Source organism: Neodiprion virginianus, chromosome 2 (genome assembly GCF_021901495.1).
Source record: "Neodiprion virginianus isolate iyNeoVirg1 chromosome 2, iyNeoVirg1.1, whole genome shotgun sequence".
Classification (NCBI taxonomy): Eukaryota; Metazoa; Arthropoda; class Insecta; order Hymenoptera; family Diprionidae; genus Neodiprion; species Neodiprion virginianus.
Genome location: NC_060878.1, coordinates 190,694 through 473,533, shown reverse-complemented (window position 1 = coordinate 473,533; position 282,840 = coordinate 190,694). Strand labels below are relative to the sequence as shown.

Here is a 282,840-nt window from a genome sequence, read left to right as displayed (position 1 = left end):
AATGTAAGATATTTATTGGCGAGACAAAACCTTGGATCAATGAATGAAAAATATATTCAGAAAGTTTGTGTAAAGATTTGAGACTGATCGATTCGGCCGTTTTCGAAGAATCTTACTCACCGATCGACACGAAAATTTCTGTGCATACACTTGGGTATATGTACATTACGAAAATGAAATTTAACAAAAAAACGATTTTTGAAAAATCTTGATTAGGTATCACTAGGAGAGAGAAAGAGAGAGAGAGAGAGAGAGAGAAAGAGAGACGAAGAAAATGAAAAATAAGTGAATTGTGAAATAAAAAGCAAGCCAGGTCTCCCCAACTCGAATTCCCCTTACGATTTCGCCTTTGCGAGGCGTTTCTCCGTCCCTCGAGAATTCCCAGTCAACCACGACACCTTTCCATTTTCTATAGAAAATATACGCATCACGTTCCTGCCCTGATTCGAATATTATTTTCCGTAGTACGACGTCACGTGTCAACAGTCGTAGAACTCGATCGGCTCTTTCGGGAGTTCAAGAAACTCTAATCCGCGATGCAGCCAAGTGGAAACGGAATGATTCGAACAAAATATCCGTGACGTTGATAACTTTTATGCGGTGTTGCAAAAATCGTATTAAAATTTTACACCGATCGGTGTTAATTTCGAATGGCTTGACATCAGATTAAACGATCTTAATCGGAACGCTGAGTACCTCAGCAATTGTTGACAATTCTACTAAACTGCTCACCGAATCAGTTGTCATTGATTCGTTATTTCGGCTAAAAACATCTTTGAAATGAAAATTGATAATAAATTACAACGGTCAGCACGAATTTTTCGTCTGGGTTTTAGATGTCAAATTTTTATTTCTTCCGCGTAACTGGTAGAAGAAAAAATATCTTCATCGGATAAAATTTGTTTATGTAGAAACCAAAACGATATTTCAGATTTTAAGAAAAATGACCTATCTTCTCAAACATTTATTGTAAATAACAATTAAACAAACTTCAGTTTTGCATTGAAATGACTTTTATTCAAAGATAATAACTAACAATAAACTACAAATGTGAAAGAATTGAGAAACAAAGTTTGAAAATTAATATTTTTCGTACTTCTACTTTCGTCTGGACTTTCTCGTACGAAACCGGAAACGAAATCTTCCATCGCGCTCTTATTACGCCGCTCCTGATAACGTTAATAACGACGAAGGTCATCACATCTTGGTGAAAGCGTTTGGTTTTTCTTCTCAATAGGCACCCATATTAGGAATCAACGAAAACCTTCAAGACTCAGTTATCAACGTGAAAAAGATAAAAACAAACTTTGCAAGCGATAAATAAAAGTTTTGGTTACCATTTGATGTATAATAGAATCAAAATTTATTTATCTCAATAGAAACTTGAAAAAAAGAAACAATTTTTTTTCTTTTATTCCGCCGTGTTATAGAAATATAAGCCGTAAATCCGCGATTTATTCGACTAGTGTCAAACTCGTTACACAGTCGTGTCACACAACTGTTTCGTCGGGGTTGATTCCTGCCCGTTAATAATTATCCGAGCTTTTCGGCGGTTAGCGCGATTATTCATCCCCACGGCTCGCGCCATAACTCTGCCATTTAATTCCCCAGCTGAGAGGTTTAATATTTAACCGCGTTACATATTAAACCGAAATCGCAGCAGCGCTGCTATCCGGAAACAAGTATACGGCTAGCTAGTTGAGTGGGGAAGAAAAACAACAAGTACAGGTATTTATACGTAGAGATCGTAAGAAAATAAGACGAAAGACCGATGCATGGAGAAGAGAATAGAAGAGAGAGGGTGAAACGCGGCGAGAGAAAAGTTTTCCAGTTGCGGGGGCGTTAGGGATTAATGGATTCCGAATCTGGTTAAAAAGTTAAACGCTCGGGGAGAATCAGGGGGTGGTTGAAGGGGCGGGGGGCGGTGAATTACACGTCCCGGTCCGGCAGCGTGTGTGGTGAAAGATAGAGAATTACACGATCGTCAAAAACATATATTGGGAAACTTTGTCCGACCCGCCCTTCGCTGCGCAACTTCTACCCTCTCGTTGTAACGGCGTGTTGTTTCCGTCGGTTGTTTTAATTGAGAACAACCCTCCTCCACCCCGAACCCGTTCCGCTACTCGACTGCACCTACTTCTTATTTAGACAATTAGTCAGGAGGCTGTGTTCCACCCCTCGTGTTATCCCATAAATTAATTAGCCAAAGCTCTGAAAGCCCGTGGAGAACTTCGTGGGTCTCACTGAAACTTGTCATAATCCAAACTGTTGGCTTATACCCAGTGCGACGATAATCTCGTTACACGGCGTAAGGTGAGTGTACCGGTTATCTACACCTTTATTTTGCAAAATTATAAATCTACGACACAAACTGCGAACTTCCGGATGACTGACAAACCAATTGCTTCGGGGTTGGACACTGCCGATTTATTTTTTGGTGATCTTGGAACCAAGGATCAAACAGACCCAACTAAAAAGGTCGGTAACCGGTACACTTACATCGTCGACGCAGACGTTCGAGATTCGTTGACGAAATTTGGAGACGCTTTCGGCTTTAAGCCGTTCTCATCGTCGGGCAGGCCGCAATTACACAGATGGCTTTACAGGGTGACTTCTGCCCGTTAACAAGGTACAGGTGGACGGTGGATTCCTACGTTGACGAGGAATACCGAGGTCCAGGGTGCAGGCGTGGATCGCGCCGGATTCCCCGGGGACGCGTGTTGGTTAATTAACGAAATCCACGCGGGACGCGGCCGGCCGTGCTTCCAATCTTCCCTCATCCCTTTGACCGTTCCCCGCACATCCTGCTCGTGCCCCGTTACAACGACGATGGCGAGCAGCTGGGTTCAATCGCGTGTTTTCGCACATAGGCTAGATGGAGCCACACACGCCTGCTCAGTCGGTATATGCAAATTGCGTTAGAGACTACCGTAATACTCGAAGAGTGTTGGTAGGTGCGTTGGGCCGCGGAAACTAATTGAAGAAACTCCTGTTTGCCAGCTTACGAAAAGCTCCGGGTTACGTACACAACCCGGGGTTAACGATAAGAAGTTCTTTCCAATTTCCGTAACAGTATTGACTGATGAAGAAATTTCGATTCTACACATCGAATAATAACTAAAGGCTTTGTTTTTTACATACAAAGCTTATTTTTGACTTTTTTACGTTGATAAGTAAGTATTGCAGGTTTTCGTTCATTGCTAATATGGATGCTTGTTCGGAAGTGAAAGGAAAACGTTTTCACCGAGATGTGATGAACTTTATCGTTATTGTTAACGTTATCGGGGGCAGCGTGATGAGAACATTATGGGAGTTTACGTTTTGAATGTTTTGTAAAATAGTAGATCTACGAAAAATATTCATTTTTAAACTTTGTTTATCAATTCTTTTACATTTGTAGTTTAGTATTAATTATCACCTTTGAATTAAAGTAAAGTTTATTTAATTGTTATTTACAACAAATGTTTGAGAAAATAGGTTATTTTTCTTAAAATCCGAAACATCGTTCTGGTTCCTACAAAAACAAACTTTATCCGATAAAACTATTTTTTCATTCACTAGTTACGTAGAAGAAATCAAAAATTGACATCGAGGACCCGGACTAAAAATTCGTATCGACCGGTGTTACTCCGGAATCACAAACGTTTGTAGAAACTTTGGAATATGGTGGTATACTCACGTTTCATCGTAAGCTAAAGGGGGATATCTCCTCTCGAGGAAGTACAAACCAGGACCACAAAGATAACATCACAGAAAAGACAGTGGCTGTTACGAAACCTTCGGAATGTTGTAATCGAGACTGGATCGTTTCCATTTACCACTCAGGGTTCGGGATTCCCGGATAGATTCGAGGGTGAAACTTCGGGATGACGAGATCCGCTTGTTCACCCTTCGTTGCAGTCCGATGGTCAATGTTTTCCCGCTTGTTCACCGACTGCTGGGAAATTTACAGGACAGAAGAAATAAACGCGGAAAAATTTCCTGGCAGAGATCTTGAGGGCAGGGCAGGGACGAAGATAAAGATGAAGATAAACAGCCTACGAAGATGGAAAGAAATATCGCAAAGAAACCGAAAAGAACGAAAAATACATTTCAAAGCATTTTTTGCTTCGGAGACTGAATATCTGAAACGACCATTTCAACAGGGCCATAAATATCAAAGTACGTATAAAGAATTGAGAATACTGAAAAGACAAAAGACATTGCCGATACCAACAGTTTTTGTTACAAGTATGTCGATTATTGATTTTTGATTTTGTTTGTTTTATTTTAATTACATTTTCGGCACCGACTTTGATCCACCGGCCGGAAGCAACAGCTAGTAGCAAACCCCGACATGTGGTCGAACGCAGTTTTATCAAATGAATAACAATATCCTCACAGCTGAACAATTAATATTGAATATCGCAGAGGTAACATCATATCGGCTGACAGGTTGCGTATGCAAGTTTCTTCCCCCATTTGCTAATCAATCAAAACAGATGTTGACCCATTTCAACAAAGCCGAGCGATACACGTGACAGTATCAAAGTTCCAGCAACCCGACCGGGTGGGGTTGAAGTTCCGAATTTGAAAAGTTCCGAAAACGCCGAATTTCGAATTATTTAATGACCAAGCTTTGAAGTAAAGAAATCAAACTTTTACGAAACGACAAAATTGCGATTGGTCGGAAACCCGACGGCTCAAAGTTTCGAAACGCAAGATTGCGAAAATTCAAGTTACTATCGAGAAAAGTTCCAGGATTTCGGGCGTAGAAATATTGAAAATCCAAAACAAAGAAAGATCAAAGTGGTGAAATTTCGCCAAGCCAGAAATTCACAGAACTGAAAATCGTTATTCATTCAGAATTTCATGTTTCAGAGTTTTAAATTTTCTCACTTTCGCACTTTCGGAACTTGGAACTTGGACTCGTCGGATTTCAGAACATCCGAAACTTCGTTGTATCGTCAAAGTTTGATTTCTTAACTTTAAGTTTCCCCAGCAAATAATTCAAAATTTCGCGTTTTCGTAACATTTCAAATTCGGCACTTCAACCTCACCCCAACCCGACGGTAAAAAGAAGGTAATCGGCTGATCGTTTCCAACTTTCCACCACAAATATTACGAGTAAACATGTCCGAACGTCAGTGTCTAAGATTAAATAATAATCTGGCATTAGTGTTTCGAATGGCGCAAGCTTTCACCACAATCAGCGAGAACGCGCGAAAGCAACGAAAGCCGCGGGCAGGAGGTGAGAGGAAGGGGAAAGTGCACAACCGTAGGCACTTGAGGCACTCCGGAGAGCTTAAACCGAAAACATAATCAAATCTCGCTGAGAGCGCCTCTGTGGTGCAAAGTTACTAATTGCTTAATTTCCCTCAGAGTCCCTCGCGCTCTTTCGGGGCGGCTCTGCGGATCCCCTCGGCAGTTGTGCAAAGCTTCGAGTGTAGCATAGAGTGTGTGGATATCGCCGCCCTTCCTTTCCCACACGTCGCGTCGCCTCGCGTATACGCGACGAAGTCCAAGCTTTGGAAAAGGCCCCGGAGAATCGTCCGCCTCACTGCAAGCTGCAAGCCGCAAGCTTCCCTGCCGGGCAGTCAATTCCGTGCAAACAGTGGCGTAGTTGTGCCAGTATGCAACCGATGCGGTCGCAATGGGGCCCCTGACTCAACATTTTTTTTCTTTAAGCATTTTTCGACCTAGGCCCTCGACAAAAAGCAGCTCCATAACTCCACAAAAAAAAAAGAAATAAATCGTTAATTGAGCGCACGCGACTCGAACTATAAAACTTTTTACGTTCTTTATGAATTTTACAATATTTTATATTCGAATAAACCGGATTTCATCAACCCGTTCGGTCAGTCAGTTTCCATTTTTCTATGACGATTTAACGACAAGTTACGTAGTATTCTGACAAATTTATTTTCCATTCAAAATAAGTGTAGGCTTTTTCCATACAATTCCCGCTATTCTATAATTTAATTATCTACACGAAGTAAGAGTTTTTTGAATCCAACTTTCAGATGTCTACTGCCAAATTATCCGTCCGAAGGTCAACGGTCGACGTTTGTTTTTATGTAGACAATGGTGACCGAGAGGAATGGGGGGCCCAACTTTTTTTGAATCGGGACCAGCAAAGTCTAGTTACGCCACTGGGTGCAACAACCGACAGACACACACCGGCAACAAGAGTCCGCAGTCTGCTGGCTCAGACGGGTCAAGGGCCAGACTCCCTGGATCGGCTGAAACATCCTCGTCGATCCCGATCTCGATCTCGATCTCGATCTCTATGCGGATGCGGATGCTCGTGGAGCGTCGATCGAAACTTGCAAGAACGGATCCGAAGGTTCGAGAGATCTCGGTGTCTGTCGTATAAAACGTGAGACGGCTCTCTGCCTTCCTCCTGCGATCCCTGTACCGTACGTGTGTACCTACATAGATATAAGGGAAGGAGAGCAGAGGGTTCCGCACCCGGCTATCGGAAGCTACACGCTTGGCTTCTTCACCCGCGACACTGTCTGCAACCCCGTTCAGGAAAGAACCTGATGACACGGCTATTTACTGATCTATTTACCCGAGGTTATGTACCGCAGTAACGTGGTCATCTTGAAACTCTCGAGCATAGTCTATACGCGGTGGAAATATCACAGGTCTGTAACAAAAAAACTGCGCAGGTTTTTTTTTATACTGCTTATGATAGATTTTCACTAACTGAACCGGGAAAAGTAGGTACGTAAAAAGTTACATCACGTTGGGTTTTTTCTTCAACTCGTGTTTGTAGTTTGATATACAGTTAAACTCCAGTTTCATTCGAAATCTGGTATCCTATTCTTGATTCTAATAATCCTGTGCAAAAGTGATTTCTTACTTTCATTTAATATGTATTAGAGCGAAACTCGAGAATAAATACAAACAGGAAAACAGAAAGTGGAGAGTGAAAGCGTGTTCGGAGGCGTATCAAAGAGAAGAAGGAAAGGTTTTATAGGCGAAACGAATGAACACGGAATGTTAAATATATTTCATAAAGAAATTGTTTGTTTAATTTTACAAGAAATATTGTTTAGTTCATGGTAACGAAATGGCGGTGTTTTTCATTATCGTTATGCCTTTTTTATGCAAACACATTGTATTTTGCAAGAATACTGTACGTGACGGAGGGAAGTGGAAGTAATTTTCGGATTCAGCACACTCGAAAAATGAATATTTACGAAAAACATCCCATGCAGCTGAAAGAAGAAAATATTTTTTTCCAGACCTGTGTATTTTCACCGTGAATAGCACATTGCGTGATGTGAATTACGTACGCGTCGATGGGAAACGCAAGTGCCTATTTCGTCTTTGCCAATTTGGACAGTGGATACGAACAACGTGACTAACTCAACTCGCACCCTTTCTTTTTCCACGCATAGATTGTGAAAAATGTTATCTGATATTTTTGTAAAACTTTATAGAAAAACAAAAATTTCACGAAGTTAGCTACACCTTTAACGAGATGAGTTTCATCGGTAATCGAGTAACTTCGATCGTCGTTCCATCCCCAACGAGTATAGATCCCGAAGGCATCCGAAAAGGAGAAGCAATTGTGTCTGTCCGTCTATACGATGGTCTCACACTTGCAGCCCCTTACAACCCCTATCTTTATTGCTCCATCAGCAGGGAGCGTTCGCTGAATCCAGAGGAAAGCGAGAAGGAGACGGGAGAGAACAAGGAGAGGAGCAAAAGGAGATGAGACGAGAAACAAAGGAGTAGGTAGAGCTGCAGTGGGAACTGGCTTGTAAGGCCGACCCGGGGTCGGGGGTGGGGGACGCTCGCTGTCGCGGCAAATGAAATTTATATTAATTCGAGCAGCCCCTGTCGTGCACAGGGTACACCGACATACATAACCAACACCCTCGTCCCCGCGCTGCACGTACACGTATTATATCTAACTACATGTGACTGTTCGCCGGAAAGATCTACACGCGTACCTCGACGCCGTTTCCACCCCCGTCTTGCATCCCCGTCCGAAATGAGTATGTACCGTGCAACCAGGGCTGCATCAGCGTTCGTGGAACACGTATGGGAACCGGAGTCGCAAACGAATAATAAATAAACGGAACACCGTATTTACCCAAACTCGGCGTCGCTTCGACCTCGCTTCTGCAGCCCCGGAGTCCGCGTTTCATGGAGACTACGTAAAGAGACCGAACTGAAATTGGCGAATTGACAAAACTTGTCGCAGCGAACGTACGCTTTGAGTTTATTTTTCGAATCACTGGCGCTGCTGGTGTTCCTTTAGCACCGACTTGTTATTGGTTGAAGGGATGCCCAAGATCGATCGATCGATCACGATCTTGCAATGTGATTGGTAGAAGGTACCGATTTAACGAAAATATTCGCATATTTATTGACATTCGAATGTCACTGTCACTTCATATTTTGCTTATTGAAATTTTGGAATACAATATTAAATAAGACAAGAAAACATTAGTTGATAATGAACTTTTATCATAAAAGTTTGTCTTCACGTTCGAATCACAATCTAACCTCAAACTTAATTTGTTTCCGTTACCAATTTGTCGTTGAATGATCAAACAAACAATCAGCTTTGTTCGGATGAGCCCGGAAATTTCCGTAATAAGATGCAAACGGCGCTTATCTGCGCTTGTGACTCGCACGGAGTGCCTGTCGGCCAATCAATCGTCGACTTTTAGCCATAGAGAAATGGCGCCAGATTTAAAAACGTGCATTCGCGAATACTTAAAAATTCGCATTCGTTACATCACTGGCAGAAAGTTTTGCAATCCAAACTGCCGCCTTGTCCTTCTTCCACTGTCTTTCGTGCATACGGAACACCAGTGTCATCTTATTTTAGGCAGATATTCGTTTACCTGTAGTTCAGTCTCCTCGCTTAGTCTCCGTACGCTGCACTTCCCGACGCTGAAGCATCGCAAAGGGTGGAAGAACGAAGGTGCGCGAAGAAAACGCTGAGAGGGTTGTTTTACAGGTGGTGTCGAACAAAGTGGACGAAAACCGTGAGAAACGCGGCGACGGCGATAAGCGACAAGTCCAGATATTTTCCTCGACTTGGCGAATATCGGCACGGTATCTCATACATACACGCCCGAGTATTTCCCTCTTAACGACGCAAATTGTCTTCCAGCGTCGCCCCTTCTTTGCATTTGTTTTACTTTCAAGTAGATTATGGAGCCTGGCCGAGCACCCCGGGATCCCCCAGAGTCATAAATCGCGCCACTTTACCGGCAGCTCGTTTCTGAGAGCACGCTACAAGGTACAAGAAATTCAATTTGTACCGTAATACGTATCCGCCTGTATACGTTATATATATATACATATATATGTATATTTGCCCGTCGTCACGACGCTACGTAACCTGAATATTTTTTCCTTCTTACGTATACTTCTTTCCTGGTTTTCAGCACTTTCCTTTCTTTTTCTCCTTCGCGCTGCAGCGACTGATTTCTTCTACGCGACAATCATTTATACTTTACCAGGGTGGCCAGACACATGGAAAATCTGAAATACCTGAAAGTGTCAGGATATTTAAAACGGGTCATGGAATAAACCTGACGTTACAAGAGAATTTTTAATTTGGCCATGGAACGAATTAAAAATAGCAGTTTTCTCTTATGGCAACTAGAAGTGATTTTTTGAGGTACCTAACAAGTTTATTTTTTCTCGTCGAGAAAACAAATTGGCTCAAACTGATTTCTTTTTGGACATAATATAATTGAATTAGAACCGAATATAGAGTTGTGTATAAATAAGATGAACGATTTAGGGTTCTAGTAACTCACTAGAACTGGGAAAATGTCGGGGAAAACTAGGTCTCAGGTCCTCAAAAATCTGGAAATGTCTTGGGATTTTCTTTCTTCGGAACTTTTTACGGCCACCCTGCTTACGAATAAGGAGTTGAGAATAATTTTCCGCCAAATTATGCTCGGTACGCTACATATATAGGGTTGATTTTGAATATCATGTGGCGCATACGCGTCTCCCGTCTGTTATACCTTACAGCCGGTATGTGCAAGCGTTTCTGCGTATGTAAAAGGGCGTATTGGCATGCAGAGAACGTAGATTTCTCCGAGGGATAAAGTTTGCCAAGAGACGGTAACAGTGATGGGTATTGGCCCGGGATCCGTCACGTGTTTCGCGTCATGCCTACCGAATAAATTATAGCTACGTGAATCTATAACATGAGTTTCTAGTGTTTCTACGTACCTGAAGAGGACCGATCCCGGTCTCGCTTACACAGCCAGGCGAGAATTGCGAGAAAAGGGAACAATTCAATACCAGCCAGTGTAGACGGATAACGTCACATTTCGAGGGTGTGCAATTCGTATAGATTGCCTGGTACGATGATGTGAATTTGTTTTTCGGACCATTATTACTTTCAAAATAAAATATATGTATACTGAGAAAAAAAGTTTTTCTCATGTTAATTCCCACAAGAAATTTCGATCACAACACGGACTATCTTGGAGTTGAGGTAAAAGTTTGAAAAAAATAAGGAATTGTTGTTAAATTAATTGAAGTTGATTTTAGGGTTGGGGCGGGAAAAATTCGTCAACACCCTAAATAAGGACCACTCTAGGGAACATCCTGCACGTGAGTTTGATTACCTCGATTAACTTTGTTGAGAAAGAGAAAAGAAATTAAAAAAAGCGTGGCAAGTAGGCGAAGAACAAAGCGTGCCTCTCGTAGGTCTGTCACGCGGTTTTCATATTCAGAAAAGGTGCGGCGAATGGCTGAAGGGACGTACGTCGTTTCTCATTACGATCACGCCTGCTCGGGGTCGTCGCGCCTCGGTGAAGACGGACGTGGCGGACATTTTTTTTTTTTTCTTTATTATTTTCTCTTCAAAGAAAAGCCTCCGAGAAGTGCTGCCGGCTCTGAAACTCGGAATTGGACCATCCGAAGCTTCTTCTTTCTCTTCTTAAGCTTTTTAATTTTTAATCCCAACGTTCCTCGGCACTTGGAATTTATGGGGAAAAGGACGTATCTACAAACGCCACTGTTTGTACGAAGTCTCAGAGCACCTGCCGCCTGTTCTAGGTACTCGCAATCAGCGAAAGAAATTCAAAAGGCCCAAGTTTTGGAGCGTTTGTGTCGCGCAGGGAGAAAAACTCATTTGAAAAACCTTCTCAAGTCGTGATGCAGGTTCCAACAATTAGAACTAATACTTTTTACCCTTGCGCCCATTTTCCACTTGCCTGGTTCAACAAATTCTGTTCAATATAGTTTAATTCAGTTTTTTTAGTAAGGAGACGCAATTATACGTTTTCGATGTATTTTTCAACGTTGAATGCGAATCTAATGACAAAAATTTAAGAAAACAAAAAACCGCCCCTAAACTACGGTGAAAACGGGGTGAATTATCAGTATTGTTTTAGACAGTGTTCTTGAATAAGATTTAGATAAACATTTATTTTGAGGCAGTACGATTTTAGGTCGAGAATAGATGCAACCCTCAATACTGTCCATACGTACCCCCAAGGTAGGTGAAAACTACTCCTACGCATTGAATTTTGTACAATAAATCTGGTGGCCTTTCTGCGATCTCTGTTAGTCAACCAATGAATTCCAAGCGATTTTACTATACGTTTATCATCAAATTGCTTCGCTAACGAATACTTTTTTTTTGTATATGCTTACTTATAACAACTATGAACAATTATGGATTCACAAAAAATCCTAATCGTTCAAAAGTTAGAGTATTTTTTTTTTTCACCTGAAAATACAGCAAAATTCAGGATATTGCATGGAATATAAAAGAAATTACAAAAAAAAAAAAAAAAACAGAAACAAAAATAAGGGTGCCACTATAGTAGCTTCTGTGACTCAAAGGGTTAAGATAGTTGCCGAAATTTTACTTCACGCGCTTGGATAAGAATTCGAAACTGTTTTAACGTTCAACTCCGTATAGAGATTTTCGACATGATCGCAGAGGTTGCCGCAGGTGTAAAGAATTTTATATTCCGGCTTCGTCGGGCATACGGGAATAACTAATTAAAATGCACTGTTTATATTCTTACCACGGCACAGCGGGGGTTGGTTCGCAGGTAATTCCTTTCGTCTTTCTACCCTCAAGCCATTCTCCCAACTTTAAAGTAACTTATCAAGAAATAAAGTTGGCAGATAGAAAGCTGATGACATGGATAAGGAGAGAAGAGTCGTGAGTTTAAACGACGGTTTGGTTGGTAGTTTAGTTCGCGGGATTAGGGCTAAGCCCTGCTTTCTCATCTACTCGTCTTATGCACCGAAAGTCTCAAGTTTTTGCAATATTCTCAATGCCAGAGCTTAACCCTTTGCGGCACAGCGTCTAGTATATGAGACACCTTTCTGGAATCGGTTATTCAACATTTACCTTTGATTTTTGATACACCCTTGTCGTTTTTTTTTTATTTATGCATAATTATAATCCTAAGATGTCAATGTTGATGTTTTAAGAGGGATTATGACGATTCGGCGAATATAGGGAGCGCTATGAATAAACAAAGTTTTGAAAATGCCTGTTTTTACAGAATAAATGTAATTGCGTGAAAGTTATGGGGAATAGAAAAGCGAAACTCGCTAGTCTAGGGTGTTTGTTTCAAAATTCAAAATAGAAAATCCAATATGGCACAGTGAAAATGTAAAAATTGAACCGATTCGCTTGAAATTTTTTACTCGGGGATTTTCGAAGTTGCTAAAAGCGAATCCAATGTCAGAATTGTAAAATTGAAGATGGCGGATCCAATCGTATTTGGTGACCAAAAAAACCCCTGAGTGTGCATTAGCGAGTAATTCCGATCACTTTCGCATTTCTAGTCTGCCATATTAGACGCCATTTTTTAAATCATCGACGTCGAGAACCCTTATACAAGAATTTCATCGGAGTCTAGAGTAGCAAATAATTGACAGAGAAGCTATCCGTTTCCGCGGAAAACATAAGGGAGGCGTCATGACTGACAATGAATGTGAAAAAGAAGACCTTCTATACGTTATGTGTATGTATGCGTGTGTGTGCAGTGCGCTAAGTAGCGTAATAAAATGTAAAATATGCTCGTTAACGTTCCGGGCTAACGGTGAGGATGGGAGGGAGGTAGAGAGGGAGGTGCTTTTATTATCTTGCACCCTGTGAGTTCCGGGGCGATGAGAGTTGCATGCAGTCTCGCTACGGTAATTTCCAGAACTCAATTTATACCACCGAGAACCGGATACGAACGAGCCAATCTTGCACACCGCGTGCAGAAACATTATTTCATTTTACAATGAAAACTACCCCTCCGGCACATAATAGATCTGCCCGCGAACGAGCAAAGACGGACTAAATTGTAGTCATTTTGCCACTTTACGCGAGGAAGAGCATTTCTTATCTTTGCGGTGTGAAGGAAATGGAGGAGAAAAGAAAGGGGTAGAAATTAGTGATGTAACGAATGTTAGTTTTCAAGCATTCGCGAATGCGATTATACAATTTTTAAATTTGGCGCCATTTCTCTATGGCTAAAAGTCGACGATTGACTGACCAAAAGGCACACCGTGCAAGTCGCAAGCACGGATTAGCGCCGTTCGCATCTTATTACGGAAATTGCCGAGCTGATCCGAACCAAGCCGATTGTTTGTTCGATCATTTAACGACAAATTGGTTTCGTTACATTTGTATGGTGTCTAGTAAAAAATTTGTAACAGATCAAAGGACAGTTCCAGGACATTTTCAAGCTACTCAAGGACATTAAAAATAGATTATTTCCAGGTCACCAGAAAAATTCAAGAACAGTTTCCAGGACTTTTGAAGGACAAGCAAAATTCAAGGACATTTCCAGGACCTCTGGAAACCGTGCGTTAACTTTAGTAACTTCAACCTCATAAAAAATCACCGTTTCAATTCCCAGCGGATTTTCACGTCAACTGCAACCCATTCGAATAAATTGAAGACTGACCTCGAGCAGAGAAACGAGGGATGAGGCAGGAGAGGTAGAAAATAAGACTCTCGTCTTCCATCCAGATGCATGACATCGTCTTGATTTTTCAATTCGCCGTTGGGGACGAGAAATATACAGAAACGAAGAACGAAGAATCCGCTCGTGCGGAATACAAAACGTACGTGTATTTTCTTAGGTTAACCCCGTCAGGGGGACGCGGAAAATAGAAAAGGGGTTGCCCGCAGGAAAAACTCACGTACGCTATGCTCCGATCTTTGCTTTGATGCATCGGGTCGATCGAATCTAGTCACGCATGCATTTCCTCGGAGACGAGCGAATTCCAAAGATGTTCTATACAACATTTACTACGATAATTTTCCTACTCTTCTCTTCGTTCTTCCCTTGTTTTCATCTGATTTCGTATGATTCGATTTCACCATTTTTCTCCTCCCTCCTTAGTCCTCTGTAGGGTTTTCGAGGGGTCTCAAAGCCGGGGATAAACGGGGCAGAAAAAAATCTCTTCTCCTACGTTTGCCAATTTAAAGACAAAAGAGCGGCCCGCACATATTTGAATGTATTATTTTTCCGCACGCGAGTAAATCCGACATTTCTGCTCCGCCTAACTTTTATCACTGTCAAATAGAACGAAATGAAATGCAAACTTCGCTGCGCAGAAAATTACGGATTTTGTATTTATTCCCAAGACCACAAGTATAAATTAACGACTTTACCTGCGACCAAAGCGTTGATCGAGGGGCGAGAACAGGAAAATTTGGCAAATGAACGAGCTGGCTGTTTTACCGAATTCCAGTAATCGCGGAGGTAATTGAGGCTTCGACCTCGGGCAAAGCAGCTCTGATCTTTCACATTAAATTCCACCCCCTCGAGCGTTTCACCCTTTACGCTTCAAATCCTGTACTATCCCCAATATTAAAGGAGGGTACAGCTTGGACGGTCTAAAATCATACCGATTCTTCGGACCTTTTATTATTTTTATTCTTTATGTTCAATGCAAACACTTGGACCAATTTGATTTTCAGATCTTTACTATTTACTTTTTCAAGAACATGTCGGAATTTTTTATTGACATTAATAACAAAGTGGCGGCAAGGCGCGTATAAGTAGCGAACGACTCCGAATTCGAGGGTTTTTGTCGCTTACGCATCTCCTGACGTAATAACTGTCCAACTTGTGACAGATGGACAAATTTGTTTTCAGTTAAAAACACCTTCTGTGGGTTCGGGCTTGCAGCCCAAGTGTTGAAAAAAAAATTGTGTTCAAACATATATGATTATGAACAACAAATTTCATTTTTCGACCAAAAAATCGTTAGAAAAATTTTTATAAAAAGGTTTTCCGATTGAAATTGAAAAATATAGGCATGCGGTCGAATCGCTGAACAAGATTTAAAGATTGTGTCAAAATTTCAAGTCGATCGGATAAAAATTGACCGAGGAATCTACGCCACTGGATTGAAAACGTGGTCGTTTGGTACTATATGCGCCATGCCACCGTTTTGTTATTAATTTCAATGAAAAAATTCCAAAATGCTCTTGAAACCATGAGTAACAAAGCCCTTAAACTGAAATTGCTCGAACTGTTTGCATTAAAAAAAAAAAAAAGAAGAAGCTGTTAAAAATAGGTTTGATTTGCAGCGGATTTTTGTACGTGGAAAAGAGAGGGTAGCAAAGAGAGAAAGAAAAAAAAAAGTAAAAATCTTCGTTTGCGAGTGTGAGGACTGAAAGATCAGAATATAACGATATGCTCTATATACACGCCGTGCAAATTCTGTCATTCATGGAGACACAATGCCTGCCGTTTCTCTTCAATTAGTTCCGTCGGAGGTTTAATTATTCTATTTTTCGACCATCGCTTTCGCGCCCATCCCCATTTTTCCCCGTGCTTTTTACCGTCGATGTACATATAATATACATATTATTTTTTTTTTTTTTTTCATACGATTACCTAAATATTCAACGCTCCTCCCTGTCACGGCGAGTTCCACGGGGAATTCATATATATAGTATTAAATATCACGTACGCGAATATACCTACACGTGTAACTGTGAGTTGATTAGCTAATGCGCCAGATTATTTTTGAAAAAGCGATCTAAAAATTCACTCTCTGTAAAAGGGTTCACGACATTTTTTTCTTCTCTGCCTTCACTGTGACTCACGATTAGCAGAGTTTAAAAATCTTTGCCATAATCATCCGTTGCAGCAGAAGTTAGTTGAGATCGCCGTTTTGACTGTTCGACAATTCATTATATTGCTGTATATCAACAGCACATTGTTCAACTTGTTACATTACATCTTTATTATTATTCTGCAATTCCGCGCTGAGAGACCAAATTATTTTATCCATACTTTGTACATTTCCGTTCTCAACTTTATTTCAAATTTCACGTGTTCAAGTTATTCCGTTGTACATTTTGTATTCATTGTATTTCTGCGTTACGGCCTTAACCCCACGACCAACTAAATAAACATTACATTGCTTCGCATTGTCGATTCACCGACTTCGCCATACATTTTCCACAAGACATTCTCATTTTTCATTCAATTAATTACAGCCTTCGACTCGAGAGACTAAAATTCGATGATATAGATTGAGCGTGAATGCGGCACGTTTCTGCGTCCCGGAAGACCGCTCGAGTCGCATACGAACGAAGCCGAAGTTGGAGGAAGAAGGAGCGGGCGCAACGAGGGTTACAAACAGACACGAAGGGCAGCCAGGCACACGTGTGGAAACGCTATTCCGCCCATTCGTCTGCCGCTGTCAAACGCAGCGAGAAGCGCTTCTGTATCGCTTCTGTTGCTGCCGCTGCCGCTGCCGCTGCCGCTGCCGCTGCCGCTGCTGCGGGCGAGGCCGCGCCTCTGGTGTACAGTTTATCCGCACATGCAGTCAATAACGGCAACCTGTCGGCATGAATATCAACGCGCGGTTACGCCGCTCGACCGTCGCGGGTTCCAGGAACCCTCCGAGAGGGTTGGAGATTTCGCCATAAATTTCGCCACCGCCCTCGACCTTCCCAACCACGCGTGCGGACCGGCTCCAGACGAAACGAAACGAGTCGAAACGAGACGAGACGAGAAGCGACTCGACTCTGTTTCTACTGGCTGATGAGATGCCGCGGAGCTCGAGATCTCCGTAACTCACCGACTCTGCCATCAAGTTTGCCAAATTATTTCGCGAAACTTGCACCGAGTTGATGATCGTTTCGATCAGGTGGCGAGGGGATGAAGAATCAAGGGGACATTTATGGCCGAAAAATTTATCGTCGGTTTTCAGCATTTTTCTAGAGTTTTATCCATCCTCTGAATGGGCACGTATCGATTTTGGCCCTGAAAACTTTTTTCCAAGTTGAAAAGATTTAATTTGTATCAGTCAGCGTACCGCAACTCTTTGAAAATTTATACTTTAAATGCATTTCTCTTCACTATCGATTTTTCAAACTCGCGGGCAAGGTTTCTCCAACAGTTTTTGTCCGATTCACTTGAAATTTTTACTCCTTGTTTTTATACGTATATTTAACACATTGTCATAGGTTGCACTCCGTGCATCACCCTGATACACTTAAATGAGAATCTAATGAGGCAAATTTACTCTAAAAGATGTAAGAAATGCACACCTCAAACTTCTGAAATTTTTGAAACTTTTCCTGCATAGGAAGAAAATTAACCGAAATGCCCAGGAATTTCCTGAAATTCTCGAAAATGGTCACAAAAATGTGCGCCCGGCTGATCCTGAGAGCATCTTTTATTTACGAGATTCTTGTAGTTCCTAGTTCTCGTCTGCCGACCTCAATGTTGGATGAAAACAGTTTCACGATGGCTCATCTTACTCCTCATTCTTTCCGAAATTGCGAAATCCTTTTATGAAATGCGGGAAATGTGGGAATAGTAACACCTGTCACAAAAGCCACACATTTTTTCGACGATTTTTGAGATACGAGTAACTTTCCTGAATTCCACTACAAAGAATAGCGATGCACCGTCGAAATTTCAGCCCTTTCCATTCGTTTGTTTATTTAATATAGAAAGAAAAAGGGTGAGTTTGCTCGGTCGGTAAAGGTGGGAATACTACCTAACCTTAAGGCTGAGCGATGTTACGAAAAGTTATCGTGAAATACCGAAGCACAAAAAAGTAAATAAACCATGTATAAAGGTATGTTTTTCGTCTGGTATTTTCTCGCTTGTTTTTTTTTTTTTGTTTCTTTTTTGGCCCACCCTCACTGTCTATTTCCTTTCACGTTTGCGGAACTGTTTCACTACCCTACTCACCCACACTTCTTTCTTATTCCATCTTTATACTACGTGGGGAATTTTATCGATCGGTTCTTTCCGGTGCGTTAATCGCCTGATTGATGCCGATGCTGCAGCACGTGTTTTTCCGAAGTCAACCGGGCGTAGCGAACCCTAAGATCCAAGTTTCTACAGGCTGATCCAGAATAAGTTGGAGCTCGAGTTTCTTCTCCTAATTGCGCTGTATCGTTCGTAGAAATATAGGTATAGAACACCGTTCAATACGAGTTTTGAGTTTTGGTTCTGGATGTCAAATTTTGAGTTATTCTACGTAACTAATAAATGAAAAAACAGCTTTATCGGGTGAAAGTTTGTTTTTGTAGAAACCAGAACGATGTTTCGGATTTTAAGAAAACTTACCTATTTTCTCAAACATTTATTTTCAACAATAATTAAAAAAACTTCAGTTCTGCATTCAAGTCACTTTTATTCAAAAATAATAATTAATAATAAACTGCAAATGTAAAAGAATTGATAAACAAAGTTTGAAAGTGAATATTTTTCGTACTTCTTCTATTTTCGTATGGACTTTCTCGTATCAAACCCAAAACGTAGTCTCCCATCGTGCTCTCGTTACGCTGTCCCTGATAACGTTAATAACGATAGAGTCCATCACATCTTGGTGAAAACGTTTTCCTTTCGCTTCTAAATATGCACCCATATTAGCAATCAATGAAAAACTTCAAGACTTATTTATCAACGTAAATAATACAAAAACAAACTGTGTAAGTAACAAATAAAGATTTTGATTGTTATTCGATGCATAGAATCGGAATTTATTTATCTCAATAGAATCCCAAAACTAAAAAACAAATATATATATATTTTGTTTTGTTGACCTGTTATATATAATATACGAATACGGGGGATAAGAAAGAGGAGAAGGGCCGAAGTAAAAATTGCGAAAAATTAAAAGAAGAAAAATATATTAGCGAAATCAGATCGGAAAACCTCAAAAGAACCCGTAAAATTCGTTCTTACGCGAATGTAATCTGAGAAAAAACATTTCCCGAGGATACTGTTTCAATATTGTCAAATTATTCGGTCGTAGAATTTTTTCAATTCACCGAATCTCCGGCCTTGGAGGTAAAAGTATTTGATATCCGGAGATATATATCTATACCGAGATTTACTCGAATCAGCTTGTATAACGAGAGAAAAAAGTTGTCGAAATTGTAACGGGCGAAGAGCGATCGAGCTCCTCTTTTTATTCCACATATTTCTACCCTCATCCCGATTCCTCCGCCTCCGCCTCCGTCTTCAAGTCCGTCGTTCGATTCCGAAATTCTAAGACGCTCTTTGAACCCAACTTGTGAAACCACCGTCGCGTATCCTTCGCTCCTGTCTTTGCTCGCCTTCGCCTTTGTCATGCGTTATTTGAACGGAATAACAGTTGTTTGCACGCGAGTGAAATTGAGTGGAATTCGACTCGAACGGCGAAACGAGCCTGGGAACACCGATCGGGACAGGGTATTATTTACTCTTCGCCGTTTCACTTCCGGGACCTCCGTGATAGACGACAAACATACGTCACGGGTTATGAGTATTCAAGTATAGATGTCTCAGCGTCGAGGAAATTGTTTCTGGTGGCTTTGCTGTTGTTTTCGACACAAGTGCGTTACGGAACCCCGTCTCCGTGCAGCCTGGTGCGTGTCTGAGAAAAATTGCGACAATTGATCGAGGGATCGATCGCTAATTCGTTTGATTGTGAAAGCTCGAGTTCGTTGTCAGTTATCTTGTGCTTCGGTCATTTGCAGTGTATTTCATGTACCTCGGAGCGTTTCGGAAAAAAATAACCTGCCATTTTCCACCATCGCACCACCCCCTAATGAGTTGGTCAGGTTAAAAGAAAGAGTCTGTGAAAAGATGAGTTCTGAGTTTCGTGGAAGATCGCGCTTACCTGATTTTTCACTTTCTCGTCACATTTGTCAAGAAACAGGTTGTAGCATTTCGATTCTTATTTTTTTCATAACATTTTTATTCAAGCCAAAGTCACGACCCATAACACAACGATATATCAACCAGGAATCTTATTCTCCTAAATTAAAAGTTCGTATTAAATTATAGCGGTTTCATAAGATTGAATTAATAATGAAAAGATCGTCAGATACACTTCTCAAACATCAACTGGAGACTTAATATTACAAGTGTGGATTTTCTTACCGACGAAAATTGATATTACGATTGATATAAGCGATTAAAGAAAAAAACCTTTGATTCGCAATTCTTCATAAATTTGAAAACAAAAATGTATCAAAGTAAAAAATCAACTGAACGCGATCTTCCACGTAACGTATAACTTTCATCTTTTCCCAGAATCTTTCTTTAAACCTGAACAAACTTTCCAGCGGGTGCCATGATGGAAAATCGTAAATTATTTTTTTTAAACGAAACACCCTAATTTAGGTACCTACATAATCATTCGATTATAGACTATCGGTCAGATTCCGAGGGTCGATTTGAGAGATTATAAAGAAAAAAAAAAAAAAACAACATCAAGAGCATCAAGAGAGTCCATGGATCGTGTTACTGTGAGAGCCAAGAACTAAGCCCCGGTTGGCCGTGGAGAACTGTTACAATAATTAAATCAATATATCATCCGCGTGCGAAGTTCGTTCCTTCAATTAAATTTTGGCCCCGGCACCTGCCCCCTCCTTCCCTCCTTCGCTCTTCCGCTCTCTCTCTCTCTCTCTCTCTCCCTTCACCCCTTCTCGCGCCGACTTCCCACCAGTTACCAGTTCCGAGTTTCCTTCCTCGAGCTTTCGGTCGGCACTCGCGACCGTTCTAATTTCAACTGCGAACGCAGTTGCCTGCCCAGACTTCGAGGAAGGGTTATTACCCAACCATCGGCTTCGCCATGCTCCCTGCACCACACCCGGCATCTTCCTCCTCGTCCTCCACCCGTTCAACGCAAATTGAAGCCGCAGGCTTTTGCGAGAGATCCGACCCGATGTGTTGTTCTAGGACGCCGCGACCCCCCCAATCACCCCTCGTACCACCGACCCGCCACCGTGAGCAATTTGTGTAAACGGTAACTCTGCGTCCTCGAGATGGGGATTCGGTCGCGTGCGTAACTGTGCCGTAGCCTGGCCACCGGGGTGCTCCTTGTTTAGAGTGTTGACGAACCTTTGCCGCCCCATTATTCAAAAACAATTGCCTAATTTTTTCACATTTTTACATCGATTCTAAGATAGTCCGCATCGTGATCGAAGATTCTTAGGGAAATAACATGGGCAAAACTTTTTTTTTTCAGTATATATTTTATTGTAAGAGTAATAATGTTTCAAAAAATCTGTAACCGCGAGGTTTTCATGGGCATTAGTGCTACTAGCCTGAACAAAAATTCACATCATCGTACCAGCCAATCTAGACGAGTTGCACACCCTCGAAATCTCACCTTTTTTTGTTTAAAGGAAGTGCAATTCGTCTAGATTTCCTGGTACGATCATGTGTATTTTTTCAGATAGTATCACTAATGCCGACTAAAACCTCGCAGTTAAAGATTTTTCGGAACATTATTACTCTTGCAACAAAATATTATATATAAAACATAAAGTAAGGAAAACTGTCGTCAACACCCTAAATAAGGCCACCTTCTATTCCATCCAACCCTTTTACGCCTGCCAGGAAAATTACGGAGGTGCATCGCAATGTCGAACCGTGCGTTCTGTGAGCACCAATTCTTACCCAAAAACCTTAGTTTTCATCGAAATGTCATAGTTATAAACGCTGAATAGAACAGGATGATCTGTAAGCAAGCGCCGTGTCATCGCGTATATTGTTGAGTCCATGGTTCAAGGGACGCGTGAAAAATAATACCATTATTAAAGCGTGGAAGTATTTTGAATATAACATGTTTACATGGAAGGTTCCTGCTGTAGATACGACTTAATATATGCATGGATAATATGAACAGCCGTTGGGCCAACAGTCTGGCATCGTATTAATTACACAGAGAGGGCACCGAATTCCAAGAGCGAATAAAATTGTTCAGCTCCGTCGTGTGGAAATGAGAAACAATAATAAGCCCGTCGTCTCTCCGACGAACGTGGAACGGAAATTACGTTGAAATTTTCAAATTTTCAAATCTCCAACTCTATCGCCGATTGTCGGTTGATTACACCATCGGCGTTTCATTGAAAATTTTGCCCAGCTAATTAAGTCGAGTACCTTCCGATTCTCGTATCTGATCAACGGATCTCAGCGAATTTCATAAGAAAATATTTTCGCAGCGTAATTACAGCAACCTTCGAGTAACAGGTGAAAGCCGTATCCCTCGATCCGAGTGCAAACCGAATCTTTGTTTATCCCCGTAGCGTCTGTATGTCGTCGAAATTAGAAAAGTCAACATCGTCGCCCTCCGGCTACGGCAATACAGCCGGAGATTGATTCCGTTACGATATTCACCGACAGGTTAATCGATCCGAATCCTCCCCCTCCCCGCTCTTCGACATTCCTCCGACTTTTCCTCAACCCCTCGAACTCGTAACTGACGCGCAATTTCTTTGCCGCCATTGCTGCTGCTGTCCGATTAAAATATAAATCAACATTATTATACTACAGTGATAAAAAAAAAAAGATGAAAATATGCAAAAATAAAGAAAAAATTTGGGACATGCTCCTGAAAATAATGCTGAGAAACTAGAAGTTTTAAAAGACCTTAGAGATTTGAAAATTCCTATATTTTACAATCGCTGTGTGAATTTAAAATCAAACTGCGATAGATTAACCTTCGATACAAGAAATAAAATCCCGATCCCTCCTAGTATTAAAAAATAAATCTATCACAGAAGTAGTTTTATTACAGCGATGCTCTGCTTCGACAAATTGGATAATAACCTGAGATCATTGAACTCCGAAGGAAAAAAAAAATTAAAAAATTCCATAAAAATGAAGCTGAGAAATTGGCTAATCTGCATAAATTAATATTATGGCACCTTTAATATTATTTGCTACCTCATGACTTGTTTTTATTTTCCAATTTGACTACCTAATTTTGCAAATTTCTTTTCCACGCTGGGCCTATAAACCTAGGTGCTAACAGGCACCTGGACATTTCTTACGTTCAACATCGTACCTACTATCCTACTGAAATAAATAAATGTATTCACCTTTGTCCGTTTTGTTACACACCGACAATTCCCCCCTCCCCCCATTATATCTTGTTCACCCCGCCCCGTGTCGACGACGTCGAGGATGGATGGCGGACGGGAAGCAGAATTATGGAGCATTAAACGAGTGTTGTAACGACCAGTGGGACACGTTGATTAAAAACGGTCACCGCACGCCCGACGTTCCAATACCACCGACGTCCCGTCGAGGGAGGAAAGGTGGATGGATCACGGCTTGACGCAAACGAACTTGCATGGCAGACCGCAGCTTTCGGCTTTCAGCTTTCCGTTGTTCTCATTCTCATCGCGCGTTATATCCCGTACACAATTTAATCACATTAACGCGCACGATATTGTAATCTCTCTGCGGCCTCCCCCTCCCCCCCCCCCCCATCAACCATCCCCCACCCCCTTGCCCTCCCCGCCATCCCAGCTTTCCACCCTTTCTCCTGCGAGCCTAAAATTTCACGTGTATGTGGCGGACGTGGCACCGCACTTTTCGCCGAGAGTAACGTTTAGCAAAGCTTCACTGAGAGGATTTAAACTCGCCGCGGTGGGGGAACCGACGAATATTGTATGCCTACCCTGGGAAAAGCTCCGAGCAACAAACCGTCCGTCACGCCAAAGCAAAAGGACGCAAACGAGGAACCGAACCTGCAACGCGGGTCTAAAAAGCTCCGGTGGATAATCGCTTATAAATTTCCAACTTTTCAACCGTATTTTTATCACTCCCTGGTTTTTTTTTTTTTTTTTTTGCTGTTAGTTATCAAACGTTTGATCACATTATCTCAATACCCGCAAAAGCTACGCGAGCTTTTGTAGGGAACGATGATGAGAAAAGCTCAGGTATTATATCCCACGCCTACTAACAAGTCACCGAGTTTTCGGAAACATCAGATTCAACGGATCGGCATCCGCGGATCGGGAAGGATTATCGTGATCCTTTTTTATACCGGTGGAATATTTTCTTCCCCGAGGATATCCTACACGTCTGAAAGCAGGCGGGACTGACTTTAACTCCGAGCTCTTCTCTTATCGATCACCGCTACGTTTATACATAGGTATACCACCGCGTTCGGGATCCCTATCACTGGTCAATTGAAATTGCCCGACCGCTGTCTGGCCACAAGCGTAACACGATCATCCCCTATTCAACGATATTTTTTATTCAGCTATGAGCTGTAGACTTCCGGGAGAGAAATAAAACGAACTCGTTCAGCGACAAGAAGTAACGATAACAAGTGAAAAAATGAAGATTAAGAGACAAAATAATTTCCCTTCCCACTTCCGTGACAAAATACGGAATGTTTTCTCGCTCCCGCTATCTATCATCCCCTACATTCTACATCCCTGTGGAATTACTCTGAGCTGTGTAAACACGCCTAATTCGCCTCCGACTAGCACCCACCTGAGCAATCAAGATAAGCAAGATAAGAATATATGTATTTTGCTTTTTTCTTCAACGTGTCCAAGTTCGTGGGGTGTGCACGTGGCGGAAAAGGGATGAAGCGTTATGGGTAAAATGAGTGGGAAGGGAAACAGAAGTTGCACAGGTATTGGCAATGTAGCGAATGTAGAATTTTTTAATATTCGCGAATGCGAATGCACATTTTTAAATCTAGCGCCATTTTTCTACGGCTCAAAGTCGACGATTGATTGGCCGACAGGCACACCGTGCGAGTCACAAGCACACATTAGCGCCGTTTGCATCTTATTACGGAAATTGCCGAGCCGATCCAAACCAAGCCGATTGTTTGTTTGATCATTTATCTACAAATTGATAACAGCACCTAAACAAATTAATTTTTAGGTTAGAGCGTGATTCGAACGTGAAAACAAACTTTTGTAACAGAAGTTCGTTACGAAACAAATATTTTCTTGTCTTAATTCATATTATTTTCACAATTTTCACAAGCAAGATATAAAGTATTTGTGACAATCACATTCGCCAAAACATTCGCACGATTTTTGCTAACGCAGATGCGGATGCGAATATTCGTTACATCACTAATACGTATGTATACATATATTGGAGACAGTCGAAAGGTCAAGGTCTGAGTCGTGTTTATACTCGCTTCTTTCGTTACCCAAGGAACTCCCAGAGGAGACTCCTCGTGGAGTTCCCTGGATCCACGCATATATCCCTCGGGTATCGCGTAACGCTTCGAGAAACTTTTCCCCCTGTCCGCGATCAAAGGAAAAAATAAAGCACGGTAAATAAATAAATAAATAAATAAATAAATAAATAAAAGGCAGAGGGAGAGAACGAGAATTAACGCAACATGGCACTGAAGGAAAAAAGAAAAAATATCCATCAGGATACGAGGAGAAGACGAAGCGTTCGAGACGTACTTCTTATTTTGTCCCCTTTTTTACTCGAGGTTTTCGCCACTCCTTTCGATTATCCCTTTTCCCGTTGCGAGTAGGCTTCAAACTTTAAACTCGGTGCCAGCGACCCGCGCCAAATTCCCGAGACTAAGTGGTCAGCCGAGAGCGACGAACAAATGATTTAACGAGGACGGGGTTGGCGGAACAGAACGGCGGGGGTAACGGGACGGAGGAAATTCAACGGGGGGTAAAATGAAAATGGCGGGGAATATGGCCGGGCGATATAGAGGCGAAAGGGTCGCGGGGTGGGTTCAGCCAACGGGAGATCTACGGGTGGAACGGGAGCCGCCGCGGCCACCCCGCAACTAAAATTACTAAAATTCAACTCCCTAGGCCGGCTCTGCCCTTCTTCCCTTCATACCTTCGTACATTCATCCCTTACTCCCTGCTTCCCTTCGTCGCTCCTTTCCTCCTCATTCGCCACTCGACTTTATTCAATTAAAGTTCACAGGCTTTTCCACCTTCAGCCGCGCATCGTTATTTTTTCAAAGGCTAGGAAATACTAACCTTGTTAGGGTTGTCCTCGAGAAGGTTATTTTTGAATTTCGACCGGCTCACCCCCCAAATCGGTTCCGAATAATTGATAAGTAATTTCCTAATTTTTTCAGATATTTATCTCAACTTTAAACCGTGCTCGCAAGAGGGTGGATTTCCCCATTTAACCCCTTCAGCGGCACATTAAATCCACCGAACGGATTTCCATAAGATTTGGTATAGGGGGCTTTCTTGTGTCGCTCATTACGAATCTGGACTCGACATTTTAAAATTCAAAATGGCGGATCCAACACGCCGGACCAAAATTCAAAAAGTCATTCGATTCCGTTAAAACTCGGCGCCCGGGGATTTTCGAGGTCGCTGATTACGAATTTGAACTTCAAATTACAAAATTCAAACTGGTGGTTCCAATGTGGCAACATCCAGCGACGTATGGGAATTTGGTCTTCCATATTGAATCCGCCATTTTCTATTTCGTAATTTCGAATTAATAATTTATTTCACCAAAATCAAGTGAGTTTTTGGATTCTGGTCCACCATATTGGATACACCATTTTAAATTTTCAAATTTAAGAGTTCAAGTCAGTAATCAGCGACCCAAGAAATCCTCGTGTGCCAAATTTTATCAAAATCCGTTCAGCAGATTTAATGTGCACCTGAAGGGGTTAAATGAGGAAATCCACCCTCTTGCGGACACGGGGTAAAGTTGAGATGAAAATCAGAAATTTATTTTTAAAATATTTTGAGCCGATTCGGGGGATGAGCCGGTCGAAATTCGAAAAAGACCTTTTTAAGGACCACCTTAATCCTTACATTAGCAATACTTGAATAACTCGTCGAGATACGCGAATCTTATCAAACGAAAAGTTCCCTCTTCGTGAAATGAATACGCGAGTCTTCCGCGAGGCGTTACAAATCGATCATTGGTTTATAATCGTGACGATATATATCTCTCGTAATCCACGAGTAGATTAAGGCGCACGGCATCTCGGGATTTTAAGAATCGATAAATTCAGGGAAAAATAATAAAGAAAAAGAAAAAAAAGAAAAGAAAAGAAAAAAGATAAGTTGGGAAAAAGATCCCGGGGGTTGAAGAAGACAAATGTTAGATCGGAACTGTAGTCCGGAGAGAACGAGCGAGAGAAAAGAAGCGATGAAATAAACGAGGAACCTTGTATAAAAGAACTCGAACGAGCGACTTTTTGTTTGCGGATTAAAATATGCAAATTTAGAGACTAGCTGCCCCTGAGTGCCGAGGAAGCTGTGTCTTCGCCTCTCGAATGCCTCTATAACGCGACTCGAGTTCTAATTTTATCGAAAATGGAGCCAGCCCTCCTTAGACGGGAATTAAAAAAGAGAAAAATGCGACCTCATACTTACAGACGCTTTATCAATTTCTGCGGGGAATGAAGAGAATTCAAGATTTGTAAAAACTTCTTGGTTTTTGCTTCAGCGACTTTTCCACGGCTCCGATTCGCGAATCGAAGAAGACTAGTGGCTCCATTTTGCGACAGGGAATCGGCCAGCCATCTTTCAAGGAGTTATGCTCAGTCGGGATTTACCAAAAATCGATTTTTTTATTTTTCCATTTCATTTGGCATTGCACGTATATTCAAGTATATAAACAGAAAATTTCGTGTCGATCCAACAAATATTCTCGAAGTTACGCGCACATTTTCAAAGACGCCCTAGCAGCGTATAAAGTGCTTTTGAAACTTTGAACACGATTTTTTATCAAAACCATATATTCACAGTCGGTGAGGAAAATTTCTCGGAAACGGCTGAACCGAATAGTCTCAAATTTTTACACAAACTTTATGAATATATTTTTCTGTCCTTGATCGAAGGTTTTTTTCTCGCCGGTAAATATTTTCCATTTTATAAATAAATGAAAGCGAAAATTTTTATGCAATATCCATTTTTTTTTTTTTTTCTTTCCGAAGCCGCCGTTTTGTTAACAATTAATATTTTGGTCATTTCTTCGATCAAAGGCCAGATAATACCTTATATCAACTAAATCTTTTTCAGTTTCTCATTTCAGATGATCCAGTCCCGAGATATCTTGCTTACCGGAAGACGCCTTTTTAAGAGGTGCTCCCGGAGATCGGCTATCGCAGGTTTGAAAATCATTATTTTTACAAATAAAAAATATCAAAATGAAGTTCAATGTTACGCCAAATGTATATATATATAAATTTTTACATCAATAAATTGAAATGTCTCTTCGCGATAAGTCTTTAAAAAATTGCTTTTCTCGGCCTCCTGACCGGGTGTAAACCCTCAACTATAAGCGCGAACCCTTTCAGACTTGTACACAGTAGAGCAGCACCGTAACTGTAAGACGTCTCGCGTCGGACCGCCGAACCCGTAAGCGGGGAAGTTACGGGTTTCCATGGCGTCTCCAGCTCTACTTGCCGAACAATAGCAGAGAAAAAAAAAAAAATAACAAAGCAGAAATGACGTACCAAACAAGAGTGGGACGGAAAGAAAAAACCGAAACAATGTAGGATACCTACACCGAATGTCCTCGTCTTATTCCTTTTAACTTCACTATTAGCAGAAAAATCCACGTTCCAACGGTGGGTGTGTAATTAGAAAAGAGAACTAACCGTCGGACGTGCAGCAATTGCAGTAATGCAGACAAAAAGTCGCTTTCGTCCTGGAATTTTAAACCGGGAATACGTTTCTAGTTTTCCTATTACTTGTATACCCAGACCGACCCAGCGTTCATGTTCAGTGGTTTGCCCATTTTCTTTGCAAATCTTTCCTCACACGCGTAATCTGAAAAAACAAATATGGATCCTCGTCGTGGATTTTCGTTACTAGAGAATAACGAAGGACAAAAGTATTTTACAGAGTGTTGTGCGTCTTTTAGTCAGTATTAATAATTTTTTTCCGAATCATTCGAGTCGGAATCGTGCCTTCCGATTGCGGGGCTAAAATCCCGTCGATTTCCCGTCGCTGATTTAGTTTTCGAAAGGAATAAAAGCACCAGCTGGACCGGCTGCCCGGAGTATCGAGTTGTTCAAACAATTGGATTTCCGGAAGTAAACTGACCAGGACAGCTTATGAGTTTTGTTGTTTACACAATTCTGATCACGGGAAAGTTTTCCTGCCGTGCCGGGTGCACATGTGCGGCGATTTACCGTACCGGGGAAAACTTCTCGACAAGAATTCAAGGAGTTAAGTGGTTCTGAACAATATGGCATCCTGCAGCCTCTGCAACTGACTGCTAACTTTTTTTTGTACTTTATATAGTTTTATTCCCTGCATATGAAAAGGATAAAGATAGAAAGAAAAAGAAACAACAATGTAAAACTGTTGTACCATATAATTACTCGGTAATTTGTCACAATTGTCCTGCACTCCTAACATATGAAATTTTCTCTAGATGTAATTCAAACATTGTCGGCATGGTGAAAAAGCAAACAAATACAAAAACTGACGACCGCCGTTCTTTTTCTCAAAATCATTTCTCTTTTAATATTCTCACATTTTTGCCAGCTATTTTTTGCAATATTGCAGAGAGAAAAATGTGGTAGATACACAGGATCGTACGAGATTGATGAGAATTCGTGAAAAACGCGTTTCACATCATGAATAAACGTGACTGGAATCGAAATGACATACATAACGAGAAAATTTCTTTCGGAAATCAGATTGAAAAGGATATAATTTTAACCATTCGCCCCGACTCGAAGGCGTGCGTCGATAAATCGCTAAAATAGCACAAGAATTTTTCTTCAGCTGCATGGGATGTTTTTGCTAGTTATAAAGTTTTCAACTGTGCTGAATCCAAGAATGACTTCCATTTTCCTCCATCACGTACAGTATTCTTGCAAAGTACAAGCTGTTTGGATAAAAAAAAAACATAACGGTAATGAAAAACACCACCATTTCATTACCATGAACTAAACAATATTCCTCATAAAATTAAACAAACAATAAAAGTAAGAAATCACTTGTGCATAGGATTTTTAGAATCGAGAATAATATACCAGACTTCGGATTAAACGGGAGTTTGACTCTAAATGAAACGACTAACACGAGTTGAAGAAAAAACCTGACGTGATGAAACTTTTTTAGTATTTTTCCGGATTTAAGTAAGTGAAAATCTATAAAGAACAAAACAGTATAAAAAAAGTTGTGCAGTTTTTTGGTTGCATACCTGTATAGCTTACAACTAAACGTTTGCGAAGACACACACTTACGTATGCATACGAATCGAATGGCAAGTTTCCGTCAGTTTTGACGCCTACCGACACGTCTGACGTCTGACGTTTGACGTTTGACGTTTGACGTTCGATTGCCTGACTTGACACAAGCAGCGAAGTCTGAAAGTCCTCGCGAGTCTCGTTCTATATCGTCAAGAACAAGAATCGAACGCGAGGCTCGACACAAGGCAACAACCCCCACCTCGTCCCCGATTTCTCTCCCAGCCCTCCGGCCCCCAACGAAGTTCTAGATCAAAGCCTGCCACCTCTAGGCGGAATCAGCACGTCTGCCCTTCCATCGCCCGTCTCGCGTGACTATTCACGCCCAAGAATATCCCGGACTTTGTACGCCACCCTCCCCCTCACACATGCACATGTACACACGTACACTCGGGCAGAGAAACCGATTCAAAGGGTATCGTAATTGTCAGCTTTAATACCGCTCTATACGTTCAATAAACACCCGGCACGATGGGAAACTCTCTCTCTCCCTCTCTCTCTCTCTCTCTCTGCAGCTTTGCGATGCATCAAAGCGCGCATATCTGGGTTAACCGCAAGGGTGGCCAACCTTTGGGTGATCTTGCGATGTCTGATCTCGAGGCTCGTTGCTGCATGCAGGTGAATATAGTAACTCATTGCAGGTTATACCCTAGTTGCCACATTTCGAGCAAAAATTTGCAACAGTATAAAATTAGTCGCTCATCTCAAAAAATTTCCGTGTCCTAGCCTCGTCACAGTTCATTTACAACATCAAATGACCTTTGTTACTTCGTATAACCCCAAAAACCCTCCGAGTAACAAGTTTCGACCAGAATCATCGAATTTTGTTCATTTTTTCGATATTACATCCACCATCTTGAATTCAAAAATGATCAAGTTCCGACTTCAGATCCGTGATCAGCGACCTCAAAAACCCACGAGTAACGAAATTCAGGTAAAAATATTGAGTTGAAAAATGTGCGACTGAAAGGATCAACCGAAACGTGTGAAGGGAGGAGCGTTCAAATGGCAATTCTCGAAATATCTGCACCCCGGATGTCCCGAGTGAAGGAAGCTTTGATTCCGGTCTTGGAAGGTCGGGGAGCTGAAAACGGAGGCAATCGCCTCTGCCCGATGATATGTTCGGGTGTCGGAGGTCGGATGGATGGCCGATCCCCTCGCCCAACGAGCCTGTAAATTTCAACCCGATCGATGTCGGAGTTCTTGAATTATCGCGCTCAATGTCCAACGCCGCGTCCAATATTCGCCCCAAGCATCAATTCCACGAGTAGTTGTTCATCCCTGTCTCTTTGAACCTTCTGATCGAGTTCCCCAATTGTGAGAAATTGCAGAAGCTTCATCTGGGAAGTATCCCGATGGTATATACGAGTACATACATACTAAACCTTACTATATGGATAATAGAAGACGGCTGTTCGCCGCATACACATAGGTATACATTCTATTATGTGGAGACGAAATGTTTCCTCTGGCCTCTCCCTACCCGACACATCGAATCGACTATTCAAATGGAAAGTAGGGAAACTTGTTGTTGTTGCATAGTGTACGAGAACACAATGTTCAGGCGAAAATATGGACTTGTCGGGAAATTTCGTGGGGAAAAATGATGGTGAATCAAGGCGAGGCTCCGATGATGCATTTGATAACTTCGTGGACGTGGTTTGCAGAAATGGTCAAGCTGCTGGTGCAACACGTGCGAAAAGTGATGAGGTTTAAGTTGATGAGGTTACTTTAACGATGCATGTTTGGAAAAATCGTTAGTTCGCAGCCTAAGGATTGTCTAAAATTCAGCTAGTGAATCATAACGAACAAACCATGTTCATATTTTTAAAAGCCGACTCCTTGAAAGTCGTTCTAAAATTGAACAACGACGTATTTTATGATGTTTCGTTAGGTTTTCAAACACCTTATGCTTCGTCATGATGAAAGGTGTGCGTCTGCATGGTATGCGCGGAGTTACACCCTTCGGGGGAACAATGGTCAAGTCATCATTCGGCTCTTGCCGTACAGTTATTGCAAGAATTCCTTATACGAGGGGGTCGAATCGTTTTTGGTACCACGTGGGTGCAATATCGCTGTAGCAAAATACGATCGTGACATACATCGAGGGTCCATAAACGATTTTTCCACCATATACAACCGAGGCTAATAAACTTTTTACGAACGGTGTCCTCGGCGAGGGGTCCGCACTTTGTCTATAATCTCGCGACGAGGTATTCGGCCGCCATTCTTCATCCACACATCCAAGTCCCCATCCCGGTAATTTTTTTCCCACTTTTTCACCAGCAGCCTGAACAGGGAGGAATCCCTCCCATGCACCTTATAACCGTCGGACGTGGGTGGAGAGCTTCCAGCCTGCAGACTACGTGTCAATGACGGTATCGATTGACACCCGAGGCTCTAGCAGCAGCACCTTTTTAACCCAAACGCCGGCTCTAGGAGGCATGAAGCAGAAGCACCAGCAGCAGCAGCAGCAAACGAGTTCGTGACTCGGTTGCACCCAGCGGTGGTTGGGATCGATTGACACAGCGCCATCCAATGAACGAAACGAGAGAACGGAAGGACTCGGAGCCTTAACAACTTTATATTGTTATGGCGTTCGATGATGCAATCGCTTCCCGGCTCTCGCCAATCGGGTCCCTGGTATCCTGACCCATCGCTGTTGGTCCGTCCGATGCCGAGTCGTTTTCATTTATAGCCATCCCGCGGGACCCGGTCTGGTATATAACCAATCACTTCTCTTCGAGTATCACGGTGCACGGGAATTTAGATCGATTTAAGGCCTAACCACCACGTCATTAATTGGTCGGCTATTAAATATCCAAGATTTTCAAGCTCGGCTTTACCGATAGTCGATAGAACCAAACGCTAGTCGCTGCGAAGAGGAGGTACACTGGAAGGTAAAACAACCCGCCTCGCGTGGAGGGTAGACATGGATTACCGAGGGCAATCTGATGATCTGGAAAAGGTCCAGGAATACCGTAAATTCCGCGAAGATAAAGAAAAGAGAGGACTTCTACGGGCGGAATGAAATATCTCAAGGTGAAGCCTCGCTTTTCCAGCTCGTAGACAAAACATGTCGCGGTAGGTGATCAATCATCACATCGTATATAATAAGTTAATCAGCAGAAGAAGCGAATTCGTTGAGAAAATTGAATCGTACGTAACAGCGACGTCGATTATCTTGATTTCTAATTAGCTGATTGCTTCGTCGCTCGTGCGTTCGTTCGTTCGTTCACCTCTACCAGTCCACCTACATCCCCCATATTATAGTCATACCGCAGAGTGTCGAGTTAGTCGAAACTCCTTCTAAGAACAGCCGACATTCCACACCTTGCGGAAATTTTACTTGACCGGCATTACTACCTTGACTTTGTTGAAAACGCGTGAAAAGCGCAGACCTAACGAAGGTCAAGGAACATCGGCGTCTCCCTAGTGTGGAGAATCACGTCTCGTCTGGGCGGAGCAGACAAAGGAAAAAGAGGGTGCCGAGAGAGCGGGACGGCGACGACGCGACGGGATGAACGGATAGGGATTCGCGAGGGTCCAAAGAGGCGAAGGGTGTGTTTCGACAAAGTAAAAACCAACTTACCTCGACGACGGACGACGTGAAGCAAGGTACAGACGGAGCCGGGAGCCAGAAGACAAGTCGAAGAAACGTTGAATCGGGTCGCCTGATGTGCTCCGATAATTGCGAGAGCGTCACACGCGCGGAACTTGAGCGGATAACCAACCGTGTCAGCCTCTTTCTCACCCCCGGGAGCATCGAGAAACGGGTTTGAATCGTGGTGTGCGATAAGGATGGTGCGATTAAAAATGGATGTGAAATTTTCAGCCAGATTTACACGTCGGTATGGAAATGGGTTGAGTCGAGTCGGTCCATCGACCGGTGAATAGCGGCTGATGGCCGAGGAAACGGGGTGGTTATTCCGTGCGAAACCGACTTCAACCCTGATGAAAAATTTGATTGTCAGCTTTGTGCGGAGCGAGGAATCCACGGTCCTCGCCCGTCTTGTTCCGCTTCCGTATTCACGACGACTCGACGCTCCCGACTCTCGCGGCGGACTGCAGGGTGTCACCCTCGCCCTCGGCATCGCCATCCCTGTTCGCCAAAGAACACCGACGGCGCATGTCCGCGAAATCCGTGTTTGTGTGGGTCGGTTACGTGCACGAGCGCCGCGTTTCGTCTCGTGCATTATGCCGTATGTAGGTGCGATTTTATACATGCTCGAATATACGGTAGCGACGTCGCGCGGGGGTGGAAATGCAGGAACTTGAGAGCCGATTTTTACCGGGATTCTAATTTCTCATCGACGAATTTTTAATTTCCTGGGTTTCGTTTCCCGCACTGTGGGAGATGCGTGCCGTTTAGGGATGCGTCAAGGGGGCATTTAAAGAAATTTCAGGATGTTCCTGGGTGTTTCGGTTAAATTTTTTTCTCGTGCGGGAAAAGTGTAAGAAATTTTAGAGGTTTCAGGTATACATTATTTACACTTTTCGGAGTAAATTTGCCTCATCAGATCCTCATTCGAATGTATCAGGGTGATGCGCGAAGTGCAATTTTAATAGAGCGTAAAGAGGTGAAAATTCATTGCGCGCAAGGTTTCTCATTTAATATTTGTAGCATAGCGTACGGATTTTTATGGCAAGTGCAAAATCACTGCAGGCCCGTTTCGGAGGGATGAAAATGTAGAAAAATATCCGCCTTAAAATACCCAAACATAACGAAGGAGAAAAAAGAAAAGAAGACGATAAAAGCAAAGTTCCTCGTAAATTGCGTGAACGTCTAAATTGAGCTGCGAACAATCCAAAACATTTAACGCGCTTGACCATTTCGAATGCTTCCTCGTCACTGGCCTCGCTGAGATTTCCTTTGGCGTTTGTTTGACGCGGTCGTACAGAGAGAGTTGTCGAGGGTCGGGACGAAGCCCTGGACTGAGGGGCTGGTGGTAAAGCGGTTTGATATGGGTTATTCGTTTGATGTTGCCGTCGTAATCGCATAAATTTCGCTCCTCCGGGTGTTCCGGGCAGCGCTCACAAAGGCAGGGTTAGATCCGTGTACGGTAATATATACCTATCTATACCGATCGTAACGGGGGGGGGGGGGGGGGGCGTCAGCGTTTAATGTTTCGCCCATTCCACGGTGATAAATTAATTGGCCCGATATAAATTGAGATCGGGGGTGGCTGGCGCGAGGTTCTTTGTTCAAGTTTCGTTGCGAGCGGAACGAACAACGCGTCCGAATCGAAATTTTGCGGGAAAAATTTGGCGGGTCGGAAATCTCGAGACGTTGGTTAGCGAGAGGGAGTCGAGTGTTGGCGTGACGCTGAGGGGTGCGGAGAGACGCGGATAAACGACGCTAGATTGTCTGTACCGTTTCGTATATCTTGTTCTCCCTCAATTCCGAGGGACGAGGAGGCGGGGCCGGTGGCACGCAGATAGGAAGGCTGAGGCGGCGCAAAAAAAAAAGGAAGGATTCGACGGGGGGAAGACGGGCGAGGAATGAGCGCGGGATAACTTCGGGTCCAAAGCCAGGCTTGGAATGAGACTCGGCAAAGGGCCCTGATTGAATATCCCCCTCCCACCCCCTGCAGTGGGGAGGAAGCGTCTCGGGGCGACATTGCAGATACACCTCGCGAAATTAACCTCGAGATACCGCAAGAAATCCGTATAAGCAGTAAACAAAAATTGTCTCCAAAAACGTCCGGAAACGGTCTAAAATCATGCCTATTTTTAGGACCTTTTTGTTTTGGTAAAGAAAATGAAAACACTTGGAGCAATTCGAGATTGAGGGCTTTGTTATTTATGGTTTCAACAACAATTCCAAATTTTTTTATTGAAATTAATAACAAAATGGCGGCAGAAAAGATACAAGTAGCGAACGACTCCGAACTCGAGGGCTTTTCCGGTTAGACATAAAAATTCTTTTCAATTAAAGACACCTTCTCGGGTTCAGCTCGTAGTCCAAGTATTAAAAAAAACATTTAAATGTATACGATAGGAACAAAAAAATTGTCAGAAAAATTTTTATAACAGAATTTTGGGATTGAAATTCAAAAATCTAGCCACAAGGTCGAATCGATAACCACGTTTCAAATATTCCCCCCCACCAGTCCAAGCTTACCCCGCACCCTTAAATCCAGCTAATTGACATGTTTTTGAAATTCACGAGCTCTTCGAGAATCGAAAGAGTAATCATCAACCGTGCGGGATGATGAGGGGTGAGCAGGTGAAAACAAGAGTCGTCGACCGTCCTCCAGAGTTTGATAAATCAATTCCGCGAGACTCTCCCTCGGTGATGTGTGCTCGACGATTGCGACGGTTGCGGATAAAACCGCACAACGAGTTTTACAGCCCTCCGGAGTGTCGCATGCCTCCTCTTTCTAACCTACGCCGTCCCTCCTCCTATCCCTTCTATCCCCGCTCTCTTCGAGAAACTATTTACGCGTTGGCTCATCCACACCTGCATCGCCGTCGCATCGTTTCGCACTATCCGCGATATACTTTACGATCGTATTCCATTTATCGAGGGTGTTAAGAGCTTCTTCCCGTTTTGAGCCGGCGTGATTATCCCGTCAACTTTTCATCCCCAATGTGTAAGGTACGTACCTGTGTTTCAATTCGAGACCACGTCGTCAATTTTCCGCCACGCGATAGGAGCACGTTATTTCTCATAATTTGGTAAATATTCTCACCCTCGTACAGACGACTAGTGTAAAAATTTCACCGCTCCCTTCCGCGAAGACATTTTCGGTTGGTTAATCCCGGCCGATGGGACGTCGTCCCCCATATAGCTGCGCTTCTCGCCGTGTCCTCGGTTAAAACTTTATGAAAATTGATTGAAAATTTGCGACCCGGATGATGGGGGGGGGGGAGGGGGAGGGAAGGAGGAATTCCATCCTCTTCCGGAGGTTTGCCGCAAGGAGTGGGTAAACACCCCTAGGATTACAGGGAGGACGCCGAACACGGGAGACAAATGGCTAATTCCAAACCGAATTTGCGCCCCCATTACACCGATTCACTCGATTCCGCTCCAGAATTTGATTTATCCTCTGACCGTCACTCACAAGAAAGGTATCCCAAGTCGATCTCTCCGATTTGATTTCGTTTGTAATATGTTATAGTAGACTAAAAACTGAGCGACGCGTCCCTTCTTTCATCTGCCATTAAACACTTAAAAAAAAAATACACGTCGCTTAGTTTTTAGTCTACTACAACACATCACGAAAGAAATCAAATCGGAGAGACGGACCTGGGATACCATCCTTGTCAGCGGAAACTCTTCAAATATAATAATACCCACCTACAAATCACCTTATCGCCAATTACCTATTTTCCGTAAGTTCGTTGACGTTGCAGCAGTCGAAGCTGCCTCGTCGTTGTCTCTCTTTCCAAACGATCATCTACGCGCCAGATGCCCCGGGGTCCGACTGTACAGGGACTCGTCATTGGTGTTCCGCCAACAAATATGCAAACTTGGTGTGTAACTATATTACCAAGAGTTACGAGGGTGTTTGCGCCATTCAAAAGTCTTCCGACGACGGTACGCGAAACCCGCCAAGACCGTTGCTGGTGTAACTGTGCATTAATTAGCACATGCCTACCTACCTCGTCCCAATGGCTTAAGTTCGCTTACGGCAACTGTTGCGATGCAATCAATGTTACGCGCAGTTATGCGTGATTACCATTACAACAACATTTATCGTATATGTACACTGTGCGAAAAACGTTAAATACCTCCGTACAGCTCCTGTGTATAATACTAATGTATTTCAGTCCTACTTCGATCATTTTCTCCGATATACGGTAGATACACGAAATCGACAATTTCTTCCCTGTTAGTTTGAAAGGCAACAGTTATGGCAATCATCGTTATACTAGCAATACGAAACCCATCGGTCGCTCTTTTAAGGGGAGAGGGGCAACCTGGACAGTCTGAAATCACACCTATTTTTACCAGTTTTATTTTTTTTTTAATGAAAACACTTCGCGCAATTTTAATTTGACGGCTTTATTATTTATAGTTTCAAGAATATTTTAGAATTTTTTGATTGAAATTAATAACAAAATGACTGCATGGCGCGTATATGTAGCGAACGACCACGTTTTCAATCCGGTTGCGCAGACTCCTCGGTCAATTTTTATCGAATCGTCTTGAAATTTTGACACAATATCAAAAACTTTTTTGTTCGAAAACTGACATTTATTATTCATAATAGTACATATTCAAAAAGATGTTTTTTCAACATTTGGGTTACAAACTCGAACCCGAAAAGATGTTTTTAACTAAAAAAAAAATGTCCATCTGTTAGACATTTTGTGATTAATTTCGATAAAAAAAAATCCAAAACGTTCTTGAAGCAATAAATAATAAAGCCCTCAAACTCAAATTACTCAAAGTGTTTTCATTTTCTTAAAAAAAAAAAACATTCCTAACAGACCGTCCAAGCTGTACCCCCCTTTCTCCTCCCCTTAAGCGACGATTGAGCTCCGGAGCCGCGGAAGTCAAAATCGTTCCTTCGGTAACTGAGAAAAAGTTCGCCTTTACGCGTTCCGATCAATCCCGACATTCTCCGTGTTTTTTCCCTCCCTTTTTCTAGTCCCGCATCCTCTAGCCACCCACGCACTCGGCGTGTTATATCATGTTACATATAATACTTGGGTATAATATAGGTCCACGTGGACATGCATGTGTCTCAAATGGTCGTGTACATCGCCATTATTCCCGCATGAAGTTGGGAACCGGCGGCTTATCGCCGACGGACAATAAGATGAATCTGAGGCTAGCAGGTCGCTCAAAGGACCTTTCAGGCTTGAACCACAAAGACTTCTGTCTATACCGGATGTCCGACACTCACGTTTTGATTTCGTTCAAAATTTTTTCTGCAACCATCCCAACTCTGAAATATTGTCCTGAATTTTTTCTGAAATTATATTCAACTGGTTAATTATTAATAAATATTGCGAGTGATTTTGAAATGGACCTCTTTTCAAACTCTCAAACAATTCTCTAAAACTGTATTTTCTTTTCCAAAAACATTTCAAGACCAGGCCCACGATGGGCCAAATGTTCTCTGTTTTTATTTCAGAACTTTCAAGTCTTTTGATCTACTGAAACATTGTTTCAACGGTCTGAAAATTCCCAAAATATTCTCAAAAATTCTGTGCTTCACTTGGTAGATTTCTAAACCAATTTCATCGTAAAACTGATAAAAATAAAAATGGATGTGCAAAAAAAAAAGACGGAAATCGCTCAACGAAATGTTTGGAAAAGAAAATACAGTTTTTAAAAATTGAATAAAAGTCCTTTTCAAAATTACTCTCAATATTTATAAATAATTAGTCACATGAATAAAAAATCTTGAAAAAAATGACACAAAATCAAAAATGGTGAGGGTCAAACGTTTGTTGGTTTCGCGAAAAAAAACCCGTATATTATACAGATAAGTTTTCCAGAATTTTTTGATTTGCTATAAAAATTCCCTATTCTTTGATTGTTGCAAGAGTTGTTGAATAATTAAAAGACCTGCAGTTTCTTAAGACACTCCTAACTGAATTGGACATTTTATCGCCAAATTCCCAGGAATGACTTTCGTCAGTGCTGTAAGTCGAAAGAAGTAAAGCAAAAACGAAATAAGAACGATCGAATTATTTGGGATAGGTTTTGCCTGGTCTGTTTTTTTTTTTTTTTTTTTTTTTTTTTTTTTTTAAAGCAACCCTGCACACGCGAACTTTCAAAAACCTCTCCTAGCTCTTCATATCTTTATCCTTGATATCAACGGTATGATAAATGATTCGTTGAAGAGACTTACACAAGGCCTACACAGGTATTTATTTGTCGCAAAGAGGTTAAAGTTGGCGCTCCGTTATGTTAACTCAGGGCGGACAGATATCTCCTGAATTTTAGAATATAAATAACACGCATATTTTCAAGCTTATATTCCTGCAGAAAGGTGCGCAGCTACGCACTGAATCATCCACGATAATAATTCAAGAGTTTCCTAAACTCCAACAAGCCTCGGATCTTCCTTCTATACATATATATTTATTCAAGTAGCCGTTTCTTCGCGCGGGCACCACGTGCGTTAATTAATGCAGCTTTTCATAATGCTTTTCAAAGAATCTTGATGGTAATAAATTTTGATGCTTGATTTGACCGTGAACGTGCGAGGTACCCATAATTTGTGTACGATTGATAACACCGGTACAACGCGAATTTGGATTCTGGTTTTTAGATCTCAAATTTTCATTTCTTCCACATAACTAATGATAGAAAAAATAGTTTTACTAGATAAATTTTGCGTTTGTAGGAAACAGAACGATGCTCCGGATTTAAAGAAAAATCACCAATTTTTCTCAAATATTTATTGTAAATAGAAATTAAACAAGCTTTGGTTTCATATTTAAATTTTTGAATAAAAGTGATTCAAATGCGAAACTGAAGTTTAATGAATTGTTATTTACAATAAATGTTTGATAAATGAAATATCGTTTTGGTTTCTGCAAAAGCAAACTTTATATATTATAAAACTATTCGTTCTTTTATTTGTTACGTAAAAGAAATCAAAATATGATATCTATAACGCAAACTCAAAATTCGTGTGGACCGGTGATTATTTATCAACGCAAAAACGACAAACACATATCAACAAACAAAAGCTTACAAGTGATGAATGAATATTTTCTCCTGAAATTGAAAAATATTTTGAGCGAAACCATAAATTATCAAAAAACTTATACGCCATTAAGACCTCGTACCGAAATTTAGAAAATTTTGGTTTCATATGCACCGTTTCGAAAAAAAAAACGCAACAATCGATCAATCGATTAATTTCCACCGATTGAATCGAATCGCGTTCGATTATTTTTTCGGCCACGATTAATCGATGCATCGATTATTTTTAGCTCAGAGAGCACCGCCTTAACCCTACACTCCGCACCCTGCGTCGCTGTAATACCGCGAACCTACCGTAGGTGTCCATTATACTTGCAGCGTGTAATAGAGCCAGGCGCGATGCTCGTCGGACCAACGAACCGGGGGCGGGGGGGGGGGGGGGGGGGCGGCGACCGCAAGCGGGTGATATCATATCGTATCAAAGTGGCGCGATGCGGTTGGCACCCCTGCCAAACGATAACTACCCTCGTCTGCGGGTCGGGGACTCGCGGCCCGCGCCCTCCGCCCCTCGGACCAAACCACCCTCTCACCCGCACTCCCCCGACAAGGAAGAAACGCGCGGATATCACAAGCGGCTGCAGGCTGCGTAACGAACCGCGGCGCGTAGCCAGCAGGCCCGTTTCGGCAACGAGCCTCGTAAGGCCTGGGTACTTACGATTAGCTAGGCGCGAAGACACTCGCGAGAATTTCGGGATAACCCAGAGAGCCGGCGGGAACCGCGTGGAACGGGGCCAAAAATATTATTCCGAAACTACGGACTTCGCGTATAACCGTCGCGTCGCCTCGTCGAGCCACCCTCTCTAACGGCCTCGTCGTCTACCTCCCGGAACGAACGCCGGCTGCCCGACCGACGCAGATGTCTACCTGCCATGGAACTTGGACCTACCAAGCAGCGATGCAACGAATCTAAGTTTTTAAATATTCGCGAATGCGCGTTTTTAAATCTCGCGCCATTTCTCTGTGGCTAAAACGTTGACGACTGGATGGCCGACAGGCACACCGTGCGAGTCGCAAGCGCAGATTAGCGCCGTTTGCATCTTATTACGGAAATTGCGGAGCTGATCCGAACAAAGTCGATTGTTTGTTTGATCATTTAACGACAAATTGATGACGGGAACAAATTAATTTTCAGGTTAGATTGTGATTCGAACGTGAAGAGCAACTTTGGTAATAAAAGTTTGTTATCGAAGTAATGTTTTCTTAGCTTACGTAATATTATTATCACAATTTTAACTAGCAAAATATAAAGTGTTTGCGACAATCACATTCGCAAAATATGCGCACGATTTTTGCAAATGCGGATGCGATTGCGAATTTCGGGAAATATGCGAATATTCGTTACGTCACTGGTACCTACGTACCCGGTGCAATTTCCCACTCGTAAACGGATATGTAAAGTTTCCTCCCCGGGTGTAATATCCTTTCCCTTATTCTCGCTACAACCGAATCCTGCCGGGGCACCGCGTCCGCACCCTCCGCGACCCTTTTCCGTCTTTCCGCACGAAGTTGCACACGGTGCCAAATCAGGATACGAGTGAGAGGGGGTGGGGAAAGAAATTAGCCGGTTCGGGAGCTGAGGGTTACTAGCTTTTGGAAAATCCGCTCTGAAATACAAAACACCAGGCGCAAAAAGCTTATCCTAATTGCCGGTAATAAAGGGCGATTGTTGTTTTTGTTTTTCTTCGTTTTTCTGTTTCCAAACATTTTTTTTTTTTATCAGCCAGAGTTATGACTTCGCTTGGAACACCCGCTATCTCGTCTTCCCCGGGGCTAAAAACAATATCTACACCTACACTCGTTCTGCCGTCCCGTCACTCGCGCCCCTCACCCTCAACCCCGACCCCATATTCAGGCTGACCTCCCACGTCCTACCAAAACACCATGCCGAGCGAGAGCGAGTCGACAACGCCAAGTTTCAAGGGGCGAATGCTGAACACTGTGCACTCGTGGATGTCGTTGAGGGAGAGGCGTTTTTTAGAAAAATTAGAAAAAACGCACACCAACAAGGTACGTATCTAAGCATCTCGGTGGGAATGGAAAATTCAAATGGTCGATTAATAAAAGTAACGAAGTATCGAATTTTCAAAGCCGCGAAAATCTAATCCATAGAATTATCGAAACGTATAGAAAATTCTAGTATAGAAAATTGAAGGTATGGAAACTCGAACACAGAAAACGGCAAAATCTAGAATCTATATTCTGCATTTCGGCCTGCCATGTTCTGAACTCTCTATTTTTTTGATTCTGCCTACTTTGACTTTCTACATTTTCAAAATCTATAAATTAAATTTTCCCTTTTACCAAAATTCGATGTTGCGACCCTTCTATATTTTCATTAGCAACCAAGCATCTTACCTTTTTCTCCTTCGATGAGGCGATTCGACGGAATGAAGTTGAAATAACGAACGCGGGCAGCTTCACCTACCTCGAGAGCTGCATCCAGCCGGGTTTGCACACTTATTTATCGTCCTTGTTTAGTTTTTAATAAACCGAAACCGTTGTCCAGCGACCTCTTGGTCCCCTGCCGCGGGACTTTACGTATCTCGTTAGGAAGGCGGTTTCACGGTGACCAACTTTTATTAGATCTCGACACTCCAGTGGCCATTAGGAAGCTTTATACGCTTCTATTAACTGCCTGGACGATCCTTCTCTCTCGCGGCTCTGTCATTTCAATTCACTTCGCTCGAGAAAACCTTTCGGAAGGAATTGTTAAACAAAATTTAAAACTCGTTCTCGTCAAAGTCTGACAGAAGAAACGTGTAAAATTTATACGCGCGAGGTGACGATAAGAGCACTACAATTTTTCACAACGCAACATGACCAGGCACGAAAAGTATTAAGGGGTTATACCTCGGCAGGATTTTTTGAAAAGCGATTTTTTCTCACACCTCATTTTCGTAATGTACATATATTCAGGTATATGCACAGAAAGTTGCATGTCAATCCGACAAATATTATAGAAGTTACGCGCACATTTGCAAAGCAGCCCCGAAGCGTGTGACCGTGCTTGTGAAACTTTGAGCAAGATTACTCGGAAACGGCTGAACCGATCAGTCTCAAATTTCTACACAGGCTTTATGAATATATTTTTCAGTCATTGATCGAAGGTTTTGTCTCGCCGATAAAAGATTTTCATTTCATAAACAAACTAAGGCGACAAATTTTCATGCAACATCGAAGACCGGATAATACCTTGTATTAACTAAATCTTTTTTGTTTGTTCATTTCGTACCATAACCCCTTAACCAGTCAGTAATCACTTCTGTTTAATTTGCCAACGGACAGTGTCGTCATTCCAAATTGTTTACACAGGTAGTTTTGATTGTTTAATGACCACTGTCACTCGCTGCACTTCTGAATCATTCAATCAATCGAAACCAAATCACTTACGCAACTCACGGAGACACGCGACGCGTCGAGTTTAAGAGACGCCCGCCTACTAATCTCTGAATCTGTATTACACCCTTCTGTCTCGCCTTGTTTACAAACAGACTCTGCACGTCTCTCTCTTTCTCTGATTCACCATTCATTGTTTCTGTACAGTGGAATATATACGTTGACACGGGATGCCCGAGGGGTGGTGTATTCTCACCGTTATATATTACTCGTTCCCGCAGGAAAATTCTCTAAAGACAGCGATTTTACAGGTGTTTCAGGAGAAGCCCGTGAAGGTGAAAACGAGCCGTGTTCTCGGGTAGGCAGTGAGTGACGGTAGAAGAACGGAGAAGATACGGACCAAAGTTTCGAATGGTCCGAAATCCGACGCTCAAATTTCCGAAAGGGCAAAATTCCGAAAGGACAAAATACCGAAAGGTGCTAGAATGATAAAATTAAAAAATCTGGAACATTGAAATTCTGAATGATCGAAGATATATAGTTCTGTGAATTTCTGGCTTGGTAAAATTTCATCATTTTAATCTTTCTTTGTTTTGGATTTTCGATATTTTCACGTCCGGAATCCTGGTCATACTGATTTTTGCCACACCCGATTTCTTACACCCTCTCCTCGAGTAAACTACGCTGGATGAGCATCTTTTAATTCTCGGAATTTTACTTCATCGAAACTTTATTTTTCGGAATTTCGCTCTACCGAATCTTCACTTTTCGGAACTGTGCTCTATCGTACCTTGACTTTTCGAAATCTTGCATTTCGGAACTTTGAGCCGTCGGGCTTCCGACGATTCGAAACTTTGTTGTTTCGTAAAAGTTTGATTTCTTTACTCCAAGTTTCGCCCCCAAAAAATTCGATATTAGGCGCTTTCGGAACTTTTTAAATTCGAAACCTTAACCCCGCCCCGAAAATATGTACCTAGGATAGGCGAAGCAAAGTAGAAAAAAACATCTCACACATTCATATACGCGCGAAGCGAGTTAAACGCGTCACACCTGCACTTGTGTAAAGATGTAAAAGGTATACGTATAAATACAGGCACCGCCCGGTGCATTACGGGTGAAAAACATGCCTCCGCAGAGAGTAATTCATCCGTATCTGAAGCGGCAGGCGGGGGGCGAAGGTGGAAAATTATTGGCACACGGTCTGGAGTTGACTCGATATTAATTACTCCCCGTTTTCCTGGACCCACTCGTCCTCCCCCCTCCACACGCCACGCCTCGGTAATTATGACGTTATGACAGGCGACCTGGTAATGAGGTCGTTTAAACGCATGACTTACAAGACACCCTCGACGAAGTCGGAACGTTCACCCTTTACGCCTGAACCGGCCGATCTTTGGCATCATCTACCGTCATCTACCTCCGCCCTGCGGAGAAATTCTCTTCCTTCATCGGGTTCAAAGAATGATAGACCGAGGGTGAGGCGTGCACTGTGCAGTTATCGTCGAAGGAGTTGAGCTAGGTCGTAGCGTGCGAGAGGTATGCCAAAGCTGTCAGGCTGGTCGCGGATAGCAGGGCACGAACAAGCGGAAGTTGGGTCGAACTCACGGGGAAGGTATCCCGTGTCGATAGCTCCGATTTGATTTCTTTTGTGATACGTCACAGTAGACTAAAAACTAAGCTACGTCTATCTATTTTTTTTTTTTTTATCCGCCATTAAACACTTTAAGGAGATGAAACCATCCTCCAAAGTACGGCATGTGAAGGGGTGAATTGAAATTTTTCTTTTTTCTTTTTTCTTTTGAATCGATAAAATTACATTTTTCATTTCTCGTTGTGAGAAAACTTTTCCAGTTGGATTGGTTGAAAAATATTCCGTTCTTGTGGGTGAAATTGCAAAAATGCCTCACTTTGGAGGTTAGTTTCACCCCGTCAAAATGTTTAATTGCGGATAAAAAAAAACAAAAAAATACATGTCACTTAGTTTCTAGTCTACTATGACATGGTACAACAAAAGACATCAAAATGTGAAATTTCCATGAGAACGTTGGACAGCGTAAGCTGTGTCTGTGATTTTTCTGAATCCGTCCGCGGATGAATGCAGCCACCCTCCGTGTTCCGAATGTGCGTAGAGAACCCAACCCGCACCTTTCAGGGTTTCTTTGCATGAACAATACCGCATACAGATGTAGAATCACCGCGTCCCTGGTAAGTTTAAACCCGCCAACTCGGAGGTGGTACGTACCTACCAACCTACCTACGGTGCACGTCAGGGTAAATACGAGAACGTAGCAGGACGAGACGAGGGGGCGGAAGGGGTGGCGGAGACTAGAACAAGCAGGTATGTCTCTGGCGGTAGGTTTACGAGGGCATAACTTAGTGGCAAGTATGCGATGCGGGCATAGAATTCCAGAGTCACTCCTCCCCTCCCCTCATCTCCTCTCCTCTCCTCTCCTACGCCGTTCCGCCTTCTCGTCACCCCGGTTTCCGGGTTTCCGGGTGTCTCCCCGCCCCCCCCCTCCCTCCACGCTCTTCCTCTCACCCCTCCCCCTCTTGCGCTAATGCACTTCTGCGGGGCGTAAGCGTATAACGACTGACACCTTTTGTGTGCCCTCTGCATCCCACAATCCACCCCCCTCCTCCACCCCCCGGCGTGTCGGGGTAGTCAAAGACGGACTCACTCCGCCACCCTCCTCGAACTCTGCCGCCGTCAAAGTGTGCGCGCACTAAAAGTTAACGGCTTTTGTTTTATCTTCATCCCTATCTACCGCCGACACCTACTCATGTAGCCTACCTACGCCTTCCTCGAGGCCTACTTTCGCGTCTTTTTCCCCGTTGCGGTTATTCCCCTTCCCATTTCTCATCCGTAAATCGCGGTGCCGTCCGTCCGCCGTTTCCTTCCTTCGTTGGTTCGTTCGTTGGTTGGTTTGTTCGTTCGTTACTTTCGCGGACCAGGATCCCGCGAGCCCGTGTTACGAGGTGATTAATTTTACGCCCCCTTCAGCCATCCAGCCAGCCAGCCAGCCGGCCTTCCGTCAGCCCTAGAACCATTCCGATTTTCACGTTTTACATTTAAATCGATACAACCATCCACCCTCCCGTCCGCCGGCAAGCCTAGGCTTTTTGTTCCTTTCACCTCGCGGATGAAACCGAAATTAAGAGCAGTTATATGTATGCCGTATTCTGCGGTAGCGGGTCACTGTGCTTCTTTTATGTTTATAGGCATGCCCTGAACGATCCCTCGAAATGGGGAGAGTTTCGTTGTATCGCCCACATTACGCGGGCGAGACAATTTTTCGCTGTAATTCATTACTCGGCACCGTCTTTGGCCTTTCGAAATTACCCTAAAACGTCCGAAATTCCCACTGGACAAAATCACCCCTGACAAAAAAGAATGTAAATTGAATTGAATTAAACTAAATGGAAACGTACGATAAACGATGGTTGGATGTGTGAATTTGATGAATCGATGCTTGCTCTGAATGAAAACACAAAATTCTGCAGGCGGGATTTTGTTGGGGGAGATTTTTGGAAGGGATATTGTGGATGGCAACCGAAAAATCACTGCGCACGAGACAAATACTCAGCGGCGCGAAGTGCCCGTGGAGTATATACGAGACCCGTTCCCCGGTTCCATCAGTGTTTACTCTCCAATATCCCGAAGTGGGTCTTCGACACGTGTAGATGGGTAAACACAGCTACCGACACCTCGGGATATCGTATAACGGCAACATCTATACGCTCCCCGATGAAGGCCTCTAAGCCCGTACAGCAACACATATTCGCAGGTGTAATAAAAGTTTCACTGGCTTTTAATGGAACCTCAGCGCGTATAACAAAAGTTACCGGCGAGAGTGTGGTTCAAGGGTGTGGGTCTGGGTACCGGGCGACGACGGAGGTTGGGGAGGGTGGCAAAAACGAAGGTGCGTGAATCGCGGTGACAAACCTCAAGAAAAGGAACCAGAGCAAATACCTGCAACGGAAACTTATAAAGCCAGTTAGGTTGCTCGTTAAAAAGGTCGTTTTTGAATTTTGACCGAATTGCCCCCCCATATCGAATCTAGATAAACCAAAAATAATTCTCTAAATTTTCCAGATTTTTATCTCAACTCTAACCCGTGTCCCAAAGAGGCTGGATTTCCCCGTTCAACCCTTTCAGGGGCAAAGCAAGTCTACCGAACGGATTTAGATGGAATTTGTTGTGAGGGAGTTTTCGAGGTCGCTGATTACAAATCTGAACTCGAAATGACAATATTGAAAATGTTGGATCCAACATTATATGGCAATATGAAGTGACTTTTGAGGTTTTGGTTCACCGTGTCGGATCTGACACATTGGATTTTCAAATTTTGAGTTCAGATTCGTAATCAGCGACCGGAAAAACCCGCCTAATCCAATATTTGATCTGCCTCCGAAAGGGTTGAACGGAGAAATCCACCCTCTCGGGGGTTACAGTTGAGATAAAAATGTGAAAATATAAAGGAAATTACCTTGAATTACGCGGTTCCGGTGGATATTAAAAAATAACATTTTTACGGACCGCCCTAATAGCCAGACAGTTGAATTCCTGTTCGAGAATCGTGATGGTGCAGCGGGTGGTAGGATTTAGTTGGTTAACGATAAAACGTCTCCTTGGTTCGAAACTAACAAGTTGGTGCCGCAGACCGCCTAGTTTGAATATCGCCCTAATCCTTGGCAGAGCATCGGCAAAGCCGGCACAAAGTCTTTGCCCGCATAATACAAAGTGTGCAGGAGGTCTGACGCTGCAAGAAGTAAGTATTCCGGGATTGGGAGGGCGAAGAGCGCGGACGAGATGTCCAAGACAAATAGCCTCGCGGTTCCCCGAGTGTATACGCGCCCGTGGATTAAGCCCACGGAAAAACTAATTAGGGCTGAATTACTAAACGGCGTGTTATAGGTCGGTAGGTAGGTATGCGCGGTCGGGGATAGTTACGAGCAAAAACTCTATCGCGGATCGCCAAAACGTTACTCGCCCTCTCAGCGGTATCTTAATAGTTCTCCGCGTTCCATAAATTAACCCTTAAATCGGGGCTGCAGTCGGGACTGCATATTCTTAGCTGCACAATCCACGTACACAATCCACGTTCATCCAGCGAACCCTCAAACGAAATTACTGCAGCCCGGGTTAAGACGGACTTACTTACTTACTTACTTACTTACTTACTTACTTACTTACTTACTTCCTAGCAGATTAAGCTAAGTCTTTGCAACAAACTGCATGTCCTCCAGCCAACCTTATCTCAGCAATTGAGACGACCATTCGTTGCACCCTCGGTCGTACCGCCGCCCGGGCGGGAACTCTGCAGACTTCTGGAGTACCGAGGGAATCAGTTTTATTTTTTTCGTCGGAAACATTGCTAGGGAACAAAGGAAGGAAACACAGTTTTGTGTTCTCTACCCGTACGCTGCTCAGCGCCCGATGCCACGATTTCGATTCCCGTAATAACGTCAGGGAAGATGCAAATTGGGTAGAATAAATAAAAACGAAATTATACCAACCGTATCGTTACATGTGGTTTTCTATCGTGTGACCAAGATGAATAAATTAGTAGCAGTTTTTTTTCGTTCTCACTTTCGTCATTTTATTCTATTCTAATTTCACGCACCACGCAATACGATCGTTCTTTTTTCTTATAACCGATCGGCAAACCTATTACCACGTTGATTGTCTCGCTGAAAAGAAATTTCAAATTTATAACATGTTTCGGTTAGGAAATATTTCTCCCGTCATAACTGACGTATCTTTCACCACCTGTGCGCCTTATTCTTCATCTCCTCTTCCTCGCTGTCTTCTTTTATCTTTATTTCATTCTCGTCCAGGGTACAACGTGCAATTCGCACGGTGGGGAAGAGAGCGAGAGAGAGAGATAGAGAAAGAGTGAGAGAGAGGGGAGGAGGGGGACTTAAAGCGGACGTCAAGTGAATGATAGGAAACCGTTCGTCGAGTGAAAGCTAATTATCTTAAAATACGCCGTCGGGGGTTTTGAGAGGCGGCTCAACGAGGGTAAGTTATTACCGACGTCAGGTGAAAATTTTCCCTTCCCCCTGTCCCTACACCCTTCCCCATTCCGCCTTTTACCGTGGTAATAACCTAACGTAACGTTAGGTTGCGTCCGATATTGCGCAGGGGGGGAAAAAGTGGTGTTGGGGGCTTACCTCAGGAGGCGGGCAGGTACGATGCCGCAGCGACATACCTGTACGACCCGAAATTAGTCATTATGCCAGCATTTCCTGTACACCGTTTATTACTGCTATCCTCTCCTTTCCACTCTTTTCCTCTCTTTTCGTCATTTACTCGCCTGAAACCTAAATGCAAGTTAACGTCGTAGTAGGGAACAAGGGGCTTAACGTGATTAAGGGTGGGCCTCTGAGCGTGTAATAATGACGAAACACTCTGCAAAAGAGATAATTGAAAAAGTAACAGGGTACCTGAAACCACTCGCATCTCGATCCTTGAATAAAGTATAATAGGCATGCCCACACCACATGGATAATTTTTCGCGTGATTATTCTAGTAGCAATCGGCTGATGTCAGCTGAGCTGACGTCAACTCTGGAGACGATGATTTGTACAAGTCGTGTAGAATATTATTACTTTCCATTCTGTTACCGAGGTCAAAGATTATTATTCGTCATTTCTCGCCTCACTTGAACAGAAATATTCAAAGATGACAATATAAGCACAGCGACATACGTTATAGAAAACCGTTTTTCACGTCTTATTTATGTTTGTTTACGCCGAGTAACCATAGTTTGTATTATATTAAATTTTTATTATACACGTATTACAGCAAGTATTCTGACATTCTACTGCTCAGAATATTAAAGCACCTTACCTTGGCCTAGTACGGCCTTCTCTATACACTATGTTACAATAAAATTACAGCTTGACGTTACGGAGAAATTCTGGACTATTAGACAATATCGCCATAAAAGGACCCCGCAGAATCCTCATGGACATTGGCTCCCGGTCAAATTGGCTGGGTTTTCAGTATGTTGTGGTACATATCCTTCCGATCAAAAGTGTTCCTGGACACAAGTCCCAAAAATCGGTACTTTCCGAGATACAGACTTCGGAAGAAGGTGTTCAGATTTTTTTATATCTAGGAATTTCGTGATTTTCATTAATTACTAAGCTTCAACGGGACTTGAAATCAACCATGTGACTAAAAAAATTGCACGATTGATTCTCAAAGATAGGCAGGAAGCTGTGATTGATTCCATCGACGCATTGATTGCATCCACGAACTCTCGCCGGGTTACCGGAAGGACGTGCAATGTCGGATTCTGCGTGAAGAACGAGACCCTCCGACTCTTGCGATAATCGACTTGTCCTGTTTTTCACGCATCTGCGGAGTCTCCGCGAAACGGCTGTGCAGTTTTTGATCAATACATTTGATTTCTAGTCCCCTTGAAGCTTTGTAATTCGTAAAGATCGCGTAATCCATAGGTATCAGAAAATCCATACACCCCTCTTCCGAAGTCTGTATCTCGGAAACTACTGTTTTTTGGGACTTGTGTCCTGAGAACTTTTGATCGAAAGGATATGTACTATACTGCATGCTGAAAATCCAGCCAATTTGACCAGGCGTCAATTTCCATGAGGATTGCGCGGGATCCTTAACCTGCAGTAGTGTGTAGTTACAAGAAAGCTCGTCAAAATTTTCACGGATGGAAGTCGACGAAATTATCAATGAAAATCTGAGCTCCTGGTATCAGATTAACCTGTCATTGGGATGCGGGGCTGAATCTCTGATAGGAAACTCGCTGTCCTGGTGATTCGGGGCAGTTTTTGTCGTTGGGCTTGAAGCGCCATGTTTGTTTTTCCTCTGGGGTGGGGTCGGGAGATCGGTAGGTTCGGGGCTGCTCTGATCCAAGACAATCTTATGCAGTCGGCTCGGCTTCTCCGGCGGTTCAACGTCGAAAGGGTTTACGGGGTGAGCGATCTTCGAAGCCTGAGACGTCTCTTCCTGATCCTCATCGGACTCTTCGAAAGGGTTCTTACTCGTAGTGACGGCCATTTTCCGTCGCGGAGAAGATTTGCCAGCCGGTGATACTGACTCCACGTTACCGAGCACCCTTTCACCCGTCACCTGACTCCCTCCATCGGTCAAAATCTGGCCCAAGCTGATCTTCGCGTTGTTCTTCCGTTGTCGAGGAACGAATAGATCACCCTCCTCACCCGATCCCAGGCCGACCTCGTCCTCTATCGGTGCTGGACAATTTTTTGACGCGACAGGCTTTTCGTCGGTCGATTTAGCGACTACCTCGACATGACGCAGATTCGAGTCCGCGGAATCTTCGACGTGATCGTCGTGGCTGAAGCCAGGGCGAGGTTCGTCCAGGTCCGCCTTCTCGAGCATGTCAGATAGCGCAGCCTCGAGTTCAGTGAGACTCGGCGTCATGGAACTGAGATTGCTGCCACCCTCGTCTTCCCGGGAGATCTTAAGGCTGGTGGGCCTGACTCCTGGTAAACCTTGATTGTCAAAGATCTCCGCTCTTATTTTTGGCTCCGGACTAGGCGGTGGCGTTTTCGAGTCCTTCGAGTTCGACCCTGGCTCACCAGTTCCCGACTTGTCGCCAGCGATATTTTCGCCGTGCGAATCGTTGATTCCGGACATTTCCCCCGGCAGAGACTCGTCCGATATTGTCCTCGAGAGTTTGCTGATCGATGAAGGCTGCGACTGGATGTCGAGCGTCAGTTCCTTCTCCTCGTATCCCTCGAAAGGCTCGCTCTCGTTCGACAGAGACCGAGTCAAGACCTTCGGGGGACCCGGAACGTCACTGGAATCTGTAACACCGCGTAAATGTACATACATTCAAGTACCTGTATGCACAGAAAATTTCACGTCGATTCGAAAAATATTTTTGAAGTTACGCGCACATTTGCAAAGACGCCCCGGAGAATTTGAAAGTGCTTTTGAAACTTGAAGAGTATTTTTCTGAAAACTATGTTTTCAAAGTCGGTGAGCAAGAATTCTCGGAAACGGCTGAAACGACTGGTCTCAAATTTTTACGCAAGCTTTATGAATATATTTTTCAGTCCTTGATGAAGGGTTTTTTTCTCGGCGGTAAATACTTTCCATTTTATAAACAAATTAAGGCGAAATTTTTTTTTCAGTAGCCGCCGTTTTGTTAAAAATTAATATTTTGCTTGTTTCTTCTATCAGAGACCAGATAATACCTTCCATTAACTAAATCTTTCTTTGTTCTATCATCTTGTAGGATCCTGTCAAGAGATATATTGCTCACCGCGAGACGCCTTTTTTTCAGAGGTGTTCCCGGAGATTGGTTGTATACAGCAGATTCAAAAATCATTATTTTTACAACTAAAAAATATCACAACAAAGTTCAACGTTACCCCAAACAGGCACATAAGATTTTATATTAATAAATTGAAACGTCTCTTCACGAAAGTCATTCAAAAATTGCTTTTTCTCGGCCTCCTGACTGGGTGTAACCCCTTAAAAATCGATTTATCGATCAGCGTCACCGATGCGGCAACGATTTCAACTCACTCGTCGTCCCACCAAAATCCCCGGACGTTGCGAAGAACGTGTCGATGTCGAGGGGGCCCGGAAAGACCCCGTTGAACGGGTACCTCTTCGTGTCGTACTCGGCCTCCGGATTTCGATCACCGGAAGGCTTCACCGGCCTGTGTCCCGGGGTATTAGCGTATTCTTCTTCGAGTTTCGGAGCGTCGAAGAATCTAACGGACCTGAAACGAGGATATGAGAATGAAAATTCAAAGCCAGAATCAGGTCTACCCGGTCGGAATTGAATCTCACCTTTCCTGGGCAGAGAACCATTCTTCAAGGGGGCTGCTCGGTTCTTCGGACGAGAGTTTCGTCGGCATTGAAATCTTCCTGCTTGCCTCGGCCTTGAGTGCGGATTTCAACGAATTCGGTGATTTCGGTATCTCGAACGAGGCGTTTCGGTGAATGGCCGATGGTTTCTCGTCCACCTTCAAAGTTCTGGTACTCTCGTTCTTCGCCGCTTCATCTTCCGCCGGCAACTTGGACTCCTTGTCAACATCGACTGCTGTCGTTGCCCGGGTTTCCATCTTTTTTTTCGCGACAATCTCGCTGCCACCTACTGTAAACTTCGGTATGCTAGCCTACGGAAACAATTCGATTGAGGGGTAACACGATTTCTCTTTTTTTTTTGTATGGTAAGAAACGTTATAAGATAATAATATTTGAGGAAGTTATTAAACATATGTTCAAGTATTGTAAAAGAAATTATTGTCAACAAATATAAAAAAATGGCGACACTGGACAGAATCTGATGAAAATTTGCACCTGGAAGAAAAACAATCACTCAATCTACATGTTAATAGCTACAAAAATACGGAAGGCATTTTCGACAAGGTAGTTTAAACATTATTTGTTAACAAAAATGTGCCCTGTCTTTGGTCGAAAATTTAACATTTTCATTCGAGTACTCGCCAATTGCACAAAAATCAATATTTTAAAAATCCCCTACGTATTTCTGTAGCAATCAATATTTAGACTAAACGACATTTTCTTCTTTTACAACTTCAAATTTGTACCAGCTACACTGCGTGCCGTAGAATTCAACATATCTGCGAAAACAGATCCGGTGTCGCCATTTTTTAATATTTATTGATGGTAATTTTTTCTATCATACTTAAATATATGCCTGATAAGGCCGTAAATGGTCCCTTAAAGGATATGAATCAAGCATGAAAACGGGCAGTTCTTCTTTCGTACCTTCCTCTTATCCAACCGAGACCTCGGCTCCCAAGGCGGTCTTTCGTCGCTGGGATCGTGGTACTCCACGGTTCCCAGATCCCAGTCATCGAGTCCATCCCAGTCGTCCTCCTCGGAGCTCTCATTCTGTTCACCGTGAGCCGTCAGCTTTTCGAGTATCTCCTGAGGCTGGAGACTCCCGAAGCTGCGGCACCTCGTCATGTACTGCTCGAGGCGTTCCGTAACCTCCTGAAAGCAAATCAGTCATGTAACGAATATAAATTTTCAAATATTTGCGAATACGAATATAGGTTTTTAAATCTGGTGCCATTTCTTTATGGCTTAAAGCAGACGATTCATTCACCGACAGACACACCGTGCGAGTCGCAAGCACACATTAGCGCCGTTTGGATCTTATTTCTTAAAACTTTCACTGAAACAAATACATGAACTTTAATGTTTTGAACAAAGACGCGGTTCAAGCGGAAACCTCACCTGAGGCAGAGACGAGACTGTTTCCGCAATCGGAAGGGACGTCGTACTCACGTTCCTCGTTCGGTCGGGCTTCTTCGGGGTGACCAGCTCGGGGATCGCGTCCTTGTCGTTATTTTTTTCGACCTCCTTCTTCACCACCTCGAGTTCATCGTAGTTCGGTAGGCTAACAGTGCTGTAGTTTTTTTGCCTGTGATAATCAACGTTAAGAATGTCGTCCTCGTCGACTATTGGCTGTGTTACAAACTCTCGGAAATTTCTCCCGTTACTTGATTCTCTCTCATTTTCTTTGTGCGATCCTATTGGAGTTGACGAGCTTTTCATCTCTCTGCTCTTTGAAAATTTTTCGTACTCCTCGTCCGAGTTTTCCCGCTTCCCGTTAACATCCCCTACGTCCTCGATGCCACCGTCGTTTTTACGCTGATTGTTGCTCTTTCGCTCCCCCTCATTATCAAGGTCTTCCGCTGTTTTCCTCTCCTCGGGCTCTGCTCCCGTACCTTCTGAAATCCTCTTGGTATCGACCTCCTGAAACCAAGTCAAGTATCATTTACTGGAAATTCCCGGAGGTTGTTGACGCGAAATAAAACGACAGACAAGTGCACCGATGTCTGGAATTACGGAGGTACGATGCAAGATTTCAAAATATCTCTTACGAGTTGAAAATTGACGAGGTATCAAACCTACCTTGGACTCGCGATCCGCATTACGATCGTTTGTCCTACTACCCTTCTCTTCGTCGCCGTGACTCTTCGGCTCATTTTCGCCGCTGTTCTTACTTGCATTCTTCGACTCTGATACTCCGAGAATGTTCTCTTTGCTCTTCAAAGCCTCTCTCTCCTTCGACGACTTAACCGATGAATAAAGCGGCTCGACTTTCTTCACCTTTCCATTTTTGTGCGTCTCGACGATTACATCGTCCGGTTTCGGGGGTAGCGGACGACCCCGATTCTTTCGTCTACGCCTGGGTGGCGGGATCGGCGTGATATTGTGCTTCAAATTCGAGGCTGAGGAGTGTGAGAGGTAAAATTCAGACTCGACTGCGTGAAGTAGAGAAGGTTGGAAAAAAATGAACAGTTTATACCTGTCGACGACAGCGTCGTCGTGGGGTAAACGCTCGTGTTTGCGGTTAGGTTCGTAATTACGGAACTCGGAGTACTCGGCACTTCCAAGTTAACGTCGACCCACTCGCTAGGATGGAACGGCCTATCGATGGAATCCACGCTCTGACCCCGAGTCAAGGCCTCCCTTGGCGGCGAACCTGCGTACCCGATCTCAGAGCTAAAATTTGTAAAACTCGTTAACAGAGGGAGAGAATCGCAAGATTTTCATAAAATTTTATACCCCTTTTTCAATGCGATGAAACCTAATCAAAAGTTTAGAAGATATTTAATTGAAAAGTTAACACGAATCGTTAATTTTATTATGATTGTGATTGATGATTAATAACGAGGTTGCGTCGTGGGGTTAATCACTCGTGAAATCTGGTGTACACTTTTCCGAAAATCTTGTAAAATCTCCTGAAGTCTTTTGAAATCTTTGAAATTTTCCTTTGAAAAAATCCTTTGAATTCCCATGGGAATCTCTTATAATCTTTTGAAATCTTATGAAATCCCTGAAATCTTTCGGAATCGTTTGAAATCGTTGAAAATTAATGAGGTCCTCTGAAATCATCCGAAATCTTTTAAAATCATTGTAATCTTTGAAATTTTTTGACATCCTTTGAAATCCCATGAAGTCTCTCGTAATATTTTGAAATCCTCTGAGATCATCTGAAGTCTTTTGAAATCCTTTGAAATCTTTTGAAATCCTTGTAATCTTGAAATCAGGCGTACATCAAATCGATGAGTGATTGTCAAAAGCAGGGATCGGATGCAGTTTATTACGCATTCTTAAAAACGACAATGCCCCGTGTAATCCACAAGGCGGAAGAATTTCGTAGGCAACGACCACTGCCGAGCCATTAAAATTTCACAGCCCACGCTCCTGCGGGCCAAACTTGGTCCATACCTGCAGTTCACCGGGTCCCGATCCCATACTCTATGCCTACTCGGTTTGACTCACGTCTTTACTCGCGTCGAAGAGAACCACCTATGACTGGAGGTGCCGGCAACGCGAACGATACCATTTAAGGCCGTTCCAACATCGCGCTGGTGGCGAAAGAGATATGGAAACAGATGGAGAGAGAGACAGAGAGAAAGAGAGAGAAAGAGAGAGAGAGAGAGCCAGGAAAGGAAAAAGATCGAAGCATTCGGAGAGCGCGAGAGCAATACACCCGATCACCTAAAGAGAGAGCATCGACTGACACGACCAAATCAGAACATGAATTCAATACTCAAATTCCATTTGACCACTCGCGATGTGTCTGATTACACAAGTCTGTAAACACAAAACTGCACAGGTTTTTTATACTGTTTGTTATAGTTTTCACTCGTTGAAACCGAAAAAAATACTTCGTTGAGAGTTAAACTCACGTTTGATTCGAAATCTGGTATCGCATTATTGATTTTAAAAATCCTATGCAAAAGTGATTTCTTACTTCCATTTAATATGTATTAGAGTCAGACTCAAGAATAAATACAAATAGGAAAACCAAAAAAATTAAAGCGGAAGCGTCTTCGAAGAAGTATCAAAGAGAAGGCGAAAAGAATGAACACGGAATGTTAAATACGTTTCGTGAAGAAATTGTTTGTTTAATTTTATAAGAAATATCGTTTAGTTCGTTGTAATGAAATGGCGGTGTTTTTCATTATTCTTACGCTTTCTTTATGCAAACACCTGTATTTTGCAAGAATACTGCACGTGATGCGAGCTGTCAATGAATGGTAGAGGAGTATAGTCGCAACGTATTTCTTCACGGTACTTTTAATTTGGTAAATTTCTAAATCATTTGTCTTACACTTCCATTGATTGGTACAATGTACAATATTGCCAATATGTCGATGCACTTGAGAATTTCATTTACAAAGTTTTTAAGGAAATAATATCTCACCTAGTGACTCGTTGCGTCGCACCACCCAATACCGAGCCATCTTGTTTCAAAGACGGATAAATCTGTAAAAAAAATCGATTTGTTCTTTAGTTCATTGAAAGTGTTATGGGACGTATATTCCCAACCAAAAGTGAGTCTCGGTGAGAATACTGAACACTTCGCGATAAGATAAGAATTGGAATGAAATCAATCATAACCAAGTTGATAAGATAATTCCTTTTGAATAATAATAATGCCAAACAGTTGTTAATAAATTGTTTGAGCAAAAATTATTGTAACAAATCTTTAATGAAATTTTTTGCTTCATATAAAATTAATTCACTGACTTTTCTGTGTACCTATCAATTTTTTAAAAGTTTTCTGCGATTTCCAACATTTTCTAACGCTTTATTTACGAAACTATTCGTTCCATGCCTCTAAAAATTTTTCAGTGTAACGTATAAGCCTTTACGAAAATCTATCCAAAAATTCAGGACTGAATTGCTTTTATATGAAGTAAAATATGTCACTAGAGATTTGTTCACAAATTTTTGTTTAAACAATTTCTCGACAACTGTTTGACACTGTTATGATTTATTTTTTTCCAGATTTTAATCTCATAGCAAAGTGTTCCGTATCCTCACCGAGACTCACTTTTAGTTGGGAATATACGTCCCAATAGGCAGGCTATGTAACTTAAGGTATGAAAGCTAATTGATTCCTTCGCCGTGCTCTCATCGGATAAAGTCTTAGAACATCCATCCATCTGAGTTCAAATGTAGAATATTTGGGGGAAAGAAGAAATCATTCACGACGCGTCGGTTCAAATTTTTTTCAAGCAACGTCACGTGCTACCGGTGGCAGTCTCTATGTGTCCGTAGAAGAGATTAGCGCCAGAGCTGGCTAATTATAGGCATGTGTGTATAGAAACTGAGATACCTAGTGAAGTCGCTTCGGCAATACGCGCCGTACGCAATCAGCAGTTTTCCCTCGAGTAAGGCTTAAACGAATAGAATGCAAATTGAACCTGTACCTGGATCCCGGAGCGAAGAATGACTGCAGAATGAAGTGCGAAGCTTGTTGCATCGCGGAAACCCGCTTTGCGTCTCGGGACATGAAGTAATGACGCAGAGCCAAAGCGCGCAGCTTGCGACTGCAGAAATATAACCGTATAACCGTACCTACGTGAGGAATACGAACAATTTGCGAAGCTCGCAACTGTGGCGAGAATTTGCAGACAACAGCCTTGAAGCCTGCGTTTCTTTTCACGAATGTGATGAAACGTGAATCAAAGGCCAGAGGAATCGAGCTGGCTTTGAAACGCTACCGATGGAACGGTCAATATTCGTCACCGTAACGCATCAGTCAGCTTTTCCGAATCTAACGAGTCCCAAAGCCTCGAAGCTTACGTACATATAGGATTAATCGCTAAGGGCGCAGTCGATGATATGCAATTGTTACGACTGTCTGCCTGAATTCTCCGAACGACTATCGGCTCCCTCCCACACACGGGATATAATCACACGCGTAACGTCTGTTCATAATCAGATTGAAGTTAGTCACGTTAATGTAACGAAATATTGAAGGTGATCGTAAAATCATTGTTTTGAAAATTTATCAATACGACTTTAAAGGAGTATAGTTTCCAAAAGTCTGTACACGATTTGCTGTTTAAAAATAAATTCATCAAATTGAAACGATTCTGCAGTTGCGCAATAATGAAATTTTCCTAAAAATCAATCGTTGCGTTAACTCTACGAACTTCACCATCTTTTTTCATATCAAGATAACGGTAACAAGGAGTGTCGCGGACTGATCGTGCCTGATGTTGTACTCTCCGGAAATACCTGACAGGTGATCTGTAATTGCGTCATCGAGTACCATTCGTCTACATTGCAGGTTTCGGGGAGAAAGAACAGAACTGATTTTTGCTCTGGCAAAAGTACACAAGCTTGAACGCTTTCGCCGAAAGTTCGTCCACGAAACTGTTTGAGATGATTGAGCTACAGGACGATAACGATTTTGGTGAATCCGTGATGGCTACGTATTTATTCGTATCTTATTTTTTTTCTCATCTAAAGTTGAAGCTGACATTATCACCTGCACGCGTCACATCTGCGAGCAGTTGACGATAAACACTCTAAAACATCTTATCTCGTTACGTCAGGATATACATACACATATATTCAAGTCAAGTCTCGTGACTCGTTTCGTAACAAGGCTTAAACACTATACCTAAACGAGTATATAAAAGACTAGGCTGGAGATTCGAAATACTTCAAATCATGAAATCACTTAACGGGGTGGGGGGTTAAAATTGAAAGATCGAATAAAAATTGACCAAGGAATCCACGCCATACCGCTATTTTGTCATTAATTTCGATGAAATTTTTTTTAAATATTCTTGAAAGTATGAATAATGAATCCCTCGAACTCAAATTGCGGTAAGTGTTTTCATTTTCTTGAAAAAAAAAGAGAGAAAACTCCTAAAAATAGGTATGGCTTAGATCAGAAGTAACATCAAATGTGCCACGAACTGTAGGTTGAAATAGTTTAGACGTGAGAAAGACTGGCCTCAAGTATTTGACTAAATTTCGGATTTCGACAAAAGGATAAAGATTTACGTTGACCTGGCATCCAGGGCCATTGGGAAAGTTCTTGTTCCGTCCGTTTACTCTCCATATCCCGATATTAAATTTCCCCAACCTTTTCACGCTCGTAAACGGTAGGGCAATGGTTTTTTATGGTACGGAAGAGGACTCGACCTTCGACATCATTTATTCGTAGTTCGAGTCCCATGCAGCAGTGACAGTTGTATAAACGACTAATTACGTAATAACATGTTACATCACGAGTCGCACACTGTGGATGCGAATTACGAGCACCGGCTCATAATGTCCGGAGCCAGCAATTGCTTGCTAGTTTCACTGCGGCTAAGCACTCGATTTTCCCAGTGAATTCCGCAGTTCACAGTAAAGTCCGTAGTAACGCAGCAATATGTATAGTATTCGGACCTACCGAGCCGTGATATTTTTCCACAGCACAGATCGAAGGTCAATTCCTTCGTGGCTGAATAAACGCGGCGCACAATATTCCTACAACTACGCGTCGATGTTTATTATAAGTTCATGTCAAGATAAAACGAGACTTCGCACTAGGGTTGCCCGTATTTATTGCTCCCCAACCCCCAAAGCAACGTCAAATAATTCGAAAACAATTGCCCGATTTTTTCAGACTCTCACCTCAACTCTGAGATAATCCGCATTGTGATGGATGTTTTTTATAGAAATAACATGGGAAATACTTTTTTTTTCTCACTATATATTTTATTGTTAGAGTAATAATGTTTCGAAAAATCTGTAACTACGAGGTTTTTATCGGGAATTAGTGATACGATCTGAGAAAAAACTCACATCATCGTACCAGTGAATCAAGACAAACTGCACTCCTTCGAAATCTGACTTTTTAATTTATTCAGAGAAAGTGCAAATCGTCTACATTTCCTGTTACGATGACGAGTATTTCCTTTCGTAAAATTTTACAGATGTTTACAAGGAGGGGGAGGTGAGCAATCGATCTACCGATTATCCGATTTACCGTAAATCGACATTTATTTCTGCCGCCATGAACTCTTGAAGGCTGTTGAGATACTTTGCATTCGAGACGCGTATGTTTGCTCTGAGGACCTCGACGACTGTGCGTAGAAAAACGGGGAAGCTGTGGAGGACAAGTTAAAGCGAATAAATAACCGTCAGATTTTACAAGATTTTCACACAAGTATTTGCTTCCGTTTCAACGGAGACAATTCGAACATCTCTGTAATTAAATTGACGACGGACACGTTGAAAAAGTCAAGATATACCGACTATCCGTTGGATTGTACCAACGTTCAAAGCGATAGACCATCACTACTAATCCAATAAGGAGGTCAGCCGTTGAATTGCAACTCGGTGAACACGCGAGCTCGCTAACTTTGCGCCGTATATCAAGGTGCATGCATATCTACACCTACACGGGTCACATTTAAGCCGCTTCGGAGCTTGTAGAAAGCGACACGTTTCCGGTGTCGATTTTCACGTTGAATTAATATGATTATAAAATGAGGGAACGACTTGTTTTTTAAAATTATAAAAAACATGCTTCATAAGCTGAAGAAAAACGACAACGAAGTCCAAGCGACAATAATATAGAATGTTATTAAGATATAATGTAGCATAAATCATTCCCTCGTACAATCCTCATCATATTGACATATTAGGAGTATTGCCAGGTTTTAAGAACTTGAGGTTGAGTTCGCAAATGTCATTCGATGCGATCGTAAATCGAATATTCGTAACCACGGTGAGGGAATGACTTCATTTAACGGGACATGTATATTTAAAATTAATTGTCCGTTTTACGTATTTGTCGTAGTGCCATAAAAGCCTTGACATACAGTTAACAATTATTTTCGAATATTTTAGCAATATTTAATCAATAATATTGTTGTTACATTCAAGATGAACGGCTTTTTTATCATTGTTCTCGGACTGAGAGACAAGATGAGGGAATGACTTTTGGAGCAGTAAATGGATCAAATTTTTTTTACTAAGACGATACCTCGGTTATCGTTTGTGATCTTCAATCTTAGCGTCAATAACTGGCATATAAATAAAAACGTTACATCGATAATAAATGCATACGACTCTAAAATTCGGACTAAACATCGGAATTTGATGAGAAATACCCTAAAAATCTGCCAAGGGGAAAAAATCCATGTCACAAAAAAAGTGCAACCGTGTGCGGAATAAACGGCATTAACAAGTGCTCGGTAATCCTTGCATTTTACCGATACGTAAACATTTGAACGCTTGTCGCAATAATCGGAGGTGAGGTTTGCAGACTTTATACGGAAAGAATTCGTCACGCAAACGAGGCTTGGATAATGGGAGTAGTGAAATGAAGAGAAAATTATTTCACTGCACGGAACGTTCGAAATCGTTTGAATGTTAATCATCGAGATTGGAAGCGTCCGACAAACAGGGAAATTACTCGACGATTAGGAAAAGTCATTAGTGACGTCGAGTAATGGATCCCGAGATAATCCGCGGGCCGAAAATAACGGCGTTCCATGGTGTATGTAGGTAGATACGACAACCGCCGTTTTCTCTCTTCGACTCGCTTTCAAGGTCACCGTACGCCAAGCAGCCACTTGCTCAAGGCCCGAACGTGTCGGCGTCTATTGGGAACGGTACAATTACAATACCTTATTGTGGTTATTCATACGTAGCAACGCGAACAGGCACGGAACAATGCGACTGCGAATCTAAATTGTTAATGCTTGGTGTACATAGCGGGAAAGTGAGGAAGAAACAGGAATTCTTCGCTTTGTTTCGGCTATGCCGACTATGCCTTATCTCCGTTATTCTCAAGACGTATCACACTAAGCAATATATACTTAGCCAACGGACTTGATCTGATAAGAGCTGTTCGATGCAAACTGTACAAATATGTGGGGCATTCCACGTCAAATTACAAGTCCATTTACCTCAACCTCTTCGATTATAATCATTTTTTTAATACGACATTCGCGAGGATCCAAGAAGGTTGCGGACATTTTTTCAGATTTTATTTATTCATTTTTTTCTGTCATCGGTGGAATGTGAAAAAAAAAAAAAATCCAAAAACAAATTATGAAAGCAACGCCTTTTTTTTAAATCTGAAAAAATTCACACCGATTCTATGATTCAAAATTTGATTTTTGAGCAATACACGATAACAGGATGTAAATGTTTGCTATTTTTTTCGCAACTTCTCAGTTTTCCATGTCGGAATTGTTTTTCGTTTTTATTTTTTAAATGCCTCGATCTAAATCTAGGATCACGTTATTTTCATGATTCCGTGTCCGTGTAATTCGAAGAATGTGAAGAAAAATCAAAAATTTACGAAAAAAATAGCAAACATTTACATCCCATTATCTTGCGGTGCTTGAAAATCATATTTCAAATCGTAGAATCTGAAAAATGACGTTTTCGAAATTGGTTTTGCGATATTTTCCAAATTTCACCAGTGGCTAAAAAACTTTGAAAATCATTCCAAGACCTTTTTAAATCGGCACGAACGTCATACTAAAAAATGCTCTAATTAGACGTGGAATGCCCCATGTACAATATGTAGGAGCGGGCGTTTTCATACTTGTGCGATTTGTCTCTACCGAGTATCAATTTACGTTTTGGATCAAAATATAGCCACAACGTGAGTTTTATTCATTTTGAGAACTACTATCTTACGGTTATGCGAAAAACGAGTGCAGATATTTTTTATCCATTCCAGGGTATTACGAGTTTGTTTACAACGGCTACCTGCCGCGATTATTCCCCCTACCAAGTAACTATAATCACAAGTAACTTGTATATAGCTTGTGCAACATGGCCGAGTTCGCCAGGCCTTGGAACCCGTTGGTCCAAAACCCAGCTCACTGATTTCTCATTTACTTCCCCATTTAGCGAACGCTTCTTATCGCGCCTTTGCTAAATGGTAGGTAGGCTACATGACCGTGCTGAGAAACGACCATCCATGGCATCTATACACGTATATTGATACACGCGTGTAAGCACATCTAATTCTCAGACGTACGCTATATCGTTACTACTTGAGTATAACATGTTATTTTCTTATTCGCAAAAAACATCTAACCAGAAGCCTCTCACGGATGACGATTACCGACTGCTGTCAGCAATTTGCATTCCAATTTTAGTCACACAACTGAAGCTGCTCCCGTGATTTCTTTAAATCGTTCTCGAATCTCTCTCTCCCCCTCTCTCTCTCTCTCTCTCTCTTCTGAGACTTCCATGTATATTATAGATTCCGTTTTTGTCGACCGTGTGCAATGGCATTATAGGTGCGGCCCGTGGGCGACCGATCCCAGAAACCATTCTGTAGATATTACGATTTTTAAACATAATTTTGTGTGCGTGCCTTGTGTCTGTAATTGTATGGCCTTATTTAACACTGCTGCGGTTCAATTGAATAGCGAAATGAATAGCAAGAAGAAGCCTTACTTCTTTTTACAGCACAATTAGTCATTTTTAGTGTTCACCGGAATGACTGGGTCACGCATGGTCGTCGTTGAATAACAACGACTAACAGGTTAAGGAAAAACCAACCAATCCTCTTCCTATTCATATCGATGCAATATATTGTGGGTGAAAAGTTAAATATAACTTCCGAGCTGACCTTCTGTCGAGATGCAATCGTGTACGTTTTACGTGCCAAGCTATACTGCCGGTACAAACACGAGATTTCTCCCTGAGTAAAATTCTACGCCAAATGAAAGTTACCTACACTCTCGTAATTATATTCCGTGACTTTTATTCGTCGACCTATCTGCGTATGTAACTATTCGGTGAAATTGTCGACGAGGTAATTATTAAGCCAAATTGGTTGGCCTCTTTACAGAGACTGGTGTTTACGTCTCGGCATGTGGATGGTATTTTTTTCCCTAACCTATTAACAGCCAAGCTTCTTTCCCGTTGAAAAAAATCATTTTTCAACTCAAAAAATAGAGTTTTTCAATTTTCATGCCTAAATGTAAAAGTTCTTACAAATGAAATTATCGGGTGAAAACTTTCTTTATAGTGCGTTACTGTTTGTCAAACTGTTTAAAAACTTTCGAATTGAAATTGAAGAAGATACGTTTAAACATAGCTTTTTCGCCTGTGTAGATAATGTGTTGCAATGGCAGGTAAAGGGCTGATTAACGTCTGACAAACATAATCGAGCTTTCAAGCTTTGTGAAGTTTGAGGAGAGCAAATCAATGTGTCTTAGCACTTTAATCCAAGGGGCTGAACGAGTACCAGAAGTTCGAAGCCCGCACTGTACCTAACTTGGGACATGGACGAAGAATGTGCGAAAGGCGTTGGAATGAAAAAATAATTGTCGTACCTGATGAGCGCATCTAACGAAAACTCTATCCAACGGTGACTTAGAGTCCTGGGCCTTGGTGGTCCTCTCCTTGCACCACGCCTGGCCCATTTTCGGATGTCGTTCCTTTGCAGCCTTTGCTTCGCCTGTAACTTCTTGTGTGTATGTGCGTCTCACTCAATACCGTATCGGTCCTTGTAAAACAGTTTCTCTTTGACATGTGGTTTCCTCAGCAAACGAAAACCACCTCGACGAGACTGAACACGTAAGCCTGCATTTTTAGCCGCGTTGTGAATTCCGCAGTTCCGACCTGCCTCAACGGCAGCTTCACGCTAACCTCCGAATTATTTTACCGAAGAAGTAACCGGCTCGAGATGTGTCTCGTTGTCTAATTTCCCACCTCACTGGAGCCGTGCACGTGTTACACGGTGATTATCGGTGCTCCAATAATGTCCTGAGAATATAGGTACGTTTATTAATACTTGGGGATAAAAAAACAATTACTCATTATTCAAGTGCTTTTAGGATCATTTTATCAAACTTCAGCACAAAGCACTCTCGGCTTCTTATTGACGATGAATAAAGACACGCTTGCCGATAATGAAACCCTAAATGGTGAGAAAAAACCAACCAAATTGATTAAACAGTTAATCTATAGAAAAATGACACGGTGATTCGAGACTCGATTTAACTCGATTTAATCGTCTCTCTCCCTCTCTCTCTCTCTCTCTCTCTCTCTCTCTCTCTCTCTCTCTCTCTCTGTACAGAGAAATTTAAAAACGGTATCCGGAAACCCGTCAATTAAGCAATTTTCTCAACGGCATTTCCCCTAAGAGCTGAACGACCATAGAATCTCACTTTGATTTATCTCCCTTGGAACGAAACGAGCCTGCACGCAGCGCCCGGAATGCTAGAGAAATTCCCTCGCCCTGATCCGCGTCTCCCTCTCCAACTCTATCACTCCGTCGCTCTCTATCCCCGCTCTCTTTCCCTCCCCCTCAGCCCCGGCACACATATACATATATTTTCTTCTCGATATTCCTCCTCACTTTGCATTTGGCACAGAAACTCGCGACTCGCCAAAGATCAGCCACATGGCGTCTAAGATGTCAGCTGCAGGTAGGCAGGTCCGACTAAGAACCGAGAACCTCCATCCACACGGCGTTCTTACGAAAATTCAGCGAGTAACTCTACAGCAGATGCAGCACGCACACGCGTTAAGGACCTGCTTTCTGCAAGGCAGGCAGGCGACTGGGTCAGATGCTTGGGAACCACAACGAGACCGAGATCTCAAGTGTCACACAGTCGGTCGGTACCTCGTTCGATCCTGGTCCCTGTTACTTTTTACTCTTTACCCGCGCGTACACCGCACGGCGTAGCTACTATTCCGTATTCTGGATGACGAAAGAGGAGGTAGAAGAGGTAGAGGAGGTGGATGAGGAGGAGGAGGAGGAGCAGCACAAGTACCAGAAGCGCGGGCGCAGGCGTACCGAAGGCTCGGCGAGAGTCGCGTGGACCGGTCCCGACAGATCGCTGAGCAATACTATCGTCGACGCCGCTGGTTTCCAAGCCGAGACCTCTTGGTCCATCATCCACTCCATTCCATTCCCGGCCGTCACGGCTGATCGGCCGCGAAGATGAGGAGTGTGCCGATCTCTCCTGCGCTTGGTAATATCCTTAGCGTGTCACCCCCCTTTACTCCCCTTTGCATCTTATTCGTCGACGATGAGCAATGGTACGCGAAGCTGATCGCTTTTTAATGGTTGCAAGTTGCCGCAGTACGCTGATCGCCTCGCCGACGATGACGACGACGACTCGTTCATACGTACCTACCTGAACGTTTCCATCCGAGCTTTGACGGTAGATAACAAATCAGGGCGAAGCTGGCAATAAATTAGTCACTCCGGAGCGTTGCTCGTCATTGGACCAGTGCATGGAAGCCTGAGAAACTGGTGTGGAAATACCTTGAACGGTATTTTTTCGTGTCCCAGTATGAAATTTAGGAGCTGCAAAGTACTTGCGACATACGTTCTCGGTCCTTCGGGTCAACGGACCAGAGTTATTACGCACGTGATAGTTCCCGAGTGACCGGAGCCACTCGGAAGACACACCTGACCCTGATTTATCGATGCCGTGCATCGAACGGAACGGAACATACCTACGGACAGGTAGAGTTACTCTCGCATGTGTGCGGATACTTTGCGCTGTATATGATACTATAATCGTATTCGCCGGAAACCAGGCCTCCTCACCTGATACGACTTTGGTTTCTTATCGCTAACGTGTCACTCTTGTGACATTCGTATCGCGCCACGGCTGCACCCGAAACCGTCAGATTCCTCGTCTTAGTTGTCACTGTTGCTTTGTTTTTGTCCTGAGAAGATAGTGTGGAGATAGCGGAGAGAAACAACTGCTGAGAATATTTGGAAGATAGTCAAACTTATCGTTAGTCAATTTCACGAATGTCGTCCGGGAATGTGGACAAATTAAGTATTCTTTGGAAGGGACAATTTTTCAGTTTTTCCCATTTTTCATTTCCCGTACGAATGCATGTGCCGAGACACTCGATTTTCCCACGTCACAATTAAAGCTTCTCAATCGTGCAAACATTTGTAAACCCTTTGCCAAGATCCACTCTGCCGTGTTTAGATAAAAGGCAGTAAACTGCATTTACTGTCTTTTAGTCATTTTGATGCTGATAGATTTTTCCGATGATTTGATACATATGAATTATAAAATCAATCATTAGAAATGTTATTTCAACGCGATAATGATTTTGTAAACTTATCAAATGTTTCAAATTGGTTACATTTCCTAAACATGAAAGCAGTAAATTCAATTTCCAAAGTAAAAAAGCAGCAGTTTTCAAACTGTACTGCTTTTTTACTCTTTATTATCCGTTACGATTATATTTTTATCTGTATTGACTGGGGACAAAAGCCGTAGTGGTAATTTAAATTCTTTCTTATTTTGAATCGTTGATATTTCATATTAAAACGGTGTTGTGACCCTGGTGAATTTTGTCCACGTTTGTGCAGTAAATTATATCAGAGATAAGTGTATGCTTGCCCGAGTAATTGAAATTAATTACTTCGAACATGGAAAAAGCAGTAATTCTGCAGAAAGCCAATAAATCAAATGCTGTTGCTTTTCGATTTACAAAAATAAAACAGTAGGTACGTCACTTGCTTCGGGCATTTCGATTAATTGTAATCTAAAATCACACCTGAATGAGGTTTCGAGAAGTCAAGTGACATATTATTAGTCGTTCGATAATTATTATGAAAAATTAATATTAGTAATTCAGTTCAGAAATATCAATCACTTGCATTCCAGTTTTATCCGTTTCCACGTTTTACACTTTACTGCCATTTACCCAAGCACGGCAATAACTTTTGCCGTACCATCGTTGCTCAAATAAGGTTTCTGCAATGCGTTTGCAATGTCGTTGGGACGGGTAATAAAGGCTCGAATTTAGTCGTCAGGTATTTTGTTGCGCATCATATATTACACCCACCGAGCCCTGGCGTCGAGAAGAAGGTAATCGGATTTCCACATGAATATTCAAATGCACGCTCGCAAACTGATTTTTTTCCAGAATCAACGTCGTTGCCGTCGAACCTGGACGGTTCTAAATTGTTATTCAAACATTCGCTGCATTTGGTATGCTGCATTTGGCACGAGCAATACTAATTAGGGCCTAATTGCCACTAATTGGCGGCGCTATTACCGTTGACGGGCGACAGCCGTATCCACCCTTAGATTTACCGTTCGCCCCCGTGTGACGAGGAAGAGCCCACCATTACAGGGTGAAAGTCCGAACCCGGCATGGCTAACGAGAAGGTATATAAGACCCTGTTTCAGCGCGTCCTGAAACTAGTTTGACACGAGACGTCGAGGAATCACTGTTCCCGTAGAGTCGGCCAATTCAGAAAAGATCGGAAAATCAACGCCAGAAATGGCCAAATTTGTGCTACTAAATCTGGTCCTGCTCGCCGTCGTCACTGGCGGCCTAAGCCTAACCTTACGTGATATCTTTGGATTGAATTATCCTCGTTACACTGAACCGGAAGTACCCCGAATCGTCGAAGTGATCCGATGGCGACAGCCCGTATGCCTGACGTCAGCACCAGAAGTTCTTCCCTGTCTTATGGGACTGAAGAAATATCAAGCAAACAGCGATCAGATCGAGAAAACCTTCTACTCCGGTGAAGATGGCGAGTTGACAAAACGTGGCGACTCTGACAACGATTCGAGCAGCGTAGATTCCATCAACGAGGACGATCTTCTCGCGAAAAGATCCACCCGATCGTTAAATGCACCAAGGCTCTACTCCCCCAACGTCGTCAGATTTGTTCAGCTGGAGAACATGGGACCCTCGAGCTTGCGAGAGCCCAAAGCTGTAATTAGACGTCACGGCAAGTACCTCAGACTCGGTCCGCAGATGACTAGAAGCTCGATGAACAGCGAGATCGTCTACGATATCAAAGTGGTCGATTCACCCGTGGTGGCCACCCTCGTCGCTCAAAAATGCCTCCCGGACATCGGGGTTCCCCTATGCGACGAAAATCTCAAATGGATAGCGAAATCTCAGCTCGACGAAGCGCCGCGTGGCGAGTCGAGTTCGGTTGTCGTCGAAAAGCCGGCTGACGTGGCGACAGTCGTGGAGAGCAAACCGGTTGACTTTTGGAAGGGCCCGAGCAACCCTCACTACAATAATGGGGAAACTCACGCACAGAAGCCCCAGAAGCCAGCCATAATACAGACCGTCGTGGATTACATAAACCGACCCAACTACGTGCAGACCGACGAGAAGCCGGAAATTAAGCCAGTCATCGTCGTCGAGCCAACGTCCGCGCCCGGACTGTTCGCCGCGATCGACACCTTCTTCAGGCCGAACGGGAGCAGCTGGTTCAACGTCTTCTACAAACCACCTGCGGACAAACCGCAAGCTGGTGAAAAGCCCGGATTGATAGCGGGCTTGTTTCAAGTACCAGCGATACCATCGCTCCAGGAATTCTTTTACAAACCGGAGAACGACATATCCAACAACCAGGGACTTCTGGGTTTGTTGGCCCTTGCCGGCGGTCAGAACAACGCCCCTGGTGTCGGCCCGCCGACAGAGAAGCCGGGAATCTTCGGCGGCTTGTTCCCGTCTCCGTCAAAGCCAGCGGGTTTGGAAAAACCTACGAAACCCTCGCTGCTCGGTGGTATTGGTAACATTTTCAATCGACCAACCAGCAAACCGCTGGTAATCGAAAGACCGGACGAAAAGCCACTCGTCGTTGAGAAACCAGTCTACGTCGTAGAACAGCCGGTCACTCAGGGGCTTATGAACATCTTTCAGAAACCCAGTAAACCGATCTCGTTGGACAAGCCCGAAGAGCTCGAGGTAAGTTTTCCCCTTTCAAGCTTAAACAAGTGTCTGAGAACGTGAATGTAAAACGGTTGACTATTTTTTGCGCAGATAATCAAGGAGCCAACTTACATACTTCAAAAGCCTACAGAGCGCCCAACGCTTTTCGGAAGTGGATTGCTGGGCAATTGGAACATTTTCAGTAAGCCCGCAACCGAGGAAGTGATAAACGTTGTGGAGGAAAAGCCCGTCCACACTTCCGAAACTGTAATCGTAGAGAAGCCCGTTCATATTGCCGAAACTATAATCGAAGAGAAGCCGGTTTCCACAGTCATAGTTGAAGAAAAGCCCGCAATTTTCTCCGGCCTCGTAGTCGAAAACAAGCCTGTCCCGTTCTACGGAGTCACGGTTAACAAGGTCCCAGTTGCCCCAAATAAACCGATCGTCGAAGTCACATCCACAGCGGTTGCAGGAGCTACATCCTCACATTCCACCGCTGTGGCGGAGTCCTCGGCCACCGTTACAAGCTCTCAAGGGTCTTCGACGTCGGTCGTCGAGGTGACAGCTTCGGCCAATGCTGTGGCTACGACCTCAAACGGAGCTTCCGTTACCACTGTGGAGTCCTCCACCGTTTCTGAAATCGTCGTGACGTCGAATCGCCCGACGTACGGTGGTTATTGGAAGACCGGAGAGGGGCATGAAGGAGAAATTACTGACTTGGTTCAAACGGAAGATGGCCGGGATGAGCTCGACGCGATAGAGGAGTCTCTGCGTACCAAATCTGACATCGAAAGTGACACTGGAGTCGAGGAGGAGGAGGTTAAAAATGAAGCACCGGAAAAGTAATCCAGCGGTGAAGTCCGTTCATCGTATAGCTTTTATAATAAGACATAATATTTATTTACATACATATCTATTTATTCCATTTATGAACGAAATTCTTTCACCGTGTACATAAAGCATGTGATAAATGAACTACAATTAAAATCCTACAATCGCAAAAAGTTCTAACATGAATCCGTAACTTTCATTTCTTAACGCGGTATACCTGAATTCGTTATATCTAACTAATTATCTAGATACCTAAGGATCGCACAGCCACGAAACATCCAAATCACTTTTAGACTTGAAAGCTGTATGACCGCTTCATAGGTTTAACTATTCATTATCTTATTAACTGGAATCTCTATCTTCGAATATCCATCTGGACATATTAATACACTAGAAATATGATAAGGATATATATACCTTAATCGTTTAAAACTCTCAAGTTAGATTTCACAGATCAATTGTATTATCTACTTCTAGCCATCTAACCGACTTGAAAGAGTACTTCAAGGGCGTATGAGGAATCCGTCAAGGAACGTATGCGAAATATTTTTGAAACCGTTTTATTTATTCAGGAAAAAATAATAATAATAATATTAATTCACAACCCGTTACTACAATAAGTCCTACCTATGGTGGTAGTCTTCTGAGTTGTGAGGCAAGGGTCAACGAATTGTACAATCCTCAGTTTCAACCCAATTTAATACCTATAGTGTCCGAAGATCACTTTCTCCGTGTACCGCGATCTATTTATTCCCTTGAAAACCCAACGACTATCTGTTAAAATTACCCGCGTAAATGCATGAATATTACTATAAAAGATAAAAAGACATTCGCTCGTCGTTGCTGCTGTGATGCTCGCTTCTAAAATTCCGTATTCATTTCGTTAACCTAAATATAAACCATTCCGATTTTCGATGATGGAAACTTTTCAAAATTTAGACACGACCGTATTGTAGAGAAATTCAAGGGTAACAAAGATATAGTGAACAATAACAAATCGGGTGTAATTTGCAACTTACCAAATTGGCCACATGCATTCCTGGAACAAGCCTCAACGTTTCCCTAAAAATCGTAAGAATACAATCAGTTCTAATGATTATTTTTTTTTTTTCTTTGTCTCCAATGCTGGCCAGGCATCAACTGTACACGTAATCAATGAATCGCAAGTGTGTCCGTACATGCATACGTACATAGATCCGAACGGTGCAATCATCGGATATTGTTCAACCCCGAAATGAATTTTATTCGCCTCGTTTGTCCTCCCGCTGCATCTGCAGCGTTGCTAAAAAAAATGACGCTTAACGAATTTCGAGCCAACGAAGACGGCAAAGTGTTCAAAACTCCGGATCTAATTCCCGTGCACGTTGCTTAAGCGTTTAGGTCTCGATCTCCAGGCTGCAGGAAAATAGCTCCGAGGGGCGAGCCGGTAATTCGGTTATGCAGAGCTACCCCTGAGCCAAGCCACTCCGTTTCTCAGTTTGCCGTTTTCCGGGCTTCGCCCGCAGGAATTCCATCCCCGTCGAAAGCTCGTCTATCTCGACCTAATCTTTACACCTACATATACCCTAGAAAATGGACCTTGCCCAGCTGTTCGAAAAACGTCCCGCCAAACGGTATTTTTCGTTCGTTGGCTCGCCTCGAGACTATAATATAAATCGCCCCGTTCACTCACTGCACCCTATTTTTATACCTAGCGAGGGTATCGACGACCTCCGTCGCTCCGTCGATCGTTTCTCTGCTCCCGGCATCGATCCCCGCGGGAAGTTCAACCCGGTTGTTTTCCCCGATCCCCTCCTGCAGGGGGTCGAACTTCGTAACTGTTCGCGGCTCCTCTTCGACCACACCAACCGATCTCTCCTCGTTTTTTACAGTCGTCCAAGGATACCCCGTGTCTGCCGGGACCTGTCCGGACGCTGGTAGCTTCTTCGAATACTTCGTGCTAGCCATCCCCGTCCTCGGCCTCATACTCTTCTTCACAATCGTACTGTGGAAGTCCTGAAAACCCGCTCCCGAGCCCTTCGCCGAATCATCCAGGTCCGTGTAACTCGTCTCGATTTTACGATGCCCGCCATCTTTTTCTCTCTTATACTCGTCCTTACTTGCCTATGCATATATTGTCAAATACGACGTTAACGTTTGTCGCCTGCTTTTATTACAGAAATTAATCACGCCTCTTCTCCCTCTGCGTACGTCTTTTATGCAGGAAGAAATTTACGAAAGGGAAGCACCGATTACAGGGCGGGGGGGAGGGGGGGCAGCTTCAAGGGTCTAATATTAGACCTATTTTTACGAGTTTCTTTTTTTTTTAAGAAAATAAAAACACTCGTAGCAATTTTAGTTTGAGGGATTTATTATTCATAGTTTCAAGTACATTTTCGAATTTTTTAATTAAAATTAATAACAAAATGGCGGCATGCCGCATAGAAGTAGCGAACGATCACGTTTTCAATACGATGGCGCAGATTCCTCGGTCAATTCTTATCCGATCGACTTGAAATATTGACACAATCTTTAAAATTTGTCCATCCATTGAAGCTCGTGGCTTATTTTCAACAATTTGTTGTTCATAATCGTATATAATCGAAAAAAATCTTTTTTTACATTCGGGCTACGAGCTGGAACCTAAAAAGGTGTTTTCAATCCGAACATTTTTTTTTCATTTTGTTATTAACTTCAATAAAATAATTCCTTGAAACAATAAATAATAAAATCCTCAACCTCAAATAGCTCCAAGTATTTTCATTTTCTTTTAAAAAAAAACTCCCAGCAATCCTCGATGAGACCTCTTACCTCATGGCTCACGGTCCGAGCAGGTATATTCTGCATGTTTCGACGATGAGCGATTTCGATCTGTTCGACGTCGATCTCGGGGAATATCATCGCGTCGTAGATGTCGGGCAGTTGGAAGGGGACCAGCTTGTTCAACTGTATCTTCCGCGACTCCTCGACAGGACAGGTCGGAAGATCAAAGGGTAGTCTGTTGAATGATTTTGGAAAAACACAGAATGAAAAAATGTTGAAAGCTTTACGGAAAAGGTGAGATAAGCCTTGAATAGAAGAATGAGGAATAAATAAAAAAACTGTATTACCTCGAGGGTAAGCAACCCTCTAAATAATAAACTATGGTGACGGCAAGATCGTTTGCGTAAAGCTCAAATTCCTCGATACTTTTCCGCCTCGGTAACGTCGCGCCGCCCTCTTCCAACACGACAGGGTTACCCTTCAGATTATCGTCGCCATTTCCGCCGGGTAAAAATTCCGTGGCCGACCCCGAGGGATAACCGGATCCTGGAGCACCGCGAAAGATCTCACCGCTCGTTGAACGCCTGTCGTGGATTATTTTCTGTTGGTAATTCTTATATACCCTCCGAAGTCCGAACAGACAAAATTCAAGCGTAGAGATTCTCGGTGTCAAAGGTCAGTGGGTCAAAAGAACATTTTTTTACGTTTCGGACCTCCTCAGAAAAAAACTAGGATATTTATTCAACACCTTTACATAATATATATATATATATATACATACATGTATAAATTGTGGTTGAATGTTTTTTCAAATACTTATATTTTCTTCTTGAAAGAGAAGTAATAGGACCGCAGCAACGACAAATTTAACATCAAGTTTCCGTAATCCCAGTATTATCCGTTAAACAACATCAGATCCAAATTAGGTAGTCACTTAATCCATCGCTATTAAAATTATAACTGCTCGCCAATATCGATGGAAGCCATAAAGTTATTTGTCTGGTTCTTTCGCCGGCATTATTTGACTGAAGTTCAATGTAAGTTTTTGACTTTCTATTTTGTAAAAACATTTTAACCACAACTTATATGTGTATATATATATATATATATATATATTGTGTCAATGTGTTGCATAAACATTCTAGTTTTTCTGAGGAAGTCCGAAAAAATGTATTTTTTACTCACTGACCTTTGACACAAAGAATCTGTAGACATAAATTCATGATAAGCTCGAGAAATCAATCAACACAAAATTCAATGCCTTGTGCTTCCAAGTTTACCCGACGTTCACTTCGCTTAGGGCTGACATACGCTTAGAAGCAAAGGGCCTTTCGTTCTGGGTGTAAAATCGTGATTTGAAAATGACAATTCGACCTACCAAGTGGCCTGCACGTCAAAGTTGCAGGGCGGTAAGTCTGGAGCAATACGGAGGCAGGGGCCGGTCGCCTTTTGACGTCTTGCGATCGACTCTTCGGAACTGGGATTCCCATCGACAGCCTCGCTTGCCACTTTTCTCGGCACGGGAATGATCGGGGTCGCCAAGGACATCGTCATGCTCATCGCAGCCACTGCGAGGAACAGCCTGCTCGATTCCATCTTCATTGTACGGCCAACGAGATTTGTCTGCAACCGAAAGACTAGAATGTTTTTACGATTTATTGTATCTTCATAACTATCGTTTCCTGGGCATTTCACAGCCGTAGAACTTGGTAGACTCTATGCTCATGATATCATAAAACAATTGGAATCAGCCCAACGATCGCCTTAGAACCGGGGCAACAAACTCAAGAAAGGACTCCGCAGAATCCTTATGGAAATTGGCTGGATTTTCAGTATGTTATGGTACGTATCCTCCGGATCAACAGTTCTCATGGACACGAGTCGCGAAAATCAGTAGATTCCGAGATACAGGCTTCGGAAGGGGGTGTATGGATTTTTTGACATCTATGGATTACGCGATTTTTACGAATTACAAAGCTTCAAGGACGACTTGAAATCAAATTTATCGATCAAAAACTGCACAACCGATTCGCTGAGACTCCGCAGACGCGTGAAAAACAGGACAAGTCGATTATTGCAAGAATCGGAGAGTCTCGTTCCTCAGGCGAAACCTGACGTTGCACCTCCTTCCCGTAAACCAGCGAGTTCATGGATGGAATCAATCACAGCTTCCTGCCCATCTTCGAGAATCGACCGTACAATTTTTTGATTGACATATTTGATTTCAAGTCCCCTTGAAGCTTTGTAATCCATGAAAATCACGAATTTCATAGCTGTCAAAAAATCTGGACACCTTCTTCCGAAGCCTGTATCTCGGAAAGTACTGCTTTTTGGAAATTGTGTCGATGAGAAGTTTTGACCAGGTAGATATGTACCATAACATACTGAAAATCCCACCAATTCGACCGGGAGCCAATTTCCATAATGGTTCCGCGAAATCCCTTGATAAAAAGTTCAACTCCCAAGAGAGAAACAACCACGAGACTGAGTCCGCATCATCCCCTGTATTTCTGAAAGTTCGATACAGACGAAAGTATTAAGTAGCGGCAACTCGTCGTCGGGCACCTTAACTCAAATTACCGTTTTCCTATGAAACAGATGTCGGTAAAAGGTATGAAACGACAAAGAAATGGTAACGCCAGCGCGAAAGAGACCGCGGGGTGATCGAGAGTCGACTAATGCCTCCGGGTATGCGATCGGCGTCGTAGACCCTTAAAAGCTCGGCTGACCTCTTATTCTATCATGACCTATGATCGCAGGCCCCTGAAGATACCGTCGGCTGATCCCCCGCCTCGACCGCGGGTTTTCGAAACCGTTTGACACGGTTTAAAAATAACCAACTCTGTTGTTGTTTGTCAAACGACACTTCGGGCTGTTGATTCCGTCCGGGAGTCCATCCAGCACTCGAAGAAACAAACGATTCGGTAGACGTTATACTCACTAAGATATTGTGTAAGTGTCGTGAAGTAGGTCGGCTGATCTGTTTACAGGCAAGAATTTTTACTTTCTCCCCACCTTTTCTCGTCATTTTCTTTTACCCCGGGCTTCGCGCGCTCGAATGGAAAATACGCGTTATTTAACGAAGTTTCGCCGCATTTCACCAGCCGCGAATCATCAAACGCATTACGCGTTAAACTGCGTTCATTTTCGATCTCACGATTGCAATCACCTAAGACGACAATACCGTGCAGATGCATTCGCAGTGCGCTGCACGCGGCTCCGATTCCCATCGCGTAATGCATTTGACTCTATCAGCAGCGTGGCCGTTACGTAATGATTTTGTTTACAAGTCGTAGATCATCTTTTATACTTACACGCACAGCGAGTATAGCGACAAGTGCGGTTTATGGTTGATTAGAGCCGCGTCGAGGGCCAAGATAGAATTAGGGAATAAAAATAAAATTACGTGCAACCCTAATTCAACGACGACGAGGTGAATTTAGCCCGCGACTACGTCTGGCCGAATCATCAGTTGACACTCTGTTTTTTTTTTTTTTTGTTTCTTGTTTTTTTTTAACGATCAATGATACATGCTCTCGTGTCTTCTCATCTTCTACTTCAACAATTTGAGTTGAACGTTAGTTTCGAGATTCTCTCACTTCGATTGTTGATCGTTGATTTTCATCCGCGCATGAAACTGACCAACTTTGAGGATTTACCAAAATAAAAAAAATAAATGAAAGAAAAAAGATCCATCAAGTCGTGCGGAAAAGAGGTTGACGCCATTGGTAACCTGCAAGGATACCACGGCAACGATCAAGTTAGTTGTAAACACATCTGTTTAGTCATACATTTTATTTATAATCTACGGAGCACAGTCTACAACCTTGTCAGTATACCTATACATAGATCTCCGTAATAAACAATGCATATTTATACAACACTGATACCGTTGTATCACATATGAGAGTACAAAACGACGACTGTGTTACGAATAATGTGTTTAAAAATGAATTCTGTGCATACAGCAACGAGAGTAACACGAGCTCGTCGACAGCGATAAGCTCTTTATTATTTTTATTATTTTAATGTACTTTATCAATTTACTTTCCACACGAACACAACTATTTTACCATGTAATAATCGGTGTTCTGTATTGAAAGGGCAATGACGCGAGATCGTCTTCCAAAACACGATGCACGACGATAAACTATTATTCAAATTTAATTTCCCTGTCGTCTTCGTTGCGATTGATTTTTTTTCCCCGATTTTTAGCTTATCGCAAAGTATTCAATATCGCCGACGAGACTCACTTTTGACTGAGAATGTATAGCCAATGCATCCCTAATTAACGAGGAAAATTCACCGCAGACTGCAAAAGTATCTCGTGGCAACAATATGGCGAGCTGGGATATTCCTGGAATAACATCGTGTTTACTCAATACAAGCCATCAGTGGGGCGATACCCTGCACGATATTCGTACGAACGTTATGCCAGTACAAACGATCAGTAGATCAGTAAAATAAATGGCTTATTACGTAGTTTATCAAACGATTCGTGCAGTCCCTCTGACAATGAGCTATACGGATTTTTCGAGGAGCGAACGGCAAACGATCTTGAAAAAATATAAAACGGATCTTGTTTTTCGGGGACTCGTTACGATTATTCGTAATTGTTCAACTTCGTCCAATTATTAGATACGAGGCTGCAGCTATTTATAGAACGTAATTTTCTGACAAATATCCTCTACTGATAGCGGATAACTAGCCAGCTTCAACCGGATAATTAATCACTTGATTACGAGGCTCGAGTGAATCGCTTTAATTACACTCGTCTACAGCAATGCTACGCAACTTGGTTTTCTCCAAAGAGTTTCTAATCATACGACACCTCGGCGTGCAGTAACCGACGGCTTGCCTACGACACCTGACCGTCGTCGTCGCGTTATGTCAACCAATTTCGGATAACCGACGACCAGTCGAAAAAACGATAAACGGCTCCGACGAACCCAAACTTTTAGCGTATCCAGAAGTGATTTCGTGACTTCTTGACGACGTCAGGTGATTTCGTTTATGATTCGTCTGACTTTAGCTTATTTTCTGTCTGATCACATATGTGATTTGTCCTCGTTTATAGTGATTTGCTACGATTTCAGATAATTTTCAGTGATATTAAAGAGTTATACTTAGTCAGGATTTTTCAACATTCGATTTTATTCGTCATGTTTCATTTTTGTAATGTACATACATTCAAGTGTATGCATAGAAAATTTCACGTCGATCAGAGATATATTTTCAAGGTTACGCGCACATTTGCAAAGACTCTCCGGAGCGTTTGAAAGTGCTTGTGAAACTTTGAACGTATTTTTCTCAAAACTGTGATTTCAAAGTCGGAGCGCAAGATTTCTCGGCAACGGCTGAACCGAACAGCCTCAAATTTTTACACGAGCTTTATGAATATATTTTTCAGTTCTTTGTCGAAGGCTTTTTCTCGCCGACAACTATTTTCCATTTTATCAACAAGTTGAGGGATAAATTTTTATGGAAAAACGAAAGTTTTTTTTTAACATGCTGCCGTTTTGTTAAAAATTAATATTTTGCTTATTCCTTCGTTCAAAGTCCAGACGATATCTTATGTCAACTAAATCTTTTTTAGTTTTTCATTTCAGATGATCCAGTCCAGAGATATCTTGCTCACCGGAAGACGCCTTTTTTTATAGGTGCTTCCGGAGATCGGCTACAGCATATTTAAAAATCTTTATTTTTACGACTAAAAAATATCAGATTGAAGTTCAACGTTACCCCGATGTGTATACAAATTTGTATATTAATAAATTGAAATTGCGCTTCGTGAAAAATCCTTGATAAATAACGTTGTTTTTTTCGGTCTCCTAACTGGGTATAACCCAATAAAGTGATTTGATACAATTTGAAAGCGATTTATCTATACGATTTCGTCCTCATTCCAACCGATTCAACTAACGTCGAAGGTATACTGGGACCTACACGTGTGGCCAGTACCATCCGGCGCTCAATTCAACCCAGGCAACGAGACGTATTTGGGTACGCGGGTACGCAGGCACGTAATAACTAGGCTCTATATAATTCAATAATGGCAAAGACGCGTTGCACGCGTGACCGTTTATCTCACCGTCGTGTCATATCTTCGACAATTGTGTTTACGTATACGTACCCGCGGTTTATTGCATGCTGTGAGTACTCTAAACGCGTATCCCGGCAACGGAAACGAGTCGGTCGATTCCACGCCCCTCTGCAGGGTTTCCGATTTCAAAGTATTCATTTTCCTTTCCGTGATTGTCAATTCGTTTCTATTATCGAAGAAGCGGAAATTCTAATTTTTCAACAAATCGCATTTGTTATTATGGCATCAACTTGACTCGTCAGTATTCCTGAGCATCAGGCTTATACTTTTCCTACGAACGTATAACACATGCAAGCAGCATATCAATGGTTCAATATCATATTGTTCAAATTTATATCCATATATACCATAATTGCTATTCTGCAATTGCGAGCTGAAAGACCAAAATTTATTTATTTTATACCTTTATAGTTTATACAATGCTACTATATTCTGTTGAAAATTTACGTTTCAAATTTATGTTCTCAACTTATTCTATTCTATACTTTGCATACATTGTTTTTTTTTTTATTTTTTGCCTTATAATAGTTAGTGGACTTTGCCCGACGATCAACTAAATAAACATTACATAATTGTTCGAGTAATATCGTTGCCCTGCAGAGTCCCCCTCGATCGGAGATAAAAATTTATTTCGCTTCACGTGTAGAAAATACATGTGTGTATATTATACCTATATTTTGTCAACTCTGGCCCCTACGAAATCACAACGTATTTGACTGACGTCGAATCTGAGAAGAATGATAAAATATCAGCGAATATTAATTTCGTAAATTCTCCTCACTTTCGGAAGCCAAGAGCTTTGATGACCGATACCACACTTTGGTATACGATAACGTGCGAATTACCTGTTTTCGAAGCAGCGTCCTTGCGTGTTGCGCCTCTTCTCCCAATAGAGTAAAAACCTCCCGCAGAAGATGCACCAAAACACCGCGTCCGTATACCTACTAATGTCAAGTCGGTTTAGCGAGACTTGTTTGAGTTTGAACTTATTTCCCAGGGGTTCGCGTGGCTTTCCTAGCTTTTCAGCTTGCAAGCTTGCAGCAGCGCGCCGCGATTTCGCGAATAATTCGCAAGGCTCTATTTCGCTGCGAGCGAAGACGACGAACTGACAAGAAGCGATCGACATTAGTGCACTTGTACCTATAGACACGTACGCGTCTCTTTGCGTCCATGTGGATGGTTCTATATACTCACTAGTGACGTAACGAATATTCGCATATTTCTTGACATTCGCATCCGCATTCACAAAAATCCTGCGAATATCTTGCGAATGCGATTGTCACAAATACTTCATATTTTGCTTATAAAAATTGTGGAAAATAATATTAAATAAGACGAGAAAACATTGGTTTTATAACGAACTTTTATTGTATAAGTTTGTCTTCACATTGGAATCACACACTATCCTAAAAGTTAATTTACTTCTGTTATCAACTTGTCGTTAAATAATCAAACAGACAAACGACTTAGTTCGGATTAGCTCAGCAATTTCCGTAATAAGATGCAAACGACGCTAATGTGTGCTTGCGACTTGCACGGTGTGCCTGTCGGTCGACGCTTTAGCCATAGAGAAATGGCGCCAAATTTAAAAATGTGCATTCGCGAATACTCACAAAATTTACATGCGTTACATCACTAGTAATTACAGAGGAAAAATCTGCGTTATTCGCGTGAGGCACAATGGAACGTAAAACGTGCTTAGGAAAGGACCTCCTCGCGTTCCGTGCCTCTTTCAAATGTTCGCTTAATATCTATAATATCCCAGATACACGTGGCTAGGTATGTATGTATGTATTTATATGTGTAGGTGTACACATAGGTTGTAAGTACAGATGAACTCGACAAGTTCTTCTCTGCACGAGCCGACTCCTCATGACCCCTCGCACGAGATATCGCATCGTGGCTATTTTCGTATACGAGAATCGTACGGGCTCAAGTCCTTGCCACTCCACCTCCGACGCTTCTCCAACTTTCACGCTTTACAGTCCATGACTAATATTTTATTGGTACGTATGTATGTGCGTAGATGCTGCATCGCGAAGTGAGTAATGCCTTTCAAAATCTCCTACGTCGTCAACTGAACTTGGATTCGACGAAATATTTCTCTTCCGGAATTGAACTAAGGTAAGTGTACCAGGTATCGACACGCTTAGACCCAATTATTGATCCTCTTAATTTCCATAATTATAAATTTACGGCACAAATTGTGAATTTCTCGATGAATAAAACCAATTGCTTGAAGGTTAGACACTACAAATTTATATTTGGTAATTTTAGAACTAAGGATCGAACGGATACAACCAAAGAAGGTCAATAATTGGTACAGGAACAGTAACTGGTACACTTACCTTAATACTGGCATTTTTCTTTTCCGCGAGTATACTAAGACATGTTCTTAATGGATGTACGAGATCCGTGCTGTTCTATTGATTGAACTTATTAGCCATTCTGACGATTTTTCTCCACCTCTACAGGATATAATAACTAACCAGCCGTTTTTCTTATACTTATGTTGTATTATAAACGTTGATGCCAACATTTTTTTATAATTTCATACAGTCAAAATTGTGAAATGATGAGGCAATCGTGCCTTCTTTCTTCTTTATCCTGCTAGTTATTATTTTTTTTTTTTATTTCATACTCCCCGTTAGTACATGGTAATAGAATGTTACGATCTCAAGAGAATAAAAATAAGAATGCGATTGAGGAGCAGAGAGGCGAACTTCGCAAACTTCGTGAGTTAAAGGTGATTGCGAATCAAAAATGATAAAGACTTAAGGAATCGATTGCCCGTCTCCTTGGGCGGAAACAGATCTTTTATTCGTTACCGTACGTTTCCGTTCCTTTGGAAACATCTTGATAAACAATAGGGTATTTAGATCCCGGTATAACAGAGCGATTTGACGCTAATCATATGGAGAATCGAACGTGTCCCGCCTGCCTTCAACAATAGAAATAGTTATCCAGTTCGACGCTGGAGTGGCGCCACCTCTCGAACGAGAATCGCGAAGAACATTCTCATTCCATTCTAATTGGGCGACTACGATTCTGGTTGCATATAAAAAGGCGCCGTACTTTTCCTTGGCTAATTTTGGTTTCCAAATTCTCATTTCTCTAGCGATACTCGAAGAAGAGAAAAACTATCATAATCAGCTCGGAAATAGAAAGTTAGGATTTCACTAGATGTCGACGCTTCAGGCTCGGAGATCTTTTCGAAATGACCTCTGATCACTTTCCGGTAGACGTTGGGTGTGTCGAAGATCTCTTTCTCAATTAACGCGGTTCTTCCTAGCTCGATGCTTAATCGAGTCATTCACTAATTTATACGTACGATACGAAAGAATGACGTCGCATCAAGCGGAGCTCATGCGAAACAGCGGAAACGGAATGAATTACAGCCAATGAGAGAACAACTTTTCGTTGGATCGTCGACAGACGGAACGCTGTGTCGCTGTGCAGAGATTCTACCTTACCCACGGACGCGCGAAACTGCGAACGGAACTCACTGGTTTTATTGAAATCTACAGAACGGGAATGAACCAACGAATCGCGGGCCGAGGTTACGTAAAAGAACATTTAAACGAGTAAGTCCCCAGTTTCCCAGCATAAAAGCAGACACGTCTCTGCTAAGTTTGCAGTTCCCCGAAAACCATCAAGCGATTCACTGTAGTTCGCCTCGACACGCGACTTTCTTGTTTGTATTTGTTTGTCTTCCCCGATTTTATACTTGTGAAAAAATTGTATATTATAAATAAATTCTGTTAATCGTGATTTCAAGAAGATGAGCATATTGTCGAAGGTGAGTTATACCTAATAAAAATATTCTGAGACAGTTTCAACTGTGTATTATCGCCAACATAAGGGGTTTCAGATACTTTCCTTTTTGGTTGGTTGGAAATTTGTACTAGATGCAATAAACCTGTCTTGAAGATGACCCACATCCTAGGGTCGAAACGTTGACTGATAATTTTGATGTTTTTAATAAGGAGACCTACATATCCAAGAAATTTCTCTGCGTATATACTTTACGCTCTAGGTCGGAAAATATCCATTTCGACGTTCGGGCACCGTGACTTAATTTTAATCTTGTTTCCGGTCCAAATTTGAATTACTGAGGCAAAAAAAAAAAAATTAATTTCATGATTTACCAATATCATATTAATCGTTGTTCCTTTATTCATAATTACACAGGTATTAAGACTATGGGGTGTACTTCCGTTTAGAACATACCTCCGATCGATCTGAAAGGTATACTTATGGGCTATTCCGCGTCAACCGGATCAGTCATCTCTCAGATATTTTTTTAATTTGGCATGTGGATTGTGTGGGAGGAGTTAGATTTTTGTGCCAAAGCGCGAATCTCATAATGCAAAATTCGATTTTTTATTAACTATAACAAATTAGACTCCCATTTTTTTCAAAAATTCATAACTTTGGCAAAAAATTAGATACAATATATTTTTTTTTTTCAAATTACGCGGAAAGCTCTGTTACGGGGTAGATTGCGTAGGCTCCGATGAGCGGTAATCGGAGCTTACTCCACGCCCAGCCAAGATGTTATTTGGCTATTGTAGGGTCCGTTCACGTCGACTATGCACTCGCGTGCTACTACTCCCAATGCAGGAAGGGAATGGAATAGAAAGGGATCGGTATTAAGGGAAGGTAAACGATTTAAAGTATATGATTGTTTATTAGTGGTCAATGCAACGGAGTCGGTCAAGGGAAAAAGGGTACGGTCTTGATTTAGAAGGATAGGTGTCTTGCTTGAGTGCTGGGATGGATCTGCCTGCTTCTGCCGGATGTAGCAGGCAAGCTAGCCGCGAGTTACAGGAGAACCTGCTGACTCGCGAACGATAAGGGTAGATTACAGAGCGTAAGGTAACTAAGAGCGTGGGAAAGGAATATGAAGTCTGGAGGACGTAACAGCTCCATAGAATTTAAAAAAAAATACGAAATGGTAAAAACAAGTTGTTATTAATTGTTTATTTAACAATTAATTTTTCAAAGATTTTTAAAACAGTGACTGACACAATCAAAAATTTTTTTTAAAATTCTGACACGTTCCTTGAACCGTACTACAACCTGTGAATTAATTCCAGAGGGGTGTTTTTCTTCGTTTTTGAGTAAAAAATCATTAAAGGTGTCGATGCGCATGAAATTGCGGTGCGCCGAGTCTCTACGTAATGGCGGGCGGCCGGTTGCCGTCCACCGCTACCCCGCGGTGGCGTCGCAGCGTTATTTTAGTCATTTTCACGATGTAGGACATGATTGAAGAATCTGAAAAAAATACTGTACCTTCACAAGGCCTGCTCAAAGCGATAAGTGAAGTTTCAGGAATGTGTTTTTCACCGTTTTTTTATTACAGAGATTCAAAATAACGGTTACATACCATGAGAGGGAGCATAAATGATAATAATTACATAACTTGCTACTTATTTTAAAATAAAAACACATTCTTGAAACTTCACTTATCGCTTTGAGCAGGCCTTGTGAAGGTACAGTATTTTTTTCAGATTCTTCAATCATGTCCTACATCGTGAAAATAACGCTGCGACGCCACCGCGGGGTAGCGGTGGACGGCAAGCGGCCGCCCGCCATTACGTAGAGACTCGGCGCGCCGCAATTTCATGCGCATCGACACCTTTAATGATTTTTAACTCGAAAACGAAGAAAAACACCCCTTTGGCATTAATTCACAGATTGTAGTACGGTTCAAGGAACGTGTCAGAATTTTAAAAAAAATTTTTGATCGTGTCAGTCACTGTTTTAAAAATCTTTGAAAAATTAATTGTTAAATAAACAATTGATAACAACTTTTTTTTACCATTTCGTATTTTTTTTAAATTCTATGGAGCTTTCCGCGTAATTTGAAAAAAAAAATATATTGTATCTAATTTTTTGCCAAAGTTATGAATTTTTGAAAAAAATGGGAGTCTAATTTGTTATTGTTAATAAAAAATCGAATTTTGCATTATGAGATTCGCGCTTTGGCACAAAAATCTAACTCCTCCCACACAATCCACATGCCAAATTAAAAAAATATCTGAGAGATGACTGATCCGGTTGACGCGGAATAGCCCTTATGTATTTTGATGCGCTGATCAAGAATATCATACTCAAAACACCCGCAAATTCGATTTTCAAGGTCAAATCGACAAAAAATCGATTTTTTAAATGTTTTTCACATTTATTGCAATAAATATAAGGAAAAACCCAAACCCAAACCTAAAGAAACGCACGCACGCACACACACACGCACACACACACACACACACACACACACACACACACACACACACACACACACACACACACACACACACACACACAAAATTGATTTGACCTTGAAAATCGAATTTGCGGGTATTTTGAGTTTGGTATTCTTGATCAGCGCATCAAAATACATAAGTATACCAAATTTCGCATTGATCGAAGGTATGTTCTAAACGGAAGTTTATCCAGACTATGTATCAATATAACTACCCTTTTAAAGAATGTATAAAAGGAGTTGTGTTTGATCCCAATTCCTAGTACAACATGTTGACCACGGTCTTAGACGATATATTTTGTAATTTAAACTGCCTTGTGATATCTTCTTCGTTTCTAATTAACAATATTATCGTCCAAAAATTTAATAACATTCCAAATTATAAGTTTTGTAAAAGTTGATAACGCACAGTATGGATTATATAATCCGATAATTATGCGATAACCCGATGACTTATATACTTCCAAGATTTCCAAATATTTCAAGATAGTGTAACAGTAGATAATCGCGCAGTAATGTAAACGATTTGAATAATTATTTTACTCATTTCTCAGTTCGAAAATGATGGCTACGTCGTGTTGGAAGATTTTCTTTCGCCTGACGAGGTGGAAGAGCTTAGAGCCGCTGGTGAAGCATTCACGACAAACTTGCCGCCGGAAAATGAAAGAAGAGTATTCGATAGCATAAACTTTCCTCAAGTGAGATTCCTCTCTTAGTAATTCTATGATGCCTCGTTACAATAACATTATAATGATCAACTTTGCAACAAAAAAAAAATGATAATAATAATTCGCAGAACAAAGATCTGTACTTCCTGGACAGTGCCCACAAGATGAGCTACTTCTTCGAACCCGGAGCTCTGGACCTTGACGGGAAACTCAAAGTTGACCCCAAGATATCACTGAACAAGGTAAATATACCATGCATAATTATCGCATGCTTGGTAATCGCGAACACGTGTAGGGTCTATGTAAAAGGGAAAATGAATACGCTGGTGCAACTGTTCACAGGTGGGACATGCCCTTCACTGGCTACATCCTACGTTTAAGAAAATCTCCTTCGACGACAGAGTGAAGGACATTGCGCGGAAACTTAACTTCCAAGAACCGGCAATTTGCCAGTCTATGTACATTTACAAAAACCCCGGTATTGGTTCTCAAGGTAAGATGGCTTATTATACGACTAACAAGGTAGGTATCCCAGGTCGATCTCTCCAATTTCATTTCTTTTGCAATATGATATAGTAGACTAAAAACTCGGCGACGGTAATTTTTTTTTTTTTTTTTATCTGTCGTTAAACACTTTAAGGCGGTGAAACCACCATCCAAAGTGAGGCATCTCACGGAGCGATTTGGCAGTTTCACCTACGAGAACGTAGTATTTTTTAACCAATCTAATTGGAAAAGTTTTATCATAACGGGGAATGCAAAATGTAATTTTCTCAATAAAAAAACAAAAAAAATAAAATTGCTAAATCACCGCTTAACATGCCGTACGTTGGAGGTTGGTTCCACCCCCTTAAAGTGTTTAATGGCAGATGAAAAAAATACGTGGCGCTTAGTTTTCAGTCTGCTATAACATATTACAAAAAAAAAAAAAATCGGAGAGATTGACCTGGGATACCTTCCTTCTAAATGCCGGTGTAAATATGCACGCGATGAAAATTAAACACCTTAATGAGAAAGAGATATTGGTGAAAACGTTGAAAAAACCCTTCCGGTTATCCACATGTCACGATCAATATGGGTGGGGGTCAAAACTGGGTAGGGTAGGGTCAATATTGCGAAAGGTCGATGTATCGAAATTTCAAACAAGCGCAAATAAAATAGGAAAAGCTGAATTATTCGAAATCTTGATTTTCGAAAGTGTAACTGATTAGAATGAGTTTCGTTATTTTATTTTCGCATGTTTGAAATCTCGGCCATTCGCAACATTGACCCTTTCAAGTTTCGACCTCCACCTCCCAAAGTCCAAACACTCGCAAATAGCAGCTTCCACCAGGGATGGTAAAATAATTCAGCCTTATTTCCAATCGCAGTGACCATACATCAGGACGTTACTTATCTCTATACGGAACCCACGCGACTCCTAGGCTACTGGATAGCGCTGCAGGACGCTACGCTGGAGAACGGATGCCTCTGGTTAGCGCCAGGCTCTCACAAGGACGAGGTACACTGGAGGTACATGCGTAACAAGGATCCAAAGTCCAACGAATTACTCGTATACGACACGCAGACGCCCTCCTGGCCCCAAAGCAATTTCAAGGCCGTACCGGTGAAGCAAGGAACCTGCGTGCTGCTCCACGGAAAAATCATCCACTATTCGGAACCTAACAAAAGCCACAAGTCCCGCCACGCGTATACGATTCACGCGTACGAAACGAAGAACGTAGAGTTCTCGAAAGAAAACTGGATTCAACCCCCGCAACCCGAGGGATTTCCTTTGTTGTATAAAAACTAACGTCCTTCAAGGCATTCTTTAAATTTTTACCCCCTAATTAAGTGCGATAATTATTTCAGTCAGTTTCAATATCTTGAATGTCAATGGTCGGGAAGATCGAGACGAAACCAGTATGGGGGACGCGCGTCATATCGATAAGATAACTGAAATTCACAGCTCAAGTTTCAATGTATACGACTAGAGCAGAGTTTTAACACCATTTCCATGCACTTCTTTTTGTACATTTAATAATTTGCACTTGGATTTATTAATATATGTATAATAAATATATCGTATCTGTATCTTTTTATTTATCTATTCCCGCAACTACCTGAGATGCCTAGAAATTTCTAAAAAGTTTCAATCTAAAAACGTATTCAAAAAAGCCTTTAACTTTACGCTCGGTTATACTTTTTGCGACGTAGTTAGTAGCCCAAACTCTTTATACAAACTTGGCTGTTTTAACGTGCAAAAGAATCGAAAAAAGCATACTGAAAATTCAACTACGCCTCTAACGAGACTGAGGAAGCAAGAATAAGACAAAAAAAAAAAAAACTGTGACGCATGTTTGTAATCCGATGAGAAATGCACTTGCCGATTCGCTTACCGAATTTCTGTCGCCAGCCGCGTCAGGCGTAAGTTTAAAAGTTTGAGCCAAGCAGCGCGAAAGTTTCTCGATTTATAATTAATAAACGACTGACAAGTTTCATCTACCACGAAGTAGTAAGTACAGAAGAGCGGCAAGAATTTAATAAGGACTGAAAATGTAAAGATTCGCTAATGCTAACGATCCCGCCAGATTTCATGCAACGTGGGTTGCATGCAACAAGGCGCCCTACTTTTTCCTTCGTTGATTTAATCTTTTTCACCCTCATTCCTCTTGGAGTTTTAAATAACAATGCCAAATCAAGGTAAAAAGACAATTTCAAAATTTGTCTTCTTTAAGTCGGAAGAATTTCCGTTAGGTTCGTCGTTATCGTACAGCGTTACGGTCGTCTTTGCCGCTGCTCCCGAATGTCGGCTCCACGCCTCACTGCTCATCCACGCTTCCACAATCCGCACAGTATTCCAATTCCCAAGCCCCGAGTCCGCAGTCCTCCAAGTGCCGCCAAGCGCTTCACTTCGATCTACCACGGCGCAAAGATTATTTCTTTCCATTAGTTCATACTCTCCAATTTTGAACGTACGTCATAATTTTGAAATTTGCAACTCGTGTTTTTGGAGAGCGCGGGGAATACGAATAACAATTATTGCATAATAGGAGATAAATATTAATTGGTAAAGGTCTGGTATGAAGATGGACATACTGTCGAAGGTGAGTTGCATCTCAATGTATCGTCATTCTACTTTTAACGTAGAATAGTCTACTCTGCCAACGCATCTATACCGTAGAAGATATACACACTTGTCATGTTATCGGTGTATATAGAAAACGATCGGTTCAAAGGTCATATACTTTTGGTATACAGTCTGTTTGATAAAGTCTGTTTCGTTCGATGCGTTTTGTGTTGTGCGTATTGCCATATAGTAAAATACGTTTCAGGGATATCACGTAACAAATATGTGCATGCGAAACCAAATTGTCAATGGAAAACTACATAATTTTATCACTGGATTAACGTAACCGTCATAGCGCAAGATAGTTCAACGCATTCTTCTTCAATCATTTGCTGGAGGAGCGTCATTAATTATACACGCTGACAATGAAAAATGGCACTCGCAACAATCTGCACCAATTCTCATCTTCTCAGCGAATCTTTACAATTGACTTTACAATTACTGTCAACATACTTTGTCTTTAAATACTTAATTTCTTTTTCTTTAACTACGTCGATAATCAAGATGGATTTCTTAGTTTTTGTTTTTTAGTACCCCCCCCCCCCCCCGCGGTCTTCATTTATGGCCGAGTTGATCTTCTTGTCAATAACTATTGACGATATTTTGTGCCCACGGTTGAAAACTTTTCCCGCAAATGGAAATTCAAATCCGTGAAGTGATCAGTAATCGATGCATGCGTTCCAATTTGTTTTCACATTCAACGAATTTTATTGACGGATCATCTCTAGCTGTTCTTATTTGTAGAATCTGATTGCAGAGGGCAATAAAATTCAGTGTCGATGCTCACGCCACTTATACACATTACCCTTCACCATGAACAGCAATGCACAGGGCTATTTTTAAATTTTTGGTTACGACAAACGAGGCGGCTATAGAGTATAAGCGATCATATCCGTCTAAAAGCTGAGAAACGTGTTATCTCTGTACATAGTGCTAAACTCTATCGAGTACTCGTAACGCTACTAGATTTTAATTACTGGCCGTTTTTCAGTGTATTCGAGGATGAAAACTGTTTAAAAATAATACACAAATTCATCACTGTTTACGGGTGAAACAATTAACTACAATTACGCTGATATCCCAGCGCGAATCATAACGGTTTGTTGCTCGCGATTCTAAAACCGTCTGACACGTAAGTTTGCAATCATGCAACGTGTACGTGCATTCCATTCGTACATCAATGTAACCGCGTTCGCTGAGTGTTTCGTTCTATCTTTAAAGATTCATTCAGCTAAGATCCCGATGTAACACCCCCGTCACCACAAACTATACGTCCATTTTCGTTCGTCCGTTCTGCAATCCCCTGAAAAATCAATGCCCCCCACGGATGAACGTATACGAGCATTACGTGTCGTAATGACAATAAATTTCGCTGCATATTACACATATTTCATGAAAAAAGAAAAGAAGAAATAAGTTGTATTTCATTACATGACGAATGTTTAACGATTTTATTGAAGAAATAAATACCAGAAAATAGTATTATTGAAATTATCAAACTCTTACTGAAAGAACGAGTCGGCCTTATCACAAATGCATGGACGCACTGTATTTGGACATGAATGTGCAAAGTACATTTGTAAAATTCACATGTGTACATGCGGCATTCCATGTCAACTCGACCAATGATTTTCAAACACCATTCTTGATTTGCTTCATAATTCTTCATACGGTTCTCCGGTCACAAAAAAGCACTACTTAATTTTTTCAGATTTTCTCCTAGAACCGTTAATTTTTTATCATTATTTAAATCTATCTAAATATTGGGATTTTTTAAAAATCTCAAAGCCTTCTCCAAAATCTTATTTTTCATTCCGATCATTCGGACACCTGTTCCCTAATCGGGCGATTCGGCTTCTATTTCTTTCTAGCACTTTAAACATTTCAACAAACACAACAGCGTGTTTCACGTTCCGAAGATTCTCAAAAAAATATCAAAAATTCTGCGTCCTTGCGGCAAAAGATTCAGAATTGAACACAGAAAGTTTGAACGATTGAATACGTGGTGTTTTGTCTGTTCAAAATGTGTGCAGTGGTAGAAAAAAATAGAAGAGAAAATCGCCTCATTATGGAAGGGGTGTCAGAATGAGCGGGATGAAAAATAATATTTTTTAGATATTTACAAAATGCTAAATTTTAGATATATTTGAATAATCATAAAAAATTAACGGTTGTAGCATAAAATCTGAAAAAATTAAGAAGTGCATTTTTGTGACCGGAAAACGGAATGAAAAATCCTGAAACGAATCAAAAATGGTAAGGGAAGATCATTGGTCGAGTTGACATGGAATGCCCCATATATACAGGCGCATATTTCAACTGTTAGCAATACGCGTACTTCTCAGGCATCATGATCGGTATATTTTGAAAATTTGAATGCAATACGTAAGGTGTATTAATAACCGGAGAAACGGAAAGGTATATTTACGTAGTGAAAACGTAACGAAGAAAAACAGTGACTGGTCATTTCTATTTTATCTTCCGCCCTCTCGAATAGAAACATAACGAAGCGTCATTGATGACGTGTGATAGCTTTTCGGCGTAGCTGGGGAATCCCCGATCATTAAATCTATGCGTTTATATGTGTTTCGTGATATATTTTTAACTCAGGCACTCAGACACTTTATGATATCACATGCCGTGACGATAATCATCCTTTCTCCTCGCGATTCGAAGCAAATGAATCGAAACTCTTTTCTCTATCACTTCACATCACGCGAGCAGCGGACAACATTCGGAAGTGCTCCGATTTCAAAATAGAACGACCTTTACGGTTAAACGCACACTCTGGCACCTAATCACCAGGTGGTAGAGAGACTCGGCTGAGATTATTCTTGTTGCATTGAGTAAAAATACATTCAAAGTGTATCACCCGTGGGTAGATACATGAATACTGGTACGCGCTGAATCGTTTCAGATCTTACACGAAAATTCATGATAGTATGTAGTCGTGACCTTGAGTAGAATTGAACACTTCAAAATTGTTTTTCAGTTTCAAAACGACGGCTACGTCGTGCTGGAAGATTATCTTTCGCCTAGCGAGGTGGAAGAGCTCAGAGCCGCCGGCGAAGAATTCACGACAAACTTGCCACCGGAAAACGAAAGAAAAGTATTCAATACCGTCGAATTGCCGCAAGTAAGATTCCTCGGCAAAAAATTCCATAACTCATAGATTGGATAATGATCAGATTAACAAGAGAAATAATAATTATTCGCAGAACAAAGATCAATACTTCCTTGACAGCGCCCACAAGATAAGCCTCTTCTTCGAGGCTGGAGCTCTGGAGGATGACGGAAAACTCAAAGTTCATCCCAGAGTATCGCTGAACAAGGTCAATATGTACAATAACCATATGTTTGGTAAAGAACTGTACGTGTATTGTCGTAAAACGGGTACGAATCAAATCAAACGATTGTTGCCAGGTGGGACACGCTCTTCACTGGCTGCATCCAACGTTTAAGAAAATTTCGTTCGACGACAGAGCAAAGGAAACCGCTTTTCAGCTGAATTTTCAGGAACCAGCGATATGTCAGTCGATGTTTATATACAAAAATCCCGGTATTGGTTCTGAAGGTAGGAGCTAAGTATACACGTACCGAAAATTGGTATTTACAACCATTCTTATAATCAGGAATGGTTCCAGAATTTTCCGAAACACAAACGAAGTTATCTCAACACGCTCCTCGGACGATGATATCTAGACTAACCGATCACTCTGCCTCTTCCAAATCCTCACTATCCCGTAGGCCGAGTTGCTACAAATTAGTCAAACGAGGTAATATTTATTTCTCATTACAGTAACCGCGCACCAGGACGCAACGTACCTCTATACGCAACCTCCCCGACTCCTAGGCTTTTGGATAGCACTGGAGGACGCTACGCTAGAGAACGGCTGTCTGTGGATAGCGCCTGGGTCTCACAACGGCGGAGTGCATCGACGCTACATGCGCAACAAGGATCCAAAGGCCAGCGAGCTTCTGGTATACGACAGCGCTGCGCCTTGCTACCCCCAGAGCAACTTCCGAGCCATACCAGTCAAGAAAGGCACCTGTGTGCTGCTCCACGGACAGGTCGTCCACTACTCGAATGCCAACAAGAGCCAAAAATCCCGGCACGCCTACACCTACCACGTTGTCGAAACCAAACACGTACAGTATTCCAAGGACAACTGGCTTCAACCCCCTAATCCTGAAGGGTTTCCTTTACTATACAGAAATTAGACAATTATGTTTGTTCAATGGATTTTCACTTGTCGTAAGGAATTCACTTGATTATGAACGTCTTAAGCGTCAATGATCAAGAGTATCGAAAAAAAAAACAGATACGTTTATATATTTATACCTACAATGCAAACCCTTGTCTCTCTTAAACTTGTTTTAATGTTATAGAACTATGCGTTATATCGTTTAAGACAATTAATATGTACAGTCAGAGTTTGAGTATACGGTTGGATACAAATTTTAATGCCGTTTGATTAGACTTGTTTTACATTTGTACTTACGTTTCAAATAAATATATTATACCTCTTTCTATACATCTGTATGTATGTACCTGCATTTCTCTCGAAATACAGACGCTTCTCTGCTAAGCTGTACTAACATGACATGTGAGTAACAACAGTGAAGCGATTCGGAACGATATTTACAACCAGAACTAATGGTTTATGTTTCTTTTTTATCTCTACTTTCAGCCGAGTTACCGACTTCTGTTTTTTACATCTACGATGACTAATGATACGAATAAAGATCCGTTTACACCAAATAAAACTATGTGATCAGCGTCTCATAACGAGTGCAAAATTCAAGTATAAAAACTACAGTCTACTCTGAAATACAAAAAGTTCAACTTTCAACACGCCTCTATTTCGCGGCAAATGTAGTAAATTATTAATCTTGTGAACAAAACTCTGAGTGAATATATTTTTCTCAAAAATAACCTTCTGACTAACACAGCACTTGTAGATTACGTTTGTTTTAATATCACATCGTCCTAACGTACTGTAACTTTGAAATGCCTAACTCGAAATGCCAACGGTCATTGATCGAAAGTCTGCTATCCGGCAAAACTGACAACTCAGTTCTTGCAACTGGATCAGTCCAGTTTTCAAAAACTCTTTTTTCAACCTGATACAACAAAGGAGATCGCCGATATCCAAAGAGCTCGAGTCGTTAAACTCGCCAGAATTTGGAAGGTAATTGACCAAACTTTGGTGAAGGGCAATCAGCGCTGGATGGGACACAGTCAGACAGCCCACCTCACTTAAAACCCTGAAATAAATTCCGTCCACGATTACTAACATACAGATCTTGATGTCTAACTGGTGAAAAGTTTTCAAGAATTATGTGACAATAACGAATGTAGTTCAACCTACGTTCTTAGAACGTGTATCAGCTGATTCAAGCTGGATACTAATTCTGGCTGCAATCGATTTATAGTTTCAGCTGACGGAGCGGGATTGAATCCTTCGTAAGTTATGCAGTGGGGTATTCCAACCAAATCGGCCGACATTCCACTGTAATTCCGTGAAAATCTTATAGATTATTTGCAGTTGATTCAATTTTAGAAAATGCCTTTTCTGCCTAATTCGTATTGAAAGCTCTTTGAAAATTGGCAATGCATATTACCAAAAGTTATTTGTAAACGTCCAAATTTGATCAAACAATCTGAAAGCATTGTTAGCCCGTTGCTCGTTGTTCACACTCTCGTTTTCAAGTTCGATCAAGGTCTGATTTTTTTCTACCTCGTTTTCCTTCACTTCTTCATTACATCTATCAATCAGCTTCTAAAATATAGTCCACGAATTAAACGTTAGTGAGCTTATAGACAAATAAACGTAAGTTATTCGCTATTTACCTTGATGTTAGAACATGATTGATAAGATAGTTCCTGATATTTGTCCGATTTCACCATCTGTACAAGATCATAGCACACTTCTAACACAGTTCTGATGGATTTTAAACTCTGACCATATTCTGAAATCCAAAATCAATCTCGTGTGGAAAATCGAATGCAACAAGAAATTAATTCGCGTATATTTCTATAAAAGAGAAAAAAATAGCACCTTTTCTAAGAATTTTTCCAACTTCGGATACTTTTTATATTCGGTTCTGTCTTATTTTCATATAAATACGGAATTGACATACTTGGAGAGTTGAGAAATATCTCTGTCAGTTTCGTAACCATGGATTCAGCCCGTCTTACAAAGACATCACTAATTGCGGCGATCCAGTGTTTCGAGGTACACTTGAGAACGTCCATCACTGACCAAGGAGGTTGAATTATCACGTGCCTTGCCCATTTTTCCCCAAATAATTTTTCCATTTCTTTTGAAACGATCTGGAAGACAATTGGTTGGAGTTAAGTTTACATACTTATGACTAGAAAGTTTGATGAAGATAAAAAAAAAGTTGCAACAAACTTCTAAAATACCTACAACAGATAGAAAGTTCTTAATTATAGCTTTTGCCTCGCAAAAAATTTCATCCGATGTATCAGCCTCTTTTGAATTAACCGTTTCTGTATGGTTTTCAACACCTTTCACTTGTTTCAGTTGCGTCATAGGGGATTTAGCTTCAATTTCGTTCGCATTCAGCAAAAGCATTGCCTGAATAGATTTATGCCGCCCATAAGTAGGGATATGGTGTATCATTGCCTTGTTGCAGAGATTTTTGTCATTGGACAGCAAAACCTAAGACAAATAATTCAGTAAATCGGTAAACGCTTAAATTTCTATCAACTCTGAGAGTAACTCACAACTGTACATCCAAATTCTCGAATTCTCAAACAAGTTTGCAATATTTCGTCATCTGGCGAGTCAGTATGATATTTTGTTCTGTTCGAAGCAGCATCTGCAGCTGTTTGACCTTGCAGTCGAGGGTGGTTACTTGAGAAATATTGAAACAACAAGTCAACTGCGATTTTGGCACTTCTTTGTAAGTGTGTTGATTTCCTCTGCAATTTGTTATCCTTTATATAGTCTAATTCCTGTGGCAGAAGAATATCAAATACATGTAAAAAATAATTAAATCTCAAGAAAATTGATTTATTCTTAGAAAATAAATTGTACCAAGTTTTCCAAAAGTACTAACCTGTAATACCATCCAAGGCACTACAACCACAGGTTTATATTGAAATTTCGTTTGATGACAACCCTCCAAAATTTCTGTAACTGTCTTCAAATTTGACAAAAAGACATTGGTGTCGACAACAATATACACAACCGTTTGGTTCCTGTTCTCAGAAACATGGGAAAACTCTAGGCCATTTACAGTACAATTAGGGGGTTTCTGCTCCGTCGCACCTACATCGGTAGAGAGATGCATCCTAACTTCTTGGACCTAAAAATAATGATTTTATCATTAGATTTTCTACTACATGATGATGATTTTCGTAAACTGGGAAAATGCTTTCATATGTATCTCACTTCGACGATGAGTTTTTCCTGTTCAATGGGTTCCCATTCCATTTCTTCAAAAAATGCGGTCTCATCTGCATGTTGTGCCACAGCGTGGTTCAAAAACACATCAGCCCTTTCGTCAACACTACTATCTATGCTTGTTTTTTCCAAATGACTAGTTTTCTTCTTTTTTCTGCCAACTTTTGGAATGTTTGGAAGATTAGACGGGGCAGCTTTATCTGACTGATCATTCTCTTGCTGAGTTTTAATATCTGATGAAGATGACCTGCTTGCGAGCCTTGCTCTGAGCGATCTGAATCGTGATTCAGTATTTTGATAAATGCTCGGCAATGGGTCTGAAATGTAGCAAAAATTCGTCAGAGAAGACAACATGATAAATTTAGGTGAAAACTTATGTCATCTTAAAACACAATTGTTAGGATCAATTCATTATAGAAATACCTGTCGGGCTAATAGGGCGCATTTCATATACGGTATTGTTCTCAACACTCTTATCGAATATTGTATCGAGTTTACTAGATGTAGCATCTTGTGTTGCCAATCGCCGTGCCACCTTGGCAGATATAGCAGGTTCTATTCTCTTGCGGATGGTACTAAGTTTATTCTTTAAACTGTCCAATCTTTTATTGGCCAGATTCTTTTTTTTGTCGACTTTAAGACCTCGTCGGTGTCCTTCTACTTTCAGCTTCTCTGTACGCCTTGACGTAGCTGAAGTAGTCGATTTGCTCGCAAATGACTCTGCAGCATTCAAGGTACTCCTAACATTGGAAACATTGTCGTCTGGTTTCCTGGTATCAGTATTAGACAATTTAGTGCAACATCTTTGAGTCTTTAATTTGATACTACTGTTTCGTTTATCCACAAACAGAGGTAAATCCTCATTATTATTCTCGAGCCCCGAGACGTTTGATTTTGCCTTTCGGGTCTGCACAGACTTCGATGTTTTCTTTAAAATTTTTTGCCTCAATGCTTTCATTTGGGGCGTTTCTACTACTCTCGATTCAGAATATTGCTTAGCCCGCTGTGAGCAGAGGGGCAATTCCTCACTACCAAGACGATTAAGCAGTGGCACATCTTGGGGGCTATTTTCAGGTACAGAGAGACCTTGCTTTGGCTTCTTCTTCTGGTTAGATTTAGACTTCTGCTTGGTCATTTTCTCTCTCAATGCCTTCATCTGTGGTGTTTCGGATATTTGAGACGTTTCCGAACATCGCTTGGCTCGCAGTAATCGCCGGGGCTTATCATTGTCACTGGAGTTCTGTAACTTATCCAAGGAAGTTGAATCAGGGGAGGTCACGTCGGTGTCTGTTGATAGTTTACGCTTTTGTCCAGCTTTTTCGGGCTGAAACTGTGCAATACAAAAGAACTGCTGTAATTCAACGTAAATTGACATAAGCATTGGCAGGAAAACACTAAACTTTTGCTGAGCTCGATTTTGGATGAGATAATTAGCGAATTTTCAAGGTTATGAAACATGCGATTGAATACGTAACAAAACTACGTGGTAAGATGAATGTAGTCGAATAACAGGGTGACCCACGTACCTTGTTCGTCTCGTGCGACGGTTCTGTCCAAGACGATTTTCCAGTACGAACATTGAAGTAATAAACCCTATCGGGAAAGCTTGTTGAATTGACGACGATCCAGCCACTCGGGAGGTTAACTTTACTTTTTTTCGTCGAACTCATTGTCGAATACTCTTCTTCAGCGAAATAATGGGATGATTGATGTAGAGTAATTCAGTCATATTACACTGCAAATTGTGCAAAAGGTTTGGTAACAGATTAACACAACGCACAAAATAATTTATTCAGTTACTAATATATCGTACAAAAATAAACTCTCGTATTTGGCCATTGACTAAGTAACAACTGTGTAAATCGTAAACAGAGATGTAAATATAGCGCGGACTTCTGGGCTCGTTTACACGGCAGCGGGTTTCACTCGTGAAAAGATTTTCCGTTTAAAACTGCCTTCTGATTGGTCTACATGGCGACAGTTGCGGAATCGCCGTTTGATCGACCTTATCAAAAAATCATGCCATAATCACATTTTCACGCAGAGATGTTTAGTAAATATTGTTCTAAGTCAAGGTAAATACTTGTGAGCATAAATATCCATTACTTCAATTAGCAAACCAGTTGACCAAAACAAGGTTACATCTGTTGCAGCTGTAAAAATTTGAAAGAAATCTTACTCGACAATGAATTTCGGTGGGTTCTGTGCTTAGAGCATGTACCTTATATGCTCTCAGGTTCTGTGCACTGAACTATAGTACAGTTCGGTTCAGATGACGTTCCAGTAGTATAAACAATAGACAAACGACCGAAGCGCTGCCATATTGACAATTTGCCGCCAATTTAACGGCTGAATGTTGACGTTTTTGGTATTAGTTGTGTTCAAAGTGAGAACAATGTTACAAAATATCCTGGATATTCGGGTTTAAATTATTAATTCGTTGCTTATAATGGGATTCACGTCGTGTATAATCGATCAACTGCCACTGCGAGAGCATTTGAACAGCAAATTCCATCGGTTCAATTTTCATTCGCGTTGACTTGAACTCGGGTAAAATTATGGATCATGTTAATCCAATTCTCTGTAAACTCACTTCATTCGGTTCAAATGCAGTCTTATTTGATATACTTATACTAACAAGTGCATCGTATTTCAAAGTAGATTTTCGTTTAATTTTCGAAGTGTACAATTAGCGTGCCAATTTGTGTAAGTAATCGTCCATATCGGTGATCCATGGTGTCGTTTCAGAACACAGCAAGCAGATCCACAAGGATATCGTTATTCATCAATGCGAATCACCGTGAGTAATTCCGAACAGAATATAATTTTAAGTTATTTCTTCATACACCCTGAAAAATTAACTGTCATTTATTTTGTAATATTTGTACTTATTCAGGGTGGTCACTGGTCAGAGAATTCTGGAAAACCTCGGAAACGTCATGAAATTCTGCAATTCTGGAATAGTCGGGGAAATGTCAGGGGTTTTTGCGCAAAGTCAGGGAATCGTTTACTCTATATTTTTATCATACACATACGTCCCACAATTTTTTTAAGCTTCGGATAAATTAAATCGCATACAAATTTTTTTACCACCGCCGGAAGGTTCTCTTCAAACTTTGAATATTCCTAAATATTACCTTACAACCGATTGTGCGCATCGGCTGGATGGGACAGTGTGACCCGAGTGACGGTTCGTACTTTTATAAAAAAAATAAACAATGATGTGGAAAATACGTATATTTTTATCAATTCGCTATAACCAATTTATACGAGTGGTCAGGGATATTTGTTTTAAAAATTTTGGCTGGAAAACCTGGCAAATTCAGGGAATTTCGTATCGGGGATTTAGTAACCACCCTGTTATTTACTGTTAGATTCCAACAATAACAAGAAAAAATTGAACTCGTCGCACCGTTAGAAATTCTGTGTTAAATGTAACACCGAAAATATTCCATAGAGTTCACACTATTGTAGTGTTGATTTTAAGACCACTTGGTGTCAAGAATCGAACGATTTAGTCCTCCACTGTACATATACGAAACACATAACAGTACAAAAATTCAGCAATTTTGAATTGCCAGTAATGAGTTTTGCCATTAAACTTACAGTCTCCACGGTTGGCTAATTACTACGCGAAACAAGCCGGGATGCATACGGAAGCAATCAGGCCAAGAGGATGCAGCCTAATTGTTGGCAGATATCGTTGCTGTGGCGCACGAGTGAGTAGCGTGATTTTGAAATTGCTGTCCATCATCATCTCCGTCTATCGCGTGGCGAAGAGGTAAAATAGTTAAACTTATGGCTTTCATAAATTTGTTGCGGCCATTTACTATACCCGCGTAGTATTCTATCGTTAGGGGCTGGATTGACTGTAATTATTATTTATCTAAGAAAGAATCAACTCGCCACAATAATTTGACGCTCGTTTTAAGACAAAGTTCTTGAACACGGTTTACCTGAGATGAACGAGAAGTTATTCTATTTTGGTTGATCTCGTATTAAGAGATAAGCTTTTAAAATAAAAGTCATCACTTACCTTTAGTCGATTTTGATGGTTCGGGCTGAGGGCGGCTCTGCGTGCTCGACGATGACTGTTTATGATATGAATTATCATTAGTTATTAATTAGGTTTTAACTCACAATATAAATTGAACACAATGATTAAGTTTATTCAAATTCAAACGAAGTTGAGATTATAATGTTCGGTTAATGTTATGAAAAATAATATTATTTGATATAGTATTAGAAGCGCGGAATTTCTTTAGAGTCATTCAATTCGTCAAGATCTAAAAAAATGTTGTGAATTACCCTGATCGAAGGTGGACGAAGAATTGCTCTGTTTCAGGGATGATTTTGAACTGTCCATGTCTCGTTAAAAGATTGTTTGATGGTCGACTCTAGTTAGAAGACGTATCTGGACTGCTCTGTTCAAAGATTTTTGTTGAACTGCTTAGCTTCTACTTAGTGCAACACTTTTTAACGATTTGTACTTTAGTGTGCAGATTTCTAACGCGCTTCCTGATTGGTTCGTTACATTTTCACGGTAGTTATGCCAATGAGGAAGTTTCAAGTATGTATAGATAATATTTTGGGTCCAGCGTAGTGGGTTAGTTACGTAATCCCATTCCAACCTTTCCACGCGTGCGGGTAAGAATTTCCGTACTTGCATCATATATGCAAAGATAACGTATTCTATTATTGCGCCATCCTACCCGAAACAGGTAATATTTGATGGATGGTTTTATTACACTGCGTGTGTACGCCAGATGTCTTGTCCTCGAAAATACCTTTCGGTATTTTCGGGCATCAATTTAGTCCTCAGCAAATGTTAAAAGAGTCCCTCCGACGCACGCATGCGGGTAGCTTACCTAAATAGTTATTAAGATTATTTTGTTTCACAAGAAAGAACGGAAAAAAAGAAACAATCGTGCAAGCGGTTGAAGAAAATGGTACAAAATTGCATGATATCAAGAAAACGTATGAAACAATTTAGAATGTACCTAATATCTAAGGGCAGAGGGCATCGAGGATGTGACACTCTCATTATTTCTTTTGAAGCGTATTCAACTAATAACTCACAATCAGAGTGATTGATGCAGTACACAAAATCACTTTTACTGGCTCAAGCAAATCGCTTCGAGAGACATTCACCCTCTATTTTGTGCAGGCAACAATATTTAGTACAAAAAAGGTCTCTATTATTGTGACGTAAAACTGATAAAATTGAATGATCAAAAATATTCGTATTAAATTCTCATAAAATAAAAGCTTTTGCTATTTATTTATTTTACAAAATATTGTTGCCTACAAAAAAGGTCTCTTGACATTTTTCATTTACTTCTATAATTTCATGCGAAATTACCAGTGAGTTAAGGTTAGCATTTTTTACGTGTTATTTCTATGTGAAAACGAAAACTTGAAAACGGGACCTCCAGATCTCTTCCGATCGAGCTCAAATGTGCAGCAGATTTTTTTTCATATACAACAGTTTTATCAGGAAGCAGCACAAAAAAAATGTTTTTTTTTCTTTCTTTGTGAACCACTCTAATAGTACATATCCCATAAATCCGATTGAAACGTTTATATTCCAAATATTATGAAAAACACAAGCGCACGTACGTACGCGTCTAGGATACAATTTGTTATTTTATCATTTAATATTCAGCCTTAACCACCTACGTCTGCCCCTCGAATCTAACGCAATCTTCGCGATTTTGAAATTATTGAAAAATCAATTTTCAGTCACAAAATCAGTGGTAGTTTTGCCACTGTGTTTAACTTATGTATCGACATTTTTCTTCCTTTTTTTCACTGACTATAACTTTAACGACCAATGTTACCGGAACGACACACAATTTTTAATGTTTTACGGTCTCAACATGTAAGGAGGATGATTATGCTCAAGGTCAATAATGAAACCAAATTATGTTTATTCACCGATTGTTCGGTCAAAGATAATTTCTCGTATCATGTTATAATTATATCTTGAACAGATACGCTGAACCCTCTGAATAAACCCCCTCTGAATAGTGCCGCTTCCTCAGGTACCTCTTAAGAGAGGTTAGCGCACAAATCTCACCGGCGAGTTTATTCAGTGGGTTCACTGTACCTTGATCATGCGAACTTAAGTGACCTCATCCATGCAAGGAGGACCTGTTTTCTTACGAGACTATAGCCTCATTGTCAGTGACCATTACGATTTCGGTTTTTCCACAACGAGCAATTTACAATAACTTGGAAAGGAAAGGAAAATCAGTGCTTATATGTTTCGTCGCATTACACTGCACAGCGTAGATATCGTGTTCGTTTCGCTCGTTTCGTTAATTAATATTCAACCATTCCGGCGTAACAAGTTAATTTTCAACGACGTTCGAATCGCCCTGTACGAATTTTGACTCGTTGCAAAATGAAATTGTTTCGTAGCGTGCTTAATTAGAAATCACGACGCTGCCATACCTGATCTTCGATCCAAGTCAAGTGCTCAAAGACCGACGTGTACACGCTAGGTCTGCTTCCACCACATGTCTGTCCGAACGCCGTTACGCCTGCAAGAAATAAAAATTCCCGCGACGAGATCAAGAGAACTCCTCCAGTGTTATCCCAACACGTGTCTGCTCTTCTGCCGATGCTAGGATCCCACACGCAAATCACTGTGTCGTTCGATTCGATTGGATGAATCTGAACTCGAAGATCACTGTAACTCTCCGAACAGTCTTTCCCTCCAACAAGATGCAGATGTTCAGCCTTCATTAATCGGGTGTGTGTGCTTCCGCCAACAAAGGTCGATACCCAACCCAACATTATGAAATTTGCGCTCTCGGAAACGAGGTTTGACAAGGGTTTCGTCAACAGACACACCGGCTGCACACTACTCGTAAACTTGACAGGGTTCTGGAGTTCTATGATGGCTATATCGTTGTGGTTGGAGCTTTCGTCGTACCGGGGATGTTTGATGATCCGTGCAATTGGTACAATAATGTTTTGATTCTGTTTTGAAAGATCCGTACTGCCTAACAGAACTTGAACAGGCTTAAATCCGTCGATATTGGTAGTGACGCAGTGGGCTGCAGTTAGGATGTGCATATGGGATATCAAAGCCCCGCCGCAGGCATACCTGATCATTCCACTGGCATCTTCATCCTTTGGCGAAGAGAAACTCAACGCCACCATGTAGGGCATGACCGAAGTTGCGGGTGGCCCGTCAACGTTCAACGTCCTTCGGAATTCTCGGCAAGCTGCTTCGGCTGGTCTCGATTGCTCCTTCAGTTGCTCTGACGAGAGCTCTCTGCAGCAGACTATCTCATGAAAACTGGAAAAACCACAACGGCCGCCTTCGTTAAAGTTCCCCGCACGTACCTGCTGCACTCTTACTGGACAGTTGATTAACTTGACGCACACGCCTTGCTCGGCCCCATCTCCTCCCAAACGACACCTGCTACCTTCGTAAAGTTCTAGATCTTCCGCAACGACTCGGTGGACGGCTCGGCATCGATTAAGTAATATCAAATGAAGTACACACATCCAAGTCCACGCTGTTATTTCCATTCTTAGAAATTGCCTGCGGTACTTCAAGAAGAAACCTTGATTGATGAATGCCAGAAGTATTTGTTAGAAATGCGCGTCGATTGCGGCACAGCGCGCAACTAACTGTAAGGTCAACGGTCGAATTTCCCCCACAATCGGCTAAATTAGCCAAGTTTTCGCATCCGATGCCATCTTGACCCTTACGATTAGAGTGCACACGGGAGGAAAAAAAGTTGCAGAATTACTACCGACAGCCTGTTTGACTTGTTCCAAGAACCTGTTTTACAGCAAAACATTGTTCATCACTCCGATATCAACACAGTATATGATTTGACCGATTATGAAAAAGTAACGTTATACAGGGTGAGGAAAAAGTATGAAAGTCCCTTTCATTAAAAAATAGTGAAAAGCTTGAAATTTTACTTCAAGGTCAACTTTCAAAAACTAATCAGATCGTCCTGACCAAACCTGACAACTTTTGTGTGAAACAATTTTTGTGGGATGTGGATCCTCAAAATTTCTTGGTGCAGCAAACTATCTCGTCAAATTTCACAAACCCACAACGACCATCGTCGGTGGAGTTTCTCGCATTAATCTCCATTATTTTTTGCGGGCAATCCACAGCCTTTACGCACATGCCTTTTAGACCGGTGTCCAGTAGACATGGGCTTCCCTCGGGTAGCTGAGGATTCACAGCGGCTGATTGACTTAGTCCATGTAGATTGAACCAAAAGAGTATAAGTAGACAAAACCCACGCATCGCGTTCCACGTGGTGTGGCCCTGCATTTTATCTTTTTTGTGGATGCCGCGAACGTTTTACACCTCAGTTATGTCAAACAAGTGTGACAAAGTATTAAGATAAACTTTACACGAGTAGAAAGGCTGCAAAGTTTAGAGACGAAACAAGTGTGAAGCCGCACTGCTTGTAACGCACGACTCAACTGAGGTCTCGCCTCAGTATTTTAAGTATCAAGCAGCCTGGAGTCTCAAACGGGTTTCCCCAATCCATTAATCCATCCGTTGAGTTATATTTCACTACAGAAACATATTTAAAAATAAGATACATAGACACCTGGAAAATCCAGGCAACCCTGATTATAATACTCGTAAAAAAAACCTCATCACGGTGTGCGTAATTCACTTTTTCCGTGTTATGCTGAGGTATGATTGTTACACAGGTATAAAATTGTGATTCATCAAAGTATCGCTGCACGATTCCCCGAACATTCCACTTCTCATACTGGTGCTATCGTTGCATACCATTATGCCTCTACCTCTGACACAAAGCCATACTTACGTGTATGTAGGTATGTACATATTTATGGATAATCGATTTTATAATGAATGAAAATTTATCACAGTTCGTTGAAAAATGATGAATATCTCGAATGCATAGCCGTGGGCTTGTTTTCTTCAGGTCACAGTATTTTGGATGCTTAATGTCTTTTTCTGTAGTCCTCTTTGTGCGGTAATTGACACTTGCGGTAAGATAAGGTGCGTTACTTGGGTGAAGGGGATGAGGTGCGATACGCCCAGAGAAGGATCCTGCTCCGAAGTTTCGCTGCTGATACTCCTCGTACGATCGGATGCTTTCGGATGACACCGGCTATCGCGACGTAGTTGGGTACGGGGAGGTCCGAGGATGATCAAGTCCTCGTCCTTCAAGTCGCTCGTGGTTTCACCACAGCAGTTTGGCATCACGGCGTAACTCGCATCATCCTGGCTTGGCAGGCTTGGTTCGTGATTCACCAGAACGACTTCCCCATCACGTCATCTTCTCACTATCTGCGTCGGCGGTATGTTGCGATAGTCGTTGAAGGTATTCGTTGCACCTGTCACAACGCGTTACATAAATAAGAAAAGAAGGACGATTAACTTGATTAATAAGCTTAGCTTAACGTGGGTTGTGAGTTGGTTTTTCCGGAACATCAGGGTCACCCGTGACCTAACAACAAGAGAGTTTATGCAATAATACATATCGAGATGTGCGTATGTAACCCTTGTAAGAGTTTACCCCAAAAAAAGTGTTACAACCCATATACTATTCTTAATTTGTTCTTATATTATAGCTACAAAAATATCCCGGCGCTGACTTTGTTTCTCGGTAACTCATTCTGACAATGAACAAGATGATAAATGTGCTCATATATTACTTGTTCACTCACCTGTAATATCACGTTTTACCTGGCTGATCGAGTATGATCATCAACATTTTTTGTTAACTCTTCTAACAATCATAGCAACTGAATTTTCATTTCTCATAAACAATGAATGGTGGAACATAGTCCAAATGAACGAACCGTAATCCAAGTATTTATTCCTTATCAACAAGTGGATTTATGTATAAAGATTGAGGCGGATCAAGCGGATAATGTCAGTTATTATACGTATAATAAATACGACTCGTAACGAATCATAAGCCAATTATTCATTCCTTATCAATAAGTGGATATATCAGACTGCGGAACTCGCTACCACCTCAGGTAACATGTGCCATCGCGCTTCTTGTGTTCAAGTTGCGCCTTTTTCCGTGGCTATATCAACGTGACTTGCGCAATGAATATGCCTTGTAAAAAAATTTGCGGTTTTTTGACACTTGTTACTATTCCCACATTCCCTGCATTTCAGTGGCCAAGAAATCTAGTGTGAGTTTGCTCGGTCGATGAAGGCAGAAGTACTGCATCGCCTTAAAAAAGCATATGGACCTTGAACTCGGTTGCAAAGTTCGATGACCCTGAGTAATAATTCTTCTAAGAAACCAACAGTAAAAACTTAACACTATCATATTAATCCGTCTACCCTCAAAATACTATAACTGCCGAAATGAGAGTTTTGTCGTGACTTAGAAAAACTTCAACTGTTGTATCGATTACTTTAGAAATTTTCAGCTTATATTTATTGATATTTTAGGTGTTCAAAAAAAAAAAAAGAAAGAAAAAACCGCGGCGCCTGGTTTCCAGGATTTCTACACTCTGGTTATCTGGAAAAAAAACAAACGGCATTTTAATTCGTTTACATGTAGCTATCGTTCAATGAACCAGTAAGGGATTTTTTCTTTTACGAAATGGTCGCTTGACAAACGCAAATGATTGATTAGGCACAAAAAATTAATCGAATTTCTTATTATAAATTGAATCATTTCGTTCAGAATATATTTTTCTTCTTGCTGGCTCATTGATGGACAGCTACGTTTGTTTTTTTTCTGCGGAGTTACGGAAATGGAGGGTCAGCAGGTAAAATTTTTCACAAAAATAATTGACCATTTTTTTTTTCCCCTCGAACACCCAAAATATTAATAAACTAAATTAATAAAGTAATTGATTTCCCATCACCTTTTATTTTTTTGTCAGTCCCAAGAAACTCTCATTATAGCGATCACAAATGGGAATCCCCCATCTTTAAATGAAAGATCAGTGATCACGCACTAATAGGAAATGGAAAACTCAAGAAGATGTATCTCCGCGTTCATTACCCTCCGACTACCCCCCCTCTTGCTAGAATACCGGCACTTCAAAGTAAGTTTCTGTAGACTTGCGCGTAGACTGAGGTGTGTCTGGAACACAATTTGTAGAAGCATGTGACATAGGCGCATCGCGAAGATCACTGCAAGTAACTTTGAATTATAAATTATGGACGAGGCGATACCAACAGCGGAGACGTCGAAAAAAATAGAGCCGATAAGCAAGGATGCCGTTCATCATATTTGCTCCGGGCAGGTTAGGTTACACATTGTTTACTTATGGTTCTGAACGAATGTACAAAAATCACAAGGATCGCATGACTTGAAATGAAGTACATGTAACTCGAACCGAAATTTCCAGGTTGTTCTGGATTTAGCCACTGCGATTAAAGAACTGGTTGAAAATAGTTTGGACAGTGGTGCCAAATTGATTGAGATTAAATTAACCGATCACGGACGGACTTGCGTTAGCGTCAGCGACGATGGGTGCGGAGTACTTGAGGAAGACTTCGAGGGTCTAGGTTTGTAGTCTACAATGCTCGGCACCTCGTCCAATTACCTGTGTCCTTTACGCGGAGCATTCTTATCTTTTGGCCAGGGCTAAAACACCACACTTCAAAGCTTCGAGACTTCTCTGACCTGACCGAGGTTGGAACTTTTGGATTCAGAGGGGAAGCGCTAAGTTCCTTGTGCGCGCTTTCTGAATTGAGCATTGTTACCAGGCACAAGTGCAAGGAACATGGCTACAAGCTGGTATTTGACAAAAATGGATTATTAAAGAAAAAAGAGGCATGTGCGAGGGCAGTCGGTACAACTGTATTCATTCGAAATCTTTTCAAAGCTCTTCCCGTCCGAGCTAAAGAGTTTCAAAGGAATTATAAAAAGGAATTCTCAAAGGCAATCCAGGTCCTGTATGGATACTGTTTAGTCTCTACAAATATTAGGATCACGTGCAGTAACACCATATCTGGGAAACAATCCTCTCAAGTTTTGGGAACGCTCGGCGCAACCAGTGTCCAAGATAATATACTATCTATTTTTGGTAAAAAATCACTCGACGGACTGCTTCATGTTGAACAAATTTTACCGGAGGACTCTGTACTTCAAGAATATGGACTACCTTCTGACGTCATTGAAAAGTCTAAAAACAATTTCTCCTGGGAATGTTACGTCTCGAGCTGCGATCATGCCATGGGTCGTTCTGCTCCAGACAGACAATTTTTTTATGTCAACGGTCGTCCGTGCGATCCTGTGAAAGTATCAAGGCTTGTTAATCATGTTTATCACAAGTACAATGCCAAACAATATCCATTTGTATTTTTGAATTTAAACCTGAAGAGAGATTGCGCAGATGTTAATGTTACCCCTGACAAAAGAACTATATTTTTAATACAAGAATCATTAATTTTGGCCAGTCTCAAATCGAGCCTTCTACAAACTTGGGAAAAAACGCTGGGAAGCTTGACTGCTGCTAAGCTGGTCGAACCTAACTTTACCTTTAAGAGAACCTCATCTTCCATAGCTAAGGAAGAACCACCAGCTAAGAGGCAGCAGCTTACTCCGGAAAATACTGAGATTAATATTCAAGAAGATAGTAACAGTCTTGTATCCTATTGTACAGAAATAAATGAGAAAAAAAGAAATCTACCACGACTCGGGTACTCGACAAAGTCAACTACAATAACAATGGAAATTAATCTTGACTTGATAAAACAATCTCTTGTCGCCTGTAAGGCACATCAAGGAACAAATGGTCAAAATCTAGCAAGAAAAGTGAAATTTAGAACAAAGATAGAACCAAATCTTTGTAAAGACGCAGAGCAGGAATTACGCCGAGAATTGACAAAAGACTCCTTTGATAAGGTCTATTTACTTACATTTTCATTTCACTCCGTCACTGTTTTATGGCCTCATACGCACTTTAGGTGCTGCAGTTCTTATGGCTGTCTTCATTATTTCAACGATATCAACAATTAATCACAATTTGAATTTCAACCATGCAGGGTTGTTATTTCTAGCATATCCAGTTAATTTGGTAATTTATTCCTTGCAGTCGCACACTTGCATCTTGAGTATCTGAATTATGAATGCAGATGGAGATCGTGGGACAGTTTAATCTTGGCTTTATCGTCGCACGGCTTGACGACGACTTATTTATCGTGGACCAGCATGCCACTGACGAAAAGTACCGTTTTGAAAAATTGCAAGCGGAAACAAAACTTCGTACTCAGAAGTTGATCGCCCCTCAGCGACTAAATCTTGCCGTACTCAATGAAACTATACTGATCGAGCACCAACAAACTTTCATTGACAATGGATTTACGTTTAAAATAAATGATCAGGGTAAGTTTGATGTCATAGAGATAAACATAAGTGTTATGTCAGAAAGCAATTTTGATTACTAGAAACATGAAAAAAATATATTTTTTTATTACCCCCAGGAGATCCAGGTAATCGCGTAGAGGTGACGGGAATACCTGTTAGTGGAAATTGGCAATTTGGTCAAGAAGACATAGAGGAGTTGGTGTTTCTGATAAGGGAAGGAGGAAGTGACGACAGTATCGATTGCGGAGATGGAATACCTCGTCCAAGTCGAGTGCGGCAAATGCTTGCCTCGCGAGCTTGCCGTGGAGCTGTCATGGTAGGAAAAGCATTGAACGATGTCGATATGCGTCGCCTTATGACGCAGATGGGTCAAATAAAGAATCCTTGGAGTTGTCCGCATGGGAGGCCTACGATCAGACATTTATTGTGCCTCTCACTGCTACCTCGTTGACCCTTTACTTACGTTTACTATAAAGCATGTTGTCAGCAATTTTTGTGATAGAAATAAAATTTTTTGCTTATTTTCCAAACATTTGAATGTCCGTCATTTTTGTGTTGACAACGGTTGAACAAGTGGTTGAACATGTGAAGCACCGGCAGATATTAGGAAGTTTTTACGGACAGTCTGCAACTCTGCAGGATTTTGTGGTAATTTTCAAGTAATGAAGATTATTGCGAAAAATTTAAAGATGTTCGAACAAATTATAAAATAAACCATTTATTTAGTAAAATAATAATACATCATTTCTAATACACACTAGACACTAGCGGTTTGTTGTTCTTTTTTTTCTAACTGGAAGAGCGTAAATTAATAAAATTTGCCATATATTAGCAATACCACGTGTGGAAGAAAAAATTAATATTATATAGCATGTACGTATACATACAAGAAGGTGCTTTACGCTATGCTAATTCGGTATTTTTTTTTTTTTTTACGAACTGAATGCGTATAATGCAAAACAACTTGGACCTACGACTCTTGATCCGTGTTGAGATCCGCATAATTACATAGGTATATTACTAAAAAATATTATTAAAAGAGCCACGCTATACTTTATTAGAATGGGTTGTTCAATTCTTTGATTCATTATACATTATAACATCAATAAAAGTCTCTTTTTCAACTGTAGATATAGTCGGATGTATACATAGGTACGTCTGTTAATAGATATATATATATGTATATATATATTCAATTGTAAATATATTTATATATTCAAAGTTCTGCTATATGCAAGGTGGCCCCACAGAAAAACAAAATTAACAACAAACTGATTTAATCCTCAGTACGATAGTCAATATGTGAAACGTACGGCTGATAATATATAACTTTACAAATACTCAAACGAATAAGAATCTAGCATCCGAAAATCCCTATTTCTCTTCGGTGAGCTACCTTGCCTTCGCATTTCATATATTCGTTCGATAAATAGTCACTCTCTATACTCATAAAAAAATAGACGAAACGAATGAAGCCCATAAATGTGATGTACCTACTCGAAAAGAATTACCTGCATTTTTATAAGGAGAAAATTGTCTCTTCCTCTCTCACAATATGCAACTATAATACCAAATAATATTGTATTCATGTAAACATTTCTGTTCAAAGCAGAACACAATTTAAAAATTCTGTAAGATTTCTCAAATTATCGGTACCTATAGTTCCATGTGACGATGACATGCAACATTAGTAACGTCGCTGAGAAAAGTTAATTTGCTCTTAATAAGCTTATCGGTAGAGATGGAAGATGATATTTTTAATTTCCTGAACTTTGGACGTAGGAAGCAATATTATACTCTTGTTAGTAAGTGCAAATAGGTATACGATTCGACGGTAATTGAATCGTCCCGGTTCTTTGTGTGAAATTCAAACCAAAAACTCTCGCATATCACATCGTGCAAACAAAACCTCGACTTTACTCAATCGTGAGAGCAATCGATACGATGGATGAATTACACGTATTTCAGGTTCGTGCTGAAGAATGAAACGCAGAGATTACTCGATATCGCGGATTACTCGTAGTGTTTGTTAATCCGTATATTGTGAAAACCACACTAGGTATAAAAATAACCCCGAGTGAAAACCGAGTTCCATGTAGGCATTGTATAGGATTCTCATTCGATTTGATATTAATTTACTTATTCGTTTTCCTCGCAGCGCGGCTGACTCTCATTATGCGTCTCGAAAGAATACGCGAACATACCTACTTCGCATTTATAGTTATTGATATACGAAAAAGATTCGTCTCACAGTACAAATAGTAATATAGGATTTTGCAGTATGGCATATTAATTATGTATAGTATGTATAATGTGTGTGTGTGTGTGTGTGTGTGTGTGTGTGTGTGTGTACATCTATAATGTATGTATACTATTGGATTAAAGACTTTGGATATGATACATTCAGAGTGAACTAAGCACCAGGAAACCCAGCAGGGGAAGGTTTCTGCAATTTAGGGTCTATTGCGCCCCAGTCGAAACTACATGTGGTCCTCTGATGATCGGTTGGTTTGCCCCGGTCCCGCCGGGGTTGCAGGGGTTGGGTCGTCGTGAAACAGCGGGTTCTTCACTTCCATTTCCCCCGTCTTCAAAACACGCACATTCAAAAGTGAAACACCGACTATTGTCATCGTCTGTCGCTGTGAAACTGAATAAATCTGATACATACCGGGGCGAGTCCTGGACACTCGTATACGGTGTAATCGCCTTCCTCGTTCTCCTCGTCGCTTTCCGCCTCCGACACAGAGCCGGGATCTCGAGCCGCCGCGGTTCGACTGCGAAAACAGTATGTTCGTATTAGTTTTAACGCCATTTGCGTCACGAATCGGCTGATCGGATTCCAATTAAGGAAGAAGAATTTCATTGATACTCCGTACCTCTCCATGGCAATGATCTGTTGCTTTTGGTGTTGATAGTGGTACATTTGCGCGGATTGAGCGAGCCTCCGATCACCCGAGGGCGATGTATCCTTGTTGGGACCCGTCACGCCGTATGCCGGATACTCGACATCCGCTGCAGCCTTAGCTCCGCGCTGAAGTCTGTAGGAAGCGGGATATGTTAGTCTTATTCCAAATTCACAGGTTCTTTTCTGTTCATACAGTACACTTCTTTCTTCTTAATATTTTTTAACAACCGAGTGACACAGGCCGAATAATTGTAAATACCGAAAGATTTTAAGGATCGTACATACCTGCACCAGGTGAGACTGATCAGCACTAGGACGAACATAGCAGCGGCGCTGCAACCAGCTACAACCGCTGAAACATGATGCAGAAAGTCATGAACGTATTAATGTAGGATGCAGCTATAAGACAAAAGCATACTTTATGGTTCCGCGAAGATAGGAATAGGATAAACGCTCCTCCACGTACCAACAAAATAGATGTCATTGTTGATCTTGTGGTCAACCGATGTGACCAAGGGACCGTGTGACTCGGCGCGACGCTGAAGTTCTGGAGGAGCTCTTGGAGCATCGTCCTCGTCATCGTAGCCGTCGTTGTCGTTGTCACTGTCGTCGCTATTGCCATCCGTCGGAAAATTTACTTCAGTTAATTTCACCAACTCCTGGTCGTGACTCGGTCTAACGTCCACGCTGGTCACCTGGGTTCGCTCTGTTCTTTTCTCGTCTTGGAAGTCCTCCATATCTGTTTCTGGGAAAAAGTAAAGGAAAACGGCGGTTGTAGGCACAGCGGATCATTACTTAGGTATAAGGTACGCGTGACTCACGGGAAATCTATTGTTTTGTGACCTACGAAACCTAATTTCGCAATCGACAAACGATTAAGGAATACTTACGCGTCACTTCGAGACCATCATAATAGCCTGGATCGTTTGGTGTCCAGGCGAACGAAGGCTGCTTATCGGGGATGCTCGGCTGAGCAAACATGTAAGAGAATTCATCACCTTTCACTTCGTGATCATTAGCGTGGCTTCTTGAATCACCGACTTCCGGCTCCTGGTGATTGGAGGGAAAACGATCTGCTGAAGAAGAATCAAATGACGGTCGATTCTTCATTTCGTGATTCAAGTCATCCTGGCTACGGTGACGATGTTCGGCCGTTTGGTAGTCCTGCAGATTTTGGCGGGACGTCGCTTCAGCCAGTGGCTCGTTGAACACAGGATACCTCGGGTGTATCAGAAACGGTTGCGACTCTCTGGGGTGATACCGTCCCGCGTATGGTCGGTGAACCGTGCCGCCTTCATTGAAACGGTGGTTTTTGCCGAGCCTTCGATGGACCGCCACCCTCGACTTGTCAATCAAAGCTTCAAGGAACCTGCGAGTTCCTTCGATAAATTCCTTCGAGCCTGGGTAGTGCAGTGAACCGTAAGTGGCGGCATCGTGATTTCGTGGCTTTAATAACCACGTCTGCAGGTCTGTCAGAGCCAAGTTTTCGGAAGAAGGTTCTGGCGTCAGATCTGCAAGGAGGAAACTGCATGCCTGTATATCGGAGCTATGTGCTGCAAGTGCAGTCGACGGTGATGTTGAAAGTAGTGATATAGGGCCGATTCTACTTACATATCCCGATACCGACATCTTACCGACACTTTTATCCGCTTTACAGTCTGGATACAAACCCTTTTTCCGGGATGGGGGTGGGTTTGTGTCCGGGCTGTGAAGCGGCTAAAATTGTCGGTAAAATTTCGGTATCGGGATCTGTACGCAGACCGGTCCGATATCACTACTATTGAAAATTATTAAACATATCTAATATGTCGGATCCCGATATGAGCGTCTTAAATATTCATCGGGTTGACAAAAAACTGCAGATATAAATTATACACATAGAGTTTGGACAGTGAAGGACTGTCGGTCATCGGATTAAATATTGAAATTGAAGAAACACTGCAACTTCACCTCTGCATTACTTACGCGTAATAGTATAATTGCGATGCGCTGCACCATTACTAAATTGTTTTACATTTTCACCTGCAGTTCATCGAATTTTACAACTCAGTCAACCCGATCCTAATTAGACAACAAATATATTTTTAGCTGCTTGCGATTCTGTGAATTTGTCATAACGATGAATTAATTACCTGGATGTTTCCAGATTTTATCAAAAGAGATATTTCGGCGAGGTTGTGGGAATTACTCCCGATTTTCCACGTGCAATTATAAACACAATAAGAAATATGCAAATCCGCAGGAATTCTCATAGAAACTCCATGAATATTCGTAAACTTAAGCATCGTGCCTTTTTATTATTCAGCAATACCCGTGACCCAAAAATAATTATCACACGCTAGAAATTAGCTCGATTAATATAACTATCACGTACTTTCAAGACAAACCTTATGAATAAAGTTGGAATGTAATTCATAGGAAAAGCTTGCGATCCGCCTGCGATAATTATTATCAATAAATTGCAATCATTTTCCCAAAAATACTGGGAACCTCCGCATCTTTCACCAATTATAGATTTTATATGACCGCTGCATGGTCGCGGCTAACTGCGAGAGCAAACTGTTGCCGGCAAATGAGTTTCCGGTTCGGTAAGATAATGGTGTTTGATAAGTCCTGTCCTATAGTGTGTCTAACGCCATAGACTCTCAAGTGCCAACCCATTCAATAATCCAAGCCTGATATAGCTATTTGTTACACCCTAATTCTTGGCCAGGTCATATTAGTATGTATACAGCGGGCAATTTTCATACAGTGTGTATGTTATAACGATTCAGTTGCAACGCGGACGTACTTTTCTGTCCAGTTTTGTCTAATCACGTCAGTCAAATTAAGTCAAAAGCAATAACGTAACAGGAGATGCCGGGTAGATTTAGTCCTAAATATATAATTCACGTCTTCCTCCCATTTCCTCACACCTAATCAATACCTATCACCGACAGTTCGCGACAAAGTTGATCCGTACTTTCGACGCCTATGTTGTGCAGAAATGATGTTCGTAGTTTTCGATAGTCTTTAAACGCAACTCAGTTTGACGATCCCTGCAGTTTTAATAACTTTGAATCTCAACAAGATACGGAATGATCTTCTTATACACCCGGATGTTTTTTACAAACTATCAGACGTACGTCGAGATTATGAACAACTATTAGATTATACGAGGGTAATAATTCGCGTCAATAATTATAGATTTACGTGAAAATTGAAACACGTACTGCGCCTTCTAGTAAGCCCAGGTAAATTCTCCCTTTTGATTCAACTATCTTATAGAATAAGTGTACATAAATCTCTACTATTGCATGTAACAGCTATGTAACAGAAAAGTGAAAGGGCGTGTCTTGTTTATAATTTTCACGAAATATATCAAGTTACCCGCGGACCTACAAAAAGTACAAAAAAGTAGGTGATCCTAAAAAATTAACGTAAGTATAACGCCGGTAAACATCATTGTGATAATTACGGTAAGCATTGTCGTTGGTTTCTACTGCAAAATCAGGAGTACGTTTTTATTGTTAGTATAAGATTAAAATATTAGATTAAAAAATATATTTATAAATATATATCTCTCTACGGATGATGTCACTTGTACTTCCTTTAGTTGAAGACATATACCGTGTCTATGGAATAAGAAAAATATATAAATGCTCTGAACGAAGAGCGTTCATCGGTGATTCGCGCTGACCAATGTCTTAATATTTGGAACACATGAATTGATGAATCCACAGGTGTCGCGGAGCTGGTAACGAGTCACTTGTCACACAAGCTGACAATAAGTGTAACTACAAGTTGGCATTCTGCTCGAATAATTCGTTCATTCGATTACCACACGAATGGCCAATATGGTTCAGTGCGTAAATTGTCGGCAGAAAAATAACGCGCCAGAATTTGATTAAAACGCCTTCGGAGGGCGTTACACAATAAGAAAAATTTTCGGGGTGGATAATCCTTGCGGAATACTCACACATCGTGTAAGTTCAATTTCCATACGATAGAGACCTTTTTTATCTGGTACATAACGTATAGTGCAGAGATACAGTCACGTGGGTGAAACACACGTTAGAAGGAAAGAATAGATGGATAAAGCGAAATTGGTAAGCAACGTGAATAAGGTGCGTTGTGTATCATCGGTAAGTATTCGCGAATTCACGCCTAAAGTACGTATTATACGTACATACATACTGTCCGAATGAAAGATATCGAAGTCTGGTTCGAGGACGAGGGTCAAGGATGTGGAAAAAGAAAATTGGTACCTAATTCGAATAGCAACCAGCACTGCAACTGTGATTATTGACGATGTGTCAGATTGGAAGAAGAAAATAATTATTGTGCATACAGAAGAGCCGTTGTTGAACGTACCTCGCAGATAGCGATGAAAATCCTGGGCAGCAAACGCCGAGATAACAACACCGAGCAAGACGAGGAACGCGTACGGGAAAGGCCTGGGGGGCATCCTCGTCGCTTCCTTAACCCGCGGCACAGCTGATAATAGCGATTTAAAACTCAACGGATCGCTCCTTCCATATGCAAGGTGTCATTCATGAAGTCCTCGAAGTATTCCCCCGGAGTTTGCGCCGTCGCCTCGAGCTTCAATCAATATTCTCGCGCTTCTGCTCCTCGGGAAATTCACCCCCCCCCCCCTCTTCTCCGCAACCTCCCTACTAGGCACGCATACACCCGTACACCATGCCCGCCGGCTTACCGCAGGTGCGGTTGGCATCTAAGTTCAACTCTCGGAAAATTATTCGAAAATCGGACGAACAAATTAAGCAACTTTAATAATTTCATATAATTATACGACTGGATGTCCGAGGCCCGCAATCGCACGATTTCTACCGCGTCCGGTATGAATTGTATTCTGTATTCCACTGGCACAGTAATTTACATGACTTTACCTCGTACATGTAGGCCGTATATATCGTCCGACTCGCAGAGCTTATCAAGCCTCGGACGGACTTATCGCGGTTAAAGCCGTTGTTGCGCCACCTGTATCCTTTACTGCTACTTAAGTACGTATAAGTGTGTATGTGTGTATTTTTTTTTTCATTCTCCTACAGCTTCACCGACGTTTTTTTTTTAGTCAATTTCCAAATAATTTCCAACCATTTCACCAATTTACTAATTCAGGTGTTATACCAATTTCGAAATGAGCGGCAAGCCTTCTTAAATTCAATATACACTCAATTGTCTGGTTCCGACTTGATAAATATTCTTGATGCACTCCGATATGAATAAATTAACAACTGATCGGTGAAACGAATATTATTAACATAATATTATAATATTGGTTTACACGGCGTTGAACAGCTGGGTACATAAAACTGACACTCTCGTGCATACGGCGTTGTAAGTGATGAAATATTTTGTAATGAGACGTTGTACAACGGATACTATAAAAGGATCTAGGAGTAATGTACTTTCAAATTTGTTGAAATAATCCTCAACAAAATAATCTAATCTGTAAATTAGTTCCTGAAATCTTTCAACGTCGTTTCTACGTCGGGCATTAAAGTGCAGCTCGACTTCGATTTCGGTCTGTCGTTTTTTTCTTCATTCCGACGATTTCGCACCCCGTCCGTAGCATCCATCATTCGCAATATTTGCGTGCGATCGCAACGGTCGATCGGTGCGATCGATATATCTCTGACTGCTCGAAACTTACCGCAATTATTCAAATGTTCGTTCTCCAAGCGGAAAAAGTTCCAAACGAATCTCCTGTTTTCAATCCAATCGTTTATATAGATTAGCTGAATATTATACAAACAATATATATTTCGAACAAAATTACGTATTATTGTGTATATCACGATGGTAATATTATTAACAACGTAACAAAAGGCAAAACGTGCAGTTAGCTGATATTGTACGATATTTATATACATGTATAAGCCAGGCTTGTGTTTCCATTACAGAATACAGATAAATGTATGAGGCGCGCTCCACCAAATCAGCCACTTTTTTTTTATCCTCTCGAATCTGTTCCATAATTGGTTACATAGTATTATTACCCAAAGATACTCTCTGTGAAATGTTTCAAATTTTTCGAATAACTCATTTCGGAAATGGCTTATTTTTTTTTAAAAACCCGTATATCACGGAAGATCGATCAAGCTTTCCTGGTATACGGGTTTCAAGGAAGAAAAAAAACCAACTCCGAAACGATTTTATTTTTAACGATTAAATTAAAAAATCATAAAAAATTCACGGAGAGTACCTTGTAGTACTGTACTACTATATAACCAATTATGGCACAGATCCGAGAGAATAACAAAGAAAAGTTACTGAATTGGTGGAGGACGCCTCATGCATTTAATTAAACCTACTCAGAAAATTTGTAATATTTTAGAATTGAGATCGTCTTCCCGTTTCAGGTTCTTCCACTTCGTTATCACCGCACACCGTCGCAGCTGTCTTCGTCGCCGTCGTCATCAGCCGCGTCCATAAGACGCATGGCACCCTCGGGTCCCCGATCAGTAAATTCGTCATAACGCATTGGTCCAATCGAAATGTCTCTTACCGCTCGAAACTTTCCAACGTTGTTGAGGTGCTCGTTTTCCAGTCGCAAATAATTCCACATGTACCTTCTATACGATGTTATTTACCAGGGATAAGAGATACTTTGAGTTACATTGATACCAAGCAGCTAGGCGATACCGATGACATCAACATCGATTATTGATACATTGACTAAAACGTCAATAAATGTTCATACGTGAGAAAAATATGTTACTTGCCAAGTACCATATATGGATTTGGGTTATAGGACAGCACATGTATGATGGAAATGAAAAGCCTTAAGACATGCGGACGCGTTATTAGTTACATATTACGTATACGTGTACATATCAAACGTTCGATACTGCAGGGTTTAGAAATATTGAAGCTATTTTTTTAGCTAAAATTCCATCAAAGATCACACATAGTTGTTATAGCCAGTTTAAATGCAATTATGAAAGCTTGGCCAATATTCTTAAACCCTCGTATATTATCTTCCATGCACTCGTCGATGCGCACCTGAATACTTCTAAGGGTGCAACGATGGAGACCATCAGATCGGCATGCACGTAGCCCATTTCGGTGAGAGATAATGAAAATGCCCAACCAAATCGGAGGATAAAATCTTCAACGATCGCAAAGTAGTAGTAATACTGCGGCGTGACGTAACCAAATCATTTTACAATCGATACACACTCACACGCATATAACGTTGCAAACTGAAGTTCGCTACAAACTGCAAGCGCTCATGTGCCGCATATCGAACACGGTTCGCGATTCCGAAAAAGTTATCATTGCGTAAAACAATTCTATAAACGCATAGATCGTAATATTTCGAATTACGCAAAAACTGTTCAACGGCTTTAATTCTAAGAGAAAATAAACTTACCGGCGAGGTGTAAACAATCTCTTCGCGAAGAAACTTGTTCTCGCCTTTTCGCACTTCGAGTAGGCCCCAGTCTAATTTAACGTCCCAAGTATAGGCGAAGCAGGAACTAACAACGCTCGCGACAACCCAGAGGTAGAAATACGGGTTCTGCGTTGTTGTTTGGTAACGATCTGCAGGCACGGAAATCATTATAACTTATTGGGATAGTCACCTTGCGATGCGTCGTCTGGTGGAAAAAAATCAAACCAATGCAACCAGGCTGACAGCTGACCGTTGACCGTATTTTTTCGCGCGTGGATAATAGAACATGTATATTATTGATTACGATTCACTCATTTATGTGACATGAGCAATTTGAAAGACCAAGAATTTTACGATTTGCCACCATTAAAATGAAAAACTTAGGTTATGCGGTGGTACAATGGCGCCCACTATTAGGCTCTGACGTCATGAGGACATTTTCCAATAATTGCGACGGAGTTTAACGTAAAAGAATTATACACCAGGCGATCGCTTACTGGCGTACGCGAGGTGAAGGTATGAGAAGATGACGACGAAAAAGCTCGTAGCGTATTTCGATGCGTTTGCCAGGTGAGGGAAAATTTCTTTCGTATCCCTGTACCGTCTTAGGCACTGAGCGAATCGGAACCACGCCGGCAGGCAGGCTACGAAAGGCCTCATCGAGTGCTCATGTAATATACAGACTTCCGCATCTATATCATGTGAAATGTGATTGACTATTGAAATTCATACTGACACACTGTAATTGCATTATTTCATGTATCGTATTTATTCCTCACCCGTAACTCTGGTCCATGACGAGTTTTTCGTATAGAAACAGACAAAGTACTGCAAATCAAGGAAGACGGTTTGAAGGGAGTTGAGCTGATCGGCAAGCCAAAAGTCGGCGAATCCCACGTAAAAGAATGGTGCACAAAATATTCGCCCCATGACTCGCAACGCCCAAAATCTAGCCTCGTGTCGCAGAGTTTTCGTCGGGTTGAAAAGGAATGCCATTAATCCTGCATACAGCAGAACCTGCGCGGATTAAAGGTTACTCTCATTGTATGACTGAATATTCAATCGAGACCAACTAACGGCATTGTCAATTGGCGAATAAGTATTGAACATCGTCAAGCTAGTATAGGAAGTGACTAGGGCAGAGTGGATTTGCTTCTTTCCATTCTTAGATGACAAATAAGTTGATACCCCTACAACTCGAAAGGGAGAGCCATTACTGGCGAAGGATTAACAGACCCCCGAGAATCGTAATATTGTCTAGAAAATCCACTTTGGCCCAATCTCCGCTTTGTCAAATTACCGGCTGTACAAATGGGGAGACTCCTAAATTGTCGCTGTACAAAAAACCGAGCACCGACAAGGTCCAAACGATTCCAAAAATACTCGCCATTTCAATGATGTGCTGAAAATGAGAATTAGTACGAATTGATGATCGATCGATGGCTGAATTGGTCTTATTTTTATATTTACCGTTGTTTATGGATATGGTACGTGTAATGGAAGCATTATCTAACCTGCTCCGACAAATGGTTTCGTGGGTCTAATTCGAAGATTAACACGTGGTTAACCCCTGAGGATCTCCATCCGTAAACATTTATTCCCATGAGAAAAAAGAATTGTATCATCAAGAACGGACCACGGTAGAGCCTACACAATACCCTCCAGTCACTTCTGTCGTTGTTATAGGCCCCTGTGATAAAATTGAGTTGATGCAATTGATCCTTGGATCCCTTCACCTTAGTATTAAGAGGGTGTCGAAACCAATCGAGCAAAGGATAGAAATACCTTTTTTCCAATAAAATTTTTATTGGTCAAGTTGTAACGACGCAGATTACTTCCGTGTGGACAAATTGTTTTTGCAAAAAAAAAGGTATTTCTCGCTTTGCCCTGGCTCATCATTACCGGAAAGCACGACGGCCACGAGTAGGACTACAAAGGCCCCGGAAAAGAGGCCGACTTTGAACGTTATCCAGGGCGAGAGTTGCTCTCCCAAGGGCGGGACACGTAGACGTTTCATTGCTCGTTGACGATCACCGTGTTCTAAATCGCGGGTGAATACTGCCTCCGTTTCACCAATCAGTCTGTCGATGTCTTTGTGAATATGAAATAACGCGCCCTCGACGTGCTCTGCTCTCCATTTCGACCCTACTTCAACGTTTAACAACTGAAATCATCCATTTCCCGATTGTAGTATATATGAAATCTTACGCGTTATCTGCATCTGCAGAATATGATATGATATTATGCACACACTGTTAATGTATCAAGTGATATCGAATATTTATGAATCGATATGCAACGCACTTTGTCATGTTTCTTCAAGATTTTTCTGAACCCGGTGAAGTTCAGATTTTGATAATTTTGAAGCAGTATCAGCGAAAGATAAAACTCGGAAAAGGCAAGTTTCAATTCCCGAATCTTACGCGCCGGTACTGGCTTCTTGTGAATAATGCGTCCATTATACGGGCCTTTATGGCCGCCGGATTTCACTTCGTCGACGACGGTTTGAACTCCACTCAGCTCACTTGTAAGGGTTGCGTATCTACGCATCGCCTCCGCCAACTTCTCTGCAGAAACCAGTTTCGATTTAAAGATCGGATATTTTTTTTTCAATTCACGCCAAGTATGTAAGCAATAATACTGTGAGTCATGCACAATTTATTAATCACCTGAATAAAACGTGTTGATTTTTGCCAGCTCCTTGTCACAATAGTGAAAGAAAGTTTCGTCAAATTTACTGAAATACCTTTCCAAAACATGCGGTTCGATAGCTTCTACCGCTGGAGCTTGTTCGATCGCAGCGTACAACAAGGCCTTCATTTCCTTAATCAAAACAGCGTTTTTATCATTTTTTATTTAACACTAATTATCAACGATTCTCCTTCGAAATTTTCACTTGTGTTCGTCAATCAATCGTCAATTTTGAAAAAACGCATAAAAGTCGATGCAATATTTGAATTGAAACCTCAGTGGCCTACCGCCTTTTTATTATTTTAAGCTTTCATCACCAGATCGCGTGTATACAAGATTATGGCCAGGGATGTTGGCCTGGAAAGTGCCTGGAGGAAAATTGTCAAGATTCTTGTCTGAGTCGAACCTCTTATTGGATATTTGTTCATTGTCTTACAGTGTTCACCACGCACAGACTCGATGAGTCTGTATTGGAGAGCGTGTTTCGAAGATACTCTGATCTGTTTATGTTTTAGGTTATAACTAGTTATTACTTGAAACAACCGGTGTAGTACACGAGAAATCGTTTTGAAAAATTATTGTCAATCAATAAACAGGACGGTACGACAGAGTCAGAGTAGTGTAATCTAGAACGAATTCTGTAAGTAAATGTAATATTGGATATTAGATGTATTTGGACGTGGATTACATGAATGGAAACTCAATTCTCCATGTCATTTCAAACGGTCAAGACACTCTGCTATAGGTATACATGCGTGATATAAAACTATGATTTCATCAACTATCTGGTTACCTCGTAATTAATGTACTGTTTTCTCCATTCCGGAGTTATATGAGCGCCCAAGTGTTCCGCGAATTTCATTGTATCGCACTTGTCGCGTTCGTTTCTATATTTCAATCAAAACTGGTCCTCTTGAGCTACACTGGTAAATTGAATTCCCATCCTCGAATCTGTCTTTCAAGACTCATCGACTTATTTATAAACCGTAAACGGTTGGCAAACAGATCTGACATACACACACAAGTATTTGTGATAGCTCATGAGTATGCATTTGAATAGATGCGGTATTTTGGGTTATGTCCGTGCATAGACTATAAAAATTCTAGAGCACAACTACTTGAGAAAATGTAAGAAGCGGAGCGCACAATTTAAAGGAATTAAAATAGATAACGTTAGTGGTTTCCATTTTCATTTACATTACGGGTCTTTCAAACGAAAAATTTCGTATCAGACGTAATTGTTTTGAACAAGCAGGCAAGCGAAGCTCGATGATTTTTATAATGAATAAAATTTCTTTCAGTAACAATGTTGCGAAGATTTACGGCACTGGAAATCATACAGAAGCGATGGGTGAGGTTTGAATAACAAGTCGAGTATCTTAATTACAATTAAATCCTAATAGATAATGTAAAATTTGTCTTCACATCTCAGGCATCGGTGAGGGCGATGGTGAAAATTGACGAGAGTGTGAATAAACAAATAGAAACAGATGAGCTCAATCCAAAACGACATCCCGGAATAATAAAGTCACGAGCCATGCAATTACCAGAATGGATCGAAAAAGCGATGATTGAAGCTACCGCAGGTATTCGAATCCTTGTTTCTCTTGTTTGTTTAGATTTAACTTTCACTGTCTGCACTGCGATTGAGTTGTGACACAACGCGTTAATGAATCCCTAATTAATTATAAATTCACGTCGCAGATCATCCAGTGAAACCTCTGCGCAAAGTGGCTGGCATCCTAGCTAATTATTTAAAACAGCGCCACCCACCCTTGGAAAAACATGAATTTGTTGATAAACTAACGGAAGTGCAAGAGTTAGTGTCGAGAAAAGTCGATCTAAGTAAATTATCTAACGATGAAATAGACGAGTTTTGGAAGAGAAATCAGTATAACGTTAAAATTAAATTGAAGCAGCGGGTTTACGCTTGGGCTGCTGTGGAATACGATGCTTACAAAAGCCTATGTTACATGCTGGCTCGTGGAGCTCAGGAATATTCAGTATTATATCAGATATTTAACGAGATACACCTGGCTGATAAAGAATTTCAGCCGAAAGCGTTGTTTGACTTTGGATCTGGAATCGGCACAGTAACATGGTAGGTTAATTCCTTCTTATCGAAAATATTGGAGGAAAGGGGTCTTATGCCGAGTTAAAAAAAATTTTCCCTTTTGTCCTAGGGCGGCATCTCAGTTCTGGATAACATCGTTGAATGAATATTACTGCGTAGATTCTTCGGGAGACATGCATCGCTTGGCGGAATCCATAATAGCGAATCACCCGTCCAAGCTCAAGGAAGTTTACTTTCGGCAATTTTTACCATCGTCAGCAAGGGTGAGATTAATCAGCTAAACTCAATACCGTAAACTCATCAGCTGGTTAACTTCGTTTTCAAACCTATTCTTCCATGTTTCAGATAAAATCAGACATCGTCGTTTCGGCATTTTCGTTAATGGAGTTGCCGAACGCGCAAGCAAGGCTTGAAGTAGTTTTAAATCTTTGGATGCGGACTAACAACTATTTAATCATCGTTGAACAGGGAACAAATGCGGGATTCAGGGTACTCACCTTGCACTATTTTCCATTGCGCAAATCCATAAACTGAGCATACATAAATATGAAAAATCATAGACTGATAGTAAATTTCCATTTGCCATCATTTTATATACATGTATTTAAGATCACTTGAACGCTATCAGTTCAAGCCTGTTTCTATTTTGTGTCGTTAATGTGTACAGATTGTAAACGAGGCCCGTGACTTTGTTTTGGATATGTCCAGTAAATCCTTGGAGACTGACAATCCGAATCCGTTTCACGTCTTCGCACCAGTAAGTAGCCGAAAGCAGCTGTCCACAGTGTACGGCTGCAGTCAAATCTTATCGCTAATCAATGTCAATAGTCTATGAAGTTTTCACGGATAAACGGATTGATTTCAGTGTCCCCACGACATGATCTGCCCGAGATATATCGTTGACAAAACACCATGTAACTTCCAATCATCTTATTTCACCGTGTCGGTAGGAAAACAATCAGAATTGAAAAAGGAACGATATTCGTACGTCGTCCTTAAGAAAGGTTATTCTTTCAGTGATTTTTTCTTTTCCCTTCCTTTTCTCGATCCTGCATTTTATCAGGATAAAAATTAAACTACGATATTTTTGGCGATAGGTGAGCGTCCTGCAGATGATCCACAGTGGCCCAGACTTGTCAGACCAAGTTTGGTTCGTTCAAAGCATACGATGTGTCGGATCTGTACAGCGACAGGGAAACTCGAGGAGATTGTCTTCACAGCCAGTAAGCACGGAAAGTGAGTAAGAGTTGTTGTGCCAAACGAAGTTCTGTTTCGCGTGATTTTGAAAGTACTGCGTGAGTCAAGTTTCACAAAAACGTCCTTGTCCCACACCCGCCAATCCAATACGTATGAATTACCCACTTGTGCCTATTTCTCGATAGCGTTACGCCTACGTTACTGAAAAATAGACGTCAACTTACCGTTTAAACTAAGCTTCGTGTTACACGGTAGCATATTAATCTTCAATGATTACAGACCGCTATACAAATGTGCCAGACACAGCGATTGGGGGGATAAACTGCCTCTTCAAATCATAGATCCAGAAGAACCAGCCTCCAGTGATTAAATGTTAAGATTAAATATTTTTGTAACACGATTGACAATGTAAATAATAAACGTGTAAATATAGGTATATCATTAATGAATACACGTCGTAATCTCATCCATTTGATCTTGCCTAATTGTTTCAAATGTAAACTGCGCCCTTTTTAATACCGGCTGAACAGTACACGGGTGTATCTTTGGATGCCAATCTTTAGGCATAACTGTTGCGTGGCTATTTTATATACGGTAAAAATTTTCCCAATTTCCCACCATGTAAAATCATTGAGGTTGGAGAAGGGGATGTGTCCATAAACTTAAAGTGGAAATAACCGGTCACATGCCTAAGTTGTATTCATATATCAGAAGTAATAATTTTTTTCGTATTTTTTCTCCCACAAAGGAATACTGGATAACGGATGAACAGTTTAAGGTTCTGTGGTCTCTAGCGCCCAAACTATTTACGGCGGAGGGTCGTGCCCATGGAGACTTTTTTTCAGATTGCAAAGATCTACAACAGATCAGAAATCCAGACGATTTCACCGAAACCCAATCTCAGCTTAATTCTAGCCTAAGCACAATTATACAATACACAATTTCACCATGTAACCAGAACGGTAGCATGGAAAATATACGTTATACAATAATTATAGAAATCGCGAAATGTTCGTGTCTGGACTTTTGTTTATCACAAGAAATTGTCTTTTATATAATGAAGACAAATTTGAGAGATATGATCTCTGACGCCCTCCCTTGCTTCGACATTATAATCTCGTCTCTATATACGTTACGAGAATCAGAAAAAGTTCAATTAGAAGGCTGGAAAAGCGAAACTACTTCCAGAGTAGGGGGTCAAGCCTCGCGATAATTCGCATCCGTAGACTTGACTACGAGTATTAGTAGTTAGATTTTCTCCGCACATCGAACAACGATTACGGTACTCTGCATTGCAGGTGAGCATAAATATCATACAATTTGAATGCTGTAAGCAAATTGAGCGTTTACACTTTCCACCCCGTCGCGGTCGTGGAAACAGCCCACGTTGTAAAAGAATATTTTAGACGAAAATATTGCAGATCTTGACATGTGCTGATGTGTTTACAGAAAATTTTCTACCAGCTAATGCACGTTTAAAAGTAACAGAAGTTTCGTAAATTCTTTTATCCAAACTGTTAGTAATGTCGATAAAATTAGATTCGTTTTACTGTAGCGACGCAATACAGAAAACATCTTTCCGGACTTCTCTCTATACATTAATTTTTAATTGCGAAAAATATTGTGTTCAATAGTTTCAGAATAATTTATGACGTTCATTATTGTTAGAATGGTACACTGCAGTGAACAAAAATATGGACCATTATATAGTTGCATAACTACACTGCAGAATTATGGCAGCGAATGGTGACCATAATTTCAGTGTTGCCTCGTATGCACAACTTTCTCCGTCCGCGAGAGAATATACCAGTTTCACTCTTATACATAGACACTTATCTGCGACATATTCTTCCGGAAAAACGTCATGCGTCATACTTGAATTACATATACGCAGAAGAAGAGAATTCGTTGAAAAGACTTTTTATCCCTATCCGTTTTCTTAACTTATGCAGCAATTAGCCCATATACAAGTTAGATGAAAAATATGCTCTTTTATAGGACCGTTTGAATTTGACTGATTTCTTATATGGAACATTATTCGAGTATACGTTGTAAAGATACAGGGCAAACTAAAGCGCAGATTATCATTGCGTAACATTGCAGTGTACGTAAGACTAGAGGTAGATAGTCTACATTTAGAGATTTTCCTAGAGCATTTACACTTTCTTTTCTATTTGCAGGATGTTCTTGCAGACCATTTCAATAACGATCTTAGCGTTCCTCTACTTTTACATAGGGTCGCGAAAACCGAAGGGCTTCCCTCCAGGTAACGTACCACGCGTTCGGTTGATGGTTTATACAAGCATGTAAAAACAATATGTCCTAGGACCAATATGGTGGCCCATCATCGGCTCGGCTCTGGAAGTATCTCGTATACGAAAGGCGACGGGGTGTTTGTACAAGGCGTGCATGGTTCTTTCGAAGAGATACGGTCCGATATTTGGCATAAAGATCGGGGGAGACCGCATAGTCGTACTGAATGACTACGAGACTATTCAGTCAATGCTGAACAACGAGGACTGCGATGGTCGGCCAGATGGATTCTTCTATCAGGCTAGAACAAGGGGGCAACGCCAAGGTCTTTGAACACGCATTAGGCGGGACTACTTGAAAATCTGCCATAGCGAACAAGAATTTTATTTGAAAGATATACAGAGAATCGAGAATGCAATTTGCTATCGCTTGAACTTTTTAGGAATCCTTGTTACCGATGGTTCTTTCTGGGTAGAACAGCGTCGATTTTTACTCCGTCACCTGCGAGAATTTGGTTTCGGTCGCGATACGATGGCTTCGTTGATCGAAGCAGAAGCCGTTCACCTTGTTGAACATTTGAAAAAAATTTCCCGAACAAAGAATCGAGACTCAACTCCGAGCACGGAGCCCAGGGATGATTGCTGTCGCAGTCGCATCAACAGTGGTCAAATATACCAGCTTGGGAGTAACGGCGCGATTGACGAAAAGGAAAAAAGTCACCCCGACTCGAAGGATTCGAATCATGGGTCAAACGATGTTCGGACCAGTCCAAAGACCACCTTGAAAATTGAAGACATGTACGTTAAACCTGAGGACTACGCCGAAGTCAGGAAATTGTCAGAGTCGGGAGAAATGATCATTTCGATGAACGAAGTTTTCGGCGTTCCTGTTTTGAACACCCTGTGGGAAATGATAGCCGGAAAGAGGTGAGAGATATTGCGAATAGACATGATTCTTCTGTTCTCTCGTCAGTGACGTAGATTACAGTTTTGTAAAGAAAATGATAAGGTAAATTTCATCGGTCTCGAAACATTAATTAATATGCCTAAAGTAAATTCGAGGCTCAATTTGACCAACTTTTTACAGATATAGTAACGAAGACAAGAAGTTATTACACCTACAGAGATTACTCAACAACTTATTGAAAGATGTCGATATGACCGGGTGTCTCTTCGGTTACTTCCCAATTTTGAGAATTCTCGCGCCAGAAATGTCTGGCTACAAACAATTTTTAGACGTGCATCAGCACATATGGGATTTTCTCAATGTAAGTGAATCATGATGAGGCTGCGAGCGTAATTCTACGACAAGTAGCCAGCTGGTGGAGCATTTTCGTTTTACAATATTATCCTTAAAAATATTTCAGGAAGAGTTGGAAAATCATAAAACAACTTTCAATCCGTCCCAGGTCAGGGATTTGATGGACGCTTACATAAATATGCGACTGCGAACAAGTAACAGTGAAAGTTATACAGGTGCGTTTAAAAATCACCGGTCATACACGTCTGATTCACATTTCCGTCCGATTTATTCTGAAATATGAAAACACGTATATGAAATAAGTCCCAGTAAAACAATAATCTTACACAGAATCTCAGCTGCTGGCAACCTGCTTGGATTTGTTCATAGCAGGCTCTGAGACCACCTCCAAAGCATTGGAAACGTGTTTTTTATACCTCGTGCTTTGCCCGGAAGTTCAAGAAAAAGCGCAGCGGGAAATCGACGCGGTTGTTGGCAGGGACCGATTACCCACGCTAGCCGATCGACCTAGGTATGATATAATATGAAAAAAACAGATGCTACATAAATTGTCGGATCAATTAATGTAATCAAGTGTTGTGAAATACAGAATGCCGTATGTCGACGCGATTGTTTTGGAGTCGTTGAGAATGTTCATGGGCAGAACGATGAACATTCCTCACAGAGCGTTAAAAGACACGATTATTGCTGGCTATCGAATACCAAAGGTAAAAACACATCAACATCATCACATCATGGTTTCCTTAGAGATTGTAGTGTCATTTTTGAATCATGTTGAAGCTGGTGACATTATCGTACCGTTAGATGTTGAGCAAATTCGTGATTTCGCAGGTTTAGAATCGTCTGATATTCAGTAAGTCGTAATAAGGCAGGATATCCCCATATTTCTAAAACTCGGTCATTCTAAAATTGGAAAATAGTGCATTTTTTTCCAATGTTTCGTTACGGTAACGTTACTAACTTCAACCTCGTATTTTTGAAAGGCTACAATCTTGCGAATAAAATTAGTGTATGATACACGGAAATTGTCTGATCGAAAAAAATTATTTGAAACCCTTCGGTTTGTTGGAAAAAGTGACACGACCATAGTTTAATTAATTGTTCTGAATTTCAATTTCAATAGAATAGTAGAAATACTATCATCACGTATTTGAATGAAATTTTGCACATTACGAATTTTTGATCAATACATTACATTATAATCCCGCCTCTGTTCAAATTCTTGGACGGAGAGTATAGTGTACGAGTGTATTGCGAGTCATATCATGTCAAATTTCTAGGACACAATGATTGTTGTGAATTTCAATGGAATATTGATGGACGAATTTTGGGAAGATCCCGAGATTTTTCGACCAGAAAGGTTCATCAACGACGCCGGAACGATTACTATACCCAGTCGATTTCTGCCCTTTAGTTACGGTAAATCCCGGTAAATTATACGGGAAAAGTAAGTAAAATTTAGTCTGCACAGAGAAATTATATCTGTCTACATTTATTATTTCAGGCAAGCACCGCTGCATAGGCGAAGTATTGGCGAAAAGTAACGTATTTCTATTGACAGCTACACTTTTGCAAACGTTTACATTTTCGGTTGTGCCCGGAGAAACAAAACCGACGATTGAATTTATCGACGGCGTAACGATCAGCCCGAAGCCATATCGAGCTCTCGTCAACCTCAGATTTAAAAAATAAACGCTTTTCCTACAGTGGTGGCTATGTTTCGTTACTTGGATTCAATACCGAGGTTGCAACTTTTAAAGAAATATCTGCAAAAGGGAGTGAAAAAGCACGCATGTATGTATGTTCATTGGTAAATGCAGGGATAGGTACATGCCTAAATTTTCGTCAGTTATAAAAGTCGGAGGATCGGGAGATGTACGAAAAAAATAATTATAGAGGTCAAGTTTAGAAGCATAAAATTTATCCACAGTAGAGAAGTGGTTTATTCAATATAAGCTTTGTTCCAAACATCATCTTATCTTCATAAAATTTCAATTAATCTTATTAAAATACATCCATATAATTTTTTGTTCAGATCTCGTGAAAGACAATTGTTAACGCACATAAAAACTGTTTTTGCAAAAACTGCAATAAATATTGTTTGCGATTATTAAACTATCAAGAACTGTTAACGAAATTACATAATATGTACAGTTGTATAATCACCAAATACCTACATCGGGTACTCGGAATGGCGAAAGAAAATGCAATTTCTCATACAGATCATAAAATATCCAGACAAAATTAACCACAATAATGTAAAACAAAATAAAATAAGTAAGAAATAAATAAATCTCAAAAATTATATGCAACAAACGACTGTACCTTATGTCGCCTAAGTACGTGTCGAACATGTGTTGGAAATTAAACGCATCATAGAATCTTTTATCTACATCAACATTAAGAATTATATCTGTAATATATATATATATATATATGACATACACATGTAAATCTGTTATATGTATACATATTTCCAATCACTTTTTGCCTCTTCAGAATAAAAATACTATACATTGGTGCGAAATACATACGAAATATTATTATAGGTATACATATATCTGGCATGTAAATAAATTATTTGTATATGTGTTTATGTGTAATAAATGAGTTCAGTAACGAAAAAATCGGCGAGATTCTCCTTCTGCGTGTCAGCTCGGCTGCTCCTCCACAATGTGTATCTGCGTGTAATTACGAAAAAATTCATTTAGATCTCGAATATGGTAAATAAGCGTAAAACACTGCAAACTGACAAATGCCATCTCCTTAAATGACTATTACTAAAAAACCACTCATTACGAATCAGTTTATGGTAAATATGCAAGTATTTCCTCGTGGTTTGAGTAATTCAAATCATGAGGCCGAAAACAAACAGTAAAGTCAAACTGCACGTATGCAAGGATATGATTTTTACGCACCTCAGAAAGAATAGCCCAGTTGTCACTCTCGCTATGAACAGTCAGACGTAATACCGCTATTTTTCCTAAACTGCTGTCCACCGTACCTTCGGCTACTCCGAGCGTATCAAATTTACCTAGAGAAAAATATCGAATGTGATTAATAATATTTCTGTTCAGGCAATGTAATAGGTACGGTATAAGCACCTATGATGATGTAACCATCCTCCGTAACGTTGTTTGCATTTCTATTGATCGATACAAAATCTGCAGGCAAAACTTCAACAGTAGTGTTATAAAATCGATCCAATGGATGCTCCGCATTCCCACTACGGAACAAATATCTGTGAAAAATATCGTTCATAATAAAGTTGGACATTAAGTTCAATTCGTGTTTGAATGATGTAATCGAATACAGTATCATATAAAGTTATAATAGTAAAATGCACACTTCTTTATAAAAATTGGATCAATGAACTTGAAACGCAAATGGTCTCCCGGCTGCGGCAAAAGCCCCCAGAAGAATGATTCGCCTTTGTATGCTTTTTGCAAGGTGTATTGTTTATAGGGCTTTATTTGCGTTTCCACTGTCGCGTCAGGATTTATGTGCCCATAAAACAGCGTTATTTTTCCAAACTGATTGTCCTGTTGATGAAGAATAACCAAAAATTAATGAAATCTCATGTATAATTATCACGCGATTTAGACAAACTTTCTTTCGACCAATATTATCGAATTGCCTGCAAACCTTTAGTTTTTGTACTTTTCCTTTCAACGAAGAATGAGTGCCGATGTGTTGAAAGAGCGACGGTTTGTAGTGCAACCATAATTCAGCTTTAGCCATCTTACAATGTTTCTGCAATGTAAAAATCCAAGCATTATATTAGATTGCCATTAACGATGTTATGAATTCAATTGAACACTTACACTGTCTTTGTCCAAATTGCAAACCTTTGTAGACACTAGATGATCTAGCAACCAATCCACAGGCTTGTCATTGTGAAACATCAAGATAAATTGTACAAGCCAAGGTAAATCCACGCATTTGAACATTTTTCCTATAACAGAAACGGTTAGCGGTAAGTGGGACCGAAAAATGGCAATTACATGACTTTAATTTTAAGTAGAGCATTTGAATGTACCTATGAAACCCAGCTGGCAAAAATCAAGTACAAACCATTCCTCCCTTGAACTAATTTTGCGCAAAGCATAAGATTTCATGGTTGTTATAAAACTCTTTTTTGCCAGTATATCATCTTCTAGTTGAACGTAAAATGTCCCTTTATTACGAGCATACGACATAAGAAATGCAAAGTCTAGATTTTGTTTGGTCCTCCAAACGACACGCTGGTGATTGTCACCTAACGTGTCACGAAGTTTACTCAAATCAGGGTAGTAGTGCGTAGATGGAGATATCACCTCTATTAGTCCAACTTCACACTCTTCGGGGAACCTAATGAAACAAGTATTCACATGACGAATAATGTAAATATGATTTGCTGATTCAACTTACTGAACCTCAATTTGCTTGGCAACATAGGCAACGTATTCCAAGTCGGTCTGTAAAAAAAAAAAAAAAAAACCATCAGTAAAAAATATTTGTAATTATTTGTAATCCAATTGTCGCATAATCATACAGGAATTGTTCCATTAACAAATTTTGCTTTTACAAATTATAAATAGTATCCTCTCACCTCAGCTACGAATACAACGATAATCGTTTCAGCTGCTTCTGAACTGCTCATGAAATCGATCAAGTTCTTAAGCGTGGCGAGCAGGTAGCTTTGAACTTCTCTCTTGACGGTTGGAACACCGAGCACAACACTGGCTCCAGTGCGACCTTTACCTTGAAAGAAGGCTGGACGAAGGCTATTAGCATCGTATAGTAAATGAGGCAAAAAATTGTAAATCGACGGTAACTTGATGCTGGTGTTGTTGGAGCTACCGTTGTTGATCAAAAACTGGATATCAGGAAGAGTATGGCTGCTGTCCAAGAGTTGAGACAGCTGATGCGATAACAAATTAATCTCCTCCTGACTGTTCATGTACTTGGCGTTGAGGTGCTGGAGCTTTGCGTGCAACTCCGCTATGTTGTTCTGCAGGGAAGTTTCCTCATGCATTTCAGGTGAAGATATGAGATTCAGTATACAGCAGGGCACCAATATAACAATGAGAAGGAAGAGACAGCGGCGCCGTATCGGAGTCAGGGTGACGACGTTCGACACCATCCTTTCTATACTTTGCCTGGCGCAACGATCATACCTGTAGCTTTGAAACAATCGTGTTTCTAGGCCACTTTCCGAACAGCGAGCGAGTTTCAAAACTCGATACCCTTGCACAGTTGCTTAGGTCTGAACATCAACCCTCAACTCATATTTTCTAGAGTCGCCGTTATTTTGGGAAATAAGTTTCTCTCTTGCATCCCGTGACATTACTATAGATTTAAGTACTTGGCTGCGGGTTCTAACTATAAAGTAAGAAACTAAAACTCCATTCACATAACCTCAGAGAACCATGAACGTCGCTCTGAACATGAAAAAAATTATTGTAATACGGAACGATAATACATGAGTATATCGATTCGATGAAACAGGAAAATATCGCTTGGTTATTGTAATTAGCTACTGCAAGCTAACCCGGTGGTGAAACATCGTTGCAATCCAGTATTACGGTGCTATTTACACGTTACAGCGCTGCAATCTTGCTCGATCATCGTAACCGTCGTTCTTGCACTCATCCTTGATTTTAGGTTATATTGCACGATTTTGTAACCGCTGTTTCACTTGTTTCAAACCGTCATTTCACACCTTCAAACCACTATACGGCCATAGAACACAAGGTGTGGCAGAGTGCACAGTTCCCTGACCTTGTTTACCACTCATGCCTTTTTCACTGCTTTTGAACTGTCAAGTTACGATGGTCACACGTATGTGCGCAATCGGCAGTTCACGTTACCCTTGCCAGCCTTTTTACCTTAAATTAACGCGGTCAAGTTGAAACGGTTTGCGTATGAAACCACCAACGACGAAACGCTTCAAATTTACGCAACACAAACACACGTGTTGTCGGGATCGTTGACACGATGCATCGTACTAATGAACGCAAATTTTTAAATCTAAATACGCTAAGTGTCGCATCTACTGTGTAATATTCATGTTTAAGCGCTCAATTTTATGACTATCACTAATTCTTCCGTAAACGTTCCTTCAGTCCACACCTTTTTGACGCGACACCAGGTTCAAATATGGCGAGCGCCAGAGACAAAAGCGCGTATTTGTTTAATTTGAAAACTGCATCATTTCCTGTTATGTTACTCTTGACTGTATCATAGTGAAAAATTATTACGATATTATAGTAAAGGTAGAGGATATTATATTTACGTGGATTGCATACAATTTTAAGAATGTGGGCACTTCGTGTTTGAATATCGAACAGTACGCATATGGGATATATATGTTTTATAGCCTAGTATTGTACTTTTATTCGTATAGATCTTGATATGAATAATCAGGTACTTAGCTCCACGTAGATCGCATTAAAGCAACCCAAGGTAAAAGTTTTTTTTATCGCTACTTGCATCTTCGATGTCCAAACCAGATTCCAGTTTCATCACGTTCCGCAGTTGCCATTTGTTTTAAATTGTTCATGAAGCCATTTACGGTTCCACCTTGTGATGCAAGCAATCGAAAATTTCGCACAATTTTGTAGATCAATCAGCAAATGGTGATTAAAATATTCGCGTAATACGGTATTTGTTTTCTTCTTTCTTTGGCATTCCTTTTGTTTTTATTCGTCTATTGAAATTTACGCACAGAACTTTCACAAATTCACCCCCCAGTTTTGTATACATTTGATTACAATTCTGCACACGACAGTTGTTTAATTTCACGTGTGCAAGCTTAACAACTACAAATTTATTTTTGTTGATACATGTAACTTGTTTTTCTCGGTGTCAACTTACTACGATCCACTTACTTGATTATGAAATTTTATTTCACATCTTTGTTCTAGGTCACCCCAAATCCTGTAAGTATCACATGTATTACAGGGTATAACACTAGAACGTGACATTTGTATAAGATCCTATGGTAATCGAGATAAATAATTCTATGTACAAAAATAACATGATACGAAATTACAAACTAGGGTATATGCAAGTATTCACACTACAGCATCGATGTACCAACTACGAGTTTACCTATACATATATTGTACAATATGCAAAGCGGCAATTCGCATAATTATAGCCTTTGGTCGTTTTCAGTTGCTCTTTTTGATGCCGTTGGAATTCGATCTGAAAATAAAAAAATAAGATGCAATTGTACCGTAGTTAGAGCGACAATGTTCTAAATTTTTACGCCAGTCATCAATATCGAGTAGCAATAGTGAAATTTATATCTGATATACCCTTATATCAGCTAGTACCAAGAAGGTGGAACTTTTGCCGACCCGGTTATCGTATTATGCAAGATGTATTATTTATATTTATATTTCTTGTAAAGACACTCACGCTTCCGCGGGATATTTGGTTGGTCGTTTCGTGAGTATGAACTTCTCAATCTTTCGTATCGGCCCTTCGACAACCACGGACAGCAGCAGAGATATACCAAAGGTGTAGACCATGTCTGGCACGAATTCCCAAAGCTGAAATGTGGAAAATTGTAAAACTTGCTCGTTCGTTTTGCAATACACGATGTCGTTAAGAAAAAGTCAACTCTATGCTACCACGCAATTACGTATGAATGGCAACATAGCGTGCATTACATATAATGTATCGAGTGAAACATAACTTACGCAGCTGTTAATGGCAAATATGCGAGGGCTTCTAGTAGCACCGACGTCGTAGGATTGCTTAATATTGTGGACAAGATAAGCACCGTAAGTGAGTCTCGCAAGGGGTGGGACCCAGCGTGGTGTCATAAAGTTGTAATGAAAGTCTGAAAATGTAACGAATGAAACATTTGACCATCCTGTATATCCAAGCAAAACATAATTCCCATCGCGTTTCGGAATCTGCAAGATCCTCCAACCTACCCAAACCATCCCCAATTGTGATCAGAACAACGATCGAACATACTCCAAGAGCAAACGCTGCTCTGTGGAACCCAGCGTAGGCGGCTGTCTCAAGTGGATGCAGCTCACTATTGGGGTCGAAATACTTGGTAGCCAAATACTGGCTAATGACAGTGAATCCGACTGCCAGTAAAATAAAAAGAAATCGTGACCAACCCTGAAATGCAGAATGATATATTTTTTTACATGAATGGCAGTAGTATTGGCACGACACCTTGTGGAAGAGAAATGATCAAGGATTCAATTTCTCGTCGTCAAGTTTTCTTTTTTCTTTTCCTCTTAGTATCATTACCTTGGGGAGTCTCCACGTGGCATCTTTATGGTCGTAGACAATTGCCCCAGCCAATACGCCAACCATGTAGGGACCAATTCTCATGTGTGATTTAATATAGTGACCGACGAAATACGGATCATTTCTAGCTTCCCGCATGCTGGAAGACGAGAAAGAATTGTATGATGTGGCTACGATTATGATTAAATTGTTCCGTCACTAGGCGTGAATTTTACTCACAAAGGCAATCCTAGGAATAATGGTTGCTGGTCCTGAACATAGGTAATGACGAAGGGAATGGCAATGCCCAATGCGATCAAACCACAGAGGAACGGGTAGCCCAGTCTTCTCGGAAGTTGCCAATAAGCCCATAAGACAAAGAGTCCCATGATGTGAAGGTGATAATCCACCGATAAATACCAGGATTGAAACATACACTGTGAAAAAGCGTAGAGCAGGTGTTACACGTCAATTTCTTACGACCTATGGTCCGATCAACAGAATGCACGCATTGACTGCGACAAAATGGTGAAGATCAGAGAGCATCTGGAACGTCGCAATACTAACCATCTTGTTGGGATGTACGTAGTTGTTAATATACAAGAGATTAGTCCACCAATTTTTCGCGCAATTATCCCTTTCAAAACCCACTCTGGCTTCCCAGTACGGACCGGATCCCATCATCGGCATCACGGTAGCATTGAACAAGACGACTAGCATGTAAAGAGGTGTCAACCTGCCGTGATACGAAGCGAATCTTTATCTCTAGATCTTTCTTTATCATCGTGTAGTTAATGAATATGAGAGCCTGCATATGCGTACGTTGAACTCACCGTAAAAATCTGATCAGTATGAGCGCAGTGAAATTCAACCGTTTACTCCGATCAAGTTCACGAAGCACACCGTAGGCCAGAAGAAGACCTCCGACACCGAAGAACCCGTCGACGATGATCGGTCCGTTGAATATTATCGAAGAAAAGGGTACGGCGTAGGCCTGATGGAGCGAAACGAAAATACCGGATAATCGCACAGTTAACGTCCCAGGTAGCACACTGTTGGCTGTTAGTTGACTTAGTATCGACAGAAATTATCAGTCAACTATTTCAAGTCAACTGGGAATAGGTATATTACGAGCCTATCGTTTCACTGTACACTGGCTAAGAGTGCGCGAATGTCCTCTGAAATGTTGTGGTAAAGGCAACACTCGGCACCAACTATTATTAGGTTTTCAGTTGACTGTGAGCAGTCAAGACAAAAAGGCGATAATTTGCAAGTTGGCTAATTACGTGGACTAATAGTCATCTGGCGTCAAGTATGAGGTAGCGATTAGTCAGTCTGACTGCCACCAGACGTTGACGTTCATTCGGCACAATGAATGCGCTCACATAAACAATTATTTGTCTGTAAAACATCACAAACCTTCACTTGACTTTCCAGTGGTAAGTGGAATAAGGTGACAACGGGTTGTCTAGTCGAATCACCTTATACTCGACATTTCAGAGGAAATTCGTAAACATGAAGTATACCGCATGTCAACTTTAAGTCCAGTTTTTTGATGATTCATAGCCATTGAATAATAGCCGACGTTTTGACTCATTTATGCCAACAATGCGTCGAAATTTTTGTAATTCGATAAATAGTCGACTTTTTGTAGTCGAATGACAGCCAGCCTCTGGATAAGTGTGCTAGCTGGGAAGGGCTTACACACGAGTCGGTTACTTGATTTGTTAACGAGTATAAGGTACGTAATGTACGATGCGCTCTTATTACTCCTACGAGACACATGCATTGACCTTTTCGAGGTACGTTGACTCCACGAGCGGGTAGCCGCAGTACTGCATCAATCTGTGACCGAATATTACGCATGCCATGAAGAAGAAACGGATCAAATTTATGCAATCGAGACCACGATGAGAACTCTCGGTGAAAAAAATAGAGCGCAAGTTGCGTCGTGCGGAAAAGCAGAGGAAGAAGTCTCCGAGTTCGTTGTCCTTGGCTGGTTCCTTCAGAGAATAGATGCTGATGTCGTACCACGAGCCTGCTACCACGAGGACGCACAGCGCCACAACTATGATACTGGATGGGAAATTGTTCGTTATGTTCTTGTTCGTCGGCTCGATCCACTCACCGGATATCAAGAGCATAAAGTAATTTTGACTTCTCTTACAGAAAAACCTTTAACCCCATGGTGAAATCCTTGGGGACATCGCTACGTGCTTGGCAAAGCGATGGCTTCACTGTAACATTCAGGTCTATTTCTCGGGCGTCCGCCAACTCCTTTAAAGGATCCGTCAACGCCGCCGCAACATCTTGAGAGCTGCAGCTAGCCGGAACGCAAAGCGACAGGTACACAGAGTGTCGTTTGACACGGCGAAAGTCTCCCCTGTACTGTAGAAACAAAATAAAATTTTAAGTAGGGTCATAAATGTATGTACGTACGAGGATGGACGGGACTCTTATGCGTGTACTTTGAATTGATAATTCACTTGGATAAAGCTGCAGGGCTTGGGAGTGAATCCTCTTGGTAATGAGAGTCGCTTACGTCAATCGCGTTCCAGACGGATAGATTTGGGTCAAAGTCGAGGGTGAAAATTTCCGGGCGTTTCGGTACCACACCTTTCCGCTGGTAACGCAAGCGAACCAAACAGTAGCGACCCTCGACCTCGTCAGGCTCTTCAGTGTCAGAGAATTCATCCGGCGGAAGTTTTGCTCGTAAGTTGTAGCATTGGTCGAAGTTTCCCAAATGTTTGGTATGACCGTGTAGCACGCCGTCTGGATGCTTCGTTGAGGCGTCGAACACTGAAATAGTATTTTTTCACTTGACCATGCAATGCAAGCAATTAAATTTTTTTTTTCTTTCTTTCGCCGGAAAACTCAGCAACCTTTATAACTATCCCTTGACATTCTTCACCGCAGTCGTAGTTAATACTGGATGTATGTACGTAGCAAAAAAAATTCTACCGTCCAAGTGCGATGGTTCAAATTTGTGATATCATCTTGCTTAGTTGATCACCTCCATACTTCGCTAAACATATAGCTGATTATAATATTACTTGATAAGATAATGAACGATAATGAGACACATGAACTTATTACTGTGTTGGATAATATTGATTCACAGAGAACCTTCTATTCTTTAATTCCATTAACAGACAATTTGCATACATTTACGTGTGCTTGGCCGTAGATATAATTATTGTGGGCACTCGAGGCCTGCATCCAGTTTCATTGACGTCAGATAGTGTAAATCAATTGAATATTAATAAAAGTGTGATGTTGTTCGACTTATAAAATGTGTACAGATAATATATGCAAAAACTCAATTAAAGAGGAAACTTCAAGGAACAATCTCACTTGGTATCTGCATATAACGTTATATGTATAAGGTATACCTGTACTCTTGTACGAGATTATGTTATGCGTGGATGCAGAGCGAGATTGTGATACTTTAGTTACACACGTATTGTTCGCAATTCATATCATGTTACATTTTTAGGCTGAAAGTTATGAGATGCTCAAGGATCAAATTGAATCAAAAGTATAAATGCATCTGCAACCAGTTCATGGTCGCGTCGTAATTACTTCAACGTCTGACTGTTAGTTTTTCTGCAGTTTCATAAATGCGGTGCGCGTAATGCGTATGGTATATGAAAATATGCAAACGTTGCTTGATGACGATGCGAAATTATAAATCAAATTAAGTATCATGTAACCATTAAAATTTCCATCGATAACGATCCAACTTACGCAAGGATCACAAAAGGTATCGAAGAATATTTACATCTCCTAGTTTTTACCAATCGGTATAACTACATTAAAAATTTTTATTACCAATAATATCTTCAACGATCGCTAATTGGTACAAAAATAATCCTCAGTATGAGTGAAGGTCGATTTACGACTCCAAAGAATTGATTGATTAATTCGGACTAAGTGCTTGTTAACCCCTGATACATCGCAGAGTTGGGAGAATTTAAGTAACCTTTATTAACTCATTATACAACATACATCAGTGCAACAACTTGTACTGATAGTCGGTGCGGGAAATATCAGGCGTTTGCTATAGCGGTTTCGTAGGCATGAAGCAATGGGTTAATCGCTGGTGAAATCTGGTGTACACTTTTTCAGAAATCTTCTGAAATCTTCTATAATCTTTGAAATCTCTTGAAATTCCCCTTTGAAAAAATCCTTTGAAATCCTCTGGAATCATCCGAAATCTTTTGAAATCTTTTAAACTCTTTTGAAATCTATTGAAATCACTGAAATCTTTGTAATCTTGAAATTAGGTGTACCTACATGAAATCGATGAATGATCAACCCCTCGTTATGCACGTAAAAACAATAGTGAAAAGATGGACGGCTAAGCTGCTGTTATTATCACCAGTTTTCGGTTCTAAGCAAGTTTGAATGCGTTACACCAGGCAGCGCCCCTAATTCATCACATTTCTAATTTTTTCAAACTGGGAAAATCAATCGTACTCGTTGCCCGCATCGTCGGTAAAGATTGGAAATTATCGAAACAAGCTTACTCTGGACGGCCCACAGCGTGGAATTGGCGAGTTCCTTGAGGTACCGTTGCACCTGTTTCCTGCAAGGACCCTCCGGAATAGTGTTTGAATTAGCGAATACCAAGGGCAGAACGGGGAAGTCGGTCCACCACGAAGAACTTCGAGAGAGCGGTACCGCCCTTTGGGAATCGTCGGAGTTCTCTACCTGCGATGTCTGATGCGATCCGAGGCTGGTTGACAGGCATAATTGCCTCTCCGAGTAGCTGGCGTTAGACAATTTATTTTTATCGGCGAAAACTGGACCGTTCATTAGGCCGAACGACATGCACAGTAGAAAAACTATCCCAGTCATTGCGGTGATGGTGAAATGTAATTTTTCGATCCAAATGAACCGTTAACACGCTATTTCGAATTTCAGTCCAATCAATTTGAAATCCAGCAGTAAGTTTACTCGCGCGTTCTCGGCAGGAGCATAAGGCACACACAGCTGGGTTCATTGTTGCTTTGACGTTTATATGACAAAAGGTTCTAAGGATGAGAGGTGGTGGAACCCCCCGAGTTTATCTCCAGCCTCTGCCTGAACGCGTCACATGATCCAGTGTAAGAGAACCCGGTTTACGTATGAAAAGTATGCAACTTATGTACGAGGTCGACCTTAAACTTCGAGTCGCATCGCATTGCCCACGCTATTCGCTGCTCGATCAGCACTTCACCGATAAGATAATTGAATCAATTCCTGTCCCTAATTAATATTTTACACCTAAGCCAATTCATTACCGTCAGAATAGTATAAATTATATCAACACAACGTTCTAGTGCAAACAGTCAGAGTTACATCATTTCTGTTCATTTTTTACTGCATGATCCTTTCTGCGAATAGTTATTTAGGTGTGATAGAATGTGCATATATAAATCGGTTCAATCAATCGTGTCCCTAGTTGTTTTTCAGACCGTCGGTGTCCCCTTGAGTCTTTGTTGACGACGCGTCCTGGTTTGTGTTGCGGAATTTCAAAAAATTGGAAAAAAACAGGGCCACTCATCTGGGTGTATAGTACATCATCCGAAAGTTAGCGATGTCAAGGGTGTGAAGAATTCTGTGATAAAAAATTTGATTTCCGTCATTTATTTCGGAGAAATTCAAGATTTAAATTTCGGTTGTGCCTTGAAAGGCACACGAGGACCACGAAGGGTTTAACAATGTACGTAAATGTACACGCAGTCATTTCTTGTTTACCTGTATCAATTACAACAAGAGGCGGTTGCAAGTCCCGGCCCAAGCGACAGCTAATCGATACAATGGATCGAGAACGTGTATGCATTTATAATCCGGCCTGTAATATTCGGCAAATTAATTTTGATGTCCACATTCGCGTCAGCATCGGGTACATTCTCTGTTCTTTTCATTTCAACTTACGTATAAGCTATAGGTATATATACCCGGCCCGAAATACCTAATTCTATCGTTGAATCAGTATAAAATAGTTCGGACGATACGTGTTGTTTGCCTGAATAATAACACATTATGCAATGAGGGAATGAAGTTGAAGATTATACCCGTGGTTGGGTTAATCACCTAAGGGAATAATCGACTTTTATTCCTTTGATGAGAAAAAAGCGGAACCTAACTCAACTGACGATCCACGTGCGATTGTTGACCCTATCACGTAGACGATAATTTTGAATAAATTTCGAGCATGTACGCATGAATAATTTAAAAGCCTACCGTTGTGGAAGTTTCATCTTAGGCTAGAGAAACAGCCCTCTTCAAACCGTAAGCTTATACGTTGAACTGGTTTAGTAGTCACAAAATGGTATTATGTTTTTTTTTTTTCCAATGTTCCTGTACAACAGTTTATATTATATACTGCTACATTAAGTTACATACGCGATTGCGGTTTAGGATGTCAATTGGCTAACGTTGAGAACTTTTGATGACAAAGCAAACTATTTATTTCACGAACAACAAACAATTATGCTGCAATTTTTATGTACATTAATAATACATGTCGGTTGATGTAAAGTTGAAAATGGAAAAAAAACTTGAACAGGATTGACTTGTATATTGCGTGTATTTGCATTTGCCCCCCCCCCCCCCCCCCCCGCTCCTCGTCCCCGCTGACGGTAATTGCGGACAATCAATTAATGACGCTTTGCCATTTTTCTCTCCATCTTGCGCTGTTTTTTCTCGTCAATCTCCGGCTGCTCCTGAGGTGCGGCAAAAAACCACGGCGACAGTATTTTTGTCCATAACATCCAGCCCCCCCGCAGCGGCGCCTGTTTAAGAGTATAATATGCAATAGGTAGAATGAAGTTAACAAAAGGCGGCAGTGTAAAAAAAAAACTAAAAAGGAAATGGAGAATGAATAACAAGTTCCAGAAGATCTCCAAAGTGATACTGACGTGAACTGGCGATTATTTTTACGATACTATTAGACCATAATTGTGACCTCCAAAGTAATTAAATCGATTAGCGATATGAAGAAAAAAATTAAAAAAAAAAAACTGGAAAATAACACAGTACATCGGTTAGCGGGAATTGTAAAATTCTGAACTGGTAGTACCGGAACTAGTCAGCTCGCTGGTTATGAATTACAAATGAGAAACCAATAGATTTATTACGCGTATAAATGACGCCTACGTGCAGTGAGAAATCATATTGAAGTTAGTAACGGTACAGTGACGATTCATGCTGAAGACAAACCATTATGTCGCGATTTTAGAATCATCTGAGATTCGGTAAACCGTAATAAAACAAAACTGACTCGTATTTCGAAATCTTAGTTTCTTAAGGATCGCAGTAAAATTTTAAAAATAATGATGTTTCCCCCAATGTTTCGTTACGATAACGTTACTAACTTCAATCTCGTAGAGGAATTCCTGGCCGCTCATTTTGATAAAAAAAATAACGTCGCTGGTCGAGAGAAATGAAATATGCGAGGCTCGTACTTGTCGTATATTGCAAAATGTATTCTAAATTTTCCTATCACACTCACCAATAGCCACAAAAACCAGAAGTAGTTTGAAATCAGAGACAGCACTTGTACACCGGACGTTAGGATGATCAGATCCTTAACGTGCCTGCGAATGACAATTTTTCATCAAGTCGATATCGCAAATTCCTTCCATAATAATCTATTTGTTACCAGTATTGACCTACAGTAATTTACCAATATACATTCAAAGTGTTGCGGAATTCGAATGATTTGCTAAATGATGAAAATACTGCACATTCTTGGTATAAACAATACTATGAGTTAATAATAATTACATTCATACAACTCCCCCGAAATGCAATGGATTCTCAATTATGAGAAAAGGAAAGCTATAAAACCAAGAACGAATATTTTCAATTATACGTTTGTATCACAGAAAAGACTTGAATAATCAAATAATATAAAAACTGGGGAATATCTAGCATAATAGATGTGCATAGAAAATGTGGTACACTCACTCAGCGATTCCGCCTTCCATATTCAAGTCAACTCCTGAATCAATGAGCTGGCCAGATTCAGCATACTTTGCACGGGCCATATATGCCATGAATTGATAACAAGCTACGTGTATCAATCCCGTTAATATTGTCAAAGTCTGAAATGATCAAAGTAGGAAGAGAAGAAGAAAAGAATTATATACCTTTGATTTACCTTCTCTTAAGAAGCTCTACCTTTTTAAAATTAGTCATTTGAAATTTTCATCAGTTGGGTGTTCAACTTAATAATACTTAAATATAATTCGATCGTGAAATAGGAAGTTGGATTGTATGTTTATTGAAAGTTTTTCAAATATAGTAGATCCCTGATTTAACGAAGCCCGCTTTATCCGAGTTTGCGATTATTCGAGTTTGTCTTGGAGTTGTGTAAACGCATTTTATCCGAATTCTAGTACCTATCATACAGCCAAGCGTGTCACGTGAAAATATAATGAATATTCGTTATGACTTAAAAATGTGCTTTGAATTTCCAAGATTCTCTGCGCTAGACCACTACAAACAATGTAACACAAAGTACCGAATTGCACTGCAAATAATGTGAAAATTAAATAAGCCTTTATATATCACAGAATCCAAATTTCCATGAAGTACACCAGCTACGTGTTGTAGGTACGCCAAGCACACGATATTATCAAATTAATAGGTAGATTAGTTGACTCGTTAGAATGTTTCATACAATAGTAAAAGTGGTGAATGCAAAGAAGACCATCATTGCTGTGAGGTAAATACCAGCTGCTCCAAATACCATGTTTCTGTAAAAACTGAGGGTCGATGCATTTTCTTCCAGTATTTGTTTGGCTCCTCTCGTCGCTACCTTAGTGCTTTTTGTGGGTGGCTAAAAGGAAAAACAGCGTTCCTTACCTTAGCAGCGTTAGAGTTATATTTTGAATTTTTATTAACAAGTTGATTAAAAGTTTGGACTGCCATAATTTAAAACAGGGATGTAAGATTGTGCCACTAGACTCTTATCCATTAATTCTTATAAAGGTATATGGAGAAATTCGTATGCAATCACATAAATTTGTTGGTAATCTTGTGAGCGATGAATTTTTATTCGTTTAAAGATTATTCAAATTTACAGAAAAATAAGATCACAATGTAATTTCAAATAACAACTTAACTCACCGCCATAGTTTTATATAGATACGAGTATGGTACTTATTTCACGGTTACGAAAAATGATGTCAAGGAAACAGTCGAGTAATCATGCATCCATATTGCACTTTAATGTCGCGAACGTCTCGTATGCGGAGAAATTTTAAGGTTAAGATCGAGATTAGATTCTCATATCAAGACGAGTCACACAAAAGCCAGTCTTCTTTTCACGTATGCACTATTATCTTCTCAAAAGTACAAGTGCCAATGTAGTCTATTTAATGAACTTAAAAGAAGTGGATTATAGTTACGTCAATTTGAATTATTTATAAATGATGATGAGAATTCAAAACAGGTTAATGGAAATCATGGCAATATACAGAAGACCGTGATATACAGTCAAGTCAGTCATCGAGTCGAAAATAATGTAGAACCTGTACTCTCGATTTAGAATTAAAATGCGACTGCTGCGACAGCAGGACTCGCAAAGATTATTTTTTCGTTCGTCTTTTCTGCGGAATAGTTTACGTACGCAATTTATGAATGCAAAGATGGTACGATTAACTTCCTTTCAGTCGTATGCGGATTAATAATATTATAATTTCGCGGTTTGTCGTAAAGTTCACACAATGTCCGACAATAAGAGGTTATCCCCTCCCCTGCCGTCACCTGGCGGTGTAAACGATGGAGTTGTCTGTCATAAATTGCATCATTCATGACATAACAAATTTGGCAGACGCCTGTACGCACCTGCCTGCCCCTTCGGGTCAAGCTACATATCCAGAGTTTGATGACTTTGACCAGAGTCCGTCGTGGGCTTGATGACTCGGTAATACGACGGTAATACCAGTAGTAAATCGACTTGACTCGAACGAAATGTCGATAATCAGAATATTGTTCAAATGTTTGCTCAGTCCACGCTTGTACAAGATATACGACACCGGACCAATTGACGTGCGTAACGTGATTAATTTTTGCAATCGGCGCTAAGAGCCGGAAGATAATTAGGTTAGGTTATGAATAACTAACTATCAAAACATTTTTCCCACTTATTTACAGAAACTCTACGAGCCACGGAATCTCGAACGATGGGGCGATCAGATACTCACCTCCGTAAGTTCTCAGCATTGTATTATACAGAACTAGCCAGGCATTGCTGCACCACTGAATAACTCTACTTTGATCCTCCTTTTCTGGCAGTTTACTTTGATGTGGTCGTTCAGCCTCTATGCCATCCCGTTTGTAGCTACTTTTATGTATCGTCGCAGCTACCCCTTGGCTGACCAGATATGCTCATTGACAAAGGTCGCAGCTGGAGCAGGAGTAATTTTATTCGCCTCCCTGGTTGCTCGAGGTTACTCAAGAGCCACAAATCCAGTATACATTAAGTTTGTTCAAACTCTAAACAAAGCCAAGGCACGCTATGATTCCGAGTCTAAAAGACAACTGCTTCAGTACGATTTTGAATTTTGGGCATGGCCGGTTGACTTTGATTTTCCCAAGGAGATCAGGTGAGCAGTTACAGTTTATCGACGAACCAAAGCTACAACTCAGAAATTGTTCAGATTATTTTCACCGATTGAGATTACAATGTAACTATCCAAGCATCATTTCTTGTCTTTTGATATACCTGTAATTTTCACAGAGACCGAGATCTAAAAAAAGCGCTACATAGAATGGATAGAAACGAAAGTGCTCGTAGGCAAGGAGAACTATTGATGGCCCTTCCATGTAGGCTCGTTTCCTATGTTGTAGCACATACCCTTGCGGTGAAGCTTATGTACCCGGGATGCATCTCAATTCTAAATTATGCCATGGGTAACTATGTACTTGTCAAGTAAATCGTCATACATTTATTTATAACAGAATGAATTTCCCTCCTCTTGACCTGATCAAATTTTTTCTTTGATCAAGCATCTACACTCTTGCAAGGAAGACTTGATCTGATCAAAAGGGGTGGGACAAGATCGAAATTGGCTACCGTAGATGGAAATTACATTGACACGATGTTTGTTGATCAACGTAACAAGTGATTATTTTTCATTCCCTAAATTGATGTGCAATTCTGTTTTCTGTGTACAATTCATGTAAATCTCACTACCAAACTTACAGGTCAACTCATGGCAATACTCTAGTTGTAGCATGCGAAGGAAATTGTGGATTTTATGAGATCGGAATCCTAGGTACGCCACTCAGCAAAGGCTACTCGGTACTAGGATGGAATCACCCTGGTTTTGGGGGTAGCACGGTATCTATCACAATATATGACACTTATAAACTACCCAACACCATGCGTAAAGATAATATCGTGTTGCTATATTTCTCATTGTTTGGATCATAGCATTCCATAAGATACCGATTAGTTGATCAGGTAGAATTTGAAATGAACCTCAAGTACTTTAATTTACCAATTACGCAGATTACAACTAAAATTTTGAACACTTTTTCTAACAAAAGAAAAGTACTATCTACCTTATTCCTGATAATAAATAACGAAAGTTATGGTACAGGGCTTGCCATATCCGTCGCAAGAACAGAATGGAATCGATTGTGTGATGGGCTTTGCCATCCATTGTCTGGGATTCTTGGAAAGTCAGATAATACTGTATGGTTGGAGCATCGGAGGATACACGGCGACTTGGGCAGCAATGCACTATCCTTCTGTTTCCAGTGTGGTATTACACAAAAATTGAAAATCTCAATCTCTCATTAACTGAATTTTTTAGTTTCCAACTTTCAAACTGTTTGTAATTTTAATCGATGTGAAATGTTTTCAAGGTCCTTGACGCAACTTTTGACGATGTTTTGCCACTCGCAATTTCAAGAATGCCAAGACCACTTGAAAGACTTGTCCGTACTACAGTCAGGGAACATCTGAATTTAAACATTGCTGAACAACTAGTCAGGTTAATGTTTTACCAATGTGCTCAAGGTTGAATCTATTTTCAATTATGCTCAGTTGAAGACCCCCACCTTGAATCCTCATTTTTCCCTGAAACTCGAGATAATATGCAAACCCTGATGCAAAATACCTTCAGAAATTGAATTATTTTTATGCGTCACTGTTATCGTAGACGTATTTTTCAGATATCATGGTCCAGTGCTGTTGATAAGACGAACGGAGGATGAAATGGTGTGCGCAGTTACAGAAAGCTCAGAGAACAATTCTGGTACAGACAATGTAGATGAAAATAACGTCACGTGGAATCGTGGTAATCATTTATTGGCTAAGCTACTGGCACGTCGTTACCCGCACGTACTTCAAAGCACCCCAGAAATATCACTACTTAGAAAATTTCTGTCTGTAGCAAGCCCACACGCGCGACGTAAGTGACATAAATATTGAAGCTTGAGACCTGTTCATCGCTTATCCTTGATTCATGAAATCTGACCTTGTTGTTTGTTCAATGCTTTTTACAGGATCTATCCTTGAGCAGGCAGGAGTTAACGATGAAGAATGTATTGCAATGATAAAGAATTATCTGACTGCACGGGGTAATGTCGTTACATATCCATCAGATCTTGGGGAAAGTTGTGAGCTTTCTGATAGGCTTAAGCTGACATTATTTCTAGTAAGTAAACATATAAACCATGAAATTATTGCACATGTATGGGAAAACTGATCACATCTCTGGCAAATAGAATCTATACGAGAAAACGATTCTTTCTAATTTCAGGCAACTAAATATATGAAAGATCAGCACTCGCAGCATTGTACGCCATTGGTCAAGGAGCTTTTTCACCCTGGATGGGACCCAGCAACACTCACCAAGTGAACTTAGCACGTCACAGACTAGAAGAATTTCCTCTATTGTGTATGGTTTTTGCATAAACAAATCTTTTAATTAATTTCCGATATTGCTAGCTGTTTACAAATCTATTTTCTTTATTTACAAAAATTGGTCGGTTATTTTCATATGCATATATTGCTTTCATCTAATAAATAGTGCGAACAGTATTCAAGATCGACAGTATAATTTTGGTAGAGAGAAGTAAGTGTTTGTATAGGAAGTTTTCAACTGTTTACTATGCTGCGCGCCAAGATCTCATGGAAGTTTTGTAGTATCTAGTGGTTCTATTTTGTTTGTGAAAGAGAAGGGTAACTGTTGTCGGATTCTTATGGTTATTTATGTATTTTTTAATTGGAATAAAGCGTTTTCATTATTTTTTCTATACGAAACAGTCGAATTTGATTGTCGTTGCAATTGTAATAAATAAAAAAAAACGATATTAAGTTTCCTGAATCAGGCATTTATTCTTGATAAATAAATATGATAAAACGTACAGCAGTTTCATCGTATCTTTAAAATTATGATGAAAATGCGAATAATTTACAGTATGCGTTCTAATGACGTGGATTAGTGATAAAAAAATAAAAAATAAAAAAAACTGCGCTTTGATGCGTTACGACGTGTTAAGATTTATTACATAGATTGCAAAACTATCCGAAGTAAGAGGCACTTGATACAAACTATATGTATGATTCAACATTTTTCTTTTAAATACCCGTAATGTATGTTTACATTAATCAATATCTACTTCTGTTCACTGCATTACCGAGTAGAGACGATAATTCAGGGCTGATAATTGTTGACATACAAACTTCGTGCGCAAGTGAGGGCGAATGTACATTCGATTGGTTCGCGTAATAGTGATGTGAACCATTTGGGGCAGTATTGTATTTTCTTTGCACGGCAGTATCATAATCAGGTGCCGGTCTATAAGATGGAAGTAAGGCACGAAGTGTATCCAAATTGATAGATGATGCAGCGACAGGGAATGGCGACGAGGATATATCATTGCAGCTATTGAAATGTGCCTGACTTGTAGCTTTGGCTTCATTATCGATATTTACGTCTCTTATTTCATCTCTTACATCAATATTATCAGGATCCTAGAAAAAAATTTGCGTCTAAATAAAGCAAATGATCTAGATTTGAATATCAAATTGATTAAAATATATTCATGATACTCACTAGATGACTATTACTCATTTTATTGACGAGATTAGACTCTTGGTGTTGCATGTAGAATGTATGCTGAGATATACATAATCGCCAAACATACTTCGCTGTTCGCGCATCACTAAAATGAAACTGCTTGGGTTCTTCATTTTCAGCTTGACATTCGATTTTGAATGTTTTTTTATGATTGATTACATTGCTAATATCTTTCCATCTGTAACATATTATATAGGTAGAATTGCGTTATGAGTTATGATTTTTTACAGAGAGTCCTAGTGATTGAGCATTGAAATAATGAAAAATTACTTGAATACCACAAACTGTACCTGTAAAATGATGTCAGCTGCACGTTAGAGTACCCAATGATGATTCCGTTCATTGAAATTCCAAGAAAGATTTCGTTATTTGCATCATCCTGCAAATGTTATATGGCTCCATTAGAATCCGTATATTATTATCCAGCTAGACGTCGTGTGACAGAAATGAGCCATCGACACAACACTCTAAGAACTCCGATAACTATTATAATAAATTTAGCTATAAAGTCACTTTTGACGGTTTGAATGGTATGTCGCAACTGTAGATTCTAGTTGTTCACCTTAGCAGCAAATGTTTCTCGGCCATAGCCCTCCAGATGTACAGCAATAGACACATAAAGTTCTTCTGCGGCAGCTTGTGTAAGACCAGAAAGGTTCTTGTATCGAACAATGGCTGCTGAAAGTAATGAGTCTTGCCCGCTAGAATCAGCTTGTATAACGTTCTGATGATAAAAGAGGAAGGAAAAAAAGAAACAGCATGGATTCAGTAAATGCGACGGATCTAAACAAGGGAAATTTTTCATAGTTGCGTAACATGTATTTACAGATTGAGCATACTTTTGAAAATAGTATGCACTGCTGAAGATACTCTGCGGTGTGTCGTTGAGGGTCGTAATTGCCAAATTCTGCCTGCATCGAATAGCTTGCCAAGGTGCTTGCCTCTCTAGAGTTACAGTGAATTCTACCATCGATAACATCCATTTTCAGTTGTAGATAATAGTGATACCTGGAATGTGATTAAATTTCTCAAGCATGCCCCAACACCCACTCCGATCATTTCACATCCAAGTTTAAACTAATAAATATTTGCCAATGAAACTGACTGTGCCAATTTCAGAGAGATGTAGAATCATTACTATTGGTTTCAGACTTGCCTCGTTATTTCATCCTGTATGAGCTGGACATCGGTAATAAAATACATAACTCTAAGTCGCAAATTAAAGCTTCTAGCTTCCTTTTCAAGTTGCCGTTTAAGAGGTTTGTCCATCTGGACCCAGCGCGTTGCTGGCGATCCATGATGAGAGATATAGCTCAGTCCGAAGAATTCTGGCTGTCCAAGACCTAGCCTCTGCGCTACATTGGTCAGACATTCGTGGCCCAGGCTTTGTACATCCAAGGTACATTCTATTGATCCTGTGTCCAAAAGCTCGACACAAATTACATACTGATTCTTAGATATAACATTGTACTGTCGACTTTTTTTTAGATGAAATTTGAACGGCATTTTTCTTTGCGTGATGAGTAGCTAGGGCCAAAGAAAAATTACAAAATAGTTTCAACCATGAATATTGAGCCCCTCGAGTACGTATTTTGGGAACTCTCAGATTTCACTTGATTTTTGGAATCTATTGTAATCTGAATGGGTTATAGTTAAGTTAGGTTAGGTTAAGTCAGGTTGATAATGATGTTCAAGGGTAAAATCTTGCTCGCGTAAAACTGCGAATATTTAGAGGCAGAAGCTTACCCTTGGGCGCGACCAAGTTTTTTTGCTAGCTGGTCCGAGAACTTTGATAACGTTGACCGTGGAACCGTGGATACGTGACGAGTGTATCCCTCTCTTCTGTCATATGTCAGAGGTGTAAGTAATTGAGGTGAGGGTGTTTGGTGTCTGTTGTCATTTGTCACTGAATATTTAGCTCACTACATGTTTGTACACGAAACAAAAACCTTATTCAATCCTTATCTGATAAAATACACGTTCATCATCAACGTCAAAAACACTGCCCAAGGACAGTAACAGCTGCCATATTGAAGATGCTGAGTAGTATAGCGCAACAATCTTGCCACATTATTTTGTTCCAGCCTTATTTATACATATATTTTATTTTTCACCAGTAAAATTTTTGTTTCGTAGACAATTTACTCAACCACCTTTTCGGTTAATTAGGTGCTCAGAAAGTCCCAAAACAGAACTCGAATATTCGTAGCATCAGCCAAATCAGCCCCTACGAAAATATAAAAAATATTTCACAGTTTTTTTTAGCTGTTTATCTTTTCAACACGAGGCCTGAAGCACTCGTAACTGGTCAGAATTGCTTTCTCTTGGAAACGACACTGATCAAATTATTAGTTGTAGCGTTTTTCAAGAAATGAAGCACAGAAAAACCGACGAATATCCACAGGACCCGCAGCGAGAACAAATCATCACTGGCCCAGTCAAAGTTGCCTACAATTAGGCGGTTGAATTAGGATCATCGAATGCGCGATTGCAGGCTGTTTATGTGACAATTCGCGTGTAAATTCTTTTGACTCGAGACAAGAATCAGCTTTAGTTGCGAATTCACGCTCTTGCGGTAAAATCACATGATCGATGCAGTGCAATACTGTCGATCGCGTCAAAAATCACGCGCGCACTAAAATGCCAAGCAGGCCAAATATTTAACCGCGATACTTTTTCGTTTCTTTTTCGTCTAATTGTAAGACCATCAATCACAGCGACTTGTTTAATAATTTGCATTCGTTTTTTCACAGAAAATTACGTTCGTCTACGGCGTACGGATGCATGGATATTAGGGACTTTTCAAATTGGTAACTGCATTTGAGGGTAACTATATTTAAAATATAAAAATTATTGCGATTTTGACCTGCTGATTGCGGGGATTTTTGACCAGCAATTTCATTTCTTGTAATAATCATCTTATGCCGATATATCGTCCGCATATATTGATTCTTCCATTTAGAAAAAAGTGACACAGTGATTTTTGTAGACTACAGAGACTACACAAATTTTCTTGTGATAACAAAGGACCCCCTGCTTTAAATAAGCTAAAATCTGACTATACATATGACTACATAAAAATTACAAGACTACTGCTATTATAAGAAAAAAATGGAATCACATGTTATCATCGGTAATCATAAGGATAGATTTTCACGTGCAAAATTAAGATGCCTTTTCACACGTTTATTACCGCATAGTCCATACTGAAGATATTGCGGTGTGTCCAGGGCCTTTCTTCTGAACAGTAAATAATAATACAAAAGATATCTATACTTGATTCATTTCAATGCCATACACGTATTACGATTCTAGAATAATGAGAATGAATTAGATTATTTTCTTTTATCTCGAACAGCTGTTTATAGAACTTATAACCAAGCTCTATGGAATATGTTGCGAGCAACGGATCAAGAGTTACAGCCGAAAAACGTAAGATTTCCTTCCAGAAGAATTACCTCTGCTCTTCATCTTACGCTCGTTGTGATGCCTCTTTCCCATTCCTCAGGGTCCGATTAGTGGTAAAACAGTCCTGCAAAATGATTTTGAGACGAAAAATTTCCGAACTCATAAAATTTAAAAAAAAGCAAGGTTTTTTTGATTTTGGATTTGTTTGATTAAAATTTGACTGATTATGAAAAATAGGTAAATTAATTATTTGATGCACTACATCGACGTAATTTTTCGAGAGGAATCGATCGGGCGCAGTCCGAATACGCCACCACGCAGCTACTTTATCTCGCTTCTTCATGTTGCCCATTCTTTCACAATCCCAGACTGCTAAATTATTCGATTAAAAATGTAATTGAGATCCATTAGCCTAACCACGTCGGTTTCGACTAGCGGCATTTTCCTTTGCGTCGGTTCACATTTTGCTGGCGCTGCCGCGTGAATTTGACGCCCGTGAAAATCCAACCCAAGACATTCTTGCTGGCGTGATTTTCAAATTTCACATAATTAGAAGCAGTTTTAAAGACTTCATGATTATCAAAAATGATTGTTAGATTGCGGACGTTTTCGCAGTATTAAAATGATTAGAAAATAACTACAATAAAGGGTGACGCAATGACTGCTTTAGGAGCCGACTCCACGATTCTATCGTTATCGAAAGTCCGCGAAAGTTTCTGAGTATTTCTATGGGAATTCCCGGATGAAACCATTTCTCGGGATTGAGTCGATTTGCATTTACACGGTAGTTCAATAGGTGATGAGATTTATAACAAAACGTGGTTTAATTTTCATTAGAATTACACGTCCATTTACAATATGTCTAGATATAGGTATATGTTTTTGTCATCACTTTTATCGATATTCAATATGTAACTTAATGATAGTAATTGTTATAGTATAGTAATATTTCGATTATTACACACCTGTAATATATTGGTACATAAAGTTCTTTTTTCATTATACACGCATTTATGCCTGTCACAATCCACCTGACTCTATTTTCAAAGTTATAGGTAAATGTAGGGGTAAAAAAAAAAAATAGAAAAAAAATTAATAACATAATAGTCAGGGTACCGTCGACACTGGATCCAACTGTATTCTACTTTAATAATCGCAAGGTATATTTATTTATAATATTCGTGTAACCATAATTATATTTTTCTAGTACTCAGTACTCTTATTTTCCCATACATATTTCAACGATATTAGGTACTCGTTATATACAATCTATATTCAACTAATAATAATTATTAATATTGAAATGGATAAAATGGAAGATGATCATAACTTATAATACAATCATTTTTATCTAAAGATATGTATTATGTACAGAGATAATGCAGCTCCAAACTTTGACGTATACTATTTGCACACATACACGTTTATGTAAGGGTCTACAATATAGTACAGAAGTCTTATTCTGGCTACATACCCATATTAATTTATAAGTTGGTTTTTCTATATCCATACTTTTATGGTGTACTATACAATACATAGGTATAGTATGTAGTGTGTTGTTACATATATAATATATATCAGAGGGAAATAAATGGGGTAGAAGCTTAAAGCGTAATAAGACGTATAAAAGTTTGGGCACGTTTCGCGAATTATGTTAGGGTTTGTATCGATCTATACATACATAGGGTAAAATCTTAATAATTGAAAGAATGAAGATGATAATAACTGGAGAGAGCTAAAATAGTATGTGACATTATCTTTTCTCTTCAACTAAAAACTAGTAAATTACAGCTAGGAGGTGAAGAAGCATGGCTCATGATAGTGTGTGTCATAATGATTAAAATGAAAGTTTTAAATGTACAAGCAACCGACTTAAGAACAAGTGTCATTGCTCATTGTTCACACAGCAAATTAACAACAATGGTGCGAGTATTTAGAACAATTTGAGTTTGGTAATCCTTTATAAAGTTTCTCATATGTATAACATTTTATCAACTCTTGACCGCTGCTAACTACGCTACCATAAAATTTTTTTAATTTATTGTGCTCCCACTATTAACCCCAGATTGACCGTCGCATTATTTGGTCGATTAGCTGATTTCTCTAAGATTTCAATGGCTAGAGCCAAGAAGGCCTGTGATGATGAGGTGGTGGCGGTAACGCGTAAAATGAACGAAGATATTGCTGATAAGCTGCTGGATCTACGCTTAAGTTAGGCCCATGTGGCGAAACGTAGGGCGGAACTGGTGGTCCATAGGCAGTTGTTCTTTGTGAGTGTAAGAATGGATTCGGAGGTGGATAATTATGAGATGGTTGATTACTGAGCTTATTGCTGTTGACAGGAGCAGATTCTAGTGAGGAATTAGCTACTTGCTGTTGTTGCTGATGTTGTTGTTGCTGCTGCTGCTGCTGTTGTTGCTGTTGTTGCTGCTGCTGTTGCTGCTGCTGCTGTTGCTGCTGCTGTTGCTGCTGCTGCTGCTGCTGCTGCTGCTGTTGTTGTTGCTGCTGCTGTCTCAATGCCATGGTATAGTAGTTGCTAGGATTTCGTATTTCATCGAGGAAGGCAAAAGCTGCCGCTGTTGCATCCTTGTCATAAAATGGAGCGGCATTTGTTGTAGTACCCGGAGCTGCAAAATTGAATGCACTAGCGCCAGGTGTGACAACAGAAGGGTTTTTCAATGCAATTGGATCCGTTTGACTTGTAGCGAATTGATGAAAGCCTGAAATCCCTAGAGCACTCTGCTGATCGATACTTGATGGGATTAGGGCTGCATTTTGTTGTTGCTGCTGCTGTTGTTGCTGTTGCTGCTTAGTCTTTCTACTCTTTTTAGGTTTGCTTGTAGTAACAGTGGGCGCAGTATTTGGTCCATAAGAAGTTGGTGTCTTATCAGTTGCCCTGCGTGAAACTGGAACGATTCCTGTACTCTTTGTGGCATTCAAGCTTTGTAATAGGTTCAACTCAACATCCGAGGCAGCTCCAGTAGTCCTGGCATAAGTAATTGGATCAGGTTTTGACGGTGGTCTTGGAATATTCAAAAGTTGTTGTTCTTTACCAGTAGTCCGTCCTACAAGCCCTAAGCCTAGCCGAGCATAAGCTGAATTTGAAGCCATGGAATCAACTATCGAATTAAGGTTTCCGTCAAACTGGCTACCAGGTCCTGGGTCTGACTGAGACAATGTCATCATTGCATCAAAACCAAATTGATCTTGGATTCGCTGAGTTTCCTGAGAAAAGTTTCGTGGGCCATCGGGTTGTTCGCTGTAGCTTCGTTTCTTCACAGGTGCAATATTACTGCCACTGTTACTATTGTTACCAGCTTTGCCACTAGAGTCAAAATAATGTGGACTAGGATAGACGGGCCTGTGGCTTGGATTTGGGACGGGATATGTAGGAGCCTGAAATCCGGCTGATGTTTGGTAAAGTGACTCGTGAGTGGCAAGATTTTGTTGAAAGGTCAAAAGTTGTGCCTGATCTGTAGTCACCTGTGACTGATCACCAGAAGTCGACGTTTTGCATCCGAATCCTCGTTGTTGTGTGATGGGTTGGGCATATTTATGAATATTCAAACTATCACTAGGACTGGGAAAAGCGTGTCGATCGTGTTGCTGTTGATCTGATACTCTAGGTGGTAGAGTGACGTTTCTGTCGAAGCTTGGTGTTTGATAACTGTTTATGAAAGATGCTGGTGGAAATTGTTCACCGGACTGAAACCCTTGCTGATTAACGCTTTGCCCTTCATTTTCACTCGTAAAGTTTGATTGCTGTTCCACAGCGGGAGTTTTCACCTCCCGTGTTTTTTGGTAATCCGCTCTCTGGTCAGTTTCACTGATTAGACTCGGAGCAGGCGACGGCTGTAGATAAGACCCTTGTGTCTCGTTTCGCGAGTAAGACGGACTCTGAGGAAAACTTTGAGAGTATGAAGAAGCCGCTCCCTGCTGATAATTTGAGCCCTGGGATGGGGCAGTTGGCGAATAGTTACAGGCCTGTTGCGGAGAAGGTTGCGAGTAGCTTGCAGATTGCTGAGGTGACGACTGTGAGTAGTTAGCAGGTTGATGCGGCGATGGTTGAGAGTATCCAGTTCGCTGTTGTGGAGAATTCTGTGGGAAATTCGAGGCAGTAGTTGGCTGTGGTGAGGGTTGCGAGAACGTCGAGGGTTGTTGTGGCGAAGGCTGCGAGTAGCCAGGCACAGGTTGTTGAGGTGACGGTTGAGAGTAATTCGGAGGAGGTTGTTGGGGCGATGATTGTGAATAACTGGGTGGTTGCTGGGGCGAGGGCTGCGAGTAACTTGGCGGTTGCTGAGGAGATGTTTGCGAGTAGCTCGGTCTTTGCTGTGGTGATGGTTGCGAATAGCTCGATGGTTGTTGCGGTGACGGTTGAGAATAACTGGGAGGTTGTTGGGGAGAAGGTTGCGAATAGTTAGATGGTTGTTGCGGAGAAGTTTGAGAATAATTTGGAGGTGGTTGGGGCGACGGTTGGGAATAAGTCTGGGTTGGTTGTGGGGAATTCTGTGAGTAACTTGAGGGTTGCTGTGGTGAGGTTTGCGAATAATTCGCGGGCGTCTGCGGCGAAGGTTGAGAATAATTGGTCGGTAGTTGCGGGGAAGGTTGTGAAAAGCTGGCAGGCTGTTGAGGTGAAGGTTGTGAATAATTCGGAGTCGGAGGTTGCTGAGGCGAGGGTTGAGAATAATTGGTTGCCTGCTGAGGTGATGGTTGAGAATAATTTGCCGGCGGTTGTGGAGAACTTTGCGGGTATATTTGTTGGGAAGGTTGGGGTGACCGAGGGTATGGAGACGCGGCATTTTGTACCGAAGGTGGTAATGCCGGCAGAAACGATTGACCTTGGGGAGAATTTTGCGGAAATGGTATTCTCTGCGGTGACCTTTGGGAAAAAGTGGAAGGGGATGGCTGACGATAAGATTCCGTTGCACCTTGAAGAGGGGAATGTTTTGGATAAACTTGCTGGGAGGTTTGAGGAGTTGTCTGGGGATACAGAGACGACGTCTGTTCGTAGGGAGCTGCGACGGGATAGACTGGTGACGACGGATTATTTTGCGGCGAAGGAGTAGGGGGGAGCTGTGCGCTGTACCTAGGAGGAGTCGCGTAATAAGGGCTATTGTACGGACTGCTACCCGACGACAAAGCATCCTGATAGAAGCCTGCACCTCTGACAGGGGTTTCATTGGGAACATGCGGAGTTTGCGTTTGCGGTGATTGACCAGGCGGAGACTCCTGTGAAAAGCTGGATACGGACTCGCTGATACTGCTACCGCCGGTACTCATCCTCCTTTGCCTGATGGTCTTGACTTCTTGTATTTCGTTTTCCGTTTCCTTCTTGCAGTTGGAATCCGCGGTCGCGTTTTCATCGGCGTCATCTTCCTTTTTTTTGGACTTGGGTGCACCGAACGCCTTGAACCACGCACTGAGGTTTGGAGTTGCAGATTTTGGTTTTTGAACTTCTTCTACTGCTGTATTACCTTCATTGTCCAGTGATTCGATCTTTGGAGTGGTTTTAGATTCTGCCATCTCCTTACCAGAAAACAATTTGTCAGTCTGATCTACAGCTCCCTGATTTTCTAATGCCGAAGTAGGTCTTGTTGTTCGTTCCTCATCATCGTCATCGATCAAATTGGGATTGGGAGACGAAACGAGACTTTTACAAATCGAATGAATGGATTCAGCATTCCTGAGAACTGTGCCCAAACTAAGTTTTGGTTCATAGCTGCCATCAGATTTTGCTTTATTGGCGTCAGCTGTGGTTTGATTCGCCGGTACATCACTGCTGATGTTAGCAGGTAAATGAGGCGGTTTTTTCAACAAATTACCTTTGCTTTTTCCAGGTTGCAAACGATCGATTGTACGCTGGACTTTCTTTGCACGCGTGGGCCCTTGAGAACCCACAAGTTTCGCAGGATGAGGACGTTTTCTTGTCATTTCAGTTTTCATTGCTGCCTTTACAACTTCGTTCGTTGCTGGATGAAATACCGGTGAGTCACTACCCGAAGAAAATTCGGACAGGCGAGGCGCATCGTCCAACCACTTATTGATATCCTAGGAAAAGAAAAGAAAAAGATTTTTTAAAGGAACACGATTACAGTATCCCTTTAACCAGTGAGGTGAGAAAAAAATATATCTACGAGTTAACAATACGCAAATAATTAGAGGAAATGATCATATTGATTCACAGACAAGTGAATCTGAAGAGAAGCTTGTTGATTTAAAAACTATGAGGAGTAAATGTTGCAAATCGCGAAATATAACACAACAAGTTTTAACTCGATCGATGTGAAGTTTACAAAACGCGTTTTGAAACTGGTTAATGTTTTTATAGAATAGAATGACCTATTTCCAGATTGTTGAATTTAAATCTAAAACCTGTATTCTTAATCCACAAATACAGTGACAAGCCATATTTGATTTTTCGTAATTTTGGACTTTTAACCCGAGATTCGAGTTAAGAATACCTCTAGAAGTTCAAGACTACCAGTGCAAAGTGGACATTTCGTCATTGAATTTTGTATTTAAATTTGCTCACGTTTAACGTCTGCTCCGTAGCTTGATTTAAGGCTTGGATTCCGGGGCTGTCTTCCTTTTTAAATCCTCTGGATCGCTTTACCTGGGCCAGCTTTGATTTTTTTACTGGTTCATCTTTAGGACCATCCTTTGACCGTAAATGTATTGCATCTATTTTACTGACTGTGCGTAAGCAACTACCGTTTGAAGGCACTTTTCTAGAATGTAAACTGTCTTTCTTTATAGATTTCTTTTGCTTTTCCCCTTCGATTTGGGCCTTCAGTTTATCCTCGCGTTGTCTTTCGCTTATTATGTCCTTTAGGCTGTCAAGAGATTCTAAATCTTTATTACTAGTTACGAGTTTCTTGTACTTGGTGTCATCTTCCTTTTTCTCTAGCTTATGACTGTCCTTTTTTTGGGCCGAATTTTTCAATACGCTCCCTTTCAAGTCTTTTTCTCTATATTGTTTTAACTTTTTGTCTTTTCCCTTTGGTCGTTCTGTATCGGTGATTGTACTTTCTCTGCAGACTACTGGAATTACTTTTTTTTCGCTGCTGTCTCTTTTACTATGATTTTTTTTTATTTTCTCATTCGTTTCGAATGTTTCCTGTTTACCATTGGCTTTAAATGTGACAGAATTTTTCTTGACATCAGATTTCTTGGACTTTTTTGCTTTAGTCAATAAGTCGCCAAGTTCCTTTTTTAAGCTTTTTTTACTTCTATTCCTGGCTGGGGATTTCAATATTTCCTGAGAATCATGTTCACAGTCTTCGATCTCTTCATTCTGCACTTTCAATTCTTTTTTGCTTTTTCTCTTAGAATCGTCCGGCTGCTCTTCTTTGGGTGAGGCTTTCTTCACTTTTGATGACACACGTTCAAAGTTCACAGTTTTTTTTTGCTTTGTTTTCATTTTACACACTTCAACGTCGGACTGATTTTCTCTCTTCGCTAGAGAAAAAGTTATTTCATTTTCAGAGTCACTCTCAACCTCTTCTACCTTAATTCTTTTTGCACGTTTACCATTCTTTTTTTCTTTTACCCGCTTAGATCTTAAGGCAACGTTTTCTTCCGTCTCCACAGATTTCGGTTCCTCTAAACTCGTATATTTATCTTTTTTTGCTTTATCAGACTTGCTCAACTTGAGTTTCTTTACTGAGTTGCGATTCCGTTTTCGCGAATTCTGAGGCAAAATTATTTTCGTAGTCAAAGACGGGGATGCGGGGCACATCGAAACGGGTGATAATGACACTTGAATAGAAGGATCTTCGTCGCTGGATTGCTCAGATTCAAGGTATCGATCGACCGCACGATCAAAGACTTCTTGTAGGTTGATCGCCATCTCCGTGTACTCTGTGAAAATTGCATATAGATATAGATAACGTCTTAGTATTAGTGAAAATAATATAGTCGTGTACTTACTGCCAGCTTATAATTCTATCTGCATATATAATCTTAAGAATGATGAGCGTTTTTAGCTGCATGAGGCTAGTATATATACTAATGAAGAATAGCTACCATTGTCAGAGCCGTTGTATTGACGGCAGTTGTCAACAATCAACTGGAAATCACGTTTGAACTGGCCTAGACTCCTATACGATCCACCTTCGAGCTTTTCTTCCATTGTGGTGAGATCCATAGGCTTTCGAACGACACTGTAGTACCTGTAGGTCAAAAGATTGTACATTAACACGTGCAACATTTTCTTTTTTTTCTTCTTGTTCCCCCTTAATGGCTAGATTCCATTACAGCAAGTAACAATGTACTCTATGTGATTTAATTTGTTAAAATTATTACATTGAAATATATATATTGTAATTTTCTGTCAGTTCAGATACTATGATTTATTTGTTTATTTATGTTACAAACTTTGTATTCGTTTTGTGAAAGCACCACGTGGTAAGAATCCAAACTCAGGATTTCAAACCATGATTTAACACAGCGGCAGTTATTTTCACTTTCTCTAAACTTGGATTGATATTTTTATTTCTTGAAACGGAATGGCAGCCTTTGGTATTATCAATCATGATAAGCCCCCATTACTTTTAGGCTTTTTCCTGTCTAGACCGAAGAACAATTTATCTGAGGATGTGTCCGGTTCGTTGGAAAGTTCATTTCGTCAACTCATGCACCACTTTTACACCATGAGTACTTAAACTAAACTGCCCATAATGTTACTCAAGTGATAAAGAGGGTTTCAATAACCTTGGAGCGTATTCTTCGTCAACAGGGTCGACGAATGGCCAAGCATCTTGGTGATCTTTCAGACTTTCAAGGATTTTATGCATGCCAACACGGCGTTCTTCTTCTTCGACGCCATACTCATACCGAGAAGGGTGATAACTAGTTATCCCACCACCGGACCGATTGCCACCTCTCCGTCCGGTCAAACTCTCTAACTCATCTTCTGTATGGATGACAATCTGACCAACGGCAGAGGCCAAAGAGTTGTTAGTCTGCCTTCCCTTCTTTGGTACCGGTGTTGCTGTTGCTGAGGGTGTAGGTGATACTTGATTGATTTCTTCGATAACTTTCAAACTTCGGTTGTTACTCTTCTTCACCCCCTTTATTTTAGCCTTCGCTTTGGCCCTGACCATGGCTGCTTCCACTCGATTTGTCGTTTCGCGTCGACGTAGTACCCTTGTGCTGTTTTGCTGTAGAAGTCTGTGTCTCTGCTGTTTTTCCTTTAATTCAAATAATCTTGGGATTTCCGGCATGAAGTCCTCGGATAAAGTACGGTACAGTTTACGTTCTGAGTCGTCCTCCTGTAAATCATTGATATTGGATTACGTTTGTTGATCGCCCCAATGAATAATTGCAATTTCTTCAGCACGTCATTAAACAAACCAATGCATTTACCGAATTTTTAAATTTTTCGACCAGACGGCTCCAGTCCTGGTGGGTGAAACAGACAACCTGCCAGATAGTCTCTTGTTCTGTTGGCAAAACCCCGTTTTCCGACCCTTCGTACAACAAACTGTCTTGTTCCGTCTCTTCTTTCGTTTCCTCCGTCTGACTGATTCGGTTCCTGCCACGTCTCTTTCGCCTTTTATCCTTGAGTTTTCCTTTCTGTTTACGCAATATATCAGGCTTCGTTTGAACAATGTAATCTTCCCGATACAGTCGAGTGCCGTAAAAGTACCAGTAGGCAGAATTTTTACGATCATGACCTAGTGGTTCGACTCGTAGGCTGTCCGAGTCCAAATTGTCGAGAGACTGCTCCTAATTCAAAATAAGCAAGACAGATTTTATCATTTAAGTGAACTGAGTTGTGGACAAAAACTGTGAACTAGACATGAAAAAAATCTTACCACGTCTTCAGCGTCAAGCCTGAAGTCACAGAGAGCCCGAAGAATTTCTACCTTTTGGCGTAGTGGCAAAAGCTCAAAGTCTACATCCGTATTGAAAGGATTATCTCTTCCATATTCCTGTAATGAAAGATAGCTCATAAATTCTGTTTAGTTGTATAACCTGTAGACTCCAAAATATTTTGAAGAGAAAGTGTACATCAAATTTTCAATTACATTGACAGTAATTGTCTAGCACCCTGGATAAAATTGATGAAGCTTATGAAACGAGTAAATTCAAAAGTAGCACAGTCAGGCCCTCTCTTTTTTGGTACTAGTTACTTTATTTACTCGTTGAATATATTATTGTACTATCAATCGGGGTACTGTTCACAAGACTGATTTAGATGGTGTAGTTCATATCAGAAATGAGGAATTGGTCTTTCAGACATCAAATTTTAATGTACATACTCTAATCTACTTTGGAAGCTAGACACTCACTTGACACTTTTTTCTAAAGAGTCTACGGAGGAACATCTGATAATTAAAAGTAGAGATGTCATTGCGAGTGTCATTTGGTAGACAGCCTTCAAGTAATCTGACAATTAGTTCTTGCAATAGCCGGCCTTCTGTACCGCCGTCCGTGAGAAGAGCTTCTTCCAAATCCTGGAAGAAAAAGAAGTGCAAATATTTCCATTTTCTATTAATGAATCATTTCAAAGAACAGAATGAGACAGAACGAGTATGATGATAGAAATTGAGTTTAACCAAACAGGAAATCCTGCCTCAAGAAACAATTATAGTAAAATTCTATAAATTCTATTTGATTTAGCTGATTCGATACACGACTTTTGCATTGAACTAGATACCTCGATGTCAAAGTCCAGCAGATTGAAGGCAGCCCTAAACAATGAGCAGAAATGTGCGATACTTGGCACCTCCCACCACGATTGAATGTCTGGAGACAGAAATAAGCGAGTAAAAAATTTGCAGCAAGTTTTTAAATAACACAAGATTGGTTATTCAACTCTGGAGGTTTCAGGAAATTGTAAAACGTTGAGTCGACCAGGTATGATTGGAAAACTGATACATATCTAGCGGCACATCCAGTAGAAAGTAGAACACATCATTGATTCTAGTTACAGTTTGGTAAACGCTGTTCAAACTACTACGATTGACACAGGCACGATTCACTTATCATCACATCTGTCACTGGAAAATTCTTTCTCGTTTTGAAGGTAGAACAAAAAAAAAAAAAAGGAAAACAAAATAAGTGAACATTAGAAATGTGCGGATTTCATTTCGCGCTCAGTCGTTTTGAAATGCAAGTTCTGTGTTTATTCTCGACTGGATAACACTAATTGATTCCGGTAAAATGCGTCCGATTTTTGGTTATCCTGTCGGTTGGTACGCGGCGAAGCTAAACTGAAGTTGGCTTCGGATATATTGGGCTCACCTAAAATCCCGATGAAAGTCGGAAACATAACCTGTCGAGGAAGGCAGACGGGTGCCACCACCCCAGTAAACGGAATTCCACCCCACAACAGCAGCCAGCAGCAGCAGCAGCAGCAGCAGCAGAAAGAACGATCGCTCGACCGATCGGTTTTTGCGTCCAATGCACTTTTGAATTGGTATAAATTTTACACAGATAAGACATCGGGAACCGCGAACATGCTAATTGAGTAACTCGCGTTTCTACGTATATCAATTCAGCGTGACATTGTTGTATCGTACTTGTTCAACCTGTTTAAAGTTAGAAAAAAAACGAATTTATTTTCGCTTAGTACCCCGTTGTTGCAACCTGACGCGCGCGACACTTGCGGCCATCACGTTGCATTACTGCCAAATATACTAGGAGAATCAAAGACAGGAGCGAGATCAAAAATACGCGGTCAAAATTTACTATAAATGGGCGCGCAATCGAGCTGATTCATCTTTTTAGCATATCATTTTTCACACGATTACCAGCAACGCTACGAACAATCATAAAAAGTGTCGCGGCTTTTAAATTTAGCGTCACAAGTTTGAATTTGACTGACAATTGTAGAGGTATAGTATAATATGACTAGACTATAGTCAACTATAGTGCGTCGGATCAGATAAATAATTTCCATGTCTATTGAGATGCTTATTTGTTGGTGAATGCTAGACGCCTTATAGACCTTTCATTTCCGTAACATATGTATATAAAACTGCGATACTTTCAGTAAAATACCCGGTAATACCGATTTCTAATTTTTCGGTATTGATACGAATTTTATATTCAACAGGAAGACGACACAACAATCTTGGAAAGAAGAAAGACTAGTCATTCATAATTCTACTGTTGTAAACAATTGTTGTTGTCCTGCCAGCCGCCAATGTACAACCTTCAAACGTGGTTCAACGCTCAGCTTTGAACAGTTCTGTATTTATTTAGGTTAGGATAGGTTAGGTTAAGTCGGTTTGAATACAGAACCGCTGTCCCTTGATGGAAACACCGTATATTTGTGGGCTGTGAAAATGAGTGCGACCAAAAGTACGGAGGGTACGGGATTAGAGGATCTCGGAGTTCCAGGCCAAGTGTTTCTCAGAGATGCTCTGACCAGTTGCACCGATCCCCTGAAAGCCATTGAGGAGTTCCAGGTAAATACTCGGCGCTATTGTTGACTGGTTAAATCAAGTGATTACAATCTTGGCATGAGTATACTTACTAATCCGAAGATTCCAGTTAGAAAATGGTATTCTATTGCCTTCGTTACGTCCAATGTTACCGCTATTGGACCTCCACGGCGTCAGAAGGCTGGACTTTCACGCCTCGGTATTAGAAGAGCTTAGAGAAAAACTTGTGAAGCGGATAGCCGAGATTGGGGCTGAGCGAGGGGAAAAGGGGGGAAGCGACCGTAGGCTTAAGGATCTGTTGGCCAAGAGCTTTCCTGCCGTTAGAGTTGCCGCGCTCAGGCCAGTCGTTATGTGTATTTTAAGAAATACCCCTCATATCGATGACAAATACCTACGAGTACTGGTTAGGGAAAAGGAACTTTACAATGACGCTGACACGGAGGTGAAACGACAGATCTGGAAGGACAATCAAAGTCTTTTCGGAGACGAGGTATCGCCTCTCTTCAGTCGCTACATCATTGAAAAGGAACAAGTTTTGTTCGATCATCGGAACCTGAATGCCTTATTTTTTTCACCATCGCCCAAGGTTAGTTCTGATTGTGTTTAATTCGGACCAATACGTTTATTATCAGCTATTCAGTTCGAACCTGCTTCCTAACATTCCCCAAGTTGACTTGAATAAATCTTGGTCTAATTCGAAGGTGAGGAGACAAGGAGAAGTGGTACAGAAGCTGGCACACATGATAGGTCACAGCGTGAAACTTTACGACATGGTGCTCCAGTTTCTCAGGACTCTTTTTTTACGAACTAAGAATATCCATTACTGTACTCTTCGGGCTGAGTTGTTGATGGCACTGCATGATCTAGAGGTTTGAATCAAAAATATCATTGTATCAATTTCTCTTCAAATTAGTGAAACAACTGATGATTGGTCTCTAGGTTCAAGATATAATATCTGTAGATCCATGCCACAAGTTTACTTGGTGCTTGGATGCTTGCATCAGGGAGAAAAACGTGGATGTGAAAAGGTCTCGAGAACTACAAGGATTTCTTGATAGCATCAAGGTACGATAGCAAGAAACTATAATTTCCAGCAACGACCAATAAAAATGGATCATTTTTTTGCACAGAGAGGCCAGGAGCAAGTACTTGGTGATCTCAGTATGACACTGTGTGACCCATACGCCGTGAATTTTCTAGCTAGTAGCGCAATAAAAATAGCTCTTCATCTAATTAACGGGGAAGCTCTGCCACGGGATAACGCTGTCCTTGTTCTACTTCTGAGAATGCTGGCCCTGGGCTTGTCAGCCTGGCAAATGATCGACTCCCAAGATTTTAAAGAGCCGAAACTTGACAGTCAAGTTGTGACGAAGTTTCTGCCAGCACTTATGTCTCTCATGGTTGGTCTGATACTTGATATACGATTTTCCTTGACTCCATACTAATTTTGCAACTGAAACCTTAGTATTACCAAACTGCCGTAACAAATTAACTCCTTTCAAAATAGGTAGATGACCAGATAAGACAATTGAATGGAAAGCTCCCACCAGATGAAAGAGAAAGTGCTATCGCTATTATTGAGCACTCTGGACCACCTCCAGACGCGTGTCAAGCTTACGCTCAACTTTCTGGAGTTGCAGCTGTTTTATCCATGTATCACGCTTTATATGTTGGCGGAGGTGGAAGTGGGAGTAGCGGAAGAGCTCGAGGTGATGCGAGAGGCTTAATGCGGGTCTTGGCAACGCTACCAAATTGCCAGGCGCATCGCGCTTTTGAGGATCCATTTTTACACACTCTGGTGAGTTGACAAGTGTCGAGAATATGTTGCACCTGACTGTTACAACGAAATAATCAATCTGCTGCTGGTAAAGGTATCTCTGCTGATCTTAAATATGGCTGATGAGTTTTCCGGTGAATCATTTTGCACCGTCATATTCGACGAGTTCTTCCTGGCAGGATTAACAAGGGACAATGTTACGCGACACCTCTTGAAACTTTTATGGTACATTCATCCCAAACTTCCTCCGGCACGATTACATTCCCTGATGAAAGCCTTGCAACCCAATAGCCAGGTAGGTCTCGCGTTACTGGAGTTTCATCGTTAACGTCAATGTCACTTATTTATAAAACTATTATAATTTACAGCACAACGAAGCTGTGCATAGTCTCTATCAATCTCTCCGAGAAAAAATTGGCAGCCAATCAACAGAAGATCTTTTGATATCGTCAACTTCTATGGATACACTTGAATGCCCTGATTCACCACTAGATGTTGTCCCTACACCTGGGCCTCGTTAACTATTTTACATCGACAATAGGATTTTACGGGGTATGCGACGTATTTAGAGTTTTATCATTATACACAAATTAGAATGTATCGCAATTCAATATCAGAATAGAATGTATTAAGAAGCACCTTGATTCAGATGTGTTTTCAATGGATGATAGGCATTTTTATTATTTACTTCCAATGACTTCCTTCAAGGATATCACTAATGTGGAAACAACACTTGTAGCGTGTACAAATACATCGTACATATTTTTTTAATGGTACCATGTCTGACCCATGATATGGTACGTCACCTTGCGTATCCGTATGATTTAAGGCCAAAATGAAACTGTTTTGCGTATCACCCTTTGCCTTTAATCACGGAATCCCTCTTTTCCCCCACTGAAAATTGAATATGATCACAAATGTATCATCAACTATCAGAAATAACGTGGGTTATCAAAATAATTAGAAAACAATTTTATTTCACAATTTTCATTGCGTGCATCAAGTTGTGATGAGAATAGTTATCACCTACATTTAGCAATTTACACTTATATGCGATGAACATAACAGAAAATAAAACAGTTGAACGTTCACAAAAATATTCGATTCATTCAAAAATTTGTCTGCCCCATGTCTTATATTTCAACGTCATTACTATGGAATAAAGAAGAAAGGGTTTCGAGGTAATTTCAATGTATACCAATTGTCTATTCAGTTAAATTATAGTTGTCACAATGGTTCTTCGATAATCCGAAATTATTAATATCGGACTGCAAATATTGGGCTCAACCCTTGATACGCTAAAATTATAAGCAGCAAACCCAATGTTATTAGGTGCAAATTTGTTTTCGATATAACGTTACTTTTTACGACCAAACGTGCGACTAAATCGAACACAAATATTGTACATATTTTCTATTCCAATTAAAGTTACTGAGGTTTTTGCACTCCCTAACTGTATCAAGTCATGTTACATACCTATATTTTCAATTTAATTTCTTCTTTCCGCTACTAAAATTGGATTTGTCAATATTAGTTTCATTATATTATTTTTAACGTAGAAATGGAGAGTTACTCTGTATCAATCATGTCCACGGAAATCTGTAAGCGCTGTGAAGAATATCATGACATGCTTGTTTGATTACCAACATTTCCAACTTTGACTAAATCGAGGTTGCTATACAGTACATTAAAAACATTACCTAAATTGCAACCAAATTCAGAGCGTTTATCCTCTACATATCAGTTGTCATGTACATTATAATTGCAATTAGGTATGTGGATGCAAATATTTTCTACTGAGGGCAGATTAATCGTAAATAAAACATCAAAGGGAAAATGGAAATGTATGTCTCTCTAAATGCTTTAAAACTGTATATTTAGGTATACTTATATTCACTGCAACGAATTTGCCATTTGGCAAAGTTTCACATCCTACATAGGTAATAAGGAAAAATTGTAGAACTAACTTTATGTAGTTTTCACTATTAACAGCCACTGCCATGCAACCCGTAGTAAATAATAACTAAATCTCTACGATGTACGTGGATGAACACGTGCGTGCGTGTCCAAAGATAAAAAGTCATTAATAACTACTGTAAATAATTCTTATAAGTAAGAATAGTACATTATGTAACAAGGACATAAAGTCCAATTATTCCCATGGTAAAATGACTCCATAATTTTTAAAAGTTTTTTAATCCATTGAAATGTGATGTGAAACGTTTAATCGAATTACATGGCTCTGTCATCAAATAACGCAATATATTTTGTACTGAGTATTAAATAATTTGTGAGAAAATTTATCATATGCGATGAGTTGAACTAATCTATCGATAGTTGTCACAATTAAGCGATTTTAAATCGAAACGAATGTTTATTACAGTATATTAAAGAACAAATTGTACCTCAGTGATGATATTACGTTACATACACAAGTAAAATATCACTGCTACTTTAGTAACGAAAAGATCACTTGCAGGAAACATTTTGTGCCGCTCTCTCCTGCAAACATCCGCCGAATGAAATTCTTATCTAATAAGCATATCTCAAAATTGTAGCAAGCAACGAAACGCAATTTTCCACGTGTAAATATCTATCGACTGAGGATAGATTTGTCATTTCATAGGTATATCTCAGACCCAGCATAATCTCATTGCTAACCACCCCTAAATAACATAACCACTCTAGGCTTGTTATCACCCATATATTCCTAAGTAAGTATTCATATGTCTTTTAGCTTCTTCAGTCGTATTCGTGTGACGACTCTCTCTTGCTGAGCAGATTGTCCATCTCTTCTCGAGTCCCAACAACATTGCACGGCGTCGACTTTGCTAACGTCGTCCCTTTGTTGATCTTATTGAGACCCTCGGTAGCACCGCTTCTCCCAGAAATGCTAGAGAATAGACTGTACTTGTCATGTTAAAAAAAGACCGAAAACGAAAAACTTGAAAGTAAAAAGAAAACAAGGGGTGCACCTGTTTCACACCAGTATGAACAGAAATTAATCAATTGAAAGAACAAACAAAGGAATGTATCATCATGAAGAATGACTTACACCACATCCATTTCGTCATCATTATCGTCACCAGGCAAATCCTCATTGGCAATGGTGAAATATGGATTTGCTGAAGCAGGACGAAACTTGTATCCAGTGAGGACAAAAAATACATACGTCGCCATTTCTCTAAACATCTCATCAAGCCATTCGTATTGGAACGGAACAGTGATCTGTGGACACCATGAACGAAAACATCAGTCAAGTTACCGTTTTTGTAGATTAAAAAATAAAATTCAGAGAATGAGAATAAGAAAAGGTTTTTTGTAATGAAATTGCTGAGTTTGCGCCACCAATTCCGTCCAGAAGTCTAAATCGTAAAGAATATGGTTCATTCTAATTAGATAATTTGTTGCAGAACAATATCTATTTTCTACAGTTCGGACATATGAATGTAATATATTAGTGCACTGTAAATCGTGCATGTACACACCCTCAATAAGTAGACGATAATTCTGGTGAAATATATGTAGCAAACGATCATAATATAAAAATGTCGGAATAATTTGAGCTTCCGCAAATTTATGGCTGCTTTGCCATCGGTGCGGGCAGCCTCTTGAAGGTGTCTTATACTCCATACAACTGGGAACAAGATTGCTCCACAGCAGAGAAGATCAACGAGAATAAATACGTCGCGCCATTTCTGATGTTCAATGTCTCCTTCTTCGCTTTCCTCGATTATAATTTCTGCAACATTCGCCAGAACCTGGGCACAAAAAGAAAAGAAATACGGATCTTAGAACGAGATTCTTCGTACTATGTTGCAATATTGAAAATAAAATGTTCAAATTTTCAAAAATACGTTTGATGTCAATACTGCTCAGCTCATACTTAATTATACATTGACAGAGGTCGTATAGTATACCTGCAGTGGTATGACAATCATGAACAATTTTTTATCCTTGTCCGAGAGTATATGTTTTATAAAATCCCATCCAGTACCGACTAGAACGATGGTGATGAAGAGAACAGCTCCTTTCAGTAGATGCGTAATATAGTAGAGAATTGCCCAAGCTGCAACATGTTCTCCTTTTGTTTCAATGAAGTGAAAATTTATGCCGTGAAAAAGCAGAGACAGAGATTTCAGGTATACCAGCACCGCCATCAGGTAGTGAATCTTGAACACCGGGTGTCTGAAAATAAATTATCGTGAACTATTTTTGCAAGTAAATGAGATGGAAATAATCAGGAATTGACTCCAAACAGAGCACTCGAAGCGGCGATACTATAGTTAACAGGGTCCTGTGAGGAAAATTTACTTATTTCGCAAATCAAACATCACTAATCCTACATACGAGATACCTCAAGTTGAATAGTTGAAGTTTGCTGGACTGAAATACTTCAATAAAACGAATATACTTGTATTATCCACGCACTTGCTTCTCTTGAGAATGAAGACCCAGAAACATCCAGACAAAAAGAATAGAAGAGCCATCATGAAGTAGAGTGCAGGCAGTGGCATCTCACCAGCACTCAAGAAATTACCGTGGTTATCCTCTTTGATTTGCAACTTTAAAAATAAAATTATATTCGTAAGGTGATCATCTGGTTAAACCCAATTCACCAATTCAGTGGGCGAAATCAAAGTTCGCTTATAAGTAAAATATGCAGAATAATGATACTCGTATTTGAATATATTGTTTATTCTGGGTCGGAAAAATGTAGTTACCGTAAAGTCCACAGGCATATTTGTTTTATCATCATAGTTTCTGCAGTTGTGGAAGTACAAGTTATAGAGGCCTTCATTACTTTGATTCATCACATTCACGTAAAAACTTGTGCTGTAATACTTGACTTTACTTAATCCAGTGCTTGTTGCGTTCTTAAAATGGATTGGTATTTCTGACCTTGGACAGCCGCTTTTCATCGATGGTGGATTGTAGGATTGCACAGACCTCTTACCTTTTGTAATAATAATAAATATAACATTAAAATCATTTAAAAACGAATCTGAACAAATTATCTGCAGTTTTTCTACTAATAGATTTATGGGTGAAAAATAGTTTGAATCTAGAAAAATATTCTGATCTATTGGCAATATTTATTTATTGTCAGTTCCAAATGGTGTATCTTTGAAAATAACATTAAATTGTGATGTAATGTTGCTGTTGTTACATCTCAACTGAAAGGCTTGAAATATTTGACCAATTGACCAGTTTGCGCCAAAATTTATTTATAAATTCCTAAGAGAAATGGGCGACCAATTGTTGTTAATGGCCTCTATTTTTCATATCAATGGAAGCATGGTTAAAAACAATGACTAACAATAAGTCCAAAGTTTCCATCACTTGTTGTCAAGACTCTAAGCTTATTAAATTCATAGTACATTTTCAGAGATATACCAAAGCGGGCTGAGTTTTGAACGATTGGAATCTCAAGAGACGGATGGAATACTTCTGAAGCACAAAACTACGTTTGATCAGAAAGTTGGATAAAATAGGTTCAGCGGTCTTGATAAACATAACGCTATAAATTTGTGAATAGGCAGCTGTTTATGATACAGTTGTGCACTGTAAAATAAATACTTGGATGCATCAGAATAAAACACAATGTACTGGAACACTGCCAACAGACATATTGGACCAACTTGAATTTTTACTACGTTTCTTTCAATGTTGTATACGAAAACACCCTGAGTTGCTAAAAAAAAGTGTATCCACTCTATGGACAGAAATAATAAACCAATTTCAAATATACTTCATGATACTTTAAACACTAATTTTTTTCTCATTACTTTTCTTTTTTATCTTTCTTTCCTCTTGGTTCCAAACAAAGGTATGACTAAGGTTTGCTATAAAAATTTTAAATGTCCAAATCACAGTTGTACATTATTTAGAGTGCAAGGAATCTGGAATACTTATTCAATTTGTCATCTTATTTCTTAGTATTTTGAATTCCATTTTCTGTGTCCATTATGAAACTCCTTACAAATTATTCGTAATGTAAACGGTACGTATTTATAGAGCTAAATATCACGATGTTTATGCATGAAAAATGAATATTACATACACTAGGTATCATCATTTTCTCTGTGTATTTTTTTTTTTTTGAATTTATGAGACGTCTGGGAGCAAACACAAATTTAGATCACTTCTTGCTATCATTTATTTATTTTTTTAGAACTAACCCAATTAATAGTTGTATCAATTCGTAGTGTACATGGTCGAATGTATCAGTTTTGTGTCCGGTATGACTTTTTCACCTGTAGGCTCACGCAGCTACTACCATACTCGTATGTAATTTAATTTTAGCTACAAATTCTTGAGGAATAAATCATTGGTGGCACCTCTGCCAGTAGTGTTGTAGTAACACTTAGAAGTTCTTTCTTTTTTTCAATTATATTTCATCAATACTGAAAATGCTTTCGATGATACAAGATGTTAGTTGTTACTCTAATTCAATATCACAGAACTTGTGGAATAATGTAAAAACGTCCACATCTGCGACACGAACCACATTACACGAAAAATTGAAATGACACTTACCAAAATCTGACATGGCATGGTCTATTCTTGGAGAAGAGGCCGTATCCTGTAATCGTTCAGCGTTTCTCTTTAATCGAACCTGTACCACATCTTCACTCGGGTGAATGGATATCAGATTCAAATCTTTCTTGCAGGTTACGTTCATTCTGTAAATATTTGTTATGGAGCAAAAATTAAAACTATGAATTTCCCGCGTTAATACTGATTTAACGAAGCTTGGACTGCACTGTATGTTTTTCATTCCTTGTTAATTATACTTACATTGAATGCCTCAAATCCATTTTAAAATAAACAGCCTCATTCAGCTGGGCTGTTTCATCTAGTAATGGACATTTTTCTCGTTGATTTTCTGTGTACGAATTACTAACATCGCTGAGAGTTCGTTCCAAGCTGAATCCGAACTGAAATAGTTATAGTGTTATAAATGGCAGTTGCATTTAGTATTGTCCTGTAAATAATAGGCACGTAATACAAGTTATCAGATGATCGGGCACTGAGTACAATACTCGTATTCATAATGTTACAAGCAAACATGCTTATGCAATCACATTTGTCGGAATGCAAAGCGTATAATCTTGGAAAAACCTTACATCTCCCACATTAGACACCAAATTCATAAGATGTAAAAACATTATCAATGTTGGAAATAAATGATAAGTTTCCTGCGTTCACATCTACGTGATATTGCAACCTGATGGAACAGGTTCGATAAAAGTTGGGAAGAAGAAACGATTTACTAGTATATGTCAAAGTATAAAAAAATACTCATTTTCCTATGAATGTTAACGACAGCTCATCTCACCATACAGTTATACGGAAAAGGTGAAGCGTCGGTGATGGAATGAATATTGCTGGGTGAATGTACGTATGTATGTGTATACGTACACCAGGTGTACGTATGCCAAGTAAATCGAGGGTTAAACGTCAAACCTACCACTGCATCCTCGGCGCCCTGTTCCACCTTAAAATTAGTCAAGTTTACGCGCAAAGTGCCTCCTTCGTAAAATCCGAATGTGCTGAGAGCGATGTAAGCTCTGACGTCGTTCTGCAATAAAGGAAATTGATTATTTTCCTTTGGAATGTTTCACCGATGAGACGGTACTACTGTACGTACAACACACGCGCGTGTCTAGTACGCGTATAAAGATTCCTGAAAAAAAATATAATTCGTCAACGCACCCTTATCTCAAGCTTGTGAATCCTCGCCTGAGTCAGCGAAGCTAAGGTGAGCACAACTATGCACGAAACAATCACGTATTTTGAATACATTTTTCAAATATTTATATTGTAACGTTACTTCACGTATCGGGGAACATTGCCACTTGACACACGAAACACCTCGCCCCGCAAGTTCGCACGGCGAGCAGAAGCAGCAGAAGCTGGTTCGGCAGGGAATTGGAAAATGGTATAAGATGCCGAATGCGGATGGAACTTCTAGTTACACTCGCTCGACATGGGTGGCGTCAGTGTGTTTGATTTGTTTATTTATTTATTTTTTTATTTTTTTGCTTATTCTGCTCCTTGAATCTCGTGATCACGGCATTCTCTTATTAAATTAAAAAAAAAAAAACCTGATATTATCAACGGCAGCGCTTCCAGTGTAGAAATTATTTCTCCACATTTTCGACCGTTTCTTCTATACGTTAAGATCGTTCTCTTTCTATCTAGACTCCATGACTGCACCACCACCTTTAATGCTCCGTGTGCACCACACTCATTTTTAACAACTTGTATGGTTGGCTTATACCAAGACCCGAGCTGTCGGTTTGACAGGTTAGAAGGAGCGATTCAAATTTCCTCGAGATTTCTCTGTAGCATCCAAATGTAGTATCTGTTAATAATGTATCGCAAATATTCCTGAATCAATTGTCAGGCTGTTGGTGGAATATTATCAAACTATAATTGCATGTACAACCTTGTCATCGATAAAACCGACCCTAATCTCACCTAGCGTAACCTAAATATAATTGTTTTTCACGCTAATTCGCCCTTGTTGTCCCAGATATTACAGGTATAAATCATTGAAACATTGAAACACAACGATGACATCAACGTCGAGGAAACGTAACGATGGGAGCAGAACAAAAATGAAAATGAGGTAGGAAATTGATATTTTGCAAGTTTACTGGGTAGTAAGTAAAACATTTAAGTTTCGTTTTATTTCCAGCAAGGAACAACTGCAGCTGGCTCTGACTAAGAAACGGCAGTGTGATGCGAGAGCTTTAGCAATTGTAGAACGGTTGATAGATGATGCAGTCGACCAAACTTGGCTTTTGGAAAATGTAAGACGAATGGTTGCTCAAGATTCCGCAATATTAATGAAATACCACTTTCGTTGTTAATTTATATTGTATACACCGTTTAAACTATGAAATATTTTCTTCTACAGCTGGAGCATATCAATCGATGTCACATGGACGACGTAGTTGAAGAAAGAGCTATATTGAGACGGTGTGGTTATGCTCTGTGCGACAATCCATTGAAATTGAATATAAATCAAAAATATCACATATCGACTCGCAATAATAAGGTTTATGATGTAAGTCGCAGAAAAAATTTCTGCAGCAATAACTGTTATGGAGCAACAAATTACATTCTTGAACAAATGCTCACCAGCCCACTGTGGCTGAGAAATCCGAAAGAAAAGCCTTGCTTCCAGCTGCTACCTCCCACTGGATTAATTAAAAAAAGTACTCCAGGCGATGAAGTTTACCTGGGACGAGAAAACGTCTCTGTTGATTCATGCGAAATACAACAAACTGATAAAGCTATCGTGTCTGACAAATTACCATCAACAGAGAGTAATAATGCGATTGAAAATACTATAAATAATGTACCTGATAATTCCATAAATAAATCAGGCACCGAAATCGTTGAAGGGGATGTAAGTGCTAAAGAAATAGCCAATCTTCACAAACCCGCAGAACCAGTTGCACGCCAAAGTAATAAATGTGATACTTTGGCGGTTGAACAAGATGTTCGATCAAGCATAAACAATATTTCCAAAGTAAATGCAAAACAAGATAAAACGCGCAAAGTACATGGCAAACAAGATGTCAGGAAAAGTAAGGTGGATTCAAGCTGGTTTGTTGAACGTATCAAACATTATTTACAAGAGTGGCTTACTTTGGATTCCTTGGCTCTGTTGTCGGGAGATGTGTGGTTGAAGCAGCAAAAAATAGATGAAATTACGAAACATACAAAGGACAGTAAATTCCAAAAGAAATATGTTGAACTATGCCAAAAAATCGATTCATGCCAAGTAGATGAAGACACTGACGAGGAAGATAGTAAACGCGATTTAAAACCTCTACCAGATTACAGTGTGCTGAAAGAAGCAAGTGCCCAAATAGAGGTCAAGGTATAATAGGATTGGATGTACTGTCATTTGTCAGCAACAAATTGTCTTTATCCAATTCAAATCTACTAGTAGTCTATTTCTCGTAGGTACGAGCATTTTACCAAGGCCAAACTTTGATAGATGCAACAAAACCACCATCAGGTAACGCAGTTGCTAATGAGGAAGGTGATTCCAGTACATTCATGCCAATGCTTGGAGAGCGTGAGCCTAGAACACTCAGGAGACGTATAATTTTGGAGAAACTTGATAAAGTGTAATGATGGTTCTGCATTGAGATTAGATATTCCAAATTAAAGCTCGCATTAACGCTTGTATAATATTTTAGGTTGCCAGAAATGGTGCGTACCTTGGCTGGAGGCGAGTTTGCTGTTGATGGATGTATCAGCACTAACGGGTGTGGAAAAACGGTGAAAGCTCTTGTAAACACCTTTTCGTTATCGGCTAGCAATGTTATCCCTAAGCCTGCGGAATGGAACCTTCTTGGCCTTATTTTTATAAGACTGTGAGTAGCAGATGAACTATTGAGTAATCGTATTTATCATTTCATATATTAAATTTGTTAGAAGACAGTGCATTTGTCTTTAAATTTATCGCAGGTTGAGCACCTCCGAGCCCAGGTTGAGGTTTCTACTGGGTACAGACCGAGCGTCAAAGTATATAACTATGATTCTAATGTCTTATAATTTGGAGCCTAGTGACTTGGACACGCTGGTAGCGGTGGCAACAGACATCCAGTTAGTTAGCAATAAGAATTTTCCAAAAAAATAACGATAATTCGATTTCTCCTGACGCTGACAGATCTTCAGAGATATAAAATGTATGATTCTGGTTTCTGTGATACCACGCAAGCGTGCATGCGAAATAAAATAATAAAAGTGAATTTTTGTCACGTGTTTCACAATACGTAAACCGTATTTCACGGAAATTCGCAACACCTTAAGTAAAAAGAGAAGAGAATGCTGTGAAAGTGAGGACAAGGAGAAGCTAGTTTGGTGATGAAGATGACTGTGAAAGAGATAATGAAACCTCGTTCGATGCGGGACATCCCTCCCAGCTGTAACGTTTTGACTTTACCAAAGAATGGCTACAAGCTTCTATAGTACCCATGGTATAACTCTATGACCCATGGAGAGCGTAATCATAAATGTAAAGTCTCTCCAGTTGTTTAGCAACAGTTATTCCACTCAGTTTACATATACGGAGTTTTTTTTTTTTTTTAGAGAGAGAGAGCACCATCTAATGCAAAGACTTGTTCCTGGTTGGTTAATGAGAGTAGTCGCTACCAGTCGGTACAAAGAAGAGTTTGAGAGAAGCGAGAGAGCTCAGAGTCCTTTCATCCAATGTAAAAGCCTCTTCCGATGATGCCCCTGATACGAGATAGGTTCTTGTTTGCAACTGATTTTCGATTGAAATCGAGTGTCTGCAATCGATCAATACTTACCCTATATACTGACAGTCGATAACACCACTGATGCATCAAGAAAGCTGTGGATGATACAGAACACCTTTATAGAGTTCAGTATAGAGATCGATAGTCGGAAGGGTCGGAACTGAACGAATTATCATAAAAATTCATTACCTCGCTGGTGAAGCCGTGATACTGTGAGTTTTTCGTCCTGATTGTGAGTGTGAAACAAAATTCGACGATTTAAATGAATTAAAAGCACATTGAAAGGGAACCCCTCTGTTAATTGGTTAGAAATGGTTTATGTAGTGCCTAACCAAATAACCCTGGTGAATTATCCAAAGCTTGGACACGGACTCGGGTAGGTTCCTTTACCGTTGCCGTATTTTTACCAGGGCACATTATGCCGTGGCTGTCCATCAGACTCGGGATCCTCAAACATCGGTGGTTGGACACGGTTTGCTCAATGCCGTACACCAAATTATTTAATATGCAGTATATCTCGAGAAAATTGTAAAACACGTAAATCAAAATTGTACACCGTACTTCACGTACAAATACGCGAATGGATTAAGCTGGCTCTTTCAATAAGCTACGGTAATCTGTCTAATTGATAGAGTGCAAAGGTTACTGTAACTCAGTGCCTCTGAAGTATTCTAAGTTTTCGATTAAGTGCGATTTCTGCCTAACTTGCCTCATGCGATATGACGCTGAATTATCGAACTTTTTTTTATTTCTAGGTACAACCCTAAATCCTCAGCGGGAAAGATGTAAGCAACATAACGGATTTCTCGTGGGTTTTTTTCTCGTTTTTTTTTCCACAGTAACAGCCATTGGCCGCCCGACCCTTGTGTACGAGTATATAAAAGAGAGCCGCTTGAGCAGGTTTCAGATAAAATTGGCTGCGTCAATCGCACTCCTGGCCGATATTACATTAGACTCTGTGTATTGAAAGTACGCCTAGTCCCGCGGTAGTTTTACTTCTTTAGTTTTCTTGGAAATTGGGTAGTAAGAAATTGAAATATGTTAGCGGGAGCGTTCGATAATTTTTCTTCTCAAAGTGCCGGTACGCGACAAGGAGGGCGGATGTATGTGACTGCGGGTGCATACGGACGCGTGGCTGGCTGTAAGCTATAACAAGTCGCAATTCTCTGCAAGAAAAGTTGGTAAATATAAACTTCTGCAACTGTAGACAAGTCCAATAACCAATGCGTCTCTGTGTATAGGGATACCGTATACGGTATAATGTGTCACGGAGAAGGTCCAATCTGTTACCCTAAATTGAAACTTTTTCGAGTTTCTGATTCAAGAAAACCATGAATCTTAGTTTTCTGTATTTCAAATCTGGAATCCCAACCTCTCTGGTCTTGTTATTTGCTCCAAATTCATGCACAATAACTTATTAAATAATCAATCAGTTATACCGGCTATTTCGTAAATGGCGAGTTAAAAGATCTATTTCACGATAGTCGAGTAGAATACACAGAATTCATCAACACCTAGTTCTACTGTAACTCAATACGGACTATTTTTGGAATCGTATTAATTTTGTAATCACTGAAAAAGATAACGATGTCGTTACGCGTAATATCACAGATCTTGTTAAGCCAGCCAATTTATTTCCGACGGTCATAATATTCACTGATCAAAACATCATAGGAAATACGGACTCTTAAGGTTTGTAATAGATTTTCACCCCTCATTTATGATTGTCGCAAGTAGAAGTTTTGGGTGCCGTGGACATGAAATGCTTCGTTATTTTTTCATCTATTCTGTTGCGTCTGTGATGCCAGAGATTGAAAATTTCTTCCCCAATTCCTCTGATGGTGTATAATTGAAATAAAAAATAAACTCTAGTGGCGAAGGGCCAAGGAGATAATGGTAATTCCTTAAATCTTTTAATTAAAGTTGTGTCATTTTCTCTCTTCGCGCAAAGAAGGTGAGTTTTTTCTCGAAATTTTAATCAGCAACCGAAGCTTATCGCGTGCGCATTTGCACTCTTCACAGATTAGAATACCTCGTAATTTCAATAAGTTGAGTATAATTCATCGATGCTATTCGAAAGGCATTTGGCATGAAATTCCAGAGTAGCAATCTTGCGAATCCAACCTGAAATATAGACTTGATTTTAGAGTACACGGATCATGTACGAAAAGGTTTGAAGAGATCGTAATTTCCAAATCACAGCAGTCTTCGTCTGTCGATGCCTTCCGTAAAGATTACTGCAATTTTACCAATTGAAAAGATACATTTTTACGATAGCTCGAAATAGTCGAAAAGTTTATGAATCGTTCGTAATTTCCGATAATGGGTTGGTATAGATCCAAGATATATCGTTGAACTACGTGAAGGGATTTTCGAACAGTCACTTGTAAAAAGAAGAAAAAGCGTTTCGCAGGATACCTACGTACATGCGTTGAATTACACAATACGCATCGCGTGACGTGAAGAAACTTGGCGATTTTCATTACTCATCGTTAGTATACCTTTCCTCCGGAAGCAGAACGAGATGGAGCTGGTTTTGGCAGCTGACAAGAGGGTTTTAACCCTTACGGAGTCGCCAACCTTACACCGATTCGGCTTTTATCACGGCTTCCGCGAGTCGCGCTAAGTCCCGTGACACTTATCGTTAGCGTCAAACGTGCGAGAATGATAAACTGCCTATCCTTGAGCAATAATACGAACGTATATTTCGCTATTGGAAATTTCTACGTAATACTCGATCACACTGCTCCATCACTGGCGTAAAATTTGCACAGATGCCGTGATTCGCAGGGATAAGACTCGAAACGTACGTTTTGTTGCCAATTTTCAAACTTATGCACATTCATATCTATTTATTGCAATATTTATTACGGACTCTCTTCAATGATTTCCTATAGAATTTTCTGGAAATTATAGATTCTTAGAGGGGAGTACGCCCTACATATGAGTATTCCACACATCTGCAGTTTAGTATTACGGTATAAAATATCGTCAAAACGTTCGTTTCATGCATTATTATCATTCTCACCCCGATAACTAATTGTTTCAATAATATACCGCAACACGTCTGTTCTAAACTCGGTGCAGTGTGGTGGATGTAAAATTGATGACAATTATTCTTTCCATCTCCGAAGGCGCACATTCACGTGCACATATTAAGCTAGCTCGTGAAAACAATCGTGAATCAGTGACCTCGACGTTGAGGATTTTTTTTAATCTGGCGAGCCTGGCGGTGCCCTCGCGTCTGTGAACTCGAGAAACGATATTTCTGGAAATCTGGCCAGAGTAGTCGATTCAAACCACAAATTCAATATTGTTGCAAAAGGTTCGTGGAAGTCAAGCTTGTAATACATACAAAATGGGGAGGACTTAAAATTTTTTTTATTCTTAAGGCCGGTTTTTCGAACTGTTTGTGGAAATAGTAATTCAAAAAAATTTTGAAATCGGCTATTGATATATAGTATAGATATTGATAAAATTGTGTGTTCTATTTTCGTATATCCCTTCACTGAGATATCAATGTCACAACGAAGGGGAAATTTTTTTGATAGTCGTTAAGTCAAGGCCCATATCTCTGTAAATTTAAAACATTTTTCAATAAAAATTTATGCAAAACAAGTTTAACATACACTTAATAAAATTTCAATAATCCGATCACTTGATAAATCAGTTATCCACGTGAAAAAAATTCTTAAAAATCGGTCAGTTTTTCGACCTTAATACGGACGGGTTCGGATTTATGGAACGGCAATTGTATCGTGCATTCAGCTATCCGAAATTACTACAGTTCGAAAGTAAATGCTGCAATCGAGCACACAGCTGACGAAGAGTAGAGAAAAATTCAACCGTCCAATATTTGAAAAACTATGCTTCGCCAGTCAAAACGGCGCTGCTGCACTTTCCGTGAGGCCCGGAAGGCCGAAACTCACTTCGGTTCGGACTTTGCTCTAGAACACACGCAGCGTGAATACGTACGTCCCTGATGGTCGTGAACAGCCAGTCAGTGATCAACGGCGCGCAACACCGGGCTGCAATTCGAGTGGAAACTGACGAAGCAGTCAGCTGACAAGCATCCAGCAGAAATACCCAGTAATTATCATCGTTTCGCCTCTACCTATGTACATGTATACATATATGGGCATACCCATGTGTAAACCTGAAACTAACTGCCCTCGACGGTCGTCAAGGCGGAAGCGCTGCGGGGAGCAGAGCTATAGTTTGGTTTAGCATCCCTGAATTCAATGCTCGACATGTTGTGCCGAGGTCGGTCTGAGCGTGCGACGAATCGGTCCTTGCCTTGACCCTTTGATTCGCGCCATCTCTTCTTTGCAGCTTTTTTATTTATAAAATCACTTTTTTTTTTTAGCAACAGCTACCGAGTTCTTTGATCCCACGTGGTCCCTGAGGCATTTCCAAGTCTAGAGAAAATATGAAATTTATTTATTAATTGAAAAATAGCACGCGTAAAGAAATGGTCGAAATTTGTACTTTTCAATGATCAAAAGCACTTTCTGTTAATCTACCGTGATAATCCGAATGCCAATTTTTCACACAAACTTCATGTACGTCAAAATAAACTTTCTTCTTGTTGTTTTTGTTTGTCCCCCATACTGGATCCGCCATTTTGAATATTCGATACTCATTTCTGTATAATTATTGTTATGCTCAAATTGTTACGAATATGAATGTCAAGCACAAGAGAAAAGGAAAAAAAATAAGAGACAAAGATAAAAAGGATTGAGAAGGGTGACCGCATTTAAAAAAATGTTTGCGAACAAAAGTACATAACTTTTCACGTTTTCACGTCAAGTATATTCGGTACGTGTAAATATATCCGAACCAATCGTCGAGTTTTCCTTCCAAATTTCATTGCAAACTGTCCGTCTAGTAGAATATGATGCGAATCTTTGAGAGTAGCAAGCGAAGTAGTAAGCTTTGCATTCGGATAACGAATCTTTTCTCCTAATTATTGTTTAATATTATTCGATCAAAGTTTGATCCAGTAAGTCGTCAGTGCACAAGGGTTCTTATTGTTCGTACATGAAGCTCAATATTTAAATATGATTGTGTTTTATTTTGTAAATAATTAAGCTAGGGTACATCAACTCTAGTGTAATATGTAGATTAAAAAATATTCTTTTCCAAAAACTCCAATTTACACGTTGCGTAACTGATGTTCAACAACATGGGTTTAACCGCGTTGTGCAATGTAACAGTCGATTATTTCACCAGTATAAAGTACAAGTGCTCCCAGCGATCGCAACTGCATGACGCGGTAAAACTGCATTGGGCAATACCGAATAGATGACGAGAAGAACCAAATGACATCAGTAATTTAGCATTTCTCGTGGTGTTTTCCACTCGCTACTATCTATATCTCGCCTCCCTCCATCAGCCGGGTGTCCTAATTAATTATCAAAACCCAAACACCTTACTCATGCCATTATACAGTGGTTTAGATGTTATAAATACGTTGAATACACCATTTCCTTCTCGTCCCAATAAAGTTCACGTCGAAGGCAGTCGGGTTTCTAATCTTTGAACGCTGTGTCTATTAGTGATTGAAAAATTCATTGACGGTTTGTTCGAGTCACTACAACAATCCATATTTTATGTTTAATACCGAAAATGACCCGCGATAAATTTTTTGAAAATACGAAGATACAAGTAAGTATCAAATGCTAGCAGCGATGCTTGCGGGTTACTTTCGATTTCTTATTTAGAGAGTCGAGATAGTTCGTTGATACAAAATTTTGTTTTTAGAATGGTGCGGGATTCAGAATTGAAAACAACATATTGAAAGGCGACGAGGTCCACTTTAACGTTAATTACAATAATGTTGGGAGGTTTGTACTGGATAAATTGGAAAGTAATCCAGATGCGCCGAGTCAGGTAAATGTGTGGGCTTGCAAAATGTACAATGAAAAGTCTAAGCTGTGGCTGGTTTGATTGTTTAGAGTTACATTTAGTTCGAGCATAGTAAAGATAGCGATTGCATAAGAGTTACATTTAGTTCGAGCATAGTAAAGATAGCGATTGCATAAGAGTTACATTTAGTTCGAGCGTAGTAAAGATAGCGATTGTATACCCTGATTCAGATTGATACCGCCACCGGTAAAGTATACGCATGTAAAGAGGTCAGAGAACGAAGCGTTAGGTGCGCTCTGTGGATGAGGTCACAGGGCTTGCTTCCACGGGACGTCGTCGCGATCTGTAGCGAACATCATTTGGACGCTGCGTTGCCCTACTTTGCGTCATTGTACCTCGGAGCTACCTTTAGTCTTTCGAGTACTTCGCTGGAAATAGGTGATTGATTTACACATGATTATTATAATGGTGTTGATGGTTTATCATTAGATCGATTCCTTCAACCCTTTGTCGTAGTGGCAAGTATTCTTTTCACCTATTTTGTATACATTTTTTTTGAATTTAGAGAACCTTTTAACATATTTCTTGGCGATTTTTTGCTATTTCTGATAGTATACTAGTAGCTTTTCAATATTCGAGAGTAATTATTGCGATATAATTTAAATTGTAATTGTTAGAAACAAATTGATTGAAAAAAAAATTTTTAATTCGAAGAGTAATTCACATCCGAGACAATTATCCCTTTAAACGTACACATGTTTTACATAAATTTTAAGTTATTGGGCTCACTGATTACGAATCTGAAAGCGGATTGAAAAAAATCAAGGTGGCGGATCCAATCAGCGACCTCGAAGACCTCTGCATACATTTTTTTTGACCATTTTCGATCGAATTTGAAATTTTTGTCCACCATATTGGATTCACAATCTTGAACATTGAAAATTGGCTTTCAAATTCATAATTAGCGACCCTGAAACCCCCTGCATAGAGTGTTATGACCGGATTCGATCAAGTTTGAAATTTTCGTCAGTGATATTGAATGCGCCATCTTGAATTTAAAAAATCTAACATCAGGTTCGTAATCAACGATTCCAAAAACCATAATGAATATGCTGCGAGTTTTCGTGGAGCCGGGTGGGCTGATACGCATGCGCCAACACACACATGTGTTACGCAGTCAGTCTGGCTGCCTGTTGTGTGACGTTGGTTGACAATAATTGTATTGTCAGCCTGGCTGATTGCGTGAAATATGTGAGTGTTTGGTGGTCTACCCGGCTCCACGAAAACTCAGGGTATAATTTCTATTCAAGAGATGGAACTATTATTGCAGCGGACTTTCACCACCGGTTTACCATCCTCGGACCGAAAATGATATTTGTCAGTGAGAATGCAGTCGCAGCTGTTACCGCGGCCGTTAAAGCAGCAAAAATTGATCCAAAAATAATTGTTTTTGGCCAATCTTCTGGTTTTCTCGACTTCGAGAGCGCAATTGCAGAACCAAGTGCCGACCAAGTCAGAAATTTTGAGTGTACCCCGATCGAGTCCTCGAGAGAAACTGCTTCGATAATGTTTTCCGCCGGTACAACTGGTTTGTCAAAAGCTGCCGAGATAAGCCACGCATCTCTCCTGATGCAAGCGTGCGCAACATCAGAACAGTTCGGTATGGCCGGAAAAATTTGCCTGCACTTTGGAATATTTGATTGGATCACTGCGATACACTTTACATTCATGAGTCTATGCTTGGGAATTCCTAGACTGATAGTAAAGGCCTTCGAAGAGCAGTCAGCATGCGCCTTGATGGAAAAGTACAAAGTAAATCATGAACCTTGGTAGTTTAAGTATTTTTTGCATCTCCGACAGCGGAGTCAGCGGCATAACAACTTTTTCCAACATACGCTTGGAAAGTTAGATTTGCGAAGCCTGTCGAGTATGCGTAAAGCGCCTCGTTTCTGAACAGCAGCGCGACAAGCGAGGCTCGCGCATGAGCTCTAGGATTTTCAATTTCACACACTAGCGCTTTAAATAATGCGTGTCGCCCTCTTTACGCGCTTGGAACATAGCATATTATTATTTCCAGGTAAACTGGGTTTTCATGTCTCCGAGTATGATCAACAAATTAGTGAAATCCAACGCGTTGGAAACACACGATCTTTCATCCCTGAATCGATTTATGTATGCCGGGGCACCGTTATCCGCAACGTCTTACGAAGCCCTAGTCAAGCACTTGCCTAAGGCCCAGATCACCGGAGCTTACGGAATGACGGAGCTCGGTGGTTACTTGGCAATTCAGCCGACTAACTCAAGGCCTGACCAGGGCTCATGCGGCAAAATTCTTGAGAATGCCCAGGTGAAGGTGATCGATCCGGATTCAGGGCGCATATTAGGGACCGGAGAAAAGGGTGAATTATTGCTGAGGACTGCCTTCATGATAAATTCTTATTACAAAAATCCTGAAGCTACAGCTAAGATCATTGACAAGGAAGGTTGGTCGGACTGCAAACCTCTTTCGCAATATTATACTTCGTACAGTCGTTTAATGTCGAAATATTGGTATTATTCTGTAATCAAGGATGGATCCACTCCGGGGATCTCGGATACTACGACGAAAATGGGAATATTTTTGTCATCGACAGAATGAAGGAGTTGATCAAGTATCATGATCATCACATATATCCATCCGAAATCGAGAGCTTACTGCTTACTCATCCCAGAGTCAAGGAAGTCGCCGTCGTCGGCCAACCTCGTCCTGGTGCCGACGATCGTCTTATGGCTTTTGTGGTCACGACAGTGAACTCCTACAATATCAGCAACGAGGTGAGTGATTGTGTACCTAATTCTGAGGATTCTCAAATACACGTATCGCCGCCGTAGCTTGAACCTACCGATCGATCTATAACCGTGCATCAGGTCGAATAATTACAATTTAATTGACATATTTCAGGTCATTAGAGCGGAATTAGTTGACCTCGTGGCCGCCGAACTTTCAGATTACAAACAACTTCGTGGAGGCGTCTCGTTCCTTGAACACATGCCGAAATCGCCGGCTGGGAAGATCCGACGTGAAAAACTGCGACAATTGGCAAGATATATGCTAAGAGCTGAAGCCGCGGCTTGAAATGTGACCGCAGCTGTCGAAAATTGACTGATTATAACCATCTGAACTCAGTTAAAGATAGTATATTACGTACCAAGGGCGGCAAATGACCCCTCGCTTTTGGTATACACCATTTTTTTGTAACACATGAACAGATTTTGCCTTTTTTCCCTTACTGAAAGTCCGTGATCAATTCGCATTGCTCAATGAAGTGATATATGTATTTTTTAATACACTTGTCTGAATAGTGGGGCTTTGCGTATAAACAATTCACCGGAACGAAAGTAGCCAATTTCATCTCAATGCTGCAAGGATCGGTTCGCAACTCCTTCCCGGTGCAAGTTGATACAACTATAAGAAATGTTTGAAAATAAAAAATAAAATTTATGGAAATGATCGTTTATTAAACACAGTAGTATATTTCGAAATCTTAAGACCGATGTTGCAAAAAAATAATACGAGATTATACACTTCATTACGAAATAATACGAGTAGATAATGTTTCGAAAAATAATAATAGATTAGCAGGTTGAAATGAATTTACCTCGAAATACTAAAAATAGTGACATGTAAAAAGGGTATAACTAATAGTGATTTCAATCGCTGACAATAATATTACAATTAGAAAAAGTGTAATTTCTACCATTAATAACAATATGATGAAGATTACTTATTTTCTGTTCAGCTTCGGTACCTTTTCTACTTTTTTGCTGTTTTCCTCTCTTCGGCTTATAAAATTGACTCCATTTGATATAAATTGACACAACGCATGAACTGTATTAATTTTTCCCTTTTTAATGCGTGTCTACTTGTACAAAGTGCTTTTATAGCTTCTGACAATTTTACAACGAAGGAGAGTAAATACGTACTAACATACCACAAGTAACAACAAGCAGTAGGTAGGTGACTTCAAATATCATCGAACTAATTTACTTCACCCAACTAACAAACGTTTTACCCAAAGACCTATGGTTAGATTTCTCCATAAAAAGATATAACCTCCACCCCTGCCGTATTTTCGAATGATAATCGAGAAACATGTTACGGGATGGTTAACGTCATTTTTATTGATGGCCCTAGGACTTGATGGCAAGTCAATTATATTGGGTAAGACAGATCATGGAATTGGCTTACCTGGCACATCCGAGTTGGCAATTTAATGAGGCAAATTGCTTTCGAGGCGAGACAACTAACAGAGCGGGAGAAACCATCCGAAAGCCGGCCATAATGGGGATTTCCCGGGAACGGGGAATTCCGGTTCTGCGGACATGTATCTCACGAGGAATGTAGGCTCAACGGCTTTCAGCCACTATCAAATTGTCTTTACACAGTGGGTTAATGCGGCCGGTAAAAGGAGTCACTGTTAGCTGCGGAAGTGGGGATTAAAAAATAATCAATTCGTAGGTGGGACAAATCGAAATTGGAGAAAGCGCCGTTAAAATTAATCGATCATCGAATAAAACTTTGTCCAAAAGTCCATGTATACCTATTAATACGTGTTTTTCGATATTCGTAATCAAGCTTTTCCGATTGCAGCACGATTATCTGTATTTGTCGTCTGCTGTGCAGGTCAAATGGATGGTAGCAGACGACACCAGTGGCCTTGAGTCGGTCAAACTTTATCTTGGGGGGTGGTCGGCAAATTATTATTCACGCGCGTGCTAATAATATTATTCCAAGCAATTGAAAAATCCGTCTCGACATTTAGTTTCTTTCTTGTTTTTGTCTGCGGTAATCAAGGGAGTGAAATGCAAAGTTAAGCCGACGAATTAAATTTGCCTGTTTACCATCCCCGTAAAATTCTTTTGCAACATTGTCTACCGCGTATCTCGGTAGGTTGGAAAAGCATTCAGAAAAAAATATCTATTGCTCTGTAATCAATTACCATTAAAAATAAAATTCACAAAAAACTTCATCGCTGCGAAAAGTGCAGGTGTGTACGTAAAACTCGTATTTAGTGTATTATCGAGCAGCAAGAAATAACAACTCGGTGAATCCTTTTAAAAAAGTAATCAAGTTATATAACGACGAGAAATCTATCTCTACCTCGTGTCATTTATTCGACTACGACATAAACATTTATCCCTTTCTCGAGATTATGTCTTATTCGAAAACATATTTCAACCGCGTCCTTTTCTACGGTATGTTGTGCCGACGTAGTGATGTTTGCAAATTTCCTACAATCATGCGACCTGGTATTTTTATTTTGCATCGACACTCGTAAAATGATTGATTAAACAGAATTTTCCAGAGAGAGAGAGAGAGAGAGACTGTCTTCGAGAAGACAGGTTGAATTGGCCGAAGATATATATATACCTCGTGATTGACCTTATGAGTCAAATTACGTTTAGTCATTGTTTTGATTTCAAACGGGTGTAGTTGAATCGTTACAAGTATAAACAATGCAGCTACCTGTGGCGCAGCAATGGCGTGACTTCTTCGTATAAATTGTTGATCACGAGTAGGAATGTTCAGTCTTATGTTACACGCTACAATAACGAGTTGATATTTAGTGTTGAAATATATCTTCAGTAACGTAGAAGGTGAGTGGTATTGGAAAATGTCCTCACGATGTCAGAACCTGGTTGTCGGCGCTGTTTTATCGCCTCATAACCTAAGTTTTTCATTTTAATGGAGGAAATCGTAATTCTTGGGGTTGCAAATTACTTGTGTCACGTAAGTTAATGAAAAGTAATCAATAATATACCTGTTCTACCACCCGCACGCGAAAAATTACCGTCAACGGTCAGCTGTCAGCCTGCAATGGTTGCATTATTTTCATTTTTTTCCAGCACATCACTCATTGCAAAGTGACAGTCCCAATACCTAATAATTTGCTGCGAAATTGTTTTTCGTCTCCTAGCAGCACTCATGATGACTGAAACTTCTCAGTTACAGATTTTTTGGAACATTATACTGAGAAAAAAAGTTTAACCCGTGTTATTTGCACAAGGAACTTCGACTATCTTAGAAGATGAGGTAAAAATCTGAAAAAATTAGGGAATTGTTTTTTAATTATTTGACGTTGATTTGGGGGATGAGGCGGAAAAAATTCATCAACACCCTAAATAAGGACCACCCTAATGTGTATACATATAGGTATATTTACCGTCATTGTTATACGTATCGCCACGATTCACTCCAAGGTCTGAATTTTTTAGCCACGTTCTTTGTTTACCCCGAACGGTGAGGAAAACCTATATAAATCATCGAGTGGGTGTTGAATAAGTGAAAAAGTATCGCTTTTGTCAGGCAAGAATGTACGGTCGTCGATCGGATTCAGCCCGACCAAATTGTTACTGAATGGCTCGTGTATTACACATTGTATAGCCGCATTATCGGTTATTCGATGGCGAAACCGCACGATTCGCATTCAGGCGAAAACGAAAGCGAGTAAGGAAAATTAAATAAAAAAAGGCATCTTGCGATTGTGTAATTCACAATTACAATCCGATATACGTACTGCACAACTTTTTCTCCTTCACAATTTGGAGAACATCTCGTCTCACAATATTATTTTTATTCAACGAAAAAACAAATTTTTCCGATGATGATTAGGTACTTTACTTAAACCGGTTGTATCCACGCCGCATAAAACAATCATCAGAACATTGTAATACTTTAATCCCTGCCCGGGTTCTTCGGTAGGCTCTATCTTGCAGGTGCCTACGCTTACCTCGCGCAGAGCATAAATTAATTTATCAAAATTTAATAATCTTACCTTGTATGTGTACATACCGGGGATCGGGGAACCTTGCAAACGACTTTATTCTGTGCCTACGTACACCTTCATCGAAGGTTTATTCGAGATATTTTATCCTTGACTACCTAACCGTGATCAACGGTCTTAAACTTGCGGCGAAGCGAGCGATTGAACGACTCGTGTATTACACATTTTACAGCTGTATACATACTATTGGTTGTTCTATGGCGAATCCTTCTGATTGTTATACTATAGGCTGAAAAGAAAGGAAAGGAAAAAAAAATTACGTGCAAATGTATAATTTACAATTAGAATCGGAAATACTGCGCACCTTTTTTCCCCCCCACTAAATTGGCGAACATTTCGCCTCGTAGTATTATCTTCATTTAACGAGAAAATAAATTTCTTGGATATCGATTACTTTATTCAAGCCGGTTGTCCTCGCAGAATATAATGGGCGAAACATCGTAATACTTCAATTTCAGCCCGGCTTCTGTGCTAGGCTGTATCTTGTACGCGCGTGGGGCATAAATTAATCTAAGGAAATTGAATATTTTACGTTGTATCCACACGTACCGGGGATACGGGAACGTTGCAAACAACGCACAAGGTGAAAATTTCGTATTGTTGGATTACGGTTTCGACGGTTATAGGTTATATCGCATTCGTAAATATTGGGCATGTTTCACGGGTCGCCCGCGGTGGCGCTGCGGGTTGATGCTCCATTGCCAACGTAACCGCGTTGTCCAAGATTTAGTCGTTTCGCCCGTTTCAGAATCACTGACCCCAAGTGTACATAGACAAAGCGAGATGGATTCTGACAGATTCAAAGCCGCCCGTGTCATCCGCTATGCAGATAAACAGATGGCAACAGACGACATCGGTGGTCAGTGTCGCCAACGTAGGGGTTTTACCCGTAAATTTATTGGGAAAACAATTGCGGCGGGATCTTTCTTAGGGGGGAAAAATGTTTGGAGATTTTTGTAAGGAATTAAAAAATTTTTCTCGGAGGGTGAAAAAAAATTATTTCTTAGTTTAACAAAATTTTTTCCCATGAATATGGACATTAGAGTTGCTATTGTAATTTTTTTAATATCTTATGATAGGTATTCGGCAAACGGCCAAGTTTTCCTACAAATTGTAGGCTAATCTACAACGAATACCCGGACATGCGGTAAATGTCTACAATCTGATTGCTGTCCGTAGAAACGCGTCGGTACGAGTCTTAAAATTTTGCTAGACTTTAGTCAAACGGATTCTACGAAAGCGTCACCAGCTGCCGTTGTAAACCATGTAAGTACAGATTCCCTATCCTCCAACTTCCTACTGAAGCGGTTTAACGGTTACGGTTTACGGTCACGGACATTGTAAACCGTCCTATAGTTCGCCATTGTGGTTAGCGGTGATAGATGGAGATTGATACGTTTTTCGCGCCGTTAGGATATCAATATTCTATCACGATGTAGGCGTATAAAATTTCTCCCGAATTCCTCAACTATTAATTCGGCTGGTATCAATACGGAGACAGCTAAGAGTCTCAGGATCTTATCGTTTGTTCGAAATTTTTCACGGATATTTCTTATCAAATTCCGAAATTACAGTTAGGGTTTTGATGAAATTTTTTGTCCTTGTGAAAAACATTTTTTATCGCAGAAAATCGGAGTTTTTACTAAATAAGGTGTATTTAAAAGTAACGGTCCTCCATATTTTTGTTTATAACGTATAGAAACATGAGCTTAAAATAATTATAAAATGAGGAAAAACTTTTTTTGTCTTGTCATTTTTTCGCTATACATTTGTTAAAAATTAAAAAAACATGCTATATAAGATGAAGAAAAACAATGAGGCAGTCCAAACGACAATTTCATACAAAGTTATTAAGATATAAGATTGCATAAATCATTCCCTCATACAATCGTTACCATGTTGACATATTAGGAGTGTTGCCAGGTTTTAAAAATTTAAGGTTGCGTTCAAAAATGTCATTCGATGCGATCATAAATCGAATACTCGTAACTCGTATATTAGCAATATTTGATCCATAAGAATGTTGTTACATTTACGATGAAAAACTTTTTTCTATTATTCTTCTCGGACTGAGGGACAAGGTGAGGGACTGATGTTTAGAGCATTAAATTCACCAAGTTTTTTTCTCCTCGACTGCATCTAGGTTTTTGCTTTTATCAATCTTAGCGTCAATGGCTTGGACGTAAATAAAAATGTTACATCGATAACAAATGCACGCGACTCAGCACTGTAATAACTCGGTAGTTAAATTTCGGAATTTGATGAGAAATCGCCTCGTAGTCGCGGTGGTATAGGTATGCACGAGTGTACAAGGGGGTAGTACAACTATCGCGCCGTTCGGGGAACGCATGCGTCCCCCGTGGAGAATCAAGTTCAACCTGGAGGATTGAACCACGGTGGCTCAGTTAGCGCCGCGACGCGACGCGACGCAACGTCCTCGACAGGCGTACTCCGTCGTCTTGATCCCCGTTCACGATAAGGCGAAGTTGTAAAAAGCAGGAGGGTCGTTGGTCGACCTCTAACGATAAATATAAATTAAATCGCATCGCGCTATGACGAGCTTTTCAGCCCTCGCTGTTGCAAATAACGAAAAACAGCTTGCCTCCACCAGACTAGAGAAACTTTCGGCATTTCTGTACGACGGCAAGAAAGCGGAATCCAGCTGGCGCTCCTGAGACTATAATATTGCTCGTTAAATTTTAGAGCCTCTGTTATATAAAGCTTATTGCGGTTAAAACTGGAGGAGAGGTAACCGACCAACTCGGATAAAGGCTCGCCTAGATTTTTTTTTTACCTTTTTACCCTTTCGTCAACGAATATTCGCGCCTCGTTGCATCAATTGTGAAATTTCCACGCGCCGTCCCAGTCGTACTATAAAATAGCCAGATTCGCGGTAACGAATATTCGACCGTCTCGCTCAACCCCATTTTACAAGTCAACTCTTGCACACCGTGTCCAAACTTTTATCCTCTCACATACGAGAGCGCCGATATCTAATGGCATCGTGTGAGCCGTTCTAAAAAGTGTGAATTTTAAATCGAGACTAGCTTTCGCCGTTCGCGCTCACGAATTGAATTATTAAATCGCTGGAATCACTTGAAGAATAATTGCGGAGGGTTTTCCTGCGGAGATAAGGTAACGATAGCCAACAAATTCGATTATTATAATGCTCTTGTGTGTTTTCATAAAAATTTTTTACACTTTTTACGGAGCTCGTTACAATTGTCGAGTATCTCGTGTCGTGTAATACTGACAATCAGATACAGTTGTCGTATGCATATATACATATGATAATTAGGAAAGTATAATTTCTGCTGAGGAAGGTTTACCGCAAGGGTGATTTAATTTTGTGCAAATAATTTACCGTGGCGAGGCAAGAAGAAGGCCTACCGACTTTGTATTTTTATTTTCGAAAGTACTATCGAGAACAAGGTTTTGCGTATGTTATACGTTTGCGTACAGTAAGGAATTTATCCCGTGATCCATCAGCTTTTACAACCAATCTCATATCGGTCGATTGCAGATTCAAACTTTCGAACGGAAGTGATTTATACGTAAAAACAGTTCGAAACTTAAGTATAGTTTCGCACCCTGTATTTTAGGCCTGAAACTTACCGAACTTTGCGAAAAATCAATAGTCTAATCAATTTACCTGCAGTCTACGATGATAGCTTGCTTGCAATTGCTAACCAATTGCAAGCTCTGTTCAATATCAACAAGACGATCGATTCGAAACTGGGAAAATTTCATGCATTCATTCGCACGAGATGGTACGAGGAATAAAAATGTATACGATGTATCCGTGTAAGTATGACCTGGATGAAGGATAATCCTACACCGGGAGCAGCGAGTGTTATAAATATGTGTCAGCGTGGCTGTAGGTTTCCACGTGCGTATCATTTGGGCCAATTGTGAAACTGGAAACAGCTGGACTTCCCGGAGGAAATCAAGTTGATATGGGTGTAATTATACGCGTTATTACACACCGTTCGATGAGTTCGATCATGAATCGTTTCAATTCCATCTCAATTGCTAATTCCAAGACTAATTGTTATTGGGCTCTTCTTCTAATTTTGCATATTACAATCGTAATCGCGATGGCACTTGATCAATCTCAGACTCGTGAATTTAATTGTAACCGTGATTTCGCTGTTAATTTTGCTACTCGACAGAACAGCGTGTAATCTGTACGCGTAACTGTTAGACGACTCCAGGGAGTCTCGCAGCTTGGGTATTCTAAGTAGGTATTGCAATCGCTATATTTAGGTATATGGTACAAGGAAAGTAAGGTAACACTTTGTCCTCAATATTTGCTAAATTGGAACAGTGAAAAAATTCAATTATCGATTATTATCCGTTTAGGGGGGTACAGTCTAAAATCATACCTATTTGTAGGTGCTATTTTTAAAGAAAATGAAAACACTTGGAGCAATTTGATTTCAGGACTTTATTATTCATAGTTTCAAGAACATTTCAGAATTTATTCATTGAAGTTAAGAAGAAAATGGCGGCATGGCGCATATAAGTAGCAAATTACCACGTTTTCAATCCGTTGGCGCGGATTCCTCGGTCAATTTTTATCCAATCGAATTGAAATTTTAACACAATCAGTAAAATTTGTTTGTCGATTCGACCTTGGGGCTAGATTTTTGAATTTGAATGCCAAAATTTTTTTTTATACATTTTTTTCACCAATTGTATGGTAGGAAAATAATTTTTTTTGTCCATAATCGTATGTATTTGAAACAAAACTTTACGAACAAACGGGCTACGAACTCGAACCCGAAAAGGTGTTTTCAACTAAAAAATTTTTTCCATCTGTTACAAGTTGGACAGTAATGTCAGGAGATGCATCACCGAAAACACCCTCGAGTTCGAGGTCGTTTGTTACTTTTACGCGCCACGTCGTCATTTTGTTATTAATTTAACTGAAAAAATTCTAAAACATTCTTGAAACCATAAATAATAATGCCCTGAAACTGAACTTGCTCCAAGTATCTTCATTTTGTTTAAATAAAAAAAATGCTAAAAATAGGTACGATTTTCGACCGTCCTAGCTGTACCCCCGCTCCCTTGAAAGAAGAACGTGGCCATAAACTAACGCCATAGAGCAACGACGACTGCGGGCAACTAAATGAAAGTAAAATTTTAATTTCCGCCGACAATTCAAGGTTTGTGGAAATTTGGCGTGTACGATTTCTGGAAGAATAACAAAACGGATATCTTGGAGTGTAGATTCGTAATTCGGAGAAGGAAAATTGAGCGCCGAGTCTGTGTTTTCGTAAATTTTATAACTATGTATAAGGGTCGTCATCAGATATACGTTTCACGGATCTGAAGGCAATGCCCAGGATATAAATTCTGCCTCGTTATCGCTTCCTGGTTGTAATATTTATGGAAGCCTGATTTTCCTTTTCCTTTTCTCTCCGACTTGCTTTTTCCATTTTTCCCTATTTGCCTATACTGCTTCTTCCCCCCAGCCACTTTCCACTGCAACAACTTTTCTCTCCGCTGTACAAGCTAGAGAAAGGCGACTGTCTCGTTTCACCTCATATTTATGTTGATTTATGCTTAAATCCTGGATCAGGGAAAACTCGCTAGCGATATCGCAAAATCCTGCATCGTACCGACGATGTACCCGGCACTAATAAATTATTAGAAAGGTGGAAGGATATGACGATTTATAAATCTTCTACGTCGTCTCTCGCTTGCGAGGAGAAAATGAAAATCGAATAAGTTAGAAATAGAAAAAATTCGACAATTTTTCTACGCACCGATTTTCCATCCCGTTCGTGAAAATAAAATTGCCTCGACGCATGGGCCATTTTCGGCCGAGCTTTTAGGCTGTAACATGGACCACCAGTATACCTACTCTGCAACGACGACAGGCCGGAGTATTTCTTTCTCATACGAATACTCCTAAAGGGACGTGTCATGTTTCCAGTGTCGGCTGGTTCAAAATAAAACAACTTTTCACATACTTCGGACGTCTGAAACGGAAAGCACACCCAACTTTTGACCTGTAATATATATGCGCCGACACGGCGCAAGGTCGTGAAAAATCTTTCCTTTAACGATAATCAACTTTTTACGTGTAATTCAACCAAGTCAATTTGAAGAATTTGACAAATTGCAATGATTGTTTTTTTGCTCTTGAAAAATTCTACTCTCGCAGAAGCAACGAGACGTTGTTTCAATCGTCAAAATTGCCATTTTCAAGATATCGAATAGAATGTTGAAAATTGGTCAATTCGATTGAAATTTTTACTTGTTCATATCACTTGAATAAACAGTACAAGCAATCGAAAACGATAATCAATTCGGTAATTTCCATGTTTGCTTTTCAATTTTAATAGTCCGCAATTTATGAAAAGCAAACAAAAACACTCGCCTGTAAAATGATTCGTCTGTTACGATTTTTCGAAGACTGTAGTTATACCAATTCGCAGGCAGTAACCTTTTTCACTCCAACGGCGCTGCCGCATCACGAGGATTAAAATTTGGGTGTGCCCGGCACCATTATGGGGCGAAACGAATCACCCCGCAAGTAGTCTGTATCCGCGTTGCGTCAGCCACCGTAACGGGCGGCGAAACTCGCGCCTAGAGCAACGAGTTAGTGCTTGACCCGATTGGGTGGCCCGTAGTATCAGAGCTGGATTACCGCGTCGCGGCGTCGTGCATATCTCGGTTCTTTTAAGGTAACACGGACCACAGTTCACGGGGCAGTCATTTCGGAAATGTTTCATTCACGTCGGTATGAATTTCATAATTTTTTTGGCTAATTTTAAACAATGCTCTAACGTTTGAAAATTATTTACCGTTTAGTTACTGAATTTTTTCATTTCAAAGTTGACCTATTTTATATTGTGTAGATACGGAGTGGGACAAAAATTGTTAGTTTCGAGTTGGTTGTTTTAATATTGAAATGAATAAACGTTTCGAACGGAATAGAAATATTGAATAAAATAGATATTTCGGAATAATGTATCGAATTTTTGTGAATGATGTCCGTCATTTTATAATTAAAGACATAATCAAAAAAAAAAACAAATCTGATTTTAATTTTGGTTAGGTTGTACATTTGGCAACGTCGCAAATATGGACCATTACGCGCGATACATAAATTATCTATTTTCTGCTGCTTAAATATGGTATTGCTAAAACACTTTACTTGTATTAAAATTTTTTTGCGAATCTCCCCTTAAATCGTAACTGATCTGTCATTTTGATTCACGAAAATAAAGGTTTTAGCGAGGTAAACACCGAAGGCTCACGCAGACTACAACGCAACAATATCACGCGACTTTGCCAAATTCCTATAACCTTTGCCCAATTACATTTATTCTGTAAGAACAGGCATTATCAACACTGTGTTTATTTATAGCGCTCACTATATTCGCGGAATCGCTCATAGAACGTCAATCGATACATATTAGAAATCCAATTATATAAAAAAAAATTACGTCTAAAAAAATTGAATGTAAATTTGATTAACCGATTCAACAAAGATGTCTTATAATAGATGCAAAGAATCAATCGCACTCACACTCGCTAATTGTAAGAATACTGGGTTATACTTGTAACACGCGTGCGATCCCAGTCACGGTCGAGCACCTCCTCCTCATCCAATCGCCGACCGATACCACGTAACTATAACGTCTAGCTTCAACTATTGTCTATTATTTTGGCTCTATACCCGTGGGCACGGCTGATTGGACCACTTGTTGTTTCAATACCCCAATCATATAGATATACGAGACTTTTATTAAATGCCTGGAATGCTTCGGATCAGAACTGTAGAGTCATCGTCGTGCAGTATAAATGGAGTTTATTTAACAACACTTCGGGGGGGGGAGGGGGGGGGGGGTATACCTTGGACGGTCTCAAATAATATCTATTTTTAGGAGTTTTTCTTTTTTTTCAAAGAAAATGCAAACACTTCGAGCAATTCGTTACTAATAGTTTCAAGAACGTTTTGGAATTTTTTCATTAAAATTGATAAGAAAATGATGGTGGGAAAATGGAAGATTTGATAGCCCCACCTAAGTAAAATCTCCTCCGCTTTACCTGCACTGCACATTCGTGCAGGCATACAATATAATATATCGAGACGGCTGCGAGTAGAATTACTTGCCGAAGGGGTGACAGGTTCCAATGGCACGTGTTATACTTGACATTGTTATAGCTACACGTGACAGATTGATGATAGCGACTGCATGACCATGTCAGCGTTCCAGCTTCAAAGTGGGTCGCATACCTCGGCCCGTTATTCTAGTTCTCAGCGGTCATGCAGCTCATACAATTTCGGTTGAGCGTAAACTTTGTTGCTTATTGTTCTAAAATGTTATCGTACCGCATTCAAGGCTGCGCTCGATTTTTTCAACGCCTAAAGGCCAGTCAGCCATGGTCATTCTCCTCTCCGGTATCGCGTGTGGAAATGAGAATCGTTTCCCGCTCAAACTCTACGGTAAAGACCGCGGAGATTGGTCCCTCTACTTCCAGCGGGAAAAACAGCTCACTCTTCATGATATTCAGTGGTTCGGTGAAATTCTGACGGAATAAATTCGGGAATGATATATTCCATGCTTTTGTACATCGCTGCAAGGAAAAAGAGATCGCAAGAACAAGGCACAACGAAAACAGAAAGGGGTGATAGGGGGATGTACATCCATAATTTTTTGAGTTTAACCGTCCATGTCTGAGAACGTGATATCCGAGATTATTTATTTATTGTATTGCGGCACTCGCCCGCAAGGCTGACGTCTGCCGAATAGCAAAACGGTATTGTATCTCTGTTGTCGAATAAATTACAAAATTATTATCATTTCTTAAAGGAATTTTCCTAACATGAACGGAATACTTTTATTGTTACTGGTCAGTTGAAAATTTCTTTCATTTGCCATGTCAGTTTAATTAGTGTAGACGGAGAGAACTGTTCCAGTCAAGGCATACGGACGGAAGGGGAACAGTTCAAAAGAGTAGATCGAAATGGGTCCCGGACAAAGTACATATTAAGCTTCACGATTTAGGTAAAGTGGAATCGAAGTGCGTCGTTATACAATGTTGATCAATTCGGTTCCGTTCTCATTGTTCTTCGTTTTTACATCGGCAGTAATTTTGTTGGCGAAAGCAATTTTCCAATCCCATATCCGAATCCCACCGGCTATACCCTGATATAACGCGGTTGTTTTTACACTGATTTGTAGGGTGTATCGTTAGTGAAATACGTCGCAGTCAAGTCTAGAGAATCAAGGCTCGAAATTCTCGAAATTCGTACATTGCTATGATTTGTTGTGTCAATCCGTTGCGCTTGTCGTTCACATGCATTTAAAAATGATTGCGGACACAGCGAAAATGTGGAGGGTTCGAGATGGAGGAATAATCTTCTTATAAGTAGGCAGGTTTTATTTTGGATTTTAAAACATCGTCGATTCCTGACTCAATAAATCAATCCTCGAAAATGGCTGGCAGGAGGGAACACCACCGTGTGTATGCACGTTGGGTGACAGATTTCAACGTTGAGGGTATAAACCGCGTAAAATTACCATCTGGTCACGTTCGATATTATACGTGCAAAAAAGTGGGAAGGCAAGGTAAAAACTCTTCTGTTCTCTTCAATTATAGCTACATATACATAGATATGTATTCTATTTCGCGTACTTCGCATACGAATATATTGGCATGGGTGTAGTTCGCCCTGTTTTTCGGCACTTTCATCCCAGCCGTGTACATTAATTGGAGATTGAAGTATTTTGGATATTTTCAACAAATAACCGCCGTGCGAACGATTAATCTTCAGCTTCGCTTCCGAGGCTCAAATGTATGAGAGCAGGATTCTTAGGACACCTGGAGATAATAAAGCAGCATCACTGAATACCAGAGAGACTCCGCGTGCTGGAAAATTGTACGGCATGCAACGCTCTTTCCGCTGTAAGGCTGCTGGCAGGATAGAGAGTAATATCACCAGATGACGAATGCACGTACGCCATACGTGATCGGGATGTATTTCTCTCTCCGTACACCTACGTACGTAATATTATATGTAGTTCATATAGCTATGGAATATTACGGGTGGTCGTCTCTACAGTTGTAAACATGTGAGAATACGCGAACGTTCCAGTGCCGGTGTCTCTATGCCTCTGGAATGTTATACTCACCTATACGCGGGAAAACTTGGCGAATGACAAACTTTGCCGTATAAAGGTATAATTATACAACGTAGGAGATCAGGGCGGGGATCGCGATGGGAATATCTTTCAACCGCGTCTCCCGTCAATCACCGGGTGTCGGCCCGTCCGTGCAATTAGTAGAGTAGGAAATCCGGTTCTGGACACAGATTCCTATCCCGAGATCTTACCGACACTTAGCCAAGACAGAAACCCTTTTATAAATTGTTCGGCGGGGGGTATCTATTTTAGTGATGAAACATCCTGTTCTACTGCAATTCAATTCTTTTTCTTATCATCGGTCGAACAAGCAAGAGTTATAGCTACCCGATGAATTGCATTGTGGCGGTCTGCTTGTGCTGTCCTGTATAATATATTTGCTTTCTTTCGAGATAAAATACCGGTGACAAATAGTTGCGTACGCGACCTGGATCCAGCGTGTTCCACCCGGTGACTCGTCCCGGTCACAGGAAGTCGAGCTGGTGCGTCGGGATGTTGCGCGGGAACTGGGATCGAACTAGATGGTATAAGTATTCGGTAAATAGGTCACGCGCTAGCCGAGCACACTGAGAAATGTCCGATACGTAACAAACGGAAGTGTGTCGAAGGAAAGGAGAAGCCAGGTCCAGTAAGATCGTAGTGTATTGATGGAAGTGCATAAAGAGCGCAGGCAATAGGGGGACGAACCGATGGATGAAAGAGGCTAAGATCGCAAAGCAGGAAAAATATGGATAGGGACGACAAGCGATGGATAGAAGAAACTTTTTGCGGAGGATGGTATGCTCATGACCTGTTCGGATTGATCGTATTCCGGTGTATAGGTATACCTACGGCTTACCTATGCAGGATGAACTTTGATTGCATAGAATCATGAATTTCGTTGGTGCCCTCACGGTTTACATAACCTGCACGCTTGAGGAAATCTGCTTGCAGAGGTATATGGACTTACACTTTGGATATAGCCATTCTACCCACGTGTCGACACTGGAAACGAGGAAGAGATAGACGCGGATGGACAGAGAGGGTCGTCGAGAGCGATATCCATAGATGGATAGAGAGATCGAGGTAAGGGAGAGAGAGAGAGAGAGAGAGAGAGATAGAGCGGTCCGTTGGCGGCATTAGCATCGCGCTGTATTCCCAGGCTCCGTATCTGGCTGGTAAGGTTTCTCCGCGGATCTAGTGTAAATTGAGATATTCAATGGTCACATGATATTTCAAATCTCTCTAGAAAGTGGAGGGAAATTGTAAAATGCGAATAAACGGCAGATTCGACGTGATGTGGTCGATTGGAACCCTATAGGTACTTAAACTCCTCCATCATACGTCAATCTGATGTGCCTCTTCGCTGATAACCCTAAAAGGGTTTTACCTCGCAGGCATACTTATCGGTGGCTTCTAATTTTTGTTGATACATCCATTAATCTGTATTATATAAACCAGCCGAGTCACGGGCGCTCACCCAACAAAGCATCCCAGATTTTTAGGTTCAATTTGTCATCGCCGAAGTGGAACCATAACACACGTTTAAATACTGAATTAATCGAGTTTATTCTGTAAATGCACATTGTAGCAATCTTTGAACGGCAAGGAAGGCACCGAATGCGTGAGCTTGATTGATTACTCGAAGGATCTCGATGGAAAACGTCACTCATTCTTTTCAGATGCATCCTATCGTTTTATTAAGGATTGAATTCCCGTCGAAGTTCGCGGATCGCTCTCATAATCAATATTTGGCAAATTTTTTTTTTTTTTTCACAAAGTTAGGGGTTCGGTGTGCTCGATGCTTAGATATAAATTACACACATGCCCACGCAATACGCGCAACATACGTTTGCCACCTACACCGTGCTTTCTTCCCGTATCAGAAGTTTATTTTCTACCGTATTTGCCTTGCTTTTGTTGATATGCAGCATCCAAGAATTGAATGCGTATATATTACACAGGTTTCATTATCGTATGTAATATACGCCTATATGCTGCTTTACAAGTATATATATAATATATATTGTGCATGTTCGGGAAGTACAGGGGTTTCGTTTAATAAACGGTAATTGAAGCTTGGATTTTGTATAATATGAGCGAAGCAGTTCAAGTATTTGAAAAACACGAGAGCTGAAACCGATCGGTACATATACTTGAACTTGGGGGGAGGGGTCGAAGTGTCGACAACGTGAGCTGATCGTATTTTAAGGTCTTTTTTTTCTCTAGAGTAACAAAATCCTCATTTGTTGTATAAATTTTTTGAACCTTTCACAATTATCATACATGCAAGCAGCATAGCAAAAGCATTATCGTTTTTCGTAATTTGAAACATTTTCATCACTCTAGTAAGAAAAAAGTATGAAATACTGGGATCAGTTCTCTTCGTCGGCACTCTGGCAACGCCTCCACAATGAAAGAAAACTTTAGTGTTGGTAAACATTCGGTAGTAATTTCGAATATGTCTGAAGTTGAGGACACACATTTCGAAATTAATTTGATGTATAAGAAAATTGTAAATCAATTTCAACCTGATTGAAGCAACTGATTGCGATCTCTCGCACTTCGAGATCCTTGCCGTGGGAATTTTTGGTTTTTTTTTTAGCATAAAAACGTGCCTGTCACACAAGCCTGTATCTCTGCTGATTCAAATGAATGTTCAGAACTTCGGGCATATAATTTCCAACTCGAAAGTATTGAAAGTTGAGTTTCAATTAGTGAATTGTGTGCTGCATTATTAATAACAAAGAGGGCTTTCTTGCTTCAGGTAATCCAGACGGGACTCAAGAGGCACAACGCCGAGGTGTAAACACTTGCAGCTGAGAAAACAAAACTTCATTTGATAAAGAAATTAATCCATATCGGGTGACATTTACAGTTGTGTATGGCTGTGTATCGATTACATAAATTGAGTGACGAACTTTGGAGAAACGATATTACGAAAGGATCGTAGAAACGATTAAAGGATACCGTGCAGTCCGAGACAAATAGTTTCAAACGATATTCACTAAATTTCTTTCTAAAAATGTTGCAAACGTAATCTCAACAAAATGACCGATGACGTCAACGCGACTGAATCGGTTACACGGTTGTGCTCACTGGCGGCGAACGGATCGATGCAAGAAGATCCACGAACCGCATCCCTGAGGCGCATCAGTTATGGTATCATCCTACCAGCAATTTGCTGTTTGGGGATCATCGGGAATATCCTCAACTTGGTGGTTCTCACGAGGAGAAACATGCGAGGAACTGCCTACATCTACATGAGGGGTAAGCATTCTCGTTTTGAGTTTAATATTCACCCTTGACCCCCTTGAGGGGTGCACTTTCTATCGAACAAATTTATAAAACCATCGGCGATCCATAAGTTTTCGGGGTCGCTGATTACGATTCTAAAATAAGAATTACGAAATTCAAAATTGCCGAAATTTTCTGAAATTACCATTGTTGTTTTCAACCAACGTACGGAAAATTTTGAAAAAAAGATATAATATAAAACTGTGCGTGGAGAGTACGTAAAAAATATTTCAGACTCTCAGCTGTCTCCGTTACGAAAAAAAACGTTCACGCTCATTGTTTGTAGCGAACATATAAATAAGGAAATTGTTGTAATTTTACATGAAATTTTATTGAATTAAGCACCCAAGAGTCTGAAAAGTGTTCACGCGAATATGAAGAGTGTAAAAATATATTGAAAATGTGAAAAAAAAACTGAGACCCTCAAAGACTTAAACGATTGTATAATTGTGACTGTAGGTGATGCGGCATTTGAAAGGAATGCAAATGAACATCGTTTTCATTCCTGATTATTCTTTCATTGCCGTTCGAATGTTTTACGCATAAACCATTGCGATGAAAATTTTTGCTCGATTGAAAAGAAACCATCGTCGTGCCTGTTGCAAATTTAACGACATAATCGAAGATGATACACGGAGAATTAATGGTACGGCGAACTTGAGCGTAATACATCTTGATCGCGTTGCACACGGTATGCCGAGCCCCCAACATATCGTCCGCTGCCTGGGGTATACGTGTCGAAAACCGATTGCTGCTGTACTACCACGTGAAACTTTTACGAGGGAAGTTTTCCCTGCGGGGCATCATGCTTTACCAGCTTTGGTAATTGCAGAAAGCCGGAGGAGCAAGTGACTCGCTATACATACACGCATACATGTGTACACGTGTAATATACACACACGTACACACACCACGATAGCGGATAGATCGTCTTGGGTGCCTAGGAATTACCACGGATAATGATAGAGACGTGCAGAGAGAGAGAGAAAGAAGAAGAAAAAAAAAAGAAATAAATAAATGGTCACAGTAACGAGATTTCGTAATAGCGGCAGTAAAATCCCCTAGGAAATGCAATCTGAAATCCCACCTAATTGGTAGCCGTTTGCGCAACGACTCCATCGGTACGCGTTTCAAGTCGGAGAATAGCGAATATCAGAGGAGACTCGAGTAGCGTTGGTGGTGGAAGCTTATAATTGTCACTGCGAAGTTGTATATGGCCAACAGGTGGACTTGGATCGTGGAGGTTGCCGCCCCCGCGAGTCCTCGCCGAAAGGTCCTTGCGCGAAAGAGCTGCGGGAGAAAAACGGCAGTAAAGTGGAAGCCGCGAGTCTAACCAGAATATCTTTCCATCCTCTTTGCTTTCATTCGCGTAGGTACCTACGAACATCTCATTATACTTTGGCTTACGCTCACCCTTATTCTTATACCCGCAACCCGTCACCCGAGGGATCGAGGTCGGATATATGTGTAGAAATTTTGGAATCTTGTTTCGTACAAATAGTTACGTGAACAGTGTAACAAGGTGTTACCTTTTCGTCTCGCAACTATTTTTCCCAGGCAACGGAATAGGATGGAAAAATTCAATTTTCGCGATTTGAATAAATTCGAGGGAAGAGCGCCGTTATGCATTTCACGTTAGCTATCCACCCAGCATATGAGGCTGCCTCCTAGCTCCGAACTTGATAAGGGAGAAGGTGCGAAGTTAAGACGAGATCATGCTGTGACTACGGCCTTCATTCCTCCACTATCGATAGAGGGCTGATCGCGAGTATGTAGTTGATGGATGTTCAAGGTTTCGACCAGTGGACGGTAGTCTCGATGTCCTACCGAGGATCTCGAGACGAAATGAATCGAAAATGACACAGGTCTGCAACCAAAAAACTGCACATTTTCACTGACTGAAACCGGGAAAAATACTCAAAGAAGTCCGTCGTAAGTGTATGTTTTTGTAGTTCTTTGAACGCCCAGTAAGTGGATTCCACGCCAGTGTCGAGAACCAACAGAGGCCTGCATTAGAAGGAAATGGCTCGTTGACTCGATTCTGTCTTCGCGTTCACTTCGGACTAATATAATCTAACCCTGTCACGTCTGCCTTTTTGCTGACGTAAGTAAGCGGAATCCGTATATTCGAGTCTACCATTCGACAATTTCAAAGAGACGCGTCCATGCCGGGTAATTTCTAATACCGTAACCGTGTGTCCACCAACAGCAGATAAATGACTACTTTGGCCGATAAATCAGCAGCTGACACTGGTATTTGCAGCGGAATCGGAAGACCCAAATTTCATAAAACTCTAATATGAGGATGCTGAGATTGTGAAACAATTACCGTATTAATGTAGAAAGGATCAATTTGTACAAACAAACTTGTAGAGCAGTCGGAGATATAGAGACGAATCCGTAAATTAAGTTGTGGAATTTTTCACTCGTAGAACCGATGCCCCCTCACGGGAACGGGTGCAATTTAGTCCAGGGTCCCAGCTATTGTCCCTGCTCGGGAGGTTATTTGATGTTAAGCGAGGTTGAACCGTGCTTGTCCCCAGCGTAGCTTAAGTTCCAGCCCTAGGCGTTTCCGGATGAAGTTTAAACGGTCGCGTATCCGGCATACGTTATTGCGGACCGGCGATAAATACCGGCAACCCCAAATTGCAATCACCTGTGATTTAAATTCGATGTGAAACTTCTTTGAAACAGGATTAAGCAAGCAATGTCAACTCTATTTTATTCTGCTCCGCGATACTGTTTGAAACAAATTGTAAACAGAGTTTTCGCTCAAAATTGACGTAACAGGATTACAGAAAATTCATCTGGCCTGTTTTTCGCTAAATTTATATGCTTTCGTGCCATTGAGCCCTGTATATGCGACAGTGAAGATCCAATGCTGGCATATTGGTAATATCTGCGGTGCAGCGTAGCACAATTTTCCAGACGAAAAGACAGATAAATAATAAGTCAAACTTCAGTCGAGGACTGTTTTGGTCGTTTTGCGATTGATTACCACCAATACGCCAGTTCGCCTTGCCATAGATGGTACGAGTGAGCCTCAACTCACATTACGTGCATTGTATGTACTACGTTAGGGTGGTCTATTGAATATTATTCTATTTTTTAAATTTAAAGCGGATGATCGTTACCTAAATGTCTCTTTGATGACTTCGTTAGAACCTAGAATTCTTCAATTATATTTCCAGATATCCCGAATACGTAATAAACGTCAGATACAACTGATATCTTGTATTCATTCCATAATTTTCAATTAAAACAAAGATAAATATTCAAACAAGCAGTGTAAAAATGTCTTAGAATGGTGAAAATATTTTTTTTTTCCTTTTCAAAGTACTATCGATCCCCGTCAATTCCATTTAACGTGAATTTTCTTTCGTCAAAGATTAGATGTTTCAGTAAAATAACGACATCAGAAGATAAAAATCACGTGTATTTTGAATGGAAAACTTCGCGTCATTACAGCGGATAGTAAAAATCAAGTTAGGACATTAATATTGTGCTCAAAATTTTTGTTTTTTTATTTAAAGACAAATGAGAGGGTCGCGCAGTTAAAATTCGAACATCGGACTAATAAGAACCACCCTAATATACGCGTCGTCGGGTTTTTCAATAGCAAGTGTGCAAGTATAGGTAAAATAATATACAGAATCAGTATATTGCTGAGATTTTAGAGTGAAATATTTTTAAGATGCTAATTGGGAACAAACGATACGAAACTCGACACACGACCAGTATTTCCAAAATATTTTTCCTTCAACATTTAGTGCCTATTTTCATTATTATATCGCTCTTAACGCGAGAATTATCGAATAAGTCAGTTATTATATCGCATTAATCCTAGGTTCGTTGATTCCTTACAGAATTGAATAAATATATTATAGTTTGACATTGAAAAATCTTACTAAAAAGTATATAATCATGAATAATCCGGTAGCCCGGGGCCGTTTGTACGGTCGTATAATGGACACACCGGATATTGTACAGACAAAGTAATTCCATCGAAAGGCAGGAAACTCTCACACCATATTTGAATCCCAAGTTTCCTGGTAGTATAGATTGGTATAATTTTTTATCCAGGGGGATTCCGACAGGGTTTGGTTCTTTCGGGCTTATTAATAAAATTATGTACATTCCTGTTAAAACTCGTTAACAATCTTCCATGATAATTTTGCTCATGGCTTACATCACAGTAGGTTAAATTACTCTAAGTTGAGAAACAATCATCATACAGGTTCACACGAAATAAATAAGTCGCATGACACGATGAGCCTTTGCGGGTGAACGGTAAAAACAAATTAGAAATAATGAGTTTTTGATCCAGACGTATAATTTTCAATTAAATTTAGGGCCACGTTCTTAAATCCTGTGGCTAAAAGTCATTCTCGTTGGATCCAGACTTCCAGCAATCCAAGTGATAGAACAACATGCAAAATCGAAAATGCAAAATTTTTTCTCTGCAGAGCTTGATAAATACCGAGAAACAATTGTATCGTATTTTTTGGGTAATGTGGACTTCAGAAGGCATAGGACATATTATTAGCTTTATATATATATATATTGATTGCGAGTGTATTTTTCTTCTTGTAAACGGAGAACTAGAAACTTTTCCTTGAGTTTATCGATCACTACCAACGACCAAAGAAATCACGACAATACCGCGGTTCTGTCTTCACCGAAACCTTGTGTTGTTTGCGACTTTAGTAACCTCGAGTTTTTTCGCTCATAGAACTTTTTTCAAGTTGGGGAAGTGAGCTGACAGAACTTGGGGAAAAACTATCGACGAATTGGTAGAAAAAAATGTAAAATTTATCACCGTCACCAAGCAGCTGTACACATATAAATATATATAAGAGGGTGGCTTAAGCGAAAAATTTTTTTATAGTTCAGTGCTGTTTCCTCGTAAAACTGCTGCTTATGACGAAAGACAAATCCCCTGCTTTGAGCTCTATCGGATAAGATTTAGGAGTCCCGCTTTCGAGTTTTCGTTTTTACATTGAAATAACACCTAAAAAAATGCTCACCTTAACTTACCGTCGATTTCACGTGAAAACATAGCCGAAAATAAAAATTACAAAAACTTGTAATTTTTCTGAATTTAATAAAATCATTTCTGATTTTCCAATTTTTGCAGTTTCGAGTCCCCGGTCCGACAAACTTTTGCGGTAATGTCGGTGTTCACTTTTTCTGCACGAGAAAAAAATTAACTGAAACACCGAGGAATCTTCTGAGATTCCTTTAAATGCCCCCTGAATCAGGCTCTAGGGTTAACGATTACAATTATCGTCCCGCGAGTGTCGGGTATTTAGGCTCTTTTCAAGGTGAATCGAATCGAACAAACTTTAAGATCGTCAGACGTAATAAAATCAATCTCAGCTTATCAAGAATCGGCACATATACATATATATAATACATGCAGTAGAGATGTGCTGATATACCGATTGCGGACCTCGTTTTCTCAAACTTCGTTACTTTCTAACTACATATACGTAATACTTTTGATTTGGATTTCTTCGACTCTACCCATAGATACCAGAGCACGCGAGATAATAACGGTTAGTCAATCATCGTTTGTGACACTTGACAATTAAAGATAGGCGCTGAATAGGGGCAGCAATTCGAAACTCATACCTGTTCAAATACCTACAGATTAGCGAATGAATTCCAAGAATGCTGATGTATTAAATTTCCCGCGCGATAAAGGATTAAGGCGCAGGAAATTTCCTCTGATATTCGAGACTGCAAGACGACTTGAGTCCTTTCAAAGATAAAAGATCAGTTTTGTGCCAGGGTTATATTCCGCTTGTTCATTAGGTTTGTAATTATTTTCCACGATGTTTGTTTTTCGCAACTTTTCCGCCACTTTGCTTCTGACACTCTGTGCAAGATCGATATACTTTGATCTGTAACTTGCACCGCTGGTGCGGATTCTTTGATCTCGCTTATCGGTTTACGTTCCATAAGTTTACTGATTTCGGACAGTGCGCCATTCTTCGTTACAGTCTGCATTATATCTCGGACCTACGTATATCAAATATCACCCCTGATTTTGACCATCACTCGGATACAACTTTCGAGAGACCATCTCCACATTTGACGTTCGATGGTTTTAGCTTTGTGGATATTTACCTACCGAGTGAGACTCGGAGCTCTTCAAAGCCTTGGTGCAAGAATCTCTTCACTTGTTGCTAGCCTTCAATGCTCTACGTTCGGAATCGCTATTCGGATGATTCTTGGTTAATTATAATTAAAAAATATTATAATTGTGCAGCTGTAACAGTTAGGAGTTATAATTGCTATCACTATCCTAAACTGAACCAGCTCAAGCATTCACGGTAGTTTATGCAGTGTATCTGATCGTCTTTATACTTAGGTTAAAGGCTTTATTACTTTTAGTTTCAAGAACATTTTAGAATTCTTTCATTGGTTTTCACGACAAAACGGCGTCATGGCGCATATAAGTAGCGAACGAATGTGGTGGTTGAATTTTACATGGAAGATACCGCGTAATGATATATGTACGTGATACTTGAAGGTGCCGCCAATGGCGGTTCTGGGAAGAAGAAAAAGCGAATTTCAGTAGAGAGCCTTATTACGTCTCGAGTATTTGTTCGGGCATTTGATACAAGGCACTGAAGTGTGTCTTGTTTTCGTACGGGTTCCATATTTTCTATTCCTACCTCGCTTTTCTATTTTCATCGCTTGACGACAAGAAGAAATTCAATTCACAAACCGTAGCTCATGTGAAATTGAGCTGAAATATATTCGATAATCCTCGTGGCTGCACAAACATCATGTATTTTGGTGCTCAATGTTATTTTACCGACTTCTTAATGCGAACAAACAAGAATGGTGAAATAAATTATTATTAGCTACCCTAATTACTGGCTAATTTATCGTCTGCATAGACAGTTAAATGTTCATGGATATGTAAACGTAAAAAATATTTATTGTAAAAGTTTATAATCTGTTGCGGCATTTATTTTTTAGCCACGTGGAAACCATTAATTTTACTGCTTCCTTTTGTCATTCAATCTTTCGGGCTGTTCACGCTTGATGAAAACTTTTCACCGACCAGATCTGAGTTTGAAGAAAAGTTTTCATAATCGAGGAAGCAAACAATTTACTTTCAACGATTGCAATTTCGTCGATAAGCGTATAATCGTACGTACAAAGTTTCTCGAAATGCGTTCATAACACTCAGCGTAATCCATGGAAGGTCTACCGGTTGCAATTTGAGATAAACCCTTCCGGATTACACATGTCACGGAATCTTATAGGTATAAATTATATACTGTACGTTGGCGAATCTCATTTTTAGTCTCTGCTATTTCCCTTTATCTTCCGCGTGCAGCTCGCAGACGGAATTCAGGACGACCGTTCTTTCCTCCTAACGGTAGCAAAAAATAGCGTAGAAGAAGATTACCTCCGAAAGCCAGTCTTTTTAGAAATTTTTCATGCCCTTGCAATTAAGCGACGTATAATAAACGTAAGTTGGGAGGTATATCCAATAATATAGTAAATTTTTATTATTTTATCGTTCTCTCCCCGATGATATTTTGTTCAAAATTTTACGACCAAAATTTGTTCGAGAGACAAAATGTACTTTGTTTTAATAATCCGATTGACGAGTAGCCTCGTATCACATGCCATTGTTCTTAGCAGGATTAATCGCATTTCGTTACGAAAACAAATAAAATAAATAAAAACAACACTCCTTTCGTTACTGGCCAGCCGTATAATCCCTAACTGTTTCTAATTTGTTATAAGTTGTTGCGTGGAAAGAGGAAAAATCCTGTAGTAACAAAAAATAAATGAATGTGAAACGAAAAAGAAAAAACAACTATACATCAAACTCACACATGATATTACAGATATACCTGTATCCAGACAACGGTTTGTATATATCAATGGAAAAGAATTAGCGCTAAAAGTTAGTCGGGCGAAAGTCTGGCCCTCGGGCAGTTGAAAAAACTCAACAGGGTAACAGATGTTGTCGAATTTCTGTTCCGAACGAGGTCGTAGGTTATAGGTTGGTACACTGCCGTGCTTGGGTAAAAGGCAGTAAAGTGTAAAAATTGAAAACAGAGAAAACTGGAATCAAAGTTTTTCACATTTTTAAACCGAATTAATAATATTATTTTTTCGTGATAATTATCGAGCGAGTAACAATATGTCACATGACTTCATGAAAAGTCATTTAGGTGTAATTTTAGATTACAATTAGTCGAAGTGCCTGAAACAAGTGACGTACTGCCTTTTATTTTTGTAAATCGAAAACCAGTAACATTCGATTCACCGCCTTTCTACTCTGTGAAACAGAATTACCGCTCTTTTCAAATTCGAAGTAATTTATTTCAATTACTCGAGCAAACATACACTCACCTCTGATATAATTTTCTGGACAAACGTGAAAAAAATGCACCACGGTCACGACAACCGTTTTAATATGATATATCAACGATCCAAAATGAGAAAGAGGTGAATTACCACTGGTGCTTTTTTCCTCTCGTCAATGCAGATAAAAATATAATCGTAATGAATAATGGTAATGAATAGTAAAAAAGCAGTACAGTTTGAAAGCTGCTGCTTTTTTGATTTGGAAAATGAATTTTCTGCTTTTATATTTAGGAAATGTAACCGATTTGAAATGTTTGACAAATTTAAAAAATTATTATCTTGTTGAAATAAAATTCTTGATGTTTAAATTTATAATTCATCTGTTGAATATCATCGGAAAAATCTATTAGCATCAAAATTAATACAAGGCAGTAAGTAAAGGTTATTGCGTATTACCTTTTCGCTAGAATCAATCGCTGGTGGTATTTTTCACCTTGTTATTTTTCACCTGATTTCTATTCCTTGTCGTGTGTGCATGAGTAGGAAATGCGATACCGTATTTGGATTCTGATGATACGATCCCTGATAAGATCGATAGCAAACTATAAGCGTCGTTTTTTCCGACGGATCCGACGAAAGGATGAGTAGAGCTGAGACGGATTGATCGTAGCTATATTTTGAACCTCGAGTTTCTCTGGTTTCACAATCAGAGGAAAAAGGAAGTCTTCGCAATCGCCCCGAAAATAAAAAGTTGAGTTTTCACTAGACCTCGACGTTTCAATGTCTCGAGAATCACCCCCAACCATTTTTGGACGGACATCTGTGTGTATGTGTGTACGAATGAGGTAATTATTTAAATAACAAAATACCAAAAGTTCACATAAAAATTTTGATATCTTGAGTATGGATGAATTGATTCCAATGAAAATTGGCACCGTGAGGTTTTGTCGGGTCGCTTATCCCGAACCTAAGTTCCGATTTGCGAAATTTAAATTTGGCGTATTCACTAAGCTGAAGAAAAAAAAACTAAAAACATTTGAATTTTGATGGAATTGGTACTCGTCGATTTGTCGGGTGGCTGATCACCAATCTGAAGTCAGATTGCGAAATCCAAAATGGCGATCCAATACGGTGGGAAATTTTTTTTTAAATATTCCGATTTTGGTATAAATTGGTAGGCGGAGGTTTTTCGGTTTATCGGCAACGAACCCAAGGTTCGACTTCCAAAATTTGTAATGGTGTATTCATTACAGTGGTTCAAAATAAAAAAAAAATCGTCATATTTTGCATGCAATACGGTATCCAAGAGCTTTCAAATCGCTAATCACAAATCTGAATTTGTGATTAACGATGTAGAACTTACCGTTTTCCCTTGAATTTCGGGTATCAAATATGAGCGAAATGCAGAAAACAATGGTCTAATTTCCTCGGTATCGTGTGGTAATTAGCGCAATTAATGTCGAGGCGCTAATGTAAATAAACTAATCACTTTATAAACTCCTTTTGTCGGTCCTATATCATGGAATCACTATCGTAGGGTCTGAAAACTCAGGCCTATAGTAGGTATGAGTAATCGCCATAGGCTCGTCTGGAACGGACGTCGCTTAACAAGATTTCCTCGAAACTCCCTCAAATAATATTACTATATTATTACCATTATATTATGGTAGAAAGGTAGATTGAAAGTACAATTAGTATCGCGTCAGTCGGATATTGAAAGGTTCGGGTATCGGAAGTGGAAGCTGAATGAAAAGCAGCAATCCAATTAGTGTGAAAACTTCTAATAATGGAAGGCGCAAATGTTTGCCTTCGACGTCTAAGCTATAGTCGGAGGAAATAACAAATCGGTACATGTACTGTTTATGCGCGTTTCCTTATTTTATGATTCCGTATGGGATGTTTTTGGCAAATATCACGTTTTCAAGTACGCTGAATCCAAAAATGACTTTCATTTCCCTCCATGACGCAGAGTGTTTTTGAAAAATACAAGGTGTTTGCATAAAAAAAGGATAACAATATTGATAAACACCACCATTTCATTACAATGAACTAAAAAATATATATCTTATAAAGTTGAGCAAACAATTTCTTCATAAAATGCACTTAACATTCCATGCACGTTCCTTTCGCTTATGAAACCTTATCTTCTTCTCTTTGATACGCCTCCGAAGAAGCTTTCACTTTCCATTTTCCGTTTCCCTGTTTGTATTTATTCTCGCGTCTCGCTCTAATACGTATTAAATGTAAGTAAGAGATCACTTGTGCATAGGATTCTTAGTATCAAGAATAGGATACCAGATTTTGAATTAATCGGGAGTTTAACTCTCAACGAAACTACAAACCACGAGTTGAAGAAAAAATCTGACGTGATGGAACATTTTGAGTATTTTTCCGGGCTTCAGTGAGTGAAAATCTGTAAACAAGAGTATAAAAAACCTGTGCGGTTTTTGTGCTGCAGACCTGAGTTGTTCAATTCACCAATTGCAGCTAATCGTAAGGTCAATTAAAATGACACGATTATGGCCTCGGTATAGGTAACGAAGAGTTTCTCTGACATATATATTTTTGGCCAAGTGTATCGGTACTTGTTGTGACCTGTTCTCAGACCGCGAGTGCTCCTCGAAACTTTTGAATTTATCGAGGTCTATTTGAATCTCGTTTCTGGCGTGCCTGAAACTTCGGAAAACGGGGATTTTAGTCGGATCGTGACGAGTATAACACGTAATATAATAATGGTATCGCATATTCATTGTGGTGCACCTTTCCTGGCCTTACACGATGGTGTTGGTAGAGCTGCTGAATAATTCGTGGCACAACTTGACGCCGTAAAGCGGTGTTACACACGTGACTTGGTTTTCTAGCGATTTGCAAGCAATTTGCACTCACTTTGTCGTCCGATGGTATATGCCTGAATAAATCCAGACCTACGGATAGGCAGGGTGTAGTAGGTGTAGGTAGTAGGTAGAGTGTAAGAAAAGATTTCGGGACGAGCCGACGTTGGATTATATAAGCCGCAGAAGGATTGTCGAGATATTTCAGTAACGAGTACATTAGAACCTCGATAATCCGAACGTCGGCTCAAAAAATACATTTTTCGTGCGAAATATACATCGTTGCCCGATGAAAAATGTCGTGTACGAAGCCAAAGTAATAAAATAATCGTTCGGTGTTTGGAAGATGTTCAATGTGTATTTGGATGTTTAATACCGACTGTTTGCAGACTTAAATTTGTGTAATTTTGACTATCCGAACTAGACTCGGTACCAATTAGTTCGGATAATATTGAGGCTCTGCTGTACACAGTTGCGATATCGATGCGACGTTACTTACAAGGATGACGCTAATGATATTAGCGTCGGGGAGTGAAACCCATGACTCGTAAACCTTTCGAAGCAAAAACTGCCAGATCCGGACTCGAAACTTGGTATACAGCGAGAGTCTGACGACCTTTTGATTCTTCGAACTCGTTTGTCGACCCTCCCCAGGGATCACGATTTTTTTCCATTCCTTTCATTCGCTGTATAACTTTATTTTTCATTTCCATGAAATCTTGCTTGCTTTTCTTCTTTGCCCTACTAATTTCGTTCTTTCCTCCGCCTTTCCCCTCAAGCCTATAGGGCATTCCATACCACTACGACCTGGTCTGACACTTCACCTCTCGGATTGGACCGGCGATTTTTTACATGATCGTTCTCGCTTGGAAAGACACACTCTTTTTTTTCAGATTTATTTTTGACTCGATTTGAATTTTCTACAATTTTTTAAAACGATCTTATTGATCGACATCATTTAAAAATCTGAAAAAATTCTCAAAAAATCGTGCGTCAGATATAAAAATTATTATGCTCAGAGCCAGAGTGGGGAGATTTTTCCTTCTTACTGTTTTCAAGCTTTTACCAAAAAAAAAAAAAAAGAAACGTATAAAAAATTAGACGCGGGAACATTTTCATATGTCGCATCGAATTTCTGCAACTTTTTCCAGATTTTTAAACCGTGTCGATCAATAGAATCGTTTTAAAAAATTCAAGAAATTTCGAATCGTGTCAAAAAAATTTGTAACAAAACCCGAGCGCCTTTCAAAGTGAGAGCAATCATATAAAAAATCGCGGGCCCGATCCGAGAGGTCAAGGGTCAGACCCCGGTCGAAATGGTATGGAATGACCCCTATGTATGTCGCGTAGGCGAGCCCTCGAAGCTCGCCTTGCGACACTCTGAACTTACCGCTTAGTATTCCGCTTTTTAGCAAAAGTCGGACGGCTCTGCATTATTTCCGGTGATGCAGACAATTGTTCGAATTAAGACTGTGCCCACCGTTAGAGGCTGACAATGAAATGCATCGCTTTGAACTGCCAAGTCATAGCTTGTCGCGACTGTTTGGTCTGTTTCTTCGTCACTTCCATCCTACATTCTTCATTAGTCCTTCCTCTCAAATATCTATGTACAAGTTGCCTACAGATTAAAGACGATTTGATTTTTTGTAACGACGCTCACGCGAATGAAAACCTGTGTCAAATTGTTTTCCTCGATAACAGTCAACTTTTCGCGGTTTATCGTTACCGATTTGACCGTGCATGAAGTTAGGTGAAAGATCAACCGCGTTCACTTTGTGAAATATTGGAAAGTATTTCTCCTGTTTTGACGTGAAAAACATAAAAGCGATAGCCATATCTGAGTAAAAAGAGAACAATTTGGCGATATTTCCTCACAATTTATCGGTGTATCATTTTTTACAGAAACTTTGCAATGCCTTATTCACAGACTAGCTCAAGTCGAGACTCATCCCTCTTCAAGGGAATCATATTACAACGATGCTTATCGTCGTCTGAATATCTACACCGAAAATCACTATACACACAATACATGTACACTCTAGGTTGAGGAAATTCAGTTATAAGTGAAAATGACTTGAACGAGTCTGATAAGAGTTGTTCGAGCGGAATATTCCAAGGATGTATGTGCCCGTGACCGATTAGCTTGGAAATGAAAGCTTCACGTTGAGGGGTGGGGAGGGTCGGTGTTTGTATTTTCTTTAAAAAAAAAAAAAAAAAAAAAAAAAAAACACCTACAAATAGGTACGATTTTAGACCGACCAAACCGTTCACCCCTCCCTTAATCAAAGACAGCCTAACGAATGGCGGAGGTGACACGAGTCATCTTAAAAGCCACAAATCATGCTACATCTGCAGCGTGCTAGAGAGATTCATTGAAACCGGAGGGCCGATTTTTTAAGGAGGTCGAACTTCGCGCTGCTGACGCGGCGATGGACTTTTGGGTAAAGTTGTTCTATTGTAAAACTTTAGAATTGTTTGAAATTCAGTAAACCATAACAAAGGGCGATACACCCACTGACACTTTATTTTCGACAAAGGATATTTTCATTCAACCATTTTTTCCTGCCATTTTGTTCTTTTCAGTTCAATATGTGACGGCGAATGGAGCGAAATCAGTATCGCCCAAAATACTAGATCAATGCTAATTTATTTCATCGCTGATTTTGAATCTCAATCACGGCTGCAGAGCAAAATAAGTCTTCCCGTACGTTTTATGGTAAGGAAGGATGCAGCTGCATCGGTAAGGCTATAAACCGGCATGAAATCCCAGAAAACGATGCAGAGCACTGATTGGAAAGTTAATGGAAACATTTCCGAGTTAATGAAACTTTATCGCAAACTTTGTACAATCTACGGAAAAGATTGCGGCCATCGTTCAGTTGCCTCAAACCGTCGAGCGCCTTTACTATGTATGGGGGGTGCTCTCGATACGGCCACACACCACCTATCCAAAAGTTTAGTAGGTACAGGAGGATGTTAAGAGTGTGCAACTACGCGTTGAGAAACTCGAATTACTCCGAATGCCTTCCACGACTACCAATCACAGCCGATGGAAGTAACTTTTATCCTGACAAAACCCAATTGGCCCCGGCTATCGTATAGTCGGCGTGTCAAAGCATTGGGTTCGTTATACTGTCAATAGGTCCAAGGTACCGATGAAACTTTCAAAAGAGTTCCAACTTTATAATGCATCACCACTTCCAACCAACTTTTACATTCGCCAATCGCCCATAAAACTGTCAATGAGTAGTCATTTCAGTAGGTATCAGGTACGAATCTATGAAATCATTATTTAAAAAATTCTATCACGTATTTTGAGAATTTTTTTTCTGTTTACTTAGTACTACTAGAGTTAACTTCCGATTTTTGAATCAAATGTATGTACTAACGGCAATGTTGATATTTAAATATTCATCTACCCTCACTAGTTGTTGTTTATGGTGATTTTAAGCGTATTTCGTGCTACGTAAGTACAAAAGAAAAAGGATTGAACATCAGTTTTGAAGAAAGTAGAAGAAGATGTGACAAGTCTTTTTGATTTAAAACCTAATGCTGTTCATTTTATATCCAAACATTCAGTTTTATATTCATTACATATTTTTTGTTTTCACAATATTTGTTCAAAAATCTGTAAATATGCGTAAATCTGTAAACTAGCGCTATATTTCAATTCAACATACCTGAATACGTAAAAAAAAAGTATTACCATAAGTTAAGGGGGAAATTAAAAGTTATATTTCGCAGGGGCTGTGTAATCATTGAGAGAGCTTCTGCACGGGGCATTTGTAGAGAGAAAAAAAGTGACGGAATTAGGTTGCTATTGTGGCACGTCGCTTGACGTGCGATCATGAGCAGAGGATTCAGGGGTTGCCTTGGTAATTAGTTATTTAGCTCGTATAATTACATAGAAGATGGGTGGTAACTAGGACGACACGATCGTGCTTGGAAGAAAGGCTGGCTTACGGTTAGGTTCGAGGCTGCGGATGATCAGTTTTGCTGACGGTTCACCGAGCGGACGTATGGAACCACATCCGCGGTCAATAAAAATGCTAATGCATTGACTTTCGCTTCTTATGTACACATGAATCGTAAATTCGCCTCCCCCGCTACCACCATCTCGTAAATTAAATCTGGTGAGATCGTCGATACCTACAATTGACGAGATGGCTACGGCTGAATTTAGGTATGACCATGGAATCTGCTTGTGGTAAAATTTTCTCATCTTGCCTATATTTTATCACGACATATTTCGTGTGAAAAGTACGTGAGAAATTTACGAGAGTACGATCTACCTGCATTGGGGCAATCCGTAACAACTGTTGACTAGAATAAATTTTTTTTTTTTTTTTCGAGCTCGTGTTATTAACGGTATTTTATTGATTTTTCAGTTTAGAAAGAGGCAAAAGAGAGCCCACACTTCACTTAACCCTTTCGGCCACAGAATCCACTATAGCGGCACTCTTTTTCTTTGTCATTTCTTTTATATATTCCACGCAAAATCCCGACTTTTTTCCATTGCTCAGGTAAAAAAAATATTTGAACTCTGAAATGATTAGGATTTTCTGTGAATCCGTAATTGTTTCTAATTGTCATAAGTGAACACATGCAAAAAAAAAAGGTATTTTCGTGAATGTAATTCGTTAGCGAAGAAATTTGATGATTACATATACTAGAAACGCTTGAAATTCATTGGTTGACAAACAGAGATCTCAGAATGGCCGTAAGATTTATAAAATTCAATGCATAGGGGTAGTTTTCACCCGCTTTAGGTGCGTGTAGATAGTATTGGGGGTGGCATGTATTCTCGACCTAAAATCGCGCTGTCTCGAAATAAATATTCATATAAATCTCATTCAAGAACACTGTCTAAAACAGTATTGATTATTCACCCCGTTCTCACCACATTTTAGAGGTAGTTTTCAGTTTGAATACATTTTTTGCATCAGATTCGCATTCAGCGTCGAAAAATATCTAGAAATCGTATAATTTCACTTCCGTGTCGAAAAAAAAAAAAACTGAATTGCGTGACTAAAAGGATTAAATTTGTTTATCAATACGGTATTGTCTCGTCAATGCACAAGACAGACCCGGAAAGTTAAGTTGACACATTTTTATACCTACACCTAACACTTTAGTCGCATGAAGATGAAGATTACATCACGTGCAATAAATAGGAAAAGTATAAATTAAATCATTTAAAGATATTGGCACATAAGCCGGTGATGTAGAGCTAAACGTAGCTATTGCAAAAAAATGTACAGATCTACTACCCGAATCTAGAAATCAAAAATCTCGATTTCAAAAATCAGCAAACAAGAAGTACGACTACCTACAAGTGGTCAACTACGAAAAGGAGAATTGAAATACCGCAAAACACGAAACGAATCGTCTGTTCACCGAGGAATTGACTGAATCGACAACTTTTCCACTCTGGTCACCTGCTCGAAAGTTATCGACATGATCTAGATCCATAAGCCGGTAGCTTCTAGTAAACCGTCGAATTTTGAATTTCCTTTTTTGTTTATTTTCATAAATTCAATTTACAACAGTTTGACGCTTGTGGTAAATGGACACGATATTCTTCTACTTTTGCTACTTGAAGCCGATGGTAATAATCAAAATTTCAGCAATAAGATCACAGAAGTTCCGGCGCCACCGTCAAATACGGAGATATTAAGTTGATCGGTAAATGGGGGAAATTCCGGTCACGTTTAATCAACCCTTTGAAATTTCATTCGATGGTGATGTGTTCTCGTATACATTCGCCTCGGTTGGCGAATTTCTTTATTACTTAGAGATTAATGTAGTCGTTTTACCGCTAGTTGGTGAGAATTTGCCACCTATTACCTTTGCTGAATTTATTCATACACCTTACCAGGTAACTTACTCAATGTTTTTTCCAAACTCGTTCTTCTACTGACAGGGCTCGAGCATCAAGATTAATTAGAATGAATCTACCGAAACGTGACTGAGGATTGCTGACTTTATAAACGGGGCGGTTTCTTATGTGGAATGCGGTAGAATTACACGCGTTCGGTATATTAGATATTCAAAATAGGCGATATGGGATGAGGAGTGAGGGAAGCGTGACTCGTTGCGTAAACGTACCCTACCTTTCCTCGTCCCCAAATTGGAGACTCACGCGACTTGATCGAAAATATTCTGGTGGTACATCAAGTTCAATTATCTCCAAAGGGTAGTGATTTATTTTTCATTTCACACGATTTGGTTGAGGTTGCAGCGTGACACGCGATCTAGTCACGGAACGACTGGCCCTCTTTTTGACGTTCGTAAATTCCTTACTGACCTGGAATTCGGAGAGAAGGTCCCTCCCCCCTAAAGATTTTCCGAGCCATAGGAAGAAAAAGCTGCGGTGAGAGGACTTGGAATTCATGTCAGGATGTAAACGAACTTCACATCTGTGAGGTAACACCATTTATCTTGGGAACGAATCTTTCACATTCCTCAATCGTGAATCACTCGCTTCAAAACGCACCATTTCGTGGACCGGAGTCTTTGCATAAATTTTTACGGGTACTCTGGTAATCGAATAATTTGGCAATTCACTAATTCGCCGTCTCTTTCATTTATATCTTATGTACCTGGTTTCCAAACAAGGGGAAAAGCGTTTCGGTCGTAAGCGTTAAATGTATACAACGCACCACGGTCGTTAACGAATGTGAAGAAAGCGGACTTACGATTAATCACGATAAGAGGCCCTAAGATGGAGGAAATAAACGGTACAATTACTTCGGACTTGAAACATTGAATACTTTAAATATTGTAGTAAGGAATTCTAGAATTTTGCATCTTTTACTTAGACTTAATTGGTGAATTGTAGTTTCCTAAAAATAGATTCAATTAAGACTGACAAAAAATTGCATTTTCTTATATTCACTGCAACTAACAATACTTCGGTCAATTTTTTTCTTTCATATACCTCCAGCAGTGTACGCCTGAGGAAAGTAGAACCCGATCCGTCCCATTTAAGTGGGTCAGAAATAAGGTTGGCACCGTCTGCTTTTCACCCATGCCATTGGGCGTGTGTTATTCAATGGGCGTACTGCATTAGGCGCCAGCGCTGCCAACCTTGTTTTAGACCCGGGAAATCTAGGGTTGTCGGATTTGACAGGTCAGTTTACTGTTGATAATTTTCACGCGTAACTCACATTAACGGCAATTTGGAAAGAATCCAAGTAAGCCGAAGATGCACACGCAACAGTTTTGAAACAGCAGCTATATACTTGTGAGTGGTGACGGAATCTCACTTCCGAGATGAAAACCAGAGATAATATTGTTGTCCTTCCTCCACCATTGCGCAGTTCTCAAAATTTCAAATAACAGCTGCTTTCGCCAGTATCGAATTCGAGTTGTTGTGCTCGTTGTTCCCTCTTCAACCCCCTCCTCCCACCTCTCGTTGGGGCTAGTAGGAGTAGGTGTATGGCTTCTTCCGGGTGTTCATCTCCTCGATCAAAACCAGAGATCATGTTCTTCAGTCGCCAAAATATCAAATAACAGCTACTTATGGCTGTATCGGATTCGAGTTGTTTGACCCCGACCTCATTTTCCGTACGTATTCCTGTATCTGATCGTTATACTTGAGTTAATTTTTAAATTTCAGTTGCTCTATTCTTGAGTATGATTCTTAATACCTTTGGCCTTAACGTCCTGGTATCATAAAAAATTGTTTTATTCTATTCTATCCAGTGGGCACCGCAACGAAAATTATGAAACTTGTCACAGGATACGTATGTTACATACCTACATACCTACTACACGCCTACAAAAAAGACGAAAATAAAAGAATACAGGTTAGTTATATTTCAAAGTGACGTTCGCACCCCGTCTCCGGAAAACATAAAGCAAACACCTTGGAATAGGTTGGCGCCTACGCGTTGTCGCTGCTTTATTACCTTTCATTTGTACAATTAATGTAGCTTTTAACAGCTCCCGACGGCAGGTACTTGAAACGCAAGAAGAAGTACGACGTAATAATTGGGTACGAATTTACCAGTCAGACGATGAGTTTCGTCTCTTTCCATCACTTTTTTACAATAATGCATTAGGATTGAACGCGAATTTTCATGCCGTGAACGTTCTCGCTCATATACTTCTACTGATTGCGTGATCGCTCCATTGACCTCGACTGTTCAATTGCAGTTATCGGGAATGGAAAAACGAACAAGGAGAACACTGCCTACGTCTATTTACGCACCAGCGATAAAACTTTCACCGCTTACAATAGGCAAGCGGCAATCTATTATTCGGTCTTTACCGTTGTTCGGCACCAAGAAAAAATTGCTGTTGGATTTACAACAGTTACAGTTACGAAAATCGTGTTATCATCGACACCAAAAGTTTGGCGAATCTAAGTCTAGTATATAAAACCGTTACAAAGTCTTCTGCTCAGTTTCTTCAAGACTAACTCATTTCTTAAACCTCACACGTTTTCGCTTTCCTTCGTTTCTTTCACGTTTTTCACCTGCACGGGGTCCTCGCCTACTAGTCGAAGAACTGGGTACTTTTTTCTGTAGAAGTTCGCATTACGAACCTAATTTTTTTTCTCCAACTCCTCGACTACACCCTGCGACGGTTTGATTCCGACATAAGCTTGCCTTAAGGCTGCTTGAAATTGTTTTTATCATTCAAGTCTGGCGTAGGGGAAGACGGAAAAATCCACATTAGCGAGGGTGAATGGACGCTTCGATACCCCGGCATTAGAAGCTACCAACATGTTCGCCGCACGTACCGTAATCCACACGGAGACGACCAAGTGGAAAGCATTGGTAATCTCCTGGTGAGACGAGATCTTAACGAGCTGTATCATCTTGCGAATCGATAGTTCGTCGAGTGTTGGGGTATAGTAGAGCACGACTAGTGCCTAATGTGGAAGATGCGATTAAGAAGTTACATGGGTTTGGAACTTTCGGAAAATTCACTCTTATAAATTTTATTCAACCCTCGCAACGCAATGTCACCTCTTAATGCCTTCCTATCAATTTTCGCTCGAAACTTAAAACGATATTCTGTTAGTCAAAGAATTTTATACCTACATAGGTACACGGTGAGCTTTCGTTTTGTCTGACTGTCAACCTGCCGTCAAAACCATATCGGGTCTGGTATGAAGGAATGGCATAAAGTTTATTAGTATTAAAGGAGTAGTAGAGGTAGCTGCAACGATCTCTCGGCCAAGGCATTCGGTTTTCGCTGATTTTAACGACCGACATGGCAATCGTATAAGTTTCGTAATCACCAGCTGTATCAGCTCTTGGATATTGATCTTGAATATAGATGATATGGGGTCACTTCTGACTTACCCACGTGAAATAGCTATACTTCATAATTCACTGTTGTCAATTTTTATTTGCGCATTACCGGTGTCGCCATTTTTCGGACATTAGACATGGTCTTCCATCACAGTAGACCGGATCGACAGAAGTTAACTCAGCAGCTCAATTGGCGGATATGATTAACAACGGCGCCGCAAAGTTCCTGGGTTTACTCATCTGCACCACAGAATGCCTGTAATACGAGTAAAAAACTGCACACATGATTCGAAAATGATTATTTTTTGCCCGCACATAATTTGAACATTAACATCTTGTTTTATAACCGTCGGCAATGTATTATTCTGTCATGCAATTAGGTTATTACACTGTTCCTAGATGTTCAGGTTCATAATATTTCAAATTGCGCGCCCCAAAGCTGAGAATACTGTTCCAAAACATGGCGGCTATACTTTTTCAAGGTCTGACAAAATGGCGGTAAAGAGACGGAAGAAACTGACTCGATCCTCCTCTCTCGTTTAGGTACGCAGTGTCTGTAGGCATGCTGTGATTTAATCAAATTTCGCACCTCTCGGAACGATATGGATTCATTACATTTGAAATTATGTGGTCTAGCAATTTCCGTGAATCGCCGGTGGCGCCTCGACAAATGTAGAGGAGACACTCGGAGGAATAAGATACGACAGGGGTGACAGCGGATTGCGCTGAATCTAGAGCGAAAATTAGACGTGGAGAGCCACACCCACAGATTCATTGCGTGGCTCAGGACGACCAGATTCTATCTCAAAATATCGGTTGATCAAATCCTTCGCAACACACATACTTGAAGCTCGATAGATCGCCACTCCTTTCTTGGAATTCTCCGAAAGTTCCTGGAACATACAAGAAGTTGACAAATAGCTGTAGGAATTGGTTCCGCTTTCGTTACGACGACGTCTGCAAATGCGGGACCAGAATTGAAAATATACGGTAGAAAGTTATCAATGTTCTACTGTCCGCATAAAAGGTGATGTAAATTTCGCATCTAGGGGGAAGAGGCAGAGCGTTTATAGAATTCTACGATTTTCGTAAGTATCCAGCTGCACGTTTATTCCGGGATTTCAGACAAGGTAAACCTTTATAGACATTCAGATGAGAATTTTTGAGTTAAAAGAAATTCCGCGTCCCGCTTATTGCTGCCACTTACTATCGTCTACCTGTTTATTCAAAATTTGATCGAATTTCAGATACATATAATGTATAATTTTAATGCCCGATGCATTCACACGAAATTCAGCATAAATCCGGTATTTATAGGTAGCTACGCCAAAACTGTTCCATCCCAAAGAGGAATAGTCTCAATTTGACTCTACTACCCACGGTTAAGATTTAAAGCTTGAATTATGTACTATTCAATTTATGTGTCATAATGAGCAATTCAATGTCTACACATGATTTAGCAGAACGATATTTTTTTATTTTCATTAGATAATGGTTGACGACTCATCATTGCGTTGCAGCTTTGGTGTGATCTGCAACAAAGCTTGGGACAGTAACAATATCTTCATGAAAGTCGACTACTGTCGATTATATTTTCCGGGTTACGTGGAAAGATGCGTTTTTAGTAGTCACGTTTTCCTCCCGGTTCATATGAAGGTACAATTATCTGTTGATTGCGAAAGCATACGACGTCTTCGGTGGAACTGATGAGAAGAATTTTATGTCAATCTTAAGGGGGTGCTGTGGTCGGTTTCGACGTTAACGTATATATTTCCAAGCTTCGAAGCCCGCGTATCTCAAATGCGATAAAGGGCTTAACAATCCCATTCTATCGCAAGTTACTATTGCGATTTCGCAGAATCCGTGCCTTTTCTTAATTTCTGCGTCAAGTGAAAATGTGTTTTAGTGTTTTTGTTCATAATTGTGTATAGAATGGGTCTGTTAAGCCCTTTATCGCGTTTGAAGTACGTGGAATTTGATATTTCGAGATATATACGACAACGTCGAAATTGACTAGGGCACCCCCTTAAAATTTCGTCAAGGGATGGGTGCCTTTGACACGAGGCCATAAAAATTTTTATTTCCATTTCAAAGCGGTAAACATCAAAGAAGCTGTAGCGAATCAACCAAAACTCGTGTTTCTGTTTCTGTAATACAGGGGTATTCACAAGCCTAGCTGTAAAATTGAGTCTGCGTCGGCATACAGTTTCGAATTAATCTCCTCTTTGACCACATTCATCTTCAAGTATAAATTATCAATGATTCATTTCTCATTGTCTTGTTTTTCTACACTAGATTAAACAAGCAAAACGCCGGCGACTACAATTCAAAGATAGGTACTATCTACTCATTCGAAGGAGAAACGGTGATCCCGATACTAACTGTTCTCAATCAGACCTGCAACCTCCCGGTACAATGATAATACAGTTTGAGGAAGCTATCCATCAGTTTTGCATGCATTCGTTCATTTTTACATCACGTTGGATGCAGCCGTGATATCACAGCTACTACAAATCAAATTTATGGTGACTACAATCCAGTTACAGAATTTGAAGCGTATTACAAGCACAAGTAATGTAGTTTTCCTATTACGTACCGATTTAATCAACCAGTCAGTATACCCACTAGCGGTTAGATGACAGAGATTCGCCTAGGAAGCATACCTGTATCTAGGTTCATAATGTAGGATACTCTCTACCGTGACGCTTGTTTCGTTCTATCTACGCTCGTATACCATACCATACCTACGATGGTTGCTCCCGGCTCGAATCTCTTGGGCAAAACTTAAGATCTAGGCTCTTGAATTATTTATACACGGCAGTCACCTGGTTGCACCTCATCCAAATACAAATACAACCGCAAACTCAAACGTGATACGATACGATTCAAGACTCCACGCGTAGCTTATGTCGCCTGTGGGGGTGCATAACTAATCGATTTCTCCACCACACCCTTAGCGGATTTCTTTCAAGTTCTAATAATGCAGGGGCGTGAAATATCATTGAGAGAAGCTTTAGTTATTTGAGTGTATAAGGACATCCCAGGTAGTACACTTATCCAGAGGCCGATTATTATTCGACTACGAAAAATTCGACGCCGTTGTCAAATTAAAAAACGTTGGCTATTTTTAAATGGCTATAGATCGTGAGAAAAACTGGACGTAAAGTTGACATGCGGTACAATTTATGTTTACGAATGTCCTCTGAAATGCCAAGTATAAGGTGATTCGAATAGAAAACTCGTTGTCACCTTATTCCACTTACCACTGAAAAGTCAAGTGAAAGTTTCTGATGTTTTTCAGACAAATAATTGTTTGTGTGAGCGCATTCATGTGCCGAATGAACGTCAACGTCTGGCGGCAGTTAGACTGACTAATCGCTATCTCATACTTGACGCCAGCCGACTATTAGTCCACGTAATTAACCAACTTGCAAATCATCGTCTTTCTGTCTTGACTGTTCACAATTAACTGAAAACCTAATAATAGTTGACGTAGGGTGCTGCCTTTACCACGATATTTCAAAGGACATTCGCGCACTTTTGGTCAGTGTACGGTCAACGATAGGCTCATAATATGCCTATTCCCAGTTGACTTGAAATAGTTGACTGAGAATTTCTGTCGCTATTAAGTCAACTAACAGCCAATAGTGTGCTACCTGGGCTTGCGTTATTTTACACTCTTTCTTCGTTTTCTTATCGAGCGTCGACCAATCATCGTTACGTAACCCATCCAATTCTCTTCAGTTGATTGCATTTCGAAATGTATCTATTGCAAAAATTTTAGAGCTTTTCCCAATTTACGAAATCGATAAATATTATCGAATACGAAAACCGTTAAGTGTCACGAGACCGTTTGGATTAAATTCAGTCCTTGAGAATTCTCATTTTGTTTGGGTGTGGTGTTGTTTTTCGGTCAGTTCTTTCCATCAATGAGACAGATAAGAGCTTCAGCTCAATGTGCTTAAGCGCTAATGTATATTTTGACCATAAATACACACATATACGCGTATACGTATACATAGGGACGGAAAGTTGACGATATTTTTACGACTTTCGTGAAGCCATTTCCCCGATGTTTCTAATAACGACGTCCTCCTACGCTTCCGATGTCGCGCAACCACCGTTTTTGGCGTTCTTATGGTTTGTCTTACCTATAACGCTATTCGTGTTTTACGATCCGGGTGTGAAAATATAGATTGCCTATTCAAAACAAGGATAGCAAATTTTTTTTCTAGATGACGACTTGTACCGAATAATTACGATCAATAAAATGTCGGTAAAGGCGCAATAATACAAGGTCTACAAAATCTTAGCGGTGCAATCGTGACAATTGGAAGTTCGTAAAATTTGACGAAGCTGACACGATGTGCCTGTGTAACACGGCGTCTAATATAAAATTCACACGCGGTGGTTATTCCCATTTTCCGTTCGACTGAATAAATATCGTGCGAGTTAATATGCGTCTCTTCGATTATCGAATATAACGATTATAATTGTATTTGAATTGGGCAAATATTGCGCTTTCGTCTGGAACGTGGACAGCCATATGTATAACTGACCGTGAGCTGATAAACCTTGAGATTAAAACAGAGAGGCAGCAATCGGCAGCCATGATATCAGCTAGAGTAAATATTATCACTTTCGCATAAAAACCCGTAGAAATGAAAAAACAATTGAGAAATAAAGAAAGTTCGATGTCTCTGGACTTGTATGCAGCCGGAAATGAATTTGACGCTACGCTGCGTCGGACTGGCTTTAATTGGACCGGGATAACTTTTAGCTCGTTAATCTTGAGGGAAAATTTGCAGTTGTCTAAGTCGGATTAATTCTAAGGCTTGTTAACAAGCTTCTTAATTAACGATTATATTATACCTGGGCACACACGCGAGATGCCGTACTACCGAGTTAACACGTGAATGAAATAACAAGAAAACTGTTACGGAATTATCTCACTTTGTCGACGGGAGAAGGAAAGATAAATTAATGAGATTATACGCAGCCTGTGAAGTGAGAAAAATAGGGTTGTTTCATTTGGACTTTACATAAGGCGACTGCTGAGACAAAAAATATTCTAGTTTTTTCTTGAATTACAAACGTGATGTATGTTAGGTGCCAACAACCGTTCCCGTGCCCGTGGGAAATGTGTATGACATCTCACATCCAATTTGCTGGAACACGTGCGACAAAGATTAATAAAGGCCATAAAGGCCCATCAACTGCGAGTTTCACTTGTTTCATACATGTCCTCCGTGGATTTGCCTACAGTATTTTTAAAATCCTGTTCCAGCATTCGGCGTATAATGGATTTGATTTAAATTTGTTTTCTGATCCTGTCACGTGACGCGGAATGAACATTTTTTTGAGTGGCTTTAACCCATTCAGTCAGAATAATTGAAAGCTTTGCGTACATTCGACCTTGATGCGTGATGTTAACGGTCGAGGCCCGTTTTTCTAAGACTTGTCCAGCGGTTTGCCAAACGACGGTAGGATTTAAATAAATTGTGGTATCAAGGGCGGTAAGTGGAAGCGAGGGTGGTAATCACAGATGTAATCACTTTCCGCCCGTCATGAACATAATTTTTTTGCTCCTAGTCCATTTCGAAGTTTGCCTTTCGCGAAGGCTTGAAAAGTGGTTCTTTTAAGGGGGGTCGGTAAAGAATTGTTTAGTCTCTACTGTCAAGCGCTATTTACTCTGAGAACCTTTACTCGGTCGGACTTTCTTCATACTTGATTTTGTCAAGTTCGAAAGCTCTCTACGGTGGTAACGCAGCTTGCAACGTATATTTTCCGCTTATCTTCAGCGTCTAAGCTTCTCACGTTACCGACCCTGAAGCGAAGTTTCGACCCCTTGCCGAGAATGTAGCGACACACTCTGATTATCGACGTATGGTAAATATTTTCGTTCTTATCCATTGCTGACGAGGCACTCTGGATTTCGTGTTTAGCATATGAATCTACAGTTTTATTGAACGGAACCCGCGTCACAGTTAGGATAGACTAACCGAACCCAACAACCCATCCAATGGAATTCATTCAAACCTCGACCATTGCGTATTCAAATTTATCCGAGTTCCAATAGGTACGTTGACTAGGACTAGGTTACTTACGTAAAATAAATAGTGGTACATGTGGAACTGGTCTATCCTGAGTGCGAAACTTACGCGAAAATTCAATTTCATTAAATTTTATACTGCAGCTGAAATAACGATAAGACTTCCTAGCTCCCATTAGGTGTTAATATTCATAGACTTTGGCTAAATCCGTAGACTTTTTCGAACAAGTTTGTTTCATAGATTTGTAGCGACGCGACGGATCAGTGGTAGAACGTTATTTGATGAATTTTTTTTATCGTAGTCGATGAATTTAATGTTAAGTTTGCCGCGTTTGCAGATTTGTGGATGATTCCGTCCGAGATTTCGCCCCGATGTTTTTGAATACGGAATTCGGATGGATATAATATATAGGTAATCCGGTGGAATGTATCTTCGCTCTGGAGACTATAAATCTTACCGTCCACCGTGCCGCAAACCTCTTGCGTTAGAGAAGAGACAAATGACCACGATACCTCGGAAAATTGACACACATTTACCGGTAGCTCCGTATACACCCATGGGCATCCATCTCGAACAAATTGAAATTGTAGACAGTAGCTTTAATATGCTTACCCGGCAAGTCGGCGCAGTCGTATGTCTCTACGATAACACAAGCCTGCCAAATGTAAACTTGTAATTTCCCCCTTAACTAATAATGCTTTTTTTTAGGTATTTAGATATGTTGAATTGAAATATAGCGCTAGTTTTTTTATAGCACATTGAGATTTATTTTTATGCAAGATACGCATATTTACAGATTTTTTAACAAATATTGTGGAAAAAAATAAACATATACTCAATATAAAACTGAATGTTCGGGTATAAAATCAACAGCATTAGTTTTGAACAAGGCTCAAGAGACTAGATAAATCGAACAGACTTATGAGATCGTTTTCTACTTTCTTCAAAACTGGCGTTCAATTCGTTTCTCTTGTACTTACGTAGCACCAAATATGCTTAAAATCGCCATAAACAACAAATAGCGAGGGTAGATGAATATTTGAATATCAACACTGCCATTAATATATACTTATATTTAACAAAGAAATTGGAAGTTAACTCCAGTAGTACTGAGAAAACAGAAAAAAATGTCTCAGAAAATTTACGCGATAGAATTTTTTAATATTTTTTTCATAGATTCTTACCCAACACCTACCGAAATTACTATTCAGTCTTGTATGGGGGAAACCATCGCAAGCCTGTGTAACGAATGTACGGTGGTGAGGTACTATACCACATCGGCGGGCACACCGATGGTGTGAAATCAGCGAGTGTATAAATCAACCCTTGACACGGTTTTTTTCATTCGCCTTTCAGGATATTCCGCCGCTGCTCTGCTGGCCATAGTATTCTGCATCCCATTCGCTCTGAGGGTTCTGATCCACAAGGAAAACGGTCGATGGAGTAACTGGCATCAAGCGTTCTACCACGTTCATCTCGAACTGTTCTTGGGAAACGCATGCCTCGGTCAGTATTCTTTGAAAACTGTATAACAATGGTTACCCACCACCGCGTTCGCCCGGCGCTAATGCTCATTTATTATTTAATTATACCACCACGTCCCTTTACAGGGGTTGGAGTTATGATGCTGTTGGCGTTGACGGTCGAAAGATACGTGAGCGTTTGTCATCCCGGGCAGCACACAAGGCCCCTCTGCGGTCCGCCTCATCTGACGGTTGTTTTAATACCGCTAGTCACATTCGTCGTATACCTGCCGAGTGTCTTCCGCGGGGAAATATTAAAGTGTCAGGTGGCACCTGCTGGTCCGCTGATTTACCAAAAACGAGACAATTTGCTCTTCCTCAATCCCGTTTTTTATCAGGTGAGATATCGACGCCGGATTTTTACCACCCCGATACCACTGCTCGGTAGGTATCCTCAAATTGATCCCCCTATGTCCTAGATTTACAAGGTGGTTCTTGAGGTGGTATTCAAAGTCGCCCCGACAATTCTACTAGCTGGGCTCAATCTTCGGATCATGATAGTATACAGAAAATCGTGCGAGCGGCGTAGACGAATGACGTTGTCCAGAACCGTCAGCAGCGACGAAGACCCGAGAACTTTCGCCGAGGAGAGACGGCTCGTCTTACTTTTGGGAAGCACAAGTATACTTTTCCTCGTATGCGTCACTCCCATGGTTATACTAAACGTAACGCTGAGTGAGAGCAACTTGATCCTCTACCCTTACCAGGTGAGTACAACGTCTGGAAAAGATTACAAGTACCTACACCCGTCCTGTCATGGGTTATACCCATTCGTTAACAGCAATTAGTGCTGGAGGTGACGATGAGACGAGAAACAATTTCTGTCAAATATGATTTACCGCAGTTCCCATCCAAGTCCGTATCCAAGGCGCATGATCAATCATATATTTTGGTACATGTTGTCTCAGGTTTTTCGAGCACTGGCCAATCTCCTCGAGGTGATAAATTATTCCATCACCTTTTACATCTACTGCCTGTTTTCCGAGGACTTTCGAAACACACTGATACGAACTCTGCAATGGCCTTGGGGCCCTGCGGGAAGACACGCACGGGGTGTCCCGATGAAGCATTCCCCCCTGCCAAGGCCCACGACCACAACGACGCCACCGACGACAGCGGTCGCAACCCCGGGTCACGTGGCACGGGCCAGTGTCTAAAGTTCTGAAACCTGAACACGTAAGATTTATCCTTTCACCGTATTTCATTTCTTTGGGCATTATGCAGTGGTCGTCGGAATTTTTTTTCCCCTACCGGAGCAGAGGTACGTATTCAGGTCTTTGGGCTGCCTGAATATAAATTCTTCGGCTGACGTGTACTGAAGAAAATTTTTCAAAAAATTTTACTTGAACTACACGCAATAGACGTTAGACTGATTAAAAGTCGTGACCGAGTAATGGCTAATTGACGGAAAATCGGAGTCGCAATTTAAATCTACTCAAAATGACACTCGAAGTAGAGTTTGAATCGAACAAATATATACCTAAATTATGAGAGTGTTTAAATGAAAATTACATGCAGCAAAGTACAGATTTTATCGCAAGTTATTACATTGCGCTGATTACGGCAAAGAAATTCCATTGCCTCGGATATCAGACTGACTGACATGAACAATATGTAAGTATTCGTCTAAGTAAAGCTTTTATGGCAATGCATGACGAAGGAAAATGAAGCCACATGGAAAGAAAAAAAAAAAGAAAATAAAACTAGAGAAATGCTTATTTTGAAAGGTATCTGTGATCATATGTACGATGTAGATTTTTTATTGAAATTTTACCTATATTTATGAACGATACTTACAATTAATGATTTTAGGTGAAAAACGTTAATTTTCTATTCACGCCGTATACAATAATATACATATATATATAATGTATGTATGCCAATCAAATACATCTGTATTGTAAACATGATACAGCGTACAGTCGTACGTATCTTTAACACGTTTTTCCGTGCGCGAAACTCCGACAAGCATCTGTATACGTGATACATGTACCAAAAGTGTGCGAGCATGTTAACAAAATTTTAAATAAAAGAATGCTAAATAACAATTAACCCCACCTACTTCATGTTTCGGAAAAAAAAGAACGAATGAAAATAAAAAGACGAATAAAACGGTATCAAATTAACGATCTCATGAAGTTTCGTCGTACGCGAATTACTAATTATTCAATGGTTTCAAATCTCCGTATTGAATTATTACTGCCACATGTTTTCACTTACGATAAGCTATCCGTAAATTGTGACCTTTGTATTTTAATCTGGATTAATCGTACAATTACCTGGAGTACCTAACTATAAAACAATACATTGCTGTATGAGGCAAACAATTTTGCGACTTTCACACACAGCTGGAAAGCACAAATAAACCGCGTTTGTCCTCCATATACCAATTACCGAAATCACCCGAAGTTTGTTTGAACGTCGTTTGAACATGTAAATGTGGCAACTGATAATCCGTGATGATTAATTATACTCTTAATTATACTCCAAGCTACACCCACAAACAACAAATGACTCTGTATGTATAATGTAATTAGTTATAGTAAGACGATGCTTCTCCAAACTCAAAAATATGCTCGTATTAATATGGATATTTATTATATGTAACATATTCTTCGGCTGACAATTAGTTCTTACTAAGTGTCGAAAAACATCGTTGGAAACAGTGACTTGATTTATATAAGCCTATCGTTATCAGTACGTGTATCTATACTGCTTTGTTACCGTTGGTACGTACCATTGAGGCTACGGCATTATCATTATTTTCCGACTCCACCGCTGTTACTCATCCCATGCGACACACGCTATTTTTTGCGACACCTGTGAAGGAAAGTTTAATTTGAGAAGTAACGAAGGTGCCACTGATTACGCGTAAAATTGGGGTCAAGTAACTTACGCTCAACGACACAGTCCGTAAAATTTAGTTACATATTCAAAAGTGCGCTTAATTCAAAGAAAACCCGCCAGTGTGTAAAATATAGGATTTCAATTGTGCGCATACGCCAACGTTATTTTACCGCACTGTTCAGAAATGGGATAATTTACACACCCTTCACAGACTTTGGAAATCGAACTTTCAAATCGAGGTGTTGTAAAAAAAAAAAAATTTTCTCAAATGCAATACGTATTCTCGACTAAATTGCAATTCGACTGTAATTAATTGTTTCTTGTCAAACGGTATATTTTTGTTTGTAAATGTATCTAAATTATAACTACACTATACCTATAACTATATTTGATTGAAACGCATTGAATAAATTATATTGACGGTCCTTCGGTAAGTGGTACCTATACGTATAACGGATAATGTGTTTACCTATACTCCATCGGCGTTAAGCGAGGCAAAATGATTGTACTCTCGCACATTAATTGTCGAGTGGATGGATGGACATGAGCCTCGCTGTAATACCAAATCGGAACATGGGTGCAGGTTAAATGCAAATTTTAATTACAGGCATGCCTGCATCACCGTTGTGCGGTCTTCGTCAAGTTGCAAATTTGCAACTGGTTCACGTGGTTACGATTCGGCTGAATCAATATACATTTGATCAGAGAGCAAGGTAGTACGACTTCTGGAGGAGCTGTATCGGGTGTCATAATAATAAATACTGCTTAATCTTTCAATGCACGAGCAATTACCGGTACGTAAGACGCGTGTAGTGCCGAATTCCCGAACTGCGGAGAGTATCGATTAACTTATTTTAAAATATTCCACAGATAAGGGTTGCGTGCGGAAGGAGCCGTATACGTAATATGTATAGGTATAATGTATACGGTAGGTGGTTTAGCATACGCGAAACCAATCCACGCGTAGTGCCGTTCGCGACAGTTCGAATATCCTCATCAGGTCAACCCAAGAGTTAAGCAGACCAACGTCGTTTTCCGTACCCAGAATGCGAGCAAAATCACCCATCAATGGGTAAGTTTATGGTATCGAGTATCCAAGTAGTTAGTTTGCTATTTCCTGGAACGCGCGCACGAGCCGAGGCATGATAACGCAATCCAAACGAGCATTCGATAAAGTTTCAGAGCAATCAGATATGGAATGCTTTCGCTGAGCGAGAGTGCAACAGCTGAGCGTGTCCGCGAACGAGTGCAACTGTACCTGAGCTGTTTGAATATAATGTAAGAGTAATGATCAAATTGGCCTGCAACGATCACCCTGCGTACTTGCGGTATGCCTATTTGTACAATACATATAATAGAGAGCGGTTGGTGGTGATGGAATGAAAAAGGATCGGCACCTTCGGAGAGTGGATTAAACACTCGGCCACGCTTCCAGCGTTCATCAGTTTGATCTCAAGTGTGTATTAAGCTGAGCGATGATATTCTTACAATTAGATGAAGATGAAGTTCCTGGTTGGCTCCCCTCGGGCTTTGCCACCCTGATCACCGCACGGCGGTATATAGTGGCCGCAGCGAAGGGTTCGGGGTGGGTCGATACAGGGTAGCTTTGGCGTTGGCGTTGGCGTTGGCGTTTGCGTTCAAGGGTAGGACAGCCTGTCTGGGACTTTCCCCAATTACACCGAAGCGCAAGGCGGTCGAGTGCAACAAACAGATCGATGCCTACGCCCTCGGTGTGTCAACCGAGCATTTCCCTCATTCTGAGAGAACCTCGTTCCTCCCTCGCTCTATCTATTCTACGTCTACTCTGGTGTTAATTAAAAATAACAAGATGGGGTAACGTAACGTGGGCGAACGCCAACGAGAAATCGCTTTAGTTTACAAACGGAAGAAGCCTTTGAGAGAAAATTCGAAATATACATTTTCGGGCAACGATTCTCCTTGCCTAGGTAGGTGCAAGGTCGTCTAGTTAATTGATATAGTATTTCAGGGCCGTATCGATCAAATTATATCCGAACGATGATTTCGTTCCAGCGTATCCTTTATACGTGATTAGGTTTTCCGGATACGAATGTCATCTGAGTTGTGACGGCTGTTTGTGATATACCACACACCATCTCTAAACTGGTTGAATGACAGAAAAACAAAACAAAAAACACTCGGACAGCCGAATGTTTTTTCAGTACAGCAAAAATATATTCCTCCGGAAGCTGGTTCGCCACTTTCCCGTAAGACCATCGAACTTTTTTGATAATCGTAAGGATCAGACTTCCCGCGTCAGGATTCAGAAACGGTCCGGGAGCTGCAAGTCTATGCGTTAACACCCATGTCGAGCAGTAGCGTGTACCTACTCCTCATGTGGTTACATGAATGAAGGACCGCCGGAAATGGAATTATTTATCGTTTGCAGAGCGTCATAAAGTGCCTCGTTGTTCCAAGTTCAATTTAAATTGCAGGAAAAAATCCAGACGTCCCAATGTTTACAGTTCTTCGTGGAGAAATTTGAAGGGTTCGTAACTTCGTACCTTGATGCTTCTTTCCCGCCCATCCTCTCGCCGCCTCTTTCACTTTTCTCTCTCGTCGTCTCACTCTATCACGCCGAAGCAACAGCCCAAGTACCCTGTATAGGTACGTACTGTGCCTTCAATACCTACCTATACTATGCGCGTATAAAAGAGTAGGTACGTCAAGTTTCCCGTCGCGTATAACTTGGTCAGCGATAAAAGCTGCTGGTTATAAACTCAGAAACGTTTTAAGAAAAGTGATCATCAATCGTCGAGGCTCTACAGCTTCGGCATGCGTTGTAAAAAGACGAAGCGACTTATACTTTTGAGTAATTTATAATTTAGCGCAGGTATCCGCACGGCGCGTAAACTCGGGTAACTTTTTTAACTGTAGCCACCGCCGTTCGAACAAGTATAACAAGTATAATGAAAATTTGGAGGATGGTAATCACGTGCTACTTTTTTTTACGTCAGATAGCATGTTGCTATACGTTTGACTATTCGACATTCAGGATCAGATTAGTTGTTTCTATTGCAGTTCCGAACCGGGTTGTGGGGATTTACTTGCAGACTATCTATAAACGGGATGAAATCAGGAAAAGAAATGAAATTTCTATTCCAGTACGCTACGCCTGCGCGTAGGCACGCCTACGCTTCTCATATCACGTTGTTTTTCTCGGGGAAAAAACTTTCATTTCGGCTGGCGGGATTTGTATGAGGATGAAATTGGGAAATTCTATGTATTCTTATACATACGAGTACGTATTCATCAAAACAGACAGATTTCAAGCTGCACCGGGCGAACGAGATATGGAAACGCGGATCCCCCATAATAATTAATCACTACTGCAAACGGAGCGGCAATAATATATCGCAATTCTTAATAACATTCCTTAGCTCGCATAATACTCTTCTGGTTCGTGATCCGGTTTCGCGGGAGGAAGTGGCAGACTTGCAGAGATAATATGTATCAGAGAAATTTATCAAGACTAATAAGTACCTACAAGTTCCACGGCTCTCCCGGATTCGCTAAGATTCTTTACCCCTTTGTTGTTCGATCTGCGGGTTGCAGGGTGACAAATGTTCGGCATGGGCGAACAGGCAGCCGTATAACACTTCTATCGCATTATGTAAGGAAAGATGAATAGACGAATATAACTTAGAGATTGGCCTATATTTTACGGCAGAAAAAGTATCGCCCACCGTGAGAGCAGAATTTTTTTCCAACACCTGCACGGAAACCTTACAGGTTTCTGACGCATGTTAAGCGTGCGTAAAGTGATCAATTTTTGAGCCTTGCGGATATGTACATTTTCCGCACTGTCGCGTATGCGCACTTGCGAGCACCTCAATTTTAGCCACTTTTCGCAGAATTTACAGAAAAGATCGATATTGCGAGCACTCGACACCAAATTTACTATTATAACGCGTCAAAACTACGATGCCGACCTATGTAGTACATAAAAACGTTCGATAAGTGCGTATCCTTACGGAATATGGGTATACTAATGCACACGTGTGATGAGGCTTTTCATAAATTATCAGAGCGCAAAATATACGCTCGTGTATATGAAAATTTAATTACGAAAGCTTGTAGCTGTTTATTACTCTTGAAACTTGTTGGTACAATTGTGTATACGGGGAGAATTAAAGAGCAGATTTTACTCAAAACTGTAGGGAAAGTGAGATACATCGGGTTTTTTTTTTCGTAAAATGTACTTCGTAGAATGCGGAAATTTACTCCAGAAACAGTGAGAAAACCACTGTGTGCAAAGGAAAATCTGCAATGGAGATATAAATTTGATAAACTGGTGAATTCGAAAAATTAACGACGGAGCCAGGAATCGAACCTGGTATCTAGAGATGCTTGACCGGAGCCTTGCTCCACTAGACCACCTAGCCGCCCTGACTCTATTGTCGTTAATTCCTCTCATCACCGGTGAGTTCAAATTTGTTTTCTTGTGCCTGGTATGTGTGAAAGAACGGAAAGTTTTCGTCTCTTGAGCACCCGATGTAAGAATGTATGTAGATGAATGTTTACATGTTGGAATCTTACGCTTCTGATGGGAAGCCACGCAAGACGGTCAAATCCGTCTAATAAATGATATGCGGATGTGCATTATCATCAGTTACGAGAAAATCTGCAATATTTGTAGTAAAGAAATATAGCTGAGCAGGGTACTTAAAAAAAAAAAAAAACCTCGTAGTGTCCCTCTTTTCGTGCAGTTTTCAGTAAAATCTGCTATTTTTCTTCTCTCCGTGCGGTGATAAAAGATTTTAACGCAGACATAACATAAACAAATTGTAAAAATGGTTGCAAAACTTATGATTTGCACATGTGGCAGATTCTAAAACGGTACGGAAAAAACGAAGCTGAAAATTACCAAACCCAGCCGATGTAATAATATAACTTTGGACTAGAAATGAGATACGCCAGGAAGATAATATAAAGTTGCCTACGGAGGTACAGAGGAAGGAGGGGGATGGACGGATGCCGGGGAAAAACGATCGCAGAGATATAAAGGGTAGGTCTAAAAATAAATGGACCGGATTGGCGTCGCGACGCTGATTTTGTTTTCGCGAACGAGGCTGCACGGACTAGGTCCGCGAATATAGGGGAGGCTGAGAACCCCCGCCCCCAAGTCAACCCTCCTCCGAAAGAATAACTCACCAATGGCGCCGAGGGGTTCGGGAAGTGGCTAAGTCGTTCGTCCAAGGTCAACGGAATTTCCAAAATTCTCGCTCGTTTTATGTAAAAACTGCTCGCCGACACTGTAAGGCTCGTCACGTATTCGATCCTGTGGAGTGGCGATGGCCACCAAGTTAAAAATAATCGATGCAGCGATTGATCGGGTATAAGAAAATAATCGAACATGACTCGATTAAATCGGTAAAAATTAATCGATTCATTCGGGAAAAAATCATCGATTGTTTTCGGTCATTCTTACTGTAAAGGCGGTCGTATGTATTGCCAGGGTTAAAAAATGTATATTGGTCGCAAATTTGTTTCCCAGTGTTACGCAGGTCTGCAACCAAAAAACTGCATAGATTTTTTATACTGTTTCTTTACTCACTGAAATCGGGAAAAATACTCAAAGAATTCCACAACATCAAGATTTCTTCGACTCGTATTTGTAGTTTCATTTAGAGTGAAACTCCCGTTCACTTCGAAATCTGGTATCTCATTCGTGATTTCAAAAATCCTATGCAAAAGTGATTTCTTACTTCCATTTAATATGTATTAGGGTGAGACTCAAGAATAAATAAAAACAGGAAAACAGAAAATGGAAAGCGGAAGCGGCTTCGGAGAAATATAAAACAGAACAAGAAGAAGTTTCGTAGGCAAAAAGAATGAACGCGTAATGTTCATTTCGTGAAGATATTGTTCATTTAATTTTACAAGAAATACCGTGTAGTTCATTGTGATAAAATGGTGGTTTTTTCATTATTGTAACGTTTTTTTTTTTTCATGTAAACACCTTGTATTTTGCAAGGATACCGTACGTGATTGAGAGAAATAAAAGTCATTTTTGGATTCAGTTCACTCGAAAACGTAATATTCACAAAAAACATCCCATGCGGTTGAGATAAAATATTTTTTTTCAGAACTGTGTTATTGTCCAGTACGCGTTGTAGAATACCAAGCTCTCTCCACATTTGCGGCCTCATCTCGTTCTGGCATGCTTCCGCATGAATGCGTGGTCGTCTGATTTCCTGCATCTTCGGAGGGTTGCGACTTCCTGCCATTAATCGAGCGAACGGCCGCCGAGTTAATTGGCGATCCCGGGAACGATCCCGGGTCGAATATTCGGGGAAGCAATATAATCTGCATCGTTTAGCCTCGCATGACAGCTTATACCACCCTCGGTATTCGCGAATCTCTTACTTCACGGCCGTTTGCCAGGTCTCGGGCATATTAAGGAGAGTGTTTTTCGGCTGGGCTGAAGCCTACTATCGGTTGATTCCTGCTCGCCAATAGTTCTGATACCGAGTCAATTATCGGCAATTCACTCTCGATTGGTGGATGGGAGAGCCGTCCGCTCCGAACAATGGTCATATCACTCGCATATAAGCGAGAGAAGGACACAAGCGCGAAACAACGACCCTTCGCGCCATCGTCGTCTACAGGGGAAAAAAAAGTACGAGTCAGGCTGCTGTAGATTTTGTCTAAGCTCGCAATATTTATGCGAACGAAGAAAATGCGAACCTTAAGCTTGACGCGTGTTTTCCAACTATATGTTGAAACTGGTAAAATTAAATCGAGATTCAGATATAAAATACGCACACCCAAGCCAGCTTATGTTATATACTTGCGGTGAAATTTTTCAACGCGTTATTCTTAAAACATGAGTCAGCTAGTCCAGTTTTTCTGGAATATTCCCGAATCAAGATAATTTCAGCGATGCTGCGGCCGAAGAAATCAAATGTTGGACAAATCAATACAGGTAAGTAGGCAAGGGGCAAAAGATAGTAGTAGAACCGTTCTACAAGTATTTGCGTTTAGCGAGAGTCAATACTTGGGATTCGGGCAGCGGGCCTTTACAAAGTAAGTTCTTCAATAAGCTTCAGTTAGAAATTGAGCCTTTCAATTTTCAAGCTATAAATGTCCGATACGACTTCAACTCCGGCAACACGTCGAAGAAATCGAACACGGACGATGGAAGCCAATCCTAAATGGCAAAAAAAGTTTCTAGTACCAATATAATCGTGGTAAGTGTAGCAGTGAAAAAGAATATTGTATTATGCAATTGTGTTGCCGGTAACAACAACATTGACATGACGTGAGATGCGAATTCTCAAAGATTTCTGATATCGCAGGACCAATGCGTCGAATTTCGGCTGAAATATTGAGCCTCGCCTGTCTTCCGACTGAACCGACGATGCAAAAACCGTTAAAACAGCGACCCTCCCATCCAGCCATTGATTAGGGTCGAAGCAGGTCCTGCCGATGGCAGTCATCGGTCTCTTCGAAGGAGATCCGAGACTCTGTAATACGTAAAATATGTGTACACATAACGCGTACATATTTACCTAAATCCCTATGAGGTACACCACGGTTAGCCACCGAGGATAGTCGCGCATGCGCGGGGTTGAAAAAGGGGTTGAACGGCGCTTCAACGCTCCAACAATGTTAGCCACAAAGCAGTCAGACGTCGAGCGTGGCGACGCGTTGACGTTAATTGTTCGCGTTTACGTGCAGTTTGTGTCGTAACGACGAACGGCAAAGTGCCTGACTGCTCTCAGAACCGATTAATTTATTTGCAATGAAATTCAGCCGAATAATTTTGTGATAGAAGTGTGATTCATTTCTTACGAATTTCAGCCACTCGTCCGGTTCCATTGCTTATCTTGTTTCGAGCTAATACCTGTTAAGTTTCATACGTCAATCTCATCGTCATAATACACTACGAAATCCGTTTGAGGAAAAGTCTCCACGCAGCAGTTTGTATCAATTCCATTTCGTAAAGCAGTCTAAGACGATCTAAGATGATCTGAGTAATTCTAAGAAGATAATTTAATTTCCCCGAGCATACTCTAGTGATGTAAAGTTTTTTAAACGAAAGCGCAGGACGATTGAATACCAAGCTCTAATCAATTCTTTTACAACAGTCTAACGGCCACGAAGAAAATCAATTTAATCTCTCCGAGTTGACATTTCTGACCGTTCACTTGATTGAAAATTTATGAGACTAAACTCCACTTCTGACAAATGCAACTCATTCTCGGTCAAGTAGATTTTGTGCGACATTGTGTATCTAGAAAAAAAAAAAGAAAAACTGCTCTGTCGCTAAAGCCCCTCGTGACATCTTAGACGGGCACTAACGTTTGTGCTTCTGACCCTACGTCATGCCAAAGGGGTAGGCAGCGTGTCAGTAAAGAATGTCAGGTAGCTTACGATTAGATCCAGCTTTAAAACAGTAAATAGCCTGTCGGAGGCGATAAACCATACCTTACGTTAGGCTAAGGCTTCAAACCTTTTCATTTTATCGACTGGCAGAAGAGTGTAATATCCACTCATCTATCTATCTATCTATGTATCTATCCATCTATCTGTATATCTAGTTACCTGTCTGTCCATCTATTCGTCAGGGTAATTTTTTGCCGTACAACCAATGTGATTAACGAAGAGCTTGCCGGTGAGCACTCTAAAATTGTTCGTACGAACGTTTACCAGTACGAATAATATCTTGCAATGCAAAATTATTAAGCGTTGTGATTAATAATCATTTGTTCATTCATCTCTTGCCAATTCTTATAGTGCTTTGTCACAATATCTTGAATCTGGTCGGGTCAACTCATCTCATTGAAATACAAGTACCTTACAGTTACAAATTTTATTGTATATTTCCAAATTTCTTAATTCATATCTTTAACAACTTACTTGCATTTTCATAGTGCGTAATTTTATTTCCCTCCATTTTGTCTACAATTGCTTCAGCCTCGTCAAATTTACCATACGGAATTTTTAATCTGACGCCTTTTGCAGCCGTGTCAAGTTAGCGGAAACGAAAGAAATATGTATCGTATCATAAAATGAGATCCTTTTTAGACTCTGACATACCTCACCTGGATAGCTCCGTTCTCTCGACAGAATGCAGCGGCAAATAGATCAATAAACGTATACAATAGATGCGTAAAGTGACAGGGGGAAAAGTCTCGCGAGTCAGAAAGTGTAAGCAGAGGAGGATAAATAAATAAGTTATTATTTACAGAATTGACAGTACAGACTACGGTAGGGATAAAATTCTGACGTCAAACTCGAAATATTTCCCCTCTAACTGTGGTCAGTGAATATATACGTTCGTACAACCGAAGAGAATTGGAGTTGTGGAAGAACGCACTTTGATAAATTACTAGAAAAACGTACGAAGCTGAAACCGAGGAGAGAAGAATTGTATTAAAACCGTAAACAACGAAGAAACAAGGAGAGAAAAATGGGGAAGAAGAATAGTAAGCTGAAACAGGACACCATCGACCGGCTGACAACGGACACATATTGTGAGTCAATGTAACTAAATTCTTGAAAACTAATCTTGACTCGGTCTTCGTGCCATAAAAATATTTTACTCTGAAAAGAAAATCTCAACTTGACGTAATCTTACCATTGTTCCTTCTTTTCTTTCGATGTACGAGTATGCACCCACGATACTACGCACATGTACACCACCATGCGATTACCGTCACTGGCCGTGTTAACCATTTGGGAAATCTATCTGCGATGCAAGTTTTACTGAACCGTTGTCATTTCAATCGATTTATGGCTACTTGTCATCGCAGTCACATGTTGTCGCAATAAGAAAGGAGAACGTTAAGAGAGTGGTCGGTGAGCTGATTTTGACGAGTACATGGTATAGGGGTTGAGAAACTGTTTCAACATTGAGAACTGCGGGCAGGCTGAGGTGGTGAGGTTGTTATCTAGGAAAACAATAGAGTCACACATAACACGGAGGCAAGGAGAAAACGATTCACACTTACGGAAGATACCGTGTTCAAGTTAGTAACGTTAACGTAACGAAACATCATGGAATAAATCGTTGTTGTACAATTTTAGAGCGATCATCAACGAGTTGGCTTTTCAATATGTGCACATTTTTCCGTTCTCATGATTAACTAGCTGAATTTCAGACAATCCTGAGGCTGCGAAGTAGCGATTTCCCTAAACGTGCATCGTTAAAGTAACGTCACCAACTTCAACATCGTAGGAAGGTGGAGTTGCGGATACTGTGCGACACGCGGACTCACGCCGTCTAAAGTCTACCCTTATACTTCTCAGTCTGTAATGCCAGCCTAGGGGTGCCGTTAGAACGATTCGTTCCTCATAAATATATCGAGCCGTCGATGTAGGTATCGTATTCACGAGCGACTACCGTGTGGCGCCGTGTCTCTAGCCAGTAGGTGATTGCCATTCCGCGATATCCGGAAGGATATAACTATTAAAGTGTCAGTTTCTGGTGATGTATTGGTAGGCGTGTCGCCTCGATTGCTCGTCCGTAGAACAACTAGGAGAAGAAAAGTTCAGAGGTGATACATTATGTGTCAAGGGATGGTTTGCATTTTACAAGGATGGGGCTTGATTGCGATGTTGGGTTGAACAGTTTTTTTTTTCATCGAGCTAACCATACTCGCTAATTTAGTGTAGCCTGCAAAGCAGTAGCTGGGAGTGAGCCTAAGAGTGAAGATCTGGTAATGTTTTATCGCTTTTCGTTTTCCCCCCATCTTTTTCTTATTTTCTCACAATTGGTTTATTTGGTTTTTCGATTTTCTTTTCCTTCATCAATCCCACATAGTTGTCTTCACAGAAAAAACGAAATCCCACCAAATTTTCAGGATACGTGGTGTTCCTTGGCCTACATGAAATAGAAAGAAGAAACACGGAGTAGCCGAAGAACGAAAAAGTAGCGTCTTGGTAGTAATTCAATTGCTGAATAACATCGTCAAGTACGTTTGTAGTCAGCGTTATAAGAGAAAAAGCTCATCCTGGTCGATGAACGCTGAAGAGATAGTAAGTATTGAGTAGCAGGATAGCAAGGAGAGTTTTGCGTACAGACCCCGATACTGGCATTTTACCGACATCTTAGCCGCTTCAAAGCTCAGACACAAACCCTTTTTTCGGGGGGTGGGGGGGTTTAGCTTAATTAAGCAACCAAGATCTTGAAAGCCTCCCAACCCTACTTGGCATCGGCTTGGCTATACCTGAATGCTTGCAAGTTTCTGCCAGAAGGTGTTCCGAGGTTCGGAAGGGCCTACTCGTTTCTCAACTGGCGATTTGCACAAAGTACTGTGCACCGACAGCAAATGGATTATATATTTCTGTAAAACTGTGTAAAGTTGAAACTGTATTGGGTGTGAACGCGTAATGGCAATTAGAAACAAAAAAGTCTAGTAGAAGTTAGCACCGTGTGAGAAGTAAGAGCATACGTCGCGATGTGTTACTTCCTTGGCGTAATACGATATTTCAGTTTGCCACAGCAGATATTGCCATTTGAAAGTTTAATGAAACATACTGGAAGGTCGTGATGATAAATGCGCAAACTTTTCATTCCGGCAGACAGGTATAGAGAAAGTTTAATCAGCCTGAGACCGATGTAACGCGATGTTCTCAAGTCGACAATTGGTCTACAAGTTGAAACACAGAACTCGACCAATTCTCGGACGTATTTCCACCGTATGAACATCTTCACGGAGGTTCTTCTGTTATTTTTCTGTTACACAATATTTCCGAATGCAAAAGTGCTTTGTAAAACAAGTTAATCTATCGTACGCGGATTTCGTGACGATCTTCTCATTTATTTTAGTACCAATCTCAACTCTCAACGGTAACATTTGATTAGCAAATCTGCACGTGTAGAGGTCAAAGGTACTTTGAACACCAGAAGTTTTCACATTCAGGGTTGAAACAGTTATAAATATTATACACATCATAAGGGCAGGATCGAGTTACCTACGCTTATACAAGAGTCACATGCTTTGTCATTATAACCACTTTTCTGCATTTCTTCCGTAACAATATTATAATATTACCGTAACCTCTGAATCCTTACGAGTATCGCGATTAGTTTTCATTCGCAACCTGATCGCGAGCGGGGTGTCACAAGTTCTGTCGAAAGTTCATTCACAAGTATGCCGTATCACAATCCAGATTACCGGCAAATTACGATTTGTCGCGTGTGATAGACTTCCCTCCGTTCCGATGACCCAGCTACACGTAGGCAGGCACGAATACTCGTCATGGGAATAATATGATTGCGCGGTATAAGATAAGCACGTAATCAATCATTGATTCGCAAATATCATCGAAAAATATCGAGCAGAGGTAAAGACTGACGTGTTGTACAATTTGAACGTTCATTACGATTTAGATCGGATGCGCAAAAAATACATTTATTTATTTTTCTTTTATTCCTGAAAAGCATTGAAAATAGAAATTACTTTACAATCGTTTAGTTGATCCGAACGATCAATGGTACACAAGTCCTGTGTAATTTGTAACAGTGCATTACACGTACGTACGCATCGTTATTCTCAGTTGTAAAAGATATCCTCAAGTACGGAAAATTGTAGGCTGACATGCGCGTATCAGAGAACTGAGACACAAAAAAGTGATAAATTATGCAGAAAGTGTATACGTAGGCCATCGTTGAATATTCTGGAAACTTGATTCCTGTCGGTAAACGACACGTATTGTTTCTTTGTTCCCCTTGTGCTATTCACGACATAAGGAAAACCAAGACTGGAGTAGTACAGGGTGACTCATTTTTTAACTTTTTTAAAACCTGGAGAAGGTAAAAAATTATTCAGAAGTCGCCACCTGTTGTTGTAATATTTTTTATTTATATTTATGTGTAAACTTTACGCTCTTGTTAGAAAGAGTACAATTTCGAAAATTTTCAGGTGAGTTGAAAAATTAACGACTAATTTACGCTCTTATGTATACACATTATTTTATTTTTTTCGCATCGTGGTCCAATTAGTCATTGTTCATGAAGATCAGTTACCGAAAACGAAATAGGGACATCAAGGTGGTGCGATACTGCTCTTCCGGTAGCAAAAACTGTTAACCAAATTTCTGCGAGACGATTAATCCATCGGATAAAAGACGAGAACAGCCAACTGCCGACTAGTTAGGCACAGTTTTCTGTTCATTGATGAACGATTAATTGGACCACGATAGGAAAGAAATAAACTAACATGTAAATATGTATATATATAATATGTATATATATATATATATATATACATGCATATATATATATGTATAAGTCCGTAAGGTGTACACATAAATGAAAAATATTACAATAATTGGTAGCGACCTCTAAATATTTTCCTACTTCCTCCAGGTTTTACGAAAATTTCTTTCAGTACGTCGCGTAATTTTTCAAAGTGGCAATTTAGAAAAAAAGACGAAGTTAAAAAATGAGCCACCCTCGAGTAGCCGTAGGGTAAAACTAAGCGCCAGGGTAATATAAAATACGGGTAAAATCGTAAAGTTTGTCGTGAGCAGAGCTTATAGCCCACAGAGTGAAGGGAGTTGTAGGGAGGTGGGACTAGGACTCTGCGGTTTTCGACGGTATCGCGACGGCCGAGAGGATTTTTGGGGGTTGGCAGAGGTTGCAGGGGCGCGGCGTCAGGCGCCGTGAGGTCGGGCGTCCAAAAACTTTCAAGTTCACCTCGGCTAGAGCTGTTATTACTTCGATGCTTGAACCTCTGGCTGCAGAGCCTAGCTCAAGCCCTAAGCTCCTCTCGCGCGAATCTCAACACCGCTGACCTCACGGTCGTCTCGGTTCATTTCCCTGGCTACATCATCCCAGTTTCATCCGTAATACCCACGCTTCGCACGGAATCCAATCCAAGATTGATAATCGATATCCCCCCCCCCCCCCCCCTCCGATCCCTCTCAACGCTGCCTACCCTAAGCGACACCAATATTCTGTTCAATAATACGCTTTCAAGCATTTTCGTTGAAGGGTCCCGTTATGTAGAGGCGATGGATCCCACCTTCGGTGTGCAGATCACTTGCCTGTGCCTAAGTTATTCTAGGACGGCCGCTCACGACCAAGATTTTTGACTCGTAGCATCCCGGCCAAAGCCGTAGCATCCCGTATAAAATCGATGGATTATACGACCCTGAACTCAAAATACGAATTTCAGACATTTTGCGCGCAGCGTATGACCTGAGAGCATTCTCAAAAATGTCAACAAATTTAGCCAACCTGTTCCGTAGCATCTCATCTGAAAACGGTTGGTCATGATAAAATAAGTTGCTCAGATGTAGTAAACATTGATATCAGACATATTTGAGTCCAGCACGTGATTTTATTGGAGTGTATAGGCGGTATTGAAAATGTCCGAAGGCAGTATTTTCGTAATGTTGGCAGCTGTTACCAACTAATTAAAGTAAATTCTTATTTAAGACAGTAAAAAAAAAAGTATGTTCACGTTAACGTTAATACAGGGGAAGAAATGTTTGGTTATAAAAAAATAGTTCCGTTGCGGTACCTGTAGATAGAGATTTGAGTTGAATTACGTGGGAGATGTGTAAAAGTAACGGACCCTTTATTGTCAAGTCGAAAGTTTCTTGGATTAGCCGCAGGAATCGGGCGCCACAATCGGGCAGAAATAAGGCGAGCTGGGGTAGCGCGCTGGTTTTCAGGATTTTCAGTCGAGCTCTAGACATGGTGACGACCAGAAATGCTCGAGACAGTTAAGTAGATATCGGTTTACAAGCAACAGCGGTACGAGGTGGGAGTCCGTCAATTTGAAGTTGAATACGAGTATGTGCGGATACGTATTAAACGGATCAGTCAGTGGCGGCGGCGTGGACTTAAAAATGTCCATGCGACCGCGTTGGGACTCCGGCGTGAGGCGCAGTACGCATGTACATGCGCTAAATTTCGAATTTTTGGCTCCTTGATCCAGAATCAAAGCATTGCGATGCATTTCGGTGTATTATGACGATTGTGCGTTACACGTGACGTACGCTGGATTGTAAATAATTACGAACTTCCGAATAAAAGAGTATTTGGATAAGATTGAAAGGTATCTGTGAATGTAACCACGGCTCTCTGTACTACGAACCCTGAGTTGGTTCGTAGTCATTGGCCGTCGTGTCCCGGTAGTGTCCGGGACAGCAGCCATAGAAATGATTAAAAAAAAAACTCAATCGGGACGCTATGGAACAGGTCGGCTAAATTTTTCGGCATTTTTGAAGATTCGTCCGGGCCAAACGCTGCGCGTAAAATGTCTGACGACAAAAAATTTTAGTAAATAATAAAATAATAAAATCTATTCAAATTTTGTATATCGGATGAGATGACGTTATACATCCCGTCCACCTATTTTTTTTTTTTTTATTTCAACATAGCAGAAGTGGACCCCTTACGAAGCTGCTGTGTTTCCGACCGTTACTAACCGCCTAGTCGGGTCAAGGGTTGTCTAATCTTTCGATTTTATACCGTTTTAGCCGGGATGCTACGGATCATGGTTTTGGTCGTGGGATCCCCTACGATTCGGTTCAATCATGTTCTTTCATAGCTGTGGAACCTACTATTTTCCAGCTCGCGATCAACGTTATAGCGATTTTAACTCGCTGAACCGATACATGAGTATGCTGTACGCACAAAATGCATTTACCGTAGAATTTCGTTTTTCTTGTTCATTGGAAAATGAAGAAATCACATCGAGCGCGCACCAATTGCAGCCAGCTTATAACGGTATTAAATTCTGTAATAGGATTCAGCTCAGTCGATTGATACGAGCTATCGGCGACGGACGAACTTGGGACTCGAACGGAACTTCCAAACTTGGCTCGTAAGCAATCGGAACTTGAGTAAGCGTGTAGATTTGAAGGTGCAGCGTTAATCGCCACCTGTCTGCAATTTAGTTTACGTTAGTTAAATGAACTTGTGTCGCCGTAAATTTCAATATAACAGACATAACTTTATCGTTATTTAAACATTATACCTACCTACGGAACCTAGATTTGAGGAGACATAAATTAATTCGGGAGTTGCGTAGAAAAAAAAAAAAAAAAAACCAGCAGTCAACACGCCGATAAGCGTTTCCAATTTAAAACTTACTCAAGAACGTTAATATTTCGCTAACGTTTCATCTCGACAAATAAATTTAAAAGGCAAAGAGGCTTGTGTTACACGGAAATTGGACGTAGGTAATTATTGCTGTTGACAAGAGGAGAACATACGCAGATTGAAAAAAGATGAGATCCAGCCGTGGTGAAAAGATGCGCGTCGAATTTTTCCGTTCCAAGTCCGAGGGTTATGTCATGGACATGTAAAGTCGAAACCGAAATCAATTTTTTCGGTATATCAGTCCCCTTGGCCATCGATCGAAACGATCGTTTCACTACTGATCAGCTGACTTCTTTCACGCCCCCAAAACGTTTTGAGATATTGACGTTTTTAAACCACCGGTGAGACGAAACTGAATTTTATTTTACTAACCCGGTCAGCAAGGATACAAAATTCTCGTCACACATCAAAAGATGAATAAACAGCTGTAATAAGACTCCCCATGAGCGAAATCTTTCCCTAACACACCCGTTCGTCAAAGATGCTTACATTTTCCTTTGAGGTGTAATCACACAGATTTTCAGTGGTTTGTAGTTGCAGTTCCAGCCGTAGGCAAACAAAGGGAAGTAGATACCGCAGTGACGGACAGAATAATAACTCATTAGATAATTTGTGCAAACCTCTGGGGATATCGTACTGAACATACATGTACGTTAATGTACGTTTCAACGTTCATTTCATATAAAAATATAAATCGTGACACTTAATTCTTTCAGTCACGCATTTCAATTTTTGTAGGCACGCAAGCGCAATTATACGTTTCCTATGTATTTTTCGACACTGAATGCGAAACTGATGTCAAAAATTTAATAAAACTAAAAACAACCCCTAAAATGGGGTGAAAACAGGATGAATTATCAAGCCTGTTTTAGACAGTGTTCTTGAATGAGATTTACATGAATATTTATTTTGAGACAGTACAATTTCAGGCCGAGAATATGTGCAATCCCCATTACTATCTGTGCGCACCCCTAAGGAGGGTGAAAACTACCCCTATGCATTGAATTTTGTAAATCTCGTGGTCATTCTGAGATCTCTCTTTGTCAACGAATGAATTCCAAGTGTTTTTAGTGTAAATTTATCATCAAATTTCTCCGCTAACGACTTATATTCACGTAAACACGTTTTATCTTTTTTACATTCGTTTACTTGTAACAATTATAAAAAATTATGGATTCACAGAAAATCCTAATCATTCCAGAGTTGAAGTATTTCATTACCTGTATAATGCAAAAAAGTCAGGATTTTTCATGGAATATAAAAGAAATGACAAAGAAAAGAAAAAGAAAAAGGATGCGACTATAGTGGCTTCTGTGGCTAAAAGGGTTAAGAAGTGTCCCTCGCATATTTCAGCACCAAGCGTAACATCCATTCAGGATTTTCATCCTTCTAGATTGGCTAGATTGGGATACTGCTAATCAGAATATCGAGAACGTGGGAAAAACTAACGCTGGGAGCTTATGGTAGGTTTCCTCGAAAATTGAACTTTCATTTCATTTCATTTCTTTCTCTTCGGTACGCTTTTCTACAGATGCGTCTTCTTAACGAACAAAAAAGAAAAAGACGAGAGAAAAAGATTTCCGTGAACGAAGTAACGCAAAGCTGATTATAAATGATAAAGATTGTGAAAGTTATGGTAGGTCCATTTCACAAGGCAGGGGGAATAATTTCCACTTTACAGCGAACGGGAGAAGAAATCGTGGAATTTATCCGACTTCTTCCTCTCTCGGCTAAACGAGACAATGGTACGGAATGTTGAGGCGATGGATAAAATCTAGTCGTGCACCCACCTAACGAAATTCTAACCAAGTAGGCGGATAAGTACAGATTTTCTCGTCTTTGATTAACTTTTATTTCGAACGAGTCAGGAAATAGAGACAAAACGGGACAAGGAGGCCAACTTCAGTCCTAGGGTGCGAATTGTCTCGGGGCGTGACATTTGCTTGTACACGTATATACGTTGTTTGTAAATGCGGCCTGTTTTATACCGCGGCGAGCTGAGATTGAAGGTGAGGAGTTCCATTCTCTGGCTAGCTATACTTTCGTTTTCTATCAGATTTTGCTGTCGGTAGATATACAATATATACATACAAGTATATAAGTACCCTGTACGTTGTCGCCCGCCTGCGATCGCATGTCCTCGGCCTACTTTACTTACAGTTCCACTTGCCGCAGCCGTAAAAAGGTTATACCTATGTGTATGCAAATTCGTGACTTGCTTCCGTCGAATCGGATGGTAAAACTGCTTGGAAAACGAGCAGCTTTTGCCACGCCTCGATACTCGAGCCTTCGACGTGTTACACGTGTAACCGTGAAGCGTTTGCAGGCTCTTTCGCTCCGGTAGAAGCGATTATGTACTTGATTACTAGGGTGGTTCGTCAACTGTGAGAAAAAGGTGATCTACCCACTCCGCCGCCTTGTCTTACAAGAGCGCAAGAGCTTTCCGTGAGACTTGGGGTTATAACCAATTGGGCGGCCGAAAACAAACGATTTTTCAAGGATTTTTCATAAAGAGACATTTCAGTGGTAATATAAAAATTTATACACATATTGCTGTAGCATTGAACTTCGTTCTGATATTTTTTAGTTGCAGAAATAATGATTTTTAAAGCTGTTGAGGCCGATCTCCGGGTGCACCTCTAAAAAAACGACGTCTTGCGGTGAGGGATATATCTCTGGACTGGATCAGTCGGAATAAAAAAACAAACAGATTTAGTTAATGTAAGGTATTATCTGGTTTACGATGGAAGGAATAAGCAAAATATTAATTTTTAACAAAACGGAGGCTGCAGAAAACACTATTGCGATTTTCCATAAAAATTTTCGCCTTAATTTGATTACAAAATGTAAAATATTTACCGGCGAGAAAAAACCTTCGATCAAGGACTGAACAATATATTCATAAAGCTCGTGTAAAAATTTGAGACTTGTCGGCTGAGCCGTTTCCGAGAAATTTTCCCCGCCGACTTTGTAAACACAGTTTTGAGAAAAATACGTTCAAAGTTTCACAAGCACTTTTAAACGATCCGGGGCATCTTCGCAAACGTGCGCGTAACTTCGGCAACATTTGTCGAATCGACATGAAATCTTCTGTGCTTATACTCGAATGTACGGTCGTTACGAAAATAAAATGATTTAAAGGAAAATCGATCTTTGAAAAATCCCGACTAGGTATACCCCATTAAGAAATTTGCGAGGACGTGCGGAGAATGTGACCGGGTCACGGACGACGACGCTGCGATAACATGAGAAGCTGGTATACGTTGCACGATCCGGCACGCAGATAAACCTACGTGGAACGGCTCGCAATGTAAGATTTTAGCGCGAACTACGATATAAACCGTGCAGGGATGGATCGCGCGATGCCCTTGGCGCAATTCCCTCTCATGGTTCTCCTCGAATCCCGAAACGAAGATTCGCTTTACTCCGGAAATGAGATAAATTGTGTCACCTCGTTTTCACCCGTCTCAATATCACCGACACCGGGCCCCGTAATTCACGCCGTGCCATGGCGTGACCCCGGCCCCGTATTCGGCGTTATTATTATACGCAGCCTCAAGTTATAGATCCGGGCTGCGTTACGATGAGGTCGAATCGAGCTACCGACAATGAGAGATAATTTCGTTCGACACTCTCGCCCAATTCTTCCTCGGAATCGAGTGAATCGAGTTTCCATCTCGTTTTCATCTCGTTTTCATCCGACTTCGCCGCTGCAAGGCATCGTATACATATACCCATAAACTGAGGTACGCGATTCTCCGAGGGAATTACCATACGAATATAATACACAAGGAGGGTATAACGTTACAGCTCTATTTACATACAGGCATCGAGGAATGTAGCTGGGGAAAAACACGATTGTCCGTCTCGCGAAAGGTTTTGCTGGATATTGGAAAATATATTTGATTCTGCTTGCGTTTGCCGCGGAATATTATGTAGAAAAAAACAACTAAAAAAGGAGATAAACGACGAAAATATCAGTACAGGCGATGCGAGAGAACTGCAGAGTGGGAGATAAATATTACAGGCAAAGAGGCAGGAATGATCTTCGAGTGCGAAGTGAACGCTGGATGAAACGACGAAGGCTGTCGGCGTATTTCTGACAAGAACAAACTGTTTCTTCTGCCGGAACGGATGGTGTAATTATATTTTCCACCCCGTTGTAGCTATTAATTATGCAGCCGATAATTTGCGCGAGTAATTATGGACTTTGTATTTCAGTAACCGCAAGCTCACGGTTCGTAATAATTCAAATTGAGAAGTGGTGCAGGTAATTTCTTTGCATAAAACTCCCGGCAAAGGTTGCTAATTGTGGAAATAAGTTAAATTAATTTAGGAAATAAGATCGGGACATCTCGAATTGATGTACAAGTCGTGCTAGCTTTTACGTACAGATGGGGCATTCCGTCACATCCCGATCAAGATTATACGTCGATGTCTCGTTGTTAGATTGGCTCTATAATTTTTCGTACGAAAGTACATGACGAAAAACGCAATCGAAATTTTTTTGAGAACTTTTGGACCCAGCTTATCTGAAGTATGATTTAGAAACTCGACAAAGAAACTCACTTTTCTAAAATCTGAATAAATTCAGGAAAATCTTCTAGAATGTAATAAAATTTTTGATACCTATTAGAACATCGATATTTCATAACTTCAAGCGAACCTCAAAAATTGCTCGGGCTGTGAAATAACTTTTTCAAGTTACCCTCCGCAGCTGCGGTAGCAATCGGAGAACGTCGACACTTTTCCACTCTGTAAGCTTCTTTTGTTAATGCCTGAGATTTTCTTCCCGAGCCCAAAAGCGTTCCTGCTGTATACGGCATAAAATTTTTGGCGTTCATGAGCTCAATTTTGAGATCTTTTTACGTTGGACTTACGCCATAGTGTTTGCAAAAGTTTGTAGAAACAGAATATCTAAGAAATGAAAAATCGGATTTCTTGAAATTTCGATTCTTTGTGGTCCAGACATGGCCATGCTTACCTTCCCTGACCGTATCCATACGGTGGATTCTTTGCTCTGCTTATTGCATTACAAGTTCCCATGATTGATGATGATTGTGATAATACCAAGCGCGATACATTGTTTTTATTAACTACAGGTTAAATAAAGTATCTGTAGTGAACAAAATTGTATGAGAGTCGATGCGAATTAAAACAAATAATTTTTATTATTCTCCCAATTGGTTTACTTCTTCGTACACAAACTACGTTTTTTGGGTATTCAACTGTTTATTTTACTATTTGTTATTTTTGTCTGTTTTAGTTACGGAAAAGGAGATCAGGCAGTGGTAAGTACACAAAATTAATTACAGCACAAGTTCGTTTCGCACAAGTTCCAATGAGTTGTGGAGATTTGTGCAATTCCACTCGTTTGCAAGCGGTGATCGCATACTCGTAGCTCTTATGAAATTGACATCATCATTCTCCCGTTTACCTTTCAGGCACAAAGGATTCCTCAAAGATTGCCCAAACGGTCTCCTCACAGAGCAGGTGAATACAGATTCCAAGTTTAAAGTATTGTACAGGTTGTTTAAATATCGTTTAAGTTCAAGGATATAGCATTGTCTGAGCAATCGTTCGAATACACAGGTCTTCGGAAAAAAAAAATTTCAGCCGCATGGGATGTTTTTAGTAAACTTTATGTTTTTTAGTGTGCTGAATCCAGAAATGACTTCCATTTCTCTCCATCACGTACAGTATTCTTGCAAAATACAAGGTGTTTGCATAAAAAAAAGCAAACAATAATGAAAAACACCACGATTTCATTACAATGTACTGAACAATATTTCTTAGAAAATTAAACAAACTATTTCTTCATGAAATTTACTTAATTTCTTGTTAATTTTTTTTTTTTTTTTTGCCTACGAAACATTTTTTTCCTTTTTTGATACTTCTCCGAAGACGCTTCAGCTTTCCATTTTCTGTTTTCCTATTTGTATTTATTCTTGAGTCTCGCTGTAATGCTTATCAAATGGAAGTAAGAAATCAATTTTGCAAGGGATTTTTATAATCAAGATTAGGATACCAGATTTCGAATTAAACGGGAGTTTCGCTCTAAATTAAACTACAAACACGAGTTGAAGAAAAAATTCGACGTGATGGAACTTTTTAAGTATTTTCCCAGTTTCAATGAATAAAAATCTATTAGTAACACCTGGGAAGTGCTTTGATTGCAGACCTGTGATACGAATGTGTGCACCTTCTGCTATGACGCTGCACAATCAGTCAGTCAGTCATATCACTCTACTTGAAAAAAAAAAAAAAAAAAAAAACCGATGCATCAGAAACACGTCGAAGTACCAACGTGTTAAACGGTGCAAGCTAAACAAAAACAATCCATCGTTTAACACATCTTTATTCGACATTCCAGGGTTTCATCAAAATCTACAAACAATTTTTTCCGCAAGGCGATCCGTCCAAATTTGCTTCTCTCGTCTTCAGAGTCTTCGACGAAAACAGTGTAAGTACATCCGCATCAGATCAAATCATTATTCTGATAAGGCGCCACGCCGACCTCTGTGAAGATCGTGATAATAGGTACATCTCCAATATTTTCAGTAAACTTTTGCTTGTCAGTGTCGAAGCGAAAATGGCACCGAATTTGATAAGTTCTAATAGAGACTCGACTACCCGACGGAATTTCACCGTTAAAAAAGGGCCGAGTTACAAATATTATTTCAACCTATAGAAAGAGAGAGATAGATTAAAATGGACGAAATTTACAAATGGGTGTTCGGCTCGTATCCGTTACAGATCGTTGTTTCGATCTGCGATCAGTGATGAATAATTAGCTTCTCGGTGATCGTAGTTCAAAACACGTAAATAGAAATTCTCTGCTCGTGGTAATTTTATCTCGATTGGGTCACGTCAGTATTATTTACACTATGCTATGTTATAATTCTGGATATTGAAATGAACCAAATCCGTCTTGATGCGTGAATCGGTGATAAAAAAAGCTGTTACATCTGATCCAAGACGGGGTGGAGGTAAAAAACTAAAAATGTCGATTAATAGAAGGACCAGAATATCGAATTTTTATATATGCGTAAAATCTGATTAATGAAATTTGAAAATGTGGCAAGTCCGAGTATGCAAAATTGTAAATAGAGAAAGTCAAAATACATAATGAAAAAATTTTGAAGGATCAAAACGTAGAACGGCAAAATCGAGAATTTGTATGCGATTCTATATTACTAAGAAGAATTCTGAAGATTCAACAGTTCGGCATTCTATGTTCTGACCTTTCTATTATTTTACTTCTCCATACTTCTACTTTCGATACTTGTATTTTCTACGAATAAAGTATTCGCTTCTTTAAAAATTCGATATTGTGGTCCTGCAATTTTTTCATTCTTCCACATCTTTACGCCCGGCCCCAAGACGTAATGAGACTCGCAACGTGCCTGACGGCTACGCTCCACTCACTACTGGCTATTCCGACACTAATTTTAAGTAGTAATCCGGCCAAGTTGCGGAGACTAGACGCGACGATCCGTGAAGTGAGGTATACGTGTAGATGGCCAGACGAACGCGGCTTTCCCTTCCTAACATTGCTATTGTACTCCATGCCGCCGTCGCTGAAGGTAGTTGGGCGGTAATTTCGAGAATTTTTAATTCACATGTGTTTGGATTACATAATTTTTCGAGTGATTTCAAACAATCCTGTCAAGTTTGAAAATGATTTACCGTTTAGTTACCGAGTTTTTGGATTTAAAAAGTGGAGCTATTTTGTATTGTGTAGACAGAGACTGGGATAAAAACCGTTACTTTCGAATTGGTCGTTTAAATATTGAAGAAGAATGAAATGTATCGGATGGAAGAAAATATTGAGTAAGGCGAAACGTATATTTATATAGGAATATTGTATCAAATTTTTGTCAATTTTGTCCGTCATTTAATAATGAATAACATGATCTAAAAAAAAAAAATCCGACTTTAATTTTGGTTGGGTTGTACGTCTGGCAACGTCGCAAGTATGCACATTACGCGCGATATTCGAATTGTTTGTTTTCTGCCGTTTAGATATGGCATTGTTAAAACGCTTTATTTTTATTTTTTGCGATTTTCCCCTTAAATCGTAACTGATCTGACATTTTTATTCAAAAAACTAAAGGTTACAGCGAGGTAAAGACCGAAGGTTCGAGCAGGCTGCAACGCAAGCACATCACGCGGCGTTGCCAGATTCATTTTCCGATTATTTGAGAAATACAGTGCTCACGATTGTCCGTCGGATGACGCTATTGTCGCTACCGAACTACCTTGAATTTGAATCGTTTGGTAGTTCGAAACATCGCCTCCAACGTTTTTCTGTTACAGGATGGCACCATCGAGTTCGAAGAGTTTATAAGAGCGCTTTCCGTGACGTCTAGAGGAAATCTTGATGAAAAATTACACTGTGAGTTGAAACCTTTACACCTGTAAAGTCATACTACATATTTTATACCCAATCATTTCCCATCGTCCGTTTACAGTTCTTCTACAACCTTATTCCACTTGCTGTCGTGCACTATTTTCTTGTTTCAACTAGCAAGCAAAAATATTTAAAATTCTAGGGGCATTCCGTCTGTACGACGTCGACAACGACGGGTTCATCACGAGGGACGAAATGTACAACATTGTCGATGCGATATATCAGATGGTGGTAAGTAGACTCACAATTAGTCGCAACACGCTATTCAATACATAGAATACCTATAACTATTTAATTCGACGAGCCAGAAGCGAGTAATCGAACGTTATAGTTGAAACAGAAATAGTTTATCTACGAATATGTTATACGTATACCGCGTTGCATAATATACGAAAACATCGTTACGCCATTCGACGATCGGCGATGGAAATCATTAACATTTATTTGAAATCGTACGTGGTACTCTTGATTGCATTTAAAGTAGAAAGGCTCGTAGAGCGAAACGTGTCGGATGTATTAGCGGCATCTATATTTATATGCCGTGTCCCAGACAAAAGTAGATGCGGTTATACAGCGAGCCGTGCCGAATACTATGCTTGAAACACAGGCAGGTTCGATTTTCAATATCCGTCTGGGAATGATAAAATTAGGCATTCTTTAAAGTAGAGTATAATCACTCACCGAGTTTCATAGAGAGATTCCGTCAGATTTCTCGACGCATCGTACCTAACGATGATTGATAGCTATGCATATAAGTGTTTGTTATGGCATGAACGTGTGGCAGAAATTACGTTTCTCTGCATCACCTTTGTGTTCTGGCGGTGTGATTTCAAAATGACTGTGAATTTAACAAGGTCCGTAATTTTATTGAATTCGAAGACAATACAGTATATTAAGGACGCAAGGTTTGAGTTACCGTGGTTTGATTATAATTATAGAAAGGACGATCCTCGAGCCATCTTCCATTTCAAACTCTTCAATTTGAAAACTGCTGTAATTCGCAAGCGACAATTTTCCCATGAGAAATAAAAAACGTTTCAGTCACAGACTTTCACGAAGAATGCATTACAGCTTGTCGATGGCATACTCGAGGGAAACTCATGACAGACATAACAAAATGCACGATATGCATAAATGATATGCATACGCAGGTTAAAAGAGTTCAATGGACTCGGTATCGACTAACAATAAGTTTAAACAACTCCGACCGCATTTATAAAATAGAGCGTGCAAGTATTAAATTATTGAACAACACCGTTTTGCACTTCCCACAGTCTGTGGCTTGAAAATTTAACTACACACGGTACCTATGAATCACTCAACATCTGACACGGGGACGTGGCTTGGTGCCATAATATGCCATAATACGTCGATTGCTGTAGTTAAGGGACCATGCTAGTGTAACGGGTCGAAAAATAGCTGGTTTGCGCTATTTTTTTTCGATGATTCAAATACGCTAATCAGTCTGATTTTTTTATATCAAATCAAAGTCAATTTTTGAACACTTATTTTTATTTTTTTACAGTTTTTTTTTTTTCAACAGTTTTCTGGAAACTCGATCTTTCAAAACAGTGCACACTCTCAAAGGAGGAGCTTTCAAGCTATCTATCCATTCTTCATCTTGCTACGGAACTTTAATTTTTTAATTTATTCGCCGAAATCTTCATATATTTTTCAACGAAAAACTAGGCTGAATTCGATACCTTTTGTTTAAGCCGCTGCCAAAATTTGACAGCAAGATAGCGGCTTTCACACTGATTGATAATCTTTTTACAAATATTGTTTTAGGTAATATTTACAGCCAGAATCGCGTGTACACCGTGAGGACTCCTTTTTTTCGAAGTCATTTTCACCTTATAAGATAAATGTTGAAAAATGTATTGTCTATTCTTCGCGAGTGGTTTAATTTAACGTATAAAAAATCGCGAAAATCAGTAGTTACTTCTCGACCCGTTACACTGGCATAGTCTCCTAAGGCGAGGTGTACATTAGTAGACTATTTACCACCATGTAGAGGGAAAAGCGAAGGCTGAAATATTTATCTGGCAGTTACTGTAATTGTAAAGTAAATTGTCGGAATAACGAGTAGCGTTTGAGGGCGAGACTGAATCCGTATCCCATAATATCCCTGTGCCGTTATCGTACGCAATTTAAATTACATCAACTTCATTTGCGTCGAAGTTCCGTCGATGAGTGAAGTTCGAATTTTGTTTATTTCAGGGGCAACAACCTCAGGCCGAGGATGAAAATACACCTCAGAAAAGAGTGGACAAGATTTTCGATCAAATGGATAAAAATCACGACGACAAACTGACACTCGAAGAATTCCGAGAAGGAAGCAAAGCCGACCCAAGAATCGTCCAGGCCTTGTCCTTGGGCGGCGAATCCCTAGGCCCTTAGAGGAAGGTGTTCAAGATTTCACAAGCCTGCCGAATCTTCCGAACCTCTACACTTCGGTATTCTCAGGTATTCATTATCAATCGATGGCCCGAGTCAAATAGAAATATTCAACGAGACGATTCCCGTATCTTTGATAACATTTGGCCGTCGTCACTCAGCCCCTCGCGTACACCCAACGAAGTTACAAGTTGGAGAAAAGAGAAAAGACAAGAAGAAGAGTAAGAACAAAATTGGACAGTTATTCGCATCGACGAGATTCGGAGAGTGGACGAATAATTACCGGAGGATTATACCAGCCACCTTGCAACTCTTATAAGGCCAGAGAAGCGAATCGAAGGTATATAGTTCACTCCGAGTCCTCGTAGATAATTTTTTGTTTATCCTCTCGATCGACGTTCATATTATCGCGGTTGTGCATAAATTGATTAACAGTCACGAGTGGCCAACTAACTCCTCGAAACTGCTTGACATCAAAAAACGAAATCCGTTGAAAGACCGCTGGCTTAAGCACCAGATGAATCAACCTCGAACCCAACGTTCAGGATATCACTGTGACCTTTAAGGGATCGATGAACCTCGTGAGGATCGTTGAAGAGGCAGAGAATTTTTCAACACCCACTCCGAAGGTTCGCCTCAGGCTCCACCCAGACTAGAAATCCCATTTTACAAATTAGGCGCAGAGTTTCCAAACCTGTAAACAGGATTGTGTCTGCGATTGAGAGCGGTGACAGCCACAGTCATGACAACGGTCAAACCTTCAACCGCGCCCGTTAACACACGACAAGCGATGTAAGCCCTGTCAGAAACGTCGATGGCAACCAACGTGACGCGATTTTCACGGATTAGTAATAAGCGATGGAAAACTTGTCCTCCGGAGTGTTGGGCAGACGGAGAGAGGATATTGGCCATTAGCTTTTTCGCGATGTCGGAAATCGCAGATGAAGATATAAACGCTGCAACATAGATGCATAGGGCATGGAGTGATAAATTTTCGTCGGGTAATTGAAAAATCGTTTTTCGATGCGTTTGAGTAGATTTATTTTCATCGCGAGAGGTTCGCCGGTGAAGGGATGATATCGATATCGTATTATGCTGCGTCCATGGCTTGGATCACACGCCCACGTACCAGGGAGCTCCCCTTTCGATTGTAGGTAACCTCGGGCAGATAAATTTCGAGGGGTTTCTCCGCCCCGGTTTTTCCGTCTTTGACTCTTTGAGCTGACACGGAGCCACGGTTGGCAGTACAGTATCGTTGGGGCGTGGGCTTTTTTCACTCCTAAGTGCACGTTCGTACCCGCTAATGCTCAAGTGCGTTGTGCTTACGCATTTCAGCGTGGTTGGGAGCGTGAATAACGATAAATTGGAAGGAGATCCCGAGTATCGATAAGCCTGCAGTGAGAAAATATTTCATCCGGCACCTCGATTTGAATGCGGAAACTTTTACCTTTCACTCGTTAGTCAATTCTATTGCAAAAACAGGTGTTACTTCATTATTTATTTCGGTTAAAACGATATCAAATAACCCATGTATTCATTCACCTACGCGCACGATTCGAAGCTTTCGGAAAGGAGTTACGGTCATCAAATACGAAGGTCACAAGCGGGCAGGTTAGGAACTCCTCTTCGAAGAGATCGGTCTTCAAGTATCCTTCTTTCCCGCTTTGTCGACGAACAATGAGGAACTAACCGGTACATCGACAATGAGAAAAGTACGAATTTCTGCAGCAAAGAGCAAACTGGGGGGAGAACAAAGGCAGGTCGGAGCAGGAGAAGAGATGGGACTCCGGAGTATAACCGTCGTTTCGCATATTACACAGGCTATAAAAGATACTTAAAAATGATATAACCTTTTTTCTACCTACGCACGTTGTTCCTAAATTACGGCTTACCTGGCTATTTGAAGAAAGTACAGTATAATTAATGCCGGGAATGCCGGTCGCAAAGAATGTTTAACTGAATGAAACCATTGAGTCTTCAAGTATTCGTCAGAAAAATTGTTTCGCCACGACCTCAAATTATACCTGTGCCTAATACGTATTGAGTGGGAGACGCGGAGCAAAATTGTTATTTTGAATAAAATTTTCCACTTCCTTTGCGCGTGTGATGAAATTCTTCCACGCAAATTCTTCATTCTTTTTTAATCTCCAGTTCAGAACGAACAAAATGTGGATAAATTCTTGCTATTGAAATACTCTTGAAAATTAAGAAGAAATCAAAAAGAAGAGCCCTCGTATATACTATCATCCAACCTTGCGCCAACTAATGATCTACAGCAGCCTTACGATAAGCCATGCCTGAGCTAACATCGGCAAAGTCGACGGCGGTATAAAGTATGCTCGGAAGAATACTTTCCCAAATGGTGAAAGTAATTCGAGGGAGAAGCCGGTAACATTCACCTCACCCCTGAACCAGAGTGGCACATCGCAGCCGTGGCACTGCTACGCCATCCAAGTTCCCCTCGGGACTGGAAGTTAAGACCGAGTTGCCAGTGTTACTCGAATTACTCGAATCAACGGAGTTTGAAGGGGGCGCAGCGCTGTTTAACTTCAACTACGCAGGAAAAGACTTTCGCAGTCTGTACATATCGGTATTCGCTGTCGGATTATGTTCACCTAGCCGTCGCTCTGATTGTCACTGGTCAACAGTGGTTTTCTTGCCCTTGATATTTTTTAGTGGTCTGTGAAAGAATTGATGTCGACGACCCTAGAAGTATGCGTACTTTTTAGATATTGGCTCTAGTTTTTCATTTTATCAACAATTTCGTACATGACTATTGAAAGCATTTTTTTTTTTCTTTCAATACCTAAAGTTTATCAAAAAATACCATCAATAGCTTTAGTTGTACTTACTTTATTCGGACAACAGTGAAAAAAATATAGAAAACATGATACTTTGTTGTTACCCCGATGAAAAAGAGGGTACCCCACGGGTTTAGCCAACAGGGGAGTTATTAGGGTGTTGAATTTTTTTTTCACACGCGCATCAAAATTTCGGTACTGCATCACAAACAAATCATCTCAGTCAAATATGATTTCTTGATTTTTGCCATTTTCGATTTAAATAGCTCGCAAAAAAAAACTAAAAAACTTTCCAATATTTTTCTCTCGTAAACGGTTTGACTTATAAACTATCTGAATATAGATTCTGATAGAAAATTTCACGCTCCATAAAAAAGTACCGAGATAGAATTTCTCCAACTCTAACCGACGAGTGTCTGAATTTTAACCTCTGAAGCAAGTCTCTAAACGTGTTCTATCAGTATTTGTATATCTAGGTTTGGGATTCCTTGTAGTATGAGACAGAAGACCCGTGAGTGGTAATGTAAGCAAGCACGGTTAGAAAAAACATGTTCTAGCAAGTCGACTAAAATTCTTGGGTTGACTTGACCATTTTTTAGTGTATGGCTAAGTGAAGAAAAAATTAAAAATTACAGCTTAAACGTTGATACGACAGTTTAAACGTAAAATTTACAAAACTGTGTATTGTATTCATTAACAGAAATGTGAAAAATTACACAAATATAAAGTAGACCTGCTGGGACATTACGTCTAATTAAATTTTTCCAACAGTGTATACACATTAAATACATGCAATATGCAAATTGTTATTTGTTAGAAATATCACCCCGCAGAAATTGGACGAGACAGATTTTCGAATGAATTCCCTCTTGTTCGTATAATAATTTTACCAACTGCTGAGGCGAAAAACGTCATTTGGCAAAGAACTCTGACAATTATTGCAATATACCATAGGTAAAATATTCCGTTAGTTTATCGTCGGTAGCAATGGGGTTATGAATTTTTGAGGATTGTTTCCGCAAGGAATCCGGCTGGTCAATTCATCGGTCCATCAGGTCAACATAGCGTACGGCCTAATCCTGTCGCTTAAAAAAAAACTTTCGAAGACATTCAAAATTGGCCTACCGAGCATCGCGACGTTACCGGGTTAAAGCCTTCAGCGCACCTTTCCCGATGTGCGTGATTTTTCTATATCAAGTCCTGGTTGTTACGATATTTTACCTATTTGAAATATAACTTTTAACCTAACAATAATAACAATAATAACAACAACAATAATAATAATAATAATAATAATAATGTCGGTAGCAATAATTGAATTAAAATTGATAAGCTAAGAATAAGAAACAATTTAACGCCACACGCAAGAATCAAGCTGGCACTGCAACTTAATTAAGTATTTGCAAAGTCTACGTAATAATATGCTATTGGTACAATTGTTGAATAGTTGCATGTCTAAGACTTACGATGTGTGATTTCATAAATGATAAAATGATCCGGAGTAAAAGTAAAGTGAATGAAAAAAAAGTCTAGTAGTATATAGTAAGTAAGTTTTCACTTTTTAATAGGTACGTAAGATGTTTCGGACAAACCGTCGTGATCAAACCCCCGCCTGCAACACCTTTTTGACGTTAGTTAACATTAGGAGTGGAAAAATTGTTATTCAAGTAGAGAATTGAGCGTAAAATTTATCTGAAAGTAGATTAGTTAGGCTAACGTTGAGCGTAGATCGTTGGTCGGAAGGTGAATTCGATACGAAGTAGTATGTCTCGTTCCTTAGATTGAAATAGAAGTCGTCGGTCAGATCCAGTGGACCTGGATCAATATAACACGTCATTAAGGATTAATACTCAAGATGCAAACTCTACGCGGAACGGTAATTTCTAAACTGGCTTGCCAAATAATTCTAGACAACATTTATTATTTTCCATATTAAGGTATTATTGGATGTATATTACCAACCAAAACTGAGTCTCGGTGAGAATATTGAACACTTTGCGGTGAGATGGAAATCTGGAAAAAATCAACAACCAAGTTGATAAGACAATTCGCTTAGAATAATGATAATTCCAAAAAGTTGTTGATGAATGGTTGCAATAAAAATTTGTCTCGCAAATCTCTAGTGAAATTTTTTATATTTTACATAAAATGATTTCATTGATTTTTCTGAATACCTATGAATTTTTTTGAAATTTTCGAGGATTTTGAATAATTCAACTTGCAACTTATCAACTCGATTATGATCGATTTTGTTGAGATTTTTATCTTATCGCAAAGTAATCAATATTCTCACCGAGACTCACTTTTGTTTGAGAATATCCGCCCAATGATACCTTAAAGCTACGACGTGGTTAAAATTGAAAATCTGCATTTCGCTATAAGAACGAGGTTGATACTGACAAAGATTTTGAAGTTGTTTAAATTCACCATATTTTTTTGGACAATTCTCATCAGTCCAATCAATCTATAAATTCATGGCTGGTTAAATTATTGTTCAAACTGCATCTACACTTGTGACTTATAGGCGATTGATTGACCCTTTTTGATCAGAAAAGAGCTATGAGATGAGAAATCCCCTAGAAATAGCGCACGATATATTCTCTGTGGCAAAAACTTTGGCTGTATTATCGGCGAGTGAATTAAGAGGCATACGAGTACATACAATGGTGACACGTAATTATTACTCCTTACGTAAATATTGTATTACTACTCGTAGCTACCTATATTTATTGTAGATATGATACTAGCTTATACCTCCTATGAAGAGCTAGTACGATAAGTTGAAACAGGCGGGAAGGAATGACATAACTTGGACTATTTTCTATAAAACTAACTAATATACCGCGTAACAAGATTTATAGCTGCTTAATTCTTGTGGCATAGTGTGGCCGGCTGGTTCTTCGCGGTTAATAAATTAGGGGGAGTTTAATTCGATAGTACTTACTGAATAATTATTGGAAAAAAAAAAAATGCCTCTATGCATAATATAGTGTTAAGAACTTTCGTAGAAATTAATTCAATTTTATCGAGTTTTACATTAAGATTATCATGAAGCACTTCTAAATCTTCTAACGTTTATCACACGCGCGGTATTCACTTATATAACAATCACTGATTGTCAGTCTGGCTGTAAAATTTTTGACGGCAAGAAAATTTTTGTTTTTTGTATGCAATTGTCTTCGCATACCATACAAAATGAGCATGTTACGACAGGCCTTTTCTCGAATAGCTCCACCTACATTAATTTACACATATCTCCAAAAACTGCCGCCTCCAAATCCGTGCAAGCCTCCGAGATCTACCGTGTACGTAAAAATAGTCGACGCGTTTTTCAACTTTCTCCAACGGTCGAATATTTCCCGAATTTAAAATTCAGAAGTTTTAATTACCCTGCGAAGATTCTAATCGTAGTCCGATTAGTCTCGCACGAATCGATCGCAACTCGCAATCTCAATGGTTAATTTTACGTTTCGGGTAGCAGCAGCAGCAACGGCATCTATGGTAAGCAGTAGTGATTCATTCCTCGGTGATTCTCTAGTAATCAGCTTTTACGTGAGGTCTGACTGTAATTTACGAGACAATTTTGGGAAATACAACGCCGCTGTTTCATTGTACTTACGCCGCGTCGCCTATTGGGTATATTTTCACGGAGCGCTATATACGCAGTAGGGGTATGTAATTCATGTCTATTAAACGTAGAAAACAGTTATAAATACTATACTTGTACACCTACTATAGTGATAATAATAATGATAATGATAACGACATAACAACAACAACAACAGCAACAACAACAACGACAATGATTGTTTTACAAATGAAATTAATTCTTAATCACCGTATTTAATAGCAATAATAAGAATAAATATGTTGATACCGTCGGCACCTCACCGCAGAATGTTAAACGATGTCGAAAAACCGCGTCTGTGACAATAATCCTAATTTTAATAAGACGTATTCAAATACATGTATTTGATGATCACAGTGTTATATTATTGATGATAATGATAACGATAATGATAATTATAATGATAATTATAATGAATAACGATTGACGATTACGCAATAATATAGGAAGTAAATAATTGAGGACATATAGTATATTATGTTGTACGCGTATAACTGATATAAAATATTATAATTACAATTAGTATAAGATGCAATTCATACGATAGTACGACGTATTCGATAACGAACGAAATTTGACGTGAACGTCTGTGCTTTGCTCGATCCGTTGCTCCTTTTTCAATCGTGGCTTTATGCAAACGCACCTCAGAATCAGACACAATTCCACCCTCGTGATCTTAGAGCGGCTTCTTTCGTCGCGTCGTCCCTCGATTCATTGTGTTTATCGAACGGAATAAAGGAATGAATAAACGATTCCGACTAGCATGTCGATAAAGTAAAGCTCGGCCAACCTTTCCGTACATATCCATACGTATGTACGGCGCCGATCTCGCTTATCTTATACTTTTCCTGTTTTTCTCTTACTTCTCTCCTCTCCTTCCGTCATCGAGTAAGATCCTTTCAGTTTTTTTCACCTCCTTCCTCGCATCCACGACACGTGTACTGTCTTTTACGTATATACCTATTTTATCACATGTAAACGAGTGAGCGATGGTATCGGACTCGCAGGAACGGCGAAATGGCGGCGCTTCCTAAGAAAAATTCGAGGAACAGCCGCGTGACAGCTTCGGGTGCTTTCAAATGCAAATAAAATGTTACGTAGTTCCTATCAAGAATTTTACGATCCCTTTTTTTCTCATCGTTTTTATCACCGCTCTCCTACTCACTTTCCGCTTCTCCAGCCCTCCGTGCTTTCGACCTATACTACATATATACCTATCCGCTTTAAAAGGCGATCCAGTGACGCTCTCAAGGAGAAATTTGAGAACTCTCTACTTTCCTGCCGTTACTTGAGTAACGTTTCATGACTAAATTACATTTCGTTGCCGATATTCGTTGGCACGGACATCATTTTTTTTGTTTCACGCGTGCACACGCATCACGGAACCTTTCACAGGGAAGAATCGATCGATCCGTGTAGATATTTTTCGCAATCTCATTTATGATTCTAAACAATTGTCCGCAAACAAACAATTGAAAGTAGAAGTTGTCGGGAGTTTTCGAAACTCATTTTTTCTCTTGCAAGGACGACTTCGTTTACTCAACGAGAAATCAATGCAGGCGTGGCGGGTTCTCGATTCGCTACGTGATGTAAATGGAAAGTAGAGTTTCTCCGATGAATTACTCGCCGAAAATGAAATCACTTCGAAAATAAATCGGTTTCCATTTTTCCAATACTCGATATTTATAGCTTAAAGGTCTGCCAAATTTCACCTATACACCGTACCATCGGGATCGGAGTCGTAAAAATATCACAGAATAATCGCTTGCGTGAGATGTTGAACAAAACCGATATTATATCCTTACCCCGCTGAATCTTTATACGTATAAGTATATACATTAATGCAGCGCGCCTACATATATACCGTACTCGTCGGATATTCAAGACTTGGAAAACTGTCTTGCGAGCCTGATGCCTTATTCTCATACGGAAGCAGCAACGGGAATTATTATTATTAAATTAAAAACTCGGCAGCATTCAAAATATTTACCACTCGGTTGCATTTCGGATACATTTATCTGTCATCGGTATTGTTGATAATATAAATCCTTACTTATTCAGAAAACTGTCGCCGCCATCACCCTCCGCCACGCCGCGCCCCAATACCGCGGGAATTTAATTGCCTCTAACACGTCGCGCAAACCGCAAACCGCAAAGTGGATTTGGCGGGGCTCGACGGCGATGGTTAAGCAACTAAAATACTTAAGCGGGGTTTCCAGTTGGCTATGTTAACTCGTTAATAGCTAAGAATGGGATGAGTAAGGTTTCGCAGTTATGCCCAAAAATACAAGCGTAATCGCATATGCTCTTGAAAGTGTTATTATACGTAATTCTTACTCTTCGTTGCTGAGCCGTAAGCGGTGTTCGAAATTGTAATGCCCAGTGCTGGTAACACTTGAGAGTGTCACCGAGTTCTCCCGACACACTTCTAGGCTGCGGTTCAAAGCAGAATCAGAGTCGACAAGGACTCGAGTACTTGACATTTTCAATTTTGGGTATGATCCTCACACGTACTTCCACCTTACACATGCTTACGAGATAGGTGGAGCACATTCATAATTATACACTATGCGTACATGACGGTTATAATAATTAACGGTCCAGCGTGAAATAGTTTGATTTATCGTACTGTGTATTTTTATCTGTATCGAAAGATCGTTGTTGTTGTCGTTGTTGTTTTTATTATTATTCCTAAGTATAACATTAATTTTTCTTTTATCATCATCCTCGTCGTTTTATTAACAACGTTTTGTTTCATGAACTTTCTGTGATAATTATTAACAATCAATATTACAAGAAAAATGAGTGAAACGCAATAAGAAATCATGAAGTAAATTAAATAATAATAATATAATTGGAAAATATAATATAAAAAGAACTTAAGAAAAAAAAAAAAAAACGGAAACTAAAATATGAAAAGAAAGAAGAGAAAAATTTTGCCGTGTCTTGCTAGAATTAATAATAATTATTATAGTTTGTATCGTAATAAAAGCTGATCTGTTGAATGTTACGCCTTATAATGTATACCTATGTTGACGTTGTCCGTTCTCAAAGAAATTAATAAACGCATAATATATTGTTATTTTGTATGATCGGTAATCTGTTTTTTAAACGATACGATATCGAGATTATATGCCCAATTGAACATTAAATAAATGAAAAAGAACCTTTCTCAAACGTGTCGAGGCTGTTTAAACCTTTTTCAACCTTTCCAGGCTTACACACGGCCGGCACAAACCAATTTATCATGGGATACCATAAAGGTAAGCGCTCAGGTTTGTCTGCATCCTTAATTATAATTAGCAATAGTAAGTGCAATCTACGTGGAAAATGACTATCCTGTTCAAAAGATTGAGCAAAAAATATTGTCGTCGGCTGATAGAAATGTATGGATACACAAAACTTGGTACATTACTCCCAAACAGATACCGAAGGTCTAAATGTCATTCTCCGCAGTTGAGAATAATTGACAATTCAATTTTCATTATTTTCACTCGGGGTCAGAAAAATTCATACTCGTATCGCCGTTGGTGTCTTGCAATGAAGAAACTGCTCTCTACTGATGCTGATGCTGTCTGTACCTGACGCCGTTGCAGTTACTTTTATAAAGATGTCTGGAACACTTCCCATCCCCTAAGTCGCTGCCGTTAGAAGCGGGATCCTGTGACGTGGTGGCACCCAGGGCGGCGAGTCGGGCTACGTGTTCCACCTCTGACCGAGTCTGAAAATAGATCAACACTTGCAAACGTGCTCTTAACTTCTGAATAATAGCGGGTATAGATAATTTTCGAATGAATCAAACAAGTAGGCGAGTCGAGCACCAGCCGTTGACATTGTCATTGGTTAAACTAGAGTACATCCTGGTTGCGTTTCTCTTATCAGTTTTTATCTACGATTCCGCGAGTCACTCGAACAAAGTAAGTAAACTCAACCACCGGACTATCGCGATTCATTCTGAATAGACAAATTTCAATGTCAATTGGTCCAATCATTTCGGACGGTAAAGTACGTACAGCTTATGCAATCACAGAGTAACCGGAGAGTCAAGGATTTCATCTTGCGTCGGCCAATCATTGTCACCGCTATTCCACGGCTATGGCTAATCTATCACATCGTCGGGATGTTACCTGGCCATTGACCTATATCGTTGCCTGAATTAGAATTGATCAGACACTGAGCAGTTTAAATATTCGAGCGTTCGTTAAGCGAGAAATTATTAATACCCCAGACAAGACTCGATTAAGAATGGAAATAATATTATAGGTATTTCTGGGGCAACTTATACGTGACCGCACACCCGTAATGGCCTAGAAAAAACGGACCGATATGAGCTTTCAACAGAATGTCGAATCTGAAGAAATTGCACAAATATTCGAACAGTTTTCCCACACGATCATCCTCGTATACGTGAACATATAACATACTCACTTTTTCGGCATTCATCTGAGCCAGGCGTAATTCGTCAAGTTCTCTACCACGGAGCCTTTCCTCGATCAGAGCTTGGATTCGTAGTTTAGTTTCGTGAACCGTCATCTCGGCTATTTTCACCTTCAACGCCTTCTCCTCCATCTTTTTCCCAAACACAATACGTTTCATAACGATAAATATTTTTGTTTCGTGAAAATAACAACTCCTTCGAGATGATGATTTAATCATACCTCTAACTCTTGTAGTTTCAGCTGATGATCCAATTCCAATTTTGCACACTGCAGCTTCGCTTTTACCAGATAACTGATGGAATTTACGACTCGACTGTCCTCGGCGTTGTTGGCTTGAAGTTGAAGAAATAGGTAAAATTACCAAAATTTCATACGTGCGATATTCAATCCGTTTGATTATACCTATAATTTGAAATTAAATGCTTTTATGGCTACCGTTAAGTAAACTAGAAGTAACGGGTGGTGTTTCCTGTTCCTCCTCCGATGATTCCACTTTAATCTCACGTTGAACTTCATTATCATCGACAGCTCCGAGCGTCATGGACGACACCCTTCTAACTCTCAAATTGCCCGCTATGTTTGGGGCGTCCAATTTTCTTCCCCGATCGCCATCGTTGTTTTGGTCCTTGTCCGTGTTGCGCTTATCAATTGTACCATTCGCGGTAGAAAGAAGGGGCTGGAACTTTCGCAGCATGTCGAGATACCACCTACTTCCAGGTTGACCAACATTGCGAAGTAGCCTCAGATACAGTTTCAATCGTAAGAAATCCCGCGCCGCTAGATCCTTACAATTCGGCATATTCTTCGTCTCGTCCGGTTCGCTTTTTTCACTAATGAACGGGATTAAAGCCTCGCGTGAATCTCCTCCGGAATGAACACTTCCCTCTAATCCGAACGACTCCGTCATCTCTGTAACATCGTCGAGAATCTCCGTACGCTTGAAGCTCCGGACGTCGGCAAGCTGTTTCAGTATTTCGTTCAACTCCGAGTAATCAATGTCTTCCGTGTCGTTGTTAATGTTTCTAACAACTTGTCTGCCTGGTGATTTTTTAACACCACTTCCAGTCGACACAGTATCAGCATTTCCGGCCATTTGAACCATCCTCGTTTCATTTCCTCCATTTATCGCAGAAGGCGTACAAAATTTATCCACTGAACGACAACCCTTTGAAAGATCACCCTTCGCGGTTCGCGTATCGTCAACGATCTCGCAATCGGTCGGCAAATTTCTAACAAAATCATATTTACTTTCTCCATTCGTTGTCGCCTCTATTGTATTTGTGAGCATTTGTTTTTCACTCGCTATTTGACGAGATACAGCCGCGTATCGATCTAACGGTTCACCCGCTGCCGGTGGCTGATCGTATCCTCCGCACCTCCTTTCGAAATAATCCGACCTGTTCACCGCCAAGCGTTCAGGTTTACTTGCTTCAAACATTCCAATGATACCGTGTCGATGCCCCTCGTTAACAACAACGGAATCGTTTCCATTACTCGCTCGTGTAGGCCTACCGACATGACGAAAGTCCTCGGGTGAATTTCTACCCTCTGTTACGCGTTCCTTTTCATTGGCGTAAATCGATCCGAAATTCGAGCCGTCGTTATCCAGAGGTATGTTCCTTTTCCTAAAAATCGATCGAATTTGCGATGGAATTTCCGGACATATTACCGAGACCGTAACACTGCTACCCTGGTCCTGACCGTCGGTCGTCGAGACAATCAAATCGCTGTCAGAAATTTCATTTTTATCCTTAACGCAAACACCTTCGCTTCTGGACATTACCGTTGGTTCATGTGTGGACGGAAATGCTGGAACAATTGCAGAGAAATTTACACACGTGATATAATGATGCCAGGCGTCGGGTGTAGTGTGAAAGTGCAATCGTGCTCACGTTCAGCAGCGAATGACTTGAAATGTCTTTGAGGTGGAAGATTAGGTTTTCTGACAATCGGTGAATAGTCTTCTTCTCGCCGTTCGGATACCCCTGTATTTAAGCCGCTATAAAACAGCGGCGAAGAATAGTTTGCCAATGGAGGAGACGGCTTTGGTGAGTCAGCTGGTTGTTTTCTCGATGCCACGTTAATTTTAACGTCGTATTGTGCCCACTCTTCAGGGTTCACCTTTGCCAACATTTTAACCATTTGCCGAGTCGTCGGACTCATAGTCTTTGGGATTTCCTATCGTTTGCAATAAACAATAAACTCGTGAGGACATTCTGATAATGATAAAACATCTAGAGGACTGTACGTGTCTAAGACACTCGGATAACAATCTGTGCTATATATGTGTGATTTAAAGATCTAGATTCGCTCCGTAAATTTTCCATCCCCGAGTTCAGGAATATAATAATCGGAGTGGAATGTGAAAATAAGCCTCGATAAAGTTGTAATAAAAAGTTTCAGCAAAGTGCTTGACTGACCAAAATTACCGCTAACGAAGATATAAAAACTTTGATACTCGACATGCGTAAATGGTCCTTTAGAAATGAAATATTTTTCAATAAAATAAAATCACACCGCTACCACGCTAGCACGAACGTTTTTAAAAGGATCGATCAGATAAAGACTATGAGGTATGTACTTAATATTTCAATTATTACTGCGTTTCTGGAAACATTCAAATTGAGTTATCTCCCTTTTAATCCCTGTCATCGCGACGAAATTGATTGTAAGCAAACGTGGATTGTGCAGTAAGAGTTACATGTACAGATTATCTAGATTACCTTATGAATAATCTTGGCACGTTTGCTGTGGTATTTGTAATTCTGCCAATACTTCTTGAGCTGTGCCGAAGTACGACCAGAATGGCCATTCTCATTGAACTTGTTCTCAATGATCTCCCAAATCTCTTTACGGCTGAGGATTGATATATTTTTATCGTCAAGCAGAGGTCCGTATTCCCCCATAATGGCCAAAAGCCGTGTTCGCTCGTCTTTGGTAAATTGATTTCGCAATCTTTTCTTATCATTTTCCATCGCGTTCGACGGTGGCATTTTCGAACCTGTTCGATTCTTGAAAGCCGTTTAACTTCCAGTTAGCAGCCCTGAAATACCATGTAATTTTCATTGTCTAATATTATACGTCAGAAGCTCGATTTGTTCGCCTTCTTTTACCGCGCAGCAAAATCAAACTCCCATTATTTGAATGAAATCGATAAAAAAAACGATAGCATGATAATACATTTGGATAAAAATGACTCCATATTGAACCGTGAGAACACACTGGGATTTCTTTCGTCGCGACATTCAGAAATGTTGCTTGAACAGTTTCATCGAGAACATGAAGATTAAGGCCTTACAGGCCAACATAGTTATATGCACATCGAAGTAAAGAGACAAATATTCTTAAAACTATGAATAATAAAGCCCTCGATCTCAAATTGCTCCAAGTGTTGTCATTTTCTTGAAAAAAAAAAAAAAAAAACAAAATCAATAGGTCTGTGTGATTTTAGAGCGTCCAAACGATCTTGACAAAACTCTCAATGCATACACACATACCTACAATACATACAACCTATAGCTTTCATTTCGCTAATATACAGATTCAATTCCTACGGATTGTACGTTCCGTTGTCTGCTGAAATTTAATGCGCACGCGCTATAATCGGAGAGTGGCGGGCGACCAAGCGTCATAAATTTAAACGCTAGTTGGTCGCAATGTGTGTAACCCCAAATTTTTGACAGTTGTCAGTGACAATTACTCACAGTTCACAACGGTAAAAATTTGTGAGGTTACATACATCGTGGCAACCAGTCATCTATGACGGTTATTCGCCCTGACAAACAGTCGTGTCGCTCTCGCATTGTAGCGCGCGTGCATTAAATCTTATAATTAGCAGACGACAGAACGTGCAATGTAGTCGTTGGGAATTCACTCTGTATATTTGTCTTTATAATACTGTTACTTATTTTAAAATTCTATGCTATTGTATTGTCGCATATTTACCAGTGCGCTTGTAATAGGATAATGATCGTAAATTAAGCACGCGGTTGTATAATGGGATCGGGATTAGATAAGATCCTTACGATTAGCAAACTGTTGTGAATTCGGATGCATTTGGGTTTAGAACTCGCTTAAGATAACCACCGTCCAATAATATTTGAGATTAATGTAATTAATACAGCCACACGTATAACGATTAACTATTTGTCAACTATGTAATTGCAAAGCATACACTCGGTGAAGTTTATTTTATCTTCCTGAGTATACCACGAGGGGGAAATAACTCAAGATTTGACTGATGCGATAATTTTTCGAGTTGAATTAATTACAATTAATTCATGCAATTCAACTTAACTTTTTTACTGTCAAATAATTTTTTTTAACTCAAACAGATTTCTTCGATTCGACTTACTTCATTTCAATTCATGAATTAAAATTTTTTTCTCGCTTATTTACTCGAATTCTCACTCGAAAAAAATATCGATGAATTTTTTTGTATTTCCTGTTAGTTGAAACGATTTTTATTTAATTAAACTTGACTTCTTATTTCATTTTGATTTTTTTTCTCTGTAAACAGATAATTCTGGCACGAATCCAAACTGATTCAAAAAATTGAATTAATTTTCTATAATTCAGTTACATCTCAGTCAATTTTCAATATTTCAATTCATTTTTAGTAATTTTCATTAATTCAGTTACTTTTCATTATTTCAGTTGATTGTAATTAATTCATAAGCCTACTGACGCGTCTATTCGGTGAGTTATTTCCCCCTTTGTATACTATTATATGTATGCGTACATACAATGCACGTATACGTAGAGTCGTGAAA

At 40.3% G+C, this 282,840-nt stretch overlaps 24 protein-coding genes and 1 long non-coding RNA gene across 57 annotated transcripts; 13 read left to right on the top strand and 12 right to left on the bottom strand.

The window, feature by feature from the left end:
- Positions 1–51,778: 51,778 nt before the first annotated feature.
- LOC124297450 (uncharacterized) lies at positions 51,779–68,038 on the bottom strand. 2 transcript variants are annotated; one of them, XM_046748497.1, is made up of 10 exons: positions 67,358–68,038; positions 66,521–66,953; positions 58,618–58,679; positions 56,710–56,906; positions 56,313–56,632; positions 55,632–56,153; positions 55,158–55,385; positions 54,213–54,541; positions 53,943–54,142; positions 51,779–53,215 (listed from the first exon to the last, which is right to left on the bottom strand). In XM_046748497.1, exons 2-10 carry the CDS (start codon positions 66,608–66,610, stop codon positions 52,140–52,142), a joined length of 3,024 nt encoding a protein of 1,007 aa, XP_046604453.1. In that variant the 5' UTR covers positions 66,611–66,953; positions 67,358–68,038; the 3' UTR covers positions 51,779–52,139. The 2 variants fall into 2 exon arrangements, with proteins under 2 accessions (XP_046604453.1, XP_046604454.1); XM_046748498.1 differs by having other exon boundaries at positions 67,549–68,038.
- A 2,419-nt stretch (positions 68,039–70,457) lies between these two features.
- Positions 70,458–72,701, top strand: LOC124299100 (uncharacterized). The gene is made up of 2 exons (XM_046752039.1): positions 70,458–71,891; positions 71,967–72,701. The coding sequence occupies exons 1-2, from the start codon at positions 70,458–70,460 to the stop codon at positions 72,699–72,701; spliced, it is 2,169 nt and encodes a 722-aa protein (XP_046607995.1).
- Positions 72,702–73,717: 1,016 nt separating this feature from the next.
- Positions 73,718–78,096, bottom strand: LOC124297692 (uncharacterized). The gene is made up of 5 exons (XM_046748970.1): positions 78,009–78,096; positions 76,807–77,051; positions 75,776–76,012; positions 75,477–75,663; positions 73,718–74,789 (listed from the first exon to the last, which is right to left on the bottom strand). The coding sequence occupies exons 2-5, from the start codon at positions 77,028–77,030 to the stop codon at positions 74,355–74,357; spliced, it is 1,083 nt and encodes a 360-aa protein (XP_046604926.1). The 5' UTR covers positions 77,031–77,051; positions 78,009–78,096; the 3' UTR covers positions 73,718–74,354.
- A 7,065-nt stretch (positions 78,097–85,161) lies between these two features.
- On the top strand, positions 85,162–90,540 carry LOC124297958 (phytanoyl-CoA dioxygenase domain-containing protein 1 homolog). Its single transcript, XM_046749425.1, has 5 exons — positions 85,162–85,330; positions 88,354–88,497; positions 88,596–88,709; positions 88,810–88,960; positions 89,838–90,540. Exons 1-5 carry the CDS (start codon positions 85,313–85,315, stop codon positions 90,257–90,259), a joined length of 849 nt encoding a protein of 282 aa, XP_046605381.1. The 5' UTR covers positions 85,162–85,312; the 3' UTR covers positions 90,260–90,540.
- A 781-nt stretch (positions 90,541–91,321) lies between these two features.
- On the top strand, positions 91,322–96,109 carry LOC124298967 (phytanoyl-CoA dioxygenase domain-containing protein 1 homolog). The gene is made up of 5 exons (XM_046751718.1): positions 91,322–91,553; positions 94,569–94,712; positions 94,795–94,908; positions 95,000–95,150; positions 95,376–96,109. The coding sequence occupies exons 1-5, from the start codon at positions 91,530–91,532 to the stop codon at positions 95,795–95,797; spliced, it is 855 nt and encodes a 284-aa protein (XP_046607674.1). The 5' UTR covers positions 91,322–91,529; the 3' UTR covers positions 95,798–96,109.
- On the bottom strand, positions 95,820–101,006 carry LOC124298961 (transcriptional protein SWT1). Of its 3 annotated transcripts, none has more exons than XM_046751699.1 (11): positions 100,539–101,006; positions 99,436–100,342; positions 99,001–99,329; positions 98,666–98,914; positions 98,331–98,561; positions 98,011–98,265; positions 97,721–97,913; positions 97,431–97,549; positions 97,202–97,359; positions 96,949–97,089; positions 95,820–96,844 (listed from the first exon to the last, which is right to left on the bottom strand). In XM_046751699.1, exons 1-11 carry the CDS (start codon positions 100,680–100,682, stop codon positions 96,592–96,594), a joined length of 2,979 nt encoding a protein of 992 aa, XP_046607655.1. In that variant the 5' UTR covers positions 100,683–101,006; the 3' UTR covers positions 95,820–96,591. The 3 variants fall into 3 exon arrangements, with proteins under 3 accessions (XP_046607655.1, XP_046607656.1, XP_046607657.1); XM_046751700.1 differs by having other exon boundaries at positions 99,436–100,336; positions 100,539–100,969; XM_046751701.1 differs by lacking the exons at positions 95,820–96,844; positions 96,949–97,089; positions 97,202–97,359 and having other exon boundaries at positions 97,639–97,913; positions 100,539–100,987.
- A 109-nt stretch (positions 101,007–101,115) lies between these two features.
- LOC124298965 (methyltransferase-like protein 17, mitochondrial) lies at positions 101,116–129,054 on the top strand. 4 transcript variants are annotated; one of them, XM_046751711.1, is made up of 11 exons: positions 101,122–101,812; positions 102,621–102,731; positions 126,619–126,668; positions 126,750–126,903; positions 127,022–127,418; positions 127,501–127,654; positions 127,737–127,880; positions 128,059–128,148; positions 128,257–128,395; positions 128,489–128,627; positions 128,868–129,054. In XM_046751711.1, the coding sequence occupies exons 2-11, from the start codon at positions 102,689–102,691 to the stop codon at positions 128,956–128,958; spliced, it is 1,401 nt and encodes a 466-aa protein (XP_046607667.1). In that variant the 5' UTR covers positions 101,122–101,812; positions 102,621–102,688; the 3' UTR covers positions 128,959–129,054. The 4 variants fall into 4 exon arrangements, with proteins under 4 accessions (XP_046607671.1, XP_046607667.1, XP_046607668.1 ...); XM_046751715.1 differs by lacking the exon at positions 128,257–128,395 and having other exon boundaries at positions 101,116–101,812; XM_046751712.1 differs by lacking the exons at positions 101,122–101,812; positions 102,621–102,731 and adding an exon at positions 125,751–125,957.
- On the bottom strand, positions 103,157–107,483 carry LOC124298966 (CLIP domain-containing serine protease 14D-like). 2 transcript variants are annotated; one of them, XM_046751717.1, is made up of 2 exons: positions 106,369–106,486; positions 103,157–106,297 (listed from the first exon to the last, which is right to left on the bottom strand). In XM_046751717.1, exon 2 carries the CDS (start codon positions 106,189–106,191, stop codon positions 105,445–105,447), a length of 747 nt encoding a protein of 248 aa, XP_046607673.1. In that variant the 5' UTR covers positions 106,192–106,297; positions 106,369–106,486; the 3' UTR covers positions 103,157–105,444. The 2 variants fall into 2 exon arrangements, with proteins under 2 accessions (XP_046607673.1, XP_046607672.1); XM_046751716.1 differs by having other exon boundaries at positions 103,157–107,483.
- Positions 110,040–113,163, top strand: LOC124298962 (mismatch repair endonuclease PMS2). Its single transcript, XM_046751702.1, has 5 exons — positions 110,040–110,253; positions 110,359–110,518; positions 110,596–111,860; positions 112,091–112,340; positions 112,439–113,163. Exons 1-5 carry the CDS (start codon positions 110,167–110,169, stop codon positions 112,771–112,773), a joined length of 2,097 nt encoding a protein of 698 aa, XP_046607658.1. The 5' UTR covers positions 110,040–110,166; the 3' UTR covers positions 112,774–113,163.
- On the bottom strand, positions 113,151–120,174 carry LOC124298964 (uncharacterized). The gene is made up of 7 exons (XM_046751710.1): positions 119,581–120,174; positions 116,118–116,738; positions 115,694–115,972; positions 115,513–115,579; positions 115,199–115,360; positions 114,991–115,096; positions 113,151–114,907 (listed from the first exon to the last, which is right to left on the bottom strand). The coding sequence occupies exons 1-7, from the start codon at positions 119,672–119,674 to the stop codon at positions 114,803–114,805; spliced, it is 1,434 nt and encodes a 477-aa protein (XP_046607666.1). The 5' UTR covers positions 119,675–120,174; the 3' UTR covers positions 113,151–114,802.
- LOC124298963 (xenotropic and polytropic retrovirus receptor 1-like) lies at positions 120,469–126,339 on the bottom strand. 6 transcript variants are annotated; one of them, XM_046751703.1, is made up of 11 exons: positions 126,111–126,339; positions 125,296–125,449; positions 124,931–125,193; positions 124,529–124,790; positions 124,141–124,316; positions 123,927–124,028; positions 123,406–123,643; positions 123,124–123,318; positions 122,606–122,775; positions 122,236–122,369; positions 120,469–120,936 (listed from the first exon to the last, which is right to left on the bottom strand). In XM_046751703.1, the coding sequence occupies exons 1-11, from the start codon at positions 126,177–126,179 to the stop codon at positions 120,687–120,689; spliced, it is 2,013 nt and encodes a 670-aa protein (XP_046607659.1). In that variant the 5' UTR covers positions 126,180–126,339; the 3' UTR covers positions 120,469–120,686. The 6 variants fall into 6 exon arrangements, with proteins under 6 accessions (XP_046607659.1, XP_046607662.1, XP_046607665.1 ...); XM_046751705.1 differs by lacking the exon at positions 120,469–120,936 and adding an exon at positions 120,944–121,805; XM_046751706.1 differs by lacking the exon at positions 123,124–123,318.
- Positions 129,055–129,847: 793 nt separating the features above from the next.
- On the top strand, positions 129,848–133,807 carry LOC124298352 (probable cytochrome P450 303a1). Of its 2 annotated transcripts, none has more exons than XM_046750229.1 (10): positions 129,848–129,886; positions 130,769–130,854; positions 130,915–131,166; positions 131,284–131,767; positions 131,928–132,108; positions 132,208–132,316; positions 132,432–132,612; positions 132,691–132,808; positions 133,382–133,520; positions 133,606–133,807. In XM_046750229.1, exons 2-10 carry the CDS (start codon positions 130,770–130,772, stop codon positions 133,791–133,793), a joined length of 1,737 nt encoding a protein of 578 aa, XP_046606185.1. In that variant the 5' UTR covers positions 129,848–129,886; position 130,769; the 3' UTR covers positions 133,794–133,807. The 2 variants fall into 2 exon arrangements, with proteins under 2 accessions (XP_046606185.1, XP_046606186.1); XM_046750230.1 differs by having other exon boundaries at positions 133,382–133,530; positions 133,606–133,779.
- Positions 133,808–134,005: 198 nt separating this feature from the next.
- Positions 134,006–138,224, bottom strand: LOC124298356 (alpha-1,3-mannosyl-glycoprotein 4-beta-N-acetylglucosaminyltransferase B). Its single transcript, XM_046750237.1, has 9 exons — positions 136,693–138,224; positions 136,512–136,558; positions 136,141–136,451; positions 135,926–136,056; positions 135,747–135,854; positions 135,450–135,643; positions 135,206–135,342; positions 135,020–135,135; positions 134,006–134,782 (listed from the first exon to the last, which is right to left on the bottom strand). Exons 1-9 carry the CDS (start codon positions 137,224–137,226, stop codon positions 134,753–134,755), a joined length of 1,608 nt encoding a protein of 535 aa, XP_046606193.1. The 5' UTR covers positions 137,227–138,224; the 3' UTR covers positions 134,006–134,752.
- Positions 138,225–138,852: 628 nt separating this feature from the next.
- LOC124298350 (nose resistant to fluoxetine protein 6-like) lies at positions 138,853–145,353 on the bottom strand. Its single transcript, XM_046750223.1, has 12 exons — positions 144,872–145,353; positions 142,885–143,141; positions 142,510–142,730; positions 142,136–142,418; positions 141,176–141,336; positions 140,910–141,078; positions 140,583–140,779; positions 140,364–140,502; positions 140,033–140,228; positions 139,793–139,935; positions 139,509–139,642; positions 138,853–139,292 (listed from the first exon to the last, which is right to left on the bottom strand). Exons 1-12 carry the CDS (start codon positions 145,200–145,202, stop codon positions 139,259–139,261), a joined length of 2,265 nt encoding a protein of 754 aa, XP_046606179.1. The 5' UTR covers positions 145,203–145,353; the 3' UTR covers positions 138,853–139,258.
- A 1,423-nt stretch (positions 145,354–146,776) lies between these two features.
- On the bottom strand, positions 146,777–149,862 carry LOC124298358 (transmembrane protein 208). Its single transcript, XM_046750245.1, has 5 exons — positions 149,466–149,862; positions 149,017–149,175; positions 148,302–148,438; positions 147,844–147,928; positions 146,777–147,124 (listed from the first exon to the last, which is right to left on the bottom strand). The coding sequence occupies exons 1-5, from the start codon at positions 149,469–149,471 to the stop codon at positions 146,990–146,992; spliced, it is 522 nt and encodes a 173-aa protein (XP_046606201.1). The 5' UTR covers positions 149,472–149,862; the 3' UTR covers positions 146,777–146,989.
- A 244-nt stretch (positions 149,863–150,106) lies between these two features.
- Positions 150,107–153,672, top strand: LOC124298355 (phosphatidylserine lipase ABHD16A). The gene is made up of 11 exons (XM_046750236.1): positions 150,107–150,389; positions 150,495–150,548; positions 150,636–150,946; positions 151,081–151,253; positions 151,350–151,464; positions 151,548–151,683; positions 151,946–152,110; positions 152,214–152,341; positions 152,523–152,761; positions 152,856–153,007; positions 153,113–153,672. Exons 1-11 carry the CDS (start codon positions 150,312–150,314, stop codon positions 153,209–153,211), a joined length of 1,650 nt encoding a protein of 549 aa, XP_046606192.1. The 5' UTR covers positions 150,107–150,311; the 3' UTR covers positions 153,212–153,672.
- LOC124298357 (tyrosine-protein phosphatase non-receptor type 14) lies at positions 153,187–156,902 on the bottom strand. Of its 7 annotated transcripts, none has more exons than XM_046750241.1 (8): positions 156,888–156,902; positions 156,182–156,662; positions 155,592–155,962; positions 155,275–155,443; positions 154,998–155,159; positions 154,726–154,814; positions 154,412–154,637; positions 153,187–154,329 (listed from the first exon to the last, which is right to left on the bottom strand). In XM_046750241.1, exons 3-8 carry the CDS (start codon positions 155,939–155,941, stop codon positions 153,964–153,966), a joined length of 1,362 nt encoding a protein of 453 aa, XP_046606197.1. In that variant the 5' UTR covers positions 155,942–155,962; positions 156,182–156,662; positions 156,888–156,902; the 3' UTR covers positions 153,187–153,963. The 7 variants fall into 7 exon arrangements, with proteins under 7 accessions (XP_046606197.1, XP_046606196.1, XP_046606195.1 ...); XM_046750240.1 differs by lacking the exon at positions 156,888–156,902 and adding an exon at positions 156,828–156,879; XM_046750239.1 differs by lacking the exon at positions 156,888–156,902 and adding an exon at positions 156,816–156,859.
- Positions 156,832–158,511, top strand: LOC124298359 (uncharacterized). Its single transcript, XR_006906786.1, has 3 exons — positions 156,832–156,938; positions 157,189–157,261; positions 157,794–158,511. It is a non-coding gene; the product is annotated as an uncharacterized LOC124298359 (long non-coding RNA).
- Positions 158,512–158,643: 132 nt separating this feature from the next.
- LOC124298349 (PHD finger protein rhinoceros-like) lies at positions 158,644–169,462 on the bottom strand. 2 transcript variants are annotated; one of them, XM_046750221.1, is made up of 9 exons: positions 169,094–169,462; positions 168,507–168,595; positions 168,139–168,303; positions 167,662–167,778; positions 167,210–167,572; positions 166,556–167,115; positions 165,869–166,014; positions 164,376–165,703; positions 158,644–163,891 (listed from the first exon to the last, which is right to left on the bottom strand). In XM_046750221.1, the coding sequence occupies exons 1-9, from the start codon at positions 169,119–169,121 to the stop codon at positions 159,962–159,964; spliced, it is 6,726 nt and encodes a 2,241-aa protein (XP_046606177.1). In that variant the 5' UTR covers positions 169,122–169,462; the 3' UTR covers positions 158,644–159,961. The 2 variants fall into 2 exon arrangements, with proteins under 2 accessions (XP_046606177.1, XP_046606178.1); XM_046750222.1 differs by lacking the exon at positions 168,507–168,595.
- Positions 169,463–169,503: 41 nt separating this feature from the next.
- On the top strand, positions 169,504–173,954 carry LOC124298351 (negative elongation factor B). Of its 4 annotated transcripts, none has more exons than XM_046750225.1 (9): positions 169,504–169,686; positions 169,908–170,262; positions 170,348–170,824; positions 170,940–171,107; positions 171,178–171,303; positions 171,369–171,638; positions 171,746–172,036; positions 172,110–172,310; positions 172,384–173,954. In XM_046750225.1, the coding sequence occupies exons 2-9, from the start codon at positions 170,140–170,142 to the stop codon at positions 172,534–172,536; spliced, it is 1,809 nt and encodes a 602-aa protein (XP_046606181.1). In that variant the 5' UTR covers positions 169,504–169,686; positions 169,908–170,139; the 3' UTR covers positions 172,537–173,954. The 4 variants fall into 4 exon arrangements, with proteins under 4 accessions (XP_046606181.1, XP_046606180.1, XP_046606183.1 ...); XM_046750224.1 differs by lacking the exon at positions 169,504–169,686 and adding an exon at positions 169,707–169,819; XM_046750226.1 differs by lacking the exon at positions 169,504–169,686 and adding an exon at positions 169,728–169,775.
- LOC124298353 (protein GPR107) lies at positions 172,973–179,951 on the bottom strand. Of its 2 annotated transcripts, none has more exons than XM_046750232.1 (10): positions 179,735–179,951; positions 179,490–179,600; positions 178,817–178,956; positions 178,556–178,701; positions 176,740–176,972; positions 176,447–176,580; positions 175,936–176,203; positions 175,504–175,776; positions 175,071–175,243; positions 172,973–174,908 (listed from the first exon to the last, which is right to left on the bottom strand). In XM_046750232.1, exons 1-10 carry the CDS (start codon positions 179,822–179,824, stop codon positions 174,758–174,760), a joined length of 1,719 nt encoding a protein of 572 aa, XP_046606188.1. In that variant the 5' UTR covers positions 179,825–179,951; the 3' UTR covers positions 172,973–174,757. The 2 variants fall into 2 exon arrangements, with proteins under 2 accessions (XP_046606188.1, XP_046606187.1); XM_046750231.1 differs by having other exon boundaries at positions 172,973–174,920; positions 179,735–179,950.
- Positions 179,952–180,093: 142 nt separating this feature from the next.
- Positions 180,094–182,796, top strand: LOC124298354 (putative RNA polymerase II subunit B1 CTD phosphatase RPAP2). Of its 3 annotated transcripts, none has more exons than XM_046750234.1 (7): positions 180,094–180,379; positions 180,558–180,653; positions 180,723–180,849; positions 180,945–181,916; positions 182,003–182,169; positions 182,242–182,418; positions 182,513–182,796. In XM_046750234.1, the coding sequence occupies exons 2-7, from the start codon at positions 180,598–180,600 to the stop codon at positions 182,682–182,684; spliced, it is 1,671 nt and encodes a 556-aa protein (XP_046606190.1). In that variant the 5' UTR covers positions 180,094–180,379; positions 180,558–180,597; the 3' UTR covers positions 182,685–182,796. The 3 variants fall into 3 exon arrangements, with proteins under 3 accessions (XP_046606190.1, XP_046606189.1, XP_046606191.1); XM_046750233.1 differs by having other exon boundaries at positions 180,095–180,328; XM_046750235.1 differs by having other exon boundaries at positions 180,097–180,653; positions 180,723–180,837.
- A 4,220-nt stretch (positions 182,797–187,016) lies between these two features.
- On the top strand, positions 187,017–192,855 carry LOC124298347 (4-coumarate--CoA ligase 1-like). Of its 2 annotated transcripts, XM_046750216.1 has the most exons (7): positions 188,787–188,973; positions 189,070–189,198; positions 189,405–189,612; positions 190,505–190,986; positions 191,252–191,657; positions 191,744–191,988; positions 192,116–192,855. In XM_046750216.1, the coding sequence occupies exons 1-7, from the start codon at positions 188,935–188,937 to the stop codon at positions 192,287–192,289; spliced, it is 1,683 nt and encodes a 560-aa protein (XP_046606172.1). In that variant the 5' UTR covers positions 188,787–188,934; the 3' UTR covers positions 192,290–192,855. The 2 variants fall into 2 exon arrangements, with proteins under 2 accessions (XP_046606173.1, XP_046606172.1); XM_046750217.1 differs by lacking the exon at positions 188,787–188,973 and adding an exon at positions 187,017–187,395 and having other exon boundaries at positions 189,070–189,612.
- A 1,888-nt stretch (positions 192,856–194,743) lies between these two features.
- On the top strand, positions 194,744–240,595 carry LOC124298348 (probable G-protein coupled receptor B0563.6). 2 transcript variants are annotated; one of them, XM_046750220.1, is made up of 6 exons: positions 194,744–194,811; positions 208,911–209,413; positions 237,290–237,439; positions 237,544–237,794; positions 237,876–238,163; positions 238,365–240,595. In XM_046750220.1, exons 2-6 carry the CDS (start codon positions 209,194–209,196, stop codon positions 238,611–238,613), a joined length of 1,158 nt encoding a protein of 385 aa, XP_046606176.1. In that variant the 5' UTR covers positions 194,744–194,811; positions 208,911–209,193; the 3' UTR covers positions 238,614–240,595. The 2 variants fall into 2 exon arrangements, with proteins under 2 accessions (XP_046606176.1, XP_046606174.1); XM_046750218.1 differs by lacking the exon at positions 194,744–194,811 and adding an exon at positions 198,435–199,133.
- Positions 240,596–247,973: 7,378 nt separating this feature from the next.
- On the top strand, positions 247,974–276,790 carry LOC124297575 (frequenin-1). 5 transcript variants are annotated; one of them, XM_046748747.1, is made up of 8 exons: positions 247,974–248,172; positions 249,518–249,803; positions 261,657–261,681; positions 261,835–261,883; positions 262,764–262,853; positions 264,710–264,788; positions 264,946–265,034; positions 267,024–276,790. In XM_046748747.1, exons 2-8 carry the CDS (start codon positions 249,740–249,742, stop codon positions 267,201–267,203), a joined length of 576 nt encoding a protein of 191 aa, XP_046604703.1. In that variant the 5' UTR covers positions 247,974–248,172; positions 249,518–249,739; the 3' UTR covers positions 267,204–276,790. The 5 variants fall into 5 exon arrangements, with proteins under 5 accessions (XP_046604703.1, XP_046604700.1, XP_046604702.1 ...); XM_046748744.1 differs by having other exon boundaries at positions 247,974–248,246; XM_046748746.1 differs by having other exon boundaries at positions 247,974–248,300.
- The last annotated feature ends 6,050 nt before the right edge of the window (positions 276,791–282,840 follow it).

Coding starts and splice junctions, on each gene's coding strand:
- LOC124297450 (XM_046748497.1), bottom strand. CDS start 66,610: ATGGGCCAGGCGTGGTGCAAGGAGAGGACCACCAAGGCCCAGGACTCT. Junction 56,154..56,312: donor ATGCGGATCGCGAGTCCAAG/GTAGGTTTGATA, acceptor ACTTGGTTTCAG/GAGGTCGATACCAAGAGGAT. Junction 53,216..53,942: donor GGATTTTGGTGGGACGACGA/GTGAGTTGAAAT, acceptor GCGGTGTTACAG/ATTCCAGTGACGTTCCGGGT.
- LOC124299100 (XM_046752039.1), top strand. CDS start 70,458: ATGGCCAAATTTGTGCTACTAAATCTGGTCCTGCTCGCCGTCGTCACT. Junction 71,892..71,966: donor ACAAGCCCGAAGAGCTCGAG/GTAAGTTTTCCC, acceptor TTTTTTGCGCAG/ATAATCAAGGAGCCAACTTA.
- LOC124297692 (XM_046748970.1), bottom strand. CDS start 77,030: ATGAAGATGGAATCGAGCAGGCTGTTCCTCGCAGTGGCTGCGATGAGC. Junction 76,013..76,806: donor TTTGACGTGCAGGCCACTTG/GTAGGTCGAATT, acceptor AATCCACGACAG/GCGTTCAACGAGCGGTGAGA. Junction 75,664..75,775: donor GAGGGTTGCTTACCCTCGAG/GTAATACAGTTT, acceptor ATCATTCAACAG/ACTACCCTTTGATCTTCCGA.
- LOC124297958 (XM_046749425.1), top strand. Junction 88,498..88,595: donor ATAGCATAAACTTTCCTCAA/GTGAGATTCCTC, acceptor AATAATTCGCAG/AACAAAGATCTGTACTTCCT. Junction 88,961..89,837: donor CCCCGGTATTGGTTCTCAAG/GTAAGATGGCTT, acceptor TTCCAATCGCAG/TGACCATACATCAGGACGTT.
- LOC124298967 (XM_046751718.1), top strand. CDS start 91,530: ATGAAGATGGACATACTGTCGAAG. Junction 94,713..94,794: donor ATACCGTCGAATTGCCGCAA/GTAAGATTCCTC, acceptor AATTATTCGCAG/AACAAAGATCAATACTTCCT. Junction 95,151..95,375: donor TCCCGGTATTGGTTCTGAAG/GTAGGAGCTAAG, acceptor TTCTCATTACAG/TAACCGCGCACCAGGACGCA.
- LOC124298961 (XM_046751699.1), bottom strand. CDS start 100,682: ATGAGTTCGACGAAAAAAAGTAAAGTTAACCTCCCGAGTGGCTGGATC. Junction 98,915..99,000: donor AGGAAAAACTCATCGTCGAA/GTGAGATACATA, acceptor CATTATTTTTAG/GTCCAAGAAGTTAGGATGCA. Junction 97,914..98,010: donor TTAAGAACTTTCTATCTGTT/GTAGGTATTTTA, acceptor ATTGTCTTCCAG/ATCGTTTCAAAAGAAATGGA.
- LOC124298965 (XM_046751711.1), top strand. CDS start 102,689: ATGCAGCCTAATTGTTGGCAGATATCGTTGCTGTGGCGCACGA. Junction 102,732..126,618: donor ATCGTTGCTGTGGCGCACGA/GTGAGTAGCGTG, acceptor AATTTCTTTCAG/TAACAATGTTGCGAAGATTT. Junction 126,669..126,749: donor AAATCATACAGAAGCGATGG/GTGAGGTTTGAA, acceptor TTCACATCTCAG/GCATCGGTGAGGGCGATGGT.
- LOC124298966 (XM_046751716.1), bottom strand. CDS start 106,557: ATGGAAATAACAGCGTGGACTTGGATGTGTGTACTTCATTTGATATTA.
- LOC124298962 (XM_046751702.1), top strand. CDS start 110,167: ATGGACGAGGCGATACCAACAGCGGAGACGTCGAAAAAAATAGAGCCG. Junction 110,254..110,358: donor ATCATATTTGCTCCGGGCAG/GTTAGGTTACAC, acceptor CGAAATTTCCAG/GTTGTTCTGGATTTAGCCAC. Junction 111,861..112,090: donor CAAAAGACTCCTTTGATAAG/GTCTATTTACTT, acceptor TTATGAATGCAG/ATGGAGATCGTGGGACAGTT.
- LOC124298964 (XM_046751710.1), bottom strand. CDS start 119,674: ATGCCCCCCAGGCCTTTCCCGTACGCGTTCCTCGTCTTGCTCGGTGTT. Junction 115,973..116,117: donor TGATGGTCTCGAAGTGACGC/GTAAGTATTCCT, acceptor ACTTTTTCCCAG/AAACAGATATGGAGGACTTC. Junction 115,361..115,512: donor ATCAGTCTCACCTGGTGCAG/GTATGTACGATC, acceptor CGCTTCCTACAG/ACTTCAGCGCGGAGCTAAGG.
- LOC124298963 (XM_046751703.1), bottom strand. CDS start 126,179: ATGAAATTCGCGGAACACTTGGGCGCTCATATAACTCCGGAATGGAGA. Junction 125,450..126,110: donor AACAGTACATTAATTACGAG/GTAACCAGATAG, acceptor GTTTTGATTAAG/GAAATGAAGGCCTTGTTGTA. Junction 122,776..123,123: donor CCTTCACCTCGCGTACGCCA/GTAAGCGATCGC, acceptor CCGTGCCTGCAG/ATCGTTACCAAACAACAACG.
- LOC124298352 (XM_046750229.1), top strand. CDS start 130,770: ATGTTCTTGCAGACCATTTCAATAACGATCTTAGCGTTCCTCTACTTT. Junction 132,317..132,431: donor TAACAGTGAAAGTTATACAG/GTGCGTTTAAAA, acceptor AATCTTACACAG/AATCTCAGCTGCTGGCAACC. Junction 132,809..133,381: donor CTGGCTATCGAATACCAAAG/GTAAAAACACAT, acceptor TCAAATTTCTAG/GACACAATGATTGTTGTGAA.
- LOC124298356 (XM_046750237.1), bottom strand. CDS start 137,226: ATGGTGTCGAACGTCGTCACCCTGACTCCGATACGGCGCCGCTGTCTC. Junction 136,057..136,140: donor TTGCCAGCTGGGTTTCATAG/GTACATTCAAAT, acceptor TTTCTGTTATAG/GAAAAATGTTCAAATGCGTG. Junction 135,644..135,746: donor GAAAAGTACAAAAACTAAAG/GTTTGCAGGCAA, acceptor CTTCATCAACAG/GACAATCAGTTTGGAAAAAT.
- LOC124298350 (XM_046750223.1), bottom strand. CDS start 145,202: ATGACTGGGATAGTTTTTCTACTGTGCATGTCGTTCGGCCTAATGAAC. Junction 141,079..141,175: donor ATACTGATCAGATTTTTACG/GTGAGTTCAACG, acceptor GTATCACGGCAG/GTTGACACCTCTTTACATGC. Junction 140,780..140,909: donor ACGTACATCCCAACAAGATG/GTTAGTATTGCG, acceptor GCTTTTTCACAG/TGTATGTTTCAATCCTGGTA.
- LOC124298358 (XM_046750245.1), bottom strand. Junction 148,439..149,016: donor CATTCACCACTTTTACTATT/GTATGAAACATT, acceptor TGATCATTTCAG/ACTTTGACAATATTAACGGG. Junction 147,929..148,301: donor ATGGAAGGCGGAATCGCTGA/GTGAGTGTACCA, acceptor TGTCATTCGCAG/GCACGTTAAGGATCTGATCA.
- LOC124298355 (XM_046750236.1), top strand. CDS start 150,312: ATGTCGATAATCAGAATATTGTTCAAATGTTTGCTCAGTCCACGCTTG. Junction 152,111..152,213: donor ATCCTTCTGTTTCCAGTGTG/GTATTACACAAA, acceptor AATGTTTTCAAG/GTCCTTGACGCAACTTTTGA. Junction 152,762..152,855: donor AGCAAGCCCACACGCGCGAC/GTAAGTGACATA, acceptor TGCTTTTTACAG/GATCTATCCTTGAGCAGGCA.
- LOC124298357 (XM_046750241.1), bottom strand. CDS start 155,941: ATGCCGTTCAAATTTCATCTAAAAAAAAGTCGACAGTACAATGTTATA. Junction 155,444..155,591: donor ATACAGGATGAAATAACGAG/GCAAGTCTGAAA, acceptor ATCACATTCCAG/GTATCACTATTATCTACAAC. Junction 154,815..154,997: donor GAGAAACATTTGCTGCTAAG/GTGAACAACTAG, acceptor TAACATTTGCAG/GATGATGCAAATAACGAAAT.
- LOC124298349 (XM_046750221.1), bottom strand. CDS start 169,121: ATGTTTCCGACTTTCATCGGGATTTTAG. Junction 168,596..169,093: donor GACTTTCATCGGGATTTTAG/GTGAGCCCAATA, acceptor TTCTGTCTCCAG/ACATTCAATCGTGGTGGGAG. Junction 168,304..168,506: donor TGCTGGACTTTGACATCGAG/GTATCTAGTTCA, acceptor TTTTTCTTCCAG/GATTTGGAAGAAGCTCTTCT.
- LOC124298351 (XM_046750225.1), top strand. CDS start 170,140: ATGAGTGCGACCAAAAGTACGGAGGGTACGGGATTAGAGGATCTCGGA. Junction 171,304..171,368: donor GATTTCTTGATAGCATCAAG/GTACGATAGCAA, acceptor TTTTTTGCACAG/AGAGGCCAGGAGCAAGTACT. Junction 171,639..171,745: donor CAGCACTTATGTCTCTCATG/GTTGGTCTGATA, acceptor CTTTCAAAATAG/GTAGATGACCAGATAAGACA.
- LOC124298353 (XM_046750231.1), bottom strand. CDS start 179,824: ATGTATTCAAAATACGTGATTGTTTCGTGCATAGTTGTGCTCACCTTA. Junction 179,601..179,734: donor TTCACAAGCTTGAGATAAGG/GTGCGTTGACGA, acceptor CCTTTATTGCAG/AACGACGTCAGAGCTTACAT. Junction 176,581..176,739: donor ATATGCCTGTGGACTTTACG/GTAACTACATTT, acceptor TTATTTTTAAAG/TTGCAAATCAAAGAGGATAA.
- LOC124298354 (XM_046750234.1), top strand. CDS start 180,598: ATGACATCAACGTCGAGGAAACGTAACGATGGGAGCAGAACAAAAATG. Junction 180,654..180,722: donor AGAACAAAAATGAAAATGAG/GTAGGAAATTGA, acceptor TTTTATTTCCAG/CAAGGAACAACTGCAGCTGG. Junction 180,850..180,944: donor TGGAAAATGTAAGACGAATG/GTTGCTCAAGAT, acceptor TTTCTTCTACAG/CTGGAGCATATCAATCGATG.
- LOC124298347 (XM_046750216.1), top strand. CDS start 188,935: ATGACCCGCGATAAATTTTTTGAAAATACGAAGATACAA. Junction 189,613..190,504: donor GAGTACTTCGCTGGAAATAG/GTGATTGATTTA, acceptor CTATTATTGCAG/CGGACTTTCACCACCGGTTT. Junction 190,987..191,251: donor CCTTGATGGAAAAGTACAAA/GTAAATCATGAA, acceptor TATTATTTCCAG/GTAAACTGGGTTTTCATGTC.
- LOC124298348 (XM_046750220.1), top strand. CDS start 209,194: ATGACCGATGACGTCAACGCGACTGAATCGGTTACACGGTTGTGCTCA. Junction 209,414..237,289: donor TGCCTACATCTACATGAGGG/GTAAGCATTCTC, acceptor TTCGCCTTTCAG/GATATTCCGCCGCTGCTCTG. Junction 238,164..238,364: donor TGATCCTCTACCCTTACCAG/GTGAGTACAACG, acceptor ATGTTGTCTCAG/GTTTTTCGAGCACTGGCCAA.
- LOC124297575 (XM_046748747.1), top strand. CDS start 249,740: ATGGGGAAGAAGAATAGTAAGCTGAAACAGGACACCATCGACCGGCTG. Junction 249,804..261,656: donor GCTGACAACGGACACATATT/GTGAGTCAATGT, acceptor TGTCTGTTTTAG/TTACGGAAAAGGAGATCAGG. Junction 261,682..261,834: donor GAAAAGGAGATCAGGCAGTG/GTAAGTACACAA, acceptor TTTACCTTTCAG/GCACAAAGGATTCCTCAAAG.